The sequence below is a fragment of the Equus asinus genome, chromosome 8 (genome assembly GCF_041296235.1).
Source record: "Equus asinus isolate D_3611 breed Donkey chromosome 8, EquAss-T2T_v2, whole genome shotgun sequence".
Lineage (NCBI taxonomy): Eukaryota > Metazoa > Chordata > Mammalia > Perissodactyla > Equidae > Equus > Equus asinus.
Genome location: NC_091797.1, coordinates 84,555,923 through 84,798,771, shown reverse-complemented (window position 1 = coordinate 84,798,771; position 242,849 = coordinate 84,555,923). Strand labels below are relative to the sequence as shown.

At 42.9% G+C, this 242,849-nt stretch overlaps 2 protein-coding genes across 14 annotated transcripts; one reads left to right on the top strand and one right to left on the bottom strand.

Moving 5' to 3' along the window:
• Window positions 1-65,955: 65,955 nt before the first annotated feature.
• Window positions 65,956-220,447, top strand: CIT (citron rho-interacting serine/threonine kinase). 13 transcript variants are annotated; one of them, XM_070516163.1, is made up of 49 exons: window positions 65,956-66,048; window positions 67,107-67,215; window positions 72,560-72,701; window positions 79,215-79,390; window positions 83,965-84,066; window positions 96,274-96,416; window positions 97,322-97,415; window positions 102,959-103,162; window positions 104,782-104,935; window positions 122,137-122,320; window positions 139,132-139,237; window positions 140,146-140,289; window positions 141,525-141,644; window positions 145,981-146,151; window positions 146,412-146,462; window positions 146,969-147,022; window positions 149,335-149,475; window positions 151,364-151,489; window positions 154,796-154,891; window positions 159,467-159,583; window positions 160,562-160,671; window positions 161,736-161,910; window positions 166,428-166,625; window positions 175,271-175,324; window positions 181,477-181,674; window positions 182,186-182,379; window positions 184,720-184,855; window positions 186,734-186,838; window positions 191,908-192,048; window positions 192,476-192,583; window positions 194,227-194,344; window positions 194,619-194,783; window positions 197,400-197,537; window positions 198,081-198,261; window positions 198,934-199,025; window positions 199,526-199,630; window positions 199,872-200,041; window positions 200,810-200,854; window positions 201,297-201,377; window positions 201,513-201,648; window positions 203,276-203,415; window positions 206,845-206,937; window positions 208,461-208,569; window positions 208,668-208,796; window positions 209,432-209,512; window positions 211,205-211,283; window positions 211,416-211,595; window positions 216,754-217,054; window positions 218,023-220,447. In XM_070516163.1, the coding sequence occupies exons 2-49, from the start codon at window positions 67,120-67,122 to the stop codon at window positions 218,044-218,046; spliced, it is 6,207 nt and encodes a 2,068-aa protein (XP_070372264.1). In that variant the 5' UTR covers window positions 65,956-66,048; window positions 67,107-67,119; the 3' UTR covers window positions 218,047-220,447. The 13 variants fall into 13 exon arrangements, with proteins under 13 accessions (XP_070372264.1, XP_014717918.1, XP_014717917.1 ...); XM_014862432.3 differs by having other exon boundaries at window positions 216,751-217,054; XM_014862431.3 differs by having other exon boundaries at window positions 194,182-194,344.
• Window positions 220,448-225,475: 5,028 nt separating this feature from the next.
• Window positions 225,476-235,580, bottom strand: PRKAB1 (protein kinase AMP-activated non-catalytic subunit beta 1). Its single transcript, XM_070516172.1, has 8 exons — window positions 235,391-235,580; window positions 235,063-235,284; window positions 232,485-232,648; window positions 231,153-231,246; window positions 230,763-230,877; window positions 228,537-228,670; window positions 227,096-227,164; window positions 225,476-226,847 (listed from the first exon to the last, which is right to left on the bottom strand). The coding sequence occupies exons 2-8, from the start codon at window positions 235,216-235,218 to the stop codon at window positions 226,770-226,772; spliced, it is 810 nt and encodes a 269-aa protein (XP_070372273.1). The 5' UTR covers window positions 235,219-235,284; window positions 235,391-235,580; the 3' UTR covers window positions 225,476-226,769.
• Window positions 235,581-242,849: the final 7,269 nt, after the last annotated feature.

Below are 242,849 nucleotides of genomic sequence, written 5' to 3'. Positions count from 1 at the left end.
CCTCGTTCTCACCTCTGAGCGCGGCCCCGCCCCCGGCCTCGTTCCCACCTCGCCGCGCGGTCCCGCCCCCGGCCTCGTTCTCACCTCTGGGCGCGACCCCGTCCCCGGCCTCGCTGCTGCTGCTGGGCTGGGGCGTTTCTCTGAGTCTGGCGGTGCTCAGTTTTGTGGCCTCCTCATAAGTGGTCTCCAAGGAGCACTTGGGCCATTCCTCCAAGACGGGTGGCCAAGCCCCAAGAGACACTCGCAGGCACAGAATTTGAGTCTGGCCCCTACGAGAGCTAAGCAGTCAGGAGAGGGAGCCCTAGAGAGCAGCAGGAGAAGGGATGACTTCAGAAACCCGGCATCTTAATGATGATGACTCAGGGATCTGAGGGACCAGATGCCTCGGAGATCAACAGCCTCGAAAGAAAGAGGTTATGTTGAGAAATAACGGAAAAAATTGCTCACAGATGGGAATACGAAGCAAAGACTCTCCCTAATAATAACTTGCGTTTATTAGGCACTTAGTGTGTACCGTGTCTTGTGCTAAGTGCTTTCTATGCGTTATCTTAGATAATCTTCACAAGAATCTTATGAAGTGAGTACTGTCACTTCCCATTTTACAGAGGAGGAAATTGAAGCCTCGGGAGTTACAAGATCAGATCCAGGCAGGCCGACACCAGGGTTCATGTAAATCATTATTTTTTACTTTCTTCACACACAAGTCTTGAGGAGGATAAATGATAATTTGTGACCAAGATGACCTGGCTCAATATGGAAGGTGGTATCAGGAAAGCTTCCTGGAATGATCAAAGGATTGAAGAGCCTGCTGGATGATTCCTGTCAGTTGTTGCTTGGACCTCATCGGTGATGCTCTCTCTCCTATTTTCAGAAACAATGCTGTCTGAAGCTAGAATTGGTCCTTATTCTTTCCCTTTCCTCTTGGACAGCAACCCCCTTTTCAGTTAAATCATACCTTGATTCTTTTCATCACAGTGAGATGGAAATTTCAGGACACCAAGAGGCTGAAATGGGCCAAATGGTTTCTCATGACTTTTATTCCTTATTAAATTCACAGCCTAAGCCATATTCAACTATATACATCACTTTCTATCCTCACACTGAAGGTGAGAATCCGAAAGGTCCTGAGCCTCAGGACTGGCTTTGTCTGCTTCTTGGCTGGGAAGGAGACGGAACATAGAGGGGTTCCTGCATCAATCTTAGAGCTAGATTTTGGAAGGTGACCATGGTACCATTCCAGTAATGGCCTGTTCTAACACGTTTTATTAGGCCCTCTTGAGCAGATATTGTGGGCCCATGGTGAGATCCAGTTGCAATTTCCTTTTAATTAGGAAAGGACAAGTTTCTCCTTCATCTATCTATAGAGACACACACATCAAAAGCAAACAATTCCTAATCAGATGTTTTAGCTATTTATTTTTCCTTGATTGGGACTTGCAGCCTATCTTTTTTAAAAGGTCTTTGGCCTACCCTGTTGAACTCAATGGTCCTACTCTATTAGACTTACCTGTTACTGTGAGGATGAATTCTTACAGTGCCAGCTCTAGCTTTGAAGATCCTTCCTCACAATGTTCTACTGCCTAACCTGACTAGGAAGTGATCATTTTCTACTGTAGATTTGGCCCTAAGCACTATCTTTCTGTGGATGGTCAAATGAGACCAGTCCAAGTTTGGAGAATTATTTAGAATAATGGTTCTTACCAGTTTTTCATCTCAGAACCTCTTTATACTCTTAAAAATTATTGAAGACCGCAAAAACCTTTAGTTTATATAGATTTTGATATTGATATTTACCATATTAAAAATTAAAACTGAAATCAACAATCCAAAGTAACATATGTACCCCTATGTTCATGGCAGCACTATTCACAATAGCCAAGACATGGAAACTATCTGAGCCCATCAACTGATTACTGGATAAAGAAGACGTGGTATATATACACAATGGAATACTACTCAGCCAGAAAAAAAGACAAATTCATCCCATTTGCTGCAACATGGAAGGACCTGGAGGGAATTATGCTTAGCAAAATAAGCCAGACTGAGAAAGACAAACATCAGATGATTTCACTCATGTGTGGAATACAAACAAGCACATGGACAAAGAAAACAGTTCAGTGGTTACCAGAGGAAGGGGGGGTGAGGGGAGGGCACAGGAGGTGAAAGGGAGCACCAATGTGGTGACAGACAAGACATAACGTACAACTGAAATTTCACATTGATGTAAACTATTGTGAACTCAAAAAATTTTTTTAATGGGCAAAAAGCCCTAAAACTGAGAAAATTTAAAAATGCTTACAATAAACCTGTTACGTGTTAACAATGTATTATAATGAAAAGTAACTATATATTCCCAAATTAAAAAATGAGTGAAAGGAGTGGCCTCATTTTTCATTTTTGCAAATCTGTTTAATATTTGGCTTGATAGTAGCAAATTGGATTTTTATATCTACTTCTCCATTCAATGTGATATTTTGTTTTGACTGTGATATATGAAGAAAATCCAGTCTCACAAAGATGTGGTTGTGAAAAGGAGAAATATTTTAATAGACTTTCCAGGTCATCGTGGTTATTTTTCTTTGCTATTACACCAAAATCAGACAAGTTATGGCTTCTTAAATGTTACTTGCAATGTGGAATCTAAAACCATATCGAAGAGATCTATTGATGTATCTTCCACTTTGAATGGCTCTTTTATCCATGTGTGATTGATTCTATAAAAGCATGTATTGGTCATTTGGAAAATCTGTCTTCACTAGGTTATGCAGATCTTCCAAATAATGTCACGTGTCGTTATACTATATAGTTTTAAAAATCACCTTGATTATTATCACCACTGATCTCATCAGAAAAGTCTTTAAGTATTGGCAAGCTATCAAGCTCACTGAGGCAAATAAGAGTTTTCCAAAATTCTTATTTCTACTTGAAAGCTCCAATTGCATCACTAGTAACAATATTGTCTGTTGTTTTCCTTGAAGTGACAGACTTGCTTCATTAATTTTTGAGAAAATGTCTGCGAAATACCCAAATCTGAATATCGTCATTTATCATTCATTCATTTCAAGGAAAAATGGTGTTCCATGAAAAACATGGCTAGTTCAGCTCATAACTCAAATGGCGGTACAGGTGCTTTATCTCAAGACAACCATCGTAGTTAAATACGCAGCAGAAGTGCTCTATGGGTACTTCTCATTTCATCACATATTAAAAAAATGTGTGCTCAAGAGTCAGGATTCAATAAAAGTACCCCTTCATCAGGGACGTTCTTAAGTGAAACTAGCTTTTTTTTCTTCCAGTGAGCACATGGTAGTGAAGAATAACATTACCAGGACACTTTGGTCCCACTGCCTTGATTCCTGCTAAGGTATCCGTAGTATCACCCACCATGGCTTTTGCATCAACAGTGCAAATGTCAACACAGTGAAAAACGAAAATACTATTGGACAGTTAGTATCATTATGAAATTAGTTTTACTATTATTAATAAAATTAGAATCACTAGCATTGCAATTATTATGAAAATAATGTTCACTTTGTAGGGCCCCTGAAAGGGTCTTTGGGACCTTCAGGAGTTGGTGAACCGCATGTTGAGAACTGTTAACTTAGAGCCACTCAAGAACATTAGGTCAGCTTTGAGCTAAGAAGAATGGAGAAGTACTTGCCCACAAGGAAATGAGTGCCAGGATTTAAAACTCATCAGAGGAAAGTTATGAAAACCCTCAGCCTTCTAAAGCTTATTATTTAGTTTATTCTGCTTCATACAGGAATAATAGTAGCTGACATATATTTAGCACGACATTCCTTAAATCCTTTATATGACATTTCATTTAATCCCCACAATAACCCTATAATGCTACTATGTAACACCAGTATACACCACTACATGATACTAAGATGCTAGTGTTTTAGGCCAGTCTGACTCTAAAATGCTTGCTTATAGTTACTATGCCTCACTTCACATTTTTATTGTTTTTAATATATTCCTTTAAATACATTTGTGTTAGTGTTGCTTTTGGTACCTGGATATTCTGGTGGCCTTGGATATGACCCATCTTAACATATCATGGATGAATTTCCACATAAGTGCTGTTGCATTTTTAAGGGCAAAACATGAAATTTTCTTTCTCAGAAATCCTAATATCTCCAAATATGACAACACTCATCGAATTTCCCCAAGTTGTTTACTTTTATTATCCTCCTGATCTGCAAAAGCTGAAAAGTGTAGAAGACAAAACATTTTCCAGAAAATTTGTTTTTGAAAAGTCAAGTGTTGAAGAAACATGAGGGGCTGGCAAAATGTGATAAAGCAGTTCTCTGCTTCGTATTTTCATTCAGCAATTACAAGTGCGTGTGCATTTTTTATGTCATATATTTTATTTATGAACTAGTCGTGGGAACATAAAAGTCTCAAAAATTCCTCAAATGTTACCCAAAAGCTTTTTCTATTTTTTGGAGATGAATTCATTCAACATTTTGCAAAATGTGATGTGTGTACCCCTAGTGATTCGCAACTTGATTTTTAAGGGAAAAACGTTAACTTCAGTGGCTGGTGCTCACCAGCATCAGTCTTTAGCGGACACCCTGGCCTGCCTGGTGTGGGAGTGTGCTTTCTCTGCTACCCATCATGGTGCCCCAGTTTGCCCTGCTGGGACCCCTTCCCAGCCCCACCTAAATTGCAGCAGCCCCTCCCGTCCCTAAATTCTCACCTTGACAGCTCCCTCACCCCATTCCCCTCACCCCGCCCAGGGTTCTCTCCTGGGCCTTTACTTCCACCCTGCACTCCCATTTACCTTTTCTCAGACCACCATTCTGCCTGAATTTCCACCTCCAGCCTCCTCATTTCCCCATCCTGCCAAGCTCCTTGTTTCTCTCAGTGCCTGATGCTCTTTAATTAATTAGTCAAAGCCTCATCTTGCTCCTCTCCCTGACTCCCTCTCCCCCAGCTCTTGTCCTTTCCTATCACCATCCCTGCCCAGCTTTTCTCTTCCAGGTGAGAGTTCACCACTCCCAAGGATTTGCTTAACACCCCAGGTCTAGCTGCATTTTTATCTCTGCTCATTATTTCCTGACTATTCAGGAAATACTTTGGAGTTTTCAGCTCCAGACTCGTGTCTCTCCCTTCTCATCAGGCATTTCCAATTTTTCTCCTTATGGATTAAGAGCATGGACTCTGCAGCCAGACTTCCTGGGCTGGAATCCCAGTGCTGCCATTTATCAGTTGGGTGATCTCATACCTCTATGCCTCAGTATCCTCATTTTTAAAATGAGGATAATAATAGTACTTACCTAATAAGGTCTTTATTAAGCCCCAATGGTACCTGGTACATAGTAGGTACAATATAGATGTTTGATGAATAAATAAATACATAAAATAACTGAGCACAGATCTCTCCCTCTGACTCCATGGTCTTTCCTAAATTTTATGTCTGTCTTCTTTTCTCTTATATGCCTGTTTCCTTTAAAAATAAATGTATTAAGTTAAAAAATGTCAACTCAAATAAAAATAATAACATAGGTGGCATTGGATATGGCAAAATCATGGTGATGGTAGGCAAATGATTGAAGCTGGGGTATAGTGGAATTATTGAGAGTGATGATCTGGGGTTTCTGGGTTACATCTGGCACTAACCAGCTGTGGACATTTGAGCAAGGCGTTCAATGTGCTTGGGCTTTGGTTTCCTCGTCTGTATGCTAAGAGGTTGGGCTGGATGATCATCCTTCATCTTCTAACCAGTGGTTCTAGCCAGGGGTGATTTTGACCTCTGGGGACATTGAGCAATATCTGGAGACATTTTTGGTTCTCACAACTGGAATTGGGGGATGCTACTGGCATCTAGTGGGAAGAAGCCAGAGATGCTGCAAAACACTCTACAATGCATAGGACAACCTCCCACAACAAGACTTATCTGTCCCTAGATATCAATACTGCCAGGGTTGACAAACTCTCATCTAAAACAAGAGGCTTCTACAATTTGACCATGGGATTTGTTACCTGAGAAAGATATAAATGGGCTATACACAAGAAAGGCTATGATGAGAGCCCAAGGGTGGTTTGGGCTGCTCTTAAGAATTCCCATTGAGAAACCCGGCCATAATAGAGCCATACCACTTAGGCAAACAAATAAATAAACAACAACAACAACAACAAATCCTTCTGTTTTGGGCTGAACTGTTCCCAATATTGACTAAATTGCTCCCCACTCTCCCGCTCCCTCGTCTAATGATTTGGCTGTCTCCATTGCCCAAACTCATCAGAAAATGACTGCTTTATGCTCAAGAGTTGGCTATTTATGGTTCTGCCAATGCCTACATCCAGAAAGATTTGTGATTTAATTTTCTGTGTTCACATTTTTCTGCTTCTTTTCAATGATCTTGGCCCTAAACACACTGCTAATATGTTTTGCTACATATATCATTCAACTGAAGCTATTTTTAGACATTTCCTAGTTTTATTTCATTTCAAGAATTTGCCAAACGTTTGTTATGTCTTGTTCTTTCTGCATCACATGCTGGTTTAATCTGTTGGCAAGCATGTTGTTTATACCTATTGATACTGCTCACATTAACACTGTTTCTTAAGTGAACCCTCCCCCACCATGTTTTTCCTTTATTTTTTGTCATCAATTTCAGAGTAAACTGATTGTAGAAATAGTATATCATCCAGTTGCTAGGACAACTGAAAACTTTTGCTAGTAGATAGGTAAAATAACTTTAATCTATTTTTCCTAGTTTATGTTATCATTGCTACTAGCATCCTTCTTGTTCTTAGTAAAAAGCCTTTATGTGCTTCTTGGTATTTTCCTGTGGTCAGAGGAATTGCCATTTTCTGAAGAGTCAAGATTTAGTTGCACGTCCTGAAGAATGTAGCTGTGTTTGTCTCTGGGGTGTACAGGTAGGTGTGAGATATGTAGGCATGTTAAGTATTCTAGGAAGATAGTGGGAATAAAGCACTAGCTAATATTGGGATTTAATTTATACTTCACAGTGACTGGGAGAAGTAAGTTTTTATTGGTGATTAAATATTTTTATGGGTGAATTAACTTTTTTAAATTCCCAAGTTATAAGGAAATCCAATGGATTATATAGCTATCAAGGCAGTTGGCCAGTAAGTATTTATTGAGTGACCATGAGAAATTGGAATGGATTTGGTAGTAACATTATATGATACCCTTGGGATTTATGAAAGCATGATCCCTATCTTCAATCAGGATTTCCTCATTGCTTGTGTAAGAGAGTATGGTCAAACTGGACATTCACCAGTCTCATGTGGCTTGTCTACAGCTCACACCAAAGGAAATATACTACAATGGTTAAGAACATGGTTTCTAGAGTAAGACCCAGTTTCAAGTTGAGGCTCCCTCAGTTACTAGCTGAATAACACTGGGAAAGTTAGATAACCTCTCTGACCATCAGGCATTGTGTAAGTAAATAATTTTATTCACTGATGTGTGCTTAAGGCCTAGCACAGTGACCTAGCATATAGTAGGAGCTTGATACATTTTTATGATGAATGAATAGTGTATATAAAGCACTGAACACATTGCCTAGCGCGTAGTCAGTGCTCACTCAATAAGATCTTTTTTTTTTTTTTTTAAGATTTTATTTTTTCCTTTTTCTCCCCAAAGCCCCTGGTACATAGTTGTATATTCTTCGTTGTGGGTTCTTCTAGTTGTGATACGTGGGACGCTGCCTCAGCGTGGCTTGATGAGCAGTGCCATGTCCGCGCCCAGGATTCGAACCAACGAAACACTGGGCCGCCTGCAGCGGAGCGCGCGAACTTAACCACTCGGCCACGGGGCCAGCCCCCTCGCTCAATAAGATCTTTTAAAAACACTTTGTTCTCAGAATGCCAGATTTGTTACATATTAACATGGTCTGTATGGTTTGCATTAACCTCTTCATTTATCCAGAACATTTATCACATAGAAGCTGTGGTGCTGGATATTATGTAGGGGAAACAAAGATATATATATATGCTATGATACTTGCCCTCAAAAAGTTTACAATTTAATAAAAGATAGAAAACATGAACAGAAATAACTATAAGTAGTATTGAATTATATTAAACACCTTCTGGGGCTGGCCTGATGGTGTAGTGGTTAAGTTCACATGCTTCAACTTCTGCGTCCCGGGGTTCATGGTTTCAGGTCCCAGGTGTGGACCTATGCACTGTTCATCAAGCCATGCTGTGGCAGCATCCCACCCCACACACAAAAAAGAAGAAGATTGGCACGGATGTTAGACCAGGGACAATCTTCCTCAAGCAAAAAGAGGAAGATTGGAAATAGATGTTAGCTCAGGGCCAAGCTTCACCACCAAAAAAAAACCTACCTTAAAAATTATGCTATGTATTTTTTGGAATTCAGAGAAGAGAGATATTATAAGATACGGTGGTAGAAAACTAAAAGTTTCCGTGCTTTTTATTATCGCTATGAGCTGGCAATTCTAAACAATGTCAGTGGTAACATACTCTCACCTCTCTTCTTGGTATGCCACTGATGATATTTGACAAAACTGATCAAGGAACACTTCACGAGGTTGACCCTTAAAGGACCTAGGGGATTCCATGGGCAAAGATGGAGGCAAGGCAAGTAGAGGGAATAGCTTCTCCAAAGACAGAGGGGCCAGGAAGTTGTGTTTGGAGAACAGCAAAGCAGGGGGAGAATAAGTTATAAAGATAAAGGTAGGTTGGCGTTGGCTTGCAGAAGAAGAAAAGATGCCATTTATTGTGTGCCTACTATGGGCAGCCGAAGGATTGACTTACATGACCTTGCTTAAACCTTACACCAACCCTTCCAAATGCATATTATTACCCCCATTTTGTAGATGAGGAAATTATGTAGGGGAAACAAAGATATATATATATTTATATATACATGCTATCATACTTGTCCTCAAAAAGTTTACAATTTAATAAAGGATAGAAAACATGAACAGAAATAATTATAAGTAGTATTGAATTATATTAAACACCTTATGGGGCTGGCTCGGTGGTGTAGTGGTTAAGTTCATGTGCTCCAACTTTGGCAGCCCGGGGTTCATGGGTTCGGGAACCCGTGAGGAAACCAAGGTTCTAAGAGGTTAAGGATCTTGCCCCCAAATCCCACAGCTAGTAAAGGGCAGAGTTGGGATTTGAACAGAGGTCAGATTGCTTATAAAACCTGTGGTCTTTTCATCTATCAAGCCTTGAATCCTAAGCCAAAGACAACAGGGAGCCACTGGAGATTTTTAAACCATGAAGTCATCTGAATAAAGCCATACTTCAGGAAGATTAATCTAGTGCTGGTGTTAAGGATGAACTCAAGGTGGGCATTGGGAATCAGGAAGGCCGGTTATGATGCTGCTGGAAGAATCTAGATGGACTCTTATGGATGGAAGGTATGCTGGAAATGGAAAAAAGATGTCAGAAAGATTGTAAAGAAAGAATGGCTGAATTTGGAGACTGACTGGATATTAGGAAGTGGGAGTGTGGAAAAAGGAGATGCAGGCATGCTTCTAAGGTTGCTAACCTGGGCAACAGAATGATGGTGCTATTGCCAGAAACAGGAAAGCTGGAAAAAGAGAGATAATCACACAATTAAGCCCTTTGATTTGGCTATGGCCAGGGACATCTGGCCTATGCAGGGAAATAAGACAAGCATGTAATCAGTATAAATATAGCAATTATAAGAGTGAGTTGTTGATGAGATCTTGGTCAGGGGTTGTATCAAGGGGCTTGAAAATGAAAAGTTATTCCTCATCTGGAAGAAAGCTTTGTAAAGAAAACCACAATGGACGAAGGAAGAGGGCTAGAAAACTTGACAGGAGGAGAAAGTTTGTAATCCGTGTTTGGAAAAACATTGTGAAGGCCTGGTGGTAGGAAACAGAGAGATAAACACGGCTCCACGCCTGTGGGAATGGAAGCTTCTGTCCTTTATTGGGCCAGTGTAACTACAGGTGGAGTGATCATTCCTCCATCTTCTCTGAGGCCCATCTGCAGCCAAGTGCATTGGGCTTCTTTTCCTGACAGCCCACTCCACCCACTCACCGCCTATCTAATAAAGGAAGGGAATCAGGAGAGAAGAAGGCCTCCCTGATGAGTTTAGAAAATAATTGCATAGAAGAAAGCTGTATGCATGTTTTATTATACATTTGCATTTACAAAAAATCAAGAATTTGCAAAGGCTTATATATTCAAGAAGACATATGAAATTACACAATTAAAAGAAGAGAAGATGGCAAGGACTCAAAAACTGGTTACAGAATTTAATCTAATTGACGAAAAACCAAGAAGTACGTCAAATGTATAAATTTGCATTTCCCTGGGGTCTCAATGAAGTGATTCAGCTTTTTATAGTAAGTGGGTCAGAAAACTGCTAATCCTGTAATGATTTTGTTCAACTGCACTCAGCTGGTAGATTTGTTTCTTGTGGATCTAAAAAACAAGTATGTTCAGATTGTCAAAGTTGATGTCGATTCAGTATCAAGTTGCTTTGCTTATCAACCATGAATACTGTATTTATTTTCTTGATTGAAAGTCTATCCTTTTAATTGGCAAGTTGTGACAATATAGTTTGTGGCTTTATTTTGAAATGTTCTGTTGTATGTTACACAACTCTGTGGTATAGCTGCTGCAGTGGCACCATATAATAGGGAGTCTCAAAGAGAATGATATTCAACAGGACATACCGTTGCACTACGCAAGGGCAAATATAGGAGCTGATATACTGGTTTTATGGAAACGACACTCAGGTTTAGAAAGATAAACCAGGGGCCGGCCCCGTGGCCGAGTGGTTAAGTTCACGTGCTCCGCTTGCGTGGCCCAGGGTTTCGCTGGTTCGGATCCTGGGCGCGGATATGGCACTGCTCATCAGGCCATGTTGAGGCGGCATCCCACAAGCCACAACTAGAAGGACTCACAACTAAATAAAATATACAACTATATACCGGGGGGATTTGGGGAGAAAAAGCAGAAAAAAAGAAAAGATTGGCAACGTTGTTAGCTCAGCTGCCAATCTTAAAAAAAAAAAAAAGATAAGCCATGAGCTAGGGAGGAGCTTTTTTTTTTTCCGTTTTGGTAAAATACGCATAACATCAAATTTCCTATTTTTAAGTGTACCGTTCAGTGGTGTTATGCACATTCACGTTGTTGTGCTACCATCACCACCATCCATCCACAGAACTCTTTACATTTTGCAAAAATGAAACTCTGTTCCCATTAAACAATAACTCCCCAACTCTTTTCTACTCCCAGACCCTATCAACCACCATTGTACTTTCTGTCTCTATGAATTTGACTATTCTAGGTACCTGGTATAAGTGGAACCATACAGTATTTGTCCTTTTGTGACTGGCTTCTTTCATTTAGCATAAAGTCCTCAAGTTTCATCCATGCAGTAGCATATGTCAGCATTTCCTTCCTTTTTAAGACTGAATAATATTCCATTATATGCATCTACCACATTTTGTTTATCCGTTCATCAGTTGATAGACATTTGGGTTGCTTCCACCTTTTGACTATTGTGAATAACGCTGCTGTGAACATGAGTGTGTGAATATCTCTTTGAGTCCTGTTTTCAATCCTTTCGAGCATATACCCAGAAGTGGAATTGCCGGATCATATGGTAATTCTATTTTTAAAATTTTGAGGCCTCTCTATACTGTTTCCCATAGTGATAGGAGAGCTATTTATAAGTCATCTGACATTGAGATGCATTTATTCATTCATTCCTTCACTCTCATTCTTTGAACAAACATTTCTGGGACTTGCCTTGTGTAATGACTGTGCTATGCTCTGCGGAGTTTATAAATAAGACTAATTTAGTGGTACAAAAGAGATTTATAAAATAAATATACAATATATAAGAACAGAAAGATATGGTCACTCCTAAGCCAGAGGGAGGCTTGAATTCAGGGGGTCAACAGAATTTTTTAAAATGTTGTCTATCAGAAGAGAAGTCTATCTGGAAGCAGAAGCGAAGGAGGATCACAGAAGTAAATATCAGGGGTCCTATTAAAATATGGCTCAGCGGGGCTGGCCTGGTGGTGCAGCGGTTAAGTTCCCAGGTTCCACTTTGGCGGCCCGGGGTTCGCCAGTTCGGATCCTGGGTGTGGACATGACACCGCTTGGCAAAGCCACGCTGTGGTAGGCGTCCTACATATAAAGTAGAGGAAGATGGGCATGGATGTTAGCTCAGGGCCAGTCTTCCTCAGCAAAAAGAGGAGGATTGGAAGCAGGTATTAGCTCAGGACTAATCTTCCTCAAGAAAAAAAATATATGGCTCAGCAATGGACTTCCAGTATTACAGACTCATTGGCAAGGCTATCCAAAGAAGGGCAGAGTATGTCTAAAAACCAAGCTGAGGGACCCTTTTTTAGCTCATTCGTCTAATTCTCTGTTCTAATTATAAGCTCTTTAAGGTATGTTCTGATTGCAATTTGGCTTCTCTGCCTACAAAGGGAGAATGCTTTTTAGTCCTGCCAACCTCAGCATCATGGTCTTTGAGAGTTTCAATTTCTCATCATAAATTGATAATTTGGCATCCTGGTTTTGAACATTGCACTTAGTAAGCTCTAATTAATGTGAGTCCAATTCTAAAATACTTTGCTGCTCTTCATGTGCTGGCAAAATCAGATTTCTAAACCTTTGAGACCATAGACCAGAACTAGGCCATAGGTGTCTCTGAGCCTTAGTTCCTTATTTGCAAATGGAAATTAAAAACAGTGCCTACCTTATAGAGTCGTTGTAATGATTAAATAAATAAACTCATGCAAAGTGTTTAGAACAGTGCCTCCCACACAATAAACACTCTGTAAGTATTGAATCTTGTTATTAATGGGAAATTACCTTATGAGATTTCTTGGTAGACAAAGTCTGATGACCTCAGAGAGCACGCATGCTTCACTTTGGTTGGAATCTGCCTAACTGTTATTCTCAAAGCACAAGCATAGTTGTATAGCATTTATCTTTGGTTGTCTTACCTCTTTTTTCAGTGCCTCTTCTCCTACTCGCAAGCACCACACACCCTCAGGATTTTCTACTAGGGCGAGACAAAGCCAACACCCTCGAAGGCAGGCCAAGCTCTGGCCTCCACGCAACACAGCTTGCAAGTTCCTAGGGACTGGTAGGGTGACTGAGAGCCAACAGGAGAGATTTATTGATGCCAACGAAGTCATGACTAACAACGGCTATGAATTACGTATATGCACATTTTAACCTTCCTGGAAATATATTGCCAACATCCAAAGGAACACTCTCAAATTAGAGAATTTAATTGACTGAGATTGGCCAATAGGGAAAAAACTTTTGGGTCATACAGGGCCCATTTGGTGCCCCTCTCAGGTCTATTGTTTTCTCTACTGTCCTTGTAAAGAATTCTGGGCCCATTACAGAGAGAGAACTGCTCTTGTGTGAGCTCAAGCATTTTTATGAGATTTGCAGGACTTTGGGTGAGACTAGGCAAATTCTTGGGCCAAATTAGGGGTTTTGGTGTGGGTGAGCTGCTCAATAGTGAGTATAAGATAGTTCCGGGGGCGGGGCTGTAGAGTAACATGAAATGGAGCTGTTCTGAGCCTAGGACTGGTTGTTTCTTTTGCAGCAAACTAGGCTGGTTCAGGGAACCTGAAGAAAGGTGCGGGACTAGCCACTGTCCACTTCGCTACTTTCTGATGATCAGTCAATAGACGACACCAAAACTAGAGGATAGTTCAGAAAATCTCAAAATCTGGTTAAACAATGGGTAAATAGAACTTACAAAGAAAATGTAAGTGAATAGAATTATTTAACCCGAGATAAGCGATAACGTACCTTTGCATTATTTTGCTGAAGGTGGTTGTATTAGTCAGGATTCTCCAGAGAAACAGAACCAATAGGATAAATATATTAGAGGAGATTTATTATAGGAATTGGTTCACGTGATTATGGAGGCTGAGACATCCCACGATCTGCTGTCTGCAAGCTGGAGAACTCGTGTAATTCAGTGGAAGTCCAAAGGCCCGAGAATTGGGGAGCTGCTGGTTAAGCTCCCTTCTGAGTCCAAAAGCCTGAGAACCAGGAGCACCGACATCCAAAGGAAGGAGAAGATGGATGTCCCAGCTCAATGAGAAAAGGAAATACATCCTTCCTCTGCCTTTTTGTTCTGTTCAGGCCCTCAATGGATTGGATGATGCCCACTGGCTTTGGTGAGGGCCATTTTCTTTATCAGTCTACTGATTCAAATGTTAATCTCTTCCAGAAATACCCTCACAGACAAACCCAGAAATAATGTTTCACTAACTATCTGGGCATCCTTTAGTCCAGTCAAGTGGACATGTAAAATTAACCATCACAGTGGTGATCAATTACTCTGTAATTGAACTGAGGATTTTAATTAAATATCAAAGAATGCTTTCTGAAAATGCTGGCTGCTGGACTCTGGAATCATTTGCTGAGTTTACAGATCCTGGACTGCTTTAAAAAACTGAGGTGGTGGACTAGGATGTAGTTTATATAGAATGGCTGGGGTGTGGCCTTGGTGAACATCCCGATATGAATGAATGATACACAAATGAGTTTTTCGTTAGTCTCTTCTGCCTTATCACTCCATTATAATTAACCATAAGAACAGAAATCAGTCTGTGTTAACTTCAGCTCGTGCACTATATTGGTCATTGATGTCAACATGTAGTAACAACATTCTCAGAAAGTTCTTGCCCTTAATTTAATACTTAGGGTTTTATGGTAACTGGGCTTCTCTGAGATGTCTAAAAACAGATCAGGATCATTTGCTTCAGCTGTGGGAAATTTTGAAAGTGAAAAATGGAGGATACAATTTTATATCAAAGACAGCTGCAACTTCCATGATAAAAATTACTTTTCTTTTCACACAAATGGAATTTGCCTTTAAGGCTAAGATTAATTCTCTGGGACTTAAGTTGGTTTATGGAAGCTCATTAGACTCTTGTGTAATAGATATTCCAAATTAGGTATGACCACAAACTGTTACTCTTAGAAACGAAAACTTGACCATTTCCTAGGGGTGGGGAAATTTTTCTATGTTGAAGCCACCTGGAGAATAGTGAAAATTTCATTGTTTACCTGGGTTTGGGCCACCAATCTTACTTACCTTCCGTTTACTTTTCCCTTGGAGTTCTGAGTGAGTAGGACCCTCTTCTGGGTAGGTGCAAATATAGGAGCCGGAGGAGAAAGAGAAGAAAAATTAAATGAGGAAATTGAGCAGGGTGTCAGATGAGAACCAGCTGTCTCAGTAAGCTAGCAAGCTTTTATAGGATCAGAAAATCAAACCTGTATTTTTCAATTTGGCTTTTCTCTTTTCTCACTTTTGGTAATTCCTGTGTTTACTGTTGGAGCTTCTTTTGAAAATTAAAGATGATCTGATCTTTGCTAAAGAGAATAAAGGAAAGGAGTTTTAAAATTTGTCCATGTTTCTACCAATTAAAGGGAAAACTATGGAGAAAGTCAGAGATGTGTTGGGTTTTTTGTTTGTTTTGCATTGTTTTCTGCTGTTTTCTTTTTCTTGTTGAAATGAACATCAGGCAAGTCATTTAATGTGTAGAGTCATTGTACAAAACTGAGAATGTATACAGTATCAGTACAACTGCTCTCATAAAAATGGGAATGTCCCAAGAGGATAAAGTTACCAACATCTACCCTACAGCTCACTAAACCTGGAACCATAACAATGTAGCCTTTTGGGTTGACTGATCTTTTCAGAAAACATTCTTGGGTGTGTCTAGCATAGTCATCTAGTATTTCAAATGATGATTAAAAGTGAATCTTTTGTGGTAGGAAGTTTCTTCTCTTATTTATTTTTTAAGCCTCCTTTCCAACTACTGTGGCACAGTTCTGCTTATTTTAGGAAGCATGCATACAATTATGCCATTAATGTATTCAGTATCAATTACCACTTGCACACAGCTCTGTGTGGGTGAGTTGCAGAGTTGAGAAATTCCTTACGAAAATGAATTTGAATTTTAAGTCTCCTTTGATCACTTTCCCATTTCAGCTGGCTATCTGGGGTGAAGAAAAGCTCGAAAATCATCTGAGGCTACTTTTAACTTTGGGTTTGAGTCATGCAGATTGGATTTAACTTTAATAAAAACAGAAGAAATAAATCCTTAAGTGTATGTGTTCGTCCAAATTTATAGACCCTAGACAAGAAGCCCGAGTTGTTTTTAAAAATTCATAAGGAACGCACTTTGCATTCTTGCTGTTTGAAATCCCAGGTATTGTTTAGCCTAAGTCTAAACCAGGCCAACAAAAGGGTGTACTAGTAGATTCTCGGCAAAATTTTCTTCAACTCCACCCAGTCTCCTCTCCCAGTCTCTCCTCTCCCTTGTTGGCCCCTGCTTTCCTGCATCATCATCCCCTTGTCAGCTTCAGCACGATGCAATGAGCTGGTCCCCTGCCTGCCTCCTAGCTGTATTTTCTTTCATCATATTGGCTATTTCTCAAAGTCCTGTTTGTGATTAACTAACCTTGGCAGTTAGGAAAACAAAAGGTGAAGCCATTCAAGCAGGATGTGGGAAATTTCCCTTACAGATGGTTTCTTTCCCTTTGGCGGAAAAAACAGAAACTATTGGATGGCATGTATTGGCTCACAATTAATCATGAGCCAGGTTTGATATCCATCAACCTGACCCTTCCAGAGTGTTCTGATTTGTAAGATTTGCCTCCCTAAGAAGATAGCAGGTAGTTCATCCTTGCCTCTGTCCGGGCCTAGAAGGAATTAAGCCAATGAGAGATGAACCCACATTGGATAAAAACATCCTGGATCTGGCTTTGTATCCAAAAGAATAAAAAGCAGAGTCTCAAAGAGATATTTGCATATCCATGTTCATAGCATTATCCACAATTGCCAAAAGGTGGAAGCAACCCAAGTGTCCAATGACAGATGAATGGATAAACAAAATGTGGTCTATCCACACAATGGAGTATTGTTCAGCCTTAGAAAGGAAGGTTTTGCATGTGCTACGACATGGATGCACCTTGAGGACATTGTGCTAAGTGAAAGAAGTCGGTCTCAAAAAGACAACTGCTATATGATTCCCCTTGTATGGGGTACCTAGAGTAGTCAAATTCCTAGGGACAGAAAGTACACTGGTGGTTGCCAGTGGCTGGGGAGAAGGGATAATGAGGAGTTGTTTAATGACTGTAGAGTTTTAGTCTTGCAAGATGGAAGAGTTCTGGAGATTGGTTGTACAACACCGTGAGTACCCTTAACACTGAACTGTACACTTAAAAATGGTTACGATGGTAAATTTGATGTTACGTGTATTTTACTGAAATTTTCAAAAAAATCCTGGATGAGGAGTCAATGAAAAACAACTCTGATGACCAGTTTGAGACTGTGACAGGGAGAGACAAGTGCTGGATCTTGGACATAGATGGGGCTATTGTGGTTGGTGCCATCCCATCCCCGCTTCAGGACTGAAAGACATTTGCTCCATCTGCTGGGATCGCCGCTTGCTGACGCATCCTAGTTACCAGCCTTTTGTGGGAATTGCCCTCAGCTGAAGAAAAACATCTCACTCAGCATCATACCCACTTCCCCAGAGCTGCCTGCCTCCAAAGAGAGGTCAATGCAGGGGCAAAAAAGGCCCAGTCCTCTTGCCCCAGTTGAGGACAGCTCTGAAGGGCAAGCCTAGCTTCAGAGCTCCCTACGGGGTCAGCTGAAATCTTGTGACTAGATCACAACTTCTGCCTCTGTCCAAGGTTGCTTCCTTCACTTCCCCCACAGGTGTTGGTGCTGAGAGCTCTCTGTAATAAACTTCCTGCCTGCTAAGCTCTAGCGATGAGCATCTGAATCATATCACCAGCTGAGACAGCAAGGCCAGCAGAGGTGGTAGCTGAGGCTGAGGTGAATCCAGAATGGGCAGTGGAGGAGGGAGAGGATGAGTATCAATTAAAGCCTTGAGACCAACTGCAGAGGCGGGGACTGTGGCTCATCCAACTAATCCCCTCCTCTGAGTCCTCCCTCAGGAAGAGAGGCCCATGGGAGCCATGGAGTAGCTGGGCCCTGAGCGTACCTGGAGACATGGGTCCAAGCAGATGAGCAAGAGGTGGACTCTTGCAGACAGAGACTTGCCATTGAGATCCCTCTTCACGAAAGGACTTGCTGCCCAGCTGTGAGGAGTACAGTCAGCAGATGGCCTCCAGCTGTCAGCTCCTTCAGGGTTGGCCTCACCTAGCATCCTGCCCTTCTCAGGGCTAAAAGGATGAGAGTATATAAAGAGATGCCTATTTTGGCCTAAGAGCTTCCTGCTAGGTTGACCTAATGTTTGTGTCCCTGCAAAATTCATATGTTGAAACCTAATCCCCAATGAGATAGTATTTGGAGGTAGGGCCTTTGAGGGGTGATTAGTGCCCTTACAAAAGAGACCCCAGAAAACTCCCTTGTCCCTTCCACCATGTGAAGTTACGAGAAGAAAACAGCTGTCTATGAACCAGGAAGTGGACTCTTACAAGACAACAAATCTGCCAGCACCTTAATTTTAGACTTCCCAGCCTCCAGAACAGCAATAAATAAATTTCTGTTGTTTAAAAGCCACCCAGGATATGGTATTTTGTTATAGCAGCCTGAATGGACTAAGACAGGGGTTGATCAAAGCTCTGTTAGGTTTGCATTGCAGATCGACTTCTGCCCCTTGCCATCCTTTAAACATCTCGGCCCCCAAAACTCCTTTTCAGTGTTTGCTTCCAGATAACCTGACCCATAACACACAACTGATACTTTCAGCTGATATACTTAACCTGTCTCATTGTCTACTACATTATAGGTCCTCACTAAATATTTGTTGGATAAATAAATCAATCAAATTCAACAATATTTATTAACTACTGTGTACTCGTAGCTTGCACAACGGGCCCATGAACAAAGTGACCACGGTGACAGAGATGGAGACCATGTATGGACTCCCTGCCACCGCCCCGAGGATGTTCTAGCTATGCTGAATATCCAGTTGCTAGCAGTAGAGATCAATATGGCACCAGTCTTCATGGGAATCAGCCACAGCCACCAACCAGCCAGTCCAAGACACCAATCAGGCCCCTTTCACTTTGGAGAAGTTAGAAATTCATCCTTTTATGTTATTGTGTACTCCAGATATGGGTTTGCCTCCCCTTTCCAAGTGCCTCTACTAGCACCACCATCTGCTGGCCTATAGATGTCATATAATGGCATAATATCCTGTAAAATCTTGGGTACCAAGGGACCTATTTTACAGCAAAGGAAGTATGATAATGGGCATGTGACCACAGGCTTTACTGTTCTTACTAAGTACCCCATCACCCAGAAATAACCAGTCTGGTAGAATGATGGAATGACCTGTTGTATTAACTAAGTGTTTGTTTTGACATCTGGGGCTTTGCTTACCCTGGACAGACTGCCCCTCCCAGGACTAGCCAATTCTTAGAGATAGTAACGGACTTGCCCATGCGTGCCTTTCATATGTAAATCAACCAATGCAGAGCTCATACCCCTTTGCCTACTCTGTCATGCTCTTGCAGTCTGGACCACTATCCACCTGCCCTAATCACCCCAGGGCCAGCTACCGTACACCTAGAGACAGTCCCTACACTCCAGAGCCTGAAGAAATTATTCAAACTAGCCCATCCTAAGCCTGCTGACCCAGCCTCACCCATTCCTTCCTATGGAAACCACAATAAGGACTCTTGCTCACATTTCCTCTCTGCTCCCTCTGCCTCCTGAGTGACACTGTTGCTTCCCTGTGTGGCATGGTGTACCTCCTCCTCTTGGGCACGATGAGTAACAAACTCTCTTTTCAATGGCAATCATCTCCTGATCATTTGGCCTCACTATACCTGAACAGTAATAAAATCTGCGTTTTAAAACACCTGTTGAAGGCCCAGTTAGTATGCTTGCTGGCAAGCCATACCCTGCAGGGTTGGGTGCTATCTTGAAAGATGTGGTTTATACTTTGAACCAGCAAGTGATACATAGAGGCGATATGCTATGCCCCTATAGCTAGTATATTGGAGCTGGAAATCAAGCAACAGCCTTTCTTACAATTACACCCAGTGATCCACTTGCATATTCTGTGCTTCTCATCCCTGTAAATGGGCTCTGTTATTAACTCTATTATTTCATAAATAAGCTACTGTAACAACCAGACCCCAAAATGCAGGGGCTTAAACAAGTTAGAAATTTCTTTCTTTCCCATATTCTAGTCCCTCAACTAGGGACTATTAGCTAGGGACTACTCCTACTAGAGTAGGAGTTAGTCCAAGAGTTTAGGCAGCTCTACTCCAAGAAGCTGAATGGGGACCCGGGTTCCTGCTGTGTTGTTGCTCTGCCATACCCGGGCAGGTACTGTCTTCTTCTGCATAGTCCAAGCTGGCTCTCTAGGGTCACGTCAGGATTTGAGCCTGCAGGAAGGGGGAAAGAAGAATTCAGTGGGCAAGCTGCTGGATTGGCACTCTTCACTTCCATTCACATTCTATTGGCAAGAAGCTAGTCACATGACCACTCCTAGTGCAAGGGAAGCAGGGAAATGTAATCTCTAGCTGGAGTAAAACTCCTGGGGTGGGAGGTGGGGGGTCCTATTACCAAAAGGAAGAAAGAGAGAATAGATACTGGATAAGGTGGCTGGAATTAACACATAAAAATACAGGATACTCAGGTAACTTTGAATTTCAGATAAACAACAAATAATTTTTTAGTATAAATATGTTGCATTTGGATGTATTCATTGTTTATCTGAAGATGACTTTTTGTTTACCTGAAATTCAAAGCGAATTGGGTGTTCTGTATTTTGTCTGTCAACTCTAATTTGGGGACACAAAGCACAGTGTCACTTTTGTCATGGTATTGTCATTTTGCATTAGTTACAAGCGAGCCATTAAGGCAATCCAGATTCAAGGGAGGGGATCAGACCACCTTTTGATGAGGGAGTGGCAAGGTCACATCACCGAAGAGCAGGTGGGAAGGGAGATATGATCATGGCCTTCTTTGGAAAGCACAAGTCACCTTATGTGCATTATCTCATGCAAATCAAATGTCACCACTCCTAAACACTAGTTTCATCTTTCTCTTGTGCCAAGTCTCTTAAAGGTCTCCTAAGAATGAGGAAAATGCCACTGATGAAATTGGGTCCCTCTTTCCTGGGAATCTCCTCCTTACACAGGACATTACATGACTCTGCTTCTTTGGCTATACCTGGAAGTCACCTGACCCACTCTGGGCTCTCTCCCAGGAATCTGAAGTTGGAAATGGAAAGGAATGAAGTACGAGGAGACCTGGAACAAAGTGATGTTAATGGCAGTGCTCTGGAGAAAAGGTTCATGAGCTGCTACTGAATTCTCTAAACTCACCCTAGTTTCTTCCTTTTCGAAATTTTAGTTGTTCAACGTGTCCTTTGATGCCACAAAATACCTCCGGTATCCTTTCATTAATTTCCTCCTCTCCCCCTCCACGTTTTTGGGGGGGGGTTTATGCTAGACATAGGACATTTCTGTTACTTACTGTCAAAATTTCTCAAATACATTGCATATAGCAAGGTTTAACCTTGAAAGAAGCATAAATGACAGCAACTCTTTTGGGAATATTTGTCATTTCTTCTGAGACATCTATAAAAGCCATCACTTTTGTCAGCAACAGGATTGAACATGCCACCATGGTTTGTATTTTATTTTATTTTATTTTTTAAAAGAAAGTGCTCAAGGCCTGTGTTATAAATAAATGAGAAGTATAAATTTATGGTGCTGGCTTTCACTTCAATATTAGAAAGTTAGACTTTGAATATATTTTCACTATTGCACTGGCCAAGAAACAACTGGCCGGTGGAAATTTTATTTACTCTTCTATCCAATCCGATAAAGGAGATTAAAAAAAAAAAAAGCAATGGGCAGCAAGAGAGACAGAGAGAGAAGAAACAGTCTAGGCAATCTAGAAACTGAATAATCATATTGGGATGAGGAAGCATCAAAAATGAGAAAATGCTAAAGAGATTTCCAGATAAAGCGTTCTGATATTCAGGAGACAGTCATCACTGAATGAGATCAGATTTAGCCAAGAGGTTTAAAAGATAAACTCATAGGAGAGGTTTTGATAAAAAAGACTTAGAGGAACACTTCTTGATACTTGAGACGTATGATTCAGTGCAAAGAGAAAACAAGAATGGTTGTGGATCTTTATCTCTAGGGAGTTGAAAGAAAAGGGCAAATTGCTCTTATGTATCTGGGGTGGACCAGGTGAGCTCATTGGAAGTCAGAGTCCCTATGAATCATCCTCGGGGTTTCTTAAGGTTTCACGCCCCTAATCATTTAAACTGCTCTTTTAATATGTGTTACTACCAGCACAGCGCCTGCTCTGTGTGAGCTCATTCCTCTTCTGCTCCTCTCCAGCACCTTGGAGGGGAGGGCTGTTGGAAACCATCCTAAGTCAGTTCTTGAAGCACAGATCACAAGCTTCTAGATGCCTCTCACCCTTCAGAAAGACTATTAAAGAGTCACAGTGTGTTCCAAAGCGTGGCGAACCTGGCAATCTGTCACCCAAAACGTGCTAATCGTGTGGAACAGTAGCAATCAGATTCATGGCTACCTCTTATGAAATAGAAACGTGACGCTTCAGTGGCTGCCAGGTGGCGCTTAAATAAACTGGAACACTTCACCTTGAAACCTTCCGGTAAGTGCTGAGAAGCTGTGTCCTGTAGAAATAGAAATAAATGATTAAAAAAGCCATGGCCTCTGCTCTGGAATAGTCTAGTTCTGTGTCATACAATGTCATAGCCTAACACTATTGAGCACTTGGATCACGGCTAGCGTGATGAAGGAAATAAAGTTGTAATTTTACTGACATTTTATTAATTTCAATTTTTAAATAGAGGTGAAATTCACATATATAAAATTAACCATTTAAAAATGAACATTTCCATGACATTTAGTACATTCACAGTGTTGTGCAATCACCACCTCTGTCTAGTTCCAGAATATTTTTATCACTCCAAAAGTAGACCCCAAACACTTTAAGCAATTCCTCCTCATTCTCTTCTCCCCTCAGCCCCTGGGAACCACCCATCAATGTTCTGTCTCTATGGGTTTACCCATTCTGGACACTTCAAATAAATAGAATTATACAATATGTGACCTTTTGCATCTGGCTTCTTTTACTTAGCATAATGTAACTAATTTCCATTTTAAATTTAAAAACGGATACTCAATTCCGTTATTGGAAAATTTTAGGTGTATTTGAATTATTTGGGTACATAAATCTACTGTTTCAACTCTAAGCTTTTGAAATTTAAGTACAGAGAAATTTCTTCCAGTTCAAATTTATCGTCCCAATCGAGATATGCTGTAAGTATAAAATTATACCAGATTTCGAAGAATTAGTGTGAAAAAAAGAACTCATTCATGTTTTTAAAAAAAATATTGATTACATATTGAAATGATAACATTTTGGATATATTGAGTTTAATGAAATGTATTATTAAAATTAATTTCAATTGTTTTCTTTTTACTCTTTTCATGGTGGCTACTAGATAATTTCAAGTTATGCATGTGGCTTATGTCATATTTCTATTGGACAGTGCTAGTCTAGTCAAAAGATCTAACTCAAGCTAGACAATAATTCAGAAAAAATTATTTTGAGCACCTACGATGAACTTTTATATTTTTTTGCTACCATGTGAACAAGTTGGCTAGGAATAGTATGTTTGCCAATTTTATTGACCTTTCCTTAGACTTTGCCTGCACCAAAAATTGGTGATAGGTTAAGCTGCAGGAGTTTGATGAATCTTTCCTCCTCTAGAATCACTAAGAGAGGTCTTGTGATGCCATCATTAAAATGTTTTAAATGAGGGAAAATAAGGGGTGTGTACTGGCCTCGCTGCTTTTCAATTCATAGTTTAATAATATGCTACCAGTTTTGGATGAATGAAAAGTATACGCCTTTCTGCCATTGAGGACAGAAAGATAAGCACTTGGTTATATAAATATCATTCACCAAAAACATATTGGGTGGATATTGTGTGCTATGCACTGTGGTAGATGCTGGGAATTTAGGTGCAAAAAACCAAACAAGGTCTCTGCTGTCATGGAGCTTACATTCCAGTGAAATGAGACAGAAAACAAATGAATAGGATAATCATAGATTCTGATAAGTTCTATGAAAAAATGTACAGTTATTTGATAAAGAGTAACTTTATAATGGTGGGGAGTGGGGAGGTTTTCTATTTTAAATAAAGCAGCTGGGCAATCTCTCTGAGAGGATGACATTTGAGTTGACATTTGAAGAAAAAGAAGTCAGCCAACAGAAGGGCCCTGGGAAGAGCATCCCAGGCGGAAGGCACAGCAGAGGCAAAAGCCTTGAGGTGGGAAAGAGTTTGATGTGTTTGAGGAATACATGGGGAAGCCACATGGAGAAGGGCATAGGAGATGGGGTTAGCGAGCAGGAGCCAGCAGGAGCCAGTAGGTCATGTTACAAAGTCTAAATTTTGTTTTGGGTAATAGGGAGCCATTGGAGGTTTTAGAGCACAAAAATAACCAGATGTGTTTTTCATACAAATGAGCCAGTAGTTGCTTCAATGGACCACTGACCCTGTTCTCGAATTGCCAGAAAGAAGAACTAAGAACTGATTGGTTTTGGTATGTGTCCTCCAAGATTCAGTAGTATTTTAGTTAATAATCCCATATGCCAAGACACCTACCTTTTGCATGGGTCCTGTTTGCATGAGGGACTCAGGGACCTCCCAGGAGATAACGCATCAAAAGGAAAGGCAAGATCAGTCAGACAAGTTTGACTCAAAATAAGGCTTATATTTGGCTAGAGTTTGGATGGGTGATTTTTTTTTTTTTAAAGGAAGATTGGTCCTGAGCTAACATTCGTGCCCATCTTCCTCTACTTTTTATATGTGGGATGCTTGCCACAGCATGGCTTAATAAGCAGTGCATAGGTCCGCACCTGGGATCCAAACTGGCGAACCCCAGGCCGCCAAAGCTGAGCGTGGGAACTTAACCACTACACCATCAGGACGGCCCCTGGATGGGTGATTTTTGAGGACAGTGGTGTACCTGTCATTCAGATTAAATCTCCCCAGTGGCCTGATGTGACCGAACTCCAGTTTGGTCCCGGGTGTGGACCTACACCACTCAACTGTCAGTGCCATGCTGTGGCAGTAGCTCACATACAAAAAGAGGAAGATTGGCAACAGATGTTAGCTCAGGGTGAATCTTCCTCAGCAAAAAAAGCAGAAAAGAAAAAAATCTCAGGACCAGTCCTTATGGACTTACATGCCTGAGTTTTATGTGGCTATGGCTGAGAGTAAAAACTAAAGAGATCTTTTAATGAAAACCTCTTTTTGGTCCCCAAGCAATGTTGTTCTGGCATCCTGTCCACACGATGGAATACAGTATGGCTAGAAGGCATTCCCCTCTGTTGAACATCATCACTGAACATCAAACAGCTTTGGCACCTCGCACAAGTTGGTACCCAGTAGGAGGTAGCAGTTCCTGGCAGGAAAGTTGGCACCTAGTGATACAAGGTGGAGATGTCTGTTGAATAAAGTAGAAGTCAACTGAGACAGTCATAAGCAGCAGAAACAGCAGCATGCCTGGTTGATGAAAGGGTGTCCAGAACAGGAGGAAAGGAGGAATAATCCACAAACGTGGTAGCTGACTAGACTTGTTTCTGGGCACGTGTGACTCCCTACTGGGCACTTGCAGGAATTCTGGCAGGGAATGAACATTGCAGGAGCCTGGGGTTCTTCCGTGAACAGCAGACAAGGGCCTGGTGAGCTGTCTTGGGCTGGATTCCCCAAGAAACACATGTTGAAACAAGGAGTCAAGGGAAGGTAGTTGGTTTGGAAAGTGATCCCAGAAAACAACAGTGTGGGGAGAGGGAAAGGGAGACGCAAAAAGGAAGGCAGCCAATTAGGGGTGCTTGCCAAGCAAGTTACCTCGATGGGCAGCTGGAGCTCAGGCCCCAGGGAGCTCTGGGAGGCTGTGGAGAGCACGCCTCATGTTATCTCCATGGAGGAAGAGAAGGCAGGGATATTCCCATCCATCACTGGGTTGGGACTGTTTCAGGGACATGAACTCTCTGGGACTTCTGGACCATCCTGCTTGCTGGCCAGGTGTGGTTCCACAGCAGAACAAAACCCTCATTTAGAGAGTTACGGGTGCAGAGATGAGCGTCCTTTGGCGCGTAGAGGTGACTATGGAGATGCTCTGGGCAGGGCCCCAAAAGCATCTACTACACCAGGCTATGAGCACAGAGGATTTATCATCTTTATTTCTGGCCCCATTTCAGGCCTCACTCTTGCTTTGTTTTTCTTTTTTTCCCTTCTGTCCTACTTATAATTTATGCTATCTGGCTCTGTTTTATGTATCCTCGTAAGCTGCCTTAAATCTTTTTTGGAACGCAGCAGGGTATACATAAATAAATACCAGTGAGGTTGAACATTTTCCCTTTATTTATTGACCATTTTCCTCCTTCTGTGAACTTCTGGAAACAGAGGCTTATTAGTCAGGCTTAGCACTGTGCTGGGCACATTGAACACATCTGATTATTATTCTGTAGCACAAAGATATACAGACTGTTTATAAACTGACTCTGTGACCAGAGGCAGAAACAGAGGCAGGACTCTCTGGCCCCTTCTTTCTGGAACCCAGTGCTTAGAACAGCACATAGTAGGTGCTCAGTGAGTAAATGAGACTTATAGGACCTGCACACAGTAAGGCTCCCATGGACCATCAGTTAAAAACCTACCAACATACTGGAATTGTGTATTTCACAAAGTCAAGGTTACCCTTGAAATCATTATCATGTAGATATACTTATTTTCATGAGCACAAGCTGGGAGGTGGGGACCAAAGATAGATCTAGAGATGGCATTTTAAAATATATACCCAGTAGGCTATGTGCATCTAAGAACACCCAATGATAATTCAAATGCAGCCTGTTTATGAACCTAATCTCTGCTTGTAGGTGTCCTGGCAAACCGTTCTCAATAACACCCCTATTGAGAAAAGAATTGCCAGCAATGTTGGAAACTGGGCTCCCCAGGAATCTCAGATTCTGGAAATTGGGTGACTGCTTTATATTCCATGAATCAGAAAGAAACTGTTGTTTAAGTGGTGGGTCGCAGGCATGTAGGTATCTGGTTTTGTGCTGTAATATTTTTCCCTTAAGAGTTTTATTTAATAAAACACTAACTAGAAACTAAAAAGTTTAGGGCCGGCCTGGTGGTGTAGCGGTTAAGTGCGCATGTTCCGCTTCGGCGGCCCAGGGTTCGCCAGTTCAGATCCCTGGTGCGGACATGGCACAGCTTGGCAAGCCATGCTGTGGCAGGCATCCCACGTATAAAGTAGAGGAAGATGGGCACGGAGGTTAGCTCAAGGCCAGTCTTCCTCAGCAAAAAGAGGAGGATTGGCGGCAGATGTTAGCTCAGGGCTAATCTTCCTCAAAAAAAAAAAAAAAAACTAAAGTAAAAAATTTAGCCTTTGGAAGACAAATTCTTGCCATTCATTAGATCAGCATTATCTGCAAGTAGTTTACTTCTATAAAGTTTCATTTTCATGTAGATCTCAGCAAAGGAGGAGAGAGACGGTTTGGTGCTTTGTTATTTACGTATTTTTAAATTAAGACGTAATTTACATAATTTAAAATTCATCCTTTTAAAGTGAATAATCCAGTGGTTTTTAGTATATTCACTATGTTATGTAACCATCACCACTATCTAATTACAGAATAGTTCCATCACTCTGGAAAGAAACCCTGTACCCATTAGCAGTCACTCCCCGGTCTCCTGTCTTCCCAGCTCCCGGCAACCACTAATCTACTTTCTGTCTCTTGGATTTGCCTATACTGGAAATTTCATACAAATAGAATGATTCTATATGTGACCTTTCCTGTCTGGCTTCTTTCACTTACCATGACGATTTCAAGATCCATCCACGTTGTAGTATGGATCAGTACTTTCTTTTTTCATGGCTGAATAATATTCCATTGGTGTGTGGATGCACTACATTTTGTGTATCCATTCATCTATGGACAGACACTTGGTTTGTTTCCACTTTTTGGCTGTTATGAAGAATGTTGTAATGAACATTGGCACACAAGTATATGTTCAAATCCCTGCTTTCAGTTCCTTTGGGTATATACCTAGGAGTGGAATCACTGGGTCACATGGTAACTCTGTGTGTAACTCTTGGGGAACTGCCTAACTGTTTTCCAAAGTGGTTGCACCATTTTACATTCCACCAGCAGCAGATGAGAGCCAATTTCTCCAGATCCTTGCTAACACTTGTTATGCTGTGTGTGTTTAAGTTTTAGCCATCCCACTGGATGTGAAGTGGTATCTCATGGGTTACTTCTGTTATTTTATTGAAAGCTTTAATTTCCTTCTGTCCTGTCTAAGCCCAGATACACTTTTCCTAGAGCATCCCATCCATTGACTTTTTCTTCACTTTCCTCTTTTACACACTTTTTTGTTTTGTCCTGTTATTAGAACAGTTTCAGGTTTACAGAAAATTGAGCAGACAGTACAGAGAGTTGCCATACACCCCTTCTCTCTTCCGCTCAGCTTCCCCTCTTGGGAACATCATACGTTATTGCGAGGTATTTGTGACAATTGATGAACCCTTATCGGTACAGTGTTATAAACTAAAGTCCCTAGTTTACATTAGGGTTCATTCTTTGTACAGTGATACGGGTGTTGACAAGTACATAACGTCATGTATCCACCATTATGGTACCAGACAGAACAATTTCTTTGTCCTAAAGACCTTCTGTGCTCCACTACCGTCCCTCCCTCCCACCCCCAACTGCTGGCAACCCCTGATCTCCTACTGTCTCTTTTTACTATGATACTCTCTACTTTTTACTACAGTTTTGTCTTTTCCCGAATGTCTTATAGCTGGAATCATACAGTATTTGATCTTTTCGGATTGTCTTCTTTCACTTGTTTGGTCACCTTTTGAAGGACATTTTGGATGCTTTCAGTTTTTGGCAATTATGGATAAAGGTGCTACAGGTGATGATTATGGATAAAGGTGATTGAGTGATGACATGGAGAGGCCAATGCCGTTGAAAGATGTATTATCACTTACTTCCCTGGAGAAGGGGGTACGCCATACCATGCAGGACCATAGGGGAGGCATCAGGTTTTGGTCAGGAGGCAGAGGCAGGAATGAGGGGAAACCCTAAGTCAGAGCCTTTATTGGGGTTTCCATAGGAAAAGCAAGTCAGAGCAGGGTAACAGTTTGGGATAGGCTAGTTGGAATAATTCCAGCTGGCTTTGGGGCATAGGAGCTGTCACCATGTGTCTAGTGTCTGACTCTGGGTTGATTTAGGGCCGGGGAAATACTGGCTTGGTGTGTGAGAGTTAAACCAGCAGGCGAGTAGGGGCATGCACTGGACGTGGCGCTCTGCAAGTGACTAGGCGTGTTCCAGACAAACTGTCTACCACTCTTGGGAATTAGTTAGCTCTGGTAGGGGCAGTCTCTCTCCAGGTCTGAAAGGCCCCCCAAGTTGTCAAAACATCATAAGATACAGAAAATTAAAAAACACGATTAGTATACTGAATTTCCCTGGAGGGTTGGTTTTGGGTGAGGTTCTTCGGAAGCAGATGCTTGTTTGGAGTTTGGGATGCAAAATGCTTATTAGGGATCAACCGCTCTGAAAGGAAAGGAAAAGTCTAGTTGTATTACAGGCTTGACAAAGGCTTGGCCAACCCAGAGGGAAGCTCTAGACTGAGGACTGCCCGTCAAAATGTCCCGCATCCGGTGGAAATGGCCAGCCTTTATACCCTTGCCTTGTTCGGTTAGCAGGTGCAGGCTGCTTTGGGGAAGGGCATGACCTTGAGCGAGGCAGTTCTCTGTAGCTGAGGCAGACCCTGAAGGAGCTGACAGCTGGGGGCCATCTGCTGATGGCACTCCCTGCAGCTGGACAATAAGTCCTTCCTTGAGGGGGATGTGGGCAGCACATCTCTGTGACCAGCTCAGGGACCATGTTCCAGTTGCCCACAGCAGTAGCTGACTTGATAACACATTCTTTTTTTTTTTTCCTAGGGAAGATTCACCCTGAGCTAACATCTGTGTCAATCTTCCTCTATTTTATATGTGGGTCACCACCACAGCATGGCTGATGAGTGGTGTAGGTCCACACCTGGGATCCGAACTTGCAAACCTGGGCTGACAAAGCAGAGTATGCCGAACTTAACCACTATGTCATGGGGCCAGCCTCATAACACATTCTTACTGACTGCCTTTCTCTCCTTGTCTCACTTCCCCACTCTCCTACAGGTACTTCCTTCATATCCCAAATAAACTTGCTCCTAAATCCTTGTCTTCAGGTCTGCTTCTGGGGGCACCGAAACCAAGACATATTCAACTTGCCTTTAAAGTGATGTTCCTAGGGGCAGCTCTGGCGGTTTCCAGTTATATAAATTTACTTTTCTTGGGTTACATATATTTAAGGTGACTCAAGTCCTGGTTTGTTGAACACAATTCCTGTTTAATCTGTTGCCCTGATATTCCGTTCCATTGGTGCCCTTTTTTCTCTTGAAAGTATCTTGATTTGGATGAAACATTTTATGATCATCCTACAACTCTCTGAAGTGAGTGATCCTTAATAAGATGCATGAACAGGGAAAAGTGGTTAGTTTTGATCTCGAATGCAATCAACTCATTGTTTATTTCGGGTAAATCATCTAATTTTAAAGCTGGAAGCAACTTCCAGGCCTGACTAATCCATCGACTTTCAACCTTTTTTTCTGTTAGGATGCACACGGTGGGGCATTCACGCGCATACCGATCCCATGGGAATCCCCAATTTGCCAGCTGTAACTCCACGCCTTTTCTCCCACTCGGGAAAGCATAGTGAACGCTGGTGAGAATAAGGTTATTATAGGGATAATGTGTTACTTAAAAACAGATGAATCATTCTCAAGCTTTGGTACTTTAACCATTAGCATCAAATCACTCATGACACAGTTCATGACTGATTGAATTTGAGAACTGCTGATCTTGTTCCAAACCCCTGCATTACATAAAAAAGTCATTTAGCCACATGGCGTCTCCATTTTCTCACCTGGAAATAGGGATGCTAAGATCTCCTTCCCTGTCTGATTGAGTTATGGTGGAAGGCAAATGAGGTAATGAATGTGAAAGCTTTGGGAAGTATAAATCCTTTGAACAAATGGAAGCCGTCGTGGTGGCTATCTATTCATGGCAAGAAGCAGCCATTTCTGCTGAGAGTTTTCAAAAGCCACACTAGGATTTACAAAATAGGCCCATAGGTGAATTTGCACCCACCTAGTTTGCACAGAGATCTTTTCCTCAGGACATTTATAAGTCAAAATTTTACCAGGGCTCCTGATCTTTACACCTTTGCTAAGATGTATTAGTCGAAACCTAATGGTTGTAAGAGACAAGAAGCCAATATGAATTAGCTTGAACAAATGGGCTTACAGAATGAAACCATGGGAATGTCCTGGTTGGAGCTGACCGCAGGGGTGCCTGTCACAAGGATTCTCTGTGCCTCTGGACTGTGCTGCTGTCTACATATTGGCTTCATTTTCTCAGAACTTCCTCACTGGGGGGTACGGTGGGAGCACATGGCCATTGAATGCTGAGTTCCCATGTTTACAGCCTTGTGACCAGAGAGGAGAGACACCCTCTTTCCCGGTCCTGCCCCCTCAGTTCAGTTAGAAGAACCCTAGGGAAGTACTCTGATTGACTCACCCTTGGACGGACCACCATGGTCTGGGGAGTAAAGTGTAGACAAAGCCAGTGAAGCCAGATGTCCATACCTCAGATCAACTACTCAGGGGCTTCTCACATACGTGGTTGCTTCAGGGCTTGTTGGAAGCTGGCAGCCACCGGATCTGTGGCTATCACTCAGGGAAAATAAAGTCTCATACATTGTCAAACTTCTATTCCTAATGAATCTATTCCATTTCCAGAGCTATAAATAACAAATCCTTTCCTTTTCCTTCCAAATGCAAATATTTTGAATATTTTAATGGTTGCTTTCCAAAGCCTACTTTCAAAAGCACTCTTCAAAAGGTTTATGTGTACTCCCACAAACAGATGGTGGCGGGCATTCTCGAATTATAAACTGTCATTGATCTATACTGGTTGTTCTCAATCGAGAGCGATTTTGCCTTCCCAGGGGATAATGGCAATGTCTGGAGTAATTTTTGATTGTCACAACTGGGGCAATGGTACTGGCTTCCGGTGTGTAGGAGGTCAGGATGGGACTAGCCATCTTGTAATGCACAGATAGCAGCTACCCACAGCAAAGAATTTTCTGGCCCCAGATCTCAATAGTGCTGAGGTCGAGAATCCTTATCTATACAAACAGATTTGGTCTTTATTTTTGGATGTGATGTAGTCTCATCAAGAAGACTTGCCTCACCTGGAAGGGTTTGGCAGACCCTCTGTGGCTGGTCTTGGTATATTGAGGTGCCCTTGAGGTCCTATTTTCCCAGTTTGGGAGGAGGGCATTGAACATGGCAGGTAAAAGTTATCCAGGTGCCCAGCTGAACTGCTCAGAAAATTCACTCTTCCAAGCTCTGCTGGACTCTTTGCTTTAAGGGTAATTTTTTTTTTATTGAGTTATTGATAGGTTACAATCTTGTGAAATTTCAGTTGTACATTAATGTTTGTCAGTCGTGTTGTAGGTGCACCACTTCACCCTTTGTGCCCACCCCCCACCCCATCTTTCCCCTGGTATCCACTAAACTGTTCTTGGTCCATAGTTTTAAATTCCTCATATGAGTGGAGTCACACACAGATTCTCCTTCTCTAGCTGGCTTATTTCACTTAACATAATTCTCTCAAGGTCCATCCATGTTATTGCAAATGGAATGATTTTGTTCTGTTTTGCAGCTGAGTAGTATTCCATTGTATATATGTACCACATCTTCTTTATCCATTCGTCTGCTGCTGGACACTTAGGTTGCTTCCACGTCTTGGCTATTGTAAACAGTGCTGCAATAAACATTGGGGTGCATAGGACTTTTGGGACTGCTGACTTCAGGCTCTTTGGATAAATACCCAGTAGTGGGATGGCTGGATCGTATGGTAGTTCTATTTTTAGTTTTTTGAGGAATCTCCATACTGTTTTCCATAGTGGCTGCACCAGTTTGCATTCCCACCATCAGTGTATGAGGGTTCCTTTTTTTCCGCAACCTCTCCAACATTTGTTGCTATAGTTTTAGATATTTTTGTCATTCTAACGGGTGTAAGGTGATATCTTAGTGTAGTTTTGATTTGCATTTCTGCTTTAAGGGTAATTTTTAAAGCACTTTAACAAAAGAAGGATAGCTCAGATTAGAATTGAATGTGAGAATTACCAGTGTTTGGTTTATTTCTATTCTGACTCTTGGAAAACAATAGTCACATACTATCATTAAGGAAACTTAATGCATGACAAAATAGAATAGTAAGAAGACCCAACTAACAAGGTCTATTCTCAACAAATTATACAACAGAAAATACTTTATCAACTTTCAGCTTCCGTATTTTGCATCTTTCTCCACACCAGTCACTGCTTCTCTCTACCCGTTGGCCCCAGCTAATAGTACCAATTGCTGCTGCTTTTGAGAAGTAGTATAATGAGGCGATAAAGAGCAGGGACTCTGGCACCAACCCGCTGGGATTCAAATTCTGACTCTACTGATTACTTTTGATACAATTTTGGGCAAATTACGTAACCTATCTCAGTTTTCTCATCTGTAAAATGGAGCCGATAATATGGTACCTCCTCATAGAGCTATTGTGAGAATTAAATAGTTAATGTACATAAAGGCCTCTGAATGGTGCCTGGAACATCAAAGCACTCTGTTAGGATTAGTGAGATTGTTTTCAATTCTCTACTTTATCAAAACCTGGTGTCAGATTGATACCAAATACGAAGGTTTAAATGAATGGTTATTGCTGAGTATGGAGTCCTGGGTGAGGGTCTTTGGGTTTAAGAACCTGAGATCGCAACCAGGACAGTATTCCACATACAACTCAGCCAACATATTTCCCACATACACATAAAGCTCCTTCAGGAATAGAAGTATTTAAAGCAAGGTTGGCAAACTATGGCCTGCAGGCCAAATCCAGCAAGACTTTGTCTTTGTAAATAAAGCTTTTTTGGAACCCAGCCACACCCATCTTTGTGTCTTATCTAAGGCTGCTTTTGTGCTGTGTGGCGGAATCAAGAATCACAATGGCAGAGCGGCGTAGTCACAACAGAGACTGTGTGATTTGCAAAGCCTAAGTTACTCGGCCCTTTACAGAACGAGCTTGCTGGCCCCTGCCCCGGACCCTTGCTACTCACAGTGTGGACCCTGGACCTGCAGCACCAGCATCACCTGGGAGCTGGTTAAAATGCAGAGTCTCAGGCCCCACTCCAGACCCGCTGCAGCCGAAGCTGCATTTTAACGCAATCTCGAGGGAGTTTGCGTGCACGATAAGGTTGGAGAACACTGGGTGGAGGACACTTGCTTCGGAAGGAAGAGTCATTTATGTGACTTTCAGCGTTCCTTCCAATGCTGAGCTTCAAGTGAAGAACTTAATTGCTTCCTTTTTTTTCTCTTTGAAATTAATTTATTTTTAAATGAGATATAATTGACATATAACACTGTGTTAGTGTTAGGTGTACAACATATTATATTGCGAAATGATTACCACTATAAGTTCAGTTAACATCCATCACCACACGCAATTACAATTTTTTTCTTGTGCTGAGAACTTTTTAAATTTTATTTTATTTTTGGTGAGGAAGATTGGCCCTGAGCTAACATCTGTGCCAATCTTCCTCTATTTTTTTTCTTTTGTGTACGGGACGCCGCCACAGCATAGCTTGATGAATGTTGTGTAGGTCTGTGCCCAGGATCTGGGCCTGAGAACCCTAGGCCGCCAAAGTGGAAGGCGTGAACTTAACCACTGCTCCACCGGGCTGGCCTAGTGATGAGAACTTTTAAGATCTACTCTCTCAGCAACTTTCAAATATACAATACAGTATTGTTAACTATAGCCATCATGTTGTACATTACATCCCCAGGACTTATTTATCTTAGTTGATTCTTATTTGTCTCCCACTGATCTGAAATCTTAAAATTTGGGGATATTACCTGAAATCAATAAATTTAGAGTTGGAAAAAAATTTAGAGATGCCAAAACTTCCTTCTCTCTCTTCTTGGTCCATTTTCCTTTTCTTTGTCACTTTTCATGGTCTCTGTGCCTTCAGTACTGGAGAACTTAGTATTTTTTTGGTCTTCTATCTTGAATAAAACCAAAGACATAATATCTGTTTTGCCACGAACTAGGAGTCAGAAAACGTGGGTTCCAGCCTCTCCTCAACTCTGCTCTAGAACAGCTTGCCAGGCTCTGCGTAAGCTAAGTCTCAGTTTTGCCGTCTGCAAAATGGAACCCTCGTCTGCACAGGGTTGCTATGAGGTTGAGTTGCAATACTGTATGTGAAAATGTGTCATAACTGGTAGAGGAACATAAAAACGTAGGAATTTTTTATAGATTGTCTGGCACAGAGGCTTGAACGCTGGAGGTGCGGCTTAAGTGTTGGGTGGAATTTTTTTCCTGTGGGGACTGCTCCAGTAACAGCCACCAGATGGCAGCAAAGAGCAAGCTTCCCCCGAGAGGCTCCCTCTGGACAGCCGCTGGCTTTGGAGGGAGAGTAAGTAACTGATGGTTCTTCCTGATTTCTATCAAGTTGATTCTCCTTCACTCACTAACCCCCTCGCCAACCCTTCCCTGCTCCAAACCCACCCACGTGTCCTTTTTTTTGCCTTTCTCTCAATTCCTACCATGCGAGCGGTACCAAAATAAAATGCATTGAGGGACAAATTGGAAGTGATAGCAAAATTTGTGGTCAGAGCTTGAAGTTAATATGAATCGGCAATGGGGATTAAATTTATGAAATAAACTTCAGGCAAAATGGGTGAAAATTGATGAGGCAATTGGAAAAATGAAATTATTTAAACAGATAATTTGTTCTCTAAGTTCCTGTCCCAGGTGGGTCATCCATCCACCCATCATCCATTCAACAAACATTTATTCCTGGTTTGGGAATACAGATACAGTCCCAATCTTCACGGAGAAAGGGGAGACAAATGCTGGACAGGTAATTAATTGGATGTTACTTTATCCCAAATTACTTTTTTAAAGTACTTTGAGAACTCTATTTCAATGTAATTGGTTCCTTTGTAACCCTGTGTTTTATTGTAGTTCCCCTAGCTTCACAGGAATGCCCAAGAGATACCACGCACACGGAAGGAGAGAAACCTCTGCAGAGCCTCAGAGTTCCTTGAGCCTGGCCTTGGCTCTCCTCTCTCCGGGTGGACTCAGGGCCGCGTTATGACTTTTGTGGGCCTGAGGCACTTCAGCCTCCAGGGGCCCCTCCTCCATAAAAGATATTAAAAAATTATATTTTACGACTGCATGCATGGGTATAAAGATGAATATAATCCAGACTGGATTCATTATTCTATTTATTTGTTTTCTTTTGCTTTCAAAAGCAAGTAAAACATTTTTGTGGGTCGTAGGTTCTGGGCCTGCTGTGCCTGATGGAGAAGTCAGCATGAGTCAATTCATCCGTTTCCATTTCTTCAACTATTGCCGATGTCCCAATGACACTCGCGTCTCCATCTCCAGCCCCATCATCTTTTTTTTTTTTTTAGAGATTGGCATCTGAGCTAATGTCTGTTGCTAATCTTCTTTTTTCTTCTTCTTCTTCTTCTCCCCAATGCCCGCCAGTACACAGTTGTGCACTCTATCCGTGAGTGCCTCTGGTTGTGCTGTGTGGGATGCTGCCTCAGCATGGCCTGATGAGCGGTGCCATGTCTGCGCCCAGGATCCGGGAGGGGAAAACCCTGGGTGCTGAAGTGGAGTGCGCAACTTAACCACTCGGCCACGGCGCTGGCCCTGCCCGTCATCTTTCTCGATAGCACACCTGACCTCTAGTCACCCACTGAATATCCACACTAGCTGTCCCAGAGGCATCTCAAATGCCTCAGGTCCAAAACCAAACACACTGCTTTTCTCTCCAAGTTTGCTTTTGCTCCTATATCCTTATTTGCACCATCATCCAACCAGTCGCGGATGAAGAAACCTCGGGTCATCTGTGACTCCTTCCTCTCTGCCATTCTCCATGTCTAATCAATTACCAAATCCTGCTAGCACCACCTCCTAGGTCTGTCCCAGCTCCAGCTCTTACCCTCCATCTCAGTGCCAACGACCAACTTCCGGCTAGAACCACTTGCCTGAACTTCTCCCACAGCTCTCTGATGAGTCTGCCTGTCTCTCTCCTCTCCAGTCATCTTACTGGGATCCTGATCTGCTCTGACCACCTGACCATCACTGCTCAATCCTTGGACCGTTCCCCACTGTCTAAATTAACAATGAGTCTCGAACTGAGGAGTTTGTTAAAAGTACGGATTTATGGGTCCCACGGCAGAGACAAAACGTGCCAAATTTTGCTCTCTGGGTAGGAACCAGGACCCTACATGCTTGATAAATTTCCCCCAAGTTATTCCGATGCATGCGAAAGTTGAGGGACCATTGGTTTAGGTCAGTGATTTTCAGACCCGGTTGCACATTCGAACTACCCGGAGAATTTAAAAAATAGATTATTAGACTCTGCCCCAAAACACTTAAAGCAGAGACCCTGGAGTGAGGTCCAGACCTCTATATTTTTCAGATCCTCCCTGGGTGATTCTGGTTTGCAGTCAGGATTAGGAACTACTGGTTTAGGAAATTCTTAAACTGGTTAAACAGCCTCTGAACAATGGAATCCAATGTTTATTGTAGTCAATAGGTAATTTTCCCTCTGGAATCTGATCTTGTATGTTGCCTTTTTTATGTTGGAAAGGAGGAAAACTCATTCTTATTTTGACTGCTGTCAGTAGGAAACTGCTCAGCAAGTCAAGTCACGCATTTCTATTCTGCGCGAGGCACGATGATTATTAAGGTCGTGAAATTGTCTTGAGTGTGGGCAGAGCTGGAGTCAGCTGACTTATCTTTCAGTGGCTTCCTGTTAATCAGTGGGACAGATGGCTTTACTGCAACACTTGATGTCGATGGATTGCTTTGCACAGTCCTTTTGTGAAATAATATACCTCTTTTCCTCCTCAGTTCATGGGAGAAAAATAAGGCACGGAAATTTAAGGGCTGCTCAAGGCTGGATATCTTGCAAGCGTCAAAGTCAAGCATAGAGTCTCTGAAACCAGATTATATGGGACAAAGTGATAATATTTGAGCAATATTCTAGGCAACTGGGCATTTAGGATAAGTCTTTTGGACGACATAGGCCCTTGTGCTCATCTGTCACCCTGTTCCCTTTCAAAATTTTCATGATACAAGCTGAACTCAGAGGCCAAAGTCATCACTTAATTGCTTGCTGTCTGCTTTGCTCACATAACCCAATCTAGCAGAAATAGGTTAAGTTCTCACTATCAGAGGTGGGACCTGGACCTGAATTAGGCAGTCACTTCAACGATCGTACAAGGCTGTGTCAGCTGAAGCCAGAACGTATTTGCCACCAAGAGCCAACTGTTTACATCTCTTCCCACCTCCATGTTCAATGACATCATGTTGATGATTGGAAATCAGCCACCCCACAGAAACTGGCAAACACACAACAAATCAGGGTTTTGTTGCTGTTATTTTTAACCCCCCAGAGAGCCAGTTAAACATTTACCAGCACGCCACTGGTCCTAGGTCAGCATAGAAATTTGTCCAAACCCTTCAGGCTTTCACAAGTGATGAATCAACCAGCCAACATGATGAAAAACTTTGACCTGCATGTCACCTTTGGAATATTCCACATTAGGTTTTCTTTTTAATGCAAGCCTACAAAATGTCAGCTTCTAAATATGATATCATTTCTCGCCTATCAGATTGGTTTAAAAGGATGATGATAATATTTCCGATTTTGCAAAGATAAGGGGGAGAGGACACTCTCAAGCACTCATGATGGGAGAGTAAGTAGTACTTTACTTCTGAAGGACGGTTGACAAAATTGTGTCAAAAGTCTTAAGATGTGCAAGCTTTCTGAGTTTATCCTAAGGAAATAATTAGAGATGCATGCACCAAATATGCTTAAAAATGCTCACTACAGCATCATTTATACCAGTGATCCTCAATCCTGCTTCCACATTAGATTCACTCCGGGGCTTAAAAACCATATACTTGTGGTTCCCCACTGAGGGTGGGGAGGTGGGCAGGTAAGGGAGCCTCTCCCACCCAGAGGACCTTTGCCAATGTCTAGAGACATTTTTGGTTGTCACAACATGGAAGGGGTGTGCTACCATTACATCTAATGGATAGAGGCCCGGATTGCTGTTAAACGTTCTACAGTGCACAGAAAAGCTCCCTGCAGCAGAAATTATCGGTGCAAAATGTCAAAAGTGCTGAGGTTGAGGCTTCCTGCCGTATATTGATGTCTGGGTCCCACCACAGAGCATTGTATTTGAATAACAACAACCACCTTTCAGGTGACTGTGCTTTGCAACCAGAGTTGAGAATCTCGAGGATTTATTTTCAGAAAACTGGAAACAACTTATACAGCTAATAACAAGATACTAGTTACATAAATTTGGCACTTTTGTAATGACATATGATTTCTGTAGTACAACAAAGAGATTAGACATCAGTAAGAAAAAGACAATAAAAAACTGCACAAAGGACACAAAAGGACACAAAAAGGCAATTTGCAGAAAAAAGAAAAACAACAACAAACAAGCAATATATATCTATGTTTAGCGTAGATATATATGTCTCTGTGTATCTATCGTCTATCTGTCAAATAAACACGCTCACTAACAATAGGGAGATGCAGATAAAAACAACTGTGGAATATAATTTTTTACCTATCAGATTAACAACCATCTGAAAAATTGATACTATCCAGTGTTGGATAGAGTCAAGAAATAAGCACTTTCCAGAACTCTTGGCGAAAGCATAAGTTGGCACATCCTTTTGGAGGGCAATTTGGCAGTGTCTAGCAAAATTTAAAATACGTTATTCATTCTGTATCTTATCAACTTATTAATTCTGTACGTAAAAACTTATAGATTTGCAAAGTATGCAGAATTTATAAGTCAAAGGAGACGTACATTTAAAATTTTGTTAGATGTTGCCAAATTGGCCTCATATATACATACACACACACACACACCACCCCACATATACTATGTGCGGGCACTGTTCTAAGCAATTTACGAGATACATGTAGACAGACAGATAGATAGAGATCTATAAATACATAGATATATGTATATACGTATATACCTATGTGTATCTATATCTATATTTAGAGAGAGAGAGAGACAGAGAGAGCATTTCATCATCATATTTAACGTCAAACAACTAAGAATCATGAAAGTGCCAAGTGGAGACTAGCTAAAAATTATCTCATATTTATACAACAGAACACCATGCCATAAAAGATATCTAAAATATATTGTTATATTTGATAATAAGTTGTTGAACAATAATACAGTGATTCCGTTTGTGTATACATAAACATAGAATATTCTGGAAGGATACACAAGATGCTTTTTCCAGTAAGAATGGTATGAAATTTTTTCTTTCCTACTCTTTGTATTATTGGGAGTTTTTGCCATGGGCATATATTTTTACATAACTCAAAATTATTTAAACACGTTGTAATATATAAACATTTTTGTAGAATAATATTAAATGAACAATAACATCCATGATATACTACTAAGGGAAAAATTTGCCTCCAAAACAGTTTTTATGGTACAGACTCATTTTTAAAACATTCACAGAAAAAAGACTGGAAAGTACTTACTTCAAAATGTTTACTGTTTGGAAGATTGGTGTTTTCTTTGTGCTTTGTGCTTCCCTCTGTTTTCCAAAATTTCTACAACGAGCTTGTGATTCTTCTGAAATTAGAAATTTTTAAAACCTACAATAATGCTATTTTTCTCCTGAAAGTACATCTATGCACAACTGCTAGGACATTGCACATAGTGTAGTAATGTGCGAAAATAATTTGGCTGTGAGTATACTCTTTTGCCGGGCATCTGTGGCGAGGCTGTGAAGTGGATCAGCTGGAACGATGACCCTACAAGCCCTCTGTTAAAAATGGCACTTCTTCGACACATGGCTCCTGGACGCACCGCATTTCTGGAGCCATTTATTGAATGTGAAAAATGTTTCTGCTGCAGAAATTCATTGTCATCCCAAGTTTAGAGAGAAGATATTTTCCTCTCACAGAGCAGAGTGCCAACATCTCAAAAGGGAAGCGGAACGCTGAGTCCTTCATTCAACATACATTTATAGGGCGCCGACTTATGCTTTGGGCATTATTTTAGAAGCTTAAGTTCCAGTGGTAAAGGAGGCATTCGAAGTCTGTCCCTGCTCTTGAGAAGATGACATTATATAGGTGGCGGGAAAGATAAACTGGTAAGCAGATGAACAGGATGGTTACAGGGAGTAAAAATGCCAGGGTGGCTAGAGAGAATAACTAAATAACCAGGCTGCTAATTTGGGATTGTGTGGTCTCCCACTTGGAGGGCATGTTGGAACTGAGAAATAAACTACAAGATGGAGCTAACCATCCGCAGGGCTGGTGGAAGAGCCCAGGCAGAGGGAGTGGCAAGTCCAAAGGCCCTGTGGCAGGAGCAAGGTTGATATATCTGAGAAAGAAAACGAAAGCCAGTGTGGCTTTTGAGGGGTAAGTTAGTGAGGAGCAGTGGAGGAGAGGAGGTGGGGAAGGCTGCCACTGCTCAAGCCGGGTCTGTAAGTTATTGGTGAAGAGGTTGCATTCTATTTTAAGTTTAAAACCAACGACAATGCAATAGCTTACACTTAACTGTGTACCCACTATGAGTGGGAACTTGTTCTAAGAAATTTATAAGGATTATTCCATTTAATCATTACAACAACCCTGTGAAGCAAGGATTCTTATTATCCTTATTTTTCAGGGAAGAAAACAGTCATAAAGAACTGAAGTAACTTGCCTCAGCTTACCTAGGTGACAAGTGGCTGAGCTGGGATTCGAACTCTGGTTGGACTCCTACCTACAGAATGTCCAATGAGCCAATCATATGACCAGCAACATAAAGCTTGTTTCACAAAACCCAATCTTTGCAACTGTGAGATCATACAAATAATTTGCACAAATAGTTGGAAATATCACTTGCGTAACAAAAACGTATCGGATAACTTCTATGTGCCAACTATTGTATGGATCGTGTTTTTTATACATTCCTCTCATTTCGTGCCCTCAAAGCCAGGATCTTAAAAAGAGCTGATAAACTCGTTTTGCACTGAACCTTAGAGGTCGTGACTTCTGCTTTAGAACTCAACGTCATCTTTCCACCATTCTCAGCCGTCCCTTAACAACTATAACAGTGACCGAAACAGCCAGGGAGCAAACCCTTTTATACCAAGAGTAGAAATAATAGACATAACGCCTGAAATTGGAATAGCTTTTAACAGTTCCCGGAAGCCTTCTCTGCTATTTAATTTGATCCTCTCAACAATCCTACAAAGTGTGGGGCTCTCCCCTGCTCCCTGGGAGTTGGATGTGCCCATGCAACTTGCTTTAGACCATGAACTGTGAGCAGAAGTGACATCGCATGCCAGTCCATGATTCACCACCCCTTCTTTTTCCCTCTGTCATGACCACTAACAGCTTTCAAGATGCAAGCTGCTCCATCAACCTGAATTGGGTGACCAGGATGAACGGAGCCTCTTGTCAACCCAACATGGGCATTTAGTGTGAGCAAGAAATAAACCTTTGTTGTATTAAGCCTTTGAGATTTTGAGCTTGTCGCTTGGTATAACCTACCCCAGTGGTTCTCAAACTTGAGCCTGCATCAGAATCAGCAGAAGGGCTTGTTAAAACACAGAACGCTGGACCCCTTCTCTAGATTTTTTGATTCAGCAGACCTGGGGTGGAGCCCAATAATAAGCACGTCTAACAAGTTCCCAGGTGATGCTGCTCCTACTGCTGGGGCAGGAACTAAGCTTTGAGCATCGTTACCTCGCCTATCCTTACCAATTCAGTATTATCCCAAGGAAACCGAAGCTCGGGCAAAGCTTGTTCATTCGTTCACATACTCAGGGAATATTTACCAAAACCCTGCTATGTGCAAGGCACTACTCCAGGTTCTGCATAATCAGTGACAGACAAAGCAGACATCATCCTTGCTCTCTAGTCTCATAAACTAGTAATTTGCTCGAGGTTACGCAGCTAGTGGTGGAGCCAGCACTTGAATCTGTGTCTTCTTACTCAAAATCCAGTACTCGTTCCGTTATGCAATGACCAACATTAATAAACACCTTGGTTGTTATTTATTACTCCCTTTAATATCTTCTGAGGAGGTAACTCGTAGTTAGGGGTAGCTCTCAGACCCTTTCTTTGTGGATGGGTTTGCATCTTTGTGGATGAGTTTGGAGAAAGAAGCCTCAATGGGGGTAAGAAATGTGAGGATCCCTCAGCACTGCAAGGAGACGGGAGAAAAAGGGAGCCCCCCCCGCCCCGAGGGCAGGTGCACGAAGAGAGAAATGACTAAGGAGGTGTGGTAGACAACAGTGTCTACTCAGATCCCGCTTCGGGGTGAAAGACTTATTCCCCCAGCTGCTGGGCGTACTGCTGGCTGGCAGTCCTCAGCTGTCAGCCCCCTATGGGGATTGCCTTTCCTAAAGAGAGCCGTCATTCAAGGTCACACCTCCTTCCTGCGAAGCCCACATCCAATAATCAATGGGGGGGGGGTGGGGCACAAAGGCTCTGAAGGGCCACCCTGGCTTCAGAGTTCTTCATAGGGTCAGCCTTTGATGTGGCTACAGCACAGCTCAGCTTTTCACAGTCCTGCTTTCTTCTCTTCCCTTCCCAAGTGTTGTGATCCCAAGAGCATTCTTGAATAAACAGCCTTCATGCTGATTTCCATCTCAGAGTTTGCTTCCCAGGAACCCAAACTGTGACACGGGGATTTCAAGGTATCTGCTGTGGGTGAGTAATCTAACCCTCCTCCTCCTCCCTGTCAAAAGCTTTGGTGAAATTGGCATTGCTCACTCATGCTTTTGTGAGACACCGTTTATAGTGGGTTGACTAGCTTTTCCCCTCCCCCCAAATTCATGCCTACCCAGAACCTCAGAATGTGACCTTATTTGGAAATAGGGTCTTTGCTGATGTAGTAGTTAAGGATCTCGAGATGAAATTGTCCTGGATTTAGGGTGGGCGCTAAATCCAATGAGTGGTATCTTTACAAGATGAGGAAAGAGGCCCACACACAGAAGAAGGCCACATGAAAACGGAGGCTGAGATCGGAGTAAGGCAGCCACAAGCCAAGGAACACCCGGAGCCACCAGAAACGGGGAGAGTAGAGGATGGATTCTCCTCTAGAAACTTCAGAGGGAGCGTGGCTCTCCAGACACCTCTATTTGGGACTTCCAGCCTCCAGAACTGTGAGAGTATAAAATTCCATTGTTTAAACCCCTCAGTTTGTGGTACAGCCTTAAGAAACTAATACAGTATCCTGTTTGGAAGAACTAAACGAAGAAAGTAAGGTGACAGCTGACCATCACATGAAAGGAGATGAAATGCCCAGTACTGGGCATACAGTAGACATTCAATAAATGCTCGTTGAACGAAACTGAACCAAATGCTAATAAAGGGAAAAGCAAAATTTATTGAAAGTTATCTTAGGATAGCTCCCTGATTTGTTTCCTTTAGACCCTGGGTATATGGGGACCTGTCAATTTGCGTACTTTCTCATGGTATTTGATTCTACCCGTGGACTGTGGAAGGATCAATATTCATTTTGGGACAATTCTAATAACTCTTTAAAAGTCCGTTGCTAATGAGGTCCCTGCACTGTGTCACTATAATGCATGTCCTGATCATTTAAATTAGATTTACAATTTAAAAATGCCGCTGGCCTTTTTTCTGCTTTTTTTGACTGCTCCTTCCAGCTCCTCAGGAGCCTCCAGTTCTATTTGTAGGTGTCTAGGCACGTGGATGATATGTGATTTACAAAGGTGATTTAAGAGCACAGCCTAGCATCAAATGTGAGCGCCCTCGCTAACGCTTATAGCTGAATCAGTTACCACCATATGCCTCAATTTGCCTTATCCATTAAATGGAGCTCACATTTCCTTTTCATAAGTTAGCAGCAGTAAGAGAATAAAGTGAGTTCTCCGTCTCACAAGCTCAGCTGCTCTTCTGATGACTTTTGGAAGTCCCAAGTCATTTCTGAATCCTGAGCCATTGGGTCAACATCACGCAGAGGAGAGTTGAGTTTATCAATGACCAGATATGAAAAAATGAGTTTCTGAGATTTATGATTTTAAGAGCCTAGAATGAACCCAAGACACTTGCTGTTGGATCTTGCCTACTTCTTCAAAATTAGACACCCAAACCATAGGGATAATTTTCAAGACCCAATCAAAATGAAAATTTCCAGTCAATCAGCAAATTTATTGAGTTTTTGCTTGTGTAGAGCACTCTAATAGGTTCTATTGGAGGACTCAGATATATGGTTTCTATAACCGAAGGGGCTCAAGGAGTATCTGTGAATACTCTTAAAGTGCCAAGAGAGACGGCAGAGCTTGCTTTGGGAGTTAGGTCCTCTTCAACGGCACATGGCCTGAGGTTCCCCCATCTGTTACCCCCTATAGAAGTAGCAGGTTATGCTTATAAGAGATAGTTGTCGGTAAGGATGCTTTTGGTTGCAACCCAATTCCAGAAGGCTTAAACAAAACAGGGAATTTATTACCTATTTGCTCACATAACTGAAAGTCTGTAAGTAGGGCTCTCTTCAGGGAAGGCTTGATGCAGTGGCTTGCAGAATGTCACCAAGCACGGTCTTTCTTTCTGCCTCTCCATTCTAACTCCTATAGTATTGATATCATCTTCAGAGTCTACTCAGTGGTCCTATGGCTGCTCCAGACTCTGCTCCTTTTAGATGTCTTTTTACATCTCTCATCTTCATACCACACCATCCAGGGAAAGAAAGAATGTATCTTCTGATATCTTACATGAGTCCTGGAATTCACTCTCTCTTGTTGACCTAAATCCAGCCATTTGCCAATTCCTGAACCAATTTCTATGGTCAGGAGACAAGAACCAGGGACTAAAAAGCTCTTAGGACTCAAACAGCTCTCAGGCTTCCTTTTTCAGATGCCACATGATCTCTTATCTCTCTCCTCCCAGCATCTCCACTTCTTTCTTTCTGTACATCAACTTTCTCTATTTTCCTCTGCATAGGGTAGAAGGTGACCATCCTCAGTCCTTGAGTTTACATGGCCTCCTTCAAGGGATAGTAGAGCCTGATGGATTCTCATGTCCTGATTTCGAGTCCTGGGAGAGATCATTTGAGTGAACTCAGTAGGGTCAGTTTCCACTCCTGGTCTCAGTAAGTATCATCGAAGAGCTGGGATCACATCATACAGACATGGACAAAGGGGGCCACTGCTGGAGTTGGTAAAGGGGATAAGACAGTTCTCAGGTGCTTGGTGCCTACCCCCTATAACCAGTGCAGGAAAGTGAATGTCTGCCCTTATACATCAAAATCTGGGAAAGGTCTTCAACACAATAGACCTGATACAAGTATCATTAAGATTTCTTGGTTGCTATTGACAGAAGTCAATTCTGGCCAACCCAAGCTGGATACACACACACACACACACATACACACACGCACGCACACACATCTGGTGTCCCAGAAGAGAGTGTCCAATTGGAGTGGCCTGGGTCACATGCTGTGCTAAATCATTATAATAATGAGCCTCAGTGAATCACACTTTCCTCTGCCCACTCCCTTTTGTAATGTGATGTTGCTGCTTCTCTCTTCAAGAGATGAAGTCTATTTTTCCATCCTCTTGAATTGGACTTGGCTGTATGACTTGCCTTGACCAACAGAATGGGGCAGACACGATGTTGTGTGAGCTCCAGAGCTGAGGTCTTCAGAAACCTTGCAGCTTCTGCCCTCACCTCCTGGAGCCCTGAGACCACCCTCTGTAGGGCCAGCCTACTGGAGGATAAGAGGTCACTTGGAGGAGAACTGAGGTTCCCCAGATGACAGTCAGCACCCACGGCCAAATATTGAGTGAGACCGTCTTGGATCTTCTAGGCCAGCCCAGCCAACCTTCTAGCTGAAGGCTGCCACATGGATGAGCCCAGGTGAGACCAGCAGATCTGTTCGCACGGATAACCACAGAATCATAAGAAATTACAAATCATGGTTGTTTTAAGCTTCTAAGTTTGGTATTGTTTGTTACACGGCGATGGATAACTGAAACTCGTGCCCACCCTCTGGAGCTGGAGAGGAAGGATCTGCCAGGAGAGGCCTCCAGGAATGCCCTTTGGCTTCCACAGTGCAAGGGCCGCCTCCTGGATTTTCTGGTCTACCAACTGCCCACAGTCAGGGAGAAGGTCTTCAAAATACAAGCAGAGTGCTGTTTGGAAGAGAGACATGTATATCATCTCGCAGTCAAAAAACAACAAATATCCACTCTATTTTGCTTTGTGCTTCTTGCAGAAACACTCTGAGTACCTATAACATGTCGTCTTAAACTCATACTTTCAGATGAATTCCACCAGGATGGCCTTATCTGAATTAACTAGATGGAGACTACAGCTTGTGCCAGCTGCAATCCTCTACTTCTCCTGGCCCAATTTGAGAACAAATGCATACATACCGAAACACAAGAGAACTACTGATTTAGAACAAATTAAATAAAGCAACATGTAGGATGTCAACGCTGAGCGCTCCAAGACAGGACCCACACACCTATTCTGAGTGTGGAAGACAGGACTGGCCACGTGTTCAATCATTAAATACCCCCAGGTCAGAAGCAGGACGGGAACAAGTTTCATTTATTAAGTAAACTGTAATACAGTGATTCTCATCCAGGGGTGATTTTGCCCCCGAGGGGAGCCTTGGCAGTGTCTGGGGACAATTTTGGTTGTCACAGCTGGGGCTGATGTGGGGAACATGCATGTGGCATCTAGCGGGTGGAGGGCAGGGATACTGCTCAATATCCTACAATGCACAGGACACCTCCCTCACCCCCCCCCAATAAAGCACATCTGGCCTAAAATATCAATAGTGCTGAGGTTGAGAAATCCTGATTTAATGGAAATAGAATTGTCAGCGAGACCAGGCATCAGAACCACATCTCTGGGCCTTAGAATAGTCATAAAGAACAACAAAGCCCTGTTATCTAACACAGCTTTGTGTCTAACATTTTACTATGCTCTAAAACCTTACTGCTCACCAGCAATCCCACTGCTAGATATTTACCCAAGAGAAATGAAAACGTACCTCTACACAAAGACTTGCACGTTAATGTTCCCGGCAGCGTTACTCGTAATAGCCCAACCCTGGAAGCAACTCAAAATCTATCAACCGGCGAACGGATAAAATAAAATGTGTTCTATCCATACCACTTAGCAATAAAAAGGAGTGAAGTACTGACCCATGCGACAACGTCGATGAACCCCAAAAACATTATGCCCACCAAAAGAAGCCAGACATAAAAGACCACATATTATATGATTCTATTTCTATGAAATGCCCAGAAAAGGCAAATTATAAAGACAGAAGGTAGATTAGTGGTTGTCTGGGGCCAGGGGTGGGAGTGGGGATTAATTATAAATGGGCATGAAAGATCTCATGGGGGTGATGAAAATGTCCCAAAACTGAGTTATAGTGATGGTTGCACAACTTGATACACTCGCCAAAAAGTATTGAACTATATACTCAGAATGGGTAAATGTTATGATCCACAAGCATACCTCAATGAAACCTTGCTGTAAAAGTATGTCTGTGGGCCAGCAACATCAGCATTACCTGGGAGCTGGTCAGAAAAGAAGTCCTAGGGTCCTAGGTCCCCGCCCGGATCTGCTGATTCAGAATCTGCATCTTTAACAAGATTCCAGGGTGACTCATATGCATGCTAAAGTTTGAGAAGCGCTGCATTTACACCGGGTCTTGGTTGAAATGTGCAGAACCCAAACCCCTCCAAGCATAACTTTCAGCAAAACAATGGCTCCAATCTGTATACTAATAAGACCCAAGAGTATTGCTTGCTGGTTCCACCAATAAGTACAAAGACAGCATCTCTGCTGCAACTTGAATTTAGATTAAAGAAGGGCTGGCCATGGTGTTTATACTTGGAAAATAATAACTACTACCACATACAAAGACTTTTAATGTACCAGGCAGTATGCTAACTTTACAAAGGCATTTCATTTTCTCCTCACACCAGTCCTGTGAGGTAGGTATTATATATTAGCTCCATTTTATAGGTGATGAAACTGAGGCACTGGGAGGTGAATTGACTTGTTCAAAGTCACACAGCTCAGAAGAGCCCCCTCTTTGCACTACCCTGGGGAAAGGGGAGGGGAAATCATTGGCATTAACTACAGCATTGGAATTTTGCTCCAGAGGGCACAATTCAAATTGTATTCTATGTGTACATGGCAGTTGGTATCTAACCTCATGCTTTTTTGACCTGCTATTCTGCACTGGCTCTGATTGCCCCTTCTGGGTGCACAAATTAGGCCAACAGAACCTTTGAGAGAGGAAGGATACAGAGCAAGTGTTTAGGCCTGGCAGTGACCTGACTTAGCAAATTAGTCTTGACATTAGCCATCAGTGCTGTGCCAGGGATCTGGAGGCTTGGAAGTTGTCCACAACCAGGGAGCTTAGGCAGTGGGTGGGAAGCAGATAGCAAGTATTAGATGGAACCCTACAGCTGCAGCTGGGGACCCAGGCAAGACTGCGCATCAATCTAGGCCAGCATGCAGAAATCAGAAGGGCAGAAACTTTAGGAGGCCTAAAGAAGGAAAGTGGTCAAGGCTGGGTGGCTGGTTGGAAACTAGAAAATACACTGGTAGAGGAAGAGAGCATCAAGTTCTTGTGCCTTTGCAGTAAACTTGGGCACCCTCTCTCCCATACTGCTTTGCGGGGGGAGTGCCAGCCCCAAGGATATCCATCATTGGGAACAGCTAAGAGGGTGAACTTGAGAAGTATCAGGATGCTTCTTAGTGGGAGAAAACTGGAAGAGTAAAAGCAGGTACTGACATAAAGAAAGCAAGTACCCAAAGCCAGGAAATGTGCACCTGTAGCTAGGTATAAAGATTTGTTCTCTCTCTCTCTCCGGCAATTTCTCATTCCAGGCCCTAGACCTTGGCATTCCTACTTGAGCAGTAATAGGAAACCCTATTCACACCTCATTGGAGGAAGATGTCAGACACTGGAATGCTTTCCGTCCAGCTGTCTGGTCCACAGGATCAGCACTATCTCAGGAATTTGAATCACAAGGCAAGTTTGCGCCCACGTCTTCTCTTTATACAGACAGTTTGGGGAGGCTTATCAGTATGTTTGAGGTTTCTGACCAAATGTAAAAAGGTTCTGTCAAAGTTTTGTAATAAAAATACCATGGAAGGAAACAAGCAGTTTTAGGAAGCTTATTTTCTGTGACAAAACCTCTTCTCTACAGACCCAACTGGTTTATAATCCATTCTAGGACTTGATTTCCTCCTTTAGGTGCAAAGGTCTCTATGCCATGTTCTACTGAGTAAGGTAAGAAAATACTTTCTCAACTCCATGTTCTTAAGTGCAGGTAACTCTTAAAAAAATATTTTTGCTGATAACTCATATAATGCATGCTCATTGTTAAAAAAAATCAGGGGCTGGCCCGGTGGCGTAGTGGTTAAGTTTGCGTGCTCTGCTTTGGCAGCTGGTTCGGACCCCAGGTGCAGACCTACACACCACTCATCAAGTCATGCTCTGGAGGTGTTCCACATACAAGATGGAGGAAGATGGGCACAGATGTTAGCTCAGGGACAGTCTTCCTCAAGCAAAAAGAGGAGGGTTGGCAATGGATGTTAGGTCAGGGCCAATCTTCCTCACTCTGGTCTGTTATATATCACATAGAAGAAGGGTTACATTTCACACTACATGGCAAACTTCACAGCAATTCCCTTTGAACATCTTTGTTCTGCTAAAATTTCTTCTCTAAATGTCCGCCACCGCCCCTCCCTCCGCTTCCTCCCTCCCTGTCTGTCTTTGCTCCCCATCACAACCTAAATTCCCCCCCATTTGCCTGGAACAACTCAGTACTGGCTCTCAATTTGCTTACCCCACTCAAAAAGACAAAAGCTCAGTAGATGGCCGATGTTACTTTGACCCTGCTTTTTCTTTTTAAGGAAAGCAGCTCAATATCCATCAATTATTCATCAAGGTGGGCTGGGAATGAGCACTGAAGCTGGCTCTCTCAGGCTTAGAAGACCTAATTGTGTGCTTCTCTTCCCAGTTGCTCATTCAGTGAAATGGGCTATGGTTGGAGTATTTACACCACAGAAATTGGCAAACACTATAAATCAGGGCTCCCCCTGGCCACAGCTGGTTCTTAAACACTTACCATCACACAACTGGAATCACCTTGCAAGATGCATATACAAATTTTTACCAAACAAAAGTAGGTTTTGTTTTTCAGAAGGCAGAGCCAGGGGATCATTTTCGATGCCAAGAAAATAAGAGAATTTTCTCCATATTGTTATATATAATGTACATAGAAAGTGTAATTCTCGTTTCTTTCTTCTCTCACAGCATGCATTCTCCTCAAAATAACCACCGTTAGGTTTTGTATATATTTCCCTCATTTTCTCCAGGCATATATTAACAGATATTCATGTTACGTGTGTGGGATTACACTATACATCCTGTTTATATCTTAGATTTTTTTTTTATCTAACAAGATATCTTGGATATTTTTCTTTGTGCACACAGAGTCAATTTTAAAAAGTGGGTGCATGTATTCAATTATGTGGCTCTACCACGATTAATTTAACCATGTCTCAATTAATAGACATTTGTCATTTTCAGTTATTATTATTATTTTCTGTTAGGTAAAATTTTTCCAGTAGAATAAATTCCTAGAGGAAGAATTGCTGGGACAAAGGGTAAAAATATTTTTCATTTTCATAGATATTGCCAAATTGCCCTCCAAAAAAGGTTTGCACTGATTTACGTTTCCACTAACAGGGTATGATAGAATTTTTTAAAAAATGACTTTCTGGATAAAACTTAATGCTCTGATTGTCGCTGGCAGCCACAGCTGAGACGGAGCAGTGATGACTTGATTGATTTCCTTGTGAGCCTTTTGTTTTCTCTCGGGTTCCTTCATTCATGTCGTTACCCCCACTGGAAACGCCTTTCTCACTTAAATACATCCCACCCTTTCCTCCAGATTTATGACAAATCTCCCCTCTAGCTCAGTAGCTCTCAGCTGGGGACACTGGGGAATATCTGGAGATGCTTTCATTCGTCACAGCTGGAGGTAGAGGGTGCTGCTGGCATCTAGTGGGTTGAGGCCAGGGATGTTGCTAAGCATCCTGCAATACAGGACAGCCCCTCACAATGAAGAATTATCCAGCCCCAGATGTCGAAAGCGCAGGTTGAGAAACCTTGATATCTCCAAGTTGATTTCTCCCATCTTTGAACGCTTTATGCTTACTTTCCATCCTTCAGTTTTGGCACATTAATAGTTGTTTTATTTTATTAATTACCCTCTGTATCAGTTGAGATTCTTTTGTTTGGAAATGGCAGAAATTTCAACTTGAATAAATTTAAGTAGTAAAAGGAACTTATTGGCTCACGTAACTGAAATGTTCTGAGGTTGCACTGATTTCAAGTGCTGCTTGATCAGGTGACTCACATGATGTCACTGAAGACCCAGTTTATTTCTGGTTCTCTTCTTTTCCTTAGATGTGGTCAGTTTCATCCTAAGCTGTCCCCCGTCCCACATACTTGTGGTATCGAAATGAGTATAGCATTTTGTCTCACACCCTCATATTGTACTGTCCAGGTTTCCGCTGTCCAATACAGTAGCCATTAGCCACACGTAACTCTTGTGAAATGTGGCTAGTCCGAATTGAGACGTGCTGTAAGTGTCAAATACATACCTGAGATTTGAAAGACCTGGTATAAAAAAAAGTAAAATATCTACTGATAATTTTTTTACTGATTACATATTAAAATGATGATACTTTGGATATATTGGGTTAAACAAAATATATTATTAAAATCAATTTCACCTTTTTATTTTTACTTTTTAAAATGTGCCTACTAGAAAATTAAAAACTGCATATGAAGCTCACATTATCTTTCTATTGGATAACACTGGTATGGAGGAAGAGACTCTTCTGGAAACTTCCTCAAGAGAGAGGGAATTCACTCCCAGAGACCATAATAAACTTCTCCTAATCTCTCATTGGCTTTGGTTGAGTTGCCGCCTCAATTGTGAACCAATCACTGTAGGGGAAAGGTATGGGAGAAACTGATTGGCTGATGACTGATAGAGGCCCTTCTCTGGAGGAGGGGTTGGATCAATTCCACCCAAGGCTTCTGGTTGAGAAGATGTGGAAGGGAGGGGGCATTCACAAGGGATATTTGGGATTGTGTTTCCAGATTGGAATTCTGTTTCTAGAAGGTGGGATAAGAAATGTCTATTCTGAATTCCTCCATGCTCATTTTTAAAAAATTCAAACACAGCGGACAAGAGCTGTGCATTATGCCCTTTAGGTTTATGGTCCCTTTATCCTCTCTTGGGTAAGACTGCAGAGCAGTTTTCATCTGGATCGTAAATATCTGGAGATCATTCCTCATTCTTCTTTGCATCACCATTCATGGCTACCACTGCTTTGCACAGTGGAGGCACTGAGCAACTGTGACAATGATGGTGATGATGGTGGATACCTCTATGTACACATAGTTACATTCCCAGAGACAGGCGTGTCCCCACTGGGGGGTATCCAAGAGGTGCACTCAGGGCGATGTGCCCAGTAGAGTAGCAGTGTGGATTCTCAGTATTTGGAGGGGAGGTAGACAGGAGAAAGAGAAAGAAAGAGCAGGTAAGAAGAGGAGAGAATCATCCCAAATTGCCCTCAATTGTGTAGTAGATACTATCCTTGAATGAAAGGACTCATGGCAGAGGATGGTCTGTCTGTCCGTCATGGGGATGGAGTCATCCCATTTCAGTAAAGTCATCCCCATTTAAACTAAAGTGATATTGACAGCCAGTTTGGACAACGTGGAGGACAGACTCTAAGGTGACTCTCGTGAACTCTCCCTCCTGGTGTTCATGTCCTAGTGTGATCCTCTCCCCTTGAGTGTGGGCAGAACCTGTGACTTGTTTCTAACCGATAGAATATGGCAAAAGTGATAGGCTGTCACATCTGTGATTAAGTTACATAAGATCGTCATGTCTGTTTCACTGCAAGATTCTCTTCCTTGATGGTTTTGGGGAAGCAAGCTGCTGTCTTGTGAGTTTCTCTATGGACTGGGCCACGTGACAAGAAACTGAGGGTGGCTTCCACTGACAGCTAGGAAGAAACTACAGCTACAACTTTCAAGGAACTGAGTCTGCTGGCAACCACATGAGCTTAAAAGCAGATCCTTCCCCAGTCAAACCTTGAAATCAGACTGCTGCCCTGGCCAAAACCTTGATTGCAGCTTTGCCAAGGATCTGGCTCAGCTGTGTCTGGACTCTCAACTCATAGAAAGTGTGAGATAATAAATGTGTGTTGTTTAATGTTGCTGCGTGTGTGGCGATATTGTTACACAGCATCAGATAACTAATATTGACAGATCTGAGAGATAGGCTCCATTTAATTTGCAGCAGGCATTAACAGCACCTGATAGGGTTGTTCTCATTTTATTTAGTAGTGGTGAATAGGGAGACACTCCAGTGGCTCAGAAAATGAAAGACTATCTCCATAAGTTATCCTGGAGAGGTAGATCCCAATATCTGTCATTGATTGGCAGTCAAGAATATTTCCAATAAATTTCACATCTTCATGATTTCTTGTTCCTTGAAGAATCTTAGCTACACAGAGTGAAAAACTGGTAAAGGATCTCAGACCTAATACTTTTTTGTTGGTGCTAGAAATGGTTTTTACTTGGCAGAGGAAAGTGAGCTTGGAATTGTGCTCCTGAAGGCATAAGACCTTTATTTTCTAAGTCTTTTTAGACCCCACTAATGGGGAGCAGAGAGAAAACTAGCTCAGAAGAGTGGATCATCTTCAAACCATATCATCCCTTAACGAGAAATTCCAATTCTAAAAATATACCGCCAAGCATACCAATTGAAAGAGAGATGTCTTAATGGTCGTGGAAAATCTTTATGCCCAGAAAAATTGGTCACAGTAAGGCACTGTCTTGCTTTTGTCTGCAATGAACACAAAGCATGTTGATGCATCAATTCATTGTTCTCCCTTTTCAAGCGTTTCATGCTAAATAACAGCAAACCGTGGGAGTTTACAAAATCAATTCATCACTGTACTCCTCTTTCCTGCTTGGTGCGTATTGGAATCCACCATGTGATGTTTGCACATTGCCTCTCTTAAATCCCTAGACTTTATTTGGGCTTACAGGTGGCCCTTGTTTTTATGCCATGAAATAATATGTTCTTGGAGCCCTCCACGATAAAAAGAGCGTCCTAAAGGAATTTGAACCTCTTGCTTGCTGTTTGTAATAGGATGACTCTGGGGGAGGCAGCCAGGACTCGCAGCTGAGATCAAAAAAAAGCTTCATGGACCCCACATTCCAAAGACAAAAGAAAACAATGGCGGTCCCCCTCTTCTATTAGAAGGGAGCAAACTCCTTTGCTATCTGCAGCCTCACTCTGGCCCTTGACTCCCACCCCAGGCTGTATGGGGGGGCGTGGACATAGGGCAAGGGCTGGTACTGTTCCTTCCCCTCCCCACGGGGGAAACTTTCTTAGAGATGAAGGGATGGATGGTTCTGCCTGAACAGAGGAACTGGAGGCGTATTGTTCCCAGCGTGACCTATTTGGGCAGTGGACTTGTTGATGGGCTTTTTGAGCTTATGCTTTTTTTTCTTGGCTGGTCTCATGCATTTATTATTCCCAAGCCCTTCCCCAAAAACCTAACATTGGGGTTTTTTTGAGTCACATTTCAATTGTAATTGCATTTCATTTTTTCACCTTCATTGAAAATTATTTATAATTTACATACAATAAATGCACCATTTTAAGGATACATTTAGATGAGTTTTGACAAATGTTTAGACCACCAGTACAGTCAAGATGTAGGACATTCTCATCAACCTTCAGAAGGTCCCTCAAGAGGCTGGCCCAGTGGCGTAGGGGTTAAGTTCGCACACTCTGCTTTGGCGCCTGGGAGTTCCAGGTTTGGATCCCTGCCGTGTACCTAGCACTGCTTGTCAGGCCACGCTGTGGTGGCATCCCATATAAAATAGATGATTGGTACAGATGTTAGCTCAGTGACAATCTTCCTCAAGCAAAAAGAGCAAGATTGGCAACAGATTTTAGCTCAGGGCCATGCTTTCTCACACGCACACAAAAGGTTCCTCATACCCTTTTGCAATTAATCTTCACCTCCACTGTCAACTCCAGCTGCTATCAATTTTTCCTCTTTCTAGAGTTTTATATAAATGCAATCATAAAGTATGTATTCTTTTGTGTCTGGCTTCTTTCACTCAGCATAATGGTCTTGAGACTTATCCATGTGCTTGCATATGTCAACAGTTCATTCCTTATTGCTGAGTAGGATTCCATTGTATGGATGGACCACAACTTATTTATTCTGCTTTTCGTCTTTATGTTAATTTGGGAAGAAGAAGAATTCTTACAATGTCGATGCTTCCTGTTTAGGGACCTGCCATGCTTCTCTGTTTTCTTACTCATGTCTTGTTTTTACGTCCGTGGTCAAGCTTTATCGTTTCCTTTATGTGATCTCTGTTTTTTTTCCTGTTGAGTTTATTTCCAGGATCTTGATATGTTGCTGTTCCTGGAACAGAATCTTTTCTCCTTCACATTAGCTCACTGGCGGTTGCTGGTATAATGGAAAGCTATTGATTTTTCTATACATTCCTCTTCTATTGGGCTATCTTTTGGAACTCTTGTTGGTTCTAATAATTCCTTAGTTGAGTCTTTTGGGTTTTTCAGGTTTACAGTCCTAGCTAATGATAACATTATCTCCTTTTCCAAGAGTGATACTTATTCTTTTGTCTTATTCTTGTGATCTCTGAGGAAAGGGAGAAAAATGGGAGGGAGATGGCTGGAGTGTGGAGGTGGAGAGGCTGAGATGGGGGCAAAATGGAGAAGCTTGAACTCTCGAGGTTGAGTGGGCACAAACGAAGTGAGTGGCCACCTTGGAACTTAACTGGATGTGTGAGGGGAGGGGCATGGTAGGGTGGGGCTCTTCCGCCTAATTTCTAGTCTCCGCTCCAAACATCAGGGGAATTTTAAAGGAAGAAAGTGGGGGGAGGGAACAGCATGAAACAGCAGACCAGTGGCCCCCCGCACCCCCACCCCAAAGTCCGGCCTATTCTGGGGAGGAAGGAGGTCAAGTATCAGATGGCACTGCAAGGGACTTTGTGAAAACTGAGGAAACCTGAAAGCTAGGGATGTCTTTAAAGGGTGGAAAAGGGAAATTTAATCGAGAAGGAAGGAACAGACTGGAAGAAAATAAAATTGTTTCTTTTTTGGATAGATTGTTCCACAACCCAGTTACATTTAAAATGTCAGCTGCATTTCTATTATTCCTATTTTAGGAAGGGGTGCAATTAAGAGGACACTGGAGAAGGCATTGTCATTTGTGGCGAAAGCCCATTTATATAATCTTTGGAAAAACAGTCCTTTCTGAATCGGATTTGGATTTCCCCTTTCATGGTATTACCAGAGGGGCATCACCAGGGAAATAAAATATAATCAAGCACTCTACCTATTAGGACAGGCACTGGTGAAAAGCGGGGGCTGCACCTGCAGTTACTCCATTAGGCCGCTAGATAGCGCCTCGGCTTCGGTGAGGCAAAATGCAAAGCAAGCAATGGTGCCTTAGGTGTTTTAAAGACAAGGAAGCCCTTGAGGGAAGTAATTTTGAAAGCGGGAGCCTAAAGGCTGTCAGAAGTGAAGTATAGGTGTTCAACAGATAGTGTGGAATGAGTGTGATCTGGAGAAACGCCTGCATTTCATATGAAAAATTTCTATAACTAAACAAGGAAAGTAAAAATAAACAGGCACAATGAGATACCACTTGTTACCCATTAGGATGGCTATTAAAAAAAAATCACAGAAAATAAGAAGCACTGGTGAAGATGTGGAGAAATTGGAGCCCTAATGCATTGCTTGTGGGAATGTAACATAGTGTAGCTGCTGTGGAAAACAGTTTGGCAGCTCTTCAAAAAGTTCAGTGTAGCATTAACATATGATTCAGCAATTCCACTCCTAAGTATATACCCAAAAGAATTGAAAGCAGGGACTCAGACAGGTACTTGCATGCCAATATTCGTAGCAGCATTATTCATAATAGCCAAAAAAGTGGGAACAACCCAAGGGGCCATCAACAGATGAATGGACAAACAGAATGTGGTATATCCATATAATGGAATAAAACTCAGTTATAAAAATGAAGTTCTGATACATGCTACAATGCGGATGAAACTTGAAAAAACTATGCTAAGTGAAATAAAGCAGACGCAAAAGGATAAATATTTTATGATTTCACTTGTATGAGGCACCTAGAATAGGCAAATTCATAGAGACAGAAAGAATAGAGGTTACCAGAGGCTGGGAGGAGCCGGGAATGCGGAGTTACGGTCTAGTGGATACAGAGTTTCAGTTTTGCAAAATTAAGAGTTCCGGAGACGAATGGTGGGGATGGTTGCACGACAATGTGAATGACTTAAGGCCACTGAACTGACTTAAAAGTGGTTAAGACGGTAAGTTTTATGTTATGTGTATTTTACCACGATTAAAATATAAATTAAAAAAAAAAAAGCTATGCAAGGCTGGACAGTGTCCTCCCCAATATATATGAGCCCCCAAATAGAGATCTTGGGCTTTTCTGCAAAGGGATGTTAATGAACACCAGAGTACACTCTTTTCTACCCGCTCCACGTTTTGTGTTTTCTTTCTTCTCAAAGTCCTCTCAGCTAGGTTTGCCTTTTGGGATCGGAGAGCCTTTCTTAACACCCACACACGGAGAGCTCAAACAATTTCTACTGCAGTCTCTCCAAGTGTTTTAACTTTATTAGAAGTTGGGAAATAAAGAGAACATTACAAAGGCGCTCTGACAGCAGAAGGAGTAGAAAAGTGCAACCCAATATTATTTCTTGTGGAAAAGGCCAACCCAGTTAGTTTTAAAGAATGAAATTATAAACACCATTCTTTTTAATGAATAAGCTTTTAGTCAGTGAAAAGGAGTATCTTTGACCTCATCTCCTACAAGTCTTGCCTGCACCAACTCTTCTCCAACCTTGCTGGTTGTGGTGGGCCCAACAGTGGCCCCCCCAAAGATGTCCACGTCCTATCCTCAGAACCCGTGAATACGTTACTTTACATGGCAAAAGGGACTTTGCAGATGTGATTAAATTGAGGATCTTGAAATGGGGGGGCAATTATCCAGGTGGGCCCAATGTAAATACAGGGTCCTTATAAGAGGAGTGGAAGAGGATCAGAGAGAGAAGATGTGACAAATGAAGGGGAGAGATAGAGAGAGGAGAGAGAGGGAAGAGAAGGGAAGAGAAGACAAGAGAAGAGAAGATGCTATGTTGCTGGCTTTGAAGATGGAGAAAGGAGCCATGAATCAAAGAATATGGGTGGCTTTAAAAGCCGAAAAAGGCAAGGGAAAGGATTTTCCCCTGGAGCCTTCAGAAAGAATCCTGCCGACACCTTGATCTTAGTACAGTGAGATCTTTGTTGGACTTCTGACCTCCAGAACTACAAGAGAATAAATCTGTCTTGTTTTAAGCCACTGAGTTCGTGGTCATTTGTTACAAGAGCGATAGGAAACTCACACACTGGCCTCCTGTTTCTTGATTGTGCCAGGCCCCCTCCCACCTCAGGGCCTTTGCTCTTGCTGATCCTGCTGCCTGGAGAGCCCCTCCCCTCTTGTCTGCATGGCTCTCTCCCAAATTTGGAGTCTTGATTCAAATGTCACCGCCTCAATGAAGCCGTTCCTGACCACTTTAAGATCGCAGCTCCTCTCCTGCACTCTGTGAGCCCATCTTCTGGGTCATTTTTCTCCATAGCACATTTACTTATTTATCTTGCTCATTGCCTGTCTCTGCCCACCAGAACATCAACTCCACAAGGTCAAGGATTTTTGTTCAGTTTATCTACTGCTATCTCCCCAACACTTAAAATAGAGTCACAAATAGTAGGCACTCAATAAATGTTTGTTGAGTGAATAAATGAATGAATGAAGTCTGATGAAGTCTTTCTACTCTTTCTATTAAGGAAATAATCAAATTACTTCCTCCCCCAGCTTTATCGGGATATAATTGACACATAAATCAAATTACTTGAATCCCTGTATTTTCTATTTATTTCTGAAATGTCTTCTATTGGTGTCTTCTTGTTCTTGCAGGATGGCTGCCTCCATGTCCTGATTCAAATCCATCCGTAGTCAGAAAATTTGCAAAAGTAAAACTTAAATCAGAGTGGCTTTTCCACCTGAACTTTAGATCTAACACTTTACTGAACGCAGAGGTGCATTCATTCATTTATTCACATGTTAATTCAGAGAATATAAATTTACTGAGGGCCTTCCAAGGGCCAGGCACTGTGCAACATACTGAAGATTCTTGCTGGGAGCAAGACAGGATGATCCTCGCCTCATGCAGCTAGAGCATGGGTGGGCATAGGAGATGGGTTTAACAACAATAAATATTAGGTTGACAAGAAAGGTAGAGTCAATTTAAGAAGAGGGTTATTATTACATGCAGACCTAGGATAAATCCAGAAAGAATATGGGACATATTTAATCATATCCCAGGACAAGGTATTTGTCTTCTTGGAGCTCAGCTAAGGCATGAGACATGGTTTACAATAAGTATATGAGTTCATTAATTTTGAGAGATCGACAATCATCTAGTCTCTTTCAAGTATGTGTTTTCTAGTCCAATAATCATGTTAAATATTATATTACTGTTTGCTTTTGGTATAGTACATTCTCTGGGTTTGGACAAATGTTTAGTGACATGAATCCATCATTATGGTACGGTACAGAGTATTTTCACTGCCCTAAAAATCCTCTGTACTCTTTCTATTCATCTCCTCCCCTGAACTCCTAGCAACCACTCATCTTTTTACTGTCTCCACAGTTTTGCCTTTTCCAGAATGTCATAGAGTTGGAATCATATAATATGTAGCCTTTTCAGATTGGCTTCTTTCACTTCATAATATGCATTTAAGGCTCTTCCATGTCTTTTCATGGCTTGATAGCTCATTTCTTTTTAGTGCTAATAATATTGCATTGTCTGGGGTGCCATAGTTCATTTATCTGTTCATCTACTGAGGGATATCTTGGTTGCTTCCAAGTTTCAGCAATTATGAATGAAGCTGCTATAAACATCCACGTGCAGGTTCTTGCGTGGACATGCGTTTTCAACTCCTTCGGGTAAATACCAAGGAGTGTAATTGCTGGATTGTATGGCAACAGTGTTTAGTTTTTTAAGAAACCATCAAGCTGTCTTCCAAAGTGGGTGTACTATTTTGTATTCCCACCAGCAAGGAACGAGAGTTCCTGTTACTCCACATCCTTATCAGCATTTAGTGTTGTCTGTGTTCTGGATTTTGACCAATCTAATAGGTGTGTAGTGGTATCTCATTGTTGTCTTACTTTGCATTTCCCTAATGACATATGATGGGGAGCATCTTTTCATATGCTTATTTGCCATCTGTCTATCTTCTTTGGTGAGGTGTCTGTTGAGGTCTTTGGCCCATTTTTAAATTGGGTTGTTTGTTTTCTTATTTGCGACTTTTAATTATTCTTTGTATATTTTGGATAACATCCTTTAGCAGACGTATCTTTTGCAAATATTTTCTCCCCATCTATGGCCTCTCCTTCCATTCTCTTAAACACTGTAGGGATCTGATGACATTTTTTTTCTAGCTGTCCTCAGAACACAGTTGTTTTGAGTTGGGTGCCTGAATCTCTTGTATTATAAATGGATTGGGGATTATAAAACACTCCTGAAATCAGTGGGCTGAAGGATTAGAGGTATGTTTTACAGTTTATAACATTTTTGAAGAAACACAATTAACCGACATGCCCAAGCATCATAGAGAAATTGTCTGGAATCAAATGGCAGGAAGGCTAATTGCCATTTAATTGGATTTTGAAAATTTCTCTTTCCTTGTTACAAGCTTTGTCTAAGGTCAAAGAAGGAAAAAAAGAACACGGATAGGAAATTCTTCATTCAAATTGGGAGAAAAGCATTTGGAAAGTAATGTTGTCAGAATGAAAGTTCTAACAATCAGAAATTCGCATAACCTTTAAAATCTGGACAATGTATTTTGGTTTGTTTGTGAGCTTTGTTGGTTTAAATAAAGAAAGTATATTTAATGTGTTCATTGGGAATTTTCACGTCACACAGTTACAATTCAGGGCGATTTTGCCCCCCATGGGATATTTGGCAATGTCTGGAGACATTTTTGGTTGAAACAACTGGGAGTGTGTGCTGGTGGGTGGGACGTCTAATGGGTGGAGGCCAAGATACTGCTAAACATCCTACAATACCTGGTTTGATGGACTAACTATAATTTTTCCTAACACACAGTAAAATGTATAATTTAAAAAATAAGTGACATTTGTATGTGACCTGAAAGTGTTTCTCATACCAGTGGTGGGGGCACATCTCTGGGAAACAGGTAATGCCTGGGATATGTCTTGCTCTTAGAAAGCACTCAGCTAATGGTGGTTATTTTCATGATTTAGAAGTTACCTGCAGCTAAAATAGCTTGAGGAACTCTTTCTTGCCAAAGGAACCAGAATAGCATTGTCTCTTTATATCTAGAAAGGGTTAGCTTCTCAGATACTTGATCTGTCCTTTGGAGGGACAGTACGTACAATTCTTTCTTTCTTCCTTTTTTTTTTGTTTTAGGAAGATTAGCCCTGAGTTAACATCTGTGCCCATCCTCCTCTACTTTATGTGTGGGACGCCTGCCCAAGCACGGCTTGCCAAGCGCTGCCACGTCCGCACCTGGGATCCCAACCAGCGAACCTCAGGCCGCCGAAGCAGAACATGCGAACTTAACCACCGCGCCGCCAGGCCAGCCCCTGTACAATTCTTAATGTTCCACTAAGGCCAGTTTGAGTCTTGTAGTCAATCCTCCAGTCTCTTTAAGGTGCCTTGGAGTATCTCTGCTAGCTTTATCTTCCAGTTGAACGCTCTGAGGGCAATCACATTTCTTTTATTTTCAAGTTTTGGATATTTGCTCTCACGTACCACTTGCCCTCCGCTCCCTTGAGTGCCACAGCGCTTGGTAGAATTCAATGCCACAGGAACTCATCACAGTGTTTCACAATTGTCTGCTTACAGCCCCATTTCCCCACCATACTTGGCTTTTCAAAAACAGACAAGGAAGGTATCTTTTTCATTTTAGTACCCACAGTGCTTAGCACAATAAATGTTTTTTGAATCAATGAATAATTGAATGCAAGAACATCATAATGTCATAAGTCATCATAACTTATGACTCAGTGATAATGATCTTCTTCCAGAATCCCCAACACAATAATCATCTTGGATTCACGTTCAGCATAGAACTGGTCATTGTTTCATATTTCAAGAACAAACATAAGGTCTCAGGTTTCCTGTCAGTCTAGTTTAATGACATTTCATTCTATTTGGCAGCCTCTTATCCTTTTAGCATCGGCACAACCATCCTTGGTCCCTCCTTATTCTCTTTCCTCGTATGCTTTCTGTGCTGTTACCACTCCTGAAAGAAAATTGAGGGATTAATGTGGTTTTTGCTTTATGTTTCTTTATTCATTTTATTTGTTGTTTATTCCCTGTCTTGTTTCACAAAGGATTTGCAGAGGCCAGTAATTGTTCCACTGGGAAATTAGAAAGATATCTAGGCAGGATTCAGAGAAGTGTGAAATGGTGCTGTTAACATTGCATTCTAATTTATGATGAACAAGCCCCAAGATTCTGGTAAAGCCTTCTGTTTCTGATACCTAGAAACTAACAGCTTTGGCCAGACTAGAAAAATCAGCAGAAGTATTGACTAGCTCCACATTCGCAGCTTTTCTGACATGCTTTATATCAAGTCAACAGCTGGCCACAACCCTTTTTGTGTCTCCCCTCACCTTGCCATCCCTAAACTTTGGTTAACCCTCTCCTGTCATTAGAAGCATTTCTTATTTTTATACATTTTTCTGGATTGCGTCAGCCCTTGCGACATGACAAAAGCAGAGGCTGGGAGAATTTCTAATGTCTTCTGAGAAGCAGGTTTTGTGTAGAGGAAAGGATTTGGAGTCAGTCCAGAGCAGCTCTACCCCCTAAAGCTGAATGACCCAAGATGAGTCACTCCACCTCTCTCAGCTTCAGTTTCCCATCTGGAAAATGTGGATTACAGTTCCTCCCTCTCAGGGTTGTGGTAGGGATTAAATGAGATAAAGTGCTCGATTAAAAAAAAAAAGGAGAAGGTGCTTTATAAATAGTAGCTATCATTATTGTCCCAGGAATGAATAGCAAGTTATGTTTGGGGAAAAAAATATATTGAGCAAGTCTATAGCTCTGGTTTTGCACTGATGTGTGCACGTGTGTGTGTGCCTGTGTGTAATAACACATCTCCAGTTCTATCTAGTGTAGGGAGGGATAAGGAAAGCACAAATGGAACTGCCTCCCCCTTAAAAATTTTTATATACATAAATAGAACATATATATATATGTATATATATATATATAAATATACACACACTACTAACTAATTATAAAACATCCATATTGTCACCACCCAGGATAAGAATTAGATCATAGCAGAACCTCGACACCCTGAAAGGCCACCATCCCATCCCATCCCCAGGTAACCACTACCCTGACTTTTGCTCTTTATGGTTTTCTCACCTGTATGTATGTCTCTCTCTAAACGACATTATTTTGTTTCATCCATTTTTGAAATTTATGTTAATGGACATTATTCTGTTGTCTTGCTTCCTTCACTCAGTATTGTTTTGAAATTCATTATGTCATGGGGTCAGCTGTGGTTTATTCCTTTTCATTGCTGAGTGAAAACACTGCAATATAAGAGATGTTCCTTTCTCTTGCTGATGGACGTTTGGGTTGCTTCCATCTTTTTTTGCCATTATGTTGTACAACGCCATTTGTACATTCTTGTACACGTCTCTTGGTGTACATAATTAGGAGCTTCTCTAAGGCATGTTATACCCAGGAGTGAGTCACATAATGTGCCTATCGTCAACTTTAGGAAACAGCGCCAAACTCTTTTTCAAAGACTGTACTAATTTACACTCCCATCAGCTATGTATGAATGCATGCAGCTTCATATCTTCTAAACACCATCAGTCCCCAACCCCCCATCTGGATGCACGTTATTGCATCTCCTTGTGGTTTTAGTTTTCTCATTTCCTGATTACGAATGATGTTGAGTACCTTTTCATATGTTCGTTGGCCATTTGTCCTCTTTAGTGAAGTGACTTCTGTCTTTATTTTAAATTGTCCTTTCAGACAGTCCCCATACCTTCACCTATTCCTTGCGGGACAATCAGCCGGGAGAGGCAGTCGCCGAGGCAGGTGGAAGTTCAAACTCAAAACATCTGCTGTCTCAGCTGTAGCAGAGAACCAGTTGGTTTCCCAAAGTAACAAGTACTTCGACTTTAGCCAGGATTGAGGAACAAGAAGACCAAGCAGAGTGGCCTGGCTGTCTTCCTCCTCATACGTAGCCATGCAAACAGGGGACACCGCCCGGGCGAACTCTCCAGGGATCCTAGACACAAACAGAAGCGTCCCTAAACAGCATCCTGCTTAACCGCCAATTTCAAACTTTCAAGACCTGCCCTGCCGGGTTTTGCCTTTCCCGGTTTCCCATTGGTCACGAGTCAAAGGAAGAAGCAATTTGATTGGCTCTCTCTTTCACTTCCTCCGACCCTTTAAGGGCTTGGGCGGGGCCTGGCTGAAGTGCAGTTGTCCATCATAGGAGCAGGCACTCTGATTGGTTCAGACACGCTGGGCCCCGCCCGCGCCGTTCCTAGGGTTCAAACGCGGCGGCGGGAGGCGCTGGGCGGAGCAGAGCGCAGACTGGCGGGGTCCGCTGAGCGTGAGTGTGGTCCCCCCACCCCGAATTCTCCCTCACCCATCTCTGCGAGGCCGGGGGAAGGGCCGCGTCCACCCGCACCAATCCTGGCTTTCCCTCCCGCTGCGGGAGGGCGGCGGTCCCGCCCCCGGGCTGCTGGGGGCCCGGAGGGTCTTCCCGGGCTGGCGGGGCGCGCGCCCCCCTCCTCGGGAGCGGAAGGTCAGCCAGGTGGTGCCCGGGGCAGGAGGAATTGTCCCTCTCCTAAACTGGGTGGGGTCCTATGTGTATTCTGCCCTGCCTCATGTCAGCATTACCTGCATTATTCTGTCCAGTCCGGCAGCTGCTTATTTGCGTGATGCGAACAGTTTTCTTTAGTGTCTTCATACTCTCGGTCCCCAGCCGTCACCTCCTACTTCCACCTCTTTCACTCTGCTCCAGCCCCTTAGGGCTTCTTGAAGTTGTTAGGGAAGGCCCGGTCCGTCCTGCCCCAGATCCTTGGCTTCAGCTGTTCCCTCTGCCCAGATTCTTTTCTTTCCCCAGATATCAGCAACACTTGCTGCTCACTCTCTTCAGTTCTTGGTCCAAATGTTGCCTTCCCAGTGAAGTCTACTCTAACTACACTGTTAAAAATTGTGCATACAGTCTCATGCCCCAATTGTTCTCACCTTGCTCAATTTTTTTTAACCCTATGGCTCTTATCACCCTCCAACTTATTATGTAATTTGCGTATTTTCAGTTATTCATTCAATAACTATTTATCAGCACCTACTATGTGCCTGGGCTATATGTGTCCCCACTATGTGAGGATAAAATTCCCTGCCTTTGTGAGGCTTGCATTCTAAGGGGGGGCAGATAATAAACAAACTTGTAAGTAAGCGAGAGTATCAGGTAAGTGTACCACCTCCTGTTGCAGTGAATCGAAATCTGGTTTTTAATATCCATCACCAGTTTGAGCTTCCCAAGACTTGTGTGGTGGCTGATTTTCACCTCCTTATCCCTGATCTCCTGAGAGATTGGAATCTCCCAAGTCCTCCCTCCTCAAAGCTGCGCTTTACCCTTGACCTTCTCCTGTCTCCCTTCAGCACCGGTGGGGAGATGTTGAAGTTCAAGTATGGGGCTCGGAACCTGCTGGACGCTGGTGCTGCTGAACCTATCGCCAGCCGGGCCTCCAGGCTGAATCATTTCTTCCAGGTAACAGGCTTCCAGCTCTGCTCACCTGCGTTTGTTTTCTTGGACCCTCCTTGTCACTCACTTTTGCTTTTATTATAGAACTGAGGCTAATCTTCTAAGAGAAGTCCCATTTGATATTTTATATGTGCTCATAGTATTGGAAAAAGGAGCCACTGTGCAGACAGGAGTGGATAACTGAACTTGCCCTTGAAGGGATAGTTTTTAATCATTTCTCACACTTTATCCTTCTGTACTAAAGTTTGTCCTTTTATTAAAGAAGGAAAAATGAACAAAGGCACTCTTTTGACCAAAATTGCTGCAGGTGTAATCATATTTGTTTTTCATTCAAGGGATGTTTATTTTCTAGATTAAAAAAACTGTTTTGATAAATACCACAGCTGTGAAACCCACATTCCTCTCAAGATATAAAACATTTCCATCATCCCAGAAATATTAAAACAATATCAGGAGATTATTTCCAAGTCGATTTCTAATTCTTCTATTTCTGATGTAGACGAAATATTGTTGATGTAGAAATCCTTATTTGACTCATGTGTTCATAAGTCAGGGGGACTATATAGGCAGTGGTGAAGATTTAGGTTTGAATCCTGGCCCTAGCACTTGTTAGCTGTGTTACCTTGAGTGGGTCAGTTGCCTTCTCTGAATCCGTTTGCCACTCTTTATTTATTTAGTTATTTATTTATTTTTTAAAGATTGACCCTGAGCTAACATCTGTTGCCAATCTTTTTTTTTTTTTCCTTCCCCCCAAAGTCCCCCAGTACATAGTTGTGTATTCTAGTTGTAGGTCCTTCTAGTTCTGCTATGTGGGACGCTGCCTCAGCATGGCCTGATGAGCGGTGCTATGTCTGTGCCCAGGATCCGAACCAGTGAAACCCTGGGCCGCTGAAGCAGAGCATGAGAACTTAACCACTCGGCCGGCCATGGGGCTAGCCCCTGCCACTCTTTAAAAGAGAGGTTATAGCACCTAATTCACGGGTTATTGTGAGGATTAAATGAGATAATCCGTGTAAAGCACTTAGCTCTTTGCCCAGCTTTTGGTAAGCCCTTTATTAATGGTAACTATTGTTAATACTAAGTGTAGAAATAGTATTAGTTACAGTAATAATAAGTTTATGTTCACTTAGCAGTAATTATATTTAGGAAGGTATTTATGTAGGATACCTGTATGATGATAAATACTAATATGTTCTTGATGACATTTTGATCAAAATATTGGCATTGGGGAGTGTTCAAATGGATCAGAATAGGGACAAATTGAAAGCTTAGGTTGTTCTGTGGGGATGATCCCTGTCACCATTTATTTATTTATTTAATTTTTTTTTAAAGATTGGTACCTGAGCTAACAACTGTTGCCAATCTTTTTTTCCTTTCTTTCCTCTGCTTCCTCTCCCCAAATCCCTCCAGTACATAGTTGTATATTATAGTTGTGGGTCCCTCCAGTTGTGGCATGTGGGATGCCGCCCCACCGTGGCCTGATGAGCAGTGCCATGTCTGCGCCCAGGGTCCGAATCAGTGAAACCCTGGGCTGCTGAAGCACAGCGTGCGAACTTAACCACTCGGCCATGGGGCTGGACCCCCATCACCATTTTAAGTTGAGATATTTTTCACGGATGACTAGTCTATCTCTAACCATAGTTGACTGGAGTGCTGCCACTTATTAGCTGCTTTATTGTTTTAACCTAAAACATTCCCAACTTATTACAGAATAATCACTCATTTATTAAGGGCTTAAAATGTGCTAATTGTGTAATAGCTATGGCTTCCAGTGTGCCAGGCACAGAGCCAGCATGTTCCTGGTTATCTCTCTTCAGCCTCATAACAGAGGTAGGGACTATGTTTTTTTTTTTTTTTTTGCAGGGTAAGATTCACTCTGAGCTTACAACTGTTGCCAATCTTCCTCTTTTTTCCCCCAAAGTCCCATTGTGTGGTTGTATATCATAGTTGTAAGTCCTTCTACTTCTTCTATGTGAGCCACCACCACAGCATGACTACTGACAGCCCAGGAAATGAATCCAGGCTGCTGAAGAAGTGAAAGCACTGAACATTAACCACAGGGCCATTAAGGCTGGCTTGGGACTATATTTATTTACATTTTAAAGAGGAGGCAGATCCAAGGGAGGCAAGGACTTGCCCAAGATCACGCAGCTTGTAAATGGCAGAGCTGGGCTCCAGTTTGGTCTCTCTGACTGCAAAGGCTGGTTGTGTAACCACTGGGCAATACTGCCAACATGTGTCAGAGTTTAAGTGTATCTTATATTTAAGTGTCATTGTAACAGTAAGGATTGTGGGTAAGTCCTCAATTCATCTCTTTTTAATGCTGAGTTCCTCCGTGTCCCTGGGAAATCTGTTATTTGCAGGTGTAGTGTATACCTAACATCTGCCTCCTGTTGACAGGTGAGGACACTGTTCTTTTGCCAAAAACAGTGCCATTTTAATGAGGGTTAGATAGAGTAGTGATTTGATTTTCCATCAGGGAAGTTCTTTAGACTGAGTCTCAGTTTCGCTTTTCCCCTGCTAATTAAAACTATTTTCCAAGAAGTTCTAGGTCAGTAGTTAACAGACTTTAGATTTTCGAGCCAGCGAAATTGCACAAGTTTGCAGGGCTGATCTAGGTTTTCCAACTTTTTATTTTGCCAAGTAAAGGATGTAAAAAAAACGAAGATAAAAAAAAAAAAACAACCTTATTATCTTCTGGTCCTTTTGTTTCATAAAGAAAGGACATTTTAAGAAACACCAAGAGAGGAAGGACATCATTCCAGATAAAGGGCCATTTTAAAATGTGAATACATTTAGCTTTATAAAAGAGGCATTATGTGGTGGTCATTTTTTCTCATTTCACGGCAGCCTTGAAAACTTTGTTAAGAATCAGTACTGTAGGGGCCAACCCTGTGGCTGAGTGGTTAAGTTCACATGCTCTGCTGTGGCGGCCCAGGGTTTCACTGGTTCGAATCCTGGGCGTGGACATGGCACCGCTCATCAGGCCATGCTGAGGTGGCGTCCCATATACCACAACTAGAGGGACCCACAACTGTGGGTGTAAGAATATACAACTGTGTACTGGGGGGCTTTGGGGAGAGAAAGGAAAAAAATAAAATCTGAAAAAGAAAATTCAGGGGCTGGCCTGGTGGCGCAGTGGTTAAGTGTGCATGTTCCACTTTGGTGGCCCAGGGTTTGCTGGTTTGGATCCTGGGTGCGGACATGGCACCGCTTGGCATGCCATTCTGTGGTGGCATCCCACATATAAAGTAGAGGAAGATGGGTATGGATGTTAGCTCAGGGCCAGTCTTCCTCAGCAAAAAGAGGAGGATTGGCAGCAGATGTTAGCTCAGTGCCAGTCTTCCTCAGCAAAAAGAGGAGTATTGGCAGCAGATGGTAGCTCAGGGCTAATCTTCCTCAAAAAAAAAGAAACAAAAAAGAATCAGTACTGTATTTGGGAATTGCTGCTCTAGTCTAAACTCATTAAAGAAGAGAAGAAACAAAGAATCTTACTGTATTTCTGAGTTAGTGGCAGAACTACTAAGTGACAGATATTGTGGTCTTGTGACCCAGTGCTGTACAAATCTAGTTGAGGTTTGAATCTCTTGGGGGCCGTGTTAATAAAACAGATTCTAAGCTACAAACTGGAAAATTCCAATTCAATAGGTTGGGGATAGGATCAGAGAGTCTGTTTTTTGTGTTTTTTTCCAGTTAAGTTCTCCAGATGATTCACATGTAGCCAGTCTGTTTCTGTTATCCAGAGCTGTGTAACAAACCACTCACAAAGTTTAAAGCAACAATGATTTAATTTTTCTTATGATTCTGTGAGTTGGCTGCTGGATTCAACCAGGCGCTTCTTCTGTTCCACCCTGTGACGTCAGCTGAGGTCACTCAAGGGGCCATCTTGAGTTTGGAGCTTGGCTGGGGCTGGAACATCTGGGTGCTGACTGCCAGCTGGGGTGCCTCAGAGTTCTTTCTCCTGACCTCTCTTCTTTATGAACTCTTCCATTATTCAGTAAGTCTAACCCAGGGCTTGTAATTTTTTTCTGTGGGTATCAAATATTTTAGGCTCTGTAGGCCACATGGTCTCTTGCAACGACTCAACTCTGCCATTGTAGCACAAAACCAGCCATAGACAGGATGTAAATTAATGGGCGTGGCTGTGTTCCAGTAAAGCTCTATTTATAAAAACAGGCAGTTGGCCAGATTTGGCCCATGGATCATAGTTTGCTGATCCCTGGTCTAGCCCATACTTCTTTACGTGGTGGCTGGCTTCCCAAAAGACCAAACGCAGAAGCTGCCAGACTTTTTAAGGGCTCCACCCAGCACTGGTACAGTGTCACTTATGTGATGTTCTGTTGGTTGAAGTGAGTTACAGAGACAGCACAGATTCAGGGGGAGGGAGACAGACTCCCTTAGATGATGGAGCAGCAGCAAGTGCCTTCAGAGTTAGAAAAACTGTTTATGGCCATCTTTGCAGAGAGACCCCCCCCGCCCCCCGCCCCAATCCATGGCCTGGCACATGGGAACCATTGCTCTGGACCAGGAGTTGCAAACTCATATCTTTGGGGGCCAGGCAGTGAGTATAAATGAGTCAAGCGGACCAGATGGAAGACTGCAGGTCAGGGCTGCGGTGGAATGCAGAACACATTCGCTACCCGGAGGAGTGTTACTCAGCTTCAGCTCAGCATCAACAGGCAGGAATGTGCGGCCATGTTGCTAGATCTGCCAGTGTTTCAAGAGAAGCCAAACCCCTCCCCCCCATTTTTGGTGAAACCTCTTGATTTTTCAATACTGGCAGATAATTCAAATTATTTTAAATACTACAGGCCAAACAAAGCATGTCTGTGGGCTAGATACAGTCTGCCGGTTTCAACTGTTCCTCCAGATCTTGAATAAATTCAGCTTTAATATAGTCACTCCATTCACTCTACTCTAGATTGTTTGAGTGAGTTAAAGAAACTGAAGTCGTAATAACAGACCTCTGGGCACATTTGAAAGAAGTGGCAATCGTTGTTTCCTGTTGTAGAGACGTGGAGACATGTCAGGACCAGCAGGGTCCAGAGTAAATGTTTCCACGAGCCTCAGACCGTTAAGAAAGAAGGGCCTTTTCTTATTAACAGCGAGCTTGTGAAGTTTTTCTTCCTGGGTGCTGGTGAAAGAACCCACAGTAATGGAATCGTACAAGTGAGAACTTAATGACCGTCAGTTGATGTCGCTCTAAAGAATGAAGCCACGGAATTGTGCTGTTAGCGTGTGTCGTGAGCAGCTAGTTGAGTTGGTGGCTTGTAATTTACTCTGTGTGGATGTTATTGATCAAAGCTTTTCATTATTGACAGTGTCTCCATCTGCTGTTTGCTGTTTTTAGGGGAAACCACCCTTTATGAGTCAACAGCAGATGTCTCCTCTTTCCCGAGAAGGAATATTAGATGCCCTCTTTGTTCTCTTTGAAGAATGCAGTCAGCCTGCTCTGATGAAGATTAAACATGTGAGCAACTTTGTCCGGAAGTGTAAGTTTGGGGAACTTTTTCTTGAAAACTGTGCTGCTAGAGAAAACTGGCAGGATGCCAGAGGCAGAATGCGTTAGTGGTTAGTGGAGTGGGTGAAAACTCTGGTCTTAGACCCACCTTCATGGTCCGTTTTCATGTGTTGCAGTTGGGAGACCGGTAAAGTCAGACCCCTGGGTCACAAGCGACAGAAACTCGACTCAAACTAGCTCGGGCCAAAAAGTGAATATGGCTCATGAAACTGAATAATCCAGGGATGGGTCTAACTTTAGGCATGGCTGGTTCCAGGGACTTAAATGATGTCCTTTGGCCCAGCCGTCCACCCACGCAGGGCTGACTTATCCATTAGGTATAGTAGGCGTAGTGCTTAGGTCTCACAATATTGAATTTTAATAAATTTAATTTATTTTCTTTAGTTTAATTTTGATCTATTTTAAAATCATAAAAATATGGCTATAATAATAATGTATCATGATTCTGTAATATGTTCATCTTTATCCCAATGCAGTCATAAAATACAATTTTTGATTTTTGCTTTATGGGTGAAGAGGCTGCCCAGGCGGAAGTCCCCGGGGAGGGCCTATGAAAGTCTTAAGTCAGCCCTGCTCTTAACTGTGCTTGACTTCCACGTGGTGGGGAGGCTGCTGTTTTTGACTTTATACCAGTGTTTTTTGACCAGTGCTGATTTTGTGCGCCCAGGGATACTTGACAATGTCTGGAGACATGTTTGGTTGTCAAAACTGGGGAGGACGTTGCTACTGGCATCTAATGAGTGAGGCCAGAGATGCTGCTGCACATCCTACAATGCACAAGGACAGTCCCTCACAACACAGAATTATCTGCCCAGAATGTCAATAATGTCAAATTTGAGAAACCCCGTCATATATGACTTTGTGGTGCAACCAACCACCCTGAACTTAGTAGCTTGAAATGATAATCATTGTGTTACCTCTCCCGATTCTGTGGGTTAGCTGGGCTCAGCTGGGGATTCCTCTGCTCCTTGAGACGTAGGCCATGATTCTAGCCATGGGGGACGGGAGAGGGGTGGCGCTGTCTTCTGGAATGTTCTGATAGCTCGCTCAATGTCTGGCATGTTGGCTGGAAGGCTGGGCTTAGCTGGGACTCTGGGACGACTGGGCCTTTCTCTCTTGAAGTCTCACAGCCTCTTGTTCTCCATGAGGCTCCTCCATGTGGTCTCTCCATAAGGGGTCAGCCGACTACAGCCTGGAATGCCTGCGTTGTAAACAGTTTTACCGGAACACAGCCATGCCCATTTGTTTATGCACTGCTGTGGCTGCTTTCACATTACAAGGCATTTGAGTAGTCTGAACTGAGATCATAGGGCCTACGAAACCTGAAATATTTACTGTCCAGCGCTTTTAAGAAAAATCATGCTGACCTCTGATCTACATGGTCTCTCTAGCAGAGGTGTCTTGACTTCCTACATGGTACCTCAGGGTTTCCACAAGCACGAAAGTGGAAGCTGCCAGGCCTTATAGGGCATAGGCCTGGGAGGAACATAGGGTTTCTTTGGCCACTTTCTATTGTTTGAAATGAGTCAGAGGGCTGCCCAGATTCCATGTGCCAGGGAACTACACAAGGGCATGAATTGCAGGAGGCGTGGTTCATTGGGCACCATCTTTGGAGACTGGCTACCACCCTGCCCAATGTTTATCTTCCACTATCTATATTAATAACAATCCCAGAGAGGACTCTCATTGGCTCTGCTTTGGGTCCTTTGCCCACCCCTTGAGTAATCGCTGGGCCAGGATGTGAAGTATTGTGATCAGCCTCATCTGGGTGCCTGGGGGTTCAGGGCACTGTGATTACCAGGGCCTCGTGGAATAGAGGATGTGCAAGCACCCAAAGGAGCTGGGAGTTGTGGGTAGGTAAAATTGATGTATGTCCACTCCAGGGACCTTTGATATTTATGCGTACCCCTTCTGTTCTCAATTTTCTCATCTGCAAAATGCGTATCTAATAAGGCTTTGTGGGGATTGGATGAGTTAGTGCACAGACCAGGCTTAGCGTGTTTCCTGGCACATGGAGACACTCGCTAAATGTTACCCGGTAAGGATAGCTATAAACTTCACCAACATTTAATATATTGTTTATCCTTAATTTTAAAATGTACTTGGCGTGTTTGTTCGTTATTCCATATTTGTTTGAATAAACTCCCACCTATTTTCTTGAATATTTAAATTCTCAAGCACGGAGTGGGAAGGAAAGGGAGATTGTGTAAGAGGCCAATTGACCGAGCCATCGATAGCCGCCTTCATTAGTCTTGAGACTGCCCTCTGCTTACTTTAAAGCTGTTGATCTTCTCCGCTCATTCAGTAATCAGGGGGCTAGGCTTAGTGAAAGGAAGATTTTTGTAATAGAATTCTTTCAGGGAGCTGCTTCATATTTTTGAAGAGGCTTCCTGGAGAGAATGGTTGAGAGGCTATGATTGAAAAAGGGTGATTGCATTAGTAATTTTTTTCCCCCTTTCGAGTGTCTGTTTTGGAAAGTAAGCTTCGTTTTTCCACGGGAAGAAGGGTCCAACAGCTGCTATGGCCTGGGTTTCTTGAGTCTTGTGGTAGAGATGGAGATTTCTTTGGGGACTGTTGGAGGAAATGAGACAGAGAGTATAGCCCTGAAGCAACGTCCTTGGCTCCGGCCAAGGGAGGGCAGGGAACCAGCATCTGGGAACCAGGGAAGGGATTTCTGTTTCTTAATTACTATTCTATCCCCAGTGCCTAAGACAGTATCTGGCACATAGTAGATGCTCAATAAATATTGGTTGAATGATTATATTGCTAAACGAACAAAGTAAGTGGCAAAGCCTCAAGCATAATATCCTATAATTTGTGTAAAAAATAAACAAGTGTGATATTAAAACATGCAAAGGAAAGTGTTGATAATTGTCAAAGTTGGGCTATTCTTGGTGATTTGACAGTAGCTGAAATTCCACCCTCTTTCAGCTCCATTCACTGTAGGCAAAAACTTCTGTATGCTCACAACTTTAGTACTTATGGGCAAATTATAATTTTAAGGTTTTTTTCCTAATTGTAAACATAATACAAAGTTAAACATAAAAGGTCAAAGTGAGAGAAAAATCCCTCAAAATCTTACCTGTCTGAGATAACCACTGTTAACAGTTTGGCGCATAGTGTGGCAATTTTTTTTTGTCTTTATAAAATATTTGTTATGGAAATTTTCAAACATATCTAAAGGTAAAGAGAATGGGACAGTCGTCCCCCGGTATCCTCAGGGGATTGGTTCCAGGATCCTCTGCAGATACCAAAATCTACAGATGCTCAAGTCCCTTATGTAAACTGGTGTAGTATTTGCATATAACCTATGAACATCCTCTGTATACTTTAAATCATCTCTAGATTACTTATAATTCCTAATGCAATGTAAATGCTATGCAAATAGTTGTTATACTGTATTGTTTAGGGAACAATGACAAGAACTACAGATGCAACCGCTGTAGTCCTTTCGGTCCAAGGTTGGTTGAATCTGCAGATACAGAAACTGAGGATACGGAGGGCCGGTGTAATGCATCCCCGGGTACCAATCAGCTCGCTGTAGCGATTATCACCCCTTTTCCATGCATGTTCTAACGTCACTCTTGTTTAATTTTACACAAAATGGATCATATGCGTGTAATGTCTTGCCACCAGCTCTGCTCACTTAGCGATATATTGACTCAACAAATATTTATGACGCACTTGCTCTGTGCCCGGTTTTGTTTTAGGTACTAGGTTTACAGTAGTGATCAAAACAGACAAGAATCCCCACCCTTAAAGAACATGTGTTCTGGTGGAGAACGAGCTACCTCATTCTTCTAAACGTGTGCCTAATATTCTTTTATGTGGGTGGACTTTCAGGTTGATTCCACTTTCCCATTAATGGACCTTTAGCTTGTTTCTGATTATTTTTCTGTTACAAGCAGTGCTCATCATGAGCATCTTCATATGTCTCTTTTTTGAGCACATGTGCTAGTGTTTCTGTGAAGGATGGATTCCTAGAAGTCGAGATGTTGGATTTCTGAATTTCAAAAAAAGGAAGCAATACACTCAGCTGAGTTGGCTTTTGCCCTGTGGGTCCAAATGTTTATCTGCCAAAGTCACTTGTTGACTGTGTTTTCATTACTGTGCTTTGGGTCTTTAGCTCTACCTCAATGTTCAGTACCCATTGGGCTCTTAAATACTGTGACTAACAATGTGCAGGGATGAAGGGAGATGTGGTTTTTGGAGTCACAGAAGCTGCTGGTATGGAGAGAAGTTGTGAAGGTGGTTTTTTTTTTTTTATAGTCATAGACTTGAGTTTAGTGTCTCACCTGTTCAACTTAATAATCCAAAGCCTTTGGAAAAGACATTGCGATTTGGAATGGCGTCTCGGAATTCTGAGAACATCAGGCTGGTTTTGCCTGTGAGCAATTTGTCTACTTGTGTGATTGAGATGCCTCGTAGTTGCCAGTGACGGACCTAGAGTTATTAAGTTGGACAAGGCTGCAAGAAACTTGGGGGCCCCAAGCCTAACAGAGAATCAGGAGAGATTGGCCTCGTGTGAAAGCAATAATGAAATCAGGTTCAACTCAGAAAGTTGCAAGCCAGCATATATGGGGAATTATAATTTAAAACTCAAACACTTGATCTGAAAGAAACTTGGAAAAGGACAGGGAAGAAAGACAGGGCTTGGCACAGTGATGTCAGGGCAAAAGGAAAATATTGTACAGCTTTCAGTTTTGTTTCTGCATGGAATTCTCCGTGTAGGCGCTCTAGATTTATTTTTTACGGTGGTCACGATGAATTAATGTGGATCTACCCACTGCTCTCGCCTGATTCCCCAAGGGACCAAAGGAAGGTGTTTTCAGGATGACTAGCTGAAGTGAGAGGTGTGGTCTGTGGGTGGGAAGACACTCTGTGCAGTGGAGTTCATCATATGTGCTTTTGATCCAAGTTAATGCAACTCCACCCACGCAATAAAGGGATGGGTAACAATTAAAATTGCGTTGGCTAATTCATCAATATGCCGCTCAATGACCATGGGTATAAAACGGCTTTTCTCTTTGTTCAACTCGGTCCCTCTCATTATGTGAACGTCTTGCTGAGAGAATGTAGCTCCCAACTTTATCTGGAGCCCAACGACAGAAATGGCGATCCACTCCCGTGCCTGGAGGACTCCAGTGTCCATGTGGAATTTCAAGTCTCTTGGTCTTCAACATGGCACCTTTCTGAGGGGTTTGCCAGGATAATCTTGATTATGTGTTTCTCTTGTCTTCCTCTGGAGTGTAACCCCTGTATATGATGCAGTTGCCCTGTAACGTGCAGGACTGAATCTTTTGGTCAGCCACAGCCGCTTCCTTCCATTCTTGCGGGTCATTAGAGTCATTGCCTATCCAGCAATGCGCCAGCTTAGTCTTCTTCGAGTGTTAAAAAATGTATGTTAGATTCCAAATCTGCCATCCATTTAGTCCATACTTCATACGCTGAGGATCTCCAACTGTTAGGAACTGAGTGTTTGTACCCCCAATGTGGTGGTATCTGGAGGTGGAGCCTTTGGCAATTAGATTTAGATGAGATCGTGAGAGTGGGGCCCTCATGATGAGATTAGCATCCTTATAAGAAGAGGAAGAGAGACCAGAGCGCCCCCTCTCCCTGCCATGTGAGGACACAGTGAGAAGGCAGCCCTCTGCAAACCAGGAATCGGGCCCTCTCCAGGAACTGACTCTGTCGGCTCTTGGGTCTTGGACTTCCCAGCCTCCAGAACTATGAGGATTAAGTGCCTGTTGTTTAAGCTACCTCGTCTGTGGTATTTTGTTGTAGCAGCTCAAGCAGACTAAGACACCAACTGAGAGACTGCACTGGGAGAAGGAATAAGAGTGTACGTTAAGAAAAAGATGGTTGCAAACCCTTCCAGATGTGTGACATGCCAGCTCTGCGGAGCAAATGTCAGGGCTCCATTTGGTTCCTTGGGCTAAGGCTTTTTTTGGTAGCACTGCCAAATATTAAGGCAAGGAAGGCATTACTCTTCATGACACAATCCAAGGGAGATAAAACCGGCTGGTGGGAGAAAACTGAGCAGAGCACAGGTAATCAGAATAGAATGATCTGAAGTCAACTCCAGCGTTGATTAAGACAGGAAGCATGTTGCTTACATCACATTATAAACTGGTCTAAATGTTGATGAGCTTGTCTGGCCAAACACTGTCCTGCTACCTTCAGAGAGGAGGGAGAAAAGCATGATTTGTGTTCTCCTCCTATTTTCTAAGTCTACAGGATTCAAATTATAGCTACCATGGAAACTGTGCTTTGGAATTTTTGGAGCCCTTAATTTTAACTTAACATATAAAAACACTTTTGTGCTGATTTTATAATTATTCTTGACGGATGAGAAAGTGACTAAATGTCTTTTGACAGTGAGGGAAGACATAACACTTTTCTTTCTTTTTTCTTCTGCTTTCCTAAGGATGCAAGTATTTGAAGTGCTTTATTTACCTGGGAGTAACTCTTCCATCTTTTGCAGATTCTGACACCATAGCTGAGTTACAGGAGCTCCAGCCTTCGGCAAAGGACTTTGAAGTCAGAAGTCTCGTAGGTTCTGGTCACTTTGCCGAAGTGCAGGTGGTAAGAGAGCGAGCAACCGGGGATATCTATGCCATGAAAGTCATGAAGAAGCAGGCCTTGTTGGCCCAGGAGCAGGTAGGACCATTTTAACATCCCGCCCTTTCCCCTTTCTGTACCAGAATGTTCATTGCAGAGACGATGATCTGCTGAATTGAGCCTGGGATGGAGCAGATTTTCCTCTGTGACTCTCTAGTTAATTACGGTTGCCCGGGCAGAAAGGTCTCTCGCGTTCTTAGCTCTTCTTGACCTGATATTGACTCATTTTGAAGGCTCACAAGCTCTCCTTGGTTTCTTTGTCATGTTCTGTAGTTGTATTTTATTCAGAGCGAACTTGGCCTTTTAACTAATGAATTTAAGATGATCTTTCATGACCATCAGCTGGGGATTCACAAATATGCATATTGTGGGGTGAAGCAGATAGCGGTTGCTTTTGTACACATTTTTATGTATTTGTGTTGTGGGTGTGTGTGTTTGATTTTAAAACAGGCCATTGAAGAAATTAAATAAAATTGTTATGTGGCTAGGGAGTTGCTTATTTGAGAGCAGGGAAGAAGTTATCTTTTTGGTTGTGGTATTTTTCTTTCTTTTAAACAAGGCTGCTGCTCCAGACATATTGATTTATTTGCCGTGTTTCTAGAGAGACAGCCATCAGCCGTGGAGTTCAGAGAGTAATTTATTAGTTACAGACGTTCGAGTGCACATCATGTGTCTCATAATGTACCCGGCTCTGTGGGAAGCCTGCAAGCGGAATTGAAGCTCCATAGCTGTTAGTTTCAGGGTTTAAAAACAACCTTGGAACGTGGAGGAAAAATGCAAATACGTAAAGCAGGCATTTACGAGCTAAAGCATCCCAGAAGGGAAGAGCAGTTAGCATATTCACAAAACGATGGAGTGAGGAGAGATGTGGGTGAGTTAGGGAAAGTTCACACTGCTGAGAGGAATGTGGGTTCTGGGCAGAGAGAAGTGACGAGAATGCGCCAGATAGAGGTATGGCGTGTGGGACGTTCCGGAGGGTTGAGTACTAGAATGCTATGCAGATGTGTTTTTCGGTTTTTGTTTTTAGTGGTTTAGAACAAATAGACTGGGAAATGGGGGGGGGGGGAATAAGGACATTTAGGTGGGGAGAGAGTAATTGGTGGAAAATCTCAACAACCTTTTGATATTGTGATAAAATATATGTAATGTAAAATTTACCACTTTAACCGTTTTTAAGGTATAATTCATTGGTACTAAGTGAATTCACAGTGTTGTGCAACCGTAATCACTATCCATTTCTAGAACTTGTTCATCATCCCAAGCAGAAACTCTATACCCATTAAGCAGTAACTCACCATTCCTCCAAGAACCGTTTTTTGGAATTGCAGTTTAATTTGTGAGGTGGTTGGGGATCATATAGGCTTTTGGAAGAAGGAGGTTGGGATCAGAGTCTAAAGACTTCAGTGACATTGTGGGGCCTCTGATCAAAATAGCAGCGGAGGGCAGGAAGCTGCTTGTCGGAGTCCAAGAATGATGCGCCCTGTGTTTAGGAATGAAATGTGAGCAACTGCTCAGAAAGGAAGCATGACAGGACGTTGCACATCATTTGAAAAACAGGAGTGGAGGATGCTCACTCAACCTCCCAACACCTCAGAACCATCTGTCATCAGTACACACCTACCGAGCCCCTGTCGTGTTTGGTGTGTTTCTAGGTCCTTGAGAAGAGGCATTAGATGCAGCCCCGACCTTGTGATGTTTATGTTTCATATGGGAAGTAGTGCATGTAAAAAGAAAATAATCCGGCATGCCATAAAGCAGGCAAGCAGTAGAGACATTCAAATAGGTGTGCCTTCCTCCAGGTGAATGGCCTGAGATGATTGTGTGTGAGGTGTGGGCTGGGGTTTTTAAAATCATACACATATAGGAGCTAATGAAAGCCACACATCTATTCCTTAAGAGGGTGAACGTGAAAGAAAAGTAGGGTCCTTAACTGAGCCATAGCGAGGCTGCAGAATTTAAGGGCATGAGAAGAGAAGCCAGCACAGGGCATGAGTGAAAGGACATGCCAGAGAGCAGGTAGGGAGAGGTAGTGTCCTGCAAACAAGGCCTGTCACCTCGGAGAGGCCAGCACACCTGCCCAAGCTCTTTGAGAGCCGGAAGAGGTCCTCAGAGACCGTTTATTTTAATGGAAGCTGCAGGGGGCAGACAAGGAGTCAGTGGTGAGCAAGCAAAGGTGTGGACTGCTCGGTTCAGCCAGCCTTCCCCGAACAACTGTGATGTGCCAGGGAAAAAGGAGGATCAGCAAATGGGGTGCAGGAGCTTTACGGGGTTGGGTTGGTGATTCCCAAATGTGCTCGATAGGCCACTGGTGGCATGCAAGGTGATTTTAGGCAGTCCCTGGATGAAACTATTTTAAAACATTTATGGTTTAATATTAACCAGCAGATCAAAACTTGGGACTTTCACAGATGTTATTGTTCGAGCTAACCAGAAGAAGATATAATTAAAATTATTTTTATTTTGAAACAATCACAAATTATAGAAAAGTTGCAAGTTCAGTGTATCAGTCAGGGTTCTACAGTATATATACTATACATTATGTAAAATATATATGTACATGTATACATTGAGTATACATATATACACACACACACATATATAAAATTTATTTATTTCAAGAAGTTGATTTACCTGATTGTGGGGGCTGGAAGGTCTAAAATCTGTAGGGCAGGAGCTGACAATGCAATCTTGAGGCAGAATTTCTCAGAGAAACCTGTTTTGTTCTTAAGGCCTTTTGACAGATTGGGGAGGCCCACCCAGATTATCAAGGATAATTTCCTTTACTTGAAGTCAACTGATTGTAGATGGTAACCGTCCACAAAAACGCCTTCACAGCAGCACCTAGATTAGTGTGTGATTAAATAACTGGGTGCTATTGCCTAGCCAAATTGACATGTAAAACTGTCATACACAGTAGTAGTAACTTGTTTTCCTGAACCATTTGAATAAGTTGCCAGCCTGATGCCCTGTTACCTCTAAACACCTCAGTGTGTGTTTCTTGCAAGGACGTTCTCCTACGAACTGCAATCCAATCATCAAAATCAGGGAACTGACAATGATGCATTCCCACCATCTAATCCTCAGACCCCGTTCAAATTTCACCAACTGTTCCATGGTCTTGGAGAGCAAAAGGATCTGGTTCAGGATCACACATGGCGTTTACTTGTCCTGTCTCTTTAGTCTAATTCACTCTGGAACAGTTCCTTTATTTTTCCTGGACTCTCATGATCTTGGCGATTCTGAAGATTAGAAGCCAGTTATTTTGTAAAATTTAGATTTGTCTGGCGTTGCTCAAGTTTAGATTCAGACTGTAGATCTTTGGCACGAATGTCACAGATGAGATGCTCTGTTCTTCTCATTGCATCCCCCAGGTGACTCAATTTCAGTTTGTCACATTCATGATGGTGTTCACTTTGATCAGCTGATTAAGATGCTGTCTGCCATGCTTCTCCACCGTGGAGTTACTCCTTTCCTCTTTGTAATGACATAAGCATTTTGTAGAGAAGTACTTTCAAACTATGGCAATACTCATTCCTCATAAAACTTTCAGTTTATTCATTTATTGATATCTGTATGGACTTGTGTCTTCCCATTTTAGTCAATGTGTTACAATTTGTTACTGTCATATATTTTTGTACTCAGATTGTCTCTAAGTTGGCCAATGAGAATCTCCTTAGGTTGGCTTTTGTGTTCTTTTGCCATATCCCCGTCTTTAACCACTGTCTTGCTTTCTGGTACAGCAAGGTGTTCAGGCTCTAGGGTCAAGATCTGGGCACTATGGGTTCTCATTGCAATTTGGGATGTCACTGCTCCCAGACCCGTGTCAATGGACAGAGCTAGAGAACACATGAATATATATACAATATACCTACCTACACACACATCTGTTTTTATTTCTACATCTATCTCTATTACTGAAAACAATGTGTTCACACCAATACCTCCAAGTCCAGTCCAACTTCATGGAGTTCCTTCTAGTTCTCACCCTTTCCATGTTTGTAACTCTCTTCTCTGACATTACCCTTAAAATTTTTCCTGATTTTATGCATCTGTGTGCATCCAATCTGCTGTCTTTGCTGCTGCTCCCTCCCCTTGATGGGCTCAGATGCCCTGCTCCAGGCCATCCCTACATGTGGATGTCTTCCTCACCCTCCGTGGCCCTTGATACACTACATTGGGCTGCCCCACACATGGTTGCTGCCCTCCTCACCCTCCTTGGTCCTGGCACCCTGTTCTGGGTCACCGGGCTCTCTCTCCCTACCACCTGGCATGGATACTTACCTTGTTCTGCTCCACCTAATGTCTCTAGGACTGAATTGTTAAGGAAGGGAAGATGAAGAGAAAGAGAATGATTTAGACTGGAAAGAAGTGAGGTGACTTAAAAGAAAGGCGTTAGGTAAATAATCAGACAGATATATATGGAGCTGGCAAAATTGTGAGCAAGGTAAGTGAATGAATGAGATTTGTGGAATGCTGGGTTAAGTAATGACTTTTTTTTTTTTTAAACTAAAGACATCAGTTAGGCCTTAAAGAGAGAGGAAAGGCCATCCGCCCTCCACCCGACGTTTAATTCTTTATCTTATAATTGTCTAAAGGGTTTTTTTTTCCCCTAGGTTTCATTTTTTGAGGAAGAACGGAACATATTATCTCGGAGCACAAGCCCTTGGATCCCCCAATTACAGTATGCCTTTCAGGACAAAAATAACCTCTATCTGGTGAGTCTCTACATCCATCTCTCTGGAATTAGTCTAGTGCTGTGATACTCAGATTCACAGGCCTAGAACTGAATGTGGTTCTTGCCCTGCGGTCCATGACACCTCCTATTCATTCAGTTGCCTTCCTGAGTTTCAAGTGTCTTCCTGTTCTCCTTGTCCTACAGATGAAGGGATAGCCCATTTAGAAACAGCCCCATTTATTGTTAGGGATTGTAGCTATGGCTTAAAGGGCAATAATGAGAAGTCATTGGTTTGGGAATAGTCTCATATTATCTTTAATAGAATCTTGCTTTAACTTTTTTTTTATTTGAGGTATAATTGACATGTAACATACTAATTTCAGGTATACAACATAAGGATTCGATATTTTTATATATTGTGAAATGATCACCACACTCAGTCTGGTTCACATTATTAAAGTTTTTAATTTTTAAAAATTGGGATAATAATGTATGGCTATTAGAAGAAAATGCAAACACTGCAGAACTGTATGAAATAGAAGGGAAAGTTCTCTACCTTTCTTTTCTTTTCTTTTTTTTTTTTTTGAGGAAGATTAGCCCTGAGCTAACTGCAACCAATCCTCCTCTTTTTGCTGAGGAAGACTAGCCCTGAGCTAACATCCATGCCCATCTTCCTCTACTTTATATGTGGGACGCCTACCACAGCAGAGCGTGCCAAGCAGTGCCATATCCGCACCTGGGATCTGAACTGGCAAACCCCGGGCCGCTGAAGCAGAACGTGTGAACTTAACCACTATGCCACTGGGCTGGTCCCAGTTCTCTACCTTTCTAATCCCTTTCCCTAGGGAAGCAAATATTAATGATTGTATATGTTCATTCTGACCCTTAACTATGCCTCGTGGAAATAGATATTTCTATGTCTATATTTATAACACTTGTATATAGTTTGTTTCACAGAAATGGTATATTACTCTCTACTTTGCTTTCCAGCTTGCTTTTTGCCTTTCAGCAGTTTATCCCGGGCATCCTTCCATGTCAGTACATACAGATCTGCCTCCTTCTTTTGAATGATGCCATCATTTCTTCTGATGTGGCATAACTTATAGAATGCTAAAATTCATTTGGGGGCCTTGTTTAGGTTCTTGGGGTTTTAGATGCCTAAATTAAAGAAGTATATCCTAGAAACAGTTTTTGTTCCTGATTCAGCGTTTAAAACAAGACTATTCTGTTACCTTGAATGGAGATGAACTTTTTTTTCTTTTAAAGATTGGCACCTGAGCTAACAATTGTTGCCAATCTTCTTCTTTTCTGCTTTTTTTCCTCCCCAAATTCCCCCAGTATATCATTGTATATTTTTTGGTTGTGGGTCCTTCTAGTTATGCTATGTGGGACACCACCTCAGCGTGGCCTGATGAGTGGTGCCGTGTCCGCACCCAGGATCCGAACCGGCGAAACCCTGGGCCGCCAAAGCAGAGCATGCGAACTTAACCACTCGGCCATGGGGCCGGCCCCTGGAGATGAACTTTTATAGAGACTCATGTAAGAGAAGAGGATAAGAGAGAGGTGGACACCTATTTATCTTGAATTTCCACTGGCCATTTCTGGGGGACTTTGCTACCTTTATTTCTGACCTGGAATAAACCAAGTTTATTTGCACTGGTTTCATATTACTTGAGAAGCCAATGCTGGTAGAGAAGTTTCCCTGGCCCCACCCAGCCTTCTAAGGGAGGACGTTCTTATACAAATGCCTTGGGAAACTGGCCTGGCACTGGCCACAAGCTCGTTCAGAACCAATGCCTGTTGTATTTATGGCCTGAAACTTCCTTTTCTTGAATATTGTCTTGGAAGCTTTCCTTCCGTGAGAGCTGAGGCGTGGAGCCCTGACCTTCACCAATGACCTTGGTGTATTTCTAGCCTCAGTGGTGTTCTAGGACATTTGCTGCCTGCGCAACATTTACCTTGTGCTCTCTGCATCTTGCAGAGCCCCTCATGTTTGGGTAGATGAACAGACTTCATTAGCTCTCAGAAAAGAAATTTCCTTGGAACAGCAGGGTTTTTTGTGGTTTGTTTGCTGTTGTTTTGGGTATTTTTGCTGGAGCTCTGCAAATGATTTAGAACCACCAGCTTGTAAGGATACGCTTTGTTTTTGAGGCACCACAGGCAGTCCTGGAGCTAGGAAGGGCTCTGATTTTTGGCGAAAGTTGCGATCCGCAGTTTTCTGGTCTGCCTTGCCCTGCTCCATGGGCTCATTTGTCTTCCTCTGGCTTGAAGTGTTCATCTTCTTGATGTCCAATCACATGCAGCTGCTGCTTTTAAAAGTAAGCATTGTTCAGATGCTCTGGGACTCTCACACCATCAAGGTCAGTTTTGGTGGAGATGATGGCAAATTCTGAGCGTTCTACGTAAAGGAAGGCAGATGAATGAGGACTAGAGGTCCAGGCACGGGTGGCAAGCCGCTGCCCAGGTGCTTCAGGGAAGCCACTGCTTGTCTCCATGGTGGCCAGTGAGGATGATCAGAGGGGCCCTGGGAATGACACTCCCTCACAGTTTTCTTCCTGTTTTGTCTGCAGTGGTTTTTTTTCCTCCACAGCTCAAGAGTTTTCAAAGCACATGCAATAATACCCTCTTTAGGAAGGTAATATTTGCGCATTTTGAGAATTTTAAACCCTCTGTTGTCACCATTCTTATCTCTACCAGTTGGCTTTGTCACAGTGCTAAGAACCTTCCTTTTCTTTTTCGTTTTTTTGTTTTTCTGGGAAAGATTCGCCCCGAGCTAACATCTGTTGCCAGTCTTCCTTTCTCTCTCTCTCTTTTTTTTTCCTCCTCAAAACCCCACTACATCGTTGTATATTCTAGTTGTAGGTCCTTCTAGTTCTTCTGTGTGAGCCGCCACCATAGCATGGCTACTCACAGCTGGGTGGTGCGGTTCTGTGCCCGGGAACCCAACCCCGGCTGCAAAAGTGGAGTGTGCCAAACTTTAACACTAGCCCGTCAGGGCTGGCTCTCTTTTTCTTTTTAATCATGGATTTAACTGCTGTGGACTTCTGCTCGGAATTAGCCTTTCTGGAATGTTCTGGAATACCTCATGTATTGGGACTATCTCCCATTTCTTTGCTAGAACAGGCTCCCTGCTGCAGGGGGCTTCCTTTTTTGGGCCTTTTGGCTGTGGGCTTCCCTTTGGATTTCGACACTGGCATTGGCATCCTTAGCTTAATGACAATCTTCTCAGTTTTTCTACTCGCCATCTTGCAAGACAGGAATGATCTCAGAATAGCTGTTTTCTGGAGTTCTGGTTGCCTCAGCACATTGATGCCTGGCTGCAGTGACATTTTCACACCCTTCTTAAGTGGCTCAATTAGGTATTACTGATGGGATCTTGTAATTATTTCCTTGTCTGCATTCTCTTCTGAAGTACTTTGGTACTTTGGAGTAAAATGCTTGCTGAGGGTACAATTTTCATATAAAAATCCAAACTCACACAGGAATTAAGATATGATTATAGATCTACCATCCCTTATCGGCAATTCTGGAATACCCAGAGCTCGAATAATCTGAAGTTCTTTTGTTACTTATTTGGCAGTAAGACCTGACCCAAACTCGCTTTTTTATTCCCTTGAGTGTGACTATTCATACATTTTGCTGCAAATTATGAATATGTTCAATTACAGGGTCTTATCCCAGGCCCTACCTGAGGGTTTTACATAATATAAAGTAATACACACTGTTTTACCTTCCTGAAATCTGCACATTTCTGAATCTGGAACCACATTTTGCCACAAGATACTGGGACCGTGGATCTATATTGGCGTCATAAAGTACTGCAATTCCATTGTACCTGGTGACCACTTATAGACCACTAAACCTTTTGAGTTTGGGGAAACATACAAATCGTAGTACACTCCCCTGGCAATTGAATATTAATTTGTAATGCAAATGTGGTAAATTAAAGATACATTTAAAATCAATGAATAAAAAAGGAGCCCACTTCCTCTGTGTTTCTCAGCGCTATGTCTTCTCTCCATCCTATTCCACTGTGTGAGTTCTGGCCACTATCTTTTGCCTGCACCGCTGCAGTAACCTCCTAAGTGTTCTCCCTGCCATCTGTCCTGCTCTTCCCCCCAGGTCTTCTACATGCTGCAACCAAGTCATCCTGATGTTAAAACCCTTCGGCACTCCCTGCTGCCCAGTGGATGAGGTCCAGACTCTTCCAAGGGCTTTCCAAGGACTTTTTCTCATGTGCCTCCAGCCTTGTCACCAACCGTGTCTCTCTTTCATGTTTCGTTCATCCTGAACTTCCTTTGCTTCTTTGAACATGCCTGTGACCTTTCTTCGTGCTCTCCCCTCTTTCCCTGGCTAACTTTTGTTTCTCCTTCTGGGCTTGGGCCAGATCTCACTTTTTCTAGAAATGCTTCTTGGACCCTCTACTCCTGGGAGGAGTGCCCTTCTGTTGTGCGTTCATAGCACCCTGTACTTCTTCATTAGTGGGTATTGGTCGCCTCCGCTAGGCTATTCTCTCCATAAGGGAAGTGATTATCTCCCTTTGCTTCCAGTAGAGCTTCCTGAAGTAAATGCTTAAGAAATACGTATTGGATGAATGCGTGATTAATTTCATAGAAATTTGATTTCCATACAAATTTACTTACTGTGTTATGGAAGTCATATCATGTTAGCAGTGTGAGTTTTGCTCTCTACAGTATGTAGTTGAAGATAGACCCAGTGAGAATTTCAAAATCTGGAGTGTAGTGCCAGGAAATTGAACTTGGGTCCTTTTGAGTTTTGATGCTTAAAAATTTCCCATTTGTAGTTACATACCAATGAATGTTGCTTACCTTTTTCTGGTATATAGAATATTGTAGCAAAGTCTATTGTAATGTCTGATTCTATATGGCAAAGTTAGTCCCGTATTCTGGCAAGTGGCCAATGGAAACAGTGCTTTGTTGATTTGGTTCATGATGAAATCTGTTCAAGTCTGTATAACATGCCTTTACTGGTGTCCTTCAATAAAGGAGCTGATCTTTACAAAGAAAGCATTATTTTACAACTCACCACTTGTAGTATTGTTATATCTAAATTCTTTGTGAGATTCTTTATTTTTTTCAAACGATCAATACAACTACATTTACTCATATCTTTTTTCTTTTTTAGATTGGCCCTGAGCTAACATCTGTTGGCAATCATCCTTTTTTTCCCCCCTAAAGCCCCAGCGATAGTTGTATATCCTAGTTGTAAGTCATTCTAGTTCTTCTATGTGGGATGCCATCATAGCATGACTTGATGAGTAGTGTGTAGGTCTGCACCCAGGATCCAAACCAGTGAACCCCAGGCCATCAAAGTGGAGCACGTGAACTTAACCACTCGCCATAGGGCCATCCCCCTGTGAGATTCTCAAAGCCTGCTGGCTTTGTATTAGTGTTTTACCTGTCAGGTCTTTTCAGGTTGCCCTTGCTCAGAGCCTATAACTGACCTGTGACTCTCCTTTCCCTACTGTGACCTTATATAGACTTTCCTCTGTTCATTCCCAGTTGCACACAGGAATGTATTAGTTAAGGTATAGGCGAAACTACTATAACAAGAGACCCCCAAATACAAGCTGGTGGAGCAACTCTATTATATGTGATAATTCAGAGACCCAGGTTCCTTCCATGTTGTGGCTCCTCCACGGTTGGTCCCTTAGGATGTTGTCCTCTTTGACATGCTTGAAGTTGGGCTATTTCATATCTTTGTTCCATCTGGCTTGGAGGAGAAAAGAACAGAAAGACAGAGCAAGCAAATTCCTTTTACACGGTGTGATGTAGAAGTGGGCTACATCATTTCCTCTCACATTTTCTTGACCAGAACTTTGTTACATGACTACACATCTGTACTGTCTAGTTGTGTGGGCTATACCTGGCTAAAATTCTTGTTACTATGGAAGTAGGGAAGAGTGGATTTGGGGGACAATTAATAGTCTGCCATAGGATTAAAACACCTACTTTTGTAGGTAATAAAAGGTAGATCTGGGGTTTGAAGTCTGGCTCCCCAGCTCCATCTCCCATACCCTCACTCATTACATTATACTATCATCTTCAGAATCACTTCTAACATGACCCTTGTTCTATATCCTACTGGGGATTAGTTCTTTATGTTTTCTGTCTTGCTTTCAACACAGAACTGTGCAATTCACGCACGATGTTTCCTTCCTGTGTAGGAACAGTTTGGCGGTGGGCTGTTTCTAGGCTGTGACCCATGGCCTGTTTGAGCACCAGCCTATGCTGTCTTTGGGAGACTGGAGAGGGTTAACGAGTACAACTTCATCGTTTATTTCACTGAAATGTGGCAGCTTATGATAGTTTTGACAGTGAGACATGTGCTGTTTTGATGTCTTGGGTGAGATTATCCAGTTTTCAGACGTGTCTCCAAACTTGCCAGGGTGTTCATGTGTTGCTGCTTCCAAAGCCAGGGTTTGGAAGCTGGCCGCCCATCAGAAGGAAGCTGTTACTTAGAATATAGTGTTATTTTGTTATTGTTCCTTGTTTGGTCTCTCCAGAGTCATTGGCCTTTTTGGCTTCAATTTTCTCATTGGTGAAATGAGATATTAATATCTCTTATTGACCCCGATTCAATTGCTGAGTGTGTTATTGCCTTGGGGGTTTTTTGAGTTCTCAGGGCCTTGGAAATAGTTGTTTTATGTCCTGGTCTTTTGAGGCATATTTCAAGTGAATGTATTTAGAGTTTTACCATTTTAGGAGCCACAGTTTAGTTACATTGTCCCAGTTTGCCTGGCCTTACCTTCAGTTTCTGATTCAGCAGGTTTGGGCTGGGGTGCAAGAATTTGCATTTCTTTTTTCTTCTTTTTTTGAGGAAGATTAGCCCTGAGCTAACATCTGCTGCCAATCCTCCTCTTTTTGCTGAGGAAGACTGGCCCTGAGATAACATCCATGCCCATCTTCCTCTATATGTGGGACGCCTACCACAGCATGGCTTGCCGAGCAGTGCCATGTCTGCACCCGGGATCCGAACCGGCAAACCCTGGGCCACCAAAGCGGAATGTGTGCACTTAACTGCTGCGCTACCGGCTGGCCCCAGAATTTGCATTTCTAACTGGTTCCTAGGTGATCCAGCTACTGCTGGTCGGGGGGGCCCCACTGAGAACCATTGTCCTATAGCATAGTTAGTTTCTGGTTACTGCTTCTTCCTTTCATTCTCTCAGGAATAATGTACACATCTGAGATCCTTTCCCTTATTCTTTCAGACCAAGAAATGGTACCTACTCCCCGGCTGTTACTAGCCCTGGGATGCTTCACGATCCAATGTTTATTTCCTTTAACCTTACCCACACCTTTGTAAATAGGCCTTTCATTAATTAATGTCCTCGATTACCTAGTTTGAATGTGCTGCCTGTTTCTTGCCAAGACCCTGGATGATTCAGTGCTCAGTGAGGATTTTTTGAATAGATGGATGAATCAGGCTAGGATTCATATTTTCTGGAATAGTGGGCCTTTTCACTTGGTCACCTTGTCTTTCAAGAAGAATAATTTAGGGTCTCTGCTAGGGGTCACTCTGCTTAGAGGATTCCTTGCCTCCTCCCCCACATCAAAGCTCAGGAACACTGGGCAGAGCGGATAATGATGCCACTAGCATCATTACATTTTCATGGTACTTTCACTCATGCTGATTGTAGTACAAGCATTTCAAGGACACATTTCTAAGAGGTGGCCAGCACAGCGTGCTTCTAATGGCGCCCTATGCAAATTGGAATAGAGTACTAAAGAACTATTAAATATTCACACCCCCCACACATGCATGCTTGTGCATGCAAGCTTGCATTTATGTGCATGTGCAAATGTATTCATGCATGCACACGCACATACACACACACGTTTGCCTATTGTTTCAAACTCAACACAACTGAGAGGAATTGCCATCCCAGTACTTGGGGTATAGATGCAAACACCAAAAGAGAAGCAGCCGCTCCTTCCAAACCGAACACATGTAAGATTTGCCCTTTAATTAGCATCTGCAGCTGCTGCCATCAGAAGGGTCTGTCTCTGTTGGCCTGAACGTCTTTGCTTTAAAAGAGCAAGTCCATTATAGCTCCAAGCCAGGCTCGTTTGTCAGCTGCTGTGCTTTCTCTGCCATCCGCAGGGTTGTCACATTGTTTAGGGCTGTTTCACTGTAGGGCTCTTTTTCCTCCTCCCTTCTCCCCGGCCTTTGATTACCATGCCTTGCTGATCACCATTTGGGTGACCTGCAGCTGTTCATTGCATGCAGGGACATCTCCCGTCCTTGGAAGGATGGAAGATCGTTGCTTCCATTCTGGTGGGTGGATTATTTTCCAGCCCTTGTCAGTGATCTTGTTTTGATATGCAAAAAGGCTCCAAGTAGTCATTGAAAAAATGTAAGCAGCAGAAATGATGCCTGTATTAAGGCCAGGTTTTATACAAGGGTTCCTCTGCTGTAGAAACTTTTCATTTGGATGGAGTAGGGAGCCCATTGGTGCCACAACCTCAGCAGCAGCGGGTCTCAATATGGTGCTGGGCTGGCCGCATCAGAATCATCCCTGTAGCTCCTTAAAAATGCAGATTCCTGGACCCCACCCATGGAGCTTGACTATTGACGTCTGGGTTTGGGTTTTAACAAGCTCCCTTGATGGGTAGGATGCAAAGGAGACAGACTTTATCCTTTTATATTGCTTAATTATTTTTTTTTAAATTCTTTTTCATTCCACTAGAATTCCAGCTCTGTGAAGGCAGGGATTTTTGTCTGTTTTACTCACTGCTATTTTCCTAATCTAGAAAAATGTAGGGTACCTAGTAGGCACTCAAATATTTATTTGGATGATTGTGTTTTATCCATTTAAAAAAAGTGCTTCCCTAGGTGATCCTGGTGGGCAGGCAGGTTTGGGAAGTCCTGCCCCAGAGGGCTTACAGTCTAATTAGGTTAGAAGCGATCAGAGCCTCGCTGGGCATCTCTGAGTGGTAAAAGTCAGGGACAGAGTCACAGTTTTGGACAAAACCAGATTCTGTGAATGGACCGTCTGGCACAGCCTTAGGGGCGACGTTGACCTTAATCTTCGTAGAGTTCTGCTGACCTTTGTCTTTGGTTCACAGTAGGTCTTCCGGTGTGAAGACTTGAAGAGTCTCAGTTTGTGACTTCTGATGATGCTTTTGGCACCTCTTGGTTTTGTACCATTTTTAAAAGTCCAAAAGTGTTTTCTGAAAGTGCCCACATCCTGGTTCTTTATTGTATCTCTAAGCTCAACAGCGAGATGGTTGATTAAGCTTGGGTTGGCCACACACAAGTCATCTTACCAATGGGCTAGCTCCATTCATACCAGAATGAGCAACTATCCTCCGGTAGGATGGTTTCAGGATAGGGGTAACATCTTGGGATAGCCAAATTTGCTCAATAAATGGCCAAACTAAGTTCTCCTGATGGTGCACAGTTGGAATTTTTAGTAAAGTAATATGGAATCGTGTTGGTAGGTCAAGTTTGATTAGTTTCTTTGATAAGGACCCAGTCTATTTAAAGGTTTGTCATTTCGTATGTCTATTTTGGCCTCGTGTTGTGGAGCATGCTGTCGAGCAGCTGTTGTAATTTTTATTGCTTGTCTTCTCAATCAGCCCTGGTTTTGAAGAAATGAAATGTTATTTGACTCGTAGAAAGGACTAATCTAGTTTGGGTGGTGATTTCCAGCTCAGGAAATTGGATCTTCTGAATAGGAGCAAAGAATACATATCTTTTTGCCTAAGAGATGGTTCTTATTTTCTGAAGTACTTTCCTGGTCATTACAAATAGAATCTTCAGGAGTAGCTGCCAAGTACTAAATAGTGGTCAGTTTGTGAGCTCTTAAAAGTTGCCAGTGGCTGCTATGTGTTTGACTTTCTTATCCTTAAACTTACAAGCTGTTCTGTTTCTTCATGTCTTTAATAGAGCCAGGTTAGAAAATTTATAACTGCGACGTGTCGTCATAAATATGCATTGTTCTTATTTTAAGACATTTCGGTTCTAAAAGTGTGAGTACTTCTGTTATTATCTGTGAATTTTTTTTGGATGTTTAAGACCTTTTTAATGGCAATATATATTTAAAACAGACGTAAAAATTCACATTTACCCACATACCCGAGGCCCGTGGAGAACCAGGTTGAGATGAGTGGGTGAACTATAGGCTGCCAGGTGGTGCCAGGTTGCAGTTTAGGACTGGGACAAGTAGCTCATTTCTGCTGTGAATTTCGGGGAAATAAAGTCTGTGTTTTAGCTGCCACCCCTTCTAAGTGTTGGTGTTCTTGTTAGTTCATAAATCAATTTTTTCCAGCAATTTCAGTGCAAATGGAACCTTACCCTTCAAATTGTCCAATATCTCGTTAAGTATCTGCTATATGTAAGATTGCAAGTGAACGAGCGAGACTCCCAGGTGACATGGAGCCTTCCAGGAGGACATGCAAGTTACTGGCTCCTCTGGGGTCTCTGGTGTGGGGTTGAGCTGATCTGGACGGAGTCTTGACTAGACCAGCCTGCGTCCTCTGGGGGATATGTGCAGATGCTCCACGTCTGACTTGACTAGAGCTTTCTTCTAATTCTGGACTAAAAGCAAACAGGAGTATGGAGGGGGATGGAGAAAATTCACATCCCAGTGCTGGCTTCTGGAATGCAGTAGTTTGAGAGATTTAGTGTTTTGTTTAAGCCATTCATTCAGGTCTTGCCTCTTTCCAGAAAGGATTTGAGACATTTAAGAACAAAAGATATTTATAGTGAGGCTCATAAAATGGGAAATCAGAGCAAAGGACAGGAGAATTCAGTAAGGGTTGACATGGCTGCAGAGATGCTCAAAATGGTCCCAGCCTCTCCCAGCCAGAGCAGAGAGGATCAGGCGGTAAAGGGAGGGAAAGGAGAGGACTTGAGGGGTAGTGGAGGACCTGGTTGGTGCCAGGCTCAGTGCTGCAATGAAATTAGTCTTCTCGTTTTCCAAAGGCTGAAACTGGAAGGCAAAGAGGTGAAGTCACCAGCCTGAAACAACCCAGGCAAATTGACCTCAAAGCTGCATGTTGACTCGAGAATATGACACTTGGTATCATCAAAAGGAGGAATGATTTCAGTTCCTTGGGATGAAAAATTTCTTTTAGTCAAACATTTTACCCGAGGCTGTATTTTTTGCACCTGGGCTAACAACTGATGCCAATCTTTTTTTTTTTTTCCTGCTTTATCTCTCCAACCCACCCCCCCGTACACAGTTGTGTATCTTAGTTGCAGGTCCTTCTAGTTGTGGGATGTGGGACGCCGCCTCAGCGTAGCCTGACGAGCGGTGCCATGTCCGCGCCCAGGATCCGAACCCTGGGCCGCCGCAGCGGAGCGCGCGAACTTAACCACTCGGCCACGGAGCTGGCCCCGAGGCTGTATTTTCAATTCTTCCAGATTTTTTTCCCTATATATATATATATGTACTAACAAATGTAGTAGTTTGTTTTCTTTTTTAATCCAAAAAGGGGTTGTACTTTATCTTGTATAGGATGTCACTGTATATTTTCATGGACAGTTTCTATGGCAGTAGGAATAGATCAAGTCTATTTATTTTTAATATCTGCATCTTATCCCTTTGTTTAGATATATCATATTTTAGCAGTCTCTTAGTGGTGGATATTTGGGTCATTTCCAAGGTTTTTTTTCTGTGTTATAAACAGGGCTGCAGTGAATCTATTTGTCTATCTACAAACTATTATAAGTTCCTGTAAAATAAATCGTCAGAAGTGGAATTACTAGGTCAAAGGGTATATGTTCATATTTAAATTTGTAATAGAGATGGTCAGGTTGCCTTCCACACTGACTGTTAAGGGAAAAGATTGTATCACATTTAGTGCACACCTCCTATGTTCTGCTGGGTGCTGAGGGGAATGCAAAAAGGACGCAAGAGGGTTTGTTGCCCTCCAGGAATTTCCGTCTATGCAGTATGCCTAATCCCAGGGAGTGTCTGGGGTGTCGCCTTGGGCAGGTGGGTCAGTGGGTAGATTTAATTCAATGTTTCAAGCTTGCCTCGCAAACATTGGGCTTGGTGTCTGAGACTATTCTTTGATTATATTGGGTCTCTTGGGTAACGGATGTAATTTCCTTAGGGCAGGGACCTCATCCTATGTGACTTGCAATACTCTTACATATCTTCATAGCTTTGTGGAGACATTGTAATTATAACACGTCAGGCAGTATTTGAGGATCTAATTGAGACATTTCCTTTTTTTGAGTATATGAAGAATTAATGCCTTTGCATTCTATACAGGTCATGGAATATCAGCCTGGAGGGGACTTGCTGTCACTTTTGAATAGATATGAGGACCAATTAGATGAAAATATGATTCAGTTTTACCTAGCTGAACTGATTTTGGCTGTTCACAGCGTTCATCAGATGGGATATGTACATCGGTAAGTGAGTATACTGAGAATTTACCTGCATCGCCTAAGAGTTCCTACAACAGAGTGAATGGGTGCGTGATTTCAACATCAAAAGAATGCTCCATCCAGTTTTTAGGCAGTCTTTACTTAAACTGGCTGAAAGTAAATTTTTCAGAATGGCAGACGTTTCAGCTTACCCATTCAACAGTGAAATGGATCTAGAATTGTAACATTCTTAAGTTTGCTAATAAGACTGGGAACTCTTGCATGGGTTCTTTGGGTTATATGGTGGGAAAAGCAGGTTTGATTTGCAGAAGAACTGGCATACCACATAGGAACAGAAGACCGTGGAGTTGTACTTCTGACCTCGCCCAGTAGTAATTTACAAAGGAGTTCCACAAAATCCTCTGTCAAAAAGTGTTTCTTTGCATCCTCACCCATCTGATGTTTTATGTAGATCTGAGGATGTTGTGGGAATGGAACAATAGACCAGGAATCACGAAATCTGGAATAGAGTCTCAGCTTTTCCAGTGATTAGCTACCTGACCTTGGGCAAGTCCCAGAGCTTCTTGTGGCCTTAGTTTACCTAATGTAAAATGTGTGTCTCTAGGAGAACTAATCCATCTAACAACATGTGTTTGTTCCCTTTCCTTCTCTTCTTCCCTCTCTATCCCTCCTTCCCTCTGTCCCTTCCTTGCTTCCTTCCTTCCTGTCTCTCCCCTCCTTCCCTTCCTTCATTGCTTTCCTCTGCTTCTTTTTTTTTAACTTACATTTGTTTTTGTGAAATGTTTGTCTGTTATTTATGTCCGTCAGTGGGTCTGTATAGCAGAAAACAGACACTAACATTTTGGCCGAATCAATATCCTAGGTTAGCAGTTGCTTGCTGATTGGCATGGAGAAGACAACACTAATTTGTGGCCCTGATTTTCTTACAGAGACATCAAGCCTGAGAACATTCTCATTGACCGAATGGGACACATCAAGCTGGTGGATTTTGGATCAGCTGCTAAAATGAACTCAAATAAAATGGTAACAAGATGTAATAAGATAGCTTAATAGAGGTTATGCTACAAATTATTCTGAGGTCCTCAGAAGTTTGGAAAATATGGGATAATGTTGAGTGTCGTTTTGAGGTCTTCATCTCCTAGCGTATGAAATGATTTCTCCGGGGGTGGAAGTAGGGGTGGGGGCACAGAGCTATTTCCCAGACTGACTTGGCCTTGGCACCCTTTTATGTATGATACTCGCTAATACCCCACAAGATATTTTTAGGAATATGTTTATAGTTTGGTTAAAAAGAAGGGAAAATGCTTATTTTGTTCTTTCCTTCATTTTCCTTGCTTGTTGCAGATTGTCTTCTGCTACCTTATCTTTTTAACTTTAAAATATTTTGGCGAAATGTAACCTTATTTATCTGATATCCTCTATTTCCTACGCAGCAAAATTGAAGTTAATCACCGGAGCATTTAGACCAAATATCCTTAAGTGTTAAGAACCAAGTGCTCAAAATGTCAATTCTGAGACCTGAACCTCTGGTAAAAATTAAGCTGTATTCCATGTTCCAATTAGGAAGACAGGAGGCGGCTATTGAAATCAAGAGTGAGACTACTTTAGGAAAAAGATGACAAAGTAAAAATCTGATAAAGTTGGTACATACTAAAATGTGAATTTGCAAGTTAACTGTGCGAAAAATGGAAGGTCTAAGAGAAAAATGACTTACATTTTAAGACTAATTTCACAACTGAACCACTTGGTGACCTGGACAAATCCTTAGCAACTTGGCCTTTTATTCTTTCTCTAAAAAATACTGATTCTAGTTAAAATGCATAAATTAAGAAGTTGGAGAGGCTGCTCTGCAAAATGGCCCCTGGCTCTGAGAGTTAAGTCTTTATAAAGGGCAATATGTAAAACTGCCATTTTTTCTCAAGTTTCTTGGAGGAAAGGTGGGTATTATTAGGTTGATATTAGGAAAAGGCTTGGAGTTTTGGTAACTCCGTGCACTGTAGGGTGCGGCCTCTGTGTTCTGCAGACCTGAGGCCTTCTTGAGATAATTTACTTGGTATTCAGGCTCCGTATGCGGGTGCAAGGTCAGGGTTTCTCAATCTCAGTACTGTTTTTTTTTTTTTCCAGATTATGTTCTTATAATCTTTTCCTCTTGATCATTACATTAAGAATTAGATTATAGAGTCAAAGCATTTTATGTTTAACAATTATGTACAATTCAGAAATAGGCACGAAAACTTAGGCATTGAATTTTGTAGAATAAAGCACAGAAAAAAAGTTAAATAATGCAAAAGTTTTATCACCTAGGGTTCAAAAACTTATATGTTGCATTAGTGACCTTAATAAACTCGTGCATCCAGAAATAAATTGAAGCCTGGGTACATAATCTGATAATAACTGAAGCATAGGTACATGGCACCATTGACATTTTGGTCTGGATAATTCTTTGTTGTGGGGGGGCTGTCGTTATGGGATGTGAAGCTGCATCCCTGGCCTCTATCCACTAGATGCCAATAGGACCCTCCCCTCCAGTTGTGACAACCAAAAATATCTCCAGACATTGCCAGATGTTCCCTGGGGGACAAAAGCATTTCCAGTTGAGAACCACTGCAGTAGATTGAGAAGCATCAGAAAGCTTGTTAATTAGAGCCATCAATATGTATTTGCAGTAAGAGAACCTACTTTGGAAGACTAGATTATGATCCACTGTCACTGCTTGCTAAATAAATGGGAATAAAGAGTAAGGCCCTCTCTCTGCATCTGGAGTCCCTCTCTTCAGGGCCCTTGGTGGAGACAGGACTGCTATTCATTTCAGATTTCTGTTTTTCAGTGCTTCAAAATGCCCTTTTCAGTTCTTCTAACTGTAGCAGCATTCACTTCGGGTGGGGAGCCTCCTGGAGGCACTCAGGTTTTTTGCAGCTCAACAGTCAACCCCTGATTATTTTGGTCAAGGAGATATGGCGCTCAGTCCTACACACTTGAGAATATTGTACCTCCTCTCCTCTTGGAGAGAGAATCGCTTCTCCAGAACTTTGTGCTTATAGGGCCAGAATGTGACAAGCAGATAAGAAGGGTATTTTTGGCGTTATTTTAAGTGCAAAGGCCCTTTTACTGTAGAAGACCAATAACCTGCAATCTAGATAAAATCAAAATGGATATAGAATTATATGTTTTGGGGGGATATTTTTGCTGAATGGTGTTGATTCAACATGTGTTTCTTTTAAATAGAATATTTTAAGACCTAAAGTAGGTTCTAAATATTTTTTGTGCTCAAAATTTAGTATATAAAACAATTCACATTTACAGAAATTAATGTATGTTACTCACTCCAAATCAATTAGTCCTTTTCCTTACCGCTCCCAAATATTATTTATGTATTTTGGATATTTGTGAATCTTAGATCTGTTGAGTTTTTCATCTTCCATTGTCTGTGTTTCCCTTCTTGGTGAGAATGTTGCTTTGGAGTATTTTCCTTAGGAAACACAGGTGGACTTTGCTGCCTGGAGGTTTGGATAGACCTGCTGTGTGACTCAGGTCATCCACTTCACCTTATTAGAATCTCAAAGAATGGCAAGTGGTTAACAGTTTCAACCTGTCTCATTCAGGGCTCACAAGAACAATTGTAAGGAGACTGTAAATAAAGAGCATTGTAGCATGTTATGTGATAATCAGCCCCATTTAGCAGTTGGAAACCATAGGAGATAGCCTTTTTTGAGATTTCTATAGGAGTGAAAGATTTTCTTTATTTTCCACACGAGGAGCAACATAGTAAGAATTTTTTTCCCCCTTGCTTCTGCGAGTGTGTGTTTATGCCCTGGGCAGCTAGATGGGGAAAGTTAGGTTGAAATGGTTCTATGTTTAAACATTTTTTGAGAAAGGGATGGGGAGGAGGAAGGCAGTGGTTTTCTTACTTTCTTCTCTGCTTTCTGCTTGTAAAGGAATCTGCTCAATTAATCCTTTTCTTTCTTTCTCTTTTCTTAACCTCTCTATCTCCCAAAATATGACTGACTGTTCTGTCTCCTCATCATTTTCTTACTGTCTTCTGCTGAACTGGTTTATTTTCTTGCCTGCCAATACAGTGAAAGTTGACTAAAGTTTAGTAAAACTTGTCAGATGATGTACTGCGGGCAGGCAGGGCTTCTAGTGCAGGGCTCCGCTTTTAATAGCCTACTCAGATTAGCTGGCTGTGAATTGTCACCAGAGGAGAGTGAAAGCATCTTGCAAAATCCTTATCAGGATGTGTGAGATTACGTGTTGAGCAGGTTTAATGTGCTTAGAGGTCAGTAACTAATGGAAATTTAGCAGTCATTAAGTTGTCAATGAAACCTTTGTTAATTAGTGTTAAGTACTATAGTAGGAGATGTAAAAGCAAGCTAGGGAGTATTTTTCTTTCAAATTTATAAAATTACAAAATGATTATATGTAAATGTGTATCAGCACATATCTGTTACGGGGCAAGAATTAGTTGGGGAGTTATCAGACTCCCTTTGGTAAATCTAATCGTTAGTTTGAAAATGAGGCATTGACAATTTATACCCTTTGCCAGGTCATGCTGGTAAACATGACCTAGTCAAGTTCCTTTCAAGGTTGTCAACAAGGAACCAAGCCCTGTGGCTGCAAACAGGAACTGAATATTCTCAATCTAGTGTGGTGATAAAATCCAGCAAGTGCAAATGATGCGTATTTGATGATTGTGTATTAATAGTTCTGCAAGGTAATTAGGCATAAAGGGTAAGCATTTAATCAGCGTACAGTGACATTACCAATACCTAGTCAAACTGGGATGTTAGAGCTTTTCTTCTCTTATTTTGTCATTTAAAAAATATCTATTACCCATTGTCAGTATTGAGGGTTTTTACCAAAACCCTGGAGTTGAATCTTAATCCTGTGCCGAGCTCGTTAACATTTATACACAGATGAAAAGACAGATGAGTTGGCTCAGGCTTCCTGACGTCAAGACTTCCCCTTGACTTAAGCTACTTTTAGTTCCTCAAGTTTAAGGTGCCCTGTGGTTCTGTCTTGGGCCAAATATTTTCTCCTTTCTCCCCACTTTTGTCCATCAACACAGACCTGCCTGTGGGTTTCCTGGGTAGTGTGACCATCTAGCTTTCCCAAGTGGAAATTTGCAGTGGAAATCCTACTGCCCAAAGCAGTGGATGACTGTGTCAGGAATAACAGTGTCACACTGCTTTCTGGGTTTAGGGTTTGGAAGAACCTACGGTGGGCCTCAGTAAAGGGGTGAAAAGAAAAAAGGGAGTAGGGAAAATGAGTTTGTTTCCTATAACAATGGTCTTTGAGGCAGAGGAATGGAAAAGGTTAAAGTTACAGACTGGAAGGTCTGGGGTCTTCATCACTGGGAAAGGAGACATCATAATGTCCTCTATAAACATTCACTTTCCTCTCAATCCCCAATCAAATCAAAGCAAAGCAAATTGACTTTCTTTATGTAAAGCCCAGCCTTAAAAATGTGTGGCCATACCTATAAAGTCTCTCGGCTCACTCAGGGGCCCGTAGCAGCCTTTAATGGGGAGAAAGTTCTTTTGCACTATGTAACTGCCGACGTGTGAGAAGCCTTTTTAGATGCAGGGTTATTGGGCAACTGGTCAACACAGTATATGACTAACATCAGGCCCTCTCTGTTTTGATGGGGAAGAAGTTAGAGAGATGATCCTTAGACTTCAAATTTTATGCCTCAGTGAAACTTCAAAACAATCTTGAAGGCGAAAAGGTTGCCAGCTTACTAGGTTGCCTAGTGAGAGGTTGAGATGAGGGATGGAAAACTTATTTCTTTCATCAGCATCATTTCAGGAAACAAAAGGCATGCAAACACTAAAACAGTCGGAAGGACAAATTCTCAGAAAAAAAGGACAGTTCTTTAAATGGAATGTATTTAGCTTCATAAAAAGCTCCTACATGTCCTAATCTTTCTTTGCTAGGGTCAGGTGCTTGGGCGCCATTCAATGGGAAGGCCCTGGATTTCTGAATAGTGGGGAGGAAACCACAGGAACAGGAGTCGGGGTTGAGCAAAAGGAACTCATTAACATTTGGCCCTTGGTGTAAGTTATTTATCATGCCTTGCCCTGTGGGTAGGCCGAAGTAGAATCTTGATTCCAAATATTGAAACTTGAGATACAACACGTTTGTAATATTGTGTTGCCAGCTAGCTGCCAGATTTTCAATAATGGGTAGATTGATCTTAGAGATTCATCTTTGGGATTTATTGTCATTTTACTGTTTTCATAAGTAAGAGACGTTTTTTCATATCAGTAATGTATCAGGAAAGACACATTTCATTCCAGGTATATATGGAACTCTCATTTGTGTAACCAAAGGGTGTATATTAGCAACAACACTTGCCCCTTTGCCTTTGGATTATATTATGTACTTTTTTTTTTTCTAATTAGTAAATCGTTTGCATTTCCTGGTGGTGTGCCACTTGACAGAAGGTTTAAGTGCCTGGGAGAATAGTAATCAGTGGCAAATCAGCTTGTGTCTGAAATGTGGCTGTTGACAATCTATTTGAGGATAATTGAAAGTTTGCTGTGTTCATTTTATTTGTGGGTTTCCAGGTGAGTGCCAGACTCCCAGTCGGGACCCCAGATTACATGGCCCCTGAAGTACTGACTGTGATGAACGGGGACGGAAAAGGCGTCTACAGCCTAGGCTGTGACTGGTGGTCGGTGGGAGTCATAGCTTATGAGATGGTTTATGGAAGGTCCCCATTCACTGAGGGGACCTCAGCCAGAACCTTCAATAACATCATGAATTTCCAGGTAAAGAAGTAATGTTTGAAGTAATGTTGAGAAAGATCATTTAAAAATTGTGAATGAACATTGATGATGTCAACCAGCAGTCCTGGATAGTAACAATAGCAAATACTTATGTAGCACTTACTTTGTGCCAAAAACCATTCTAAACATTTTATTAATTGAATTTCATTGACTCTCAGCTGCCAGTAATTGTAAGCCATTACTTTATGTACCATTAAAAAAAAAAAACCCGCTGCCAATTAATCTGTGATATTTCATTGATTAAAAAAAGCGTTTTGACTTCAGAACTGTTAAATGTGAATAAATGTGAATTGATGAAATATAGTTTATTGACAGTTAATCCTCAAACAACCCTGTGAGGTAGATATTATTATTTTCATTTTACAGATGAGGAAACCAAAGCACAGAGTGGTTAAGTAACTTACCCAAAATGACACAGGCAGTCTTGCTTTGAAGTCCATGCTCTTGATATTATGCTGTACTGCTTCTTAGTACTAGGGGCTATCAAACATGGTAGTAAAATTGAATGAGGACATGAATTAGAAGTACAGTAATATACAAAGTAGAATTAAAACCATTTTCTCATAACTGTACTTTCTACTATACTAAGCCCATTTCTTAAGGATATGATAAATGGATGTGTTTCAGTTTCAACCAAAAGGAAAAAGAGACCTTATTTCACAAGTTTTTATCTTACCCAATTTAATCTTTCTGGAATGCTTAATACATATTTTATGTTTATTTTATATATATGCTTAATATATACATATGTTATTTTTTATTCTTGAGTTTAAGCTTCCCCTTAGATCATTCTTGGGGCTAATTTATTTCCCTCATTTCAATCCACTCATTCAATAGTGAGTGAATTCCACTAGTTACTATTAGTACTGAGTTTACGGTGATGAGCAATATGAAGAAGGCTCTCTCTGCCTTCTTTCTCCATCATCACAGTGAAATCAAAATACATTGTTTACACACAAAAGTAGAGTCCAGTCATGCGTCACTTAATGATGGGGATGTGTTCTGAGAAATGTGTTGCTAGGTAGTTTCATCATTGTATGAACATCATAGAGTGCATTTACACAAACCTAGAAGGTATAGGCTACTACACACCTAGGCTATATGGTACTAATCTTATGGGACCAGCATCGTACATGTGGTCTGTCATTGACTGAATCATTGTTATGCAGTGCATGACTGTACAGAAAGAGCATGGAGGAGGGAGTGATAGAGTGGAAGAGGTAGGCAGAGAAGGCAAGGTGGGGGCTTGGGTTGGGGAGGGATTTCTAGGCAGAGAGAACAGCGTGACTTGTTCAGGAAGCTTTAAATAGCTCATCATTGTTGGACAGCAAAGAGCGAGATGGGGAGTGTAGCGAGATGAGACAGGAGAGGGGATCGGGGTCAAGTCATGAAGAATATCGAACCCTTGTGAAGGAACTAGGCCTATTCATGTGAACAGGACATTTATTTTGGGAACATGCCTTTGGTCCAAAGTTAAGAGGGCACAAAACTTCCTTCTTTAAAAAGAAAAGAAACTTGCATATATGGGAAATACTTTCTTAACTTTGGGACATGAGAAGCTGAATTTACTAAGGAAATGATTATTTTATTTTTTGGAATAGCGGTTTTTGAAGTTTCCAGATGACCCCAAAGTTAGCAGTGAATTACTCGATCTGATTCAGAGTTTGTTGTGTGGCCAGAAAGAGAGACTGAAGTTTGAAGGCCTTTGCTGCCATCCTTTCTTCTCTAGAATCGACTGGAATAGCATTCGTAACTGTAAGTAGAACCCCATTCCTTAAATTCTTGTTTTGGGATTAAGAAACATGTAGGAACGATCTGAAATTATTCTGGCCTACAGAAACTCGCATAAATTATATAAATAAGGGCTTTAATTATCTACGGGAATAGAAAAGGCTAATGATGCAGCTGTCTTTGAGTAATAATTCTACTTTAAAATCGTTTGCATAGAACTGGGTCATTCATCAAACTCTGTTTATGTGGCCTTTAGAATATCATCCGTCGGGAAGTTAAGAGGTACAGATTGATGGAGTTTGAAGATTGTCCTTTGGTTTCACAGAGTTTCTTCCCAGAGGAAAAGTGGACCTAGGTATTTCATTCACAGATTAAGAAAAAGACTTGGAGATTAGACAAAGTGTCCAGGTTGCTCTACTTATGGCCAAGCCTGCATTAAACCATAAATTCCTTTCTGGGTTCGTTCAGTTCCTTCTAAAATATTTGTCTTTGCTCACAAACGTGTGAAACCTATAATGTATAGGCACAGTGGATTCGTTTATACATCACTTTGTAATCAATTAGTGCAAACTAAATTCATTAAAAACAGACACTTGATTTATTATCAACAAAACCAAGATGCTTGCTTTTTTTTTTTTTTTTAACAAACTGGTTATTTTTGTAAACGTTTTTTATTCTTGGATGTGTTGTTCATTGAACGTGATCTAATGACCTGACCCGATGATTAGCGTAGATTAGAGCCAGTAGGAAAGCAATTGGCCTGTTTGTGTGTTTTATGTTTGGTGATGGGGGGAGGTGGGGAAATGGAACCCATTTCTAGGTGTCAAAACCAGGCTTCTAGTTGGAGCCATATTTGTAATTATGACCTCTTGGGACTTCAGCTGGAATGTGTGAGTTGGGTTAAGATCCACGATTGTCCAGTTGAAAGCCATTTTGATGGTTTCTGTAACCTCTTGCCAAAACATTTAAGTAGGCCGTATTTCTATAAATCTGTCTTGGCAACTTTTTTTTTCTTCTGGTAGCCACATTGCTTTATTTATCTGTTCTTTAGCCATCACCCCCAAAATCTCCAAGGTTCAGAGCTTTTAATCAGCAATATATTTTCATTGCAGTCTTTTATGCTTTTAGAAAGATTTGATACAACTTCTTTTAGATGCTATTCAAATACTTAATTTTTTCTTGCCTTGCCTCTTTATCTCTGTAATCGTCTTGAATAAGCAGTTAATTTTTTCATGCATGCGCTTGCTGATTATGTCTAACAACATATCTCCACTCAAGTAAGTCAATGAATGGTGATATAATTACCTGAGTAACTTTATTTTGTGTTTTAGTAAACCTTGATGTTGTTTTTGGTGTTGTGTCAGAATTCTGATTTTGTTCTAGTCTTTTCCTTTCAGGCTGTTTATAGATTTTAGGCTTATTGGGCTTGCAAGTGTAACGACTGTTCTTTAAATTATATAGTGCCATTGAGGATACATGTCAGTGTAGAATATGGCCCATGCTGTCCCTCATGAGGCCCTTCTTTGGGAAGTTCATGGTTATCTTTGGGATGACATGACTTTGTGATGGATCACTATGGTCTTGGTCATCTTCACACTTAGAGCCTCTGTACTTGACTCACCATGCCTTCCAGGGCTATCTGCTTAATTTTTCCATATCCTAATAAATATCCACTTAGTTCTTCCTTATATTTAACACATACCTCCCTGCCCCAATTCATATCAGGGAATTCTCCTTACCCAACTGAATCCTGATTCGTTTTTTTAAAATTTATTTTTAAAAATAAAAATTATGTATAATTTAAGATGTATGACATGATGATTTGATATACATGTACGTAGTGAAATTATTACTATAGTCAAGCTAATTAACATATCTATCTCCTTACGTTACTTTTTTTGTGTGTATGGTAAGAGCACCTGAAATCTACTCTCTTAGCAAATTTCCAGTATTCAATACAGTATTATTAACTATAGTCATCATGCTGTAAATTAGATTTCTAGACTTATTCATCCTCTATAACTCCAAGTTTATACCCTTTGACCAAGTTCTCCTCATCTCCCCCACCTCCCTGCCCCTGGTAACCACCATTTTACTCTCTGCTCCTATTCAACTTTTTTAGATTCCACATATAAGTGAGGTCATACAGTTTTTTTCTTTCTGTGCCTGTCTTATCTCACTTAGTATAATGTGCTCCGGATTCATCCGTGTTTTTGCAAATGTCAGGATTTCCTTCTTTTTTAAGACTGAATAATATTCCATTGTATGTGTATATATACACTACAACTTCTCTATCCCTTCGTCCATTGATGGACACTTAGGTGATTTCCATATCTTGGCTATTGTGAATAATTCTGCCATGAACATAGCACAGGTATCTCTTGCAGGTACGAATTTCATTTTCTTTAGGTATGTAACCAGAAGAGGGATTGCTGGATCATATGGTAGTTCTATTTTTAGTTTTTTGAGGAACCTCCATACTGTGTTCCATAGTGGCAGTATCAATTTACTTTCCCATCAACGGTGCACAAGGATTCCCTGTTCTCTACATCCTCGCCAACACTTATCTCTTGTCTTTTTGATAATAGCCATCCTGACAGGTGTGAACTGATGCCTCATTGTGGTTTTGACTTGCATTCCCTGATGATTAGTGATGTTGAGCACCTTTTTGTATACTTGTTGGCCTTTTGTACGTCTTCTTTGGAAAAATGTCGTTTTATTTCCTTTGCCCTGAATCCTGATTCTTAAAGTTCTTAATGGTTTTTATTGACTCCCAATTCCCAGTACAGTGGCTGTGAAGAGTCATGAAATATGTTTGCTTTAAAAAACTTTCTTTTAACTTTAATAAACCTTTTACTTTGGAATAATATTAGATTTATGGAAAAGTTGCAAAGATAGTACCGAATTCTTTGATACCCTTCTCCCAGTTTCTCCTAATGTCAACATTTTACATAACTATTCCACATTTGTCAAAACAAAGATTAGTATTGGTACATTACTATTAATTAAACTTCAGACTTTATTTGGGTCTCACCAGTTTCGTCACTCGTCCCTTTTCTGTTCCAGGAGTCAATCCAGGGAACCATATTGCAGTTAGAATGTTTGCAGTCAATGGGACTAATCCTGACTGAGATACTTAATGTAGCTCAGGCAATGGGTGCGATCTTCGTGCCCACTGAGGATTGCTAGTGCCTTTTCCTGGTGGTTCCGTGGCCTCTCTGTGCAGAAAGCCATGGTATTCATTTCAGTGTCTCCTAGTAGATTTTCCTGTTTTTTGCTACCTCCAATCCCTGCATATTTGCAATCAACTCAGGGTTTTGTGAGTGAAAACATTGTTGGACTCCATGTCACTTGAGCTATTTTCTACTTAGGTGACTCTAACAGAAATTATCCCTTTGTCCAGTGCTGTTTTTCGTAAACACATGTTGAGTGACTTTCATCAACCAAAACCCTTGAATTCATTAAAGTTCTTGAGTTCTTGGTTGCTGTGTAAATGCCTTGTAGTTCTAGGCTTTTGAATATTTCCACTTTCCACACACAAGATCATCCCTTGATGAAAGCAACATTAGCCTCTCTGCTGTTTCACTCCTAATTCTTCTTTTTCTTGTTGCAACCAATGAAAGGAAGTGCTGCTTAACACAGCAAGGAATAATCTTTTAAAACTCATTATCTCAAGAGGTGGTCCTGGCAGGATATATAAATGCAATTTAAGAAGGGTCTGGGCAAATTTATGAATGACAGAGTTGGGAGTGTCTACTGAGAGAAACTTAGGACATGCCTTGGCTTTGACACTGAGGTCAGACGGAGGATTTGCACCCTTCCAGGTCCTGCCCCGTGGGGTTGCTGTGGGCAGTCACACCTGAACCAGGAATCTGACCCAGTTCGGGAATGCTTATTCTCCTAGCAAGTCAAAAGCTCTGTGATGAGTTACTGCCATACTTACGGGTCACCAGGTGTCCGTTAACCCTGATGTTTCAATCGCAGCCTCACACGATCAGATGTAAGGTTGAGTTTTTAGCTGCTTATTATTATCGTTATTTCAAGGCTGCTGTCCAAGTTTCAGTAGGGGGTTTCTTAAGTGTATTAGCAGTCCTGGGCTGTGCAATTCCAGTGATGTTTCAGATATTGGGCAAGAGTCTGCTGGTACCCAGCCTGATCTTTCTGGGCTTCTGGAAGCTTATAGTTTAAGCTGTAGGTCTTTTGATTACATAGAGCTGTGGTCCTATTCAATTGCTGTACTTCAAAATGGTAGAAAGTTTAATGCTTAATAGATCACCTACTGGCTCACTGAACCACATATGCTTGATTTTCCACAAAAATAGGCTATGGTCTGGTGACCCCTTCCCCACATGTGGAATCTTGTTCTTTCTTCCCATGCCTTGGATCTAGGCTGAGAAAGGACAATGTTAAATGGATGACCCAACTTCTAAAATCGGGATTTGTAGTCTAGGGGTGAATTGAGAGGACTTGATTCATATTTCCTGTTTATTTAGAACAGGGTTTTTCAACCATCACAGTATTGACATTTGGGATCAGATAATTCTTCATTGTGGGGGCTGTTGTGTGAGTTGCAAGATGTGTAATGGCAGCTCTGGCCTTTACCCGTAGATGCCAGTAGCATCCTCTCCCCTCCAGTTGTGACAACCAAACATGTCTCCAGACATTGCCCGATGTCTTTTGGGGGCACAAATGCCCCTAATTGAAAACCATTGATTTGGAAGAAATTGCCTGGGTTGTTACCAGGAAAGAGAATAATCCTACAGTAATTGGAATCCCTTAAGACTGCCATTACTAACAAGCAGTGGAGCTGTTGCCTGGGATGAGTAGGACCTTACTACTCAGAGTGTGGTCCATGGACCAGCAGCATCAGCAGCATCGCCATCACCTAGGAGCTTCTTAGAGGTGCAGAGACTCAGGCTCCACCCTAGACCTGCTGAGTCAGAAGCTGTATTTGAATAAGATCCCCAGGAATAAGTTTACTGTGCATATTAGCATTTGTGAAGTCCTGAAGAGGGGGGAAATTAGATCTGTCCGCCTTAGAGTTTCTTGCTCATCTTTGTGGGGTCTTTCTCATTTTGTCCTTAGAGTAAGGGGAGACTGCTTTTTGGCGAAGGACTTTCATGGGTGGATGGAATTGCTTAGAAATTAGAGCTGGATTTTAGATTCTGCTTTCGAGGAATCTAAAGCTTTTCTCTCAAATGGACTTTACATCCTTCACATCTTTCAAGATTTAACTTCATTTCCTTCTGCTGACAGCAAATAGCTGGTTGTAAAATGGCATTTTTATGCCTTTCCACCCCCCAACTTACTATTGTCCCATATTTGCTCTTAATTAAGGATGGATTTAGTTTTCTTCACTAACACTTTTTCTGCATGTATTAAGTTGCCATGCCATTTATTGAGCAGCTATTATGTGCCAGGAGCTCTGCACAGCACTTTTTGTCCCATTTACTCCTCCCCAAACTCTGTGAGGCAGGTACTATGATCATTCCCACAGTACAGAAGAGATCACGAGGCCTAAAGAGATGAAGCCACTTAGCAAAGGTCATGGAGCCAGTAATTGCCAGTGGTAGAAGTCAAACTCAGGTCTCCCTGACTTCAAGTTCTCTTAGCTTTTATTTATTTGAAAGAGTAGTACAGTCCAAAAAAATTCAAGTGACACAGAAAGTTAAACAGGAAATGTCTCCTTCCCACCACATGTCCAGTGCCTCTCCCTAAAGTGAACTGCGATTGTCAGTTTCTTATGTAACTTTCCAGAATATTCTATGGTAATAGTAACACCAGCACAGGCTGTACTCTTAACAACATTGTTATACTGCCTCCCAAGAATTTAGAAGTTTTTATGGTCAGGTTATTTTCCTGCATCATTGAAATAAATGAAGAACTCTTTGTAAAATCCTGCTGTATTTATCCTTTGAATTTGTCACTCTGACACCGATTTCTGATGAGCGGTGCTCTCTTCTCAAATGGAAACCCCTCTTTGCTTTAATATGGCTATAATATGAATGTTTCAGTTATTTATTTCAGTGTTCTGCTTTTAGAATAGCATTATCTCAATAGCTTGTGCATTGTGTATGCGTGTGTGTGTGTGTTTTGGTTTTGGGCTTTTTAAAGGTCCGCTTGTTTGGGAGTTCCTATCATTCGAGCAGGTATCTGGCCATGTTTTGTTTTCTCAATTGGTTTGAGGAGGATGGGAGATGTGCTTCTCTGTTGGCTTTGGATGGCCCTTAAATGTATCTCTCTGTCAGACACCCACCCAGTCACTTCAGGGGCACGAGGAAGTCAGCAAGAGGAGCTGGGGCTGTTTGGGGAATTAGCACAAGGGAGAGGAGGGTAGGAAGAGAGGGGATGCTACAGGAGTGATGGCAGAAATGCAACTTACTAGGCCAGGATCGTGTGGGCACCACCTGCTAAAACATAAAAAAGGAATGATGAAGACTGTAGTCAGTAGGTGTTATAGTCTTAAAGGTGAATATTTATCTGTCTCTTGGGGGCTGTTCTGTTTTTAGAGACTAAGTTATTGGCAGGAGAAAATTGGCTAGAAAGAGCTAAATGCTTATGAATTAAGATTATGGGATTTCCCCCCTCTAGTCTGAATTTAGAAGCTACATCCAGAGATGTTAAAAATATGTAATACTCTACTCTATTCCAAGATAAGTTGAGACAGCTTATTTTAGAGATAATTGCAAAATTAAAAGGATAAAAATAAATAAATGTAGAAATCTGGGTGAAAGGAGGATCAGGGTAAGGAAATAAAGTCTATCAAGTGGTTAGACGAGGACGGATTTGAGACTGTCAGCCTTCTAGTGGCCAAAGCAAAAGGAGAACATGAGAAAAAATCCAGAGTGGTTGGCTCAGAAAAGACTCAATTTTCTGGATCCCGAGTCCTGAGGAATTTCATCATTGGATTCCCCATAAATGAGACCCCTTGTGACATGATGGATCACATGCCTCCAGTACATGCCCTGAGGATTTCCCTGAGACTGCTTCTTATAGTGCCTGTTAGTGTAAGCCAGTGATGCAATGCTAAATTCCAGTTCGGTAAATCAATTCTAAATGAGATAAATTAATGCCTTTCCTGAGAGAAGATGGGGAAACAGGGAATAGGTTTGTTAGAGAGCCCATAAATTGGAGTCCTCAACCCTTAAATTCTCCCTTGCTGGAAACCCTTTCACAACCAAGCAAACATGGAAATGATTTGGCCAAAGATTCAAAATTATATTAAACATCTGGGACTATATTCAGCAGCCAACTTTTTAGTCAATTTTGTGAAGTGTGGTGATTGCATTTACACTCATTTTCTGAGGGTGAAGTCTGGACAGAACTAAAGAGGGCGGTTGGCAGGAGTCAAAAGAGATTAAAACCTAAGGACAAAGTATGAGGTCCAGGTGGTTCATGACTGAAGGCTTGGAAACGATTTTCAGTGTCGCACTTCGGAGAAAATAATTGTGGCCAACTCTGTTGATCCCTGGTAATGGAAAAGAAAGGATAACGTTCAACTGCAGCATTGGTTCTTTGGGGTCTAAGACCCACCCTTCCAGTCCTTCAAAATTCTGACTAACAAAGAGCACATACAAAGAACTGATAGCCAGATAGGGACCAAAATATCCACTTTATTCTTGGGAAGCTAAGCATTCCTTAACCTTTGATGCAGCGCTCTGGTAAATTCACCCACACTACCGAACAGGGAAGAATGGTGGGCCTTCCCTCATGGACAGGGGGGCCTTGCCACAGTGGGCCTCATGGAAATTAGGAGTCATTTGGCTGAGTGGCCTGTCAAATCTAGATGGAGGCAAATAGAACAGGAAGTGTTGAGCCCAGTTCTTGTTTTCGACGCACGGTAACCTTGTCTTCCAATAAAACATGGCTGGATGAATGTCCGGCTCTGACGAGTCAGATCAGCTCCTCCTTCTTTTGGGGAAGGAGTGAGTAAAAGGGTGAGCCTGGATGTGTTTATTCACCACTTCTGCCTCCTGGGGTGAAGGGGCCTGAGTGGAAGCTCGTTAGACCAGGGAAGGATTGGGGACAAAATAGTCTCCCTTCCCAAGAACTGGAACGGCTTTATCGAGGAGTAATAGACATACAGTAAGTACACGTGTTTTAAGTGTGCAGTTTAAGTTTTGACATGTCTATACATCTGTGAAACCATCACCACACTCAAGATAGGGAACATATTTATCACCCCCAAAAGTTTCTTCATGCTCCTTTGTAACCCTTCCTTCCCCTGCCATCCCTTCCCTTGTCCCCAGGCAATGACTGATCTGCCTTCTGTCACTGTAGTTTAGTTTGTTATTTTCTAAACTTTATATAAATTGAATCAAACAATATGCACTTATTTTGTCTGGCTTCTTTCATTCAACGTATGAAGTCTGAGATTCGTTCATGTTGTAGCACGTATTATAGTTAATTCCTTTCTATTGCTGAGTTAGTTCACTGTGTGGATATAGTGCAATTTGTTTATCCAGTCAGCTGCTCACGGACATCTGGGTTGTTTCCAGTTTTTGGCTATTTGAAATAAAACTGTGAACATTTGTGTGCAAGTCTGTGGACATATGCATTCATTTCTCTTGGGTAAGTGTCTAGGAGTAGAATGGCTGGATCATACGGTAGGTGTATGTTTGACTTTTTAAGAAACTGCCAAACTTTTTCAAAGTGGTTGTACCATTTGACAGTGTATGAGAGATTCAGCTCTTCCACATCTTGCCCAAAATTCTGAACATTCATATATATATCTCTCTCTCTATATATAGAGAGATATATATATTTTTTTTTCCCCCAATGCCATTTACTTGATGAAGAAGCTAGGTTGTTGTCTTCTAGAATATTCCCATATCCTGGATTTGTCTCTCTGCCTCCTCAGGGGCTGATGGTGGTGGTGGTTTTGTACTTGTTCTTCTAGTTCCTGTGAACTGGAAAGTAGCTCCGAAGGCCAAAATAGATTCTGATTTGACTTATTCCAGCAAGAATACCTAACAGAGCAGCTTCTCCTGGCCTGAGATGGTGCAATATAAATATCAAAAAGACTGCAGTGGGTTGAAACACATCAAATACATAAAAATTCATGAGTTCATAATGATAACAGAAAAAGAAATCTCACTGGTCACTTCTGGTGGTTGCTAAGGCCCCCCAACTCATTACTTGCATGTTGCTAAATATGGAGAAAGAACCAGGCATTTATCCTGCTTTCCTATTTGAACTATATTCTACGGTAACCAAATAGTTGATGTGCTAATAAATGTAAAAGGAACGATAAAATTTTGTAGCCCTTAATGAAATAATGGCTCTAGGCAATGATCATCAATGGCTTCTAACATCATTAAGTGAAAAATTGGAGTGAACTTTATGGTGGAAGGCTCAGGCTGATATCATCGGAAGCCATGGATCATTCTTAACATCACAAGAAAGGAGACAAGCAGACAATTGTGTGCCCTCTAATGTCGTGCAATAGTAAGTAGACAACACACCCTGGGAAGTATTCTTGCCAAAAGAACTGAATATGAATGTATGGAAGGCCCTGGATTTAACTGCCAGTTTATAGAAAAATGGGGGATAGAGAAACATGTTAAATAATGTCACAGCGATACAGTCAACCAAGTTCAGGATGTGGGAAATGCTATGAGACATGTGATCTCATTTCCTAAACTAATAAATGGGCATTAAAAAAAAAAAAGAGGTCAGTCTTACAGATTAAGAGACATACTGACCAAATCAATGTGTGAACCTTGGTTGGGTCCTGATTTAAACCAACCCATGTAAAGAGACATTTTTGGGACAACTGGAGAAAATCGAACACAAACATGGTATTAGATAAGGTTAAGGAGTTACTATTAATTTTTTTGGGTGTGATGAAGGTGTTGTGGTAATGGCTTTTTAAAAGTCCTTCTCTGTTAGAGCAGTGGTTCTCAACTGAGTGTGATTTTGTCCCTTAGGGGGCATTTGGCAACGTCTGGAGGCATTTTTGGTTGTCATGACTTGAGGTGCTATTGGCCTCTAGTGTGTAGAGGTCAAGGATACTGCTAAACCCCCTACACTACATCTGACAGCCCCCTACAACAAAGTATTCTCCAATCCCAAATGTCAGTAGTGCCGAAGTTGAGAAACCTTGTGTTAGAGATCACCAAAGTAATTATGGGTGAAATGTGATGTCTGGGATTTGCTTTTAATAATGAACAAACATGCAAACAAGATAGGGGTGGGGGTGAGATGAAATGAGAATGGTAGTTGCTAGTTGTTAAAGCTGGTCCACGGGCGCTTGGGAGTTCATTTTACTACTTTTGGGCATGTGAAAATTTTCATAATAAAAATTTAAAAATGAATTTACAAAATGTCAGAGAAAAGGATACTACAGAGATCTTGAGGGCAGCAAAGAATGAATCTAATTTGATGAGTTCTCAGGTGTAGGTAATTCAACTGGGACGGTCCAGAGAGGGAGAGTTGTTGGGGCCTGGAGTGAGCAGGTCCTAGGAATGGAAGCCAATGAACTAGCTCTTTTGCTATTTAAATATGTTCTGGGGGCCTCCACCTGGGTGAAAAACTGGATATATCTAAATCCAACTTTGCAGAAAAATGCAGTCATGACTAGTTGCGGTTTGAAAAGATTTCCCTTTGAGTGTTTCACAGGTCACCGAATACCTAGACCGAGAGGGAGGGGAAAAACAAAGTAAAGCTAAAATGTTAGAAGTCTGGTTAAAGTACAATCCAGAACTGAGGGAAAGCATCTCTAAAAGTATAAGTTCATGGGGAAACATAAGATGTTTACCAAAAACTTGATATTCAGCAGGCTTGTAGGAACAATGGCTTTTGAGAATGGAGAGATTCTGATAGAGCACACAACTCCATTGAGACCTCTTATCTGCCACCAGAGAGGAACTTTGCTTAGCTGTTGGCAGCCAGACCCTAGCATCCTTGAGACTGATTGATTGAAGCATGTTTTAGTCCTCCTAACTTCCTTATTCATTTACTTTGAAGATACCGTTGTAAAAATTTATCACTAGCCAAATCAACATGACCTGAAAGTCTTTTTATGATTCTTGAGAAGCAAAGACATGCGATAATTTTTTATTTACTTAAGTCTGTTGGAAACTGGATCTGATCTGTCTTCTTTTTGAATTTCTTATACAGTGTGGTGTTTGGACAAGTTATACCTGACCACTTCCTCCCCAAAGGGGAGAAAGCAGGGGACTTGCCTAAGTCTCTAGGGAATATAATCTGATCTCATGGGCTAAATTCCTGAGGTATATTTAGGAACTGGCTTTATGTGCCCATCCCCTAACTTATTCTCTTGGTTCATTCCCATGAGATCTCCAATGTTGGATATCTTGCTCTTTCTGTTGCATCCTTTTTCTCTGGGAGTTGTTCCCATGATAGGAGTTGGTCGTTGATATTCCTGAAATCTCTGCTCTTGCATCAATTGTCACATTTTGCCACATCTTTCTATAGCCTATCTCCTGTTAATCCACGTCCTCTCTGTTTCTGTTATTACTTCCTTATATAGAATTCGTATAGAATGTGTCATGTTGACTATTGTAGACTTGTCCTTTAGAGGTTTCTAGAATTGACTTCTTCCGACCATCACTACTGAAACGATTGTATCAGTCTCTGGCACTGACATCAACCCAGCACTCTAAAACTCTTGCTAATAATCCCTTCTGTCAATCCAATCCAGGGATCCCACCCTTTCAAGGTCCAGCCAAGATTTCATTTTCATTTACCTCTCAGCCTCCTTACTCGCAGCTCTCTTGAGCTACTGTTCTGTGGCTTTTGTAAAGTAGCACTCTTCTGCACTCAGCTCACGAAGATGCCTTTTAACCAACTCTTGAGATTCAATCACCTCCATGACACTTTCTTGCAGGAACACACAAAACTCACTGTATCCCCATTAGCAAAACTTGCCATCACTCTGTTTATGTATTCTCTCCTTTTCACATCCACATCTTGACCTCTAAACGACATAAATAGCCTCCCCTTCACTTATTTTGCAGTTCTGTCTTCAAAATGTAGATAAATGCAATCACTTTGGTGCCTCAGATTTTAAGGAACAGGAAGATAGCTAATTTTTTGGTGGCTTGCCTTTTAGGTTTGAACATAACACCTAATTAATCAATTAAGTACTTTTTTTAAAAAGGTAATAGGGCATCATGGTAGATAGAATGAAGTTCAAAATATTTTTGATTTAATATTATTGAATGCCCACTGTGTTCCAGGCACAGTCCTGATTCGTTATATCATTACACAATATTTGTTCATGTGCCTTTGTCCTTTATGACCCTTTGTTGGTTGTTATTCATCTTCAACTTCTGCCACACACAACTCAGCACCAGTGTCTGTAACCCATAGTGATGATTAAAAGTCATAGGAGTTTTATGAGCTATATCTAGGCTCAGGTTTTTGCTTTGTTTTTAATGTGCCAATTCTTCATGACTAAATTGGGTACTCTGGGTTTCTTAAAGTGGCATATTCCTTGAAATAACCCATCAGGTCTAAGAAATTATCCCACATCTAAGGTTCTTGGTATTCATTCATTCCTTTAACAAAGTAGATAGTAAACATTGAATAAGGACAGCCAGGTACCATTCTGGGTGTTAGGTATATAATGGTGAACACAACATAGCCTTTCCCTTCACGGAGCTTGTGTTCCTGTGGAGCAAGCAGATCATAAACACTATACCAAAATTAGAAAATCTTTTATGTTTTTAATATTAGTGTTTGTCTGGTATGCTGAAAAATTAAATGTGGAAATGAGGTAAATGGAGCTCAATGGAGCATGTTAGAAAGAAGTAGGACCAAGAGGACAAATCCATTTGGTTCTCCTTTCCTTGTTTTTAAATTTTTTTGAATATTTTTGAAGGCAATAAGTTTTTTTCCCCCCAAAAGCTTCTAATGAATGTCAGGATAAAGAAAAAAGAGAATTTATAGGCGAGAGATTAACTACAGCTCTTAAAATAGCTCTTTGTTTCTGAAAGCCTTATTCTGCCATCTATCTTATAACTGAGGAAAAAAAACCCTCCAGAACTTACTTGTATAGCCCCTGCCACTAAGGAGGATGTGTCCTGACGCGACCTCAAGCACAGGCTGATTTATTTAAAAAATATATAGGGAAAGATTTTTTTCCTTTTTCTTAGTGGCTTTTACCAATGAATAATGGATCTTAATATATGACTCCTTATTTGTCATTATTGAATGTGGTGGGTATGTGGAGGGGCTGAGATGATTTCATAATACTGTATCAGAAAATATTAATATAGGCACTCATTAACATATTTTTCAGACAGAACAATTTCCACTTTTAAAGCCTCTTCATTTAACTCAAACACCAAGTAACTTCTTCATGGGCCTGTGTTATGCTAGGTGCTCTCTCTGCAAGAGCCATTTCTAGGCATTTAATTAAATAGCTGTTCAGCAAATATTAATTGTGCACCAACTATGTGCCTGGTGCTATGCTATGTTCTCAGGTGCAGTATATACCTCCGTCAGCACAGGTGCACATCTAATGATTTCAATGACTTAATACCTTTTTTAAAGCAAAAAAAAAAAAAAGGTATTTTATGAGGATCAGAAAAGGGACATGTATAAGATACAAGAAAGAGGAGAATTAGGCCCCCAAGATAGATGTGGTCACACACCTGGTAGTCTTTAGACTGCATAATCCTTTAAAATGTGGCATCCAGATTTTGAGCTAGTTCTCTACTCTCTCTTTGTGGTGCTCCTATTAGATGTGTATTGAACCTTCTCATTCTCTGTCTCCTAACCTCTCATGGCTTCTGTCTCTTTGTCTCTGTGTATTGCATTCTGTATGAGCACCTCTCCAACTGCAGTGTGCTCAGGAATCACCTGGGGGTCTTGCTAGAATGCAGGTTCTGAATCAGTGCACATGGGGTAGAGCCTAAGATCCTGCATTCCTTACCAACTCCTGGGTGATGCTGGTGCTGCCAGTCCACAGATCACACTTTGAGAAGCATGGTTCTGTGTGATTTCCTCAGATCTAATGGCTCATTCACTAATTTTCTCTTCAGCTGTATCTAATCTGCTATTTAACACATCCAGCGAGTTGTAAACTTTAAATTCAATAACCATACTGTTCATTTTTGAGTTGTATTTGATTCCAATGTGCTCTGTCTTTTTTCAGAGTATCTTGTTCTTTTATTAGAACTTCTACTTACTTACCTTGATAATAAGTTAAATTTTCTGGTCCATTTTAGATCGTTCTTTTATCTGTGATCTTTGGAGGGCTAATTTTCCCATTTCTTGTATCTGCTGATGCTTCTTCATGGTAGTTTAGGTGATTTCTTTTTCCTTGTTATGTGTAGTTGTTGGTTTTTACTTTTTTTATTGTGAACTCATTTTCAGTAGGGACTGTGTATGTGTGAGTGTGAGAGAGCAAGAGAGTCCTGTGTGCCCTGAGTTGTGCAAGTGCCCCTACAAATTGTTCTCCACCTGTGTCTGCCAGTGCCTTAAAGGCTCAGTGATCCTGGACCAGTATTGATGTCCGTTTCTTGGCTTGTAGTTCCCACACCATGCAGGATACTATAAATGCACACACCCACCTGGGACTACAATTTTAATAGCCACTCTATTTCTTTCCCCCTAAAGGGCTGTAGGCAACGGTGAGCATCCATCACATTCTGGTGGGTAGAGAATTTCCACTTCCCCCACTTTTCTTTGGCTTGAGACTGTGGCTCTTTTCCCTGCTCAAATGTGGCCCTTAGAAGCCGTTCTTTTCACAGTTTCCTGCTGGACTCAACTCACTACCTGTCTAGAGGTTTAGATCCCTAGCTTTTAATCTGTCCTGTGAATTTCTCACCTGTTACAGCTGGTATATTTTATGTTGACTTCACCTTCCTTTGATTGAAGATTATCTGGCCCTTTCTCTAATCCCGACCACATGGGCTAGCTTTGAGCATGAAGGAGTTTTAAAGAGGAATCTTATTTTATAGTACGGAATTTGTAAATCATAATTATTTCACAGAGGGTGGCTCCTACCCCCTTATTAATCATACTCCTTACTCAGAAATGGAATTCTATTTTAGTCTCCTAAAGATAAATTAATATATAATGGAAAGGGAATTAAACTTTTGCTAGAAATGAAGTGATATGATTAACACAAACATCCACAGGAGTGTGGCTGTGCCTTGTGCAGGAAAGAAGAATATTCAGCATAGATTTTGCTGTATCTCACTAGCTTTCAATAACTGCAGGATCTGTCATAAACATGTATCTTATGTGAGCAATAGTAATAAGAGCAGGTAATCTTTTTACTCTATGCTAAGGATTGTGCTAAGCACTGTGTATAGATTTTTTTCATTTAAACCTCCCAACAGCCCTTTGAGGAAGTTATCCCTGTGTTGAAACAGACTGAGAGGTTAAGTGATTTTCCCAAGGTCACAGAGCTAGTAAGTGGTGGAGCTAGGATTCGAACCCAGATTTCAAAGTGTGAGCCATTAACCATGATGCTTCCATATTAGTATCATCTGCAAATCTCTCTCCATACATTTCCTCAGTCTTTATCTGCATTGCCTTATTTTGGGATGGAAAACTTCTCTTTTTTATTTTTATCAAATGTAATTTCCATTAAAAACTTTTTGCTTAAAAAAATGTATTGGGTGATTGAAATCAGACTGGATTTGAGCCTGTGTTGATGGAAGTACACATGGGATGTGGGCTGAAGCATTCAATGGAATTTTTCTTTCCACCAGCTAATTTTTAAAGTATTAAGCAAGTAGATTCTGATAGTAACAGGGAAGATTTGAATTCTCTTGAGAGCTTGGAGGTGTTAAATAATTTTCCGGTAGTGCACATTTTACATTTTCTATCTCCGACCTCGTCTCTGCACCTGAAGCTCTGAGAATGTTCTTTTGCACTTCCCGGGAGCAGCCAGACGTCCTCATTCTGGCTTCCACTCCTCTCCCCTCCACATCCCTTTACCACTCCATTTACTTCCTAACGCCGCTTCGGATGTTGTTGTCATTGGGGAATTTTGGAAACAGCCAGATTCTTTTCAGTCTGTAAGCAGAAAACAGATTGCTGCTCATATGTGGCACACAGCTTTTTCCAGATAACAAGGAGTTAAAAAGAAGTCTGGACTGTGAACGGCTGTGACAACTGTCCTAGGGGGCGCTCTAGGGAGCTCCGGGAGTGACTCATGCTGCTCTGTCACTCAGATCAGCATTGGCCCCTGCCACGCAGGCGGCCAGGTGGGGTTACAGCCAGAGCACGCACGGAGTGGCGAGCATGAAGCCTGCACTGCGGGCGATGTGATGCCCAGCTCGCCAACTCGCCGGGCTGGCCCGCCACAGACGCTTAAGCCGGCATCCATGGTAACGCTTCTGGCTGGCTACACCCCCGGGAGCCCACCACAATGGGCAGCCTCCTGGTGACTGATGGACGAGTGTCCATCTCCCTGACGACCGAGAGAGCATAGTAGGTCTGCAGGAAGTGGAGAAGATGTAAGATGCTCATAGCCGGGAGTCATGCCTTAACGAGGTAGGACGCTGATGTCCATCGGTGCATTCCCACCATCAACACGCAGGGGTGCTGTAAATCATCACGAAGAACTTTATTGGGCTGGTGTTTCATTATGCTGATTAAACTGCGGTGGATTCATGGGGCATGATCGAGCTGGGGAGGAGGGATAATCAACTAAAAAAGAAGTGGTTAATAAGAGCTCCAAGTATACTCATCTGGATATGAATGAGCTAGACTGCAGTGCTCTCCTAACACGAGTTACATCCCTCCCAAATCTTTCCTGCACCTTCCTCTCATTCCGGTCGATCCATGAGATGTAGAAATTCCATCTTCTTCCAGTGATTAGCACTAAATATTCATAATTTATACGTGGCTGGAAGAGAAAATAAATAGGTTTAAGTCATCTGGCACGCTGGCACCAGCCAGCCGATGCTCTGTAGAAGCATTCTGGAAATATCAGGACCGAGCATCCAGCTCAGACGAGTTCTCCAAGTGCTTTCGTTCCACCAAGTGACCTGTTTGAGTTCATCCTTCCGTTTACCCCAGCAGGGAAGGCTGTCTGCGGGTTGGTGGCCATGTTGGCAGAGGAGGGGTTAATCTCTTGTTGCTGTAAGCGCCGAGGCTGGGTCTGCCTGTGTGAGCCAGATTGAGAGCCGGCGCTGCAGTGCCTTCGCGAACGCGGAAGGAGTAAGACGATTTTCTCCGCAACAGTGTTGAACCCGTGTGAATTTACCACCCCCCCCTTCTTGTTTTTCTTTAACCAGCTCCTCCCCCGTTCGTTCCCACCCTCAAGTCTGATGATGACACCTCCAATTTTGATGAACCAGAGAAGAATTCGTGGGTTTCATCCTCTCCGTGCCAGCTGAACCCCTCAGGTTTCTCGGGCGAAGAACTGCCGTTTGTGGGGTTTTCGTATAGCAAGGCACTGGGGATTCTTGGTAGATCTGAGTAAGTGAAAATTTGACTTTCTAAGGGGACCTGCATTGATGCAAGGCAGGGAGCCCAAAGGTGGTGGTGGGGGGGTGGGGGGAGTGCGGTGGAGGGAAGCTATTAATCAGCCTGCGTTTGGAAAGCAGTTTACCTGTTTGGGCTTTGGTCGGGTAGACTGTGAATATTCTCATTTTGCTGTGTTTAAGGTACCTCTTCCCGTCCGTAGCATCGTAATTGTCAATTGGGTACTTCGGCTTAGTTTTTCAGTCTTCGCTCTTCTTTAGAGGGGAGGAGATACTGGGAGATAACGAGCAGTGCAGATCTTGGGTGGAAGGAGAAATGTGCAGTGTTAAGATGAGCTGTCCATCTATTTACCCATCTGTGTATCCATCTTTTTCTCAGATGAGTGGATGGGGGATGCTATCTTAGCTGTATTTAAAGATTCCTAAAAACCATCTCTCACAAGCTAAAGGTTTCCCGATGGGTTTAGCTGCGCTGCAAGTGGCTGTGCCGGAGCTCTAACAGATAGATGGTGCTCGGCTCCGCTCGAAGTCTGCTGCAAGATCAGGGATCTGAGCTGGCAGAGCACTGGTGGCCGGAGGAAGCCCCGTTACCGAGAGCTACTGGGAGGGGAGCGTGATGCAGCCGAGCCATTGATTCACAGAAACTGGGCTTCACAGCGAAAAAAACCCAAACAAACCAGGAGACCAGAAAATGGAAGTATAGATATCACCGTAAACCTCTTGACCTGATAGGTCCTTCTCCATTCTTGAAAAAGCTAAGGAAAAATGCATTAACATAGCACTTGGGACTGGAGGGTCCTGGCTTCCAGCCTCCTGGAATTTCTCTAAAATGCAGTCGCCTCTGTGGGTGTGAGCTCAGTGTCTTGCTTCATTCTCATGATCTGGTGACATTCTGCCTTCAGAGGCGCAAGTTCCCCGGAAGGTCTTGGATGCTGTGTTATTCCCCCCGTGCCCTGGCTTTCCCACCTGGAGGCTCTTGGGGTACTGCTGGGTAATTAGTTGCTGCCCACTTAGGAGATGAGCAGAATTTGATTTTCTCCTTGGCGGCATTCATTCTGGATTTATCGTGCTTGCAGCTTAGATATCGATTTGAAGGGATGTCATGTTGGTTCTTGGATGGTGTCTCCCCATGGGTGCTATTTTGACAGTAGTGTTCCTGAAAAGATTTCAGACAATTGTGGGGAATGGGGCATTTGACATGAAATAGGGTTATGGGCTGTGATTGACTTTGAGAGAGATTTTTGTGTTGAAAGATGTTGAGGTGGTCCTTCTTTTCTCCCTCTCTGGGGGCTGGGTTTAAAATTTGGGGTTGGATTTTGGTAGTGTTGGCTCTTTCTGGCTAATTTGCTCTGCAACCCCAAAGCAATCTAGATGACAGGAGGAAGGCAGAAAGCTAACTAGCTGTTGAATGTTCCATCGGATGGATTTGAAATGGCCCAGCAGGGCTGGGAGGTTTTACACTGGCGCTGAAGAGCAGGGCAGAAGTGGCGGCCTGATGTTAAAGATGCGTGGTTAGTGGGCAGCGTAACCTTGACATACACGGCACAGTGAAGGTCACAAATCGAACTGGAAGGAGGTGTGTGGAGAGTTCTAGTTCTGGCTAGTAGTAGGCTGGCCCCATCAGAATGAAAGCTTGCTTGGGGTGCTCATCGATCTGAAAGCCAAGGAGGACTTGAGAGAATTAGATTTCAGGGGCAAAGGCAGAATGATGTGGGGGATCTTAGGCATTGCAATTAATCTGAGGCTGTGTGTGATTAATTGCTTATTTTTCAGGAAGACTGTAATTGCATCTTTCTGCTTCTCACAGAAAGCTCACTTAAGGGAGCTCTCCGACAGGGGCATCTCAGTGTTAAGGCCCAGGCACTCGATAAATATTTGTTGATTTAATTTACTCGTGGTCCTTTCCTCTGGATTGTGTTTATATTGCTTACTGTATTTGAAGATACGCTATTTCACCTTTGCTAGTTCAAAACATATCTCTAGAGCATAAAATGAGCTTCAGTTCATGCCCCAACAGAATGCTTAATAAGATTCTCATAAAAAAAAAGTCCATGCAAACAAAACTGTATTTCTTATCCGGAAGATGGAATGGGAGAATTTCTGTCTTTGGGGGAACTTTAATGCCTTTTCCACGGCAATTTGGGGTTGGAATCAGAAAGATTTTCTTTCATCCTATGTTTTAATGTGATCTTGTTGTTGGATTTGACTCTTCTGCCATGGGCAGCCCTACGGGTGAAACCTACAGCATCAATTTTAGAAATTCACTCCACCTGTTGGATGTAGGTGACTCTGGATGTATTAGATTATCATCAGTTGGAAATTCAATAAAAGAGATGCAGTGATGAAATTACTTAGAAGTCCCTGCAGTTTTGTTGCTATATAGTTACAAAATTCATCTGGAGGTGGGGGAAGGCATTTTCTGGGGGTACCACTGTTGCCACCAGGGACTTGGTGTTTCTTCCTGAGCTGCGCTCTCTCCCCTCCCTGTTTTCAGCATCACAGGTTTTTATTTACACCCGTTGATTACCTGTGCTGTTACTCACTCTTCACACCATGGAGGAAATTGCAGATGCTGCTGTACTGAGCTGGGTAAATTGACCCCAGATCTGTTACCAGTAAGTTGAATGAAATGTTCAGAGATGGAGATGAATGAACGAGGAATTCTCGTGGAGACTCTGGCAGTGAAATTGATTTTAATTGTTGTGATCGCTCATCACTTTTTAGGATCCTTTTTTGGGACCCCAGACTGTTTCTAAGCCAACCACTGAATGCATCATTATTTTGGGTTTAACAAGAATCCTGATCTCAGCATTCTATGTTTGAGGCATAGTGGGAGTTCCTGGCAGCTTGAGTTGGAGGGAGCAGGAAAGAGTCTACAGAACTAGTTTTGCTTGTCTTTGCAGTGGGATTATGGTGAAGTTAGTGTTAGAGAATGAGTGAGTATCTATCTGGTGCGTCTTTGCCTTTTTAACCAGTGATAACCCGAACCAGATCCCCAAGCTCTGAATGCCCGGGTGTTCCTCTGAGCCTCTGTGCTTGAATTTTACAATAGTAGGGTAGTAACAGAAATCAGTGTCTTAAAGTTTTAAAAATAAAATGGATCCCAGCTCTCTTCCCTCCCCTGTCAGCATGGGGTATATTTCTTTAGGTCCTTTCTCCTTCCTCCTAGATCTGAGGTACTCTCTCATTTAAGCTCTTACTGAAACAACGCATTTCTGCAAACTTTCAGTATAAACTCCAGAAGGAAAAAACTAGTTGGTTTATATTTTCTATTAGTTTTACCCATGCTGGTTTTACGGTTTTGGAGAACTTGGGAATGAGACTGAAGTCTGTGGGATGACAGTGTCTGAATAGGCAGTTTTTACGAAGGGGTCTCGCTCTTCCTTTTAACTCAAGGCTCTTTCCTTTCCTTTCGGCTGAATGTAGAAATTTCATTTTGGAACCAGTCCTTCAAACACTGTGGAGGAATGAAGAACGGCTGCCACCATTGCCTTCCCAGATTTTTAGAGAACCAGTTTCTGCTGCCTCCTCTTTGCTCTGTTGGGCCTTCTTTGCATGTCAGTTTCCTCAACTGCAAAGCGGGGTAATAATGATACCTGCTTCTTAGGGCTGCTGGGGGCATTATATGAAATATATGAAGCACTTGGTCTAGTACCTGGCATGCGGAAAAGTCTCATTAAATATTCACTATTATTTTTGTTGTTACTAATCCGCTCGTCTATATATGCATAGTGTCCTACCTTTTATGCCAAGACGTTATGGAAAGAACTCAGCAATAATTAAATAGTCCAAAATCGTGCCAGACCAGAAACCCCGCTTCCCAAGCCCTGGGAATTTTCTGCTAGAGAAGCTTAAACATCCTGATGAACCGCAAGTTAATATGCAGTTGCCAAATACTTGTAGGTAAAAGGTGGTTATTGGAGTGGAGTGGATTAGGGGACAGAATTAGAAGACCCAGTCCCAGAATGGGTTCCTTTCCATCAAGTTGAACAAGTCAAAGCATATACGTGTGAAACAATTCAGAGGACACAGAACAACTGTCTTTGCTGCAAAATATCACGGTACAAATGGGATGTTTAACAGCCTCAGGAGAGTCAGGAGAGAGAGGCCAAATCCAATGCGGGGGACACTTAATGGGTAATGCCAGCTCACAGTTCTTGCCAAATTACGGTGATGATCTTCATTGGAATGTCTGTCTGTTTCCCCAAGTTGACTGAGGTCTCAAGGGCAGGGCCGGGTCTGATTCATCCTGGTTTTCCTGGAGCATGGGACATGGAGACCCTGAGTAAATATGTGTGTTGAGACTGAGCTTATCAGCATAGTAATGGAAGGTAAAATGTTTGGCTTGACCATTTAAAAGAATGATTTGGATGAGTGGAGAGGAATGTAGAGAGAATTTCGGGTGGGTAGAGTGATAACAGCTCATGCTCACCGAGCACCAACTCTGGACCAGGCTCTGTTCCAAGTACTTCACATAGGTTAACTCATTTAAACTGCACGACAGCCCACGAGGAAGGTACTATCATCGTACCTATTTTACACGTGAGGAAATTGAGGCACAGAGAGATAAACAACTTGCCCAAGGTCACGCAGCTCTGAGTGGCTCACGTGGGACTTGACCCCAGGCAGGGTGGCTCCAGAGTCTCTTTGCCACTGGGCTGTCCTGTCAAGCATAAATGCCACAGACAGAAATTAGGAAATTTGTGTGGCGTCTCCAGGTTCACGTGCTTGTGAGAAGTGGAAGCCCGTTGTGGGGAATGACAAGCAATGGGGTTGGGGCAGGGTGAGACGAGAGCTGACAGGCAGTCTAAATGCTGGGTTTTGTTTTCAATCTCTGCAAGTTTATTGAGTAGCTAGACTGTGTAGCTCTTGGATTTTTCTGATTTCTTCCTCTTCTCATTTAGAGAGTCTTACCTGGTGTGTGTGTGTATACATAAACACACGCATATGTACTCTCTCCCCGAGGGTTCTTATCTGCGTGAGTGTAAGCTTGACGAAGACAGGGAATGCATTGACCTTGCTTCCCACCGTGTCTTCAGGCTGATCACATGCAGGTTGCTCGATAAGCATTTGGTGAATCGATCCATATCATTTTTATGGCTGCAGCTCTCAATTTGTTGATGACTCCATGATGCGTGTCTATTCAAATCTGTGTTTTGTACTTGCAGCTGCCTCCTGTCATCTATCCTGGGATGGCTTGTTCCAGTGGAAAACAGCCTAGATGCTCCAATCAGTCCCACTTCCTTTTTACTGAAATACTTGGGAATATGGAGGATGTTCCCTTAAAAATTGTTTTCCTTTCCCACACCCAGCCTAAGGCTGTTTGTCATTGTGTGAACTCCCGCCAGATCCCTGGTGCAAAGAGCCTCATCTGTGTTTTGAGTTTTTAAAATAGTGAGCAACAGGAACAGGATTTGCTCTGGTACATGGAGTTATGTATGCATCCCCTGTACTTCTCAAATGAGTTAAAAAACTTTAACTCCTGCCCCTGGTTCCTGCCCTCAGGGGCCCTGTGTTGATTCCATTCCACCATTTTCCGGACCAGATGTTAAACGTTCACCTCTGTATTGCCTTGGGTTCTCTCCTTTCGCTCATTCAATTTCTTCTTTCTCTTAGTCCAGCACATCTTGTTCTCCTTGCCTTACTTGATTCTCTATTTAGACTGTGCATGCTTGCTTTGCAGGCCTGGCAGGACCATTCCACCGCCTTCTCATTTGTCTTAAAGATACCTTGAGGAAATCTAATCCAAACGATCCTAGCCCAGTCTTGAAGATGAGGCTCCAAAATATCCGTCAAGTGCGTTTTTTTGCTGGCCTACACACACTAATTTGCATGGTTGCCTCGGATCTCTTAAGAAGACAGTAATTGACTAAATAGTGCTATATGTTCCCAAGCTCTGCGCCAGTTTGGCAGCTCTTCCTTCGCCTAAGTGAATTTCTCTCAGTTCTCTCTGTTTTACTTGTCTTTTGTCGCCTGCCCTCTCACCTTCGTTTCTCTGATGGACTCCCTGAGAGAATAACTTATACTCAAGGCCTTTTTTTTTTTAAAGATTTTATTTTTCCTTTTTCTCCCCAAAGCCCCCTGGTACATAGTTGTATATTCTATTTGTAGGTCCTTCTAGTTGTGGCATGTGGGATGCCGCCTCATCATGGCTTGATGAGTGATGCCATGTCTGTGCCCAGGATCTGAACCGGCAAAATCCTGGGCCGCCGAAGCGGAGAGCGTGAACCCAACCACTCGGCCATGGGCCTGGCCCCTCAAGGCCTCTCTTTCAACCTCTGCAACTCCATGGAAATTGGTTTCAGAAGCCACTGATTCCACCCAATCACCAAATCCAGTGATTTCCACCTTGTCACGTGATACCATTAATTGCCACACGATATTATCAATGACCACATTTGTCTTGAAACGTTCTTTCTTCTCTTCCACCTTATGGAAACCTGGTGTTCCTCCTCCGTCTGTGACTGCCATTCTCACTCTGTTGTGGCTATTATCTTCTGCTTCAGGCCCTTGAAATGTTGCACCATCCGCTGAAGTACCCTCCTCTGTTCTCTTTTAGGCTGTTCTTGATGATCTCATTCATTTCCTTGACATTCACTCACTCCCATGGCCTTCCTCTCGGCACGCCCTGTGTTCGCTGTTGCCAGGATGTTCTACCCGTTTCTCACCATCCCTGACCTCTGTTCCTCCCAACACAGACAGACTCACTCACTCAGTAAGCCACTTGGTTTTACTTTTGGCTTCCTCATTTCCTTTAAGAAGCTACCACTTTACCTACTCTTCTGGGCAAGAAAATTGAGTCATCTTAAACTCTTTTCCCCCTCCCCCACCATCCCGTGCATTGCTAAGTCCTCTAAGTTGTGCCTCTAGGATGATATTTGCATCTATGCTTATCTTCTGTCCTCACTGCCACCCCTCATTGACTTTTGCTTGGACTATTGCAGTAGCCTCCTAACTGATTCCTCTGTGTCCAGTTTTCCTGGCTCTAATCCATTCTCCACAGAGGGTGGAATTTTTCCAAAGCACAGGCTGGATGATGTCATTCTCTTGCTCAGACCTTCAACAGCATCAGAGTGTGCACAGAATTAACAGCCGCTCCTGAACTTGGTATTCAAGCCTGGTCTGCCGAGACCCCAGCCTGCCTTTTTAGTCATACCTCCTTCTCGTCCCCTGTGTTTGGCCAAGCTGTTCATCACCTATTGTGAACAGAGACCATGTCCTACCTTTTGCCTGAAACAGCGCCTTGTCCCTGGCAAGCCTTCAATGAACATTTGTCAAATTGAATTAGACTAAAGTGCCAATTCCTTCTGCACAGTTTATACAATTGCTAATGGAAGCCCTCCTCCTCCTCTATTGAGTACTTCCTGTGTGCCCAGAGCTAGGCTGAGTTGTTTTCGTGTGTTATCTCATTAAGTCCTCACAATCTCATCATAGCTCTATTGAGGTAGCTGGTTTATTATCCCCATTTTACAGATGAGGACACTGAGGCTCAGCCAGGTTAAGTTATTTTCCCGAGGTTTTGCAGGTAGTAACAGATCTAAGGCTTAGACCCATAACCGGCTGCCTCCAGGACCTCTGTCCTACCCTGCCTCTAACAGTCGTGACTTGTAGATTATGCAGTACCGTCGGACTAGCCTATAATAGAGATGAATAATAACAATAAAGGTGAAAGGGCTGGGAATTCACTTTGTACCAGGTACTATTCTAAGTGCTTGACAAGCGTTCTCATGTAATCCCGGCAACAACTCACTGTTTTACAGATAAGGCAACTTATGATCAAGAAGCTTGGGTCACTTCTTAAGTTCATGCACGTTGCACACGGCAGAGGATGGCCACATTTTCCACCTTTTAACTTTAGAGCTGATGAAAGCATTCTTTAATCTTTGGGATGCACTACTGCACATTCATTGAAAGTCCAGACTTTGGAGTCAGATGGACATGGGTTCAAATCTAGGCTCCACCCCTCACCAGCTGTGTGGAGGAGGCATTTCACTTCTCTCAGCCACAATTCCCTCATCTGTAAAGTTGGGGCTGTTGCAGTGCCTGTCTGCTGGGTTTGTTGTGGGGACACGGAGAGCACGTGGCATCAGTGCCTGGAGCAGAGCGAGTGTTCATGTCATATTTGTTATTGTTATTTAGGGCTGACGATGGGCCTGGGGATGCTTTCCACTCTCCTTTCTTTCCTGCTTCCACTTTATGAAGACATCTCGCTGGTTTTTGCCCATTGAGAGAACCAGGCTCCACGTGGGGTGCCTGACAGATGTCCTAATAGCGCCATCCAATTTTTTACTCTGAATGGAGTCTGTGACGTGTCAGCTAAACCCACATCTTCCAGAAAACACACTCGAGGCTTCTGGTAGGATCTAGTTCCACTGGGGTCTGGAACTCGGTGCTGGGGAAGGAGGAAGTACACCATGTCCAGCCTAGATGTCCCACACTGCCACGCACCCTCAAGTGGTTGAGTGTCCCCTGGATGGCACAGTGTGTGTCATCATGACCTTGCTGTTCCAGAACCAATGCTGGGCATCTTCTGTGCAAAGGCCAGAAAGCCTTCCTGTGCCAGCAACTTCCTGTTTTGGATCCCTCTGTCCCAGTGTGACCTTTAAACTGAGGCTGCCTGGGGCCCCGAAGCGTTTGGCACACCATTCATTCGTTCATTCACTCAACAAATACGTTGTTCTAGGCCTTGTGGCATGTCTGCAAGACAGATAAGTTCCCTGGCCTCGAGAAGCTAGCATCCTATGGGGGGAGATGGAGGCTATGCAGGTACACAAATAGGAGCGTTTCAGATGGTGGTGAGGGCTCTGAAGAAATCAGAGCTGGGATGAGGAATGACAGAGGATGACCACTTTGGTCCCCGAGGCCGGGACTAACCTGTGGGTGTCCAGTGAACAGAAAGCACGTTGAGGTCACTGGAGCTTCGGGAAGCGTGGGGAACGTGGTCTGAGTTGAGGTCGTCAGGGCATTAGGTTTGGATTTTGCAAGAACTGCGATGGGCAAGGAGCCTTTATAGGATTTTGAGTTGGGGCATGGAATACCTGGTTCTTGTTTTACAAAGGGTCCCTCTGACCGTTGTGTGGTGGATAGTATGGTGATGAGAGTTGGATTCAGGGAGATGAGTTAGGTTACTGCAGCCACTCAGGCAAGAGGTGGATGTATGTCAATGAAGTTAACCCGCGAAGCTAGGTGCTGGCTAAGAGGTGGGGACTTTATTAGAAATTGCATGAGTAGCTATGTGGTTTTTAGTAAATGATTCTTGAGTTACATATTAATCATTCCAAATCTAATGCTCTAACTTGCCTGGAGACCACTGCTGTTTGTGTGTGTGTATGAGTAGGTGGTGTGTGTGGGGTGAGGGGGCCCAAAGCGAGCTAGATTCTGAAACTCTTTAGAAGAGCGATATTTTTGATATCTCCAAGTGTTTGTGATGGACACCACTCTGTATTTTAAATGGGTTTATAAAGTTAGTTCATAAATTTCAGAATGCTCAATCATAAGAGCCAATATATTTTTGGGATATAATGCTGATGAGATTTTTATTTTTTGCACCATGTTACATCTTACAGTTGTGTGTACTTTGAGGGCCATTGGCCACAACTGAGGTAGGGCCTTCAGCTGAGCTAATTTTGATTCTCTTGTTTTTAGCCTTAAGTAGCTATTCTTTTTTTTTTTTTTTCTTTTGAGGAAGATTAGCCCTGAGCTATCTGCTGCCAATCCTCCTCTTTTCGCTGAGGAAGCCTGGCCCTGAGCTAACATCTGTGCCCATCTTCCTCTACTTTATATGTGGGACGCCTACCACAGCATGGCCTGCCAAGCAGTGCCATGTCTGCACTCGTGATCCAAATCGGTGAACCCTGGGCCGCTGAAGCAGAACGTGGGCATTTAAACACTGCGCCACCGGGCTGGCCCCTAAGTATCTACTCTTGGGTATCTCAAGAATATCTGCGGTTTGTGGTCTGTGTGATCTGTGGCATCTTTTGCAGTCTTGGGGTCCTCTTCCTAAGGGAAGGAATGGGTGTCTTGACGCTTAAGCGTGATCTTAATCATTACAGTAGTGCTTAGTACTCAACACAGTTCCTTGCTTTTAGGATGGAAGTACAGATTGTATTCTCTTTTGATATGCAATGTTCTATTAATAGCTTTATTAGATTTTTTTGAGTTATGTGGATTATTTATAGACTTTGGGGAAACTGCATTTTTATCATTTTTACTTAAAAGTGGAGGTTACATGTGAAGCAAATTTTGGGTCACATCTAACACATTTTCAGAAAACATGTTCTTTATGCTGCAGCAGTAATGACCAAGTCCGACCTTCCATCTGTGTCATGTACCATTACCTCTATTAATACTTTTTGGACCTCTATAATTATAAAGCAGATGTATATATCAGGAAGAGATGTTGATTTCAGAGTAAATTTTTCTAGAAAATAGAAGCTGGAAAAAAAGGAAAACCCAAACTTGGCTTCGTGCTTGGAGAGACAGCACTGCTGTGTGTGGGTGGGTGGCTGCATGCACCCGCTGCTCAGAAGTGCCTTCTCTCTCCATAGGGATAACTGGCTGTGTAGCAGAGATGTGGCCAGGAGGAGTAGGCAAGCAAAGTGTAGGCAGGCTGCATGTTCTTTTATTAGCATCCTCATTGTACTGCATCTCATCGAGCCCAGAGCATGAACCAGCTTGGGCCTCTAAAATCTGTACTTTTTCCTATTTAATTACCCCCCCTGAGCCACCAGACCATGGAGGAAGAGTTGCTCTTGTGTGTGGGTTGAGCTGTTTTTGGGGGTGGCTGTGGACTGACCTGGCATACGGATCTTCTTTGGTACCCAGGCTGTCCTGGGCTCGGGCTCGGAATTGCCCTCCCAGCATTGCACGCAGCCACTCCCGGACAGAAGTTACCTTTCCTCAAGTGGTCCATTTCCCTTCCCTTCATGACCTTGTTCCTCAAAACCTCTGTAGCACTTTTCTTGGGTTTATCCAAGGCTGTCCACCCAGGAAGTTAGCAGATTTGGGATTTGAACCTGTGAGTGTTGGGTTGCAGAGTCCAATTTTGAACCCCCAGCTCCACTGCCCTGCATCCACACCCCCATCATCATAATGTGGTAGGAGGATGTAGAGGCCAGAGGGTAAGCTATTCCTGACCATGAGTGCCATGGAGTAATAATACCCATCTCATAGGATTGTTGGGAGGATTCAATGAGGTAACCTGGAGAGCACCAGGCACAGTGCTTGGTACATACTTAGTCCTCAGTAAATGTGCGTGATTATTGATGATAAAAGGTAGTGGCTTTTGTTCCCTGTCCTACATTGTTACTTCCTTGAGGACAGGAATTGTGTCTTCCTTAACTTTATAGCCTCTGCAGCAGGGTTTCTCAACTTGGCACAACTGACATTTTGGGCTGGATCATTCTTGTGGGAGATTATTTTGTGGATTATAGGATGTTGAGCAGACTCTACTCACTACATGTTAATAGCACTCCCAGTCATGAAAATCAAAAAAGTCTCTAGACATTGCCAAATGTCCCCTGGGCAACCAAATTGTCCCTGATTGAGAACCACTGGTTTGCAGGTGCCTCTCATGGGATCACAGGGCTTTTATATTCTTATATGTGGTGTGTGTGTGTGTGTGTGTGTCTATGTGTATGTATTTCTTTCTCTATCTATCCATCTATCTAACACACGTGCGCACTCACTTATAGAAGGTTGTCAAAAAACAATAGTTGATGTTTGAGAACAAAGGAAAATTCTTGGAATGCTTTTTAGTTGCCAGGTAGATTCTGTTCCATTCCAGAGTCAACAGGACTTTATGATTACATAGTTTCTCTATTGTAATTCTGTGCCCATCATCCGTAACTTTAGAGTTCCAACCACTTACGGGATTTTTTGCAAACTTTCCTAAAAGCAACAGTAACACCACCTCTTTAAATTATACCACTCTTGATGAAATGGTACTTTTCAGGATGATTTGGGCCTGCAGAATTGCTGCTTGAACAGGACAGGCCTGTATTTGGAAGTAGTCTGGTGGCTCGGAGGCCAGCTTTGGATCAAACCTCTCAAGCTGTGGTTTATGTTATGGTCAATTCTAGATTAATGCAGATGGCAGCAATAATTTGCCATTGCTTTGAAAGTCAGAAGGATGGCCAATGAAAATCCTAGAAAAAGAAAATAAGTTGTGATAATATTTCATAATAACTATTGGGGAAGAATCTGTTCTTTAAAGAAACACATACTGAGAGTTTATCATTGGCTCTGGTGATTGAATTGGCCTAAGTCTCTACATGAAAAGTTAGTAGAATATAAAAATGTTAAGTTGAACCGTATCTCTCTTTAGTATATTTCTTTTATAGAAATTCATGGAAATGGTATATTTTAATTGACTTATTAAAGTTGGGGGATGAGAATAGTCTTTCCTCATTGTCTGAAACCTGTACGTTGTCTTGAAATTCATAGCCCACCATGATTAACTTCAAAATTGTGTTCTACTCAAAGAAAGACCAAAAGGCACCAGTACCAAATGGTGTGGCCAAAATGCCACCTAGAACCAAATGCTGGGGACAGTCTTACCAGACCCTAAATCACCGGTATTTTCTTCTAACTGGTACCACAGTTCTCAATCCTGTCTGTATGTTAGAATCACCTGGGAGCTTAATAAAAATGGTGCTGCCTGGACGCACTCCCAGTCTGTCTGTCTCTGATTTAATTGGTTGGGCCCTGGACATCAGTTTGTGTTTTTTTTAAGACTTTATTATTATTTTTTTAGAGTAGTTTTAGGTTCACAGCAAAATTGAGAGGAAGGTACAGAGATATCCCATATACCCCTTGCCCCCACTATCAACACCCCCACCAAAGTGGGACATTTGTTACAATGGATGAACCTACACTCACACGTCATTATCACCCAAAGTCCATAGTTTACCTTAGGGTTCACTCTTGGTGTTGTGCATTCTTTGGGTTTGGACATTTGTGTAATGACATGTATCTGCATTATAGTATCACATGGGGTATTTTCATTGCCTGACATCCATGTTTGTTTGGGTTTTTTTTCCTGAGGAAGATTTACCCTGAGCTAACATCTGTTGCCAGTCTTCCTCTATTTTTGTATGTGGGTTGCCGCCACAGCATGGCTGCCAGTGAGTGATGTAGGTCCACGCCTGGGATCTGAACCAGGGCCTCTGAAGTGGAGCCTGCTGAACTTAACCAGCAGGCCACGGGGCTGGCCTCTGACATCTGTGTTTTTTAAAAGCTCTCTAGGTTATTCTAATGCTGCTGGGTTGAAGACCAGGGAAGTTCTAGAAAGCTGTGATGGATGACCTTTCCCCCTCTATCCTCCAGCCTCATGCTCCAATCCCATTATTGTCTATGGGATTGTTGCTGTAAGCCAAGTTTAGTCACAGCATTCTTACCATAGCTTTTTTCAGTTGTGATTTTTATTTATTCTAAAAAAAAATGATTTCTTTAGCACCTTTATTCTGAAGAACTCTTAATTACTGTACTTAGAACTTCTAAATGTGAACATTTGTCAAGCATCAAAATAGCAGAATGAAGGAGTTGGACCTTGGGTGACAAGGAGGGCTGTTGCATTGTCTCCCGCAAGTGCCAGCGGATGGGGGCTGCACGTCTCCTCGATTCTGTGCCCATTAGTGAGTGACCTAGAAAAGCTTTTTTTTTTTTTTTTTTTTAATGAATAAGGGATCAGTTTTGTATCCATAGCAGCAGACTTTAAACATTAAACACTGCTGGAGCCTGTTCTCCCTGTGTCATCAGGTTTGGGGAGCCACTTCCCACCATCATCATGCACCCCAGTAATGGTTTTTTAAAAGGGTGCTGGCTTTGTGCTTGGGCACAAAGAGCTGTGGCCTCTTTTGTCACCCCTGACTCATGTCAGTGCCTGTGACTTAATGACATATGAGTGACTCTTGATTACTGAAGGACCAAGGACCCCATCTGTGGATTGTCCCTCCCTCCTTGAGTGGTTTGGGCCATCTTCTCTAGCCCACCCACAAGAGTGGAGTTAAGAATGGAGGAAATAGCTGGGGCAGCCCAAGGCTGTGCTGAGCCACCCATTTCATCTCAGATTAAAAAGAAGAAAAAAGTGTGTGTATGAGTGTGTTTTGTCTAGATTTAGGTAGAAAACAGGCAGTGAGAAGTGTAGAAATTGGTTAAAATTTTTAGCCCAAAGTGAGATTTTAAAAAAGATTTATTTCTGGATTTCAATCCCTGTTGCCCATTTCTATGAATAATCAACATTTGTTGTAATGTGAATAATAGCACAGAGCAAATTCAGCCCCCTGAGTTTTCCTATTTCAAGCAACTGTTTTAGGCCTGCAAGGCATTGCTATTGACGCCGTTGCATGGGTACTGATGATACAAACGACGATGATAATAGTAATAGTTGACGTTTGTTGAATCCTTGTGATGTGCCAGACACTGTGCTGAGGGCTTTACACGGGGTCTCTCATTTAATCCTTGCAAAAGCTCTTTGAAGTAGGTTGAGAATTATCCCCATTTTACAGATGAGGAAACCGAGACTCAGGAGTCACACAGCTAGTGAGTGGCAGAGTCAGATTTTGAGTGGAGCAGTCTGACTCTGGATGTCAACTCACTTGGCTGCCCGATAATGTGTATGTAGGGAGCTGTCACCTGGGTCTGGCAAGCCAGCACTATCACACCAGCCCCCGTCCCTGGGCCAAGAGCCGTGGGGAAGAAGGTGTTCAGAGATGCTGCAGGAAACTGGCCTCTTTTAGGCAGGGAAGTCGTTTGGGGCAGCCGAAAGCACAACTTTCACCTGCTGGTAGGACTTGAATGCTAATTGGCAACCAGCTCCTGCAGCTCCGTTACCAAGGCAACAAAGATGGGGCTGTGGGGCAGTGGTGGGCTCTGCCACATGCCCCTCTGTGTGTAAGAACCTTTGCAGGCTGTGGCTCCAGCCCTGCCCTTCCCTGATCCCAGTGTTCGTGCTCAGGGTGCCAGTCACTGAGGGAAGCTGCCCTGGATGAGGACTGTCGTCTCCACCCATAATTAACTGCTTCTAGGGGTGTGGCAGAGGGTGTGGGTTATATACACATGTGTGGGTAATAGGTCCTTTTTGTGGGGAGAGCATCCTTCTAGCCCACTCTCAGGAGGCCACACTATGGTAGTTTTGTGATATTTTCCTGAGTTATATCAGGTGCATCACATCAGCCTCTTTACCCCAGCTCTCTCTTGAGACCAACAGAAACCATTTATTAACTGGCAGGTTACTTCCTTCAATTTCTTCAACTATAAAATGAGGATAATTGGGGCCAACCCAGTGGTGCAGCGGTTAAGTGCCCACATTCTGCTTCGGTGGCCTGGGGTTCACTGGTTCGGATTGCGGGTGTGGACATGGCACCGCTTGTCAAGCCATGCTGTGGTAGGCATCCCACATAGAAAGTAGAGGAAGATGGGCACGCATGTTAGCTCAGGGCCAGTCTTCCTCAACAAAAACAGGAGGATTGGCAGCAGATGTTAGCTCAGGGCTGATCTTCCTCAAAAAAAAAAAAATGAGGATAATAAATCGAATCTGCCTCATAGAGTTGCTGTGGGGAATAAAGAGTTAAAACTTGTCTAGTGTTAGAACAGAACCAAGCATGTAGTCAGTGCTCAATAAACGTATGAGTTTCCCATTGCTGTTATAACAAATTACCACCAATTTAGTGGCTTAAAACGACACAAATTTAGTGTCTTAGAGTCCTGGAGGTCAGAAGTCTGAGATGGTTCTACTGTGTAGACAAGGTGGCACCCTGTGGAGCCTCTAGGACAGCATTGGTTTCCTTGCTTGTCCAGCTTCTAGAGGCCACCCAAATTCCTTGGCTCATGGCCCCTTCACCTTCAAAGCCAGCAGTGTAGCATCTTCAAGTCTCTCTCTGACCCTGACCCTACCTCTGTCATCATATCTCCCCCACTCCTCTGTGGACATCTTGGGGGTGGGTCTTTAGCCTTAGCTGTTTTTATAAAATGTAACAGAACCAGCCTGGCTAGCTTAGGGATGGAATAAACAATAATTTCATGGGTATAGGAACTAATAACATTGATTGGGCACTTGCTGTGTTAGCTTTAACCTGCCTCAGGGCTTTTGCATCTCTTATGCCCCCTCTCTGGAGCTTGTTTCCTTCCACAGCTTTGGATGGGCAGCACCTTCTTATCCTTCAGGCCTCAGTTCACATACCACCCCCTCAGAGAAGCCCTCTCTGATCACCCTTGCTTAAAGCAGGCCCCTGATCCATTTCTTCATATCCTGTCGCCCTGTTTCCTTCTTTTGATAGAGGCTACCATCATCTGTAACCTTTTTATTTGTGTGTCTGCCTGATGCCTTCTGTCTGCCCTCTCCGAATGTCAGCTCTAGGAGGGCAGGGACCTTGTCTGTCTTGTTCACTGCTGTTCCAGTGCCTGGAACAGTTTCTGGAACAGAGTGGGTGCACGGTACCTATCTGTAGAGTGAGTTAGTGAATGAAGCCATGCAGGCACAGTGCTGTGCATTAATGCTTACAGGTTCCTGCCTGGTAGGTCCTTTTATCATTCCACCTCATAGATATGGAAAGCGAGGCTCAGAGAGGCTGAATCGTTGCCTCAGGTCAAAGGTGACTGAATTTACAACCCGGTCGGCTTGTTTCCCGGGTTCTTGCTTCTGTCCACTGTGCTGCCTCACGGCCTCGATGTCATTAGAAGCTGTTTGAGCCAGCTCTGTGGACGGCCACAGAACTCTGGCAGGTCCCTCGTCTCTCCCACAGCTTCTGAATGCAGCTTTTCAGGCCCACCTCCTGGCCACCTTGACGCTAATTTTCTTCTGTCCAGGTCTGTTGTGTCAAGTCTGGACTCCCCTGCCAAGACTAGCTCCATGGAAAAGAAACTTCTCATCAAAAGCAAAGAGCTGCAAGACTCCCAGGACAAGTGTCACAAGGTATTTATTTCCAAAGCCGGCCTCCCTCCTTGCTCCAGGATCCTCCCGTCAATATATGCCAAGGGATCCGCCTGGGGCTGCTGCTGGCGCTGAGCCACCTGATCCATACAGAGTGAGCGAGGCGCTCCCTCCCTCGCTGAAGTCAAGCCTCCGGCAGCTCAGAGGGAGATGAATTCGGGCCTTGACGCTGCCGTAAATCCTTTAAATCTTAACGAGAGGAGGCCCTGGATTTAAAACGGCCTGTTCCTCAGCATGACCCAGCCAGATGTCTGCTTCTTCCGGCAGGTGGCGTGGGTCCTCACCTGTGGCCCAGATGCAGCCCATCTGCTTTGAGTGATGCGAAGTCTCTCTTCCTAGTCTTTTAAAACTCCTGCTTATGTAACTGCGGCCAGTGTGTTGATTATGCTCAACGTCTCTTAACACTCACTGTTCCTGCCCAGGGGCAGCTCTCTGGAAGCTCATAAAAGTCACTACTTGCCTGGGACTCCTAAGAGTGCAGACGAATACATATCTCCTTGCCCCGTCCTGGATTTGTCCTCTAGATCTTTGCCAGGAGATGGGGGGGATCAAGATGGATTTGGGATAAAATTAAAGTGACGTCTGCAAAAACCAAACCAAACCAAAAAAGCAAACAGGTGAAAAATGATGATTGTGGCTTCCTTGCTCACTGGGTTAGAGAAGTGATCAAGTGTGAACCGAGACTTGAATGAGAGGAGTGACTTAGCGTTGGTGACTGTCCTTACGAAGAACTGTGTGCTCCTGGGCGAAGAAACAATGGTATTTGCATCCCAACCTTTGGCGAGTTAGCGCCACCTAGACCACTAGGTGGTTTTGGAGGCTACTTGAGATTTGATTGCTCCTAACGGACCTCCACGGGCCTTTTTAACGTGTCGATGTGTTTATTTCAGATGGAGCAGGAAATGACCCGGTTACATCGGAGAGTGTCAGAGGTGGAGGCTGTGCTTAGTCAGAAGGAGGTGGAACTGAAGGCCTCTGAGACTCAGAGATCCCTCCTGGAGCAGGACCTTGCTACCTACATCACAGAATGCAGTGTGAGCCTTCCCCAAAGTCCCCTTCCCGTGGAGGTGGCACTTCCTGTTGTGTGTGTCTCATCCTGTTTCATGACGGCTTCATGAGGCACATCACAGCCAATGGCAGAGAGGAGAGAGAGGGAGAGTAGAAAAGCAACATCTGTGATTTGCAGAGTAGCATGAGCCAGGCGCGAGGTCCCAGAGAAATAAGATTGACCTATAGAAAGCCCAGGTAGGCCACAGAGCCTGGAGACGGGCGTAGTCATCATTGCAGTGAGTCTCAAAGGGTCCTAATATCCTCCATCCCAGCCTCTCTGGTCTACATCGTGTCCAACACGATCAGCCTCGAGAATCAAGAAAATGTATTTTGAATCTGCCCGAAATAGGTTTTCCGTTGCCTAGAACCAGCGTAGGGACAAGCAAACTCAGCCTTTAAAACCCAGACCCTCTGTCATTATTTACCATGTGACTTTTTTTTTTCCCTTCCTTCACAAGAGTAGACTGTCTTCTCCATTGTCTCGTTAAAATTTTCATTCAGGTGTTTTTAATGTGCTCAATTAAACAGTCTTGAGAAGTTGAATCACACATTTTTCAAGTTTTTTTCACAAGGGAGAGGAAATCTATAGAACGTGGCTGATTAAGAATAACTGCTATGTTTCCATTCCAGATTTGGCTGCCTTTCAGTGGTGGGTGAAGCTATTCAGCTATGAATTTCAGATATATATTTCAATGCCACTGAAGCATTGAGGGAACCTTATGGATGCAAGGTGTCCAGGAAACGTAAGCCAGGAGATGGAAGTAGACTGCTCAGAGTCTTAAATGACACCTGGGCAGAGAATGAAGTCATTGCTACTTTGAAAGAGGGATATATACTTGAGAGTCCTCGAATAACTGGTATTCCAGAAAAGACTTTGCAGCCATCCCAATGATGGTTTAATGGCTAAGGGATCTTAACTCGTGTTTAGTCCTGAATATGCAAGTAAGTATCTGCTAGGACAGGTAGATGGTGGTAGGAGACAGGCTGATGCAGTTTCAGGCTGGATCCGTAAGGTCACAAGGTTGAGATGATGTTTCTTGAATCCGGGGGTTTTACAGGATGGAAACTGGAATCCGCAACCAGCTGGAGGTTGGCTACTTTGGTCCGTCACCTGAAACCGTCTTGGTGTCTACGAAGCAGCTTGCCGTTCCCTTAATGAATCTTTTCAAACAGAGCAGGATCCACAGGGCATCCCTATTAAAATTTTTGCTTTCTGCAGAGCTTAAAGCGAAGTTTGGAGCAAGCACGGATGGAGGTGTCCCAGGAGGATGACAAAGCACTGCAGCTTCTCCATGATATCAGAGAGCAGAGCCGGAAGCTCCAAGAAATCAAAGAGCAGGTATGACAGCCTGCCCGGGAGCACGGAGGCAAGCCGGACCTCTAATTTCAGGAGAGGCGTGTTTGAGACACAGAGTGAGGGAAAGGAAGGGAGGTGGGGAGAGAGCTATGTAGGTCATTTGGAAACTTTAGATTCCTCATGATTTTTATATACAGTAGAGTGCTTCTTTTGGCCCCTTTTTGAAGTCTGTGCCCCCAGATGGCTACTCTTTTCGATTAAAGGCGTAGGTTTAAAGCGAGGGCAAACTGCGGTCTCTGGCGTAAATCTTGCCTACCACCTGTTTTCCATGGCCACGTGCTAAGAATGGTTTTGCATTTTTAAATGGTTGGGGAAAAAAATAAAAGAAGAAAAATATTTCATGACACGTAAAAATTATATAGAATTCACATTTCAGTGTCCATAAATAAAGTTTTATTACAGCCACGTTCCTTCATTTACATATTGTCCGTGGCTACTTATCACGCTGTAATGGTGGAGGTGAGTAGTTGTGACAAAGACCATGTGGCCTGCACAGCTGACATTGGTTACTGTCTAGCCTTTTGCAGAAAAAGTTTGCCAGCCTCTGCTTTAGACTATTAGAAAAAAAGTCAAATATTTTTATAGCTTTTCACATGTACTTTAAGTTTTTGAGAGAAACCAGGTTAATTCATAGTTTTACTTATATAAAGAAATATTCTGGAAGAGTTTGAGCAGTTGAGGCCGAGTCAGAATTGACGCAGCAAATCTGAGTGCAGAAAGCCATCCCTGTGTGTTAATTAAAAGAATCGAGATCTTTAAAAAGCGTACTCTTTTTTTTTTTCCCCTTTCTAAAAGGGTTTTCTTTCTAGATGGTTCATTTTTATTTCACTTCATTGTTTCCTTTTTGGCATGGATTTTTCTGTCCTTTGAAGAAACTGTAAATAGAAACTTTAATGAAGAGATGGCAATGAGCAATTGGAGAGCTGAATTATCAGCTGCCAGGCAACTCTCATTCACTTCAGAAAATCTAATGGAAACAGTGATGAAAATGAACATTTTTGTCTCTGAGTAGCACAAACTTAGCCATCTGGGTGGTGCTAAGGAAAGAAAACTCCTGCAAATAATTTGATCTGTTAACTATTCTTTAAAGAAAGAATTATTTTGGGGATTTTGTTGGCACAATCTATTTATCACCATCATATTTAAAATGATTGGTTAATATCCTCTTCCTTGCTACAAATGTTATAAATAAACGTGCATAGGAAACGTTGCAATCTGGCTATTAGGTTTCTGAACAACAATACTAATCTTAGAGATTGTGAAGGCCACACACCCAGTCTGAAAAATCTGCTTTGACGGTTGACTCATTTCTCTTTTATCAACATAGTTTTTCATCCCAAAAGTTTCAAGAGGTTGGGAGTCTTTTTCTCCCATTAGTTCAGTGTGTTTGGAAATTGACATTTGGTGACATCCTGGGGAAATGAAAGCTGTGCTTGGCCACCAGAGGGAGCAGCTGGTGTCCGCGAATTCCATAGAAACAGAATTATTGGGACATTTTGAAAAGGTATATGCTGGTGGTTGAGTTCAAAGAAATGGCTTTTATGATTCATATCGCAGTTGGCATGCCTGTGGAGTTTTAGATTTAATCTTGCTGAAAGTTCCATGGGGGGGAGGAAAACTTCAGATTTTATTTCTCATTGGAAGAAAGATTTGTTAAAATGACTTTTGGTAAGTTTGTGCGAGCAGGATGTTTGCAATACAGGAAGAAGCATTTAATACTTTCAGCAAACTCCCAGTACTTGGTTTGCAGCATGTTGATTCCTCCCCGATTCGGCATTTATTCCCCATTCTTTCTCTCAAAAGCTAATTTCTGTACAGCTACTTATTTATTATTTTTTAATATTCTGTTTCTGCTTTGCTAGCCTCTATTCAGCATTTGGATTTGGTTTAACATAAAGACACCTGAGAGACTCACATGATGGATTCATACACCATTGCTAGAGGTGTTGATTCCCCTTGCCCCCACATCAGGAGAGGAAACAGGAGTTCCGGTGACACAGGAGGCATTTGTGTTTTGGGATTTCTGATTGAATAGGACCATGTCTGAAACTTCTTTCCCACTAAATTCGGAAGCTCCATTCGGAGGACCTACTTCAGGCGGGCGTCAAAGGTTGTCCATGTTCTGATCCCGCTCAGCTCCGACCTTCAGCTCCGTCCATGCTGAGATGCGACAGCTCTCTCAGCTGTCTGTGGAAACAGGCCTGATTATCTTCTCTCAGATTTTTCCTGAAGCAGAGATTTGGTTAGCTGTTGGATTTATAGGATTTCCTTGAAGTATTCAGCATAATAACAGCGGCTCAACTTTTGATGCTGTAGCAGTCTGGGTGCCCCCAGAGCTCAGAGAGCTGACAGAGATGTTGCCTGATTCTTGCCTTCCTCCCCCTGGGTGCTGACAGCTCAGGAAAGAGAGATGTTGGTGGGGAAGGAACAGTGCTCTGTCCTCCTTCTTGACAAAACACAAAAATTACCTTCTCTTCTCGCTGACGTAAGACAGAAAAGGGAGCTTGAGGATAAAAGATGCCTGAGATTTTCTCCCGGATCTTTGCTTCCTCTTCATTTTGGTGTTTGTGCTTGTGGGCAGGGCCGATGGTACTTTGAGGGGCCCATAAAATGTTTCAATTTTTTTTTTCAATCGGAAGAAAAAATTGAGATTTAGGTCAAAGAAATTGTTTTCGTAGATAATATTATGTGAATGCAGTTGTAAAATAGAATTTTTAATATTTCTTTCTTTCTTTTTTTTTTTTAATGAAGGAAGGGGTCCAGGTGGGCATAGTGCCCAGAGTCACGAAAGTCGTAATGTGACCCTGGCTGAGGGGTCTAGCAAAACTTCGAGTAAAGGATGTACTGTTTCACATAATCAGCTCATGTTCCACTCTGTGAGTTCAGATAATTGTGAGCAGGTCATAAAGACCTTTGGCTATATAACCCAGGGTCACCCACTTACTATGCACCACCCAGCAAACCTGGTGCCCATGAGTTCTGGGATTGACCTTCAGTAATAGTGTGCTTTTGAGGGGAGGGAGTGAAATGAGACCATGCTCCACTCTGGGCTCATTTTTCCCTTCTACCAATGATATATAGAGAAGGTGTGCTTGCATGAAAACTATCCAATTTTCATGAAAACATCACCTCCTCTTTAGTGTGCATTGAGGGGATTGCCTGCTACAATGGGGTGAAAGGTTTACTTTATACCCTGTTAATAAAACAAAAATCAATGACATTTCATTGGTTAAAAACATATCCTTTCTCAACTGATACCTCATCAATTATTTCTTGGAAGAACGGATCTTAGAGATGTTCACTGTAGGTTGTGAATGTCAAAGACAGTCTTGATTCAATTCCTCGTCCTTTTCGTTTTATATCCCCTCCCACCCCCGAAGACACTTTGGGTTGGATAAACGCTCATTCATAATCCTTGTATGTATAAGTTTTGATTTTGCTAAGAGAATATTTTCATACTCTGCCCCAAAGTTTTCAAAATCATCGCCCATTTCTTCTGGTAAATCCAAGAAACGCTTTGATTCGAATCCTCTGTTTTGATTTCAGAAATTCATTTTGGAAAAGGTTGGGCAGTTTCGATCACTTTAATGGGTTCGCTTGTGGCAACAAGATAATTCTTTCTTGGGAGTTTTTCTCACGAGATATTTTGACCGGAGCCAGTGTTTTCTGACTCTTGAAAATTTCAGCGTGACTTGCATTTCAAGAGCAATGTTAAGTTCACCATTCAGTTTTGGGCCCAGAAAAGTTAATGGTGAGAAACTGACATGATGAGTTTCACCTTCCAAGATTCTTTCCACCGAGATATCCAATTACCCCCTTGTGCCGTCTGGAAGGTTAATTTTAAAACTAGTACCATATCTAATTGTATTAGGAGCACATGACTTCTAAAGGACAAATCCATATAAATGATTACCCTTGGAAGGAAGCTACACATATAAGCAGTTTATCCTAGTTGTTTGAGGAATATCCCTTTGAGCTCTCCTGTATTACAAATGCCTTAAGGTTCTGAGCTTTTTGTGCAGTGTTATTTGCTCAAAGGATCTTATTCTGCATAGGCACATGTGTTCCAAGAGGTGTTGTAATGATACATGATCTCCATTAAAACAGTTTAAAGATTTAATATTCTTTTCTCTCTCTTCATCCTCCCCACACCTGTCCCTTTTGCCCCTGTTTCTACTCATCATCTCTCTAGGTCTATCCTCCGCTGATCTCTCTTCACTGTGCTTCTTCCCTCTGGTTGATGTTCTTCCATCTTCACTGCCTGTTCTTTCTTCTAGGAGTTCTAAAGTTCACCTTTCTTCCGTTGCCTGCCCTTTAGGAGTACCAGGCTCAAGTGGAAGAAATGAGGTTGATGATGAATCAGTTGGAAGAAGATCTTGTTTCGGCAAGAAGACGGAGTGATCTCTATGAATCTGAGCTGAGAGAGTCTCGGCTTGCCGCCGAAGAGTTCAAGCGGAAAGCGACAGAATGTCAACATAAACTGATGAAGGTAGCCAGCCACCTGCCAGGAGAGTGCTTTTGGGGGTAGAATCATGGAATATCTCAGCAAGATTTAAGGGAATACTAGCCTAATGAGTATACATTTGAGAAATAATAGGTTACGCTGAAAAGCTCCTGGTCTTTATAGAACATAACTTGTCATCATCATCATCTCGGCCACAGAGACCAGGAAACTACAGCAGGTAGTGTTGTCTATAAGACTTTTAGGTTCTTGAGATTTCCCATTATGTTGTATCTTTTAAATTACAGGCTAAGGATCAAGGGAAGCCTGAAGTGGGAGAATATTCCAAACTGGAGAAGGTATTTTCCATTATTGGTATTGCTACTTTTGGTAGATAATCTTTTAAATGTTACTATCAGTGGCCAGTCATTGGTTCAGAATACTCTTGCACTGAATAGAGAACTTTCTTCCAGGTTTGTTTTGTTTCTCGTTTAGCTTCAGCCAGGGTTCTAACAAAGATAAAAGACACCTCTTTCTGTCATGCCTGCTCACAGTAACAAATAAACCCAGACTCTGAGTAAAACATATGTAAAAATTCTTATTGTTTTAAGGCACTGGGCGACTTTGATTCTCTTTTTGCCGTTTGTATGTTGCTGGTTCTAGAGAAATAGTCAACGTGGAGCTTTACACTGGGACATTCAAAGACTTCTCTGATAGGCCATTGTTCTTCCTGTCCGTTAGTAGGTACTGGAAAACAAAACAAAAAGACCCCACAGAAACCTCAAGAAAATAGGACTGCAGTGAATGTCGCAAGACCTTAATGCCGATTTGCCTTTTGCTTTATTTCCTGGGATTTTAATTTTAGATCAATGCTGAGCAGCAGCTTAAAATTCAGGAGCTCCAAGAGAAGCTGGAAAAGGTAAGCCCAAAGTGATTTTCTGGGGAGCTTACCCCCCATTTTTAAATACTTTTCTTTTTCTTGTCCCAGAGTGTGAAAGATGAAAGAAATAGAATTAGTTCCCCAGCGCCAAGGAAGATGAAGGGGGAGAGAGCCATTACCTGAAAATATCAGAGTTCTGAATATACTTTTTCCTTTTGAGAGGTGTCAGCAGTGTTTATTTTTAAAAGCCAAGCTGTGTGAGACTCTCAAGTAAAAGTTCTAATTATACTATCACAGAACCCAAGAGGCCGGCTTCTCTCCCTTCACGGGGCCAGGCTCCCCACTTCGCACATTTGTAAGAGAAGCATGTGTTGTTCATGACCCAGACTGCTTTCAATCAGAAACTCTGTGGGCAGCATTCGTGCGCGTTGGAAGGCTGGAGGAGCCGTGGAGTCATCTGGTGGTTGGGAGCGGGGCGGGTTTGGTTTACAGCATCTTGCGAAGTTTGTGCAGATGACTCTCCCTTTAGTTGAATGCTGGAAATGCTAATGGAAGGCCGGAATGAGCGTGGTTCTGAGACATGCTTTTCACGCCAGGAATGTTTGAATGTGTTTACTGGGTTAGTTTAATAGAGCCCCTTCTTACTTATTGTGGGTTTTTTTTTGTTATTGTGATAAAAAACACATAACATTAAATTTACCATCTTAACCATTTTAAGTGTACAATTCAGTTGTGTTAAGTATATTCATTTTGTTGTGCTAGGGATCTCTAGAACTTTTTCATCTTGCAAAACTGGTACTGTGTACCTACTAAGCACTAATTTCTTTTCCCTCCTCCCCCCAGCCCTTGGTAACCACCTTTCTATTTTCTGTTTCTATGATTTGGACTACTTCAATACAGTCATGTGATGCTTAATGACATTTCAGTCAATGGCGGACCGCATATATGATGGTGGTCCCGTAAGATTAGTACCACATAGCCTAGGTGTGTAGTAGGCTAGACCATCTAGATTTGTGTAAGTACCCTCTATGATGTTTGTACAACGACAAAATCACCTAATGATGCATTTCTCAGGACGTATTCCTGATGTTAAGCAATGCGTGACTCTACTTCATATGAGTAGAATCGTATAGTATTTGTCCTTTTGTGACTGGTTTATTTCACTTAGCATAATGTCCTTGAGGTTCATCTGTGTCGCAGCATGTGAAATGATTTCCTTCTTTTTTAAAGCTGCATAATATTCCATTGTATGGATATACCACATTTTCTTTACCCATTCATCTGTCCCCTTCTTACCTAATTCTTGCACTCACTAATGAAAGCCTCTACTGCCCTCTTTCAGCTTGAATTTTGTGTGAGGATTCATGTTTCCATTTAGGACCGTGCTCTCCAATAGAGTGTGATGCAAGCCACACATGTCAGCCACAGATATAATTTTAAATTTTCTAGTAGTCTCCTTAAGATAAGCAGAAAGAAACAGGTGAAATTATTTGAATGATATATTTAATCCAAGATATCCAAAATATCATTACAGCGTGTATCAATATGACATTTACATTGCTTCAGGTTTTAAATGAATTAAACTTAAATAAAATTAGAAATGAATTTCCCAGTCACATCAACCACGTTTCAAGCACTAAAGGGCCACGTGTGGCTAGCGGCTCCATGTTAGTGCTGGTCTTGAAGTTGGAGTGTTCTTGCAGTTTCCACTTTTTAAAATTATATTTTAAAGCAAGTAAGTGTGAAGTTGTTAGTCTTTTAAACTTAGATGTTTACTATGATGCTATAAGAGCTGCATTATAGTTAAGACCTAAATAAAAATTAACTTCAAAAGATTTAGCTTTTTGTTTTTAAACATAGACCTTGTAAACTACCGTGAACACTGTGGGGGTTGAGCCCTTTGAAAGGCACTTATTTGAAAAAAAGTTTATAGTTTTTATCTTGTTTTCTTATAAAAGTACTTCAAATTCCCCATAGGAAAATTAGCAAACGAGATCATTAAATAAGGAGGAAATGAATGCTCCAAGGTAAATACATTAATACCTGGGTAGATGAATCCTTCCAGACCTTTTTGTTTGCATTTACTATGTTGCCTTGGGTCTAAGATACTAATGATTGTCAGATACACCATTATCTTATGTACCCCATGATAGGAAAAATACTGTCAATTTTAATCATAGGATGCATTCCAAATTCAGTGATGTTAAAATATGTATATATATATATAAGTGTACCTTAGACAAAATACAGAATAAAATGAATGTTTATATGTTTTGAAAAATGGCTATATTGCCACCGCCTTTTTACATGAATAAATTTGGCCATCTGTCCTGTTTCTTCTTTCCTGGTAGGCTGTCAAAGCCAGCACTGAGGCCACCGAGCTGCTGCAGAATATCCGCCAGGCGAAGGAGCGAGCCGAGCGTGAGTTGGAGAAGCTGCAGAACCGCGAGGATTCATCTGAAGGCATAAAAAAGAAGCTCGTTGAAGCCGAGGTGAGCAGGGGACCTCCAGCCTGTGGGACTGACCTGGGGTCCTGGCGTGGCGGCATGTGAGCCACTGTGACCCACCTTTGTACCACGGGAAAGAACCAGCAAAACCAGCCCTTGCTTATGTTTGACCAAACCGCTTTCCCTTCTGCAAATCCCTTTGAAACTTGAGAAGCTTGGAAATGTTTTCCCCAAAGGGGAGAAGGATTTGTCACAGCAGCTTCCAGTAGAAAGATGTTTTGATAAAAGCTTTCCTTTCTGTTTGTTTTCCTCTGACCTGCTCACTAATCTGGGAGGATTTATGTTTATATAGATGAGCTGTGATGCCATCCCTGAGTTTTTCTTTTTCTTCCCTCTGTACCCTTGTTTTTCCTTGCCTTTTCCCCACAGTGTTGATAACATATTAATTTTCAAGGCTTCAGCTATTACCTGTGTGTTGGTGACTCCCAGATTTATACTTTTGGGCCTCTTCTCTCCCTCAAATTCTTTGTTGTTGTTGTTGTTGAAATCTTTTATATAATATATAGGATATACATGAGTGTCTTCTCATTGTCAAAAACTTAAACAGTACTGGAGGAAATAGAACAAAAAGGGACACTTCCCCTTCACTCCTCTCCGCCTCCCCGAGCACCCGGGTGATTGTTCCATAGAAAGCCATAGCTGGTTGAACCATCCCCTGTGGCTGGGCCTTCTGCTCTCCGTATCACAGTGCTGGCATGAACCTACTTGCACATGTCTCTTTGGGGCCATCCTTACCCGCATTCCAGGCAGTATTTCCCACTGCTCCCCTGGCATCTCAACTGGGCATCTGAAGAGTGCGTCAAATCTAGAATGACCTCAGTGTCTTCCCTTCTCAACTTCCTCATGCTCCTCAGGGCTGCCGTCATTCACCTGGTCACCCCAGGCTTGAAACCTTGACGTCATCTGCTTCTCCTTGGACCCTGCCACTCAGTGAATTACTCAGTCCTACCCATACGGCCGCGCTGTCTCGCCCATTCATTCCCTGCCTGCCATGTTTGTAGGCCTCCATGGTCCAGGCCCTTTTCCTCTCAACTGAGCAAATATAGTAATTTTTTGACCTTCTCCTTCCTGTCTCTCCTTTCTCCCAGCTAACTCATCTACTATAAGACCCCTGGACCTCAAACACAAGGCTCGTCAGCACCCCTGCCCCTTCCCAAACCTATCAGAGCTTCCATGCATGTTAGGTGTACCCCTGAGCCTGGTACCTAAACTCTGAACCATTTGATGCACTAATGCTCCCCTTTCACCTTTTCTCCTGCCCCTTCCCATAACCTATCTTATGCTGCAGCCCCTCCACCTGGGGCCTAAACTGGCTCATGACCACCTCTGTGTTTCTGCCAACGCAGCTGCCCCTGTCTGAAAGGCCTTCCACCCTCCTCTCCTGCCCTCTGCACTCCAGCGCGCCATATCCAACCCCTCTCCACGCCTCACATCTCTGTGACTCCCCTCCTCACCTGTTCTGTTAAAAGTCCCCTTGCCTGCCTGCAACCCCCCACAGCACTCTGTACTTATTTACTTGCTTTCTGGCTCTTTCCCTTCTTAACTTATATAATATTTCTTTGTGTTTGTCTTATCTTTTCCAAGGGCAGGAATCATGTTGGCTTCCTCTCTGTATTTTCCGTGATGCCTAGTGTGGTACTTTGCAGATAGTAGGTGCTTGGTAAATATTTGAATGAATGAATGCACTCTTGTAACCTCCACAACCGAGTAATTGAATTATAGCGTCTTCTTTTCTTCACTGTTGCTTCGGGGTGCCTGAGGCTTCTCCTCCTGCCTCGAGTGTATGCTTCTTGAAGGCTCTCTCCCTCGGTGCAGGCGTTACGCCCATAGCAGTTACTCTATTAAAACTCTCTGATTGATTCACGATCTACAGGAACGCCGCCATTCTCTGGAGAACAAGGTAAAGAGGCTAGAGACCATGGAGCGTAGAGAAAACAGACTGAAGGATGACATCCAGACAAAATCCCAACAGATCCAGCAGATGGCTGATAAAATTCTGGTGAGCAGGAACAAAAGTTGAAAAGTTAAAAGATAACAGGTTAGAGGTTACAGAGGGAAGGGGGTAAAAGAGACAATTAAACACCATCACAGGGGCGGTATCGCTGCGTAGGTGAATTTAACAGAAGTGGTTTCAGTGTACGCCACATCACAGACTAGTGTGAAAAACCAAATGTTGGACATTTCAGCACTGGTAACAGGTCCATAAATATTATTTTTTTCTCTATTTGCTATACTGCCTGACGTTTGTTAATATGAACGTGCATATTCCGTCATTTCCGATACATTCCTACAGGAGCATTTACTTACTTCCATCAGCAGAGTTTTGTATGGCCGTTGACTTTGCAGTGCCAACGTAAGACACTGTCACCATTTAGCGCTAAGACCAAAACCCAGTTTCTTGCTTTTGGAGAAGAAAGAAATTAGCCATGCAGAATTGTTTTTCTCAGAGTAGTATTTGTTCAAGATCCATGTTCACCCACTCACTCTCTCTGCTCCGGTTGGTTATTATTATTATTGTTTTTTCAGTTTCCTTAGATATAGCAGGGCTTTTTTTAGGTATGTAATTGTCATGATTCTGTTTTTGGCTCTGAGGACCAAATTAACTTGATCAAGGAAGGCTCGGGTGGTACTTGTAGATGTGTTGAAGGTCTGCCCCTGCCAAAGGGGAAGGCAGGTGAACCTTTGAAGGACTCTCCTTGCATCTCAGTCCCAAAGCCAGGAATTTGACGCAACGTTTGGGAGACTTAGTGATGACTTGGAGTCTGTTCATAGCCTCCTCTTCCCCCGCCCCCGGGAGAGACTCTGGAGTAGTCAGCTGCTCCTCTCCACCCTAAGGAGGCGAGGTGGTGAGCAGGTCGCTTCATCTCTTTCGCTCTCTCTGCATCACTTCTGGGAAATGAGTCACCAGCAACTGTAGGAACTCAAGAATGGCCAACTTGTAGGCCTATACTTAATAGCAACAACAAACCCTTGAAAACTTTACATTTTTATGTTTGTGTATATATATATTTTCATGAGTATGTAGATGCTCTTGAGCAAATAGGTGAAAGAGAAATTGGTTAAATTGCTTTGCTTTGACACACGGTCTTCATATTTACGTCTGCACACAAAGGCAAATGTGACTGTTAGTCTACCCTTTCTGTTCTCTTGTTCTGTCATCAGAGTTCCTCTTGGCGATTGTCAAGTGTGTGAATTTTACGTGAGTAAAATTAGATCCTACCGAGATCTCACCACCACTCTCCCTTGCTTGGTGCGAACAAAGTGGTTAAGTCTTTTGTGGTTGCAAAGTGTTTCTCTGTTTAATGGTGATGTGTTCATTCATTCATTCAACAAATATTTAATGAGCTTCTACTATGTGCCAGGCACTGTTCTAGGAGCTGGAAACGTAGCAGCAAACAGCAGTGTTTGCATACCAGGACTGAAGAGTTTGATCGAATACATGTAGAAAAGATAACATTGAAAAAAAATGACAACAACAACAAAAAATGCCAAACGGCCAACAAGTCAGATTTTAGAGTCTCTGCCTTTCCAAAGGTTCACTTGCAGTTAAAATGTGGGAGTACAGAGTTCTCCGTTCTTGGAGTATATGCTGTAAACTCCCCTTTATATATAGACCAGAAATTTGGTCTTGAAGTCATCAGTCTCAGGGTCTGGGTTTTCGACCTATTTTTAGATTCTGATTTCCATTCCTGTGCTGTCTTATGAGGAATGAAACTAAGAAAAGATGATTATCAAGTGATTTCTTGTCAAGTGTATCTTGCCACCTGCCTGAGTACCTTTGTGGTTGTGACTTCATTTATTGGAAGGTGCCTTTTGCTCAAGAACCCTGTGCTTAGGCTGCAAAGTATCTAGGACATGGGCTAAGGGTGGTCCTTAATACTGTTATAAAATGATGAAGCTTGGAGACAGATCTTATTATGTCATTTGCTTTAAAATATTTGCTCTTCTGATAAGACCTTTCAAAACGGATAATTGGGATTCTCATTGTAGCAAAGTCTTTTGCTAAAGGAAGTCATTGCAGGGGGTCCTTTAGTGCACACACAGCCCTGAAAGGATGTTTTTATTAAGTAAAATCCTGTTTATATCAACTTTTCAAGACCACATCTGTTAGCCTGTAATAGATCTTGTGCACCCGGTCTTAAAATTGAACGCTTTACTGGCCCCCAAAGCACAGTCAATGCTTGTAGACTTTAGAATTTTAAAAGCTTAATCAGTAACATTTTATGTGCATGTGAATCTGAAAGTATTTTTTTTCCATTTTGTGGACATATCCTGTATAATTTCCTCATTCTTCAAAATTCTCATAATTACTTCCACTTCAGAGAAAAATTTCATAATAACGTGAAGAGATGAAAACTTGGAGTAATAATTTTTGATATTAGTAATTAACAAATGGGTCCAGATTCCTAAGAATTAATGTAGATGCAGAAATCTGCATTTAGAGAACGTTTCAGTGTGTTGAGTACTGCCTTTTGTAAGATGAGTTTATAATACATTTGGCAAATGAATTAGTATAATTTCCAAATGAATTACAATTTTGTTTAAAAGCAGAAATATTAATACAAGAATGAAGAGAACATTAAATTTGTGCCATTTATATTACTCCACATTCTCTTCCCATCTTTAATATATATGCATACATGTTTACATCGTTATTATCAGTGTATTTTATGTTACGCTTTGTTTCCATTAACGTTGCATCCTATAAACATATCATGCACATCTCCAGATGTTCCCATCTTCCACATACCAGTCAGTTAAAATAATCATTCAAAACTCAAAGTGTTTGAATCGTAACATTAGTTTTCGTTCTTAGCTAGGGTTCTTGAGCAATCATTTTGTTAATGAGGAAAGTACAAAATATTTTTTATCATCATCATAAATTAACTTTAAAATAAATTAAAATTCCTTTTCTCATTTAAGGCTCTCATAGCAGTGAAAATGTCCTGAGGCTCAAGCTAGTGGTCAGGGGCTTTGTGGTGTACTAAACTTTCAAATGTTGCTTTTGTTACTGTTATTTCTCTGTGCAGAGATGAAGAGCTGCCTTTGTGTGACCTGTCACACTGCCAGATTTCTGGTCCCAACCCACCAGCTGTGTGTATGTGTGTGAATTCTTGGACTTGGAAAACCCAGGGCCAAGGATTGGTGTTGGTTTCCTTCCCAAGAGCCTTAGGGCTAGTAATGAAGGAACAGATGCCTGTTGCCTGTGGTGCCTGTGCCAAAGTCATGTTTCCTGTGAATGTCTAACGTACACCAGCTGTGACCTTCCTTTTGCACACCTGACCGTCTGTTCTTTTGTGTCCAGGAGCTGGAGGAGAAGCACCGGGAGGCCCAGGTCTCAGCCCAGCACCTAGAGGTGCACCTGAAACAGAAAGAGCAGCACTACGAGGAAAAAATTAAAGTAAAGACACTTTCTGATCTTCCCTCACATTCTTCCTATAGCACTACATAGCTTCTCTCTCTTCCTGGGCACTTTGGGCCACTTCTTCCTAGACCCAAGGACTGTCTGGGGTAATTGCTGTCCTCAGGCCACGGTGGGAGGTTTTGAGGTGTTATCCATGTAGGGGTTTGGATATCAGAAGTTCAACAAAACATTTAAAGAAAAAATTTGGTTGTCACATATCTCAATTCCATCTTTAAGATACATATATATGTATAATAATTATTATTTTTTTGGTGAGAAAGATTGGCCCTGAGCTAACATCTGTTGCCAATCCTCCTCTTTTTGCTTGAGGAAGATTGTTGCTGAGCTATCATCTGTGCTGATCTTATTCTATTTTATATGTGGGACACCGCCACACCGGGGCTTGATGAGTGATGTGCAGGTCCATGCCTGGGATCCAAACCTGCGAACCCTGGGCTGCCGAAGTGGAGCACACTAACCCAACCACTATGCCACCGGGCTGGCCCCCCATCTTTAAGATATTTTTTGACCCACTGGCATTCAGTCCATGAGCCACAGACTCACCACATTCTTTGCTTTTAATTTCCTTCCTACATCTCAGACCTGAAATCCTTTTCCTTTTGTTTAAAATATATCCTTGAGGACTTTCTTTAGTGAAGATATGCTGGTGACAAGCTCTGTGTTTTGTTTGAAAATGTCCTTATTTCACCCTCAATCTTGAAAGTTGTTTTGACTGGGGATAGAATTCCAGGTTGGCAGTTATTTCTTATAACACTCTTTGGAGATATCATTCCATTGACATTTGGCTTTTATTATTGCTTTTGAGAAGTCAGCTGTCAGTCTAACTTGTTGCTTTCTTTGAAAGTAATCTTTTATTTTCCCTTTGGCTGCTTTTAAAATTTGCTTTGTCTTTCATTTTCTGAAGTTTTACTGTGATGTGTCTAGATGTGGATTTATTTTTATTTATCCTGCTTGAATTTACTGGACTTTTGAATACATTGGTATTTTTTAAATCTGTTCTGGAAAATTATTGGTCATTATATCTCAAATATTGTCTCTTCCCCTTCTCTCTTTCCTTCCCTTCTGAGAATTTGACTAGGCATGTGTTAGATCACCTTCAATCTATCCTGTTTCCTATTTTCTATTTCTTTATCTCTTGGTACTACATTCTGGGTAAGTTCCAACTGATTTACTAATTCTTACCTGTCTAATCTACTGTTAAACTCACCCATTGAGTTTTAAATTTCAGTTATTGTATTTTTTGTTTCTAGACATTCCATTTGGTTCTTTCCCAAGTTTACTAGATCATGTAAGACAAAATGATTTTCTATCCCCTGCATTCATTTTTAAGCTTGTCTTTTATTTCTTTAAACATATTAGTATAGTTGTTTTATGATCTATATCTGAAAATTCCAGTATCTGAATTATCTGAAGGTCTGTTACAGCTCTGTTGTTTCTCTTGGTTCTTCTTCATGGTACCTGTCTCCTTGTGTGTTTGGTCAGCTGCTCATTTTCCTTGGAAAGTTGTTAATGGGAATTCTTTGAGAGCTTGAATGAAAATGTGTGCCCACCTTAGTGAGTGGCCCCGGGCTCTGACCTTTCTGTCTTCTTACTCTTTGAGGCTATTAAAAATGAAGCTCAAGTTTATTGGGTTCAGCATATGCCTCAAGTTAAAGACAGCTTTGTGCCCTTCTTACCTCTCTGGGTTTCTGCTTTCGCTTAGATTTTAGTCTGAAATTTCTCACATTCTTTCCAGCTTTTAGGTGCTTTTAGGAAAAAGTTTTCCATATTTTTATCTAGCATTTTAAATTATTTTCCATAGGAGAGCTGGCCTAAATAATCTATCCCACCATATAAAATAATAAATCTGATTATCGTTTCAATTATTGAAATGATTATTTTAGTTATTATTAATAAATTTGGTGATCAGAAATGGATGTCAGCCTATCTATTTCCTTTTAAAATCACATCACATTTTCATTATGATTTTGGACCAAGCCTTTAACTCAATTCTTACGTTCTTGAGAATCAGACATTGGTCATTACATCTCAAATATTGTCTCTTCTCCTTCCAAATCAGACATTGAAGGAAGCTTTTAATTTTTGTGATGATCCTGTTCTTGATATGGCTGGTGTTCTGAGAGAGTTGACTGTGCCTTTTTTGGAGAACGGAACACGTACGTGTGCATACAGCATCACCATCACCACCCTGGCACCTTCTTTCTTTTACCCCTGGTGTTACTTTTGGGTATTTTTCATTAGGAGAACTGTAGGAAAATAACCCAGAAGTGACTTCAAAGTGTTTTAGCATGACCCCCTACTTACTGCATTTTAAATTTTATTTACCAATCCTTTTGGTTTGAATTCTTACTGGCTTCCAGACTTTTATCTTTGGAATAAACTAACTTTCAGCAAATTATGAGAATGTATACAGTAGTCCATTGGCACCTTTGCATGAGGGAGACAAGCCTTTGCAAAATTTGCTCTGTGATTTGCATGATTATATTGACTTTCCTGTCAAAAAGCCATGTTCTATCTTAAATTGATATAAATGTCTACAGTGGAATTTCTCATTTCAAACACATTTATTGCTTCTCCCTCCCATATCTTCTTGTTCACTCTTCTGCCAGATTAACCCTATCAAAGCTGAGATGCACACATTCTTCTTTTGTTTTTTTTTTGAGAAAGATTAGCCCTGAACTAACATCTGCTGCCAATCCTCCTCTTTTTTGCTGAGAAAGCCTGGCCCTTTGCTAACATCTGTGCCCATCTTCCTCTACTTTATATGTGGGACGCCTGACACAGCATGGCTTGCCAAGCGGTGCCATGTCTGCACCCGGGATCTGAACCATGAACCCCAGGCCGCCGAAGCAGAACATGCCAGCTTAACTGCTGTGCCACCCAGCTGGCCCCTGCATACATTCTTCTTGATGGAGGCTTGTTCCTTCCAGCCACACTTACCTCACATTGGTATCCATCACTACCAAAGTTGAGGACTTATTTTGAGCAGAGTCACCCTCAAAATGTGCTTCATTGATTTAGCACCTCGTAGAAAAGGAGCATGCCTGGTCTAGGTGTTATCTTCTCCATCTTCTAGATGGAGAGAACTTGGCTTTATAGATCCTAGCGAGTGTTAGGGAAAGATCTGCTTTCTTCTGTCTTCCCTCCTGGAATCTTTATGAAACCATTTCTTTTTAGCCTGCTCTGCTTTGTGTTTCCGGTTCTGGCCTCTCCAAGGCCATTTTAGTAATAATGATGATCATACCCTAGATTCTGTCCCTTTCTTGTTCATAATTTTAGAATCACGCCCTGACATCCAAGAAAAAGGGCCACTTATCCTGTTGAGCTTCTTCCCTCCTCCCATGACCCTGTCCTCCACCTTTCGTTCTTCTCCACCAACTCTCATTCTATTTTATTCATCGGTCGGTTCTAGTTCAAAGCCCTCTTTGAAATCTGTACTTTCCTTTCTTTATCATGTGGATCCCCTCCCTGCTGACTGGCTCTTTTTAGGGATGATGTCCCCATGAGCTGTGAAGGTCCCTTCACAATAGACATTGTGGGAAAGGCAGATTTCAATCCCATCTGTGACCCCAGTTCTTTCAGCTTTCTTCCCAATATCAGAGGCAGTTGGTGTCATTCAGAAAAGCAGAGTGGATTCTCTGTGATGAGAAACTCAGGGTTTTGGTCAAAGGCTTGGACAAGTTATGATGATGTCGTCCTTTTTCCCTTTCCTTTTTGCCTGTTGTTTTGGCAACTGGCTGGGCTGTGTGTGCTTCGCAGAACATTAGATCAAGCTGGTGGATGGTGACACCATTACTGTTTTATTTTATTTCCTCCTCTTGGGAACGGTAGGTGCTTACAGTGGCGTTCTCAGCACTGAGAACACATGATTTCTTTTCCCCTGGGAAAGGTTTCTCTTTCCAGTGACTTTATTTTCCAGCCGGATCAGAGGAAAGAGCGGAGGACAGAGGCATCTTTTTTCATTCTTTTATTTTGTCTTTTCAGTCTGTTGACTCCCCACCTGCTTCATTGGTGGACAGAATCCTCTTGTCCCTGGCTGTTTCTGAACGGCAGCCCCGGTTACACAGAGTTCCTCCGTCTTCAGCTTTCTGTCCCTCCGTCCACAGCTCAGAGACATCTAGATTAATTTTGTACAAATTAAGAGCCAGCAATGTTCTGAAAACTACTGGTACATTGGCTACGATAAAGTTGTCCCCAGGTAACATCTGCAAATTCTAAGATCTGTAGAAAGATCTTTTTTCATCTCATTTTGGAGTCTGCCTCCATTTTGGATGTACCTCTTGGGTCTTTTTGGCCACTGATTTTAAAGTAAGTCCTCAGTTCTAAGTCCACTGGGTACTTGCCGTTTGATGGTAATACTTGACTTCTTAACCTCATCCCGGTGGATCAAGAGACTCCCAGTCTCTCTTTTTGCCCGAGGATTTGGAGGGCCTGGCTTCTCCACTGCTCTTCCCCTCCTCTCTTCCTTTCCCCACCTTTCTCAAGTGCTTCTGGTTAGTCTTTCCTGCTCCACTTTACTCCTCAGGACACTAACTTCTTCTGTTCCCGTAGGTGTTGGACAATCAGATAAAGAAAGATCTGGCTGATAAGGAGACTCTGGAGAACCTGATGCAGAGACACGAGGAGGAGGCCCATGAGAAAGGCAAAATTCTCAGCGAGCAGAAGGCGGTAGGTAGAAAGAATCGCAAAGCCGGCTTTCAAAGGGGGTTTGTGAGACGTGCCGGGAATCACACACCTGAGAAGAGTCCATTTCATCTGATGAATTATTCTTTCTGTTTAATCCTGTGGAGTTGGTTGCTGACAGAGAGCTCTCTCTGCAACTCCTTCCTCTCTGAAAGCAGAGGAGGTGGTGGCTCAGGGTGTTCAATTTTGCATTTCACGCTCTTCTTTTAGAACTGCTGATCTGCCATCAGCTAGAACGTTGTCCTTCAAGATGCCCCCTGAAGAAACGCCCAGGGGCCCCAGGTCTCCCTCGCGTGTCTTCTTGCTACTCACTTCTTTCCTTTCTGATCCACGCAAGCAGATGTCTCAGCAACTTACTGCTCATAAGGTTCACCTGTGGTGCTTGTCAATCTACGTATTATCTCGGACCCTGCTGAGACTTTCCACCAGAGAATCTCAAGGCGGGTCCTAGGGAGTTATATTTTTCACCAGCACCCCCCTGAGTCTTATGATTCATTAAGTTGGCGAAACTTTGATGTAGAGAATCTAGGACAGTAGTGGCTGGATAAGAAAGAATCACTCAGAAAATTACAACCCCATGGTTGATGAGAAATGTGAACTTGCAGATTCCAGTTAGAGGCTCCTGTGGGCTCATGTCACATGCAGATGACATGGGGGTTTAATGAGGCCTGCTTACCTGCAGAACGTCAGGCTCCTCAATAAGTCCTTTGGCTTGTTTCTAATGCAAACCACTTAGCTAATGTGGGGACGTTTAATGTCTCTCTGATAAAACAAGTAAGTGCCATCCTTTTGAGCAGTAAGATGTGTGGTCCTCAGGGTACAGACTAGCTGAGTCCCTTGTTACCTCTGGTCAAATTGCCTGCATTTCAGATGACACTTCCACCCCGGCCCACATGGCTTACATTACCCTCCTTCTGGTAGAACTGTCTGTGTGTGAGGTTTCAAAGGTTCCCTGTGTTTCAGATGATCAATGCCATGGATTCCAAGATCAGATCCCTGGAACAGAGGATTGTGGAATTGTCGGAAGCCAATAAACTTGCGGCCAACAGCAGTCTTTTTACCCAGAGGAACATGTAAGTATTCAAATTCTAACTGCGTGCATGATTACACTTTGGTCTTCTCTCCTGGGGCATAAACTCCATTCTTCTGTCTAATGGAGCTGGAGCAGATTCAATTACTTCTGTAGTTTGACCCAGCCTCCTGTATCCTTATGTAATTTTGCCCTCTCTTAAGTGGTCTCACTCTACCATGCCTTCTCTTTTGAGCTGGGTTTTCTTAGATGCTTCAGATTGCCATGAGATTACAGAGTGTTTTGCTCTCTCTAATGAGGCTATTTATAGTTTGCTTTGGGAAAGCTGCCTCCTTGTTCCCCAGATTACCCCCTGTAATTAGCCAGAGGTTCATCTTGTGGGTGCCCCAACTGGGCCATCCATTTTGCTGTTGTTAAAGTTAGACCCTGGGGGGATGGATGAAGATTGGGGTTCAGCAAGGCTTCTCTGTGTTCCAGGAGCACTTTGATCTTCATCTTTTCCCCTAAAGAATTACAATCGTCAGGATTTTTTTCCCCTTAGATTTCATCTTCTAAAACATTCCCGTCTTAGTTTAAACCAACTTAGTAGACTGCTTTTGGGTTTTTGAGTCATTCCAGTTCTGACTTCTGAGCAGTCTGTTGGAGAGGTAAGCAAGGTCTACAAAGAAATAGAAGGAATAGTACTCTTTCTCCTCTTCGCCCTTCCTTCCCAAGGGCCCACCTTAATGAGTTTTTGGGAGTACTCTCAGGAGGTTACTTTCTGCTCTGCTATAGACTCAAAAACAAGGTATACCAGAGGAGTGAAATGTAGGTGTCTCTTGCATCCCCCTTGACCATACTTAATCCCATAGGCAAGGGAATCTGAGCAGTGAGGACTATATGGGCTCCGGGTCCCCATCCTGGGATCATGCACATGAGGCCAGGTCAGGACAGAGCTAACCTAGGAAATGACCATGAGGCCAGGACAAGACAGAGCTAACCTGGGAATGACTGTGGTATACTTACTAAGACACATCTTTTGCTCTGTTTCTGTCTGTCCTTCTGAGGGACATGCTCACCTCTAATGAGACTATGATTTTGCTTGGCTCCTTCCACCACCCCCATCAGGAAGGCCCAGGAAGAGATGATTTCAGAACTCAGGCAACAAAAATTTTACCTAGAGACTCAGGCTGGGAAGTTGGAGGCCCAGAACCGAAAGCTGGAGGAGCAGTTGGAAAAAATCAGCCACCAAGACCACAGCGACAAGAATCGTCTGCTGGAGTTGGAGACAAGGTTGAGGGAGGTGAGAGTGAGGGGTGATTGCCCGAGAGTATTTGCTGGAGGATTCGGGCCCCAAACAGCCAGGTGTCAAGTGTAAATCAAGACTTGCATGAGAGGCATTGTGCATGGTGGTGAGGAGCGCAGACCGGGCCACAGGGATCTGGGTGAGAATTCCACCTTCACTTCTTCTGTGACTGGGGCAGGCCACCTTCTCTCTGTGCTTTAGTTTCCTCATCTGTCAAATGGCCATGAAAATGTATCTCCTTCATAGGGTCCTATGGGAATTACGTAAATTGGTGCATCTTCAAATAGGGGCAGAGTGATTCCTCCTTTATCCCAGTCTAGCGAGGGTCACGTGACCAAGTCCATGCACGGAGTTTAGCACAGTGTTGAGTACGTGATATGGCGAAGGTCTCATAATGACAGTGGAAGATTAAAAGACAAATCTCAGCTTCAGGTTTGTTTGATGGAAGGTGGTTCTCTTCAGAGGGATAATGAAGCTGGGCAGGGCAGCCAGGCTTTTGGGAGGAAAGTACAACACGTTTGGTTATAAACATGTTGAAGTTGACTATGAATCTATTAAATGCATGCTGTGTGCCAGTTAGTAGTCTGGATATACAATGGTGATAAGACAAACTGAGTCTCTGACCTGGGGGGTGTCAGCCTAGCAGGGAGGATTAGCTGGTATTGGCAGAGTCAGGACTGGAGTTCAGGAGAGTGGTCATTGGAAGTAGGACATCTGGGCAGTGCTCAAATATTTGTGATGCAATTCTGCAAATAACAGATAATACCTTAAGGAAAAGACTGAAGCAGACAGAGGTCTGAGGACTAAACCTTGAGGAATACTCATGTGTAGTCATGCTACTGCACAAAATTGGGGTTCTCTGCCTGATGCACGTAAACAAGCTAGTTAATTACGGCATCAGCCTTTGGGAAAAGAAATCAGCTTTATTCTGCGAGATCGATCTGCAGGGAGTAGAGGGGACGTGTGCCCTCAGATCTGTCTCCCTGATTCAGGATTTGGGGTGAAATTTAAGAAGTTAGAAGGAACAGGCTGGCACGTGGAAATTCTAGTGGGACAGGTTTTGGTTGGTGGGCTTCAAGCATTTACAGTAAAGTTTTAGACATTTATGACAGGGCTCTGAGCATTCATGATGAGGTGGGCAAGGAATTTTAACAGCAGATCTTCCTGAACGACGGACCTCTCACTTCTGAGAAGAGTCTGACTTTCAAGTTCCACTTGTGTCCTGATGCTTGGGTTCCATGGAAAGGAGGATCTTTGCTTCTGAGGTCATTTCAGGCCAAGATTTCTTCTTCTGCGCATGCCCTGGGTATATGACTTTGCAGATTTTCTGAAAGGCAATGTTTTTTTTCCCCAAGTCATTTTATTGGGATTATAATGGTTTATAACATTGTGCAGTTTTGGGTGTACATTATTGTTTATCATTTTCTGAACACACTTCATTGTGCTCACCCCCAGTAGTCTAATTTTTATCCATCACCATACATATGAGCCCTTTTATCCCTTTTGCCCACCCCCCAACTCCCTTCTCCTGTGGTGACCACTAATTTGTTCTCTTTATCCATATATTTGCTATCTTCCACATATGAGTGAAATCATGCAGTATTTGTCTTTGTCTGGCTTGCTTTGCTTAACATCAAACCCTCATGGTCCATCCATGTTGTTGCAAATGGGACGATTTTGTCTTTTTTATGGCTGAGTAGTATTCCATTGTATATATATACCACATCTTCTTTGTCCATTCAGCAGTTCTTAATCCTTCTGTTGCTAAGAGATGGAGTCAGTTGAACTGATCCTGGAGGGCTTGCAGTTAGAGGCATGTCTTAGTTCATACTGGAATGTCAAAATGAGGCCAGTTCTCCCAAGGCCAGGAGTTGGCAAGGTGTGGACCCCTTCATTAGGACCACATGGCGTGTCTGTTGAAATGCAGATTCCCCGGCATCTTTCTCCCTCAGCTGTTTGAGTGGAATTGGGGAGGGAGGTGAAGAGCAGGGATCTGCATTTTTAGCAAGCGCCCCAGGGTGATTCTTATACTTCTGGAGTTGAGAACCATTGTTCTAAGTTGTCCAAAAGCCTTAGGGGGTGGTTTAACTTTTATTTTCCAGGCTGTATTTTACTCTTCAGTAAGTTTAACAGCATTTCCCCATAGTGTCAGCCTTAAGAGTGTGAGTGTAAATAACTCAGATAGATTTCTTTGAGCTGGGAACATTGGCTGGCTGTCTTCTGCCTTCCTTTTCCACAGATGTCTCTCTTACAGCACTGCCCCGCAGCTGTAGGCTTCCTGGGCAATTAAAATGCCCCAGGGGAAGCATGTTGCTTTGTTCTTGAGTCAGTGTAGCTGGCCTCCCCTCTAGGATGGTGGGAGAAACTTAGAATGCTTCTTGAGAGGCTCAGGGCTGTAGAGACTTTCTGGGAGTTCTCGAGCTTGGCTTTAAGTATATCAAGGCCGTCCACCGTCTCTTTGCCACCTGGTGTTACTGAGATTGAGGGCAGAGGCCTCAGCCTTGGGGGCTTGATCCACCTTAAAGCGCCCTGGGCTTCCAAACCACCCCCAACCCCCGCCCCCCGCCCTTGTGCAGTGTTAGCTCGTCTCTAGCTCAGTGTGTGGAGTCTTGAAGGTGCAGGGCTCCGGGGTTCTCCTGTCATTGTACAGCTTTCTGCTCCGTAACCTCCACTTGACTCGCCTTGCATGGTTTTGCCAAGTGGCATCAGAAGAATTTTCAGGGGTGCCAGTGGAGTCACAGACTGCTCTGACTGCTGGCATTTTAATAAGATAAACAATAAGTAGTGGACTCTTCAGCCAGACTTCTTGGGTTTTTCAAAGCCAGTTCTTGCCATTTTTTGGCTATGTCACATTTGCTCTGTGACTTTATCTCAGTGCCATGGTTTGCTTATCTGTAAAATGGAGGTAATACTAGTGCCTCCCTCACTGGGTTGTTTTGAAGATGAAATGAGTTAAAACAGTGCCTGGCATGTTATAAGTGAGTACTGCATTTGCTGCTGTCACATCGTCATCATCACCTCCATAGTCGTCATCATCATCCTTCTCATCCTCATTAGAAAGAGACCACAGGTTTGGCTTCAGCTGCCACTGACTTGTTAGGGACTCCCAGATCTGGATTACCAACCTAGAGCTTTCTCTTGAATTTCTGACCCGTTGTCCCCATAGACATTAGACATCTTCACTTGGATGTCGCCCTTGTGGCTCAGGTTCAACACATCAAGACTGAAATTTTCATCTTTCTTCTCAGACTGGCTCTTCCTCTCCTTTTCCCGGTCGTAGCCAATGGTCTCACTCTCTTGTAAGTCACTTTGCCCAGAAATGCAGGCGTCACCTCTGACTCCCCTCTGTCCTTTGTTCCCTGTCCCACCTTGAATTGACCACTAAATCCGGCTGGTCCTCTAGGCTAGATCTTGTCCTTCTTTCTTCTCGTCACTCCTATGGCCTTTGGGACTTTGATGTCACCTTTTCTGGGGAGCCTTCTCTGACCCTCTGGAGCTGGATGCCATGTCCCCTTTGAGTCCCCATGGCCTTCCATGTTTAACTCATCACCCTGTGTACCTCTTGGCAGTCCTCATTAGACAGTAAGCGCTTATTTGCTTGGCATCCCCAATGTCTGACACAGGGTCTGGTCCCTGGGACAAGCTTGTCGGTGTTTGTTATGTCAATAGAAGTGCCATGGGCTTCCTCATCTTCATGCCTTTGGGCATCTTGCTTTCCCTGCTCGGAATTTGCTTTCCCCGCTTATCTGCTTGTTTGGCTCTTGTATTCTTCGGTGCACAGATCCAGAGTTACCTTCTCTACCTCTCTGCTGTGTTCCTACAACATCCCTGCATGTCCTGACCATTGCACTTGACCACAATACTTGGTAATGGTTGGTTTTCATTTTTCTCCTCAATGTGAAGGCAAAGACTGTCTTTCATCTCCATAATCCTTTTTACACAGAAATTGCTGAGTAAATTTTTCTTAAATGAATGAATGAAATGTTGAGTAGACAGATGGATAGATGGGCAGATGGAAGGAAGAATGATTAGTTCCTAATATGACATTAATGACGGTTACCTAATGAGAACAAACCAGAGAGAGAATATTTAAAATAAATAGAATTCAATCTGTTCTTCCATTTGTATTCCAATTGGAAATTGGTGTCCCCATTACTGACACAATGTTATTTATATCCATTTACTTTTAAATGTTTTCCTAATAAGAGTAATTGTCATAATTTTCATAGGAGATTCTGGCTGTGTGGTTTTTCTTTTGAGACCTTCCCAAGCATTTGAGTAGTTAAAAGTAAGGGATGGTTTGTATATACGTTGTATATACTCTTACATGTTCTCATTCCTGTTGATTTTTGAGACTCATAGAAGTCAGACCTGTTTTATTGCTTTTTTCCCTCTCAGTTGAGTGCCGAGAATTTGATTCCATGACCAAATTTAAGATGCAGGTTGAACAGTTCAGGTCTTGGCTTTCTCTTTAGTTAAGGTCAACCTAGCATTTATTTCTTTCTCTCTCTCAGGTCAGTCTGGAGCATGAGGAGCAGAAGCTGGAGCTAAAGCGTCAGCTCACGGAGCTGCAGCTTTCCCTGCAAGAGCGTGAGTCCCAGCTGACAGCCCTGCAGGCCGCGCGGGCGGCCCTGGAGAGCCAGCTTCGCCAGGCGAAGACGGAGCTGGAAGAGACAACAGCAGAAGCAGAAGAAGAGATCCAGGCACTCACGGTAGGCCTGGGGAGTGGCACCTTCAGCTCACTGAAGGCCTCTGCTAGGATAAGTGTGGTGCTAATAGTATTGGCTCACTCTTAGAAATTCCAAGAGAGAAAAAACAACTTATAGAGATGTTTTATGGGCAGAAAATTGGCTTACATAGGCTTCTCCATCATTGGAATTAATATACTAGATTGATTGGTAATAGCTGAACTTTTCTTAGTATCTTGAAAAGTTCCTCCTTTATTTATTTTCCCTCTTTTTAAAATAATCATCATTATATTTTAAATTTTAGTTTTGGCCAAAGTCCATTTACCTGGGTCTTCTACTTTAGTTTTCAAAAATCATTAAAATGATGATAATCTTATATCTTACAATAGTTTTTCTACCATATTTCTATTTTGGTTTTGGTTAACCTCATTTGTGTTACTTTTTTTTTTTTAAAGCTGTTGATTCTGCTTCAAGTCTTATGCATGCATCTGGTATGTTCTGGATGGAAAAGATGCTTCTAAATGAGAGATTCTTTCTCTAAAAGGGACCTGGCTTCCCTTTTCTTCCTGAGAGACTCGTTTACTTAACTGAAGAGTATTCTTAGGCGGTAAAACTTGGAGTAGGAGGAGGGGTCACTGGATTTAGACCGTAGTTCTTTGTGGAAGTCTAAAAATGTGACTTTTGGGGCAAATTGCCCACTGTTGATCTTTTTCGTGGGGACTGACCCAGGCTAACAAAACTCACCAGAATCTTATATATAAAATGCCATCTTATCAATGTACAATGGGAAATACAGCTGCCAAGTCGACTAGGATACTCCGAGTGGGTTAATCTTCGCATTTTTTCCCCTTCAGGGAAGTCTACTGAAAAACCTCATTACTCTTGTAAGGCTGTTTGGTGGACCTCGATGCTGGGCATAGAAAGCTGAATGAGTTTAATGGCTAGTGTCAACCAAGCACGTACATTTCTAATAGTAACATACTGTACCTGCCAAGCAGATGGGCACCCTCATGCCTGCTGGTCAGGGTACCCTCTCCCGTGGGCAGGGCACAATGCAGCTGATTGGCTTTCTGGGTTTTTTTTTTTTTCCTGCTTTATCTCCCAAAACCCCCCAGTACATAGTTGTATATCTTAGTTGCAGGTCCTTCTAGTTGTGGTATGGGTTTTTTTAAATAAGGTACTTAAGTGGGTACCTGATTCATTCTGATTCATCTTGGATGCTGTCCCCATCTCCATCAGCAAACATCTCTAAATATCTCTTAGAGTGAGGTTACTTCTACAGATGGCTATGCGCATTTGTTGCTTATGATTTACCCTGTTTAAAAGTAATGTATGTTATGTTTTTGTTTTTTTTTTTAAATAATTTCATTCTTAGAAGTTATCTCCCATTGTTGGGTTTAGGGAGCCCATTATCTGAATCAAATTGGGAATGTGATCTGACAGTGCCAGGGTCCTTAAGGACCAGTCTAGGACAAAACGGGCTTTCAGGATTTTAGGGGTACAGAGTAACTCCTATATAGAACGTGCTTGTGCATCCTAGGTTTTCCAGGACTTACGCCAAGTTCAGATATTGATTACAATCTTAATTTCCATTGTCTCTATGAGAACACTCATTACATGATGCCATGTGTCCTCAATATTTGGTTTGGAAAAAAATAGCCATGATATCTCTTTATTTATTCTCTGCCTTGTTTCAAAATGGATTGAAAGCAGTTTGGAAAGCTACAAAACAGTATAACAGGATAAAATAAGAAAGAAAAGGCAAAGAGAAAATAAGTCTATAAGAGAAAAAAATGGCGGTAGGAATGAAATGAATATATGAGTGCATGTCAAGAAGGCTTATATGCTTTCTGGGATTGGGTGGATGGGGAAGGAGATAGTCAGATAGCATTTCTTAGCTGCTAAAGGAGATATCAAAAAATCCAACCAGTATTATATTTAATACATTGTATATTAATGTGTTCCTCCTGTATGAACTCTCAAGCTCTGAAAGAGGAGACATCAGTGATTTAATCCGTATTTAATGAGTCCTCACTGTGTGCCTAGCGCCGTGTCTTTAGCTGTTTCTCCCTGGGGGATCGCCCTATAATTCCTCAAATCCTTTTACTTTGGAGCTGTGGAGAAGGACACATTTATCGTGATGCTCTGTTGGAACTGGGAGGGAGGGTGGTGGCCGTGCATCTTATCCTGCCCGTTTGGAAGGAGGAGGGTATGAAATAGAGCATGTGTCATTGCTGTTTATCTGTGGGGAAATCAGTCTTTAAATCCTGTCTTGCTGCTGGTTGGAATGTGCTGTGTCTAAGGGCTGCTGGGAGCCTAGCACAGCAGCAAGTCACGACTTAATTTAGTCAGATGAGATCACTGCCTGAGAGCATCTATTCTTTTAAAGAGAAAGAAACAAACCTCCCTAGGTCTAGAAACTAGGACTCTACCACTTCCGCAGATGAAGATGTTTTGGAAAATAGGGCTTGTTCAAAATGATGGCAGGAAAGTGCCTTTGGTCAGACAGCTCTTTGTGAGCCCGTCATGTAGGAATTCAAACCCCGTATCAATTTGCTTCAGTTCTCTTTTGAGGCTGTGGGTTTTTTCCCGCCCCTTGTCTTGATTATGTGCCAGAACCCTGGTTATGGACCGCGTGTGCTTGTTGCCTGAGTGGGTTTGTTGAATTTGTCCTGAAGAATGTATTTCTTGAGAGAAAGAGGAAATGGTCACAAATGCAGTACCCTGACTCTCTCATTGTTCAGGCGCAAGTTCAGACCCGATGTAAGCATCCATCAAATTAAGTCAGCTGGATCTAAAATGATCTCCTAGGAGGTCTTTGGGCTTCACAGCAGGCTGTTTTATCAATCACAGGGAGTAGGCAAGTGGGTTGTTACTGTTTAATTCTAAGAGAGCTCCATCTCCTAGCCTGGGAAGGGAGTCGTTGCCCTGTTTGGCCTCTGCTCCTGGGCCAAATTAGATGGGGCACAGTTAAATGGAAGCTGTCCATTGAAGAAGCATGGCAGGGCCCGCTGGGAAGCCGTTGTTGGTCTTCCTCACGCTTTCTTTTTTTCCCAGTCTCACTTTACCCATCCTGTCAATTGCATTTGCATTGAATTCACTGGCCCTTAAAAGCTGAGATTGAATCAGAGTAGAGACCAACTGGAGAGTCAAATTTAAACAAAATGCCAGGCTTTTAAGATGCTTCAATGCTTATTGTGGGAGAGAGAATTTTCTGCCTGGACTTGGTATTTAAGACTCCATGGAATCCCTCTGTCTAAGGAAGAGAATTTGAGCCTGCACACATTAGAGCACTAAGGTGCGTGACACGATGTAAGTGTTGCTCTGAACGGGGCTGCAGGGTAGGGATGTGGCGTGGGCTCTGTGTATACCAGCAAGGCCCCACGGACACGTTTCGCGCCCCTGCCCTCACGTTCTTTTACTGATTTGGTTAAATGACTAATGTTGAATAATTAAGAGTCTAAAGCTAGAGACACTAATGAAAGGACTCCTTCCAGCCTTGCATGATTAGGAGATCCCAGAGTCATCCTCTTTGATTTGTTAAGATCATTAGCCAGTGTACACTCTTATTTTTTAACATAAATATCAAACCCTGTATTTAATTAGTAAGCCATCGGCATGATAGCCAAGATGTGAAATTGGGGCATGGAAGTTGACAGTCTCGCTTGGTACCTGCCTTCAGAGGGAAAGGGATGGATGTGTGGAAGCCTGAGTGTTCTAGAATCCTGACCATGGATCCCAGAAGGTGGTCAGACATCTAAACACTGGTTTCCTTTCCTCAGCTCGGCAGGTGTTTTCTCACCTCAAGGCTGCATCATAATTCACTTTCCCTTCTTCCTCTTGTAGCTTTCCTTAAAATTAATGAAGATATAAGTACTTTCAAAAGACAGTGCCTCTTTGGTCTTCAGGCTGCAGCCTGTATATTCTACCTTATTGCCACCCAGCTTCTGAGTCAGTGGTTCTCAAAGTGGGCTCTGTGGATCCCTGGGGGTGCCCAAGGTCAGATTATTTTTATAATAATACTAAGATGTCATTTGGCATTTTTCATTGTGTTAACATTTGCACTGATGGTGCAAAGCAATGTTATTGTTATTATAAAAGAAATTTAATATTTGAAAAATATCTGTTTTAAGTTCTAATGTGGTAAATACAGTCATGCACCAAATAATGACGTTTTGGTCAACGATGGACCACACATGTGATGAGGGTTCCGTAAGATTAGTACCATATAGCCTAGGTGTGTGGTAGGCCATACTGTCTAGGTTTGTGTGAGTGCACTCAGTGATGTTTCCACAGTGATGAAATCACCTAATGATGCATTTCTCAGAACATATTCCCGTCATTAAGCAACGCACGACTGTATAGATAGATATAATCCACATAAACAAAAGCTCTTTGGGGTCCTCAATAATTTTTAAAAGTAAATATCTATTCCCTGTAGCACCTAATACCTAATTAACACTCAAATATTTCATTGAGACACTCCAAAGCTTGTTTTATGTATTTTATTATCCTCATATATACTATTGTGGGACCTTTTGCACTGTTTTTTTTGGCGAGGAAGATTGGCCCTGAGCTCACATCTATTGCCAATCCTCCTCTTTTTGCTTGAGGAAGATTGTCCCTGAGCTAACATCTGTGCCAGTCCTCCTCTATTTTGTATGTGGGACACTGCCACTGCAAGACTTGATGAGTGGTGTGTAGGTCTGTGCCTGGGAACTGAACCCGCAGGCTGCCGAAGTGGAGCACATGAACTTAACCACTACGCCACTGGGCTGGCTCCACCTTTTGCTTTTTTGTTATTTGTTTTACAACTTATTTCAAAGAAACATAAAACATATGTTTCTTGACATTTTCTCAATTCAGTTCAATAACTGTTAAATTCTTATAGTATTTCTAGCAGTCACAACAGCCTTTGGACCAAAGGTTTTACATTTTGTGTTTATATTTCACAGTCAATAATAAATCAACAGCTGTAATGATGGTAGTTTATTACATTATACCCTCCGAGAGGATTGCCATTTGATGTGTCAAAATGATCCAAAGGCCTTGTAATGGTAAATTTTAATGGAAATGAAACAGTATCAGGGACTGAAATTTCAGACTACAATGGGACAGTTAAACAAGTTTTTAATGGTTTGGGGTTATTCAGAAACTTTGCTATTAATAAGAAAATGGAATAGGGCTTCTCTCCCTACATCCTGGCCAGTGAGCTATTTTTATGATCACTGCTTAGTCTTTGAAGGAGTTAACTCCACCCTCAGTTTCCTGTTTCTGTCTTGAGAGATTTCACACCAAATAGTTGTTTAGAGCAGAGATCGGCAAGCTACAGCCAGTGGGCCAAATTCCGTCTGCTTCCTGCTTTGTGTAAATAAAGTTTTATTGGAACACAGCCATGCCCATTTGTTTTCATTCTCTGTACGGCTGTTTTTGCGCTGTGAGGGCAGAGTCAAATAGTTGTGACAGAGACTGAATGGCCCTCGAAGCCAAAAATATTTACTGTCTGGTCTTTTAAAGAAAAAAATGTGCTCACTCCTACTCTTGAGTTTATTAACCTAAGGGCCTTATTCTTCCTCTAGGAGGAATCCTTGCCTTTTGTCCTTGGTGATTGTGAAATGTGCTCAAGAGGGTTGGAGGTCTTTGGGGCCAGGCTGCTGCTTGCTCACAGATGAGATTTCACCAGTAGCGTAGATAGCCACGTTCCTGCTTTGGACAAGTAGTATTCTTGCCCAGTTAAATTAATAAATCTCTTGTATTGTTGCTGGGCAAAAAGCAGGTTGAGCTTTTGAAAAACAATTATAATATATTAAATTAGTCTATAAAAACATGGGCTACTTATTTGGGAAATTAATTTTAAATAGCTTTTTATTTATGAATCTGTGAGTCTGTCTATGCAACTATTTATTTTTGTTTTATTTTACATTTTCCAGTGCTCTTCATTCTTCTGTGTAGATTTAAATTTCAGGTTGTCATTTTCCTTCTGCCTGAAGGACTTTCTTTAACATTTCTTATAGTACAGATGGGCAGGTGGCAAATTCCTTCAGCTTTTGTATGTCTGAAAAAGTCTATATTTCACTTTCATTTTTGAATGATTTTTGCTGGATATAGAATTCTGGGTTGACAGATTTTTGTTTTTCCTTCAGTCCTTTAAAGATGTTGTTCCACTGTCTTCTAGCTTGCTTCCCACCCTCACCTCTTCTGACCCCACTGGGTGAGAAATCTGTCTTTCTTTTCTTTATACCTCCATATGCAACTTGTCTTTTTCTCTGACTGGTTTTAAGATTTTCTCTTTATTGCTGGTTTTAAGCAGTTTGATTATGGTGTGATTTAGCTTACTTTTCTTCATGTTTCTTGTGTTTGGGGTTCATTGGACTTTTGGCATCTGGGGGTTTATGGTTTTCATCAACTTTTGAAACTTTGTGGCCGTTATTTCTTCAAATATTTTTTCTGTCTTACCCCTTCAGTCCTTTGGGGACTCTAATTACATGTGTATTAGGCTGCTTGAAGTTGTCTCACAGCTCACTGATGCTCTGTTTATTTTTTAAAGTCTTTCTTTTTCTTCTTTTTGTGTTTCATTTTGGATCATTTCTATTGCTATGTCTTCAAGTTTACTAATCTTTTTTTCTGCAGTGTCTAAGCTGCTGTTATAAACTTATAATATTAATTTATGGCAAAATAGCTGGATTAGAGAGTACATCACAGCTCTAAAATTTTTGAATTGATTATCTTCTAGACCTTCTAATGGAGACTAATTTTTTTTCTTTTTCTTTTAAGAGAAGGACCACTTTTGCCTCGGCCTCTGCCCCAAACTGGATTCTTCTTTGGGCTTTCATAGCTAAGCCAATGGTGCCATAATTCACCTTGTCTCTCAAATCAAAAGTCTGTTAGGGCTCCCTCAACAACTCCTTTCCCTCGGCCCCCATATCCATTAGCGAGTCTTACTACCCGTGCTTCCAAAAGAGATCTCAAGTCCATCCATTTCTCTCCATCTTTTCCCACTGTCTTACTCCCACCCACCATCCTCTCTTCTTTAAATGACAGCAACAACCTCAACGGTTTCCCTGCTCCTTCCACCTTTGTCCTATTTCGATTTATTCTTCCTACAGCATCCGCAAAATGACAGTCAGATCATGTCACTCTGCTTCTTAAAACCTTCATTGGCTTTCAATTAATTGCACTTTGAACAAAATCCAAATAGTTTTCTGGGCCTTCAAGATTCTTGGTCCCCTCCTGTCTGTCTACCATCATCTTGGGCCACTTTTTCTTTCTCTCGCTGTGCTTGGGTCAAGTGGTTTTCAAAAATCATTTGGCCACAACCCACAGAAAATATATTTTACCTTCCAGTCTAATACAAGGGAGCACATATACCATGTTTCACTGATTCCAAGGTATCTAAAGTCAGGATACATCTTATAGTCGTAGCCTATATATGATTATATAGTCATTTAGACATGAACATGTCATAGTGTAATTGAAAGCACTTTTTTTTCTTAATGTTACATGAAATTTCGATAAGTCTTACAATTGATAGCAACTTAAACTTGATGAATTATAGTATCTGGCCAAGTTTCCTACAACAGTGCTTACCTTACTCTCCAAGGTACATTCTGATGTTTTCTATTCTACCTGGTTTATTCCATTTTACTGGATGAAACAAACCAAAAAAACCCCACTCGACTTGCTTGCTATTGGTGCACAGCTTGAAGTTTGAAAAACTGCTCTAGCCCCTCCAGCTTTTTTTTGTTCATTGAATGCACCAAATCCTTTCTTGCCTCAGGGGTTTTGCACACGCTGTTTCCTCTGCTCTTTCTTGTTCTTTGCTTGGCTGTCTCCTCATCATCCTGCAGGTTTCAGTTTAAATGTCACCTCTTCAGAGAAGCCCACCTTGACCACTCCATCTAAGTAAGTTCCTTTCTGTCCCCCTTATTCTTTTTTCCTGGGCCACGTTTGTTTCCTTTGTAGCATTTGTCACTATTGGTAATCATGCCCGTGTTTATTTTCTATCTTCTTTCACCAGAATGAAGGCGTGGGCCATGTATGCTCTTTCCTGCAATGTCTGGCCTATAGTATGCATTCAGAAAAATCCTTGTCAACTGAATGCATGCTGCTGTCTTAGAGCCACTCTGCCTTGGAGAAAGCCTTTATATTTACTTCAAGGTCACTGTGGGGTTTCTGAATCTCAGCAGCTTTTGATTAAAAAAAAAAAAGCCCCTACTTTGTCCTGCCTTTTGTCCTGTATGTGTGTCTGTGTGTGTGTGTCTCTCTCGGGAGCAGGCTGGCAGGGGGGCGGGTGTCAATTAGAGGGAAGAGGGAAAGATTAAGAATAGGAAATAAGACAAATGAAGGAGAGTAAAAACGTCATCCTTTATTTTTTTCTTCCACTAGTCCCAAGGTGTTAATATGAATGTGAAATATATTTGTACAGGGTATCCATGTGTGGTCTAAATAGTTAATTGTTAATTAACATAGCGTTGTGTATTCCTGTGACTTGACCTCTCACGTTGGGGATGCCTCGATTAATTAGTTCTTTGAAAACCAGATGCTGGGACACCTACAACAAACAGCCTTCTTGGCTTTCTAGGCAAATGCTGTTCTCTTTATTTGACCCGTAGCATGTAGAATTGTATTCTACCCTATGAGAAATTTATAATCAACTTCTTACCTTTTAGGCACATAGAGATGAAATCCAGCGCAAATTTGATGCCCTTCGTAACAGCTGTACTGTGAGTATTAACCAAAGATGATTAAAATAACATGAAACTGAAAGCGAGAAGGAAAAGGGGACATCTCTTTATAATATCAGTGACTGATTTTTGATAGGAACTTTCAACTTGAATCAGTTAATGCAATGAAGCTGATTTGGAGTTTCTGAGCCCCAGATAACTTCAGTTTCTCGGGTTTCTGCCAGTTTTAAAGACTTAAAACCATTCCTCATGTTTGAGGGAGGATAGTTGGAATGGTCAAAGTAATTCTCACAGCAGAAGCCCTAATAGGTTTCACTAGCTACAACTGAAATCCCGAGGCAGCTCCTTCTCCAATGTAGAAGGTTCCGGGGCCACGCAAGCCAGAGATTGTCCAGACGGTAGAGCAGTGATATCTGTGCGGCTCTCCAGCCGGCTGCCTCTGCAGAGAGGAAAGGCCGATGTGTTTTCCTGAGGATCTAGAAATGTTAACTTCCTAACAGGCAAAATCTGGGTTCCTAACATGCAAATTCAAAATCTATGACTCTCTGGGAGATGTTATTTATATTGAGAGAAGTAAGTACTATAAGCAGATAAGCATCGTTCATAGGTTATGTAATAAGGTAGGGTCAGTGGAAACTTGAAGTCTATTTTTGAACAGAACAAAGGACTGAAATAGGCCCCTTTTAGAAGTTAGGGATGTTATCTTTATTCACGGTTCCACTTTCTTTATTTGGTCCTTTCATCCCTTTATTCCCTCCTTAGTCAGTCCTCAGTGAGCATGTCTCCATTTGTATTATTTGCATCTGTGAATTTCCAGAGACATCCCTACCTCCCACATACATGTTTTCTTTTCTTGAAATGAAACTCTCTCTTTCCTCTTTACCTACTATAAATGGGACAAGAAGTCTGATGGTAGATGCTTTTTCCCCTTAATTTAGGTATAAAATGCATACAGTAAAGTGCACTAATCTTAAGTACGCAGCCCAATGAAATTTTATACGTATAGAGAACTGCGTGACCACAACATAGATCAAGATTCAGAACATTTTCAGTCCCCAACAGGCCCCCTATGTCCTCTTCTCATCAGTATCCTTTACCCAAAGGGTAACCACTATTCTGACCTCTGATACCACACGTTAGTTTTGCCTGTTCTTGAACTTTGTATAAATGGAATCGTAGAGGATGTGCTCTTTTTGGGTTGAGCCTTGTTTGACTTAAATTATTTGAAGTTCATCCATGTTGTTGTATCTGTCAAGAATTTGTTCTTTTTCACTACAGTGTAGTGTTTCCAGTGTATGAATAGAACTGAAGTTTGTTTATCCATTCTCCTGTTGATGGACCCTTGGATTGTTTCCATTATGAGTAAAGCTATTAGCAAACCTTCTTGTACAAGCCCTTTGGTGCCTATAAGCACTTGTTTCTGATGAGCATACACCCAAGAGTGGAATGGCTTGGTCATGAGATGTGGCTCTGTTTGACTCTAGTAGGTACCTGGCAGATGGATTTTTCGTCTGTATTTCCTGACGCCGATGGCGGACCAGGGTGGGCCCTCTTTAGATGTGCCTGTTGATTTCCTCCATTCTTGCCTCCCTTCCTTGAGGAGTTGGTGCATTCAGTTCATGTACTCTTCTGCCTACTTTGTTAGTTTCTTCTCGTCTTGGTTTCTTATTCTACATAAGAGTTATTTGCTTATACACATATTCATAAATGATCACTGAATAAAATATAGATCATTTTATGATTGTGACTTTTTATATTACTATTTTTTCCTAAAATAAACTTGGATATATTTTAAATGTGTACATCAGTAATCCCTTATCTGGAGAATTCTTTCCCCTTTTTTAGTCTTTTGGCATAAGAACTTTTTTAAAAGCATTTTTTATAGCTTCTTAGAGATATAATTGGAGTACAATAAGCTGAGGTGTTTTGAAATGTGTATACACCTGTGAAACCATCAAAATAATGAACATATCCATCACCCTCAAAAGTTTCCTTGTACCCCTGTGTAATCTACCCTCCCCTACATTTTTAAAATTGCAAGTTTAGTTTTTAATAGGACATGCCAGTATGTAGAATGAATTTGGTTAAGAATATAACTTTTATACTCTCTTTATCTCTCACATTTGCTTTTTCTGGAAAAGTGATCTCTACTCCTTACTTTACTTACTTCTGGCACTCTGTGGAGAAGCCTCTGGGGGCCTCTCCCAGTGGGAGGGGGAACCCGAGAGAGTGACCCCCAACCCCGCTTCGGCTAGAGCAGCTGGGTTGCTTAGTGGTCCAAACCATGCCCTCTGGAGTCAGGCAGAGTATGTTCGGATTCCAAACTGGCCTCTTGGGAACCTGTGTGATGTTAACCTCCCAAGCCTCCATTTCTTTACCTGTAGAATAGGGATAACATTGTATATCCTTAGTTCCAATATGCCATCAATTGTAAGATGTATAATTCATTTAATACCTGCTCTTCGGGGGCTGGGTGAGGGAAGAGAGACAGCTGCTTAGTTCCAGTATACATTGAAATTCCAGAAACCGTAAAACTTAGGAAACACTGAATCATAGAACCAGAAACTTGGTAATAATACCTACCTCATACGGTTCCTGCAAGAACTAAATGAGATGATGCATCGAAGTGCTTGCCCGGAGCCTGGTCCATAGAAAGGGCTAAACAATGTCAGTTACTATTATTATTTTATTATGTTGGATTTATGACATAATCTCTTGTTTAGAAAATGGTTCTGCTCCTTAAAAAAGTTTGAAAACCACCGCTTTGGCACAACATTTGGCAGCAATAGTAGATCTCAGTTATACTTTTGCAAGTTCAAAGGCTGCTTTAAAGACACTTCCGGAGAGCGTGATGGATGTTCCTTTCTTGCTGGCGCTGTCCGAGGTTGTCTCCGCTGAGCAATGTCATCTTCGTTACTGGTGGGAACTCCTCTGATAACTCAGTTGATAGGAGCTCTCAAGCAGCTTTTGTAAAGCCCATGAACAGCGAGATTTTCAAGCTCAGACCATTTCTATATTTTGAAGAGATTTAAAAAAAGGATTTGATTCAATCTGGCACCTAAAACTCTACCTAAGTCTGTTTTGGAGGGGAGTTGGTGGGCAAACATATGACATGGTTTTAATTATGAATCAATCTGTCAGCTATAAGATTAAAAATAAATAATATGCAAATAGCTGCCTTCAAGAAAGAACTAGGCATTAAAATAGGACTTCAGTCCTGTGTCTTTTTAGCCTGATGCTCGTCATCCGGCTGGTTTCTTCTCCCCAATATGCCACAAACGTTTACCTGGTAACATTCCCTCTACTGGTCTTCCAGTAAGGTGGGAGGGGTTAACATCTATTTCTCAGAACCATGAGGTTTGCTTGGAAAGCAACAGATAACCCCAGAGATCTTTTTTTTTTGGGACACTGGGAGTAGATCATTTTTTTATATCCTTTGTTTTCTCTTAGAACTGTACCACAATCTCTTATCTGCAAAAACAGCATATAAGAAAGCTCTGCTGGCCCCTGCATTGTGAAGCTGTCTCCCTCATCTTTTTTACTGCTAAGATGGAATCAGGCTTTCAATTTATCTTTTTTACTCTCTATCCTTGGCGTTGAAAGGTTAACAGACTCTAATATAGTAAAAAGATCATTTGTGCTTAGTGTGGAGAGAATATACCGATGGCCACAGAGTAGACCTAAGAATTCTCCTTGCACATGACCTGGGTCAAATTCACAGATTTCCTCTGATACGTTTTTTTTAAACCATGGAGACCATTAGTTTACTGCCTGTGTTTCAAGTCAGTTCAGTGTCTGCAAACTCAATACTGTGTGTGTTTGTCGGTTTGTCTAACACTTAATACCACAACTTCAACAACTTGAAACAGAGTCACCAGCTAAACATGGTATGGCTGGGGCAAAAGGAATATATAAAAAGTCTGAATGAGTTAAAATGCTTTTAATGAAGACTTGGGTGCTTCACACAAACATGTAATCCTCTTCATGTCAAATGTGCTAAAGAGAGATGATGACAAAATATAGAACCAACAGTCACAAATTGTAAATAGAGATGTGAGACCACTTGAAAGCCGGATAACAACAGGGAAATGGAGGGACCCTTGTTATTTCAATGGGCCCATCTCAACTGAAGTGAGAGGAATAATCTTGGCACCTCATTGACTTTTTTCAAATGTTTCTTCTTTTGCACTTTATAATCTAATTTTGGGAGAAGAAGATGAGTTGGTAGAAATGGACTTATAATAATTCACATTATGAAAATAAATATTTCATGAATCAAAGAAAGGAAGTGGGTACCAGAGGCTTAAATATGTCTTTGAATGGCAGTAAATTATTTTGGCCATGTATATATTCTTATGTGAATTGATTTTCTGTAGTCTGCTCTTCAAGAGGCACCACTGTAATCTTTCAAATGAAGCTTCATCTTGGTCATTGATGTTTGTCCCCTATATTTTACATGATACTTTAAGGCAGAATAGTATGTTAGAAAACTCAAAACATTAAAAAAGTAAAAACGGAGGAGATGGTAAATCTAGTATATACCTCCATGTCACAGATGGAGAAGTCAACCCAACAAAGTTCAAGGTGGCTTCTTTGGAGTTCCAGAAGCCAGGCTGTAGCATAACTCCCAGGCCAGTTTGCCTCAGTCTTGTTTTTCTTTGGGAAAGAGTAGAAGGAGGCAAAATAGTTAAATGGAGACATTTGCAGTGTAGGATGAAGACTATCTTCAGGATCGGGTTTACTGCATTCGAAGGAGACCAGTTGAACTGTTGGCAGTGTTCATTCATTGTTTCTGGTTTTAGGAGATTTGACCATGTCATAGAGTGAGTGATACAGGGATCTATGAGGCATAACTGCCTGCTAGGAATGACAAACTTTCAGTTTTTTCCTTTTTTTCCCCCCTGATAAAGAACCTGACCAGACAACCTTTATTTTCCCTCTTGTAGCTGACACTGAACCTCAGACTAGTGCATTAGGAATTAACATGGCTTTTGACATTAAAATACAAATTGCTAGCCCACTTACTACATTAAAAGCTTGTCAGCTCACTTACAAAATGAAAAGCTGTGTTTTCTGAGCCACATTGAACAAATGTACTTAATTGATGTTCTTTAATTCTGCAAGCCTGGAAAGATTTTTTTTTTTAATTGATAATCAAAGGGGGTTAAAATAGGGAATTAGTCGTGGGAACAGTGGCAACATTTCATAAACTAAATCTACTCTAGTTTTGATAATTGGAAACAATTAATAATTGTAGGCTTCAAGGCATTTCCTTTTAATTTACTTTTTTTTTTAACGTAAAATTTAATTTACTGCCCGTGTGCCTCATTCCAACTATTATTAGAAAATTGCCCTTAAACTTCTGAAGTATTATATATAAAAGCTCTCTGCAGCACTGATACTAAACCACAGCCAAGAGAATAAGAATGCTAAATGTACTGAAATTGAAGTCATTCTGCCATTGCGCAGGGAAATAATTTAGCAAAACCAGATTAAATCTCTCTTAATAAAATGACAATTTCATATACATGCCTTTCCATTTTCGGATAGCTCACTGTATAATAAAAACCATTAAAGTGATGTTATAGTACAATATTGTATTTTCAGGATTATTCTAAGCTTCCTCAAATTTTTCTTTTCTTCGTTGTGTGAAATTAAATTTATTGCCTGAGATATTATTAAAGTAACTCTTGGTGTCCTTCACTGTCAGTCTTCCTTGATAAGAACTTTATTTTGCTTCCTAAGACTATCTTCAATTATAATGTCCTATAGATGGTGTCATGGGTGTTTTCGCTTAATTAGCTGATTGTGATACAAGTCTCTTTGTTATTCCTCTTTCCTCAATTTGCATTTTCCACATTATATTATCTTCCATTAACTTGATCTCATTTAAAGTTGCCCCTTCCACATGGCAGTCACTTTTGATTGATTGGCCTTTGCCATACTTTCCAGATGAATCCTGAGTTAGAAGGAATCAGAGACTTCTCTTTTCCTACCACAGCACGTGTGTCTTAGTGATAGGTGGGTGGATGTGGGGAGCTTGGGTTTGGCTCTTGGGGCTGGATGGGCAAATACGTGAGCTGCACAGTGATTATCAGTATCATGTAGGTTCAAAACCAATGGCTCTCGGAGCAATTTCTCATTTAAAATTGACTTGCTTGATGTGTAACTGGATTCCTGTCCTCTCTTAGGTCATCACAGACCTGGAGGAGCAGCTGAACCAGCTGACCGAGGACAATGCTGAGCTCAACAACCAAAATTTCTACTTGTCCAAACAACTCGATGAGGCTTCCGGTGCCAACGACGAGATAGTACAGCTGCGAAGTGAAGTGGACCATCTCCGCCGTGAGATCACAGAGAGGGAGATGCAGCTCACCAGCCAGAAGCAAGTAAGGACAGTAAACAATGTTAGAGATCCCCTTTAGAGATCCCGAAGAACACTTTGGTCCCCTTTAGATTTTAGAGTGAGTGCCTGGGGCATCTCTCCCAAGGGTTCCAAGACTGAGCCTTGTCCATTAAATGGACTCTTTTTCGTAATCATGTCTGTGTTTTGAAGGCTCGAGCATTTTAAAAAATGGCTTTTGAAAGTGTGTTGTTCTTCTTAATTTTGATTTAAAAAAATTACGAATGAAATAGAATGCTCTGGGAGGCAGTGTGAGCCCCTTGACTTTTTAAGTGTGGTCTCCTCCTGCTGGCCTGGCTTGGGGTTCTGCCTATAAGATGGTGGCAGAAATGGCCCTTCATCCATTCTCTTCTGGTCCCCTCAGTCTGTAGAAGAAGATAAACTGCATTTCAGACTGTAGTTAGAAACTTGCGCTTTTCTAAAACTGATCCGACAAAAGTAACATCCAGGCGATCCTCATTTGATACAAGGCACAACTCAGTGGTACTGATTTGCAGACTATGGAGGCTCTCAAGACCACCTGCACGATGCTGGAAGAACAGGTCATGGATTTGGAGGCCCTGAACGACGAGCTGCTGGAAAAAGAGCGGCAGTGGGAGGCGTGGAGGAGCGTCCTTGGCGATGAGAAGTCCCAGTTTGAGTGTCGGGTTCGAGAGTTACAGAGGATGCTGGACACTGAAAAGCAGAGCAGGTGGGACTTCCTGTTTCTAGAAAGCCAGTGACGGGCCACTGCAGCAGGATCACCTGAGAGTTATGAGGCGGGTGACCGACTGTCCCAGGACTGAACAGTTTTCTGGGACACCAGACTGTCAGTGCTGGAACTGGGAGACTCTTGAGCAAACCAGGATGGGTTGGTCATCCTGCTTGTAAATATGGTCAGTGTCAGTTGGATTCTGTGGCAGTAGCTGGTGTTCATTTCTCCTGTGCAGAGGCCTGGGGGGAGAGCAGGGCAAGTATCTCAGTGCTTTCTTTGCAGAAACTCTTTCTTCAGGTTTCTTATCATTGTGACCGTGTAGCAAGACCATCACCATTTTAATCCTGGTCGTGTGTAATGCTAGTCTTCCCTCTACAAATTGTGACACTAAAAATGTCTCCAGACATTGCGTCACGTCCCCTGGGGGGCAAAATCGCCCCCACTTGAGAACAACTGCTCTAGAAGAATAGTGTTTTTTTTCTTTTTTCTTGGTAGGAAATAGTAATAATAGGTTCAGGCAGTATCTTTCCTCTGCTTTCCCGCTTTGGTTTCCACAGTTCCCTTTTTGCCAAGGCCGCGATAGTACAGGTTGTGTAGTGCATAGCTCTAGGGGGTGCCGTTCACATTGGAGACATCATAGATTTGAAGCTTTATTATGACAATTTTACAGCTCACAGCAGGAAAGTGTTTTGTTCTAACAAAATTGGTATATTACGACAGTTTACCAGCAGATGGAAATAAATGGTCTTGAAGAACAGGTGCCTTTTTCCAGTTTGCACAAAGGCTCCATATAGGCTAGTGTTAGCCCCATGACTTCGTGTCTGCATAACTAAATCATGTCCATCTTTCATAACCTCGCTAATGTCACCTTCTTCTGAAACTCACCTTCCTTGATATTCTAAACTCCTTAAGCAAGATAAGCTATACATAGAAATATCTATCATTTAGTTGGACTCCAGCAGACTCATTTGGGCATTTCCCACATTTACTTGGCCATGGTAGACTCATCAATGTGTTGGATGTTTAATCTATGCTAAGTCAGTTAAACTAGAAAAGATTAGAGGCAAAAGATGAGGACTCTTAAATTTCAAGAGAAACTGGTAGAAATGTTCCCTTTTCGGGCATCCTCTTGCACAAGGTATTTGCTGGTGTGAGGGGCTGCTGGTTTAAGACCTGCTCCTGCTGCCCTCTGAACTCTTGGGCTCCCTGAGTCCTCGTGGTTTGTTCGGGTCTTTCACACAGACCCCCTCCTTCTGCCCTCAAGTCCAGCTCCTATCCTAGCTGTTTCTAGAGTCCTTCAGGGAAAATTTTAGGGATCAGAAGCTGGCTTTAGCATCAAGAGATACACAACCACATGTGGAAGGTAAAATTACAGGCTGTGCCTAGGAAGACATTTCAGGTATAATTTCAAGGGCAACTGTGAAAGATCTTGGCTTTACCCCCTTTTTTTCCTGCTGTCTTGGTGTTATGTGGGATACTGAGATGAGTAAAATATAATTCTTAATTCTTGTCCTCAAGAGGCTAAGAGTCTAGTGGAGGAGATAAACTGTGTATTCAGATATTTATTCTCTGAAACAGAGAGTTGGGTGTGCCAGGAGAGAAGTACATTTATGCTCTGGATACAGAGCAAGGAGAGGTTACTTCTGGGAGGGGAAATTAAGAAAGGTTTTATGAAGGACATGGCCTTTGAGTTTGTCCTTCAAGGCTGAGTCAGATCAGGCTTTGGAGGGTAGGGAAGGACAGTGTTGCAAGCCCAGGTGTGGAAGTAGCAAAATGTAAGACCTAAATGGGTGAGAGGAAGTGATTTTTCTAGTTTGCTTCTAATTTTTCTAGTCTCTAACCTTATTTACGTACACATTCATCAGATTCAATTTTCAGTTTCCTGATGAGCACCCCGAACACTTAACTTACTGCATGTACTTTAAGGAGAAGAAATGTTTGCTCAAATGGCATCTCCCATGGTCCTCTGCACCCTGTAGTCCTTCAGTGGGACCTCATTTCCTTTCCACTCCCAAGGGAGGCTGTGACAGTCTTGACACATCCTCTTCAGCCCGGTTGTATTTGGAAAATTGCCTTTTCCCCTTCAGCCTTTCCAAGTGAGTACGCACGAGAACGTTACCTATGAAGAATATTTTTACCCAAGGCCTAAAGTGGGTCAAATCATCACTCAGTAAGCGGTCAGGAAGCAGGACGTAACTTGGAAGTAGGAGTCAGGGTTGGGCATCTATCCAGCCTGCAGCCAGTTTGGTTGCTTATCAGGATTAGAGATGGGCCAGCTTCCTTTCTCTGGGTCAGAGATGGTGGGGCTTATGAAATGGGCCTGTGTTTTTCCATCAGGGCAAGAGCTGATCAGCGCATCACTGAGTCCCGCCAGGTGGTGGAGCTGGCAGTGAAGGAACACAAGGCCGAGATTCTCGCTCTGCAGCAGGCTCTCAAAGAACAGAAGCTGAAAGCTGAGAGCCTCTCTGACAAGGTCAGTGCCCATCCTTTCTGCCTTTCTGGAAAACATTTTCATTTCCATCTTTTGGAAGGCATGCTTGATACAAATTCAAATGCAATCCATGGTCAACGTATTTCATAAACATACGTTTACTCAGTCCAGTAGAGTCACATGGTTATGCTTTACTGTGGGACGTCCTTGGTAGATAATAGTGTGAGTTGGTGTGGTGGGTACTGGGGTCTCACACTCGGTCAATGGCTTCTTAACATCCACCTCTCTGGGCCCCTGAAGTCCGAATTTTGATCTGCGTGCACAACTCTCGTTTTCTGGCACTTGATTTCTAGAAGGATTTATGGATTTAATGTTGAGTATCCTTGGGAAGTGCTTGGTGGCAAGGATTAATGCTAATTCCATTGCTACCGTAATAGGCAGCTCAGCCTCCCTGTGTTCCAAGTCCAGGGACATGATAGGGTCTGACGACAATGCTAGTCCTCAGTATTTCACACTGGAAATACGTGTGTTCTGTCCATGTAGCACTCCATATTATATTTACCAGGTGATGGACCACTGTTTCGGAGATTTAATCTAATAGTCTTGAAAGAGATTTAGAATAAGTGCTTCAATGTTATGGAAAACAAAAGTGAAGATTAGAGAAATTTTATGTATATACGTAGCCTCGCACATATGCTCTTTTTCACACACAAACACACACGTAGAGTAATAATCTGAGTTTTGTATAACTCTGTTATTTCCTGATTATAAGAGTAATTATTTGGGGTCATTCTGGTGCTATGGAAACCACAGAAAAGTAAAGGAAAAAGTGACTGGTAATCCGTCACTACTGTTATATTGGTGAATTTATTTGTAGTTTTTTCTTTGCATAATATGTTTATGTGTACACACACACACAACACACATAAATATTTGTATAAATTTAGGTTCTTACTATATAAACAGCTTTATGTATTTTTTTTAAAAACATCATATAACTAGGGGCTTTTCCTGAGTTATTGAATATTTTTTGAAGATGTAGTTCTAAAAACATCAATTGCACGGAAGTACCTATTTTAATCATTCCACTTGTGTTGGAAACTTGAGCTTCTTCCAATTTTTTGCCATTATAAATAACAGTGTGATGAACATAAGTCTTTATAGACATCTGATTATTTTCTTACCAGAGTATCATAGAAATAAAATGATTGAATTCAAGGCTAGAACTTGCCACTCAGGAACGTTCCTGACTTCCTTGATACTGGCTTGCTATTTTTTTTTTTTCATGAGGAAAATAAATATATTATTTGGAGATAAATAAACCCTTTTGTGTTCAACTTGAAGAATATTTTTTTCTATTTGACTGTTCTTAAAGTATTCTCTAGTCAAGTTTCACCCCTCCTTTAAGACTCTAGACATTCTCATACCATCTTTTCTTGATGACTGGTCATTCAAGATCAGTTTTTCTTCTCCATATCTAAATTATCATGTGACAAAGCAGTCATTTTTTGTGTGTATGTCTAGTTATGGGCCAGCCTCTGCTTGTGACTGCATGTAGGTTCCTTGAGAGAGCTCATCCATCCTTTCATCCCAAAAACCCCTGATAGAATCCTGTGCAAGGAGCAGGCATTCAGCATGATTCTTTAATTAAATCCAGCCAAAGCAATCATCCTCTTCAAACTTGTCACAGCTGTTTATATGACTCACCCCTTAGCAATAATTCCTACCTCATGGAATAACTTACATAAGGACTGTCTATGACATGGACTTTTGTGGTAAATTTTTAAAAAACAATATTTATATTCTGACCGTTAGAACTTGATTATTCTTCACATGTGAAGGTTTGTGGATATTTCCAAAAGTTATTAGCATCTGACATTCCTAAATGTGGTATCATGGCCAATTTTTCCAAATGTCCAGCTCAACGACCTGGAGAAGAAACACGCCATGCTGGAAATGAACGCCCGAAGTTTACAACAGAAACTGGAGACCGAAAGAGAGCTCAAACAAAGGCTTCTGGAAGAGGTGAGTGAACGCACCTGCTAAATAGAGCCAGCTGGAATTTCGAAAGTGAAAATTTACGTTCAGGTAGTCAGATCCAAATTAGACGTTCAAATTTTGAAATTAGAATTTTCGAGGAAGAGTAAAGTGGTCACTTGATACTTTCTCGAAGGTATTTAACACATTAAAGAATGTGTCATGAAGACCGGAGGATCCCTGTCGTTTGTGTCCTCCCATATGGTGCTTAATAGAGTGAGAAGCACATAGTGAGTATGTGCCAAATGGAAGTTTATTAAATAGACGGGTGAATGAATATTAAGTTAAATTTTTCTTTAGAGTTAACATCCAAAGTATATTAAGTTTCAGGCTGATAGCACATCCATGCAAATTAGCTTTGTGCACAGGGCAGAGACTTGATCAGATTATGCTGACTACCAAATTTCATGAAGACGTTGAACATTCAGTTAATTCAGTTAAAAAAAAATTATGCCCTGCTTTTGAGACATAAAATGAAAAGCTCAAATGGATCTCCTAAACCCGTCCCTTATATTATTTCCTGTACCTTTTAACAGAATTCTGAAAATCTCCATTTAAATTGATGACTACTTCCCGCTCCCAACCAAAGCCCTGTATGTTGAATCACTGATGATTCTGCTTTGTTCATTAGAATTGACCAACCAGGACAAACACACTTTATAAAGATATTTAATGAGAAGCTGGACTCCAGGAGTGTTCTCTTGGAGGGAGCCTGACAGTTCAGTTAACCAGATTACTTATTCTGGTTAACTGAGGGTTTACTGTATGATACCCATAACTCCCGAGGAACTCTGCTAGTAGAAATAATATTGCCATGTTATTAAGTTTGAAAAGTCTGGTGAAAATTTTACAGGTGAGTATGAAATGTTTTATGAAATGATACTTTAAAAAATAGGAGTGGGAGTTTGGGAAAGTTCTGGAGATGGATGGTAGTGATGGTTGCGCACCAGTGTGAATGTACTTAGTGCCCCTGAACTGTACACTTAAAAATGGTTAAAATGGTAAGTGTTATGTTATATATATTTTACCACAATAAAAAATTTTAAAAATCAAATTAATTATATGTATACATGGATGGGAAGTTCACCAAAGGCAGCCCTAAGATCACTGTAATACAAATTTAAAAATCTACCTGGTGGTCAACGAGAGAATTATGGTCTTTGATGTGGAATGAATAGACAGCGTTCCCACTTTGGGCACTTGTTGGAAACAGAAAGAACAGAAATAATCAGTGATCTCGCCTGTCCTGTTCTCCTTCCGAGGAAGGAGAGTGGGCCCTGGCAGCTCCATGCTTCGGCCCAAGGTTACGTGCTGAGTCGGTGACAATGCTCGGCATAGAATGCTGGCTTCAGTCCCCTCGTTCTCACTTCTGCACTTCGTGAGAACATTTCCAGTTTCTCAGTCTGTACCTCACAGATAGATTTTTGAGCACAGACATCTGGCTGACATTGAGTTTGAGGCAGATTTTGCTGACGGTTGAAACCATTATGAAACAAAGAATGATCTTTATTGTCCAAAATATGGCTAGGATGCTTGGTTGTGGTGTGCACTTTATAAGCATGTGACCAAGGGCTTCACTCAGATATCCTCTTCATTAGGGACAGAGACTTGAAAATGAGTTCGGAATCAGAGTCTCAGGGTTAGAAAGAATTTTTTTATGTCATCTAGTCCAAATTCCCAGCACTTTTGCCACTGTTCCCTTTATCCCTGCCCCTAACAGACTTTACTAATGGCTCTTTCATCCAAATCTTTCCTCGTGAGCCTGAGATGGCCTCAGAAGCTTTTGGATATGGCACTTTATAGCCACTATCGGTCCACTGGAAGTAACACCAGAGCTGAAAGTCCATTTGCTAATCCTGGTCAAATTAATCTTTTGTCCAAGGTAGAGAATCCCTTCCCCAGCACTCCTCATAGGCGAGCCTTGTTGAACCTCCACCTCAGTACTTACAGTGACTCTCACATTCCAACCCATTTTTCAACAACTCATTCTTAGGAAGTCCTGTTTTATTTTGAACTGAAGCCTGAGAAGAATAATAACAACTAACATTTAATTAGCACTTAATGTGTGCAAAGTGCCTTTCTGAGTACCTTACATGAATTAACTCATACAGTCCTTGTGATGATTCCATAACTAATTTTATTTTATTTTATTTTATTTTTAAGATTTTATTTTTCCTTGTTCTCCCCAAAGCCCCCCGGTACATAGTTGTGTATTTTTTTAGTTGTGGGTCCTTCCAGTTGTGGCATGTGGGATGCCACCTCAGCGTGGCTTGATGAGCGATGCCATGTCGCTGCCCAGGATTTGAACTGGTGAAACCCTGGGCCGCTGAAGTGGAGTGCATGAACTTAACCACTAGGCCACGGGGCCGACCTCAATAACTACTTTTATTATCTCCGTGACAGTTGATTAGATATCTTACCTACTCTCCCACTCCAAATCATCTTCTCTTTTCTAAATGAAATATTTCAAGTTCCTCCAAGTTTGGCATGTTCTTTTCTGGTAGATTTATCTTTCCAGAGAGAGTTTCTAGAGGGCCACGTGGTCTGAACAGCATGGAATACAGTGGGATATCTCCATCTCCATTCTGGGCTCTGGAAACCTCTGCCAATGACCCAGGCTCTTTGGGTAGCTTTATCCCACTATTGATACCCGTTGACCTGTCAAGTCACCACCTACCCTTCTACAAGTGTTTGTTTTTTTAACATCTTTGTGTTCTGTATTTATTCAGTTGATGTTGGAGAAAATACCATCCCACTGAACTTTCTCTTGTTGGTTTTGATCCATCTTTCTAGCCACCAGGGTTGTTTGATGCTCTCGTTCTGTCATCTAGCTCCTTCATGCTTCCTCCCAGTCTCCTGTCACCCTTGTAAAATTGTTGGACAGGTCTAAGCGCGTAGCTAAAGCCCTCCTTTCAGTCTGACACTGACCCATGAATCATCTCCCTTTGCCTCTCTCTGGGAAGCAGGTCAATGGTTTTGAAAAACATTTCACTGAGCACAAATGTCACTCTTAGCTGGTTTTTTTTGTTTTTTTTTTTTAAAGATTTTATTTTTTCCTTTTTCTCCCCGAAGCCCCCAGTACATAGTTGTATGTTCTTCGTTGTGGGTCTTTCTAGTTGTGGTATGTGGGACGCTGCCTCAGCGTGGCTTGATGAGTAGTGCCATGTCCGCGCCCAGGATTCGAACCGATGAAACACTGGGCCGCCTGCAGCAGAGCGCGCGAACTTAACCACTCAGCCACAGAGCCAGCCCCTTAGCTGTTTTTTTATTATAGTAAATAAGCAGCCTATTTCTTGGAAAGCTAATGGACAGTTGATGTATTTATTCTAGAAAAATATTTTGGGCCTGGCTGTCACCAAACAGATTCTTGTGCCCAGCACTTGTTTCTCTGCCTCCTGCCTAGCAATTAATGTGTCCTAAAATAGTGGGAAGAAACCAAAGAGGGTAATTTGTGGAAGAAATCACTTGTGCTGCAGGGGACTGATAGCTCCTTTTAAAGGTTATCTTAGCTGTTTTCCTTTTCTTTTTTTCCTGTATTTTAGGGGGTTCTGTGGTTTGATTCAGAAATTCCAGGTTGGCACATGGGCTGGGTGGTCTCTGGTTAGTAACAGTATCTCTTGCTTTATGGAGGATTGATAGGGGAGAGGCTGGTGGAGTAGGTTGGGATGGGAAAGGCAGATAAGAACGTGAGAGGAGAGTAGCTGACCTGGTTGGAGGGAAGAAGGAAGGACAATGGAGATGGCACTAAAATTCATTGAGCACCGACTGTGTGCTGGGCACTGTGTGTAGGATGTCACTAGTGAGGGCAGGTATTATATCCTTTTTCAGAGGAAGAACCTGATGCCCCTAGAGGCAGTGTAAGCATCCCATGGTCATGTGGCTGATATGTGTTAAAGTCAGGATTTCAACCAGGGTTTCTAACGTTTCAAAGTCCAGGCTTATTCCACTACCCTGCAGTATGCCCCAAGCAGTCAGCGCCCTCTGAAGAGGAAGGGCGGGTGAAGGGTAGAAAAGGAAAGAAAAATGAAACATAGATAGAGGGAAGTGAAGTAAGATGGAGAGGGTCAACACGAGGTCATCAGTTGCTCTCAGCTTGCTGGGGCCGGGAGCACTGAGCTTTGCCATGGCCTGTCGGAAAACTCCGGTGGTGATGTTTAGTGCTCTTCAGTAGCTCCCGGTCCTTAAGTCTGCAGAGGATCTAGCCCACCAGGGAAGAGAGGATTTGGGCCACTGCTAGCGTGGTTAAGACTGTAAACCAGGGGTTGGGTGAAATCAAGCAGTGTTTTGTCAGGATCTCTGCTCTCTCCTGCTTTGTAGACACAGAAGCATTTTAGGAAAGAGAGCCATAAAAGCAGTCTCTTTATAACCTGCCCTATTTTCTGGTTGACTTCCATTATAAAAATTGGGGGAAGATTTCCAGCACAAAACTGTTTCCAGTATACTAAATTTAATTTTTTTTCCTGGGTTTTACCAACACTCATACTGAATCTGGGATCTTCCGTTTCTTTCCTCCCCACGCTGTAAAAATATGTCCTACGATTGTGGCTATTTGCGTGCTTTTTGGGGTCCCTCACCCTGACGAGGAACTCTTTCAGTTAGAGATGACGTGATTCCCCTTGTGTATTCCACACTGTCCGTGCAAAGTGATTCTGCATAGTAACAGCTGAGATCTTAAAAACAAAAAATAAGGACAAATTGGAACTTAGTTGTCATGGCAGTAACTCTCACTGCCTTAGATATTAACTCAGATGGCTCAGACTCTTAAGGACCAAAATTAACTGTCAGCTCTGACCGGAAGGAAGACCCACAAGACTGGACTTCCTGTTACAGTGGACATCCTGTGACTTGCTGGCCATCTGAGATTTCTGTGCAAATTCTTTTTAACCATGCATGCATCGTTTTGGAATAAGGAGACAATTGGCAATTCTGGAATGAGATGGTTTCAAAAGCCGAACTTTTGGTGCCGTGCCTGAAATTAGTTTGGTAATTGCAACAGTGGGGGAACAAGATGTATTGTGTGTGGTACTGAGCCTTTCTCCGGCCTTTCTCCCCACTAGCAAGCCAAATTACAGCAGCAGATGGACCTGCAGAAGAATCATATTTTCCGGCTGACTCAAGGGCTGCAAGAAGCTCTAGATCGAGCTGATCTGCTGAAGACAGAAAGGAGTGATCTGGAATATCAGCTGGAAAACATTCAGGTGAGAATCGGCCGAGGGAACTTCCTTAAAAATTGTCTGCAGAGGCGAAGCATGATGGCTCAAAGTCATCTGGGGAAACCGTCAGTGTCTTTGTGTTGTGCACTGTTGTGTATTTTCTCCAATATTTCATTACAAAAATTTGCAAACATTCAGAGAAGTTGGAAAACTGCTCTAATGATCACTCCCTAGATTCCAATATTAATCATTTGCTGGTTTTACTTTTTCACATATCTATCCATCCATCATCCCTCTTTGTGTTTTGGCACTAGGATGAGGACTAAGTAATCAAGTATTGACCCAGTGCATTGGCGTTGAATTTTCCTATGCTGGCATCCTAATGACTTTCTTTTTTATTTTCTTAAAGTACTAAATTTAAAAGTATCCTTCTTTCTGGGTCTGAGGTTATTCTTGTTTTCCTGAATTTTAGGTTCTGTATTCTCATGAAAAGGTGAAAATGGAAGGCACTATTTCTCAACAAACCAAACTCATTGATTTTCTGCAAGCCAAAATGGACCAACCTGCTAAAAAGAAAAAGGTGGGTCAAAGTGTTGGAAAAGTGGCGAGTTGACAGTTTGGCTTGATCCTCTGTTTCAGTGTACACCACGGTTGATAGAGCATCTTAGGAACATTGAAGAGAACAAAATGCACAAAATGTTTTATTTTGGGTTGAAAAATAGGTTTTGAGATAATCAGAATAGCTGTTAAAGAGACGGTATCATTATAAAGTCTGTAACAAGCTACTTTCTGTCCATGGCCTTTAAAATTGTGGTGCCTGTCTCTGTTAAGGGAGTGATTTTTTTCCCTAAGCAGCTGGGGCGGGGGTGGTATGCAGAGAGAAAGGTTTGTACATAGGTCGGGGCACAGGACTCCAGAGGGAGTAGCAGGTCACATGTGTGGGACTCTAGAGAGAGAAGGATTCTCAGGTCATCTGTGTGGGACTCTAGAAAAGGTTAGAACTTGTCTGGTCCAGTCCTTTTGGTTGGCTCACAAAGAGACTGGGACCCAGATTGTCGAAATGCCCGTCTAAAGTGCCTGATTGGATAGCTGTACCTTCCATGGAGTTCTGCTCCATCCCTTTAAAATTGTAACAGACAACATATTAAAAACTATGGCCAAAAACCCCGAAAAACCTATGGAGAGGGTTATACGTATCTATCCGTGTGCATGGGGAGATTTTTAGTAAGGCCAAAACATGCTTCCCTAAACCGCTGAAGCCCGCCTCCTAGGTTTGGCCAAGTGTTCTCCATTCATAAGGGCCTCTAAGGAGCTCGCGTTTCCTTCTAAAGGCATTTGTACCCCAGAGTCGCAGAGGCAGCAGTTTTGCAGGAAAGGCCTGCTATGCCTTTGGAGGAATACTGAGGAGTGGACTGAGGTGGGCCCTCGGTCCCAGTGGATCCTGATGCTGTCTCTACTGTAAGGAGATGAGAGCAGCCTGCTACTCAGGGTGGCTGCAGGGGAAGGATTTTCTTGTGTGTCATGTGCCTGTCTGTGCTTGTAATGCCTATGAGATTTAATCTTTTTTGTTTTAGCAGTGGACTGTTATCTGATTATGTCACTTGATGTAGTTAGGGTGTTGCCATTTCTTTTTTCATTGTTAATTTTTTTTCAGTTGCATTCTTCTATGTTTTTCTTTTTTCTTCACGTACAGTACATGTTCCATTTGCATTTTTTTGAGTAAGCCCCTCGTTTTGACGTCCTTTTAGTATTCAATTTTTTTGCTTCCTTTTTTAAAAGCACTCATCTCTGTGTCTTGTAACTAAGCATCATGAGACAAATTCAAGGCAAGAGTGATTTCTGAACCACCTCTCCTGACTCCATCCTCCACTTCCATTTTTTGAGGGTAAAGACTCAGGAAATGGCTCTCCTTGGAAATGCTAAAGGAAGAGGTGGTGGCAATTCAAGCAGCTTTAAGCCTCTTGGTGAAAACTCTGCACCCCTCTTTTTTCCAGCCGGCTGGAATGGGCTGTGGCTCAGTCTCCCCCTTTCCCCCTTCGCATGCCATTTTTACTAAATCTGCTTACAGTGAGTATGCTCCCGGCTTTCGTGGTTTGCTCCTCCCGAGTCAGAGCTCCTTTAGCTAGCTTAAAGTGCCAGTTTCCAGGAGTTAGGAGATATCTCTGTTTCCATTGCTAGGGTTTATTTAGTCGACGGAAAGAGGACCCTGCTTTGCCCACACAGGTTCCTCTGCAGTACAATGAGCTGAAGGTGGCCCTGGAGAAGGAGAAAGCTCGCTGTGCAGAGCTGGAGGAAGCCCTTCAGAAGACCCGCATTGAGCTCCGGTCCGCCCGGGAGGAAGGTAGGGGCGCTCACTACGCAAAGTGCTGTGGAAAGGCGGAGGACCGATCTCAAGGAGATTGGCCCTAGTTCAGCATCTGTGTTTATGGCCCATACGCCTTCAGTCCAGACAGCCCAAGTCCGAAAAGTTCTCGGCATCCTTGGTGTTGCCGATATGGCACAAAATGTGTCCTTTTGGTCTGGGGTCCATGAAAGACAGCCCAGGGGCAGTCCGCTTGGTTGGGTCCTCCTGGTGACCCAGCTAACCAAAAGACGTTGGACTGGTCTCTCTCCAGCTGCCCACCGGAAAGCCACAGACCACCCGCACCCATCTACGCCAGCCACTGCGAGGCAGCAGATCGCCATGTCTGCCATCGTGCGGTCACCCGAGCACCAGCCCAGTGCCATGAGCCTGCTCGCCCCGCCTTCCAGCCGCAGAAAGGAGTCTTCAACTCCAGAGGGTACGTTCTCAAGGGGCCACTGGAGTTTTGTTGAAATTTTTTACAATGCAGACGTGTGATAAAAATGACAAGTAATAAAACTAGGCGATAGTGAGTAAGAAGTAGGTCTTCTCTCCACCCCCATCCCAGTTCCCTTACTCAGAGCCAACCATTATGTTCTTCAGGCACTAGTTCATGTATGTAACCACGTATTGTTCATGTATCTTATGTGTGTATATTCAAAGAGTATGAGAAAATGAGCGTATTTTTCTCAGCCCTTTTTTCTTTTGTAATTATCATAGCACACTGTGTTATACTCTGCAAAACACCTTTCTTCTTTTAGTTAAAACATTATCTTAGAGGGTTTCTTATTAACACATATGGATCAACGTCAACCTTTTAAAGGGCTGCATAATATTCCATGGTGCGGGTGTATGATTCATGTGTTAAACAGACCCTTGTTGATGAGCATTTAGGTTATTTCCAATTCCTTGTTCCCACAGACACCCTGTAGTGAACATCCTGTACTTCTGTGGGCATTATGGCTATAGGATAAGTTCATGGGAAATGAATTGTTGGGTTAAAGATTACATGCATTTTGAGTATTGGTAGTTTGTGACAATTTATATTCCTACCAACCGTGTGAGTTTTCTTTGTGGTCTCAAAAGTACTCTATCTACCTAGAGATGGAAAGGACCTGAAAAAAAGGGCCAGGGAAGGTGGTTTGGAAAGTCTTAGGGAACGTGGAGTAGAGCTGTGGCTCAGCATCATGGTGTCAAACCTCTTTAGTTGTAAATCTTGATGGCATTTTATTGTTGTTTTTTCTTCAATGAGGATGTCATCTTGTTTCCTATGTTTACACAACACTTTGAATCAAAGAGCTGTACTCTTAAAGTCATCAAAGTGGTGATGGTAACACGGAGGCCCTGGTGTCCACCGACAAAGCTGCACAGAGCAGCTACCTGAGTCGTTCCTAATACTCCAAGCTCCTGCTTTGGGTGTGTTGCATATTCACAGTTTCAAAGTGCATACGTGTTATTTATTCCTCGCAACTGTCTGATAAAGGAAGGGGGACGATATTATATGGAGAACTCAATTTGGATTCAGAAATTGGGATCCTGAGCTTTTCTCTCTGTTTGAAGCTGCCTTTAACTAGTTCCAGATCACTGTTGAGAGGGGGGCCCATTAAATGGAAAAAAAAAATCAATCTTGTTAATTTTAACAGCCTGGAATATAAATGTAAGAATCAGTTCTTTGAGGCTTAAAAGTTGGGTTTTTAACAAAAGGAGGTTTTTCATGAAAGAACTGGACATGAAGGGAGAATTCTTCAGTAAGTTTATAGATTTAATAATTAGAAATTCTATTCATAATAGTGATTTTTAAACTGAACTCTGAAAAGCTCTAGATATATGATTTCATCTGGAAGACAAAGCTTCTATGCCTAAAATATTTACAAACATTTGACTTAAAAGCATATGTTTCTTTATGCCCACAAACATCTATGCTCTCATATAGCCAATCTCCTACCAGTAATATGTTCTTTAAAAAACTGTCATTCCTAATAACTGGATAATGGAGATTTTAAGTTAATTCATGTAAATCTAGATGCATCTGTTAGTGTTAAAATAGTTTCACAATCTGTAACTAACCTGCTCTAATGGTTTTTTAACAGCCTATTGAGATAAATTGACATACCATACAATTCACTCATTTGGAAGGCTCACAAGGTTGTGCCACCATCACATTCTAATTTTTGAACATTTTTGGCCCCACTTTTCCCCCCTAACAAAAACTGTATATCTGTTAGCAGTCACTTCCCACTTTTCCCTCCACCCAACCTCTGGAAACCACTAATTCACTATCTCTGTGGATTTGCCATTCTGGTTGTTTCATATATCGTACCGTATGTGGCCTTTTGTGTCTGGCTGCTTTCACTGAGCATCATGTTTTTGATATGCATCCCTGTCACAGCATGTATCAATACTTCATTTTTTTATGGCTGAATAATATTCTATGGTATGGATAGCTCATCGTGTTTATGTTAATCCATTGATGGACGTTTGGGTTGTTTCCATCTTTTGGCTATCATAAATAATGCTGCTAAAAATATTTGTGTACCAATTTTAGTGGTTACATATGTTTCCAATTCTATTGGGTATATACCTAGGAGTAGAATTGCTGGGTCATTTGGTAGTCCTATGTTTAACTTTATGAGGGACTTCCAAAGTGACTGCACCATTTTATATTCCCACCAGCAATGTATGAGAATTCCGGTTTCTCCACGTCCCCACCAACACTTACTGTCCACATTTTTGATTCTAGATGACCTAGTGAGCACAAACTGGTATCTCATTGTGGTTTTGATTTGCATTTCCCTAATGACTCATGATGTTGAGCATCTTTTCATGTACTCGGCCGTTTATCTTCTTTGGAGAGATTTCTATTCAAATCCTTTGTCCATCTTTTAATTGAGTTGTCTTTTTATTATTGCATTGTAAGAGTTCTTTATAGATTCTGTAAGTTCCTTGTCAGAGAGATGATTTGCAAATGTTTATCTCATTCTGTGGGTTATCTTTTCACCTTCTGGATGGTGTCGTTTATAGCACTCTAATGATTTTTTAAAAAATTTTCCTCCAGAATTCAGTCGGCGTCTTAAGGAGCGCATGCACCACAATATTCCTCACCGATTTAATGTAGGACTGAACATGCGAGCCACAAAGTGCGCTGTGTGTCTGGATACTGTGCACTTTGGACGCCAGGCATCCAAATGTCTCGGTAAGAGCAGCAGCTGTGCTTGGCGGCAGCACCTGTGCGTCTCCACCTAAAAAAATCTATCTCGTGGAGGTGGTTTTTTTTGTTCTTTTTAAATTCCTCATCATATAGTGCATTCATTTTCAAGCTTTTAGTTTTGGTGGGAGGACGCCCTTTTTCCCCTGAAAGAGGAGTGAGTTTGTAAATGTTTTCAGCTCCTGTCTCCAACCCCCTGTGTGAAATACCTTCGGCTTTGTTAATTTCCAGCCTCTCTTCATCAGGCTGGTCTCTCCCTACCTTTAGGCTGTGTGCTGGCTCCGAGTGAAATGTGCAAATATGTCCTTTACGCCTTTTTTTGTGGCAGCCTGGGAGAAGCCAGGAAAATTGGGTCCAGGGAGCTTGGCTCTCGTTTCCTCTCTCTAGAGGGGCCCGGCTCCTGGGAAAGCTTAGGGATTACCTGGATGATGGGGTGAGAGTGACGGCCCGGCAGGGGGTTGGCTGGCAGAGGAAGGGAATGGTCCAGGATCCGCCAAGCGTGTTTTCAGGTGGTTCATTGCTCCTCCCTAGAATGTCAGGTGATGTGTCATCCCAAGTGCTCCACGTGCTTGCCAGCCACTTGTGGCCTGCCAGCTGAATATGCCACGCACTTCACTGAGGCCTTCTGCCGTGACAAAATGAACTCCCCGGGTCTGCAGACCAAGGAGCCCAGCAGCAGCTTGCACCTGGAAGGGTGGATGAAGGTTCCCAGGTACTGTTGCAGCGTGGCTTGCCCTGGGGCGGGTGCTGGTGAATGGTGGCAGAATGTCACCCCAAAATATGCCACTTTGCATTAAAAATTATTTTGAGCTAAAGGCACTTGAAAAACAGCAGGTGCAAGAAGGACACTCTGACCTCCCCCTTTCTCTTCTTGAAAGTAGGAGATAAAACTCTCAGCTAAAAGCTGCTCTCTCTATACCAAGAGGAAAGAAACATTCTTATCGCCAGAGACAGGAGTCAAGACCGGCCGAGAGAAATCTGTGCCAACAGACCTTGTTAAAGAAACTCTTATCTTCCTTGGGCCCTCTTGGACATTTTAGTCACTTTTTCACAACTGCTGCTCTTTGTTCAACGTGGTACACAAACACCCGAGCCTGTCGGCTCCTTGGGTCTTTATTTTCTTTGGAGACTCCCATGTCCATGTAAAATAAAATTTGTGTGCTTTTCTCCTGTTCATCTCCCTTAGATCAGTTGAATTCCTAGGCCAGCCCCAGAACCTAGAAGAGTGGAAGGCAGTTTTTCCTCCCTCCCCTGGCACTTGCATTCCTGATGTTTCCTAGGGAAGTGTCTTTTCTAGAGAAGATTCCCTGCCCTGCCCACCCCTTCCTCCCGCCTGATTCTTCTGAGTTCAAACATTTCTTCCTTCCCATCTCTGTTTTCCCAGGAATAACAAACGAGGACAGCAAGGCTGGGACAGGAAGTACATCGTCCTGGAGGGATCCAAAGTCCTCATTTATGACAACGAAGCCAGAGAAGGTAAATTAATGATTCAGGGGGAATTTCATTGCACGTGGTTGACCCAGGTCTCCCAGTGTCGGCGTGAAGGCTTTGTTTTTTGGACTGCGTTGCGAGCCTTCTACGATTTTCCATTTTTGAAAACTAAAACCCAAATGACTTGGCTAAAGGTTATTGGTACGATACTCACGTCTATAGGTCTCCCCTCTGAAGAACCTGCAGGGTGCTGCCCTGAAGATTCTACCTGCTAATACACCTTCAGAGAACTTCTGCCTCAGTCAACTAGCCCATAAATCCGCATCGTCATCAGAAAGTTGACTGTGCTACTCATCTGACACACTTTATTTTTTTTATCTTCCCTCTCCACCTTCTCTGCACACCTTTTCCCTCCTCCTTTGTTCTCGTGCGCCTCTTTCCATGTATACTGTCTCTCTCTCGCCCCCTTTCTCTCTTCCTCTCTTCTCCCCTTTTCTTGGTCCTGTTCTTTTGTTTTTCTTTCTGCGCTTCCTCTTTGCACCAAGCTGGACAGAGGCCGGTGGAAGAATTTGAGCTGTGCCTTCCCGATGGGGATGTATCTATTCATGGCGCCGTCGGTGCTTCTGAACTTGCAAATACAGCCAAAGCAGGTGAGGAGAAGCGGGAGAGCCCCACTCTGCAGGTGGGCGGGGCTTGACAAATCAGCAAGGGCGGGAGGGGCCACAGGGGTGACTGGCCTGCAAAGGAGGCCCAACCTCCTCAGCTCCTCCATCTTAGCAGTAACTAGGACTCATGTGGCTTGGCACTCTCTCTGCTATCTCAGGGCCATCCCTCCCAGTGGGAGCTGGGGGAACCCAAACCCAACCCTGTGCTCTCTGTCGAATCTCCTAGATGTCCCATACATCCTGAAGATGGAATCTCACCCTCATACCACCTGCTGGCCCGGGAGAACCCTCTACTTGCTAGCTCCCAGCTTCCCCGACAAACAGCGCTGGGTCACCGCCTTAGAATCAGTTGTCGCAGGTGGGAGAGTGTCTAGGGAAAAAGCAGAAGCTGATGCTGTGAGTATGAAAACGGGCAGAGGAGCTCATCTTTGTAAAGGGGGCTGACTTGGTGGGACTCCCATGGGCTGCCGTGATTTTCCTCAGGCTCCCTCTCTGAGGGCTGATGGCTGGAGACTGTCATGATTGGGACTTTTGTGGTGATAGAGATACAGGCTCTGAGGTGACTTGTCTGGCATCACAGGTCCTCCCCTCAGAGCCCTTTAGAATGGGGGAGTCAGCACCAGTAGCCAACTCTTGGGGTGTGACAGATCTTGATTATGGCAACACAGCAGCAAATGTACTTATAAGGAAATCCTCTCTTGTTTACTCTGTTGAGTTTATTTGGTTTGAAGGCTTGAGTTACAAGCATTTTGGCCACAAAGCAGCACAAAAGGCTGCCGACAGCCATGTCTACTTCAGAAAGGCTTTTCATAACCTTCTCAATTGCTTCCACACGATGTGCTGTTCCGTAGGCAGGTTTGAAATCCTACTCATCCTTAAGATGTTAGAAACGTGGGTGCCTTGATTGGCATCACCCCTCCTAGAACGTTCCAAGATACAAACAGCACTCATCGCTCCTTGGCGTTTCCTCCACCAAAGACGAAACAGCTCTTTTCAGACACTTAGCTCCTAATCAACACTTTAAGTGTTCGCACTCAGAAAATCCTGAACCGTGGGCCTTCCTGAGAGGAGCTCTGCTCACTGGGTAGACTTGTTTTGATGACCTGTTTCGTTGTTACCCGTGTGAGCCTGTTACTGAAATCCATATTTGTATGTGTACAATAGGGCTGCGACTGTATTTTCTCCGAGCTTCTGCCTGCTTGGGTTCAGGTAAAGAGATTCACAGGCTGGTGGTTGTGCTGACACCGTGCTTTGCACTTTTGCTGCAGCCTGGAGGGACAGGAGCCTTCCACGTGGCTTATTAACTCTTTGCAGGTGACATCTCTTTAGCTTCAGCTTATTTCCTACCACAGAACGGCTCTCTACGTCTACGACGCTCATTTCTTCCTGAGTCCAAGCCGTGTTATAACTCTGATGCTAATTAACACCCACCCCCGAGTTACCAATAACATTCACGTCTTGCCTTTTGAGCTCAAATCAAAAGATGGGGCGAGCCAAGAGCAGATGTGTGTTTCTGAGTGTTTTTAGGAGTGACTTGTCTTTCTTCCTGGCATTAAACTTCTCTCGGTTCTTGCTTGTGTCTCTCTGGATGGGTTTGCCATGGACAGTTCAATCTTACCATGTCCTCTTTTTTTCTTTCACATATGCAAAGAAATTGCTTGGAAACTCCCTGCTGAAACTGGAAGGTGATGACCGTCTGGACATGAACTGCACACTGCCCTTCAGCGACCAGGTTAGGGTTGGCTGGTGTCTGGCTAGCGCCACAAGCAGTCAAGAAAGGGCTGTGTCGGCTTCGCAGCTTATTTTTGGGGGTTGTTATGGTGATGTGGTTCTGCTTACATTCCGTTGGGGACTTCTGCCCTTGCAGGTGGTGTTGGTGGGCACCGAGGAAGGGCTCTATGCACTGAATGTCTTGAAAAACTCCCTCACGCATGTGCCAGGAATTGGAGCGGTCTTCCAAATTTACATCATCAAGGACCTGGAGAAGCTACTCATGATAGCAGGTGGGAGGCCAAAGACACAGCACTTTCTGTTCACTTTCAAGGGAAAGTATTTGAAAGCCAAATATCATGCTTGTGAAACACAAAGGCAGGCCCTCCTGGTGGCAAGTTGGAGCAGAAGCTTTCCTCGGTGTCCCTGCTGGTGCCCGAGCTGATGGCTCTCTGCTCAGACTCAGTTCCCTTGGTGTCCAGTGTAGTGCAGGCTGACACCCCAAAGAACATCTCACCATCACGCCAAGTCAAGAGTAGTGAGCCTCAGAGACTCATAAACGTCAGACCCTTTGTCTTCATCACCTCGATACCTCCGTGAGCCGTGACCTCTGAGAGCTTGCCTGGTCTGTTCCTGTGTTGTCTCTTATTTCTGTGACGTCTCAGAAACTCTTCGTCTAAAGTCACCACTGTTAACATTTTGCCACATTTTTTCTCTTTCTCTTCCTATATACACACAGACATTAACTTTTTTGAACTATTCGAGAGTCATTTGTAGCTACAACCCCAAGTTCTGAAGCATATCACTTAAGAACAGGACATTCTCTCATATAACCATGGCAAAAATTTTTTTGTCTCTTTATTGGTGGTACTAGTTTTTTTTTTAAAGGAAAAACAATAATTTATTGGCTCAGTGTTTGAAACCTCCACAGTTAGGTCTTGTTTCAGACACAGCCGGATGCATCCAGGGGCTGAAATGGTATGGTCAGGAACTGGCTTTTCATGGTCTCTCAGCTCTTTTCTTCAGCTTCTTGCTTTGATGGTTTGTTTCTTTCTTTCTTCTTGCTTTCCTTCTTTATTCTTTAGAGCGGTTTTAGGTTCACGGTAAAATTAAGCAGAAAGTGCAGAGTTTCCATATACCCTCTGCCCCCACACATGCACAGCCTTCCCACTCTCTCCATCCCCCACCAAAGTGGGACATTTGTTACAATTGATGAACCTACATTGACACGTCATCATCACCCAAAGTCCACAGTTAACATGAGGGTTCGCTCTTGGTGTTGTCCGTTCTGTGGATTTGGACCAATAGGTAATGGCATGTATCCACCTTTATAGCATCACACGGAATAGTTTCACATGGCAGTTTTTGAATTCAGAGAATTTAACCCTTGCTGTGATACAATATTCTGATGTACTGCCCATAGTCAGGTTTACCTGTGGCTCCAGTAATGTCCTTCAGAGTATTTTTTCCTGATTCACGATCCAGTCCAGGATCGTGCATTGCATTTAGGCCTGTCTCGTTAGTCTCCTTTCATCTGGAATGAATCTTCAGCCTTTCTTTTGTCTTCCGTGACATCCACATGTTGGAATAGTCCAAGGCTTTTGTTTTATAAGATGGCCCCTTGTTGCCTAACACATTCTGTCTTTACTTTGGTGGGGAGCATGTTTGACAGTACAGTTCACGTTCTCTGATGTTACCTCTGCAGAATTTTTTTCCTTCCATACTCTTGACTAAGACGGCAAATGTTTTCATTTTAGATCCAAAAGTTGGACCTAAACTGTATTTACAGGAATCTATGGGAAACTCAGTCCATCTGCGTGGCCTTGCTGGCTTTTATTTGTGACTAGAGCTAGAACTGCCGTCCGGTGTGTTTGCTTCCCGGCCTCCCACTGACTGAGAAGCTGTTCCTTTTCCTCTCAGGGGAAGAGCGGGCCCTGTGTCTTGTTGACGTGAAGAAGGTGAAGCAGTCTCTGGCACAGTCGCACCTTCCCGCCCAGCCCGACATCTCGCCCAACATCTTCGAAGCTGTCAAAGGCTGCCACTTGTTCGCTGCTGGCAAGGTAAGCTCTCCTCGGGGCTCAGCTGGCGGAATGTTCTTGACATCAGCACTGCCCCTCTTTCTATAGGGCTTATTAATTTGGCCTTGGAAATTGTATGACCTCAAACTGGGTTAAATTTCTCTGGCTTCCTTTAGGCACATGAAATAATTTGTGCAGCCATGAAACTTGCACAGGCTTTGAATCTAAAGGAAGTGTCAGAGAGAAAAATCAGAATAAAATTAACAAAACTAAAAGGATGATCCAGAGTTAGAAAAAAAGAAAGTGTGTGTGTTTGTGTGAGTGATGGAGCCTTTTTACAAAATTTTATTTTATTGAGGTCACATTGGTTTATAACATTATATAAATTTCAGGTGTACATCATTATATTTCCACTTCTGTATAGACTACATCATGTTCATCACCAAAAGTCTAGTTTCCATCCATCAGCATACACACGCCCCTTTCCCCCTTTTGCCTTCCCTCCACTTCTTCTGCCTGGTAATCACCAGTCGTTCTCCATATCTATGTGTGTGTTTGTTTTTTTATCTACCACATATGAGTAAAATCATACAGTATTTGTCTTTCTCCGTCTGACTTATTTCACTTAGTAATACCCTCAAGGTCCATCCATGATGTTGCAAATGGGATGATTTTGTCTTTTTTTATGGCTGAGTAGTATTCCACTGTATCTATACCACATCTTCTTTATCTATTCATCTGTTGATGGGCATGTAGGTGCTTCCGAGTCTTGGCTGTTGTGAATAATGCTGCACTGAACATAGGAGTGTATATCTTTTTGAATTAGCATTTTCATGTTCTTTGGACAAACACCCAGAAGTGGAATAGCTAGATCATATGGTATTTCTATTTTGAATTTTTTGCCATATCTCCCTATTTTTTCCATAGTCACTGCCCCAGTTTGCATTCTCACCAGCATATGAGGGTTCCCTTTTCTCCACATCCTCTTGATGGAACCTTTTTCTTTTAAAAAAAATATAGCATTGAACCCCATGTCTAAACTGGATGAAAGGATGTTATATTACTAAAAATTTGCAAATTCTAATTTATGACATTTATATAACATAAAGTCTTTTCATGAGAACTCAAGTGAATTCTTTGGTAGTTAATTGCACATGGAAATTTGGCACATAAATATATTTGCTTGCCTGCTTTTTTTTTTTGTTAAATGTATATATAAGCTACCTGAAGCAATCATCTGGAGAGTCTTTTTTTTCTTTTTTCTTTCTTTTTTTTTTTTTAGGAAGATTGGCCTGGAGCTAACATCTGTTACCAATCTTCTTTTTTTTTCCTCCCCAAAGCCCCAGTACATAGTTGTATGTCCTTGTTGCAAGTCATTCTAGTTCCTCCATGTGGGACGCCGCCTCAGCATGGCTTAATGAGCAGTGTGTGGATCTGTGCCCAGGATCTGAACTGGCGAACGCTCGGCCGCCAAAGCAGAGTGCATGAACTTAACCACTTGGCCACAGGGCCGGCCTCAAGCTTGCCTGCTTCTTTAAAAAGCTTTTTTTTTTTCATTAAAAAAGTTGAGTACTTACGGGTGTATACACACATACATATGTGACTTCAGTGAAATCTGAATCAAGCCTTTGTAGAACCTCTGAGGCGGCTGGAGTTCTGCTCTTGAAAGCCATTGCCTTTCCCTTCTCAGAAGACTGGGCATTTGCTCATTTGGTCACTCAGTGAACATTCAATGAGCACAGTCCTTGTAATTGCCTGAGCCTTGTACTTGACCATTCTGAGGGATGGAGGACTGGTAGGGGAGAGGTGTGGTCAGCCACAGGAGTCTCTGTATGGGGGACTTGGCCTTGGCCTGCGTTCTTTGAGGTCTTATGGTTTTAGGATCCTCTGGCCATTTGGGGGATTCTTTTCCTAGTTACTTAGGTGAGTGTTGGGATTAACTGTGGCAAATGATAAGAAGGGAACAGAATACAAAGTCAGAGAATTACTGTCCTAGAAAGGTGTTAATTTGAAAAGGTTTCTTGGAGGAGGTGAATCTTGAAGGGGCTGATAGAAGGTCCTTGCCAGAGGGAACTGGGAATTCCAGACAGGGACCGAGTAACATGAAACTCTGTACCCTTGTCAATTTTAACGACTTTTTTTCTTTTTAAAGAAAAAATTTCTTGTTTTTCTTTTTTCTACCTTTGGTTCTTTATTGTATTCTCTTATGGTAGTTACCTTTTTTATCGCTAATATTACCTGTGCCATATCTCTTATTTGTCTTAATTTCATCAGAGGTATTCTCATTTCATTAATCTTTACCAAGGAGTGGCTCTGAGCTTTACTGATTCTATTATAGTATTTTATTTGTCATTAATTTTTTCATTCACTCTTATCTTTGTTTTTCCTTACTTCAGTTTTCTCTGGCTTTCTTCTATTATTCTTTTTCTTATTTCTTGTTTAGCTAATTAATTTTCAGGTCTTTTTTTAAATACAAGGATTTTAGGGCTATACATTTTCCTCTAACTACAAGTTTAGCTGCACCTTGTAAATTTTTATCATTCCACATATTTCTAAATTTCTTATGATTTCTCCTGTGAATGACGAGCTACTTAGAAATGTGCATTTTATTTCCAAAAATGTTTTTAAAAATTATAAATTAATTTCATTATAATGTTTGAAACACTCAAAAAATGTATAGAATATATATGTAAATTATAAAATTATCACACCTAATAGTGTTGTAAACATCCACAGACTCACTACTGAACCCAAGAAATAGAACATTACCAACCATTTCCATTTTCCTGTTTTTCTTTCCTATCTTATCCCAGCTTATCCCCCTCAACCTCATCTCTGCTGACCTTTATATCAGGACTGATTTGAGCTGCTTTTCGCAATTAGTGAAATGACAAAGATCCAGTTGTGGAGGTGAAGTGAGGGATTCAGCTGTTCTAGAAAATGAGAATTTTAACATAGAACTTTACATATACAGATCTTAACTAAGAACTTTTTTGTTTGGACCAAAATCTTTAACTTCTTATAGCAATTTCCACTGCCTTTCCCCTCCCTGGGGGCAAGATGGTCAAAAGAGTCTGTCTCCAGCAAAAGGCACATACACACAAAATGTGTGTGGGGTCAGGTGGACTTCCTGAGGCCTTCTCCGGATCTCTGTTAAATCAGTGTTTCTCTTCCAGGAGTGATTCTGCCTCCCAGGAAACATTGGGCCATGTCTGGAGGCATTTTTGGCTGTCACAACTGGCAGTTTTACTGTTGGCATCTAATGGGAGAGCTTGGGGTTGCTGCTAAACATCTTACAATGCACAGAACAGCCCCTCACCACAGGGAATTATCCGGCCCAAAGTGTCCATAATGCCAAGGTTGAGAGACCCTGCTCTAAATTGATGTGTTATTCCCAGTTTTGCTACGGAGCCAGGATACACACTGGTGATGCTCTTTCTTTTTCTTTCTTTTTCCCTGATTGCTTTTCAGATTGAGAACGGGCTCTGCATCTGTGCAGCCATGCCCAGCAAAGTTGTCATTCTCCGCTACAATGAAAACCTCAGCAAGTACTGCATTCGGAAAGTAAGTCCCGGGCCTTGCCTGTCCTGCTCTCCCAGCCAGCTGGTGTGGAAAGCATGCTGTCTCAGGGAACAATGTAGTCCCTTCACCCTACAGCCCTGCGTGACCTCCTTAGAGAGAGACACCTTGCCTTCCTGGAGGAAGCTCCAGAGCCACTAGTAGCTGCACTTTCCCTCTCCTGTTTGTGGGCTGGCTGGAGAGGCAGTGAATTAAGCCTTTTGTTAAGGGAGAAAGGAATTTGGTGCTCGAGTAGACACTTCTTTTGAACCAGCAGAAAAAGGGAAGGAGTTCTTTCTGAGAACCTAGCCAGTCCCTGGTCGCACAGACCAGAATCTTTCTCAGATCCTAGAAATTTCTATTGATAACCTTTGGAAAAGCCAGTGCTAGCTGTGTTTTGATATGTAATTAGGGAGCTGGTCCTCTTGGGAGCAGAGTGAGCTGTGATGCTGACGGCAGTATGGACAAGGGACACGTTAGATCATTACATTTGCCTCACTCCTAGAGGAAGCTGTCTGTTGTCCCTTGACTAAGAATGTTCCACTTACCATAAGCCTGACTTATTTCAGGTGCTTTCATGATTAGTCTCAAAGTGAAATGAGGGACGAATATATAAGGGTCATTAGCTGTTAGAGAAACTGTTTCAGTCTGTAGGGGCTCTTGCTAGTTTAGTTTGTGTTTTTATTGAGCACCTACTGGTACCAGAGGCTGAGCCAGCTGTTTTGCAAATACCTTTCACAACAGTTCTGAAAAGCAGGGGTGGTAATCCCCAATTTTCGGGGAAGATGATTGTCTGGCCGAGATCCTAAGTTACAAAGTTGAGACTCAAACTGAAGTTTGACCTCCTCTCATTTCACTGTGTCATGGTGCCTGAAAGTTTCCTTGCACTTAGCAGGTGATCAATAAATAGTCAGTGACAATGACAGTGCTGATTAGAGTTTGAACTCTTAGCTTCAGGAAAATTCTTAGAAATCATCGCTTCTTTATAATTCCTGGCCACCGTTTTGAATAAGCATGCTGAGGTGTTTGAAGCCATTAGGTCTGGCCTGAAAACAAATGGAAGTAATTAGGAAGCAGATAATTCAGATGCCAACAGTGATGATGATAATTATATAGGTAATGGGGCTTCAAAATAGAAACTTAGCAGCCACAAAAAGAAGGAAACTAAAGCCACTCTCTAACCACCACTGTTAATAGTTGGTGTATTTTTCCAGGCTTTTTCCTCTGATAAAAATGTATTTTTAAAGCGCTCTCTTTTCAGCGAATTGGTGTTTCTGACCCATTTTTGGCTGCGGTTTGCCCTTATCAGTCTAGAGTTGCCTGGAACTCAGAGGTAGCAGAGGGATCATTGGTCCTTGTGAGGGTGATGAAAAGACTGAATGTACTTTGTGTGACCGACAACGTGAACAAGTCCGGTGGTGACCGCCTGCCAGGCTTGGTTAGATGCATAAGGCGGAAATAGAATGGTGGTGGAAATGTGGCCGCCCTGTGTCAACGCTCACCTTCTCTTCTTCTGCCCTCTGTCTCAGGAGATAGAGACCTCAGAGCCCTGCAGCTGCATCCACTTCACCAATTACAGTATCCTCATCGGAACCAATAAATTCTACGAAATTGACATGAAGCAGTACACACTTGAGGGTAGGGCCCGAGTCCTCTTCCCCAGCCCACACTCTGCCTCCTCCCTGCTGCCAGCTCGAGCACACTCCTGAAGCCCCGCTTCTCGCCTGCCTTTACAGAATTCCTGGATAAGAACGACCATTCCTTGGCGCCGGCTGTGTTTGCCTCCTCTTCCAACAGCTTTCCTGTCTCGATCGTGCAGGTGAACAGCGCAGGGCAGCGGGAGGAGTACCTGCTCTGCTTCCACGGTGAGTCCGGGCTGGAACTCAGTGCTCACAGGCACCAGGAGTCCCAGACCGGGTCCACTCGGGGCTCAGGTGGTCAGTGGGCTCTGGGGAAGGGCGGGTCCTGCTGGGAGTGCAGAGAATGTCATTCCAGCACCACCAAGGCCCCTGAGGGTCCCTGTCCCCCAGCAGGGAACTAGCCTGGTCCTGATCTGTCATAGTCTCCGCATAGGGCAGGCAGTTCTTTCCTTCTCTGTCCCTGCTTCTTTCTGTTTCTTCTCTGTCTCTTCCTTTCCTTGTTTCTTTTTTTCCCTCCCTTGATATTTCTTCTTTCTTTCTGTTAAATCTCTAGGTGTTTCTGTCTCTTCCTTCCTGTCTCCGAGTCTGTTTCTCCCCCTTCCTCCGTGCCTCCCTCCCCCTCTCCGTCTCTTCCTCCTTCCATCTCTCCCTCCTTTCCTCTCTCCCTGCTCTCACTTGAACCCTCTTCCTTTAATAAATCACAGAGATGTGGCTTGGCAGAGGTCCTTAGGTTTTAACGATCCCGTTAAACCTGGCTGGTGGTCCCCTGGGCTCCATTCCTTTTTCTTCCATCGAAATGAGTGTCATTGATACCCCCTGCCTCTGGGTATGCTGATGCCCCTGGCTCTGACTCCTTGCAGAATTCGGGGTGTTCGTGGATTCTTACGGAAGACGTAGCCGCACAGATGATCTCAAGTGGAGTCGCTTACCTTTGGCCTTTGGTAAGTGAGACAAGGTGTGGAGGGCTCTTTTCTGCCAGCAGCTCGTGTCCTGGGAAGGAATTACAGGTGGAATTCTTTTTGGCCTAAGCCCCTGCTTGTGGATTCCATTAGACAGCAAGCACCATATGTAGTAGTCACCCGCATAAGTGTTGAGGGCAAAGATTCTGAGGCTTGATGAAGAACTGCATAAACCAAATCCAGCTGCCTTGTGAAATATTTGTTAGGCTCTCATGATAGAAAGGAGACCATTCCTTGTGAGTGTATTTAAATCATCTCAAAGGCCTCAGTGTCCCATGGCCTAGCTGAACACCTGTCAGTAGAACCACTTCTAAGTAGGCGGAGCATTTAGGTCATGCCCTTTCTTTTAGTAAGTGTAAGCAACACTGTGCTGAACATCTTGTACTAATTTGCACACTTGTCAAAAAGTATCCCCTGCTCATAAGTCCTAAAAGTGGAACTGCTGGGTCAAAGTGTAAACACACACACATAAGCATACACATATATACAAATATGTACCTACGTGTCTGTGTGAATGTTCTGAAATACCATTATGGCTGAAATACCCTTTAAGGCTATTTCATTTATCTATTGCTGCATACCAAGTTCTGAAACTTAGTGACTAAAACAACAGCAGCTTCTCACTGCCCAAGAGTCTGTGGCTCGACTGGGCAGTTCTGCTTCATGTGGTGTCAGTGGGGGCACTGGGACAACTACAGAGTCCAAAACGGCCTTACCGAAGGGTAGGCAACTGGTGCAGTTGGTGAGAGCTCCGCTTGGGCTGGTGGCCTCAGTTCCTCTCCACCTGGGCTTCTTCCAAGAGCGCAAAAGAGAAGCTCGCAGGCCTTCTCGCTTCCACCACATTCTACTGATTAAAGCAGGCCACAGGGTCAGCCCAGATTCAAGGCAAGGAGACTCCACGGGGGCCTGGGTACTGGGAAGCATGACTAATACTCTAAGTAGTTTACCACAAGGATCAACAGTGATAATCCCCTTTTCCCTTTAAGACAAAACAGCTCCCATCATATCCTAGAGTTTCAATGACACTGTGATAGAGATATATAATATTAAGACCAGAGATATCTGTGAACTTAGTCCTTTTATATTTAAGTTGTTTGAAAATGTATACATCAAACAGTTTAAAAAGGTATACAATGAAAAGTCTCATCCATGCTACCTGACTCCCAGACTCTCTGTCCCCACGTCCCCAAGGGAAAAAAGAACTTTTAGGAGTTTCTTATCCTTCCAATCCTGTATGCAAATACAGACACAAAAAACAGATATATTCTTATCCTCCACCTCCCCCTTCTTTTTTTATCTGTTTGGCAGCATACTTTACACATTATTCTGAACCTTTGTTTTATGCACCAGATACACCTCAGTTTTTTCCCCATATCAGAACATACGGAGCTTCTTCGTGTATTTTTACAGCTGTGTAGAATTCCATAGATGTACCATAATTTGCTTAACTGATCCCCTGGAATGTGCACTGGAGTTGGTTCTCATCCTCTGTTCTAACAACATGGTTGTGAATAAAATTGAACATGCCCCATTATGTTGGCATGTGGCTGTAGGTGTAGGGTCAGTTCCTTTAGGAGGGATTGCTGGGTCCAAGGATGCATTGCAGCCAGGTTTTGATTTTCTCTCTTTTAATCCTTCTTTGCCCCACACTGTTCTTCCATGGTGGCCACGCAGCCTACAGAGAACCCTATCTGTTTGTGACCCACTTCAACTCACTTGAAGTAATTGAGATCCAGGCACGCTCCTCTCTGGGGTAAGCATTGCCCTCTAGACTTTGAAAAGCTCAGGTGCTGGGGTTGGGTGTCAGGGCTGGGCACCTGTTTCTTCCTATCCCACCTAGCAATGGAGGTCACCTGCATGCAAACTCTCATCTGTAACTCCGCAGGACCCCCGCCCGAGCATATTTGGAAATCCCGAACCCACGCTACCTGGGCCCTGCAATTTCCTCAGGAGCGATTTACCTGGCGTCCTCATACCAGGATAAATTAAGGGTCATTTGCTGCAAAGGAAACCTTGTGAAGGAGACTGGCACTGACCACCACCGGGGCCCCTCCACCTCCCGCAGGTACTGCACTTCTCCTCTTCCTCATTACAGGGGGCAAAGTTCTTTTCTGCAAAGCAGAAGGAAATCTTGCTAAACTGACTGGAGGTTTTTCAGTATTCAAGCTCAAGCCACTCATTTCTTTGAAATCTACAGCACTGCAATGACACAGTCCTTTATAAGTGTCAGGAGAATTTTAAATTACCCCTTTGCAAAAAGCAGAAGGGAATGTCTAGCCTTTCTCTGGGGGGTATTTTCTGTGGCTGTTTGGAATGGAGCTTGAATTATGCATTCATCGCTTAGCAGATATTCTTCCCTGTTAGTTGGGCTTGCTAAGGGAGATATAGTGGTGAATAAGCCAGATGCATCCTCTTCCTGATGAAGCCCACTGGGAGAGAGACACGAAATCAGATTACAACACAGCCTAGAAGGATGAAGCTTGGTTTGGGGTCGTTTAAGGCACTGTGGGAGCTCAGAGGAGGGTCCCTGGCCTGGACTTGGGGGGCCAGGGAGGATTTCCCAGAAGAAACGAGGCCGTAGGTATTGGCTGTACTTTCTTTTTTCTTTGAATGTCTTATAATCTTTTGTTGAAAACTGAACATTTCAAATAATATAATGTGGCAACTCTGGAAATCACCCCTGCCCTCCCCGCCCTCAGGTTTGTTCTTGTTGTTACTGTTTATTTCCTGACTCTCCTGGACTAATTCTGTAAAGTTTGTGTTCTTTGTTATGTGGGGCCATTGAAGTTTCTGCTTGGTTAGGTTAGTGGTCAGCTCGATTGGACAGAGATTTCCTTAAATGCATTGAACCAGTAAATTTCCCATCCTTTGCTGAGGAGCTCTGTGTGTGTGTGTTGGGGGCATACCTTCCACACTCAAAGTCAGCCAGAGCTGACACACTGGGGCCTTCTCAGGTTTTTCCTGGGCTTGTGCACAGCCTAGATCCCTAGGAATAAGCAGGATCATTTCAAACCCCCACATAGACATCTTATTCTCAGATTTTCCTTTTGAGTATTTTGACCAGCCTCTTGTTTTCCCCAACTGGTATTACTGTCTCCGGCATTTGCCATGTTAAACGGTTGCCGCTGATTGTTTTCAATGAACGTCTAGAGATAGGGCTTTTCTCATGAGCAAGCTCTGAGTCAGGTCAAATAAAAACCAGCCCTGATAATGGTCTTTTCCAGGGAGTAGCCAGACAAGACAGATAGTAACAACTTTCTGGAGATAGGGCTTTTTGGGGAGTTTCAATCCTGATCTGCTTCCTCCAGTGGCTGCTAGGTTGCTGGTTTTCACAGCTCCTGTGGTTCTAAAACTGTTGGTTTCAAAACTACTGCAGATCTGGGGAGAGGGGGGTGGGGATAGGTCAAGTTAAAAATCTCACAAAGCTTGTTGTTCTTACTGAGATTCAGCTATTTTTCTTGCACAAAGTCTCTTCAAATTGTTGCAAGTCTTTGGTTAGTTTCCAGAGTTCTGAAAAGTTGATTTTGATCATTTTTGCCAGTGTTCTTGTTACTTTTATGGAGGAACAGGTTTCTGGAGGTCTTCACCATTCTGGAATTGTTCTTCCCTTTTCTCTTAATACAGGTGATAGCACACTATGCATACACTTCTGTAACTTGATGTATCTCAGAGATTGCTCCATGTCAGTATATTGATGGACACCACTAGATGTGTGTTTGTAGTTTTGACAGATGTTGAGTTTTCCTCCCCAGAGACTGTACCCTTTTATGATCCCACCAGCAGTGTGTGGAAGTGGGACCAGCCTTGTCTTAAGGCAGAGGGCTAGGAGCCAGATCCAGGCTGAGGTGTAGGTTTGAGATATGTTAAGTTTAAGATTTTGGTCTGCAAAGAAGGTCTGAGATTATTTAACCCAGGGGAGTATTTAATTGGCCTAGGATTTTAATTTTCTGGACAGGTTTACAAGCCTCACATGTCTATCCTATGAAGAGTTATGTGGACCACCTACCATGCGCCAGACTTACAATATCTGGGGCTGGGGATACACTGATGAAGAAGACACTGCTTTTATTCTCAAGGCACTCACAATTTGGTGGAGGAACCACCTCTAATATGAAAAAATGCTTCGGGCCAGCCTTGGTGGCCTAGTGATTAAGTTCAGCACACTCCACTTCAGCGGTCTGGATGCAGTTCCCAGGCACGGACCTACACCACTCGTCTGTCCGTGGTCATGCTGTGGCAGTGGCTCACCATACAAAAAGAGGAAGATTGGCACCAGATGTTAGCTCAGGGTGAATCTTCCTTAGCAAAAAGAAAAAAGTAAATCAATAGAAAATCCTTACATCTTGGAAAAGAACATCATCAATTTAATATTCTGGGACTATGTCCTAATGAATAGTCCCTCTTTCTTTTGTTGAAATATAAGAGTTAGTCTGAAATGTTTGGTCAGTGTGATTTTAATCCCAGGAACTTGCTGGAAAACCAGAAGTGCCAAATAACCAGCTGTTCCTGTTTTGGCTTAACCCTGCCTCAAGAGTGACTGCTCAAAGGGCTATAGTCCTCCTCTGAAAATTTCTAGAGTTTCTTTAAGTAGTTTCCAAGTCATGCCAAGAACAAATCAAAGTACTGTAATTAGATATTTTTTTCTCCATTGCCTCACTAGTTAGCTGGCCAGGCACCTTCCTTTTGAGACTATAGGGTGTCTCTAGAAAGAGTTGCTTATTCTCTGGTCTAAAATGGTTCCGGTTCCTGTGAACTCGGGGCAGAAATAATGCTGTTGCTTTCCTGCTGTTGCTGGACACATCTGGAAAATCAGCATTAGTCTTTAGTTGTCTCTTTGCTTATAAAATGGTCTTTTTATGCTGACTGCTTTGGGCAGGTCAGAATGTAAAGGGCCAGCTCAGCTCAGTGCGATTCACTGCAGGCCTCGTTGCCGTGGTCTGTTTAGCAGAGCAGGAAATGTAACTCTTTGCGGAAAACATAAAATTGACGTAGATCATTGTCGTAGATCATTGGTCATTAATGGGTATGGAGATGGAAGACCACCCACTCGGCCTAGAATGATGGGTGTTTTCTTTCGTCCCATTAATCTAAGCCGACATCCCAAATGGCCTTCCTTGAGCCATCCTTCTTCCTCTGGGCAGTGAGCACCTTCTCACTTGCTTTATGATGGGCCTCTGTGAACACGTTTTATAATTTATCTTCCATTACAGGTAGGCTTAATGTAATTCTCCTACTTGGGATTTATTTTTTTTGTCTTCCATCTTAAAGCCACATGACTAGAGATGAATATAAACCTTGATTTCAAGATGTTGAAATCGGAGATATCTCAAATTTTACATAACATAGGGGTTCTGGCTTTTTGAGCATGTCACCTGGAATCTTCACAGTTAGAGCTGCATGGGGAAGCAAGAGGAAGACATGAAACTATTCACAATGAACTGACCACTTATAAAATTATCTCTGCTCACTGCTCTCTCCTGTTTTAGAGCAGGAGGTGGCAAACTTTGTCTGTAAAGGTCCAGTTAGTAAATATTTTTGGCTTTGCAGGCCGTATGGTCTGTCTCAACTACTCAACTCTGTTGTCATAGTGTGAAACCAGCCACAGAACGTGCATAACCAGATGGGAAAGGTTGTGTTCCAATAAAACTTTATTTATAAAAACAGGCATCTCTCTGGATTTGGCCCTCAAGCTTGCCCTGGAGTCTCTCTTTCCTCAATGGGTCAGTGTCTTTGCTGCTCAGTTGCTTTCACTTATGGGGATTGGCAAGAGATTCTGGCAGTTAGACCAATAATTGAAGGAAAAAAATAAACAAGTTTGGTCCCTTCCAAAGAGAAAGATTTAAATATCAAGGATTAATAGGCCTTTGGGAAAACCAATGACATTCTCCAATATTTTTGAAGAAATGACTTTATGATTTTACTGCAGAAGTCTGGCATTGATGGAAAGGATGTCATCTAGCATGTTAGCCTACAATTTTGTTGAGAAAATTAGAGCAAAATAAGTCAGTATGTGAGTCATACTTGGTTCATTCTTAGAATCAGCATGTAATTGCAATTGTAATTTAGATTTTAAAAATATCTAGGATAAAATAAATTTCTTTTCCTGATTTCTACTTTTATTTTCCAAGATAAAGCCCCAATCAATCAAAATATGTCTTCAAGTAATAGTCTCTATAAAATGTTGTTCCCATTTTAAGTAGGTTGCCTCTTCCCGGCACTAATTATGCTCAGATAATGAGGACCCGAGTCCTTTTTCTGCTCCTCGTGGGTGGGAAAGAATTGACTTGGAAGGCTGTGTTTCAGTTCTCTCTGTAATTCTGCATCTTGCTTCTTCAGAGAGGTGGTTAGGGCCATGTCTGCTGAAATCTTCATTTGAAATATCCAGGCCGGGGCTGGATGGTGGGTTGGATCGGTCATGCAGAAAGGACCCAGTGTTTTCAATTGTTTGGTTATTAACCATCAACCTTTGGAGGCAGGGACACTTTTTGAGCCAGCTGTACTGTTTTTGTCTGCCCTGCTCAGTTTCCTAATTACATCAGGCCTGATCCCTACATCTCTCACATCAGCATCAGGTGCCACCGCGACTCTTGGAAAGCCACCTGGAAGGAGAGATGACCAAACACCAGGCACAGGAGTGGGACAGATATGGCAGCTGACCGTGCTGAGTACAGGCTTTTTCAAAGCTGCTCCCTTGCGTTGAGGGGCTTTTAGCAGGCTTCACCCCTAAATGACGACTTCCTTTTGTGCCTCCTAGTCCCTGGGAAATACTAGGTCAGGAGGATATAGTAAGGGGATTATGACATCAGACTGACCTGTATTGGAATCCCAGCCCTGCTGCTCGGTGGCTCAGGCCAGTTGCCCAGCCTCTGTGCCTCCATTCTCTTGTCTGTACAGTGAGGGTCAAGCTTGTTTCTAGCTTGTAGAGCTGTTAGGATGACTTAACGAGTTAAAGCACCTAAAGAGCTTGCCACAGGGCCTTGCACACAGTAGGTGCTCAGTAAAAAGCCTGCACAGAGACCAGGAAGTTTTATTTTCCTTTGTTGTCATTTTTTCTTTCTTTCCCTGTCCTCGCTACCAAAATCAAACAAAAAGCATGAAGAACTCCAGGTGTGATCTTTTTCTAATAATTGGTGGTGGGGCATGGGGGATGCTCAGAGAAGGAGAATGCCCCCCTGGGGTTGTGACTTCTCAGCTCCCCCACCTCCCTCTCCTGTTGCCAGCAGCCCCAACAAGCGAGGCCCGCCAACGTACAACGAGCACATCACCAAGCGCGTGGCCTCCAGCCCAGCACCACCCGAAGGCCCCAGCCACCCGCGAGAGCCAAGCACACCCCACCGCTACCGAGAGGGGCGGACGGAGCTGCGCAGAGACAAGTCTCCTGGCCGCCCTCTGGAGCGCGAGAAGTCCCCGGGCCGGATGCTCAGCACGCGGAGGGAACGGTCCCCTGGGAGGCTCTTTGAAGACAGCAGCAGGGGCCGGCTGCCTGTGGGAGCCGTGCGAACCCCACTGTCCCAGGTCAACAAGGTGAGGCACCATCCGAGGCCAGAGGAGTGACCTGGGGAGCTGAGGCCCCTGTTGTGAAAAAGGCACTCCATCACTGTCATTCAGACTTTGTGGGACATAGAACAAGTATAGGAAGAAAAGGTGCTTAAGAAGAGGCTTCCTAAGCAAATGGAAAATGTGTGTGTGCATCTCAAAAGGTAATAGCTACTGAAGGGTGTATTCCTTCCCCAGAGGCAACCAGCGTTCACAGTTTCTAGAGATCTGTGCATCCTGCAAGCAGAGACGTATGCGTATTCTCCCTTCTTAAACACAAACCGTAACATACTATACCAAGTGTCTTTCTTCAAACACACATACAGTACACACACAGGTACATCAAGAATTTCCCTACACGGAAACTGGTAACGGTGGTTGCCTTCTAGAACTTTGAACCTTTTGAAATTTTAAAATCGCGTGCCTGTATTATCTGTGCAGTTTTTAGCTTAGCAATCGAGGAGATGGAGGGATGTATTGAAGACAAGGGGGCCCACAAGCAGGGGGAGGCCCGAGTGTTTGGTGCCTCCTTAGTAGGCTAGCCGGCTCCAGGGCCCTCTCTGGATAGCAGAGCCACCTTTGTGTCACTGGGAGCCAGTTTTCTGGATGGCATTCTCCTAACGCCATCTGCAGTTCACTGTCGGCACCCTTGCCATTAGAGATGAGGAAAAGCCATCTAAATGTTTTTTCTTATCCCTTACGATTTACCGATAAAACGGTGTGTGTAAGTGTGTGTGTAACAGGAGAAATACATAGACTTCCCAGTGAATTTTTTCCCCTGACGGACCCCAAGCTTTGAGGGAATTGCCTCTGCTTGCCAGTGCTGCCCTACAGAGCACAGAGCACTGTGCTGAGAGACCAGGGGCTGCGAGCTTCCTATTTGGGTTATGCAAAGGGAGCCAGGGCAGTTTCTGGCCTCTGACGGCTAAAAACCCTCGTCCTTGTTTTGCCCCTAGGTGTGGGACCAGTCTTCAGTATAATTCTCAGCCGGAAAACCAACTCCTCATCTTAATCTGCAGGAAAACACCACACACTACGGAACTCTGCTGAAGGGGACCCCAGCGCCCATCTGTCAGCCACCCCATGGCATAGCTGGACCCAGACCCCCCTCAGCACGGACACCCTGCATCCAGGAGGAGCAGGGGGCTGAGGCCTGAGGAGCTGTCGGCAGCTTCCTGCAGTCACCCTCTGCGCACTTTGTTACTCTTTCAAAGCATTCATAAACTTTTGTACCTAGCTCTAGCCTGTACCAGTTCATCCAAGGGAACCAACCAGGCGCTAACTACCACGTGGTTAGCATCCTAATTAATAGCTACTCTAAGATCATAGGGTTGGTTGGTTTTCTTTTGGTTTTGTTTTTTTTCTTGCGTTTCTTTTTTTTAAAGATGACAGAATTCTTAATAGATTTGAATAGCAATGTATTTCCTGTTGTAGTCATTTTTAGCTAGATCACACCATCAGGTCTTTGCTACTGAGACGTATTATAGAAGAGTCCCCGCCAGTTGGCCAACCTCCTGCGCTCACGTAGGTTCATTCTCGTTCCAGTCCATCCACATAGATGGCCCTGTTTTAGCAGGGTGACATCTTAGCCAAATGTTTACTGTTCTCATTGCCTTTTATGGCCTTGACGACTTCCCCTCCCACCAGCTGAGAATGTACGGAGGTCATCGGGCCTCAGCTCGGAGGCAGTGACTTGGGGCCAAGGGACCTCGAGGAGCTTACCCTCCCCGCCCCTCAGCATCATCTCCCCAGCCTGCTGTCCCCGCTTTCCATGTAGCTTTGGCCAGGAAAGCATGCAATACACTCGCTCTGAGCCCAGCATTAATGGGTCTCTGGGTCCAGGGGGGACCGGGGACACCCACCTCCTGCCCTTGACGGCACACTGATCCCCACCCTGGGATGGGAAGAGACCCGTCCGGGAGTTCTGCATGGCGGTTCACTGCATGTGCTGCCCCCCAACTGGCTGCCCCCCTTGGGTTGCTCTGCCAATGTACTAGTCCCATACCATAGCTCCCACCGAATTGAGACCCTCTGACGACTTGCCAACTCACTGGCCACAACAAGCTGCAGTCTGTAGCACTGAACAAACAAAAAACCAAACGCTCAAGCCTTACGACCAGAGAAGGATTTCAGCAAACCACCACCTCACACTTCCATGCTTCCCTGCCGACTCCCTCGCGGATGACTGACTGTGTGTTCACATGAAACCCAGCATGGTTCTACCCTACGAAACTGTGACTTCCCAAATGAGCCTTTCCCTAGGGCTAGACTAAGACCAGGAAGTTTGAGAAGGCAGCCGCAGCTCAACTCTTCCACCTCTGCTGGGGTCGGGAAGTCCTCCTTAGGTGCAGAGCGGCTCACACTGTTTTTACCCTCTGTTGGAGTGCGGAATTCCTGGCAAACAGTAAAGAACCAACCTAGAGGCTTTGCAGTTGGCAAGCTATCTAGCGGCCTTACTTCTGCCTTTAATCTCCCACAAGGCATCTCCTGCTTTGGATTCTCCATGACTTTTAGGCGCGCCTCCAGCAACCAACGCACATCCTAGGTAGGCTGGGTTCACCGCAGCAGGTGAACGTGACCGTGTTTCAGCCCACATGTCCACAGTTCAGTTCACTTTCCAGATTGCAACCTGGCCCAAATCCTGGCTCCTTCCTGCTCATCTCTTAACCTAAGTGCTTTCTCCTTTGAAACGCCCACGACCCTCCCTCCATGTTGTGGCATCCTTGACAAATGTCACGCTGTCGTGTTTTACATGTTGCTTGGAGTCTTTGGGATCATCGTGCATCCCCACCCTCCCCCCGGGGCAGATCTGACTGAATGTTTGCTGAAGTTTTTGTCTCTTGGTCCACAGTATTTGGAAAGGTCACTGAAAATTGGTTTTTCAGTCTTGGCATTTCATTTAGGATCTCCATGAGAAATGGGCTTCTTGAGCCCTTAAAGTGTATATCGTGTGTCTCATTTGTGAAATGCTTCCTGCTATAGAACTAGCTCAAAAGACTGTACATATTTACAAGAAACTTTATATTCGTAAAAAAAAAGAAAAGGAAACTGAATTGGTTTCTACTTTTTTATTGTACAAGGTGCATTTTTCAACACTTACTTTTGGTTTCAACGGTGGTAGCTGTGGACAGCTATCTTCACTGGAGGGTGGGGGAGCTCCGTGTGACCACCAAGATGCCAGCAGGAAATATCGTAACACGAAATTGCAGTCAAAAGCTTATTAGCATAAATAAGATTCTAGGTCTCCAAAAGTACAGGCTTTTTCTTCATTACCTTTTTTAATCAGAACGAGGAAAAGAACACAAAGAACAATTCAAGATCCACCTTGAGAGGAATGAACTCTGTTGTCGAACAATAGTGAAATAAAGCAGTGATCTAAAATGTTTGCCTTAGTGCAATGACCTCTTCTTTTCTTGAGAGAGACCACAAAAATCCTAAGTGTGGCCAGTGTCAGCATAGGCTTGATGTCATGGCAGGGGACCTTCCTTTCTTTGCAGGGTGGCTTTTTCTCTGGGGTGGGATGGGAGAGCCACAGTGGTTACAGCGTGCTCCTCTCCCGGAATCAGCAGATTGGTGATGTTCTCTTCCAAAAGTGTGACATTGTCGAAGTTTGGTCATTACTTCCAGTGAACCATGAACTGTCTATTAAGGTCACTATATAGGATTGCAAAACTGGAAAGCTCCTTATGCAGTCAAATAGGCCATTTTGAAAGGATTACTCGAGAATGGATTACCCAGTTGTCCTATAATGCAGCTAACCAGGAAAACAGGTCACCTTAAAATTTCTCTCATCTATTATAAGGGCATGGGGAATTTAATGATGTAGATTTCCTTGGAGGAGTTCAGATCAAGGTAATTTAAAATGTAAATACTTCTATCTTTAACTAATAAATTTTATATAGTCTGCGAGGTAAATCTTTTCTACAATTTCTTAGTTTGTTAGTATAAACTTTGCTTGATCCAGACAAACGTTGGTTTTGGCAAATGGTGGTTTTCTCATAGGTCCCGTTGCTTTTAGTCTTTGATTTTTATTTTCCAATGAAGTAATCTGACCACAGTCAAAATTTGACTTGCAGGGTTGTATCTGACATGGCTTGTGACAGGAACTGTAGTTGCCATTGTTTTTTTCTGTTTTACTGTTGTCGATAGAAATCTGCCAAAGGTCACAAATGTAAGAATGAAAATAATTCAGAAGATGGACAGGTAAAATGTTGGAACCTTTCTTTCCTTTTAATAGAAAAAGTCCATTAAATATTAACCAACGATTTCAGTTATTGTCCTGAGGATTCTTTGCAGCCACAGAATACTGCAAAAGCCTAAGTAAACATGCTTTGGTTCCAAAAGGAATGCACCAGAAAGGTTCTTTGGACCCTAAGGAATGACCTCAAAGAAACAACCAACAAATTACTCAGCCACACCATAAAATGGGGCCCAACCTTCTGTGGTGCCACTCCTGTTTCTTAAGCGTAAAACTAAATGTCACGTTTTCTGTGCTTACAACTTAATTTTCACCAGACTTAGAGACATTGATTGCACACCCAATTTCATAACCATGAAACTTTAGGATCTGGAGACTTAGGCCGCAAAGAGATGATTTGCTTAACAGGACTTAATATCTAGCCTGTCTTCAGTATTGGCGTTCTTGAATGTGATTTGCTTTAGAAAACATTCATGCAGATTTAAATCCAAAGCATTAAGGCTAGGCCCACTGGGGTGGCACCGGCTAAGCTTTCAGTTATAAGACAACAGTTAGATAGGCCTGTTCCAGTGGTTCTAACCCAGGGGTGGCTTTGCTCCCCTCCCCTGAGGACATGTGACAACGTCCGGAGATATTTTTGGTTGTCACAATTGGGGGGTACTTCTGGCACCTAGTGGGTGGAGGCCAGGGATACTGCTAAATATCCTACAATGCACAGGACGGCCCGCCCCCTCACCCCCCACCCACCAGAAAGAACTCTCTGGCCCACAGTGTCAGTAGTGCTGAGGTTGAGAAACTTTGGCCTGTTCTGGTCGGATTTTTTTTTGGCAGTTTCAATGTTGTTTATGATGTCTAAAGCACGGAGACTGTGGCTCCAGGCACATGGTGTTTATATGAGAAAAATGTTTTATCACTTGCCTAATCAAATGTTGAAACTTTATTTTCTGGGTGCTGGAAAGGGTGGGGTTAGTGGAAATATAGTACAGCCTTGATCACTTTGCTTTCCCTTGAGTCTGTCAATGATTAATGGAACTCTCTTTGCCCTGAGGAGGTTGTCAGAGGTAGAGGAAAGAACTTTGAAAGTGACTTTACTACTATACACAACTCAGGCTGTCTTTCAGAGAACCACAAAAACGGGAAAAGTTGACCCAGGGTACACACAACTGGAGCTGGCTCCTGTGTTCTTCATTTGCTTTTGAGTTTTCCAGATGAGATGGGAGAATTCACTCCAGAGGGTAGAAAGGGCAGCATAAGGGCTGCACCCCCTTGAGGCAAAGGGCCTTGGAGAGGTGGTCGTGGGAGCCGACTCTGCAGGCGGAGCTGTGGTTCCTCTCAGAGAGTGGGCCCCGCTGCGCCAGCTTTCAGGATCCTCTCCAAGGGGCTGACTCCAAGCAGGGACGACTTAGGAAGGCCCTGTGGGTGTTTTTACAAGTAGCTGGGATGACTTGGGTTTTAGGAGAAATCCATGGATGTTAGTAACCTCCTTGTTTTCTCCTGAAGACAATTATAGTGTGTTTCAGGGCAGAAGGTTCTAGTTTCTGTTTTCCCACAAAGTGCTGATCAAGACAGGTGCTAACGAGGGATTCCTCAGAAGCTGGACGGCAATCTGAGTGGGCCATAGTCTTGGGTCTTCATCACTGCATTCAAACCGTTTGTAAACACTGGAGGAGAGTCAGGTACTGGGAGAACTGAGTACATGTTCAGAAATGAAATCGTGCTCATCTAGAAGTTTTCCCCTAAAGTGGTTTAGTCTCTGACGTCGGCCATGGATGGTATCACTGATGTGCTGAGTTTTCAATCTTGGCCTTTGGAATCGGAGGTTTCCTAATAGAGTGAGCTGAGGTGCTGGCACTTTTTTCTTTTCTGGCCCCTGGACTTCCTGTTTGTGGCCATACCCATTCATGCTGTAAAGGCTTGGCCCCCAACACGAAGTGAAAAGTACCCTAGGGATCACCTAGTGCTAGTCCAACACCTTCCCTTTTTCAGGGAAGGAAATCAGGCTAAGAGAGGCCATGTGATTTGCCCAAGGTCACACAGCTAGCCTGCAACGGAAGTGGATCGACATCCCTAATCTCAGTCCAACGTCCACATTATGGGAGAGGAGGTGGTGGGGACCGGCCAGCTCCAACGTGACAGGAGGCTCTGATCAGGTCTCAGACTGTGACTGACTTCCCTCACATTGACACCCATAGGAAGCAGGGCCAGAGGGGAGGCAACAGCCTTGCCTGGTCCTTTGATCTTTGGTTTCAATACTATGATGTGTGGTTCTGCTTACCCTGCAGTACCATTTTACATCTTAATAATTTAAAGGCCTTACCTTTGGCTCTGTAGATTCATTTGTATATAATTTTCCGGAGGGGAAAAAAATCTGTCTTCATTTAAAAGCAATTTGGTTAAGCTTTAACTAACTATGTAACCACTCCTCACCCATAATGGGAATGCTAACAGAGGAAACATTACCTGGGTCATAGGAAACATCAATTCTGCATGTGGCTTTGCACTGGGATTGGGCAAAGCAGGGTCTCCTTTTCCACATCCATGAAATAATCTCCATTGCCTTTAGCTTCGTAGGTATAAAATGTCTTTCACTTGGGTCTGTGTGCAGTCTGCTGGACCAGAAGGACTTCCTTTTGCGTTGCTTTTTAAAGAATGAAGTCTTTTAGACACACAAACAGCTGTGGAGAAGGCTGACACCCATGTCCCCGTGTCCTGAGCTTGTGCCTCCACTCCTCCACCACAGCAGTCATCTCTCCTACAAGCGCCCTGTGGCCCCTGGGCTGCGGACGACTCTTAGGGGGTTTACTGGCTCCAGGTTAGTAGGTTTTTTTTAAGATTTTTTTTCCTTTTTCTTCCCAAAGCCCCCCGGTACATAGTTGTATATTCTTAGTTGTGGGTCCTTCGAGTTGTGGCATGTGGGACACCACCTCAGCATGGCTTGATGAGTGGTGCCACATCCATGCCCAGGATTTGAACCAGCGAAACCCTGGGTTGCCGCAGCAGAGTGCACGAACTTAACCACTTGGCTATGGGGCCAGCCCCTCCACATTAGTTTTTACAGTGGACTTTCAGCTTGGCTTTTTCTGTACTTCATGGGTAGAGCTAATTTGCGTGCTGGATTTTCTGACTGCTGGCTGTTTCCCCCTGCAGCTGGGGGCTGATGGCTCCCTCTGAGCCCTGACTCAGGCCAGCAGCCAGATTATCTAATTCCTCTTATGGAAAGGGCAGTGCTGTTCTGGGCTAACTCATGCAAGGAGCCTCTTGCCCAGGCGTGGGTATCAATTCCCGGCCCTGGAGGCCCCTCCCTGGGTCTTGGCCCCACCACCACCCTCCCCAAGTCCCCATCATGGGCCTACGGGCTGTGCTCACAGCTCACCAACACGGCAATGGTTTCTTCATTCCTGGTGCTTGAATATATCCCTTTTATACTTCTGAACTCAGCTATGTATCTTCAGTTGTATTTTAAAATATTTTACCTAGTTTTGGAAAAAGGATTTTTCTTTTTCCTTAGTCTCCTTGAATAATCCCTACAGTCCCTAATCTAGGGTTCCTACATGACCTGGGCTTTTCAGGGTGAGACGGCTAATTTCTCAACTAAAAATGCTTTCTAGGATATTCTCCACCTCAAGTGGACCAAATGACCCAGTTTTCTCCTAAATATGTTTAAATGTTTCCTGATGCCTGGGAAGAAAAGGCCTATGAAAGGTACACCTGTCATCTTCCATCTCTTTGGTAGAAAAGACAGAGCCCCATTCAGCTGATGAGAACAGCTCTGACTCCAGAACATCCTGGTGTCTTCCAAGCGGGCGTCATGATCCCAGGCTCTCCTGGAGTGCTTGTTGATGAGCAAGAGGAAGCAAAAGCTCTGACCTGGGGATGCCACCAACCTGCCTAAACCAGGAGCCGTCACTGCTGCCTCTCCTCAGCCTCCCTTCAGGACCGAGTGGTTCAGAAGGGCTCAGTTTTACAGGCTCCTTAACACCTTCCAAGCTCTGCATGCAGAATGGGTGGGTCAGGGGAATGGTCCTCAGCTCTGGGGGCAGCTGGAGCAGCCCCCCGTTCCCTTGCCCCAGAGTACCACAGCTTGGTCCCATTTTCAGTGTGTGCTGAGACGTGAGAAAGACCGAAGAACACAGCCCTGAATAAACCTCTGCAAGAGTTCCAGCGTCTCCTCCAAATGAGTGAATAAAATCAAAGCTTCCTCCAAGGGCATGTCCTGTTATTTTTACAAAGCTTTATTGAAACCTGTATGTCAAGGTGACAGTAATTCAGTGTTTTGAAAATAACAAAAGAGGGTACTCCGGACTCAGGTTTACCAAATAAATACCAGAAAGCAGGGAGCTTAGTCCCCCATCTCCCAGCAGGAACACAGAGCATGCCGACAGCTTCTGCTGACTCGGGGACAGGCACCTACGCTAACGGGCATGTCTGCAGCATCTCCCTGGAAACTAGGCCGAGTGTAAAGAGGTTCGCTTTGGTCCAAAGGATGTTTTCCCAACACAAATTTAGAAGGCTGCTGTCAAGTTCTAAGTTCCTTCCAGAACAAGCAACAGCAACTGCTGCAGCCTGCTAGGAACAGAGGTCCTGAGCAAGGTGGCATGGGCTAGGGTGGGGTGCTTCAGCCAAGTTGTCAGGGTAACACCATCACCTCAGTATGCTCAGAAGAAAAAGCTGCACAACCTTCCAGCGAACGGTGGCCAGTCCTCAGGATCACCCAGCTCGATGGAGAAGTCTGGCAGCAGTTTTCCGTCTGCTTCGAGAACAGATTATCGCTGAGCACAGGTCACATGATCTACAGTCTAGTCGGGGTAATGTAAAAATTGCCTTAAGGCTATATAGTCAGCCACCTCTGGTTAAAAAAAAAGTACTTAGTGCACATTTAATGTAAGAAACAATTGTAAAACTTCATCTGAAAATCAGATGGGTTCTAATTTCTATAGAAATTATACCTCCCTGGAGCAGAGAAGGGGAGACAATCTATTGCTTTGATTTCAAAGGACCGGCAAGACCAACACTGTACTTGCTGTTAGCTCCAGTCAGGCCTCAACAGGGTCAATGCATGGCCTTAAAGACGCACATATGATAGAAATTTCGTGTGGCCTCGGTCACTGCTTCCCAGATTTTTTACTAGCAAAGTAGTCAGTGTTTATTTTTGGCTTAGGAAAAATCTCTGTGACCAGTTGAGAGGCTGTCTTGTTAGAACCACAGCCGCCCTCACGCACTGCGGTGTGGGGCTGCAGGCCTTCCGCCTTCCCCGACTCCGTTCTTGGCCTCGATGAGCCCCGAGCTCACACTCACTGGGTGCGAAGAGAACCGTTCCAGACCGAGGTGCTTCAGGAGCTGCTGTACCCGGAACAAACCTTCCAGCAGGACTGGGCAGGTATGAAATGTCTTATAAAGAGTGTGAAATGAGAAATTTACAGTCCATTCTCTCTAGTGGAAAACATGCACACGTGGAGCCTGGTGGTACAAACTGTTCCCTGGGGCCCACCGTCGCCTCCCAGCTCTTCATATGGGTTTGTATAACAAGGTGGTGACGTACTTTTTCTTGTACCGGTGGGTTGCGCTGAGCACCATCACTCCATCCTGAGGAAGAGGGTGGAAATGATCAAAGGCAGGACTAAGATGGGGGCTCAAACCTGAATGCATGAGAATCATCAAGGGTGCTTAATACAAACACAGATTGCTGGGCCCGCCTTCAGAACAGGAGCCTGTGAGTGTGCATCAGGTCCTGGAAGCTGCCCTTTAGAAAAGTATTCCAGATAATTCTGTTGCTAGGGGGCGTCAGGGCACACTTCAAGAAACAGCTCTAACAGCGACAAACCTGTCATTACCTTGATAGAAAGCGCATAAAGGTGGTTCAGCATGACGTGGTTGGGCTCAGGGAGCAAAGCTGGATCACACTGGAGGGGAACAAAAGCACACGTGAGCATTGAGGATTGGGAAGTCAAGAAGATTCTCCCCTTTATTTCACAGCACCAGGTATCAGAGGAAAGGAAGCAGGCTCTCACCCCTTTTTCCTAAACCAGGCAGCGAAAGGGCTTGTCCAAGAAGACAGGTGAGGTGAGGGGATAGTGCCTCATTATCCAACTAACAGGAGCTTCCTGCGTGCCTGCTGGGCACAATGGTGTGTGTCTCTGGTCAGGCTTTCCCTTTGCGTCTAAAGTGGGGGCCATGGCTCTGTCCTCTTACTGAAGGAGGGGCAGGAAGAAAGAGCTGTCCAATGAATGCACTTTCAGAGAAAGCAGAAAGATGCAATTTATACTAAACGCTCCTGAGTAGTGGATTGCAAAACTCTTGTCTGTAAGATGCAGCCAGGGAGCCTGAAGAAGGAAATGGATAATTGGGGGAGGGGGAGAGGCGCAATTACTCTGTAAAAGCTCACACAGGACTGGCACTTATCTTCCTATTTTTTAAGAAAGGCCAGATATCTGGATTTTTTTCCAATGTACACTCCCCAATTTTATAAATGCTAATTCAAAAAAGGTGTAGGGCAAAAGCTGTCAGGCGTGTGTGCATGGGGGGGACTCTCGATGGGGCGGGAGGACCTAGTGCCCTGAGAATGGCGAGTCCCCGGGTAACACACCATGACCGCTGTAGGGGACGCCTGCACACGAGTGCATTCAGCTCCACATCTCAACACACAGGCACCACTTCTCTGTGGAGTCCGGAGCAGCAGCACGATGACTTCACCACCTGTGCCTTTGAGGTGGTGGCTTGGACAAAGTGCAAGAACGTCTAAGAATTATGCCGTGCATTCTGGAGCTGGGAGAACCAGGCAATCCAGGTTAAACGGAATGGAAAATTAACCACAAGGGAATAACGGGATGCTCTTCAGGATCCAGGAGGGCACACATTCTTTTCGAGAGTGATATCAATTTCTCAGAGGAAATGTGTGTTACCCAGATACCCTAAATTTTGATTCAGGAGCAGTGATGTTTCTGAAAGCAATTTGGTGATTCAAACTAGATTCCAAAATCTGGGCACCAGAGGAGAAATCTCATTACACAGCTTACTGGAAGGTTGGTTACGTTATTTTGTCACAAAACTTAAAAGGAATGGGGCTTGGGCTGAGGCAGAGTGAAATACAAGGAAGATAAATTCAGAAAGGCTTGTGGGACGGGGAGGCCGCACCCACACTCGGGAACATCCTGCTATGTGGACCCTGGCAGTTAACACTGGTGGGCAACATGGAGCTTTTTCACGAGCTGCTTCGCAAGAGGTGGACTGAAGGAGGAGCATGGAGGGCGGGCCCGCAGACGCCTGTGCACTCACCGAAATCCCCGTGTCCTTGTTCAGGATGACCTGGAGCAGATGTGGGGGGAGGATGGGTGGGGCTTTAAACCGTTCTTCTGGTTTTGAGACATAGGGCTCCTGATGGTAGGGTCCTGGCGGGGAACTGGACAGCTCTGTTGGGAGATGGTGAGAGGACATTTACTTTGAAAGTTAGCAGGTCTGGGGCAATCTCATTTAACTTATGGTATTGCCTTGTTCTCCTTGTCTCTTGTTCCCTCAACACAGATTTATATTCTCTTGGAGAATATACAGGCTCCAAGGGTGAAGAGCAGAGGCAATGAGAAAACCCTTCTGGAATGTGGCTGACTGTCATAAAATTCAGCAGAAAACCCAAGACGCCCTGGCGGAAGACAGAAGTTGTGGCAAAGTGTGTCTGGGTCAGACTAACAAGGAAGCTGCTCACAATAACCTAACCTCACATGCCACTGCAGAATAATGCTTCCTTCTCGCTTCAGGCCAGGCTGGCAAATACCGCAAAGAAGCTCAAGGCTTCAAGTGAGGCTTAAGTGGCTAAGCTCAAGTTACGAGCACTACCACCAGAATGAAACAGAAGATAAAGCAGCCTGTTTATACAGAGGCAGTGGCGAAAACAGGTTATACAAGGCACCGGCACATTTCAAAACTAAAAAAAAAAAAAAATTGAAAAGCTGATCTCTAAAGGTTCTTTAACTTCATCACTCTCAGGTTCCTTTCAAATTCTTGAGTTTCTCGATCATACAGATACATTAAGAAGCTTCCAGAAGCAGCTCACTTAGTGATGTTTGGCTAGCTGAAAGGGACTGAGCTGTTAAGCAAGGGCACCTGGGATGAGCCTGGTCGCTAATCCTCGGGCTGTCCAGAATAAACCTGATAGGCCCTAACTCTGCCAATTCCCTCCACGTCCATTTCTAGGGGACAGGCTCCCTTCACATGACCCAACCACATCAGAGCAGGAAACTGAGAAAAGCATTAAGTGCACAAGACGGAGCCATTAGGAGTCAATCCATATTTGGGGAAAGCGAGTATCTACATCGGACAAGTCTACAGCAAGCGGGAAGTTGCTTTAGCGGCAGCGAGGGGTCAGTTTTCCTTCCCCAGGTGATCTGTGCTGCTGCAGCTCAACTAAAAGCTTTGGTGTGAGGCCTAAAATTCCATGTATCGGCAAGTAGGGGCTATCTGGACATCTCCTCCAGCCTCCAATTCTCACCTATGTGAAAAGAAAGAATTTCTCTAAAAGATCAGTTAGCTTTCCAGATGGAAGAATGCTATCTTTGGATTTCCAATTCCTGCTCAACAACCTGACCTGTCAGCCACAGCAAGCCCACCACGGTCGATTTACCACTTTAATTTCTGAGCCAATAAGAATGAAAGACCCTGTTGGCAGAACCTCCAGGCCCAGCCAGGTGACAATGAAGACTCGTCCTGTAAACAGAACTGAATCCATTTTCTTAGACTACCAGACACAGTCCTGGGACACCTTGTCACTGCCTCCCTCGGGGGTCTAGGAAGTGTTCAAACCCCCGCAAGGAGAGGCAGCTGGTGTTGACACTTCAGATCATAACACATTCTTCCCCCTGAATTGTAACAATTATGTTTCCAGGGAGTTTCTTCCTGTGGGGTGTGGATGGAAGCAACTTATCGAAAGGTCGATGACTAGACAATTATTGGAAGACGACACAGTTTTACTAGGACCGTACTGAGCAGACTGTGCTGGATGGCCTGTTTCCCGTGGTGAGCCTCTTTCTCCCCTGAAGGGATTCTGACAAGGTGCTAATGCACCACACAAGTCACGGCCAAGGTCACCGAGTGTCCATTTATCACCCGTCAGGCTGAAATTCTCCAGCCACCTCGAGGGGACAGTGAGTGGGCAGAGAGCTGGCAGGCTTCCCCAGTGCTGGCTCATCCCTGACCCAGTGCAACTCTCGGAACCTCTTGGGCCCTGGCTCTGGTACGAACTCAAGCTCTGGCTCTGTGTCCACTGTCTACTCTCTGTGGAGGCAGACCCACTGAAGACCAGGAAAACGACTGACAGCTCCCTCGGAGCTAAATTTCAACAGCCTGACCTGACAGAGTTAGGAATTAGTTCTGTGGCCCTTTACAGAGCTACAAACGTCCACCTGATTGGGCAGCTTGAGCTCAAGAGTGAGAGGCAAGAGAAACAAGAGTATTTCTAGACTGCACAGCCCCCACCTGTACACACGTGGTATAAAATAACTGTGTTCATACCAGACACATCGGAGCACTTTTGGGAATCCACCATTAAAGCATCAAACACTTCAAAGTCAGTTTTCTTCACTTGAATGATGTTGTTAACTGTGCCAAGCTGGCTGGTTACTATTGGCTGGGAAGAGACAGACAGGCAGAAATCACAACATGGAAGGTCTCTGGAGTTCTTCTAGAGGATTTGGCATTCCTGGCTGGAAGGTCTCATCTCCTGGCTAGCCACCCTGCTCTTCTTGGTCAAGGGTGCCAACAGCCTGACAATTAGCACTGCATCTAGCTCAGCCACACACAGGGACTTTGAACAGCAGGACAAAGGGACGTGGCAACAATCCAGAAGGGAAGGTGATTTGTTGGGACTGTGCAGTCAGAGGAGCAAGGGCAGGAGAAGAGTACCTCAGAAGGGTCGTGTGTCCACTGCCCATCCACGAGGAACTTGTACTGATGCTCCCCTTCGGGCAGATCCAGGATGGCGACAAAGTTATTGTGGCTGCAAGGAAAAAGGAAGCAGACGATTTCAGCTGAGTGGGCGGCTCTCTGAGCTTACCTGCAAACCAGCCATGGAAGAAAACATTTCCATGTAAAACCAAGAGTTCTGCTGCAGAATCAACATTTCTAACCAATTTAGACAATTCAGTATAATGATCTCAATCTAGACAAGCTATGAGGAAGCAGCGAGGCAAGAGGTCTTCCTGAAAACTCACTCTGCTCAAATCCACGGAAGCCACATTCCTACCATGAAAACGTCAACAAATAGGCATTTGTCTTCCCAACCTGCATGCAAAATACCACCTGGCAGCCTGGATGCCAAGGAGACAGCAACACCAGATACAAACAGCTCTCTGCTCCCGGGTTCTACCCTCCGTCAGTTTGCCTTGGGCAGGAGAGGGGATCAATTTAATAAGATGCACAAACAGTTCCCGAAAGAAACTCGCAGAACCACTTAAGCAAGGTTCCAGGAAACCTCTTTCATTTGATTGTTTGGTTCCTCTGACTTGACCTGACTTGTAACTGTGCCGAGTGGCTTCCTCCTCCTCCTCTGTTACCGCTGGAAAAGCAGGCAGTCCCGACAGTAATGAGGCCGGGCCCAGCAGGGCGCCGTTTCTCCCTTCGGTTCATCAAGAGTACTCACTAGTGAAGAGGCTTTTTCACTGACACTTTGAGAAGGAGTCCCTGCTAGGCTTCGTGACAAAGTGTTTTACTATCGTCTTGCTAATGATGCCTACATAGCATGCACCTTTCAAACAAAAGTCATACAGAGTCAAAGTCAGAAGGAGCCTCAGAGACCACCTGGTCCGATATTCCTTTCTGAAGATCGGGATCCCGAGGCTCAGGTGTTAATGACAGGTTAGCTGGGCCAAGGTGGCCTCAAATCCCAGTCTTGAAGACTCCCAGGCCACACCTCCTTCCACTGCTCTAGGAATCGATTTCTCTCTTTCTGAAGGAGAAGTTCTGCCTGGACAAACACAGCTGAATATCCGAAGTGAAAGATGTCTATGAATCAGAAATACTTGCAACCGTGAGACATTTTCATCTAAGAAAAGCGTCCTCTAAACCTAGAGACTATTGGGTGTGAGATCTGAACCCTACAAATTATTAAGCAAGGTAATTTTTCCATTCAGCATCCACTGAATAAAAACATTCTCTTCTATTCCCCCACAGAGACTATGTAGAAACAAGAGTATCGCTGGGTTATGACAAACATGTACATGATCGCCAAGCAATTACCTCCTTGTGAGGGGAAGTTTACTCCAGTTGTTGAAGGACCCAGATAAGTAAACTTCCTTTCCGCCCCCGGTCCATCGAAATACGGTTGGCCGAGCCTGGGCAGGAGCTTTATCATTCACTTCCAGGTCATGCTGCCAGGCCAGGAATTCCTCCTTCTCTGGAGCCTAGAAACAGAGCGGTTTACTCAGGGGCAGGAAGCCGTGAGTGAGCTCCCTACCACAGACAGTTACCCTAATAGGGACAATTCATTTTAAAGAGGCAGCTGTTATGACCTCGGTTCATATTTGGGCTCATTAACTTACTAGCTGTGCCTCAGTTTCCCCACTTGCAAAATGGAATAAAAATAACCACTTCTTAAGCTTTTTGTGAAGCAGACAGCTCTGCATAGTGTGACACGTGCTAAGTGCTTAGTAATTATTAGCCCTTATTATTGTTAGTAAAGAAGCCTACATCACAATTCTGGGAGAAACTATAAAACTCATTGGGACGAAGGCTGCGATGAATCCAAGACTAGCTTAATCAGCATCATTTTTCTCCCATAATTAAGCAAGATTTGAAGTAATGGAAATTTATTAGGGACAATACAGAGTTGTCAACTTGAAAACCGGCAAATCCAGACTCTGAGGAAGGGAAAAACTATTCACCGAGCGCCATCCAGGCACTGGGGAGAAAAAGACAGACAAGACAAAGACTGACTCTTGTCGTGGTAAACAGTAACTTTTAGTGCGGGAAGTGCTGTAAAACTGAGGCATTCCAGAATAAGAGGGAAATAAACACGTCTGACTCTGGGTGAAACCCATGTGGTTCTAGATCTTTTACATTTTTCCTAGTCAGAAGCCAAAGACTTGAGAAGAGCAGGAGCTGGAGGCTGAGAGAGACCGTTAAAGGTGTCGCGCGAGCTTCTAGCACCTTCATTTCAAATACCGACCTGAGCTTTTCTTAAAAGATGCCTTCACTCTTTAAGCTTTAACAAGATCTACAGATTAAAGAATGGCAGATTTTCCCGAAGCACTTTCCACTGAGGACATGACAACTAACCACAGATCTGTGGCCTTTTTTTCGTTTTTGTATCTGGGGCATTCAAGCCAGTGTGTCTGCGGCATCATTTCAGTAACTTCTGAGGAACTGATAATGGACGCTGTTTAAAATCATTCTCCACGGATCATCTGTACGCTAAACGTTTCGTCTAAGAGTTATGGAACAGCAACAGAACAAACACTTCTTGAAGAAAGCAGTTTCATTCTTATGGTGTCTTAAATAGCCGTCCTTGGCCAAAATTATTTCCGGGGGAAGGGATGCCAAATCATAGGAGAAACAGGATTCCAAAGTTCGCTTTGCACACCCTTTTTCAGAAATACAACAAATTCAGAAAGCCACCTCCAGTCACAGCAGGCAGGGCCCAGGAAAAGCAGGTTCTTTATAGATTCAAAGCCAGGATCCAAGTGCGGATGTAATAACAAAGTGATCGCCCAGCCCAACATGAGAAAAAACGAGAGTGAAGCTGGAATGAGTTGCCAGGCAATTAGCCTAATGGATAATGATGATTAATATGCAACTGGATACTAACACAGAGTATGACTTAATATTCTAAATAGACCAAAGCAAACATTTTTGAGGCCAAAGTTGGGTGGGTGGGGGAGCACCTTCATTTTTCCAAAACCTACTTTGTTCACTGTCCTTTAAGGAATTAGTTCTTCATTTTTTAGGAGCTATCACACACCTATCAGCTGCCAGAATCACTACGTGTCCTTGGACCAGGCCCTGCAGCTGGAAACAGACCCCATCAGGTGGGTAGCAGGAATGTGGCTGAAACAGGAGTCAATAACCATCCTCGGAGTTTCTGAGGAACAAAGCAGACCGCGGCAGGAAGTCCAAATTTGGCCTGCAAAATGTTTGCTTTGGCTTGTTTAAAATATTAAGTCATATTTAAACAACCGGGGGGCAGGGGAGCTGAATGGCAGCTGGCTGCCTCCTTCAGACTGACACTTCACTCATACACTGACCTCCAGAAGTCGATCACTTTTCTACGCCCGCTCTCAAGGAGCAGGGCGAGCCAAAAGTTTTAGGGGGAACTAAGCAGCTCTGGCAACTGCAGTCAGCTGTTCCACTCTTTCAGCGTAGTGTGCGCGCTGCTTTATCTCCAAAATTGACCATAAGCTGCAAAACCAACTACTACAAAAAGCGCCAGTCTGCGTAAAGGTGAGGGACGACTCCTCAGAGCCGTGCAATTAATTACACCGAAGAGAAAGGCAGAGGCTGGGGCTCAATTACTGCTAACTCGACCATCTTAATTAATTAAGAATTCGAAACGCTGTCCCAGAGCTGTTTTCTCCTTAATGATGTTCAAAGAAGTGAGTTCCTCCTCCTCCCTCGGGGCGCCTTTCTCAGATCGGTAATTAGATACAGGTTCTCGGACTGCCAAGCGGGGTCTTACAAGGTTTTTAAGTGCCCGGGGTCAAGCATCGCCTCCCTCCCGCTTGCGATGATGAATTTTAGAGGGGACTTGGCGGGGAATCTAGTAGAGGGGTCCTCCCCTCAACAGAAGTCAAGGGGACTCGATTCCCCCGCCCCCTCTCACCTTCATTTCCTCGGAGTGGAAGAGGTCGGCGTCCTCGGGGCTGTCCATGAGGATCTTGGGCCTGTCCCCGTCCTTGGCGCCCCCCGAGCTGTCCCTTCGGGGCGTCTTATGGCCGTGCCGCTCCAGCGCGGCGCGCTCGCTGCTCGTGTTGCCCATGGCGGGGGTCTGCGGGGACTCCGGGAAAGGACAGGGGACTCCTGGAGTCAGGGGGTCACCAGGACCCTAGGGAAAGAGTCGGAGAACCGGGTAGCACACCCCTCGGGCTAGTGTTCGGGGCCGGGCTGGCGCCAGGTCAGCAGGCTGGTGAAGTATCACAGTCCCGCTTTACCTGCTCCGGCAGCCACGGCGCCAACTTGGGGAGCGCGAAGATACCCCGACCCTTTCCCAACAACACCCCTACGTCCTAGCAACTTCCGCTTCCGGCACTTCCGCAAGCCGGCGGGGCCCACCCGGTGGGGGCGGCTGCGGCCCGCGAAGCGCGCGAGGCTAACTCGAGCTCACTTCCGCTTCCGGGCCGGGTCGGCGCAGTCGTAGGCGTCCCGAGGCGGCCTCCGTGGGCCGCGGAGTGCGCAGTCGCAGTCGGCGTCTCCGACTGGCCTTGGACGAGGCCGCTGAAGGCCGGCAGGGGGCGCACCAGCGCGCCGGCGCTCCGGGCCGCAGGCCCCGTGCAAAATTGAGTGATGCTATTAGATAATTTAGTAATCTTTGCCTGCTTCAGTTGATTCTACACTCTACAGCCAAAGAGGTCGTTCTAAAGGGCAACTCTAATTGGGAGACTTCTCTTCCTAAAGACTTTTAATGCGCTAGCTCGCACGCCTTTGAATGCCTTAGAATTACCTGGAGTGCCTGTTTAAAATTTAGATTCCCCCTGCCCTAATCCCCGGAAATTATGATTCCGAAGCTCTGGAGTAGGGTTTGCTTTTTAATAAGCACTCCAGGTGATTCTGATGCAGGTAGTCTTGCAGGTGTCTGAGAAAATGACAGACCATAAGATCTCTGGAAATTTCTCATGCCTAGTAGCTTGGGGGTTGTAAAACCCTGGAGTCGGCCGTGTTATTTTTAAAAAATTGAATGCACAGCCTTTTGATAGGTACTTTTGCGAGATATTTTGTAAACACTTTTGATACATCATTCTGTATAAAATGCATTTATTTATTAGCACGCGTCATTTACTGTGGCCAGTGCTTCAGCAAGGTCTATGTACACCTATGGTGCTAAAATAGTCTAATCTCAATGTCAGTCGCTGTTAGGGTTTTGTTGTTGTTGCGTGTGTGTTTTCTTTTTTTTCATGTGAATATCTCAAAATGCTTTGCATTTACTGGGTCTGGTCGTGTGTTTTGTCGACTGAACAAACATTTATTTAGTACCTACAAAGTGGTAGACATTGTGCTAAGCAAGTAAATGGGAGACACAGATGACTAAGATATGATATCCTGGAGGGAATTCGGCAGTTATATCAAAATAAAAAATGCATCCACATTTTGGCTCACAATTTTACTTCTAGGAAACTTCTACAAAAATACACACATGAAAATTGTATGCAGGCGTGCTCATTTGCAGCATTGTCTCTAATGCCATAAAATGTTAATTCTAAGATGCATGTTTTATTTCACATTTTAATCTCTCTGAAACTGGGTGCTTCTTACAGTCCATAGAATCTTAGATTTGATAAAATAAGGAAACAAAAACCTGCAAAATCTTAAAAAGTTTGTCAGTAGGAGAATGGCTAAATGAATTAAATACATTCATTTTATAGAATAGGGAGCAACTTTTAAAAAGGAGGACATGGAATTATGTGGGTAACTATGGAGAAGCATCTATTACATACCAAATCCCCAAAGCAAGTGGCAGAATGATAGAGATTAAGTGCATGAGCTCTGAAGCTGGCCTGCCTGGGTTCGAATTCTGGTATTACCATTTAGTAACTGTCACCTTGGTTTCCTCTTTTGTGAAATGAGGAATAAAAATAACACCTACTTTCTAGGCTCTTTTTGTGAATTAATTGAGAACATGCAGGAAAAGTGCCTAGCATAGCACCTGACTCTCGGTAAACATTCAATAAATGTTAGCTCTTTTATTGGCATCATTAGGCTTGCAAATGGAAAGTTCTGGAAAGATATACAACACACTGTTAATAGTGGTCCCCTCTGGGGAGAGAAATGGGATTGCAAACAAGAGTAGACAGAAAGGGGACTTTCGCTTTTTAGTTTATTGTTTGAAAATTTTTCTGCTGCAAGGATGTACTATTTTGTAATTTGAAAACAATTTTTAAAAGACAAAAACAAATAAAATACGGTTCCAGCCCCAGAGGAATTTATAGAGTAGAGGTGGGAACAGATTCGTGAAAAGACAACAATACATGCAGGCAAGGGGTTCTATGGAAGACCAGAAGGGACTTAAGCCAGGCCAGTGGCTAACCCAGAATGCATTCTTTGAGCTGTTTTTCTTGCTCACAATAGGCGGTGAGGAAGCCATGGACATGAAGATGTTGAGTTTTGGGTTCTCTCCCAGACAACTTGAGAGATAAGGAAGACCACATGAGCTGTGGACCCCTAATCTGAGGCGTGCAGATGCTTTTGTGCATGAAGAAAGTTTTAAGACTTCTGCTCTGGTTAGGACAAGATAAGTGATATCCTGAGGATGGTTTCAATGGTTTTCAGCCAATGAGACAACCCAGTAGCTGGAGTTGCACAGATGTGCCCTGCACAGGGGTGCCTACAAGAGGAGGCAAGTAGGTCCTGAGATTCCACCTACCTGGAGGAACAGGTGCCTTTTTCTAATTTGTACAAATACGCCATATGAACTAGCAGTGACCCTGGCCTCTCTCCAACAGAAACATCTTAGGATGAGAACCAGAGTTGGATGTGTAAGATCTTTTCTTATGTAGGGTGTGTGCCACACAACACAATAGGGACAAACAATTGTATTCTGGGAAACCACACTGAAATTTCAGAAAGGATCATTTTAGCCTTCGTTGAGCTCGCTCTTTTTTTTTTAAGTTTGTGTCTATTTGTTATTGCATCATGTGAAAGCAGATGGATTTACAGCAAATTTGGAGGATATGTTTGGGACAGTCCGGCTTATAACGTGACATTGTGTTCTCAAAATTGACTTTGGGGTGTATTCAGGGAGATCTCAAAGAGACTGGGTATAACACGGGGCCTGTGTAACTGCTGATGGGGGAGTCTTGCCTTGTTGTATTAAGAATTGATGGACAGGGAAACTAACATTAGTATCAGCTATTGGCCCCATATTGAAAATCACAGGTGGGATAGACTCTTCAATTACACGTGTCTACTTGGACCCCAGCTGTGTCCCTCACGGGTCACTTAGTTACTTATGTCTATTTAATAACATTTAATGATTTTCCCAAACATCAGAAATGCCCCTTCTTTCCCTGATTCTCTGCTGGTGCAGGTGTCAGACCACTATGTTCCAGGGGCCAGGAGGAGGGGTAGGAGGGAAGGAAGGGATGTTCCAGGAAGTATAAATTTTAGGGCATTGCTGTGTCAGAGGCTTCATCTACTCGCTGGGCTCAGTCTGGAGTCAAGGCAAAGACAGATTATAAGCTATCATAAATTCTCCCCAAACAAACCAGGACAATTACCAGGAGCCCATCCTAATCCTGCCTTCAAAACCCTAAGCCCAGAGAGAAACAGATTTTCAAGTCCTTAAAAGTCCTATCTAGAGTCAGATAAAATCTGATTTATCCTTTACCTGTGACTAAAAGGACTAAGGATAATGTTTTGGGGCTTCCTCCTGAGGACAGTTTGGAATCAGCATGACACTTATGGACCCACCAACATGTTGGTTTTACGTAAGGGGGAGTCTGAAGCTCAGAGGTCAAACCATTTGCAGAGGCCACTCAGATGATCACAGATTGTACTGCGACTGGACACTGGATCGCCTGGCTCATGGTCTGGTGACTTCCCACCAACCACATCATGGTCCCTCCTTCCACGTGACACCACTTTTCAGGTTGAATTAGAATCCTGCAATGACTCTCATCCAGGGTTTCTGGGAGTGTGATTCAGTCTAACCATAATGATGGAAAGTTTGACAATTTCTGGAAAAATTTAAAATTTTCTTTGATTCAAATATTCAAATATTTTACTTCTTTGATTCAAATATTCAAATATTTTACTTCTTAGGGATTTATCTTGCAGATATACTCATGCACATGCAAAATGATGAATGGATAGAGTAATCCATTGCAACATTTACAAGAGGAAACTATTGGACACAGCCTATGAGTCCACTAACAGAGGACTGGTGAAATCAATCATAGCATATTCATAACGGCAAGCCATGAAGCCTTAAGAAATAAGGAAACTACATGCTGACATGGAGCAATCTCCAAGACGTATCACTAAGGAGGACAAAAAGTAAGGTGCAGAAGAGGGCATCAAAGCATGCTAACATTTATGGGGAAGGAGAAAAAAGAATACACATGTATTTGCTCGTAGATGTATAGAAAATCTGAAGACTGTGTAGGAAACTGGAAATGTTGCCTGCTTCTAAGGAGGGCAACTGGGCTGCTGGGAGATTTTTCGCTTTATTGCATTGTATACTTTTTGAATTTAGTACCACGTGAAAGTTAACTGTTTAAGAAATAAATGTAATTTTAAGAAAAAAGAGATGAGGAGAGTCCAGCTCTGGAAAAGGGATCTCTGCCTCATTTCTTACTGTACACTGTCCAGCATTGTGACCCTTCGATTGTCTTTTGTCTGTGAAATAGAGGAATAAACTCTTGACCCTCTTTCCTCACGTCCCTTTCTAGGAAAATACGTCTGACTCAAGGCATGCTTGTTAAATGGTCACCTTCCAAGGGCTCCTGGGCAGGGGCATTTGTACAATAACTATAGGATCTTCCAGTGCAATTCCTCCAATTTTGACATTTGGGGGCTGAGGTTCCTGACTCAGTCAGTGGCTGGTGATGAGGTTAGAGCTGCTGAAGAGAAAAGCACCCCTTGTTATGGATTGAATGTTTGTGTCTCCCCGCAAATTCATATGTTGAAACCTGACCCCCAGTGGGACAGTATTTGGAGATAGGACCCTTAGGAGGTAATTAAGGTTGCATGAGGTCTTATGGGTGGGGCCCTGATCCGATAGGATTAGTGTCCTTATAAGAAGAGGAGAGATGTCAGATCTCTCTCTGTTTCTGCCTCTGATTTTCTCTCCCCACGCACACTCAGAGGAAAGGCCATGTGGGGACAAAGTTACCATCTGCAAGCCAGGAAGAGGGCTCTCACCAGAAAACAAACCCTGCCAGAACCTTGATCTTGGAATTTCTAGCCTTCGGAACTGTGGGAAAATGAATTTCTCTTGTTTAAGCCCCATAGTCTGTGGTATGTTTTTATGGCAGTCTGAGCTGACTAAGACAGACAATGTGTGTGAGCTGTTGGGATAGAGTTGTGAGCTTGCTTTCAGTTGGCCTATCTGGAGTTTCACCAGGCCTTCTGAAATTTGCCTGGCTGATGTAAATAACACTGAAATGGTTTGGCAGGCTTGTCCATCTTTTTTTGCTAGACGTCCCTGTGTTCTCTCCCCACTGAGAGGCAAATGTCATTGTGACACAGAGATGGTGATTAGCACAGAGGTAAAATGAGTTTATTCGATGGTATTTAGCCTGCAAATATTTATGGAGAAATGATATATACCAGGCTTTGTTGCAGGTGCTGAGGATAAAGAAATCACAGACAGATAATGTTTATCCTTTTGCAAAGCTGAAGGGCCTCACGTGGCAGGCAGACATATAAACAAGCAAACAGACAAATAAGCTGGATAATTTCAGAGTGATTACTACTATGAAAGAAACAGAATGGAGTTACGTGAGAGAGTGACAGGGGTACTACTTTAGATGAAGTGGTCGTGGAGGGCCTCCCTGAGGAGGTGACAGTTGAGCTGAGACCACAATGACAAGAAAGAGATGAGAGAGGAGTTCAAAAGGAGCATTTCAGGCAGAGCGGAAAATGTATTTGCAAAGGCCCTGAGGTGAGTATGAGCTTCATGGGCTGGAGAAACACAGAGATGATTTGTATGGTGGCTGAAGTGTTTAGGAAGAAAGAGGAAAGACTTGATCCTTTGGGGACTTGCTGTCACAGTGAACATTTTGGATTTTATTCCAAGTCAATGCGAATTCATGGGAGGGTTTATGTATAGGAATAATATTGTCTGATTCATGTGATGGAAGTGATCGCTAGTTGCCCACAGTAGCCACTTGATCATAAATGTACACTGAATTCATTGACTCTCTTTCCTTTATGACTTCTTGGTGATCATCTCCCAAATAAATATCAGAATCACCTTCCAAGTAAATCACTTACACAAAAATCTTAGTTCAACCTCTTAGGTTACAGCTGAGGAGGTGAAATGCTCTGCAGAATTATTGGAGTAGTCAGCGGCTGTCGATCATCTTTAGGACACTGTGTCCTGGTTTCCGGACCAGGGCACTGTGATATTTCTTCTTTATGATCTGACATACCATGGAGGCTTAAGAAAACAAGATTGGACCGCAACAGCACCATTCACAATAGCCAAAAGGTAGAAATAACACAAATTTCCATCAATGGATGAATGGATAAACAAACCGTGGAATATCCACACAATGCAACATTGTTCAGCCATAAAAAGGAATGAAGTACTGATACATGCCACAGTGTGGATGAACCTCAAAAATATTATGTGAAGTGAAAGAAGGCAGCCACAAAAGGCCACATGTTGTATGATTCCGCTAATGTGAAATATTCAGAATAGGTAAATCCATAGAAATAGAAAGCAGATTGGTGGCTGCCAGGTGCTGGAGGGAAGCGGGAATGGAGAATGTCTGCTTAATGGCTGCAAGATTTTCTTTCGGAGTGATGAATGTTCTAGAGCTTAATATAGATGGTGGTTGCAGGACACTGTGAAGGTACTAAATGCCACTGAATTGTACATTGTAAAATGGTTAATTTTATGTTATGTGAATTTCACCTCGATTGAAAAAATACAGGGCTGGGCCTAGGACAAATGGTAGAGATGTACGGTTTGTCCTTTTTCCAATTGATTTTATACACACTGTCTTGCAGGGTGATCCCCCCACCCCGGGCCTCCTGAGCTGGGTCTCATGACACAGGTCACCCAGCCCATCAGGACCTAACCAGTTCATGACACCTGTTCCAGATAATATTTAATTTTTTAGAGGCCTTCAGTTTTCTAACTTCATTAATTCATTTCTTTATCAATAATTATGTATGGCACAACTACTAGCTGCCAGGCACTATGGTAGACGCTGGGGATAGAATGATGGGCAAAACCAGACTCAGATCTAGTAGGGAGGAGAGACATTAATCAAACAATCATCCAACAGTCATCTGTGACAAATGCTAGAAACGGAAAATGTGACCTAGTGAGAAGGATGCGACCTAGTCAGGAAGTCAAGGAAGGCTTCCTGGAGAAAGTGACACGAGATTTGAAGACTGTAGGTATTAACTGTGAAAATTGTTTATCAATGCGCCTGACATTGTGTCTCAGTTCATAATCCCTCCAAGAGTCCTTTGAGGGATCTATTATTATTATCACTTGTATTTAACAGATTAAGAAACTGAAGCTCAGAGAGGTGAAGTGACTTGCTCAAGGTCACACAGCTTGGAAGTCGTCAAACCAGTATTCAAATGCAGGCAGCCAGGCTGATGTAGACATTTAGGCATCATGGACAGATCATTGGGTAAGGGTCAAGATCATTTGGGGCACGCCAATGGGTCAGGCTGATCAAGATTATAAATGTAAACTGGAATGGTCATTTAGCA

What these genes read in the sequence shown, in the direction of transcription:
- PRKAB1 (XM_070516172.1), bottom strand. Translation starts at nt 235,218, where the DNA reads ATGGGCAACACGAGCAGCGAGCGCGCCGCGCTGGAGCGGCACGGCCAT. An exon ending in GGACACACGACCCTTCTGAG is followed by an intron (nt 230,878 to 231,152) that starts GTACTCTTCTCC and finishes GTCTCTTCCCAG; the next exon opens with CCAATAGTAACCAGCCAGCT. An exon ending in ACAAGGACACGGGGATTTCG is followed by an intron (nt 227,165 to 228,536) that starts GTGAGTGCACAG and finishes GTTCCCCTCCAG; the next exon opens with TGTGATCCAGCTTTGCTCCC.
- CIT (XM_014862430.3), top strand. Translation starts at nt 67,120, where the DNA reads ATGTTGAAGTTCAAGTATGGGGCTCGGAACCTGCTGGACGCTGGTGCT. An exon ending in ACTACGAGGAAAAAATTAAA is followed by an intron (nt 154,892 to 159,466) that starts GTAAAGACACTT and finishes CTGTTCCCGTAG; the next exon opens with GTGTTGGACAATCAGATAAA. An exon ending in CTTTTTACCCAGAGGAACAT is followed by an intron (nt 160,672 to 161,735) that starts GTAAGTATTCAA and finishes CACCCCCATCAG; the next exon opens with GAAGGCCCAGGAAGAGATGA.